Source organism: Mesoplodon mirus (assembly GCF_964341445.2).
Source record: "Mesoplodon mirus genome assembly, chromosome: 1".
In the NCBI taxonomy this organism is placed as follows: Eukaryota; Metazoa; Chordata; class Mammalia; order Artiodactyla; family Ziphiidae; genus Mesoplodon; species Mesoplodon mirus.
The window spans coordinates 209,433,945-209,722,302 of NC_138976.1; the positions used below are offsets into that span (position 1 = coordinate 209,433,945).

Below are 288,358 nucleotides of genomic sequence, written 5' to 3' on the forward strand. Positions count from 1 at the left end.
CTTTCTGCCCTGAAGCCTGGAACAGTGCAGCTTCCCACTCGCTCCTCCACCTCTGCACTGCAGGCTGTGGGTGTGTGTCTCCAAATTCTGAGCCTTAGTTTACCCATCTGTAAAAAGGGACACAACCTTGGGACCCCTCCTTGAACATGGATATCCTGAGCTGGATAGCACTGCTCCAGGTACTGTTCTCTGGAAATTGCTTCACGAATTTACCACTTTGCTGGAAGGCATAGCTAATGCATGTTCTCTCTGGGACAGACTCCCATTGGGTGAAAGGAGTGCGGTTGCCAGTGCTCAGTGGGGAGGACACAGGTGCCACCCTGAGCTGAATGGGCTGAACGGATCCCCCAATGGCTGCGCCCCACGTGGAGGTTCCTCTTGATCTTGTTCAGGGTCCAGGGTTAGGGGTGCTGTGAACGTGCCCAACTCCCTTCCAGCCTTCTCAGGGCTGTGAATGTGCACCGCACTCCAGGTCTCTTGCAGACAGTTCCCCATGTAAACTGGCTCTTACTGCTGCAGAGACTGACTGGAGGCCACTTTCCCAATTGGCCAGCCAGACCAGGGTACTAGTCCCTGCACCTGCTCTGGACTCTGAGCTCAGAAGGTGGCAGGGGTTCTCGAGGTCAGCAGACCCCTGAGGCCCAGCCCAGCATGTCCCGTCCAGTCTGCAGCCCCTCCACCCAATGAGAGCGAGCAAGATTCTGATTCCGGGGGTAATTGCTTCCTGGGCAGATGCCTGGGGTATTCTTGATGCTTGTCCTGCTCTCTGACAGACACGCTTGGGTCAAAGTGACACATGCCCGGTGAAAGTGACAGACACAACTAGGTAAAGGGCACTACTGGGTGAAGGTGACAGACGCCTGACTGTAGGTGATAGAGACATCTGGGTAAAAGTAAATGAGGCCACTGTGTGAAGGGTGCAGGCGGAGCAAACACTGAATAAGCCAGTGCCTTGATCTCAGCCTTCCAACCTCCTGAAATAAATGTTGTTTATACGGCACCCAATCTGTGGCCTTTGTTATAGCAGCCCCGAACTAAGACAGCACCTTTGAGGGAACATCCCAGAGACAGGCCCCGCAGGCCTGTGGCAGGGAAGTCCTGGGTACTGTCCACCCCCCGAGGCCTGTGAGACCCTGTGGCAGGGTTCCATCCCCTGATCGAGGGGCGGTGAGTGGCTGTCCCAGGTCTCAGGACCCGTCTGGTGAGCTGTGATAGTCCAGGACACCTATTCCCTTGGCTTGAGTTGGGCTACTTCTTGTGACTGCTGACTTTCTCCTTCCATCCATGACCTACCAAGGCCTTGCCCTGGAGGTCCAAAGCAGCCCCCGAGCTCAGGCTGTTCTTGGACCCTTCCGTGGATCCCCGCCTCAACGGCCCCTTCCCCGACTGTGCCTGGACTCCATGCCTGCAGCTGAAGTCTGCGACAACAGCCCAGACCAGCAGCCAGGCCCCTCTGCCATCTGCCTGCCCCTGGCTGGTTGCTGCCATACAATGCCTCCGCTCCTGGGCTGGGACTGAGGGATGGAGAACAATGGGGCATCCATGTCTAGGCACAGTGCCTCCCTGCATGAGGCCATGCCCTGCCAACCACCTTGTCAGTCAGTGACCATGACCCGGAATGAATTAAGTCCATCAGGGTGTGAAAGATGGACCATGGGCCACAGTTTCCCCTGCTGGCCCCCTGACCCACTGTCCCCCGTCCCCACCCCCATACCTCAACAACTGGAACTGCCCATGATCCATGCCTCTGCACCTTTGCACGTGCTATTCCCTCAGCTGGAACACTATTCACTAACCATCCGCCCTCCACCCCCCATCTACTTACTCAACCTGGGTCTTATGTAAAATGCCATCTCCACCAGGAAAGTCCCCCCAAAACTCTAGGAAGAAAAGAGTAGTTCCTCATCCCGGCTACCACAGTGCTGGGATGACTGTCCCATCTCCAGTCTGCCTGGGGTGGGGAAGAACTCCCATGTGTAGGGAGAGGAATGAGGGAGGGTGTGAGGAGGACGGGAGGGATGGAAGTGATGCGGGCATTTGGGAGAAGTGTGTCTGTGAGGAAGGAGGTGTGTGTGTGAAGAGTAGTGGACCTGTGATGCAGGGAGATAGGGCCCTAGATACTCTTGCCAGCAGTGATGTGGTTCAGGCCGGGTGAGGTCACAGGCTGGTGTTTGTGGAACCGGAAATGCAACGGCAATTTGCACAATGCAGGGTTTCCCTCTGGGGAGAGGACACAGGGTCCAGGTGGGGGTGCTGACACTGTTGGAATCTGGGGTTGTTATATCCAGTTCCCGCCAGGTCGGTGCTCTGTGGACTATCTCAGAGAAGATACTGCTCACCCTGTGCCTCCAAAACCTCTGCATAAACCCCAGGCCTGACCAAGCTCTGGGTCAGGTCCCTGCTGTATGGGCTCTGGGACCCCAGTCTTGTAGACTGGATGGGGGTTTGGGAGCACGGAGCAGGGGCCCTTCCTCATCGCTGGCCACGTGGCAGCTGGGACCTCAATTCTTATTCCACCTGGAGGCAGGACTGGAGCCCCATCTCCCTTCTGAGGACACCAAGGGCTGGGGCAGGGCCTATGGGGCATTGCTGCCATGGGGCATCTTCCCTGGGCCACACACAGGTCCAGCAGCTTAGCTTAATTTCCCATGAAATATATACTTGAGAGAAAGGGAAGAAAAATGTTAAAACATTTAGCTCCCTGATTTTTGTGTGTGTGTGTGGTACATGGGCCTGTCGTTGTGGCCTTTCCCATTACGGAGCACAAGCTCCGGACGCGCAGGCTCAGCAGCTATGACTCACGGGCCCAGACGCTCCGTGGCATGTGGGATTTTCCTGGACCGGGGCTCAAACCCGTGTCCCCTGCATCGGCAGGCGGACTCTCAACCACTGCGCCACCAGGGAAGCCCAGCTCCTTCATTTTTATAAATAATGTGGTGAGAAAAGAGGAATTAAGTTCAATTAAAGGCAGGTGGGAGAGAAGGTGCCTGAGAGAGAGGGGAGGGAAATGGGTAGGTGGGTGTGGCAGGTGTGGGAAGGAGAAATGACCCAATCCTGCAGCAAAAGTCCACCTTCTTGGTCCACTGGCCATCATCCCATCCTGGCCTACCTTCCTCAGAGCCCCATGACTCACCCTGTCCTCCCCCCACCCAGGTCAAGTGGGCCATGGCCTTGAAGGGTGGACAGTGGGGATGGAGAGTCAGGGAAGGAGAACCTGTAGAGTGAAACGGACCTAGAATACTCCCAGGGTTTGAGCCAGGCAGGAATAAACTGTGGTGTCCTCGGACACATGCAGGGGACATGAGAAATGAGGAGACAAGAGCAAGGGTTCCCGGAGGGACAGAGGGGTCCTGTTTGGGCTTCCACTGGCACAGAGCTACTTCCTCATCTGGTGACTCTGCCAGGGGTGACCTGGGGATGACTCATCTATCCCTACCCCTATCTATCATCTATCTATCTATCTATCTATCTATCATCTATCTATCATCATCTATCCATCTGTCCATCAATCTATCATCTTTTTGTCATCCACCAGTCATCATCTCTCTTTTACAGTAAGGTTAAGCACACAGTCCCCCCAGAGCTTGCTCAACAAGCTCTGCATGACTGCCCCCTCCCCTGCACTGACCACCCCACACTCCTTCAAGGCCAGCCCCAGCTCATGTGGCCTCAGGGCTCGTGCACCACAGCCTGTCTTTTCCTGGGGCTCCCTCCCGGTCCTGAGTCCTAGAGCATCGGTCTTGAGAGCTCCCCGGCTCTTGACTTCCCTGTGTGTCCCTCTGTGGAGTCCCCCAACTTGGCACGTATGTTTCCTTGCTTCTTACTCCTTAGGGTCTCTGCCCTCCCCAGAGGGCAGAGAAGTGTCCCCGGGTGGGGCAGCTGCATGGTAGGGCAGAGGGGGTAGTTAACAAGCAGTGGATGTGTTAGGGTCTCGGAGGACTCCCTGAGGGTTGTCACACCCCCCTGGGTCTGGCTTGGCCCTGACTCGCTCTCTGGGCCTCGGTTTTCTGTCCATCCCTTGGCCACTGTGACACGTGCACAGGGCTCGGAACTCGAGGAGGAGTGAATCTATTGCAGGTATTTACTAAGTACCTACTGTATGTCAGACACAGTGCTGGGGACATAGGCTGTGGGTGGTTGCGACTGGTGGGAGAGCCAGGTCAGACCAAATAGAAGTACAAGTATGAGTAGGGGTCCACCTCCTCCCCCAGCTCAGGCAGAGCTCCCTCAGCCTTCAGGGAGATGGTGGGCAGGACCCTCCTTCTCAGGGAGCAGCCCTGGTCTTGGGCCAGACGGTGCAGGGGTAGTCAGGGCTCAGATATGGGCCCCAGGGGGACACTGTGGGCAGTGACGCTAGCCAATGGCACCAAAGGCAGAGTAAACCCAAATGGCCCACCATGACAGTGACCAGCAGTGGTGGTCAGGAGGGCCAGTGGGGAAGACCTCAGGGCACAGCCCTGACCCTAGACAGCAGCAGCACATGCCATGGACCTGAGACAGGAATACATCTGGAGTGAGGGTCAGGGGGCCGGAACTGTAGAGACACGAGCCTGGGTGCTGGTAAGTGGGCAGGTGGGGGGCAGTCATGCGTACCTGTTGGGGGAGCAGCTGGGGCAGGGGCTGTAGGGGGCTGGGATGCACAGACCCACCTGCTGTCATGCCCTGTCCCCAATGCCCCTAGCACCCGTGGAGGCCAGCCTGGCTTGGTGACCTGGGACCCAGTCCAGCCATCTGGGGCTTAACTTCTCTGGCCACATCTGGGCCAGCTTCCTGTCCTGGCCAGAGGAGGAACTAAGCCATCTGTTGGCCACATCCATGGTCCACACAGGCTGGCATCCGCCTGGTGTGGCTGCCAGCCAGCCCACACCACAGGCCACAGACTGCTTCAGGCTATACCAGGCACGTGGTGCTGGGCAGCATCCACTTGTGCTGGGCCCTGGGCAGGGCTGGACCTGGGGGCATGGGCCCGGACACCATCCTGGACCCACCATGAGGGCCAGGTGGTAGGGGAGGTTCACAGCCAGGAGCCTGACCTCTGCTGCTTCCTGGCAGTAACAAGACAGCCAAGGTAAGATGTGCTCATAGGAGAGGTGGTCCTCTGTGCCACTTGCTCCCGGGGCCCAGCCACCTGCACAGCTCTGCATCTGACCCCTCTGGCTGGGGTGGCCCCAGGTTCACTGGATCCTCTGGGAACATGTGTCCACCCACTGCCTACCTGCTGGTCTTGCTTCTTCATGGACCTCATCCCATATGTGGATCACCTTTAAAAACCTTCCTTATGGGACATTCAGACACACAGAAGAGCAGAGAGCTGGCCCCGTGGCCCCAGCTCTGCAGCCACTAGCACCTTCAATCTTATTTCATCCATTTCCCTATGTTTTTTCCTGGATTATTTATTTAAAGTAAAGCCCAGGATTAGATCATCTCACCCAGAAGCACTCCTTTGTGCAGAGTTGAATTTTCAGCCCCACAGAAGTCTGTGGGGTCACCTGAATGTCTTAAGGGAACAAGGTGTTGGAGCTGCCCCAGGCTCAGAGTGGAGAGGGCAAGAGAAGCGATGGGGGAGAGGCCTTGGGAGCTCCTGGGGGCTGCATCCCCACCCGGGGCTCCAGTTGCTTGGAGGGGATTCTCAGGTATCTCACCTGGAGAGGACCAAGGGCATTGCTGCCTCAAGGAGATGGGGGGTGGGGCCAGCAGGAGTCAGAAAGGAGGTGACAAGGGGGCAGAGAGTGAGGGCTCAGGCCCTAGAGGCCACAGGGTGGACTGAGGGAGCTGGAGGGCCCAGCCAGGTGAGATGTGGCCCCACGGCCCCCCCGAGACAGCACCTGGCCCTTGTTGGTGCCTCTGCAGGGTCGAGGCTTGCTCAGCACCAGCCCCACTCTCTTCGGTCCCCTCGGCCTGATTGACCAGCAGTGCCCAGCACCACCACAGGGTGAGCCAGTACTGTGGGTGCAGAAGGGACCTGTGTGGGCATGCACACTGCAGGAAACGTGGGAGTACTGGAACTTTCCATGAGGGTCTGGTCAGGGGTCACCAGGCTGAGTGCCCCGAGGACACATGGGGGTGATGTCTGGAGATGCCAACAGAGGCTGCTCCCCACAAAGGTCACAGGCTTGTGGGGAGAGAGAGGAGGCCTGCACAGGCTGGTGCTGTGAGGGACACGGTGCACAGCACCCAGGCCTGGGGGAGGGGAGGATGGCACTGGGAGCCACACGAAGAGGAGCATCAGCTTTACTGGTTACTTGTACTTAGAAAAGTGGGGGCTCAGACCGCCAAGGAGGGGCTAGGGCCCTGCCGAGTCACTGCTGGTGGAGGGTGTGAGGCCTGAGTCAGTGGCCATGGTGGGGGTCCCACAGAGTCACTGGTGGTCTATGGTCCTGGGTCAGGAAGTGCAGAGGTCATGGGTCACTCAGGGTGGGCAGCACACAAGGCCAGGACACTGCTGCACTGGCAGAGGGAAGGCATCTCCTCACCCCTCTGGAAATGTCCTGAGACGACGCCAGCCTCTTGCCCCCCACCATCCTTGGGCCTGCTGCATGTCCGCGGCAGCGACGACCCTTGCTGAGGACTCTACACTTCTGTCTTCTGGGCCTCACCGCGCCATGCTCCGGGAGGAGGAGCAGCTGAGGATGGAGCAGGCCCTGTGCTGGCCAGAGTGGCCTGACCACTGTGTGTGGCTTGTTTGGACGCAGCCCAATGGGGCCAGCCTGGGCTATGGCGGTTTGGGGGAATGCGCGCACAGGAGGGTGGGCCTCAAGGGCAAGGCGCCTCCTGGGTCTAGGCAGCTGCGGCCAGGCACGATCAGGGGGCATCTGCAAAGAAGGGAGAGGAGAGGCATGAGGGTCGCCAAGGCCAGAGGGGCCTCCAGTTCTGGTGACCCTGCCTCAGTGTTGTGTCTGGCAACCAGCCCACAAATGTTGGGGTCACTCCGACTCCGGAATCAGACAGCCCAATTCTGACCTGGGAGAGCCCCAGTTTCCCCTCCTGGGTCACTGTCAGGATTTAAAAGCCTGGTCCCAGCACGCTCTGATAGGGGCCCTCTGAGAGCAGGGGCCGGCGGGTGGACATGTGCTGTGGGGCCCACAAGGTCTCCTTGCTAGGCTGACGCTAGGGGAGAGTCAGGACTGTGTCTGGGGCACACAAGCAGGTTATTAATAAGTGGCCCAATCATCATGCAATGAGTGAGGGAGCAGGCTGGCATCCAGAGGGCTCCACGGGGGACAGACTTAACAACAAACTGGTGCCAGCAGCTGGGCAGTGAATCTGATGCCAGGTGGGGCCAATAGCAATGGCCTGGGCAAGTGGAGGCCAGATGCTCACAATGGGGCCACACAAAGGCCCTGCTCCCATCATCTTACCTCATTGTCCACTTGGTCAATCTGTAAGGTTTTCTAGTATGCCCCTGACACATAGGTGCTTGCTGTGTAGGGACAGTCTCCTGTCCACTCTGCTGCGCTAGTGGATGGACAGTTGTCTGTTTGTGGCACCCACCTCTCCTCTGGGGCAGGCCTGAGGACTGCTGGACCCAAGGGTGGGTGGACCTGTGTTGTGCAGCCCTGGCCAGGGCTCCAGACTCTGAACACGACACACGCCAGACCCACTGACCTTCTGCATCTGCCCTCATGACAATCAGGGTTGCCTGTGTCTGAGGCCCCACGAACCATCCTATAGTAGGGGCTTGCTGAGTGTGTTATGAGGGTCACTCGACTTCCTTGTGGCTCCTACTCCCAAGTGGGGTGACCCTGGGCAGGTGCTGGGTCTCTCTGAGCGAGGACAGTGGGCTGAGTGTGGTGTGGGGGTGCGCACGGCCAGGGGCGCCCACCCTGCAAGGCCCAGGTGAGGGCAGATGCAGTCACAGGGGCTCTGCATGAAAGACCCCGAGTCCCCCACGCTGGGTCAGTGGCCCAGTGGGGTGAGTGGGTGGGCTCGTGGTGGAGCCACGTGTAGACCCTGCCGGGGCCGGCCCTGACAGCTCACCTGAGCCCCTACTGCCGGGGTGCCATGTCCATCGTGGGCTTCTGGACGCCAAAGGCAGTGATGAAGATGTTGACCACGACGATGATGAAGACCAGGCCGGTGGCCAGATTGTTGAGGAAGTCCAGCTTGGCATGCTTGGCAGGGTTGTTGAGGTCATACCTGACTGTGGGCGAGAGGGAGCAGGCACTGCCCAGGGCTGTGCAACACCAAGGGGCCCTCTTCTGTCCCCCAGAGAGAGACATGGCTGCTTTAGTACATTACAGACAATGGGCTCTGGCCTGGGCCGTCTGGTATCTGTGGCCTGACCACTGCATCCCCCCTTGTTCAGTGAACAGAAGCTCAGAGGGGGCTGGTACCTGGTCACGAAGTGGAAGCCATGGAGGCCCAAGGCCCAGGCTTGGATTTTAAGGCACAACGTGCTAAACATGCACAGGCAAGCACCTTTCTGAGTGCTGGTGCATGACAATCTAGCCATCCTCACACCTACCCAAGGCTGTCCTTATGTCCACTTTCTAGGCAAGGAAACAGAGGTCCAAGAGGTCATGTAACCTGCCTGAGGTCACACAGCCAGGCAGAGGTTGTGGGGAGCCCAAAGCTCTTGCTGCTCTTAGCCCTGACCCTCACCTTGGGGGCAGGACTACCACCTAGTCCCTACAGACCGCCATAAGGTCTAGAGGGTACACAGTAGGCGCCCAGTACATATCAACTCTTAGTATCGTTATGACATTTTCCTGTGTCCTCAGCTTGGGTGAGTGGAAAGATGGAGACATGGGGGTCCCTCTGGGGGCCACGGTGGGAGCTACATTTTGGACCACATGCCTAGTGAGAAGGGCCGGGGCTCCTGTGCAGCTCTGCGAGGGCACAGTGGGGCACGCTCAGTGGGGTAAGTGACGCATCCCAAGGTGCGTGCAGGCAGAATCAGCTGACCATGGGGCAGGGGTACCCCAGGGTCCTCCCACTGCTGGGGGCCCCTGCCCAGGCACGCACCAAGGAAGATGAGCAGCACGCCCACACCAATCTGCAGCATGAGGGAGATGGAGATGAGGACCACCAGGGGGATGAAGAAGGCGAAGCCAGGGCCCTGCTCGATGACAGCCTTCAGCTGGGAGGCGTTGGCCAACAGCAGCGCGATGTCCAGCATGCTCTCGGCCGCACTCTTCTTATTGGCATAATGGTTCATGTTGATGGGCTGGTTCCTGCCCCAGCGGGATGGCTGCAGGGAGGGGGGTGGTCAGCCTGGGCTCTGCGGCAGGGGGCTGCAGGCCTGGGCCCACCCTGGTGTCCCCCCCTTTGAGCCTGGTCTCCTTCCCAGGGATGTGGGGGTTGATCGGATCAGCAGGTGAGGGCCCAGATGAGGGCTCGAAAGGGAAGTGCTTATTAATAGAACAAGAGGCCCAGAGAAGGCTGTGCAGCCCCTGCAAGACCCACCCTAGGAATCAAGTCCTGGAAGAGAAAGGAAACAAAACACAACCTTAGCACACACTCTGGTTTTAGATGGGAAAATGCCGCCAATTGTCTGCCTGCCATGGGCGGGGCCGTCTGGCAGCCTTCCCTGCATGCCACTGCCTGCCCTCCTCTCCAGGAGGTGATTGGTGCCAGGGCAGGAAGTGACATGACCGCAGCTGGATCCCAGATCCCCACATACTCGCCCAGACCTGAAACAAGTCTTCCTGGGATGGCGGATCCACCCAGGCCATCTCCCAGCTGTGCAGGCACACAGCAGGTGCTCAATAGATGCCTCAGCATTCTACAATGCAACTGAGCTCAGCTTCTTCCTTAATTTTTATTAAAACATTTTTTAAACCCACTTTACTGAGGTGTGATTGACACACAAAAAGCTGTACATAATAAACGTGAACAACTTGAAGAGTTTGGAGCTAAGTGTGTACCGTGACACCATCACCACATGCAGAGTCTTCTCCTGACCCTTTATTATTAGTATTTGTGATAACACTATTATCACCCTTAGAGTGCTGTACTGGTCACGACATGCTGCACAGTGGATCTCCAGGGCTCATTCTGCCTTCATGTTCACGTTGATAAAACAGGAACACAAGTCCTGATAACTCTTCCCTCACTTCTGCCTGAGAACATCCCCAGTCCTCAAGGCCAGGGCCCCTGTCACTCCCAAGGGCCCTCCATGCCCCAAGGCCCCACCCAGAGCTGACTCCCCCTGTAGGATTGGCTCTTCTCTCCCGGGGCAGGAGGGGGGTGGGTAGTTAGGCAGGAGAAGGCCTGCCTCCGAGGCTGGAGTCCAGGCCACAAAGGCCCCTCCCAGGACTGGAGTCTACCTCTTGGGGCGGCTGTTTCACTTGAAGCCAGCTCTAACTGCCAGGCTTCCTCTTTGTATCCAGCCCGTCTGCCCTCCTCAAGCTGCCCCTGGCCAGGCCCCTCCCCAACCTCCAGGACAAATCTGCACCCCTCAGCCCTGGCCACTTGTCCACAGGAATCCCTGAGCCACTAGGCCTCCCGGGGCCCTTCAGATCTTGTTTCTAGAGTCATGAAAGATGCAGGGATGGGAGGTGGGGGTTCTGGGGAGGGCAAACCTCTACTTTGTGCAGCTGGAGATATTTCACCGTGGAAATTACAGAACTACAGAAGGGCGGGGTCTTCATTTTTACATTATGTCTTTTAAGTTTAATCTAGAATAACATGCCCAGGAGGGAGGACGGAACGTAGGCGGCTCTGCTATGTCCTGCTTTCCCTCAGTGTCCGTTGTTCTTAAGTAGCAAATCTACTTGGTTTAAAATTCGAGACCCAAGAGCCCCCAGGGAAAGCCTCCTCTGCTGGGCCCAGGGCCCTGGCCTGCTCTTTGGGAAATTCCATGTGCAGCCTGGGGTCTCCTCTTTCTTTCTTCAAGTCTCCCCTTTGCCTCTCCATGCCAGGCCTACAGCTGCACTTACAGCTGGGTGGGCCACACCCCCAGACCAAGAACACCCAAGGCACACCACTCCTCCCCAGGGTCTGTGCCCGCCCCACCCCGCAAAAGCACCAGGCTGTCTCCCAGCTCTGCTCTTGCAAAGCGGCCCATCTGGCCACGCTTCACCATGTGTGTGCTCCTCTGCGTGTGGGCATCCTGGAGACACTGGCCCGCTGGCCATGTGCCCCTATGTTTCATAAACCAGAAGGGCCAAAATGTCTTCCACACACACGTAAGTACCCAATACACATCTACACACAAGCACAATACATATATGTGTATAAGCATACACAAACATGTATACACAGTACACATGCACACATATGAGCACACATGCAGACACATGTATACATAACATGTATACACACATATACAATACATATGTATATATGCATTAACAAACACACATACACACACATATGTACACATCCAGGCTAACTGTGGAGGCTTCTGAGGAGGAGGGAGAATTCCTTTTTATTCTGAGCTCTCTTGAACTGTTTAAATATTTTATGCCCATGCAGCCACATGCACATTCAAATACAGAATGACACCATCAGCAGCCGTGCCCCCGGCACAGGGCGCCTGTGCCCCGCTGTCCTCCACCTTGGGTGCCCAGGGCACAGCCCATCATCTTACTCACCCTTTAGCTAGGTGCTTTCCTCCAGGGAGTCACCCTGTCCTCACACCCCACTTACCGAGGGTAAACTGAGGCTATATGGGGAGAAACCTGTCCAAAGCCAATAGCAAGTGAGGGTTGCACTGGGATTTGAACCCAGGTCCCCGGGCTCAGAAGCCCTGAGAGCTGACACCACAGTCCCCTTGGGCCCTGCAGTGGGGGTCTGGGGTCTGGGTCACCTGTGAGCCTGAGTGCTCAGAAGTCCCCAGCCCCTGGCTCTAGCTGAGTGACCTCAGGACAGCCAGCCCCCTCTGGGGTTCAGTCTCCCATGTGTGCAACAGGGCCACGGAGCAAACATGCCGGGAGGTTCTGGGGGGTCTGGCCACTGTCTCAGGGTCCCAGTTAGCAAGCAAGGGCCCCAGGCCATGTGCCCCTCATGATACAGGGCACTTCCTGCCCATACGACCATCTGCTTCCTGTTCAACCTGTGCAGTGATAAGGAGCGCTGGCCAGAGGCTGCAGGCCAGGGGGCAGGTGGGGGGAGCTCTGGTCAAGCCCCAGCTTACTATAGCCTGGCAGTGTAGCCTTGACAACACGCTCCCCCTTCACTGGGCCTCAGTTTCCCCATTTGTACACCCCAGGCCACAGTCTGGGAAGCTCTACAACCTACCAAGTGCCCCCACTAACACTGAGAAAGAGCACTGTTCTCCCATTCTATAGAGTGGGAGACTAAGGCTCAGGGGGGTTGACCCAGGGCTACTGTGAGGGAGGGGCAGACCAGAATTTGAACCAGCCTATCCACCTCAAAGCTTAGGGCCACCCAGGACATGGCACAGCTTCATGTCCACCCTGGCCAGGGGGCCCAGGAGGTTTGTGTGGCAGGGGCTTGGGTGGGGAGGAGGCTGCAGAGCTGATCTGCTTCTCCCATGCCTGCCCTTGCGTCCTAGGCCTTCTGCGGAGGGGCTTTGAGCTGTGGAGGGAGCTCTGGGCCCTAGAGGTGACCGCTGCACAGGTGAATCCCAGGGAGGCTGCTATCTTGGGAAGGTCACTGGGGCTGGCGGGGGGGGGGGGCGGTCAGAGCCCACCTCTCACAGGTGCGGAGCTCTATGGGCCTGGACAGGCCACCTGCCCACCCAGCTGCCAGGAGCCATGCTGGGACCCTCTCACTGAGACCCCTGACCATGACCTGGGCAGTGCAGGGAACAAATACCCAGTTTAATGTGTCCCTAGGGCCAAGAAGACTTCCCTGAAACCTCAACGGCATACCAGAAGCTGAGTCAGCTTGGGGCTGCCAGACTTTTTTCCCTAAAAGCCAGGAAGGAGCCTGTGGGGAGGGAGCTGGCTTCGGCAGTGATGCCCACGGGGCTGGCTCCTTGAGCCCACTTTCTGTGGACAGAGGGTCTCATCCCAGCCATTGGTAGGCACCTCGCAGGGACCCAGGCCACCTGGCCCAGGGTCACACTGCTGGGCAACCTCGGCTCGGACAGGGAGGGGAGCTAGGACAGAAGCAGGATTCAAAGCAGGTCTGTGGTACTCAGAGAACCCAGTTTCAGCACAATGCATCCTCCAGTCCACCCTGGGCTTGGATGGGCTGCCCGTGGCCTCCAGCTGGGCCCAGGAGGTCTGGCCCACCCCCAGCCTCCTGCGTGTACACTCTCTGCTCCCCTGGGAGACAAGGGCAGGCCAGGGCCGTGGCCCACTGAACCCCTGCAGGACCCCTCAGGGTTTTGGTTATGCACTTCCTCCAATCCTGCCTGCCCCCAAACCCCATGTACAAGTATGGAACAAGGAGCCCACGTGGGAATTCCTGCCCACGCTCCCAGAGCCCAATTTCACATCTGTAGAACCAAGCCCCCAACAAATCTATGAGGCTCATCAGCTACCCTGGGAGGAGCTGGGGTGCGGGCCTTCCATCAGCACCTATCCTTTATCATCTCCATATCCTGCCACACCACGGACCAACAGAGTGACTGGTCTGTGCCTCGGTTTCCTCATCTATAAAATGGGTACATAAAGGGGAGTGAATGAAGGGCTCAGAGGCCCAGTGGCTGGTCAGAGCACAGCTGGTGCAGGGCAGGACTGGATGTGCCTCTTCCTCGCCACCCAGGTCTCACCACTTTGAAAGGTTGCCTCCCAAATGAACTGTACCAATTTGTAATTAATTCCACTTAAAATATCCATAACAAGGAAGAGAAAGTGCTAGCCCAGCCCCAGAAAATGCATGAGCTGAGTGAGACCCGGGGTGCACTGGAGGTCCAGCTCCAGATGCTGGGCTATGGCAGCCACTCCTGCATAAGGCCCCTCCCCTTGGGCTCAGGGGGCAACAGTGGATGTGCGGGCTCTGGCGGCCTTGCCTCTGGCTGGGACCTCAGAACTGACTGGGTAGGATCTGTTGGGGCCTGGGGTTCCCTTGTCTGACCCACTAGTGAGGGGCATAAGCTGTTACTGTGGCCACCGCCTGGACTCAGCATGAAGCCACCTGCTCCAGGTCACACTGGCTTACTCCTGCACTGTCCCCACACTGTCTGCACCCAGCCAGCCCCGAGATGTCTCTTGCTCCCTGTCTGAGTTCATGGCAGGAAGTTTCCTGGGGTGGGGGGCGGGGGGGGGGTTCCCTGCTGCAGCTGGGCTGGGTTGGGCAGTCCCGCTTCCTGTGGACTCAGCAATGGCCAGCAGTAACCCCGCAGCCACATCAGGGCTGCCTTTTGGAACATGGCCAAGACCCCACCAGCCTCGGGATCTGCCAGGAGAGCAGAAATGAGAAAAAGAGCAAACTTGGGGCTTCCCTGGAGGTCCAGTGGTTAAAACTCCACACTTCCAATGCAGGTGGCATGGGTTCGATCCCTGGTCGGGGAACTAAGATCCCATAGGTCGTGCAGCGCAGCCAAAAAAAAAAAGTTTAAGAGGAAAGGAGCAAACTTCCCCCAGCAGCTGAGGCTGTGCACGCACCGCTCCCTCCCAGGACTTGGCTTCCAAGCCCAGATGTGGCCCCAGGAGCCTCACTGCACCCTGTCCTGCCACCTCCCTGCTGTGTCCTCAGCTGGCTGTGGTCCCAGAGTCTGCTGCAGGGTCCAATGCAGCTGCCCCCTGAGAGAAATCCCCGGGCATGACACAGTCAAGGGCCACATTTATTTTCACAATAAAATTGATGTTTACTGTTCCTGCTGCTGCCAGCTGAAAGTGAGCTGACTCAGTGAAGACTCCAACTCACTCCTGTGGGGCATCTGAGCAGACGGGCCTTGCATGGAGGCCATGGGGATAGGGGGCACGTGGAGGGGGACATCTGCAGAGCTCCCCCACCACCCTGGCCCGACTGGGCTCATCTGCCCAGGGATTACACGTATAGCTCTTCCCTGAGCCCAGCCACCCTGGGAGGTGAGTGATCCTGCCCCACTTCACAGAGGAGGAAACAGGTTCAGAGAGGGTCTGCACTGGCCCAAGGCCGCATGGCAGGGCGTCTCGAGACTGATGGGGGCTCTGGGCCTGGGCCTCCCACTCAGTCCTCCTGCAGCCAAGGACATAGTGGTGACCCAGCCCACACACCCTGTTGTCTGGGGCTCTTGCTTAAGTGGGGACATATCTGAAGGTCCTGGGGTTTGCCCCTCGTCCCAGCAAGCCTTTCTACCCCTCCTCAAGCAGGAGCTTGGGGCTCAGATTCAGGCAGGGACCGCCGGGAGAGAAGGCTGTGGAAAAGCCAGGTGAGGTGCAGGGGGAGGGCCATGCCTGTCCACAGGGATTGCACCTGAGGGAAGGTGCTGCGCTTTCCAAACCCTGCCTGGGCTGCATCTTTGGGAGAGGGTCTTGTGTGGCAGGCAGGAATGTTAACAAGGCTGTGTGCCATTTCCTACAGCACTTCACACGCATTAGCCCATTTAATCCTCACCATCACCCTCTGAGGGAGGCCCTACTCTCACCCCATTTCACAAATGAGAAACTGAGACACAGAGTGATGTGCTCAAGAACACAGTGAGGCAGGTCCTGAGGGTGGGAAGGGGAAGGCGGAGGCTGGAGAGCAGTGTGGGTGGGCCTGGGCCCCAGGCAGGCTGAGCAGAGCAGCCTTCAGTGCTGACCATCTCTCCCAGAGCCTCCCTGCCTGTGACTGGAGCCACCCTGGAAGAATGTATTCACTCTCACATGAGCTTCCAGCCCCTCCACGGCCTCCATAGCTGGCAAGGTCTGACCTCCCATACCACTTCCAGCTCCCCAGCTCCAATGTATTGATACTTGGTGGTCCAGCCCCTGGGCCTTTCTCCCACTGTTCTCCCTGCCTGGGATGCCCTTCCCAGGCATACCCGTACCCCATTCCAGTCCTCCAGGGCTCAGTGCCAATGTCCCCACTGGTCAGGAAGCCTTCCTGACCCCACTCCCACCTGCCTTCAGGACCAACCCCTGGGAGTTCAGCACTTTGGCCGTGGCTTCTCCGTCTGGACCGGTCTCAGCTCTCAGACTGAGTGGTACAAGGCTGCAGCAACTGCAACTGGTCCCAAAGCCAATGAATGCAGTGATCCCTGAGCACACCCGTCCTGCCTGCTGAGGGCCCGTTCCCCAGTCCAAGGCCTTGCTTGCCCCACATGTTCTCCCCCCATCCCCTAAACGTGGCCTGTTACTACAACATCGCCTAGGACTGGTCACCCACACCTGAGCAGGGCCGGTCTCTGCCCCAGTCGGGCGCACATGGCCACCTTCCCTACCCCCAGCCCCAGGGGGTCAGAAACTGAAAGAATGTCCAAAGTCAACAAGTTGGGAGGGCAGTGCTCAGGACTGCGCCACAAACAGAGGCCTTGGGGAAGTGCTAGTCCAAGGCAAAGCCAGTTAGGAACGGCTACTCTGGCCCTGCCAGTAGGACAGGACCCCAGGGTGGGAGGGTACCAGCTGTAATATGGGACCACTGCCAAGGCCTGCCCCATGCCCACAGTGCTTCCAGGCCAGCAGGGCAGGATCTGAATAGAGCTTCTCGTGCGGGTGGAGAGAGGAGAGGGGGCCACAGCGGCCCCAAGATCCCCATCAGGGCACGCACAAGACTGTGCGGTCTCCGTGGACACCGTGGGTGACGTAACTGTCTGCCCGCTTCTGGCCTGGGGCCCAGAAGCCGAGATCCACTCCGCCCAGTCCGGGCGCGCATCTAGCCGGCGGAGAGGCAAAGTTGGAGTGTGGTGTGGGAGCCGGGAAGGCAGGGGCCCGCGGGAAGTGGCGGGGGGAGGGGGGAAGGTGGCGCCCAGGCCCCTCGGCTGTGCAGCTCGGTGTGGGCGCTACCTGCCCCGGGCCACGTCCGGCATTCTGCCAACCGCCCAAGCCCCCGCTCACCTTCCGGGGTGGCTGGAGCCCCAGGGCCACCGCTGGGGCCCCCGACCGTGCGGGTAGGGGGCGGAACGCACGGGGCGTGGCGATCACCGCCACCCTCAGTGAGGACGCGGCGCGCAGCTGGTCGGCGCCCATAGGTCCCTGGGGGCCGCTGGCGCCGGGCTCTGAGAGGGCGGGCATCGGCCAAGGTCGCAGAGCGGCACGGGGGTAGGGGTGCTTACCGAGGCGTCCGGGGAGCCAAGCGAGCCCGGGCGCACGTCGCCATTGAGCTCATACTCCTCGGGTCGCGAGTCCATGGTGCGACGCTGGGGCAGCCTTGCTCCGGGCCTCAGGGCGGCCGGCGCCTCAGCCGCTGAGACCCTGCTGCGCACCCGCCCCGCCCCCCCGTCGGCCCGCCCCCCGGCCCGCCCAGCGCACGCCACCGCCCTCAGACTCCGCCCCCAGGCCGGGTCTGGAGGCCTTGCTGGCTGGATCTAGACTACCGCTCTCCTTCCCAGCGTGGACGGCAAGGGCCGCGGGATTCCCGCGCTGCGTTTCGGCACTCTTAGGCCCCGGACCTCGCGTGTTCGTGGTAAAGTACGTCGCCCTCTGTGCTCCTGTCGTGGACACTTTTAATCCATAAAACGAGGACAAGAACCGGCCTTTCCCCGGCCGCTTCACTAACTGCAGAACGCGCTGTGAAGGCGAGCGGGCGCTCCCGCGGGTGTGGGTTTTGTTGTTTTTTTTTTTTTTAACGGGGTGAGGCTCACCCCAGGGGCCCCACTGCAGGTCTCGCCAACACATCGTCCGCCCCGCACCCGGAACCTGAGTCAACGAATCGTGTGGGTCTCACACCCTCTGAGCCTCGGCCTTCTCGTCTAGGAAATGGGGGCATGAAGGCCTCCCACGCATTCACGAGGGGAGGGAGGGGGGAGGCAGAGAGCGGATCACCACAGGTTGGGCCCGCTTTGTGCCAGTGCCCGCCTTTGCCCCTCATGAAGCAGCCTCTGTGTCTTCAGGCAGGTCCCCCTTGTTTGGGGTGGCACCCTGTGTGTGCCCGTGTCAGACGTTGGGGGTGGCTTGAGCGTGTTGGTTCCTCCAGCCCTTGGCTCTGTTGGCCAGGACGCGGGCCTCTCCCAGAAGCCAGGCAGGTGCGAAGGGGCCAGGCATTATCTCCCCGGGCAGGTATGCGAAAGTATAGGCCTCTGTGTTCTCCTGTCCTGACCCTGACCCGGCTCCCAGGCCACCTGCTTTTCACTCCTAGTCGCGCCGCCGTCCCCCTCCCCACCCCTGCCCCTTTTCCGCCCTCTCTCCCGGTGTCTGCTGATGTCTTCAGCAGAGTGGCCCAGGCAGGTGGCTTGACCTCTGTGCGTCAGCTTCCCTGCCTGCGGGGGAGACGAAGGCCATGTGGGCATGACCTTCCCCCTCTACATAAACCAAAGACCAGAGAGGGTAAGCAGCAGTGCCCAAGGTCAGGAGATAGTGAGTTACATTGGCCTGGAGCTGGAGGTTCATTCATTCATCCTGTAACCACAGAGTGCCTGCTGTATGCCATGCCCTGTTCTAGGTGCTGTGGGCTGGAACAGGACTTCTGGGGCAGATGGGAGGTGGCATGGGACAGCCCTGCGTGGGGCCAGGTGCATCACTTTTTGTCTTACAGCCCTGGGAAGCAGGTGTTACCCCCCACATGATGGGAGGAAACTGAGGGAGAGCTGGGAGGAGACCCAGGAGGGCCACGCTCAGAACTGGGGGGATTGTGCAGTCCTGTAAGTGTGGACTGGATGCTCTCCGGGCTAGTCTACCCAGCCAGCGGGTGGGCACCCATGGGCGTTGTAACCTAGTGCCTGCCTAACCTGTGATTGCCCTCCACACTGGACCGTCCTTGTTTCCCCCTGCCCAGAGCCTCACCCCCGCTGCTAGAGGGAGTTTTGAAAGTGAAATAGAAGGCATGGAAAATGCAAGTCACCCTGGAGATTTATCAGAAAAAGGAATCTTCCGCTAAACCCTGCTCCAGGTCCTCCTCCTGACCTGCTGGCATGTCCAAACCATTTGTGGTGGCGGACAGGCTGGGGGCCGTGGGGTGCCCACAGCACTGGCTGAACCCAGCTGGGCGCTCGCCCGCTGTATGATGGGGCTGGTTTCCTTCTCTGTTCATTGAGGTGTTTGGATTTGATTCCTCAATGCTCTGCCCATGGTGGGGGCCTAGTGTCTAGGGTCTGTATGGGCTGCCCTGGGAGCTTGTCCTGACCTTAGCCCTGAAGTCCTGCAGCCCACAGTTCAGACCAACAGCCCTCCCTTTTGTGCAGGTGTGGGCAGGGCCTGCCCAGTTGCAGCACCGCTGAGGGCCCAGTGCATCCCAGTGGGACATCAGTTCTGCCCACTCACAGCCGTCCCGTGAAGGAGGAACTGCTGTTGGCCCACTTCATAGCTAAGGAAACTGAGGCTCACAGGCAGCTACTGCCTCAGTCCTAGTTCACAAAGCCACCATGAGTGGGGACACAGCAGTGCCTGGGGGTCTGACCAGGCCTGGGCATGGTGGCCATTACAAGTAGCAGTTACTGTTATTCTCACCTAACCCACAGCTAACTATTCATGAGCAGCTGGAAATCCAGATTTTTAAAAAATATATGTATTTATGTATTTCTTTGGCTGTGCCAGGTCTTAGTTGCGACGTGCGAACTCTTAGTTGCAGCATGTGGGATCTAGTTCCCTGACCAGGGATCGAACCCAGGCCCCCTGCATTGGGATCGTGGAGTCTTAGCCACTGGACCACCAGGGAAGTCCCCAGATTTTTTAAGTTGGTGTTATTCATACAGAAGCACTAGCCTCTCTGCCCTAGGGGCAGTGCTGGCTCCTGGAGGGGCCAGGGAGAGGGCAGCCAGGAGAGAGGGCTCTGAGGTTGCAGGGGAGGCCCCAGGTGTGGGGGTGGGGCAGGTGAAGAGAGGCGGGAGGAGAGGGCTTTGTTCCCGCCTGTTTGCTGAGTAAGAGGGTTTCTGTGGGTGTCTCAGGGGTCTCTCGTGTGGGCCACATGGCAGCTCTGTGCTGAGGTTCATTATTCCCTCTGTCCAAAAGGCGGAAGCCAGGAAAGATCGTGGTGGAATAATGGGGCATTTAGACCTGGGTTTGTGACTGTGCTCTGTACTGACCACCAGGGACCCAGGCAGGCACTTCACCTTCCCAGGGTAGACCTGTGGGGGGCTTGGTCAGCCCTGGGCAGGGTGTCATTCTCCAGGCGTGCCTGTCCTCAGGGAGGGACTTCCCCTGTCTGCTTTGTCATTTTCATTTGCCTATGCTGTGTCTGTTTACCAGATTGTTCCCAGAACAGACTGAAAGGGGCAATGTGTCCCCACATCTACCTGGTTTCAAATTCTAATGCTGGAGAGACCAGCATGACTGTCCAAGGCCAGTTCCCAGATGCTGACCATGAGGCTTGGGTCCATGGGGAAGTGACCATTGGGTAATGTCCCAGGAGACAGGGTGGGCTGGGGAGGGACAGGGCCAGCAGCTATGCTCCAGCAGAGAGACACACGTGATAGAGAGGCTGCACATGCAGCCAACGTACGTGTGCAGACACACACACGCAGCGTGATGCTGAGTTCACCTGCCCCTTCTGAGCTGTGTGACTGGGGATACATTTACTGTCTGTAAAATGGGGATGCTGTGAAGATGAATTGACCCAGCCCAGGTGAAGCCCAGACCAGCTCCCGGCAGTGAGGGTGATGGTGGCCTTGACCTAAGCCCCCTCCTCATGCTGCCACCTTGAGCAGGTGCTGAAATCCTGCTGGCCAGTGATAGCCAAGGGCCACATCACCCAGAACAGGCCCCAGAGTCTGGTGGCTCTTAGGGCGGTGGCTTCACACCCTGGGTGAGACAGAGACCAGGATGCCTGACCCACTTCACTCCTCATCAGGAGGGATGGGGGTCTCATGGCTCAAAGGGCCTGGGCCCCACTTCACCCAACACACCACCAGGAGGGGGGTGGACATTGCCTGTGCCCCTGAGTTACTGTGGGGAGATCATGACTGTGTCACCTGGGATCTGGGAAAATGTGCATTCAGGTAGGCCACATGAATGAGAACCTTCGAAAGTGGCTGAATCCCTGGCCCTTTTCCATTCCTGAGAGGCAAGGAGGCAGAGATGGCATTTCCATTTTACAGAGAGAGAGAGAGACCAAGGTTGGAAACATGGTGTGGCATGTCTCAGGTGCCCCAGGCTGAGTGAAGCAGGCCTGTGCTCAACCCTACCCCGGGAGGCTGGCTTTGCAGCTACAGCTCCTGTCTCTGCCAGGGCCCAGGCTGGCCCACACATGCCCATCACCAGGGAGAGTGGGAGGAGGAGGACAGCCTGGGGCAATGGGCACTCCCTGGGAGCTGGTGGCCCGCCTGCCCACCACCCACCTGAGGGGAGCCATCTCATGGCAGTGGGGTGGGCCTAGGATTCTGCATTTCTGTCAGGCACTTCCAGGCACTGCTGCCCCCACCAGTTCAGTGCACAGAGCCGGGTGGCAGGGCAGGGCTGCCACCCCATTTCCAGAGGGACAGAGGAAGGAGGCTAGGCCTGTGAGGAGGTTCTGTGTCTTCACCCCCGTTTTGAAGACAGGGGTGGGGAGGCACTGGCCAAGGTCATGCAGACATGCCTGGGTCAAGCATGGTGATGGACTAGGTAGCGTGAGATGGGCACCCAGGCAGGCATATGCACCACCTCACTTGATCCTCTAGTGAGACGTGACATGCCCAAAGTCACACAGTAAGGCCCTCAACCCCAAAACAAAGTGAGTTCCCCCCATGAGGTTGTCGCTGAGTTATGCTCATCATGCTCTGGCCTGTCATGTAGCTATCGACAGAGCAAGTGAGAGGCAGATCAGCTGGCTTGGAGGTGCCCACCCAGTACTGTGGAGAGAGAACAGTGAGATGCAGCTTCCTCTGTGGAGCCCTGATCCACGCATCTGTCCTGCCTGTCTGTGCATTGGTCTCTCCCCGGTTCCCGAGGGGCTGACTCCACTTGCCATCTATGGGTATCTATGCCCAGCAAAGTCCTTGTCCCCAGGAGCAGGGCAAAGGTGGCAGGGACAGTGGTCATCCCTACTATTGGTTCTTCCCTTCTCTCTTAGTCACAGATTCCTGATTCTTAGCTCAGCAAATGGCTTCCCAGAATAGGGGTCTCTCCTGCATTTCTTAGCCTCTCCTGCATCGAAGTGTGGCCGTGTGGCTACATTCTGGTAATGGAAGGGGTGTGCAACATTAGGGAAAGGACCTTAAACAGAGGGCATATGCCATTCTTTATTATTTCTGCCTTCACATTGGCTGGAATGTGGCTGCAATGGCTGGAGCTCCAGCAGCCATATTGGACCATGAGACTTTGGGCATGGGAGTCTCACACAGCAGAGCCAAAGACAGAAGGAGCCTGTGTCCCCAATGCTTGGATCACAGGCCTTTCCTAGGCTGCCCACCTCAATACTTCTTAAATGTGAAAAAAAAACTATCTTGTTTTAGGGTACTGTAATTTTGTTCTTTTTCCTGATACAGCTGATCTCAGTCCTAGTTTTTATATGTTATATTTTTCATTGATAACTAGGTTTTTTTTTTTTTACAAACACAGGACATAACAGATTAAAACACTCATCCCTCCCCATAATCCTATTTTGAAAAAGTAAATCAGATTATATCACTGACCAGCTTAAGTCCCTCTGAAGTCTTCTGATGCAAATCCTCACTCCTGGAACCCGTACAACTGAAAACCCTACATCCTCCCCCCTCCTCACCCTCCCCATTGCCCTTCTGTTTGTTCCTTGGACTCATCTCTACTTCAGGGCTTTTGCACTCCCCATATGCCCAACCTGAAGATCCTACCCCCAGGTCTCCATGTGGCCAGCTTCTTCATAACCTCTGATTGTAGACCACCTGTCTGCAGTAGCCCCTGGCCTCCCTTACCCCGTGCCCTGGGTCAGCTCCTGAAAGCACCATGCTTGCTGTTTGTGTGTTGACTGCCCCCTCCCCCGCAACCACAGGCGCAAAACCCCAGGTACTGCTGACCCTCAGCCCACACCTGGTGGCTGCCTGGGGCATGCTCTGGCCATGTGTGCTTTGTCCAGTCTCCAGGAGTCCCTCAGCCTAGCTGGCTTGGCCAAGCCCGTGTTTTGCAAACCGCTAATGATGGAGCTCCATATTCTTGGCTCTGACATTGACCGTTGACTCAGACCACGAAGCCACTGGGCCACAGGTGAGCGTGGGAGTGAGGACAGGTGTCTGGAGCTCTGCTGGGGTAGGTGGCTTGTGGTTTGGCAAAGAGGTGTCTGCTGGCAGGTCAGGTCTAGTCTAAGTACCCCCCTTCCTTTCCCGAAGGTTGATTGTTAGCCTTGGCCTGTCCAGGGAGCCAGCTGGGCAGAAGGCCCAAACTCAGGCCCTGAGGAGGTCCTGTGGACAGGCGATGGCTCCTCCATAGTAAACTGGGTCTGAAAGCTCCACACAGGTGCTCAGAGAAAAGTTGCTGAGGGACTGGTGGGGCCCGCACATACCCAGCCCGAAGTCCCCCACCTTCCTGCCTTTCCCGGCCCAGAGTCAGTCTCCTCATTATCCAAGTCTGGGGGCTGCCTCCTCCAGGAAACCTCCAGATGCCCCTGAGGACATGCCTTCTGCATCCCCAGGTCTTTCCCACCACCTTCCATGACCCCCACCCCCACTGAGGCTCTGGAGGCTCAGGCTGGGGGCTGTCTCCTTTAGCACCCACAGCTTCCCACAGGTTGTGGACAAGTGGAGACACTGCCACTGAGAAGCCAAGGATAGAACTAGCAGGCGTTGCTAAGGGACCCTGATATGGGGCTTTGGTGTGCACTCTCACTATGAACCCATTCTGCATGTGGGGAAACTAAGGCTCTAAGAGCTGAGATTTGAACCCAGGTCTCCTGAGTCCACCCCACCTACCCAAGATGGGTGTTGGGAGCTACCGCGAGGCTGGGGTAAGTCCTGCAGGAGCACTCAGCCATCTCAGGCCCTTTCCTCTCTACCCTGGAGATGCATGGCCCACCTCAGATCTCAGGCTGACCCATGGCTTCACTTTCCTTAGGGAGACCCCTGCAAATGCCCTAGGAGCCACAACAGGGTGGGGGCTTTGAGCCCAGGTGTAGGTCTCTCCTGCTCTGAGGTGGGGAGGGGACAGTGGTTGGCCCCTCTGCCTGCCGAACATCATGATGCAGTGCCATCCAAAGGGGTATCCTTGTTCTGATCCTGGTTAGGCCAGCATCAGAACTGCTGAGGGACATTACTTGCTGCCCACCCCCTGCATTTCTACCCAGGTCCCAGGGAGGCTGGTGTGGCTGCTTTGGGGACCCCACTCTGAGCCCCAAGGTTGGAATTTGAGTCAAGTGGATTTGACTGAGGGGTGCAGAGGGGAAAAGACCCCACTTCTGAGTACCTGCCATGGTCCTGGCACCTTTGCACAGATGCACTCACTAATTGCCCCTCAGCACGGGACATGTGTCTTCTGCTATGGAAAACTTGACTCCTCAGTGTAGCATGTTAGAAATGACTATACTGCAAAGGCACCATTTTTAGTTATTTTACTTGCATAAATCCGTGAAGAAAAGAGTCCTAAAGAGGGATCCTGTATAGGTTCCAGGGTCAGCCGACACAGTTTTCATGCTGGCTGGGTTCCCGATGACCAGGTGATGTCCTGTCATCGGTCATTTCTCCCAGCTAATGAGCAGATTTGGTCCAACAGATAGCAAGGCTGTCTTCATCCTGGTAAAGCCTATGTTGTCAAAAAGCAGGGGTTCCCAGAGGGCCTTGTTTGCTAAGAACAACTGTAGGGCAACGAGGTGAGGGAGCAAGATGGTTTCACTTTAACTTGCCCTTTACCCTCTGGCCGCTGCTTGCCTGCTGTAATGCCTGGGCTGTGCTTCTCGGTCTGAAAATGTTGGTCCCCACAGCCTCCTCTTCCAAGTTTCTCTTGAATCCTGTTTGCTTGGCTAACCCCTGCTTCTTTCCTTGCTTTCAGCTAAGGCTGATCAGAAGAATCTGGAAGCTGAGACATTCCATTTCAATTCCACAACTGCTACCTCCCATCTAAGGGAGAGGGTGTGGAGGTTTGAGGGGTGAATTGGCTTGCCCAAGGAAAGGACCCTTGTCCCTTCAGGAGCAGGTAGGAGGCAGGTGTGTCCTCCTGGTCTGACATGGAGTGGGATGGGAGCTGGCTGACCTCAGGGGCTGGTTCTGGGGCCACCACTGCTTGGGGGCCGAACTACCAGACCACTGGGGCCTCCAGCTGAATATTCAAGGCAGATCCAAGAGCCAGACCCTGCATGTGACCCACTGGCCTCTCCATGGGGCCAGCTGCCCATCTAGCCCGTGGATATTGTCTGCACTGTTCAGATGCTAAAAACTCCGGGGTGTCTCCCCACAACGTCCATCTCCTGTTGCTGGTTCTTATGGTGTCCAGGCTGGCAGGCCTGTTGCTGGGCAGAGGCTGGGCAGAGTACAACCAGCTCTCATTAAAGACATAAGTTGATGGAAACCCATCCAGCACAAAGGGGCATTTATTGGGCTGGATGGTGTGTCTCCGTCTGAATGCAGGGAGGAGAGAAATAGCCTTTCACAGAGTGCCAGCAGGGCTGGGCTCTCCTGCTCTGAGGGTGTCAGTTTTCCAGCTCTTTCTCCAAGCTGTGCAACCTGTCCCTTTTTATGTGAGTTACTCACCCTGTCCTGGGCAGGGGACTCGCTGATCCCTCTCCTGCGAAAACTGTTAGAGAGAGAGGGAAAAAGGGGGAGAGGGGGCAAGAGAGGAGAGAGAGACTGGAGACATGAAAACACAGGTTGAGTTTCCATAGGGATGCTCTGCCTGAATGGTTCTCCATGACGGGAGGGACGTGCATCTATGTCTTACCTGACACCCTCTCAGTAAGATGAAAGCAGACGGTGTCATGCCCCAGGAAGTGACTGTTGTGTTTTTGAAAACGGCTGTCATTCCCAATTTGCACAGCTTTGCTTGTGCTACTCCTTCTGCCTGTAATGTTCCTCCAAAAATGCACAATTAAGCAACAATTAAGTCTTATTTGACACCTATACATAATTTTTAAAAATGTAATGTGCTAAAGCCAATGCTAGTAATGTTCTGGAGAGGTTAAGAAGTAGCTCAGTTACTAGTAATAGAGGTCTAAAATTCAAAGACTTAACTAATACTGGATTTATTTTACTCTCACATTGAAACAAGCCTGGAGACAGGAAATCTAAGGCTGGCATGGCTCCTCCACAGTATTATTATTTTTTTTCTGCTGTAACGTGCTTATTATGTGCCCCCCAAAAAACTACACCATAGCTTACTCCAGACATCTGTAGGAGAGTTCAGTCTTGCCTGCATATAATACAATGAGATAGAGACTTCACACACAGTTTCACAAAACCCACAGAGTAGCTGGGATATGTAACAGTGCAATGTCAGCTCAGCAGGAGGGAGTGGGGGGGGATCTTTCTTTTCTGCCTTGCATAGTGTGGAGCTTCCATCCTCAAAATAACCTCATGGCCCAAGATGGCTGCTGGAGATCCAACCATTACAGCAAAAAGCAGGCATGGGGGCAAAAAGGGCTCATTTCCAGTTATCCCCTCTTAAGGAGCTTTTCAGATGACTCACTCAGTAATTCTGCTTACATCTCATTAGCTACCTATAGATACAGGGTGGGATGGGCAAATTGCCCCCCACACTCTAGAATCAAATCAGGTCTCATTTCCTGAGGGACATGCAGTGAGTGATCTGTGGTGTCTTCTGCAGGCCGGCACACCTGTAAGTACAGCTGGTGGAGAGGTACATTGGCTGATTTCTTCTGGAAGGCAAACTTTTAAATACATATCAAGAGGGAGTAAAATATTCATCCCCTCCTGTGTGTCTCAAGTCTGTGATTTTATATTTGGGAAGCAAAGGGAAAAACACAATGCACATGCATGAGTATATTCATGGTCACACATTCACTAAATGACAATTCTGAAATACAGACTTCCTTGGAGATAGTGCAGCTTTGGTTCCAGTCCACTGCAATAAAATGAACATCTCAATGGGTGAGTCGCACAAATTTTTTGGTTTCCCAGAGCAAATTAAAGCTATGTTTATACTATACTGTAGTCTATTAAGTGTGCAATAGCATTATGTCTACAAAAACAATGTGCATACCTTAATTTTAAAATACTTTGTTGCTAAAAAATGCTAACTATCATCTGATGCAGGGTTGCCACAAACCTTCAATTTGTGAAAAATGCAGTATCTACAAAGTGCAATAAAGCAAAGCACTGTAAAACAAGTTATGCCTGTAACTTAAATTTCCAGCAGGTAAAACACATGAGAATGCTGTTATGTTCACTTGGTGGGATATTCTGTCATCATTGTAAATGTTACTCATGAAGGACATATAGTAACAAAAAGAGTGTTTACGATGTAACTTCAGAGAAAAGACAGGATTTCACAATGTGCATTGTGATTATCACTAGTTACCGTGCATTCGTAGGAGGCAGGGAACAGAGAGACAGGGTGGCCTTAAGGGCAAGGTTTTCTTTTTAAACTTCCCCAAACCTTGTTTTACACATACACACACATGCACACATTCTTTATATAAAGTAATAAAAACATTTAAATAAACAATACAATTTATATAAATAATATAATTAAATAATAAAATGTATTATATATTGAATAAAATATATAATTGTTAATATAATCTAATAATATGTTCATTTCAGAAAATTTAGAAAATGAAGGTAAGAGAAAAAAAAGAAAATGATTCTATCACGCAGGAATAACAGCTTTTCCTAGTTTGATGTTGTATCATCAGTCACAGCCACCGTGAATACTAGGAGGTGTAGGAGGGTGAGGGTGTACGTCTTGCTCTTGCACCTGTGGGTTGGATGGGGCTCAGCCTCAGCTTCAGGTGTGGCCCAGGTGTGCTCTGCCTGTCTCCCATTCTCCTGGGACACGCTCCTCGGCATGCTCCTCTCCTGTTGGGGGCCCGGAGCTCCCAGATTGGCAAGAAGAGCATGCAAGTCCTCTGAAGGTTTAGGATTGGAATCAGCTACTGATGCTGCTGCCAGAGAAAGCCGTTTGGCCAAGCCCAAGATCAACATGGTGGGAAAGTGTCCTCCACTCACATTTGAAGGGGAGGTGTGTGGATACATGCCCATTTATAATCCAAATTACCCCAGACGTATAGCCTTTCTTACCTTTTCTATGCTTTTTTATAAAGACATGTTCTTTACACAACAGAATCATTCTACTTATGTTATTTTGTCGCTTAATTATGTTACAAACACAACTTTCCGTGTCATAAAAATTCTTCTGCAACATATGACTGCATACAATTCTATTTTAATGTCATATTATGCCTTATTCCACTTTATGGAATTTATGTCCCCCCACCTTTTTCTTCTGCTTCTAAAAGCAATACTGCAATGATTATCCTCTCCTGGTACCTAAATCTTTGCACATACGCATGACTTTTTTTTTTTTTTTTTTTGCGGTACGCGGGCCTCTCACTGTTGTGGCCTCTCCCATTGCGGAGCACAGGCTCCAGACGTGCAGGCTCAGCGGCCATGGCTCATGGGCCCAGCTGCTCTGAGGCATGTGGGATCTTCCCGGACTGGGGCACGAACCCGTGTCCCCTGCATTGGCAGGCGGACTCTCAACCACTGCGCCACCAGGGAAGCCCCCGCATGACTTTTTTAAAGAATAAATTTCTAAAGCAGATTTAGGGAGTGAGATAACTGGCCTCAAGATGAGCACAAGGGACTTCTCTTGTAGCACAGTGGTTAAGAATCTGCCTGCCAATGCAGGGGACATGTGTTCGAGCCCTGGTCCAGGAAGATCCCACATGATGCAGAGCAGCTAAGCCCGTGTGCCACAACTACTGAGCCTGCACTCTAGAGCTTATGAGCCACAACTACTGAAACCCGCACTCCTAGAGCCTGTGCTCCACAATAAGAGAAGCCCCCATAATGAGAAGCCCGTGCACTGCAACGAAGAGTAGCCGCCTCTCCCCGCAACTAGAGAAAGCCAGCGTGCAAAAATGAAGACCCAATGCAGCCAAAAATTTAAAAAAAGAGAAAAGATGGCCACAATAATCCTTGCTTTCATTTTCACACCCTTCTGTAGTCTCTTCTTACAGTAAATCAGAGCTAGTGTATATGGCCAATAAATTACAGCAGAGGTGATGGTGTGTGACTTCTGTGGCTTGGTCATAGAGGGCACTGTGGCTTCTGCCTTTCTCTCCTGGATCACTCTCTCTGTGGGAGCCAGCTGCCATATTGTGAGGATGCTCAAGCAGCACTGAGGAGAGCCCAGTGTGGGGAGGAGCTGAAGCCTCCAAGCAATGGCCACCGGTACCAGCTGGCCATGAGGGAGTGAATCACCTTGGAAGTGCATCCCCAGCTCCACTCAAATCTTCAGGTGAGACTATAGCCCCAGTTGACATCTGACTGCAGCTTCATAAGAGGCCCTGAGCCAGAGCCACTGTGCAGAGACACTTCTGAATTTTTGACCCACAGAAACTATTAGAGACACTAAATGATTATTTTTTAAAGCCACTTATTTGTTTTAAAGTGATAGATAACTAATAGTGTGAGTATTTTGGTCGAGAGGCCAAACTGCTGTGGTATCAGATAAACCCCAGCATCTTGGTGACTAATACAGAGTGGTTTATTTCTCACTCTCACACACCTGATGTGGGTAAGGGGGCTCTCCTGCTTTTCAACCAAGTGGTGTCCAGGGACCCAGCATATTTCAGTCTAGTAGCAGGTCACTTCCTCTCACACATGAGAATTAGTCATGTGATCACACCCAGATGTATGGGGCCAAGAAAATAATTTGATAAACTCTGAGCATTGTCTCTGCTAGTGAATCAAAAGGAATATAAATGGCTACCACATATTTTAAAAAAATAGCCTCAGAGCTAAAGACCTATATGTTGAAACCATGATTCACAGTGAACAACAAACCCTGAATGTACACAAATTTCCACAGTTGCTACACGAGAAGCATCTGCAAACACAGTGACTGACTCTTCCACACAACAATTTGGCAATATATATCAAAATATATCAAATATATTAGACTATTTATATCCTCTGACCCAAGTAATTTTGCTGCTGGGAATCTATTCCAAAGAGATATTGTTTAATATGATAAAAGCATTATGAATAATTCACCATAGCATTATATGAAGTAATGAAAAATTGTAGGCAACTTAAATGTACACCAGGGAAAGGATAATTTGTGGCCCCTCCATGATAGAATATCATGTAACCATTACAAGAGATGCTTACAGTGCAGCTTCTTATGGCTGACACTGTACTGTTAGGGGGAGAGGTTGCAAAATTAAATGATTTCAATGATACAAACACACTTCCTTAGAAAAAATCCACTGAAATGTTAACCATGGTTTTCCCTGGGTGGTAGGATGAGGTCTTCCCCCTAATCACCTTTGCTGACTTACCAAGATTTCTCCAGTGGGCATGTGGCACCTTGTAAGCCCGCTGGCTGCTTTCTTCATCCATAACAAAAAGGGCATAACAAAAATGCCCTTTTTTAAGAGGACTTGCCTCTGTCAGTTACAGTTCTGTGTGTATACTTCCTACATTATTTTATAACCAGACAAAAGCGTTAAAAGAAACAACTTAAAAAGTGTTGCTGGTCTTTTTGATCCCTAGTCAAAGGCACGTCTATTGGCATCACTGTCCCCTCTCAGATGACAGCTTCCCAGCATTCCCTAAGCTTCCCCAGGAGTGGATGCAGGAGAGGGTGCAGGCCAGGTAGGATCAGGAATGCTTCAGAGGGTACCAGGGTCCTGGTTCTGCGTCCCCAGGGATGGGACGGGGATAACCCTGGGCTCCTGGGCACTACCCACTCAGGCCAAAGTGAGAGCCCAGCCTAAGGCTGGGGACATCTCCCACCTCACTGGCCCCAGAGGCTGATGGCCCCCATGATGCTCATATCCCCCTATGATGTCCGTTTCCTCCATGATGCCCACAGCCCCTGTGATGCCCATGTTCTCCCATTATGTCCATGACACCCCCATGATGTCCTTGGCCCCCTTGGTGCCCATAGCTCCCATAATATCTATGGCCCACATGATGTCCATGGTCCCAAATGCCTATGGCTCCTATGATGTCCATGACCCCCACAGGCCCCATGGTGCCCATGGTCCCCATTATGCCCATGACCCCCTCTGATGTACATGTCCCCAGTGATGCTCATGGCTTGTATGATGTTCATGACCTTCATGATGTCCAAGGCCTCCATGATGCCCATAGCCCCCCCGTGATACCGAGGGACCCCCGCCCGCCCCCCACCAAAGGTGGCCTCTGCTCCCAGCCCACCACCCACCGAGTGCACTGTCCATCACACACTCCCTAGGGAACGCCCTGTGTCAGCTGGGGTGGCCAGAGGTGTGCGGGTAGCCCCTGGATGCAGAAGTTAGTCACCAGGGTGTGGGCTGGGGAGGGCAGAGGGAACCCGAGGGACGCACTCGTCTCAAGGCTGTCCTCTGCCCTCTGGCCGTGCGGCCTCAGGCCTTGGTCTTACTTCTCTGAACTTTGCAGGGAGAGCCCGTGTTAGAGCTACCTCCCCAGCCAGGGCTAGACAGGGTGAGATATGCTTTAGATGTTAGCAGTGAATTATAACTCATATACACCAAGAAAGCACTCATCTGGGAGGTCCAGACTGATGTGTTTTGAGAACTGTTTAGATGGACCATCGCGAATATCAAGTCTTAGAACATTGCTGTCCCCGAGAAAGTTGCCTCTGGCCCCTGTGCAGTCAAGCCCTCTCCCCCCACTACAGAGGCCACCACTGTTGTACTTCGCTTGGCCTGTTCTGAAACCACAAATAAATGGATTCAGTTATTATACGTCTGGCTTCTTTCACTCACAAAATATTTCTCAGATTCACCAGTGCTGTCTGTGTATCAGCAGCCCATTCCTCGATAAGCAGAAGTTTTCAATTTCATGTAGCCCAATTTATCAGATTTTATTCAGATAAATTCAGATAAAAGAATAATTTTAAATTATTTTACCAATTATTTCTTTTGGCATCCTGGACTGGAGGCCTCTTATTCTCCCAAGGTCAGTATACCAGTTCATCGCCTCTGAGCAAATACCCTTGGACATTTCTCCTTCCTGGTGAGCAAAATGTCAGGCTCCCCCAGTTTAGTTCACTGGAGGAGTGGAAGGGAGAGGAGGCTCTGATGCCTGGGGGTCTGAGGTGTGGGGGTCAGGACATTTGGTGCCCAGCCATGCACCCCAAATGACATTCCCCTGTGACATTGCAGCCCCACCCTGGTGATTACCTTTCCAAGGCCTCTAGACTCAGCTTTCCCGCTCTCAGCCCCCACCTGCATCCTGATGCCCTGAGCTTACTATGTACCTGGCCACCAGGCACAGCACCTCCGCCATGGTGGCTGCAGACCAGCCTGGCCCACACAAACCAGCAGATTTCCCCGACATCTAGTGGGCTCAGGCACGCCTTCTCCATTGAGGCCTAGCTCCTTCCAAGCTGGCCTCCGCCAGTGCCCTCCCTCAGCCCTGGGTTCCCTGGAGCTTTCTTTTATGTCTCATCAGTGCTTACTAACTGGGCCTATTAGACATCCTGTTCAGGTCACTGTGTGGTCCCTACCCTCTGACTGGACACAGATTGACACCGTCACAGAGATACTCTCCAAGAAGTTCTGTGACCAATGAGTTACAAGAGATCTATCAATATAGATACAGGTAGGTAATCTTTTTTTTTTTACCACTTAATCATTTTTAAGTGTGCAGTTCAGTAGCGTTAAGTGTATTCACATTGCTGTACAAAAGATCTCTAGACCTTTTTCATCATTCCAAACAGAAACTGTCCCCATTAAACACTAACTCTCCATTCCCTTTCCCCCAGGCCCTGGCACCCCACATTCTACTTTTTGTTTTTATAATTTGATGACTGTAGATGCTTCATACACATGGAATCATACAGTATCTGTCCTTTTTGTGACTGGCTTATTTCACTTAGCATAATATCCTCAAGGTTCAACCATGCCGCATCATGTATCAGAATTTCCTTCCTTCTTAAACTGAATAATATTATGAGCATCTGAAGTGGAAAGAACTCTGGACGCAGGCTCAGACCGGGGGCTGGCAGCGCCTGAGCTTCCCTCTGTGTGGCGCGGCTGTCGGGACCTCCCCGGGAACATCGCCATCAGCCCTCCTGCTCCTGGGACGTCCGTGGAGCACATTCAGTCTGGGCTTCTCCTCTAGCACTCAGAGGACTTTCCTGCTACCCAAACAGCAGATGGTCAGGAAATGAAGACTCCAATATCAACAAGAGGAAAATCTAATTGAATTGGCAAAACGTACAGTCAGAAAAATGTGTGGCTTAACACGTGTCATTTTGTTAGGTGTTGGCCTTCAGAGACCAAGGACCAACGACCAATGGCTGGGCCAGGGCTGGGGTGGGGCAGTGGAATTTTGTGGCCTTCTTTGTGTCAGCTTCCCTCCCAGGCTCACAGGCCTGGGTTCATTTCTACTCCACTCCCGTCATACATGTGTGACTGGGTAGGATCCTGAGCTGGAATGCTTGTGATGGGCCAGATGCTGTGCCTGTTATTTTATATGCTGTGTCACTCGGGACAAGTGTGACTATGAGTAACACAAACCCCAACATACCAGTTGCTTAAGCAAGAAAGATGTTCTTTCTTATCATGTAGAGGATGTCCCAAGGCAAGCAGGATGAGCCTGGTGTGGCAGTTCCATGCTGTCAGAAACCCAGTTTCCTCCTAACTTCCTGTTCTGCTGTTCTCAATACGTAGTCTCCACCTTGTGGCCCAAATAGCTGCTTGAATTCCAGCCATCATGCTTGCATCTATCCAGCAGGAAGGAGGAAGAGAGAAAGAAGTGTGCATCCTACACTCTAAGACACTTCCTTTTTTTTTTTGGCCACGCTGTGCATCTTGCGGGATCTTAGTTCCCTGACCAGGGACTGAACCCAGGGCCATGGCAATGAAAATGCCGAGGCCTAACCACTGGGCCACCAGAGAACTCTCTAAGACACTTCTTAGAAGTTTCTGGATACTTCCACTCACATCTATGGTCAGAACTTAGCCACATGGCTATACCTAGATGGAAGGGAACCAGGGAGATGTACTTTCTGTTCCAGGTATCCATCCATGTTCCCAACTAAAGTTTCTGTGATAGAGGAAGAGAAAAGATAGTGGAGTGCACTTAGCCATCTCTGCTACACACACCTAATTCTTTTTTTTCTTTTAAGGTTAGAATGGGTTTTTTTTTTTTGATAAATTTGTTTATTTTATTTTTGGCTGTGTTGGGTTTCCGTTGCTGCCCATGGGCTTTCTCTAGTTGTGGCGAGCGGGGGCTACTCTTTGTTGCGGTGCGCGAGCTTCTCATTGCGATGGCTTCTCTTTGTTTCGGAGTACGGGCTCAAGGCGCAGGGGCCTCAGAGTTGTGGCACGCAGGCTCAGTAGTTGTGGCTTGCGGGCCCTAGAGCGCAGGCTCAGTAGTTGTGGCGCATGGGCTCAGTTGCTCCGCGACATGTGGGATCTTCCTGGACCAGGGCTCAAACCTGTGTCCCCAGCACTGGCAGGTGGATTCAACCACCTCACCACCAGAGAAGCCCAACACACATCTAACTCTGGTAAGTTCTAACCATTGTTTAAGTTTAAATCTTATTTATGTATTTTTTGTTAAGTAGCCTAATCCCGCAGTATGAAATTCAAATCGGTGTGTGGTGAAACCTCTCCCTCTCACACCTGCCCCCAGATGTACCCAGTGCTACCAGAGGTTGTCTGGGCCAACAATTCTCAAAGTGGATCCCAGGACCAGCCCAGCATCATCAGGAAACTTCAGAAATGCAGATTCTTAGGCCCCTGTTCCAGATTTGCTGAGTTGGATGGTCTGGGAGAGAGCCAGGAATCTGTGTTTCAGCCACCCTTTGGGGGTCCTGAGCCTGCAAATCTGTGTGTGGAGGTGTCCCAGCCCGTCTGTGCCAGTGGAAGCCCGCTACTCATGCCGTCCTTCCCACCATTTCACGGAGAACATTCAGGGCCACAGAACATTTCCCCTTTTTTAACAGCGTGCTCGGGAAAGAATCCACACCCCATACATTTTATCCACTAAAAGTGGTTTTAGTATATTCAGAGTTGTGTGTCCACCACCTCAATCAATTCTAGGACATTTTGATCATTCTTTTTTATTTTTAATTTATTTTTTGAAAAGTCATATTCAGGTGACTCAGGCACTTTAAGAAGGCCTCCTCTCATGCCTGCCTCCACCTGCTCAGTGTCCCCACACCCAAGAATCCACTGCCTTTGGATCTTGGGTTTCCTTCTGGAATGTCTTGCTGGGAAGGAGTGAAGCAGACACAGACCAAGGTTCTTTGTCCATACACATAGATGAGGGCAGGGCCGCGTTCTCACCATCCTGCACTTTGCACTTTTTCTTGACTTTTCTGTCGGGTGATGGGGTCCACCTGGCCGGCTCTTGGGGGATTCGGGAGCTCCGTGGGCAATGGGTTCCACTCACAGCAGGAGCAGGACCAATGAGGCCTCTGACATCTCCCTCCCAGGATTTCTTCAGTCAGCATTCAGCTCTGGGCTGCCAGCCCCGGAACAATGACATCCCCTCTCCCATGCTCCCCAGCAAACGCTGACCCCAGACCCCGGGCCAGAATCCTCGGGGTCCTGGCCTGAAGTTCCCTATGGCATTAATCCTGTTAAGTCTGTCCCTGACTGAGTTGGCCAGGGCTCGGCTGGGGTCTTTGTGGGGATGCATCCTCACAAATGTTTGTTGAAAGAATAAATGAAAGAGTCAGCTCGTCCCTGAAGCTCCATCAGTAACTCTGGACCTTGGGCACTTACTGCACTTCCCTAAACCTCAGCTTCCTCCTCTGTAGAGTGGGGATGGGAATCTTCACCTCACAGTATAGTGGGCAGGATACAAAGAGAGATGGCCAGTGGTCAGCTGTGTCTGGGACTGGGAAGCGGCAATGTTTTCCTCTTTCTCTCTTCCCAGAGGAAGAAAGTAGCCTTGAGCACAGATGTTGCTTTGTCACATCTAACGTTGATGCTCTCAGAGCCTGATTGTGCCTTGCTGCCTGGATCGCCCACGTGTCCTGAATGGCCAGGTGCCACCAGGGGGCGCAGCGCACCAGGGTCTGAGAATGGACCTGCTGTCCAGGAGACTGAGCAGGGAGAGGGCACAGGACTTTGTTTGAGGAATGTGGAGAATTTAGTCAAAGATTTTGTTGGGCACAGGCAACCAAGGGAAACACAGATACACTTCATCAAAATTAAACACTTTTGGAATCAAAGGACACTATTAAGGGAGTGAAAAGACCACCCACAGAATGGGAGAAAATATTGACAATTCACAGATCTGACAAGGGTCTAGTGTCCAGAATATGTAGAGACCTCCTAAAACTCAACCACAAAAAGACAAACAACCTGATTCAAAAATGGTCAAAGGACTTGCATAGACATTTATCTCAAGAAGATATGCAAATGGTCAGTAAGCACATGAAAGTATGCTCAACATCACAAATGTTAATCAAAACCACAGTGAGATACCACCTCACACCCATTGGGATGGTTAGAATAGAAAAAATGGAAAATAAGTGTTGGTGAGGATGTGGAGAAATTGGAGCCCTTACACTGCTGGTGGGAAAGTAAAATGGTGCAGCCACTGTGGAGAACAGTTTGGTGGTTCCTCAAACAGTTAACACAGAATTACCTTACGACCCAGCAACTCCACTTAGATATATACAAAAACATGTACACGAATGTTCGTAATAGCCAAAAAACAGAAACAACCCAAACGTACGCCATTGGATGATGGATTAAACAAAATGTGGTATATCCAAACAATGGAATATTAATCAGCCATAAAAGGGGTGAAGTGCCAGTACCTGCTACAATGTGGATGAATCTGGAAAATATGCTGAGTGCAGGAAGCCAGGCACAAAAGGTCATGTATGGTATGATTCTATTTATATAAAATGTCCTGAATAGGCAGAGACAGAAAGTAGATTCATGGTTGTCAAGGTCTGGGGGGCCCTGAGTGGTGAGTGATTGCCTGATGGGTACAGGATCTGTTTTTTGTTTTCCACTTTCCTCAACTTTATTAAAGAAAAGGCAATGATGGTAGCTCTCTAGAACATAGTAAAATTTCTGGGATTCTTCCATTGAAAATGTGGTATTTGATTTCCAAATATATGCCAGAGAGCACTAGGTAAGGGGGAAGCTAAAATTCTAAAATGTTCATCTTCCAACTTTCTCCAGTCCGTGGTCTGTCTTTGGATCAGCAGTAGTCACCTGAACAGCCACTCTGGCTGCATGAATTTTCGTCTGCAGCTCTCTGAGCTCTTCTATATGCAGCAAGTGCAGGATTTGACCAGCTTCATTAAGAACCACGTCTCTTGCGTCAAAACCAAGAATATACTTGTCTAAACCAACAGGCAAGACCTCTTCTGCTGGGTTTGTGCTAGCAGCTACATCCTGTGTCAGGGCTCTTGGACCAAAATGCTAATTGCCTGAAGCACTGTCAGGTAACCACCATAAACTGACTCTGAAAGTTAGCCTGGACCATGACACCAGCCCTAAAATTAGGATTATTTACATCCAAATTGATCATGGGCTCTGCATTTTTAGTTGCATTGTCAGCATTTTTTGCATTATCAGGTACCAAATCCTTGTATTTTTCAGCATTATCTCCATATTCGAGACTAACAGCTAAACCAAGAAGCCAGTCAAATTGCTTCTTGTCCATCTTGAATCTTGAAAGAACAGTTGACATCTCTGAGATACTTTTCAAAGAACTTGGGCTGGTCACTGCTGTGGATGTTTCTTAGATTACCTCTGTCTTCAGTCTTGTAGTGTCTACTTTTCTGGTCTTCAATGCAAACATCGTTTCTAAATTTTGTTTCATCTCTTCAGTAGAAGAGGTAGGTGGTGGTAGTTGAAGGCCATTGTGCTCCCTGCTTCAGTCGGGAGAGCGGGGTATCCTTTGGGGGTGACGAGAACATTCTGGATCAGTGGTGATGGTTGCATAAGTCTGTGAATGTGCTAACAACCACTGAATTGTACACTTTAAAAGGGGAATTTTATGGTATATAAGTGATGTCTCAATTGAAAAAAGACTTTCTTGCTCAGTGTGATATGTGGTGGCTGAGGGTTGGTCATGTCCTTGCAACTCTGGCCCCCCAACCCAGGGCATTCTTAAACGTTTCTGCCCAGTTTCCACATATTTCCATCTTTCTGTCAAATTCATGTCCTCATTCATTTCGCACTGTGATTCGGGACCCTGCTTGGCTGACCCAGGGCAGTTACAACACAGGAACATCAGGTCTGCAGTAAGTCTGGGCATCTTGAAGGCCGTGTGCTCCCATCCTGGAGAGATGCCAACAGGGCTGGCTGTCACCCCTCAGGTCCTGGGGAGGGGCTTCCTGTATCAGCTGGGGGCTGGACCAGATGATGTTGATTTTCTCTGTCATGCACAACATGCATGCATTCAAAAAATATCTCCAGAGGTACACACAGTACCTCAGAGTAGATTAATTTATTCAACTAAATAACAAATAAACACTGTTTTATAATTGGCCCTGCGACTGAACTGCTGATCCGCAGTGAGGTTAGGGTGAAGTCAGATAGAAGCAGCACTTCCCCACCCTGAGGAGCCCAGCACAGTGGGGTGTATATCACGAGCTGACCATGACTGGGCACTGAGCACCATGGTGTGCTTCTTAAAGTGCACAGCCAAGAAAAGTGCCAGAACAGTGCCGGGTCTGGGAGCTCCAGGTGCTGGGAATCCAAGATGAGCTATCTTCCCCTCTATTATTATAGTTTCCATCCTGCAGGTCAACAAGGAGAGCTCAGAGAGGTCAGTGAACCTGTCCAGGGTTTCACAGCTGACCATACGGGGGCCACTTCCTAGTTTATCCTTGACAGATTGTGATCCTGTTTTTTGCCTATTCATCTTTCCTCCCTTCCCTCCCTCCTTCCTTCCCCCTTCTCCCTTCCCTCCTTCTCTGTGTCCCTCCCTCCCTCCCTCCTTCCCTTCTTTCCACCCTCTAATCCTTTGAGCAGAGGCCACCACATTCATTCACTCATCTGCCCATCCTCACCTTGCAAGTGGGGAAACCGAGGCTGGAGAAGGGTGCCACCACCCCCTCAAGACCACTGAGCCTCCTGGCTGCCTCCACCTGTGGCTGCAGGGCCTCGCGCCATTTGTGTTAAATTCTTGTGGAAGAAGATGAGGGTGCAAGGCTGCAGGCTCGGTCCTCCCAGGGAAACCATCCACCTCCCAGCCCCCCTCCACAGGGAACCTGCAGAGTCGGCGATGAGCATGGACACTGCTTGGATCAGGTGGGAACTGGTCTTTGCACCTCATCAGTGGCTAGACTGTTCTGGGCTGGGTCCTGGACCCACTAGGAAAGACCTAGTGAGTGTTTGCTGAAGGAATGAATGAACACACTTTGAAACACGTGTGCCCATGAATAGTCTAGAGGGGACACAGCGCAGCATGGTGGCTGTCAGGTTGGGTGTTGGGGTTATAGGTGAAGTCCCCTTCTCAGAACTTTCTCTGATAGCACACTGCTTCAGTCAAGACATAAGAGAAAAAGTAGGGGCTTCCCTGGTGGCGCAGTGGTTGAGAGTCCGCCCACTGATGCAGGGGACACGGGTTCGTGCCCCGGTCCGGGAAGATCCCACATGCCGCGGAGCGGCTGGGCCCGTGAGCCATGGCCGCTGAGCCTGCGTGTCCGGAGCCTGTGCTCCGCAAAGGGAGAGGCCGCAACAGTGAGAGGCCCACGTACCGCAAAAAAAAAAAAAAAAAAGAAAGAGAAAAAGTAGCAGATGTTTATGGGGATGCAAGCACTTATCTCAAAGAAAATACTTAAATACTAGAAAAGGTGGGTGCGAGGTGATTCCTGAGGTGGGAGTGCGGGAGAGAGGCCCCATCTGTGAGAGAGTTCACAGGGCTGGCTCTGGCCTCCACACTGCCAGTGGGAGGACCATGTGAAGACCCTGAAGAGTTGAGGTGTGGCCTCCCGTTTCAGCAGGGTGGGCTGGTGAAAGTCAAGGCCGACAGGCTTTGTTAGTTTCAGCTGAGTTTGGGGACCTGGATGGGACCTTGGTGTGGATAGGGGTGCTGGGGCTAGCTGACTCCACGTCTAGGCATTTACCCCATGAGCTGCATTTCCACAGGTTATTCTGTTTTTGTAGAAGCAAAAGGGTGGAGTCACCAAAATGCCCACAACAGGGCTTGGGAAGATAAACATGGCACATGATGCAACACAATGCCACGTGGCCATCAACAGAGGAAGGTGAACTGGAAGTGATGGTCTTCAATGAGCATGAATACAGCAAGGTCCACTTGCCCATTGGCTGGGCTAGGTTCCCCGGGGAGGGCGGGGGGGAGTGGGACGGCCCCCCAGGGCTGCCCACCATGAGAGCAGCTCCCCTGCTGGCACAGGCCCAAGGGAAGTGTGGGAACCCTCACCAGGATGTTCTGAGCAACCTTCCCCAAACAGCCCATCAGTGTCACCTGAGTGATGGAGTATAGGGCCATGGTCCTCCATGCTGCAGGCACCTACACACCGACCACAGGCCTTAGGGACGCTCTCAGTGGAAGCAGCAGCAGGACTTCCGGGTGTGAGGCCCTGCTCCATGACATGGCAGACAGGGCGTTCAGACTCGAGCTAGGCTCCCTGGACCCTTGTGGTTTTGAGGTTGGAAAGGCTCACCCGGTGCTTCTCCTGCCTTGCCCTTGCCCTGGCAAAGTCATCTGTAAGGTTTGCAGGTGTTCATTTGGTAGCAAAATGACAGACAACAAAACAGCATCCAGGCTGTGATTACTGTGAAAGCAGGGTTGGGGCCACCTCTGGGGTGTCAGGACCCAGGAGGACAGAGTTCTGGCATCACCGCCGGTGTCACGTGAGTGTGTACTTTGTAGTGATTCTTTAGTCTGTTTAATGCACGTTTCTGGGTTTGTTTTGCATTTTGCAGTAGAAAGTGTTTACACTATAAATAGACAAACCAATGACCAGAATTTTGAGGAAAGTGAAGCAGCAGTCTGCCTGGCCTACCCCCACTTGGGCAAACCCAGGAGGGAAAGGGTCCATGTGTAGAAAATGCGTCTGAGGACACAGAAGCCGGCACCTCCATGTGGAGGGAAACAGGCAGGGGGTGGAGTGTGAGAGACCTGCTGGGCTCCCGGAATGCTGAGTCCTATGCTGTATTCTTGTTGGAAAAGGTGGGATTAAAATGCTGCTGTGAATGGAGTCCCGAGCTGTTGCTCTCAAAGCAGGTGTTCACGCCCTGGCTTGCCTGGGCTGCAGGGAGGGAGGGACTGAGGGGGGTTGGGTCACTCTGAAGAGAGCAGGATGCAGCCTCATGGAGACCCAGCTGAGTGACCTGATGGATGTCCCTGCCCTTGCGGAGATCACCTCCTTTGGGGGTGTGATAATGGGCCAGGCTACCTTGGGACCCCGTGAGTGAATGCTGGTGCTGGTGCTTTGTGAATGGCCGGTCCCTGTGCACCCCTGGACCATGCTGGCCCCTCCCCAGGTGCCACCCTGAGAACACCCTGGACTCCAGTCAGCACTACCCACAGTCATCGGTCCATGTGGTGTGGGGGACGCTGGCCTCTACCGCCGGAGCCGGGCATGGGCTGCAGGCAGCCATGGGGACCACGGAGTTGGGGGTCTGGCTGGCAGGGACCAGGCATGAACTAATTGATCAATCCAGCAGCCCCTCACCCCAACCATGGCACAGGCTGACAGTGGACGCTGACCCAGCCCCAGCATAATCTGGGGGAGGATGGAGAGCTCAGGGGCATGGTCCTTAGCTGCCTAGAGCTGCAGTGACCAATCCTCCTATGTTCTGGCCTAGGCTGCCTACTATAAGCACTGCAGATGTCTGCTCTGTCATATTTATGGTGACATTGGGGGTTGGCAGATAGGAAACTGAGGCCCAAGAGGTGAACTTATTGCAGGGCACCCAGCCTAGGCATCTCTCCCTCAGGGAGGTGTGGCCTACAGTGGCCCAGGGGCTGGACTTGAGTCCAGGCCACACTCCTGATGGCCACATACAGGCCTCTGTCTTGAGGCTAAAGGCCTTGCTCAGTGGGGAGCTCAGAAGAGTGAGATGGATCAGTTAGCACAGATTCATCTCCAACTGGCTCAGGGTCTGCTGGGAAGATGGAGGTACCAGCACCAGGGGAGCAGGGTCCCTGGGCTGGGACCTGAGTGTCTGTTACAGAGAAGCAGGTGCTTCGATAAGGATGAGTTCAGGCAGGGCTGTGGGCCCCTCAGGGACCTCATCTCTCTGGGGAGGTGACTTCTGACCCTAAGGCTGACGGAGCAGACAGAGCCAGCCACTCAGAAGCTGAGCGAAGGTGTTCTGGGGGTCGGCAGGGCAGGGAGACGTCAGCCCCTATGAGGACAGCTCAAAGAAAAGAAAACTGGTCTGGACCCATGGGCAGAGGCTGAGCTCACGCATGATGGGAGACATGGAAATTAAAGCCTTGCTGGGATATGGCGTTTCTCCTCATGCAAAAGTCAATTAATGTGCTCTGTGGGCACGTCTACATCACTGGTGGGAGTGTAAATTGGTACAACCTCTCCTGAGAGCGATTTGACAAAATCTGACACAATTACAAATGCATAAACTTCTGACTCAGCAGCTGGTTCAGGGTTGGCCAAGCAGGTGGGTGCATGGTACAGCTATGGGACAGCTGTGGCTGCCAGAAAGGCATAAAAACGAAAAAAGGAATTCACCCAAATAAAAATAACCACTGCTGATATCTGGTGTATTTTCTTTGAGATCATTCCTATATTTGTTCTGTTAACAATTGTTCCTTGAGCTTCCAGGATACACCAAGCTTTCTTGTGCCAGGAATCCAGTGTGGAGTGTATCAGTCCACATTTGCTGCAGTAACAAGTGACCATAAACCCTTTGGCCTAGGATAATGAAGGGTTACCCAGGCCTCCCCCTGGAACTTTGTCATTTCCAATCTTTTGGCATTTATAGTAACTCTAAGGTAAACCACTCTAGGTCTAAATCTTTGCTTTCCGCAGGGTAGATCCCAAAAGTGAATCCGAGTAAGAATAAGTGTGAGGCTTTTCCAAGCTGCTTTCCTGAAAGGCTGGACCAACCGACTTGCTCACAGCTTGCCTGTCTGCACCGAGCCTTATTATTAAACCAGGACTGCTAATCTCCACGTGAAGATGCCTGTTTGTCTTGCTTGCCTTCTGACAGTTCCTGGTGAGACGAAACTGTGGTTCTCCACATTCCATGACTTTCTGTGCTTGTCTGAGTGTGACTTTCACTCTTTTCTTTTGGGAATTTGGACTTTTCCACTCATACTGAACCCATATTGACTCATATGAGTTTTTGCATATTAATGATAACTCCCCTTACCTTTTGCATCTGCTGTGAATCTTTTTCCTCAAGGAAATGCCTGCCTTTTGATCTTGTTTCTTAATATTTTAAAATTTGGTCAGTTTTACCTTTCCTTTTCTTAAAAAAAAATTTATTTATTTATTTGGTAATGCCGGGTTTTAGTTGTGGCAGGTGGTCTCCTTAGTTGTGGCTCATGGGCTCCTTAGTTGTGGCATGTGGCCTCTTTAGTTGTGGCATATGAACTCTTAGTTGCAGCATGCATGTGGGATCTAGTTCCCTGACCAGGGATCAAACCCGGGCCCCCTGTATTGGGAGCACAGAGTTTTAACCACTGTGCCACCAGGGAAATCCCCTACCTTTCCTTTTTATTTATTTTTTATTTTTTATTATTTTTTTTACCTTTCCTTTTAAAATCCCCCCTCTCTCTTCCCTGCCCGGTCCCCTGTTGCTCTTGTGTCTGGAAGTTCCCCCCGACACACACACACATCTGACGAATGTTCATGGAAAGCTCCCTCTAGCTGAGACGAAGCCTCTTTTGAACCTGTATGCTCTTGCCCTTTTCATCTCTAAGCCTCGGTTTCTCCTCCTGTTAAAAGACCTACTTTGCTCTTGCTGGTGTCTGCTCTGGCCTCCGCCCCTCAGCTTCAGAACCAAGGCACCCTGCCCCACCCCCCCACCACTCACATCCTCAGAGACAGAGACCAGAAATATGTCAAGCCCCAACACAGCACATTATGCCCCACGTCCTTATCCTGTGGGCTCTAGGGCTCAGCTCCTGCCTGGCTGTCCCTGTGATAATGATGCAGAAATCACCCCAGGCCCTGAGGCTGCCTGTAGTACCCCGCTGCGGATGCCAGTCATATTTCAGGTCCTTATTCAAAGCAGAGTATGCTTCTGGTCATTGGTGCTCAATTATCTTGCAAAATGACAATTCTGTCTCTAAGACCGATAAGTATTTGTTAATTGAGGGGTCACTGCTGTGGGTTATTGATCAGTGACTTCATTCCTGGATGTGTAGTTCACATAAAACCTTCTAGAGAAACATGTTGCAGCCTGATGGCCCCAGTGGCTGTGACCTGCTTCTTTGGCAGGTGTGTGCGGAGCACTGAGCCCAGGAGGGCGGCATTAGTGTTTAATGAGCACCTACTGTGTGCCAGGTTGTCTTGGAGCCTCGCATTCTCCCTTGCATGGTGTGATGAGGTGAGCCATTTAGCAGACGAGAAAACTGAGGCCACGAGGGTAGGAAGTGTGCATGGGGCTCCCTGGAGGTTGGTGCAGGTCTTCAAAGGGGAACCAAGCCTGCTTCCTAAGGTCAAGGTCAGGGTGTAGGTGGGATGCTTCCCCTTATTTTGGAACAAGCCCTCCTCCCACATGCAGTCCTTGGACCCATGGGAGACACGTGCCCAGTCTGGCACATCAGAACATCCCAGCCCTGTCTACAGGGGTGGTTCAGGGATGAACACGTGACCTGTCAGCTAAAGACATTTCATTCCTGGGCTTTCCCTAGGGCTATGGAGGGAAAAGCTGGGAATTTCGACGTGGCGCTGCTGGTGGACATGCGTGCCTTCTCCAGGAAGGGTCAGACTGTGCATGAAGCCACCGCAGAAGGAAGCATAGCTGAAAGACAGGCAGTGCCTCCTCACGCGATGTGGCCATTTTCCACTGTGTGCACTGGGCCTGGCCCCCAGTAGGCTCGACAGGTGTCTGATGATATATTATGTCACCTGGGCACCTCTTCATTCTGAATGAACAGGCATTCCCAGGGGCAGGCATTGCAATTCGAGCTGGGTCTGCTGGAAAACCCCAAGTCAAGCAGGCTGAGTCTCCAGCCAGAGGAAAATGCCTCTTCTGCATCACATGGAAAATTGTGTGGCTGCCCTGGGAGCTGATGGGGGCTGATGGGGCCCACTGAGTATAAAGTGGAAACTCTGAGTGGGAGAGAACCCTGGGAACACCTGGGGTAGTCAGCTACCCCAGCTGGCAGGACAACCTGACTCGGCCACCGGTCAGAACCTGCCCTGGACAGCGGCGTGGCTCTGGTCTGAGGACCCTGCCAAGCCACTGTGGCACCTGGCTCTCCATGCTCCTTCTCTCTGCTCTGTCCGCACGAGCCCACATGTCTGCCCCTCCACTGGCTAGCTCTGTGGTCCTGAGCAAATCACTAAGACCTCAGACCTCCATGTCCCCCTGTGGAAATGGGGATTGAATGGCTCTCTTGAATCGGGGCCATTCCTCTCTCCATGGCAGGTCCCACCAGCAAGGAGACAGGTGGCAAGGCAGGAGGTGGCCAGAGTCCAGGATGGCTATCATGTTTCAGTCCTACTGGCCTGCTGGACGCCTGGGGATTCCTTTAGCGATTCTTTCACAACGCCGGGAACTGGGTGCCTCCATCACCTGGTGACTGAGGAAACTGGAGTTCAGAGAACTTAATTAGTGAATTGAAGGTCATGGCCAATGGGTGGTGCCAGGATTTGAATCGGATCCATACCTCTAGACCCTTGCTGGATCAGTGTGCCCCTCTTTCCCAAAAGACACGGGCAAGACATTAGGTGGAGTTGCCTCTTGTCCAAAGGGCAGAAAAATGCACAAAAGCAGAAGCATCCACTGCTAACATTTTGGTGTGTTCCCTTCCAGTTTTTCTCCTGTGCACTGTTACTTCAAGTTATCTCCTGTCTCATTATAAAACTCCACGAAGAGCATTTAAATGGCCTCATCATATTTGACTACATAGGAATAACACAGTTTACTGAGCCATATTCCAATTGCTGAACATTTACATTATTCCTAATGTTTACTATAAACAGCCCTTCAGTGAACATCTTTATGCACCACTATCTGCATAGCTGGTCACTTCACTTGTATAAATTCCCCAAAAGGGAATTACTGACTTAAAGGGTATAAACATTTTTTTAGATTCTTGCTCCAACTGCGAACTGCTTTCCGGGAAGCCTGTGTCAATCTGCTCAGTGAATCCAACTGGGCAGCAGGATGAGACAGAGGCAGTGGATCCGCGGTGAGCGAGGGCTGGCGTGCGCCATCAGCACCAAGAGGAGAACATGGCCCAGAATTTGGGACCTCACCGGGATGTGGCTGCTCTGGAGGGCAGTGGATCGACGTGGTTGGGCCTGAGGTCAAGCTAGAATTGAGGGAGGGTCCTGACTCCTCGGCTTGCCCATTAAGACGGACCCCCTAAGAGGAAGGAGTTTAGAGTTGAGGAGAGCGCTGAGGCTGAGACTGGGTGGAACATCCATTCAATACGAGGGGTTAGATGCCAGGTGCTGGCAGGACTGAGTGAGCACAATGGGGGCTCCGCTCCCACTGAAACCCAGACTCCAGCCCACACTCTGGGTATGGACAGCAGGAAGCTGTGGAGCTTGGAGGAGCAGCCACCCCAGGGGACGCTCAGCCCCGGGGGCTGGGAGTGTAGAGGGGGAAGCTGCTGTGCTCTGGCTGCTTCCTCAAAGGGGAACAGAGCCATGTGACTGGCTCTGGGGACTAAAAGAAGCCTGATGGAGAGCTCTTTCTACCCCCTGCCCAGTGGGCGTGGATGGGAGCCCCTTCCAATCGGCTGCCACCAGCACCTCCTCTGGCAATGCCTCCCTGAAGCCGCTGGGGGCTGGGAGAGGTGGAGCACAGACTCCCAGCCCCAGTGCTCTATGGGGTGGAGCTGGAGGTGGGCTGGGTCACGGGCATGTGACAGCAGAGCCAGCAGAGCTAGAGCTCCAGGGGCCATGTGGACAGAGGTGCTAAGAGAGGGTGAGAGAGAGCTGGCACGATGGAGAAATGTGCCAGCTTGCCGAAGACCGGCCCCTGGAGCTAGGAAAGTTGATGGGCAAGGACGGGCCACAAAGTCCTGGAAAGGCTGGACGGCAGCAGTTGCAGGCTGAGAGGCAGCTCACTGTGGGGTGTGGGTAAGTTGGCCTGGTTCACCTCTGGGCCCACTGCCTGCAGTCGACTAACTCAGGCAAGTCTCTTTGCCTCTCTGCTGCTTCCCATCTGATAACAGGGCCCTCTAGGACAGTGTGGGGCAAGACAAGAGAATTCCTGCAAAGACTTAGCTCAGCACTGGGGATCATCATCTTTTGTGTGTGTGTGTGTGGTATGCGGGCCTCTCACTGTTGTGGCCTCTCCCGTTGCGGAGCACAGGCTCCGGACGCGCAGGCTCAGCGGCCATGGCTCACGGGCCCAGCTGCTCCGTGGCATGTGGGATCTTCCCGGACCGGGGCACGAACCCGTGTCCCCCGCATTGGCAGGCGGACTCTCAACCACTGCGCCACCAGGGAAGCCCCATCATCATTATTATTATTTCAGCAGCATGACTTACTTGAGGCCCCACCATCCACTGGGCTCAGTGACCCACCCCCATTTTGGATGGCTATCAGTTACTCAAGATCCCTAGGTCGAATTCCTGGGGCTTTAGGAGAGACGAAAACATGGAAAATGACCTGTGTTTTCTTCTGCCTGTCTCTGTATTTCATGATCCACGCAGGTCTCTAGGGCCACTTGGCCCTTCTCTTTGCAGATCAACTTCAATCCTGCTCTGAGACACTAAAAGAGGGCTCACTCAGTGGGTCTCAGGTGGTGGACACTGACATCATCTCTTGCGAGCAACCAGAAGAATTCACATCCTGTCTACTTCTACCGAGTGCTGAAGAGGCTGAGAGTGAAAGGCAGGCTGTGACCAAGGATGACAGTCAGGGCAAACGCAATGCTCCAGCTCCCGAATTTACCGCAACTCCTGCAGAGGTCGAAGGCTGGTCTGAAGGTGTGCAGGTGCCCTCTGTGCCCACCTAGCAGTTCCCCACGGAGACTGATCTGCACCCCCATGGCTCAGGCCACTGAATGGGTAGGAATGACCACTGAGTGGTCTTAGCTGTTCTTCTTCAGACTTTTAACCAGAAAAGTTTAAAAGTTGTTTCTAAAAGTTGTGTCCGTTAAAACAGAATTCCTGGGGGCCAGGAACTGAGTGGTGCAGTCTGGGAGTGGTCCCTGAGGGGAGCCTGTGTGTTGATAGCATTCCCCACACCTGGCAGCAGGCTCACTTCAGCAGGGTGATGGGTAGAGGATTTCAAACACCTGCACATTCCAGGACATCTGAGGGCTAAAGCCGCATTCTCTGGACTGAACCAGCTAGGATATAAACCTAGCATCTGGTGCGAGCCTAACTGTGTAAAATTAAATGGTAACTTGCTGCATAGGAAAGAAAAGGTTTGAATCATTATTTGGTTATTATTGTTATTTTTTATAAATTGATTTATTTAATGTATTTATTTTTTGGCTGCGTTGTGTCTTCGTTGCTGCGCACGGGCTTTCTCTAGTTGCGGCGAGTGGGGGTTACTCTTCATTGCGGTGAGCGGGCTTCTCATTGCGGTGGCTTCTCTTGTTGCAGAGCATGGGCTCTAGGCATGTGGGCTTCAGTAGTTGTGTCACATGGGCTCCGTAGTTGTGTCTCATGGGCTCTAGAGCTCAGTCTCAGTAGTTGTGGCGCATGGGCTTAGTTACTCCGCGGCATGTGGGATCTTCCTGGACCAGGGCTCGAAACCGTGTCCCTTGCCTTGGCAGGAGGATTCTTAACCACTGCGCCACCAGGGACATCCCCATTATTTGGTTATTTGATGCAAGCCTGCTGAGCGTCTCCTGAGTGGACAGCTGCACATGGAAGGACATGTGCCTGCCACGGGAGGTGCCATGGGATCACACTTGGGTAACAACTTTAAAAAGTTTTTATTTCTACTTTTTCTATCTTAAATTTCTTTAATGAGTACTTGCTCTTAAAAAATCAATATGGCCACAAAAGAAGTGAAGTACTGATATATGCTATAATGTGGACTAAGTGAAACATCATGCTGAATGAAAGAAGCCAGTCACAAAGGACTGTTGTATGATTCCATTTATACGTGATGTTAGGAATAAGCAAATCTATAGAGTCAGAAAGTAGATTACTGCTAGCCTGGGGCTGAGAGAGGGGGTAATGTGGAGTGACTGCTAATGGGCATGGGTTTCTTTTGGGGGTGATAAGAAATGTTCTGGAATGAGACAGTGGTGATGGTCACACAACTCTATGAATATACTAAAACCCACTGAATTGTACACTCTGAAAGAGTGAATTTTATGGTATCTAAATTATATCCCAATGAAGCTGTTATTTAAAAATTCAACATGTTTTCAAATTTTTACAGAGAACAGAGTAAAAGAAATGTTACATCATCTTATTATAAGAGAGGGAAAAAAACTGTTATAGTACTTCTTGGCCCCCCGCTGGATGGGGAGACTTCCTCAAGGGGCCAGAGCCCCAGGGGTCCCATTATTTGCCCACCCAGTGGCAGGAGCTTCCAGGGCCTAGGAGCCCAAGCTTGCGAGGTGCATATACCCCCACTCCATCTGTCTGCCCCAGTACCCTTCCTTCAGTTCCCTGAGAAGCCTACCCTGTCCCCATCACCCCAGGACACCCCTGCTGCCCCCATCACCCCTGGATACCCCTGTTGCCCCCAACTCTGCTCTCCTGGCACAGTCCCACCATTTGCCCCTGTCCCCTTATGGGACCTGGGTTCTCCACTGTTTCACCTACCCTGGGGTGGGCCCCACATAGTCGTCAAGCGAGGAGCCACCTCCCCACGTAGTAGCCTGTGGGGGGCACTCAGGGAGGTGGCCCTGCTGCACTGGGTCTGACCACTAGACTGACCGCTGAGCCCACTCAAAGGCACACCCATCCTCAAAAGTACCTCTTGAGTGGGGCTCCCTGGGGGCAAGGCCAGACCCTGACCTTCCTACCAGTGGGCTTTGCTGGGAACTGACTGGAGCAGAGGCAGAGGGTAGGCCCTGTCTCCTTTCCTCCCTGCCTCTGTAAGCATTTGTTGAACACCAGCTGTGCACTGACCATTATGTCCATCTCATGGATGAGCAAACTGTGACCTAACTGCTTAGCTGTGTTCTCATGGGTCATGGGCCGGCAGAGAGAGTGAGCTCCCTGTCATGAGAGGTATGCAAACAGGGCGGCCCAAAACTACCTCTAAGGGCTCAGAGAGCACATAGCGCTGAGTCAGGGACAGGTCCTCTCCAGTCCCCCAGCCACCTAGGTTGCCGCTGCAATGTGTGGGGATACTGCTGCCGTATTATGTACATCTGCCAGCTGTCGGTGGGCAGCAGTCTGCCGGCGATGACATGAATTGCCAGTCATCTCCTCCATTACCAGGCAGGCATGATGCCCACATGCCACGAGCATGTCCCAGGGAGCACGGTGGAAGCCAGACTGGCTTGCATGCGTCTGTCTGGAACATGCTTAGCTCCATCTCTTCTCAGTTTTCCCTTTGATAGGCCTAGGCACGTCATCATGGACAGGCTTGAAACGGATAGGCTTGCAGCTCAGGGTGTCTTCCTGGACTGACCGAGTCTTGGAACTGGCAGCCTTTCCAGGTGGACGAACTAGGATGGCCAAGCCAGGTTTGCAGGGGGTATAACAGACCATTCGCGGCCAGCAGCCGCGTGGGGCATTCCAAAGATCCTCAGGGGCCAGCAGTACCCACCGGAGGGGGAGCATGAGGGCCGCAGTGGGCGTGCGCGGCCCCGGGGGCTGGCCCGCAGGTGGCCGCGCGCGCCGGAGGACAGGTGGGCGTGCCAGGCCCCGCCCCGCCGCTCAGGCCGGGGGCGGGCAGCCGAATGCCCCGCCCTCTTCGCGCGCAGGGTCTGAGCCGGTGCGGGAGCGCAGCCGCGCGGAGCTGAAGCAGCACCCGGGAGCGCGGCCCCGCAGCGGGCCGGCTGGAGGAAGTAGCTCCGCGACCCGGCGCCGAGGGTGATCCGGGTTTGGAGCGCAGACCCCGGCCCTGAGAGCGACCCCGGACCGAGCGCAGACCTCAGCCCCGAGCGCGGATCCCGGCCCTGAGCGCGGCCTCGCCCGCCCGGGCCGCCGGGCCGCGGGCATGGACGGCGCCTGTTCGCCCTGTGAGTGCCGAGCCCCCCGCCCGCCGCCTTTGTGTGCGCGCCGCGCCGCGCCGCCGCATCCCCCTCCCCGCGCGCCCCTCCTGCGCCCCGGGCAGCGTCCTTTGTGGAGCCGCCGCCTGGCCAGTACCTCCTTCTTCCCCAGCCTTCTTCACCCCTCCGCGGCCCAGGGCACGGCACCCCCACTCCCCCAGCCCGGGCCTCCCGGCCCCGTCTTAACCACCCCCACCTCCCAGGGACATCCTAGTAGGCCCCCTTCCCCGGGGCTGGGCAGGGCGCAGGTGCCCCTCTCCCCGGCCTTCCGGCCCCTTCTGCAGCCTCCCTCGTGTCCCCCGGGACAGCACAGCAGGGCTCCTCTCCGGCCCAGGCCTGAGCAGGGCACGGCTCCCTCCCACCCAGCCCGGCCTCCTGGTCCAGTCTGCAGCCCCCCACCCCCCGCCCGCCCCAGGGACAGCCCAGTAGGCCCCTCCGCGGCCGGGGCGGGCAGGCCGCGGGCCCTGGGGCGGCGCTGTCTCATCCCACGTCCCGGGCAGGTGCGGCGAGGCCCGCGCTCACACGGGCCTCTGTGTCCTTGCTCGCAGAGATGGACGACGATGGCGGCCGCCGAGACGCCCCCGGCGCACTGATGGAGGCCGGGCGCGGTGCGGGGCCCGCGGGCATGGCGGAGCCGGCGGCGGTGCCGCGGGCGCGGGCGGCGCGGCCCGGGCCCCAGCGCTTCCTGCGACGCAGCGTGGTGGATTCTGATCAGGAGGAGCCGCTGGGCCTGGAGGGGGCCGAGTCGCCGGGCGCGCAGCCCCCGCAGCCGCTGCAGCGAAGGGTGCTGCTACTCTGCAAGACACGCCGCCTCATCGCCGAGCGCGCCCGCGGTCGCCCGGCCGTCCCCGCGCCTGACGCGCCTGCAGCGCCGCTGGGCGACCTTGCTGTCCCCGGCCCTGAGCCCGCGGGCGTGCAGGAGCCTGGCCCGGACCCCGCGCCCTCGCCCGCGCCTGCCCCCGAGGGCGGCCCCCGCGAGGAGGAGGCGGCGGCGGCCGCGAGGAAGGAGGACGTGGGGGCTCTCGAGGTGAGGCCAGAGCTCGGGCGCGCACGCCGGGAGGAGCCCGAGGAGGAGGACGACGACGAGGACGACCTCAAGGCTGTGGCCACCTCCCTGGACGGCCGCTTCCTCAAGTTCGACATTGAGCTTGGCCGCGGCTCCTTCAAGACGGTCTACAAGGGGCTGGACACGGAGACCTGGGTGGAGGTAGCCTGGTGCGAGCTGCAGGTGAGGGGCGAGATGGCCGCAGGTGGGTGGTGGGCGAGTGCGTTCTGGCATCGGGCCATGCCTGGCCTTAGCCACCCCTGGCAGCGGCCATCTGTGTGTCACCCTCTGGGTGGGTGGTTGGTTGTGCTGGTGGTCTGTGTGGTGACGGTTGGGTGATGGAGGTCGGACCTCCCAGTGTGTGGTGTCTAAGTGTGGCACGATGTGGGCCCATGATGGAGACTGGGCACTTGGAGGGCGTGTCTTCCAGTGCCGATCAGTGCCGCTCCTTCTTCTGGGCTGTACTGACCCAGGCTGTCTGGATCGTCTGTGTCTGTGCAGAAGCAGTGTGTGGGCTGCAGGGCCCTGTGTCCAGGTGGTCACAGGGTGGTTTGGGGGACTCTCAGCTGCTCTTAAATGAGCACCTCACTGCGTCTTGCAGAGTGTAGATGCCCCAGTTGGGGATGTCTGAGGGGCTTTTCACCTGGGGTCTGTTTACGGTGAGGGATGGTGGGCTCTGGGGCAAAGCCTGGAAGTGTTGTCACTTTGTCCTGTTAGTTCACAAAATGGATATGTGAGAAGTCTTAAAACCCAGTCATGTAAAATGCAGGTGGGGTTTGGTTTTGTTTTGGTTTGGTTTTTGTGGATGCAAAGGCTCTGGACTTGCATTTTTCATAACCTTGCCCTCATGTTGGCTAAGTCAGCCCCAGCCCTGGAAGATTATATAAATGGTAACTCGGGCTGTCCTGGGCCGGCCGTGGAAGCTGGGGCAGCACCTGTCACAGTGGGTGTTTATTGGCCCTCCCTTGTTTGGGGGAACAGCTGTCAGGCATGGGGCTGGACCCTGCGAGAGCTGGCCATGCGGATGTAAGCCTACCCCAGCGCCCTGGAAAGTTAGCTGGGCCTGCCAGTCCTGACGCAGGCTGCCTGCCACACTGCAGGCAGCCTGCCTTTTTGGCTCAGAAGTGGGATTTGGTTGCTTTGTCCTCTGGGCCCCTGCAGGGTGGCCTGTGTGTGTGTGTGTATACGTGAGCTGGCTAATTTGTCCAGTGCCCACCTGTCCTCAGCCTTTCTCCTGAGACAAAGAGCTTCGGAAACCACCCCTCCTCAGAGCTCCTTGGTTCTGTTGTGGAAATAGGGACTTTTCACGGTGGAGCCAGGGGTGGCCTATTGAGTCCCCCTCACTGAGAGGGACTGAGAACTCCCCTCCCTCGTGGTTGCAGGTTCGGGGACCTGCTGAGGGGTGGCCTCAGTGGTCTGTGGTCTGGGGCCCTGGGGATGATGTGCTGGGTTGGCATAGGAGTGAGCCGGGCGTCACTGCTGTGTGTGAACGCACAGGGGAGAGAGGACCCGCAAAGGGAAGCCCGGAGAGGGAAAAGAGGATTCCTGATTCTAGAGTGTGGCTGTGTACCTCCCCTCCTCACCTTCTCGCTCTTGCAAGTGACCTGGTGTGGCACTCCAAGCACCCCTGTGCTGCGGAATGCCTCTGCGGGTGGAGGACAGGAGTGGGGGTGCTGCAGCAGGCAGGAGCTGAGTTAGACCTCAGCAGCGGAGCCCAGCTGATCTGGTTGAGGCATTGCAGGCGCATGTGACCCTCGGAGGAGGTTGTCAATTCCCATTCCCTTTAAGGCGAGGCAAGCTGTTCTGCCTCTGGGTCCCTAAGCAGGGCGGCACCAGAGTGGAGCCTGGCTGCTGTCCAGGGGGCTTTTACTCCTGTACTCTGGGTGGGAGTAGGAAAGTGGGAGATGGCTTCTAATCTGTCTGGTTTTGCTTCTTATACAGTAGTTACTGGGGGCCCCATGCCAGCCGGGAAGCTGTTCCTGTATCTCCCCCAACAAGAGGGCTGATATGCAGCAGTTAGGGTCAGCTGCCTTCTGCTGGGTAGGTCTGAGAGGGTTTTACACCAGAGGGGGCTGGGAACCAGCTTAGGACAGCAGCTGAGAGCCTGCTGTGTGTGCACTCTCCTTTTCACCGAACAGGAGGCTGTTGTTTCCCCCATTTTATTGTTGAGAGCCCACCAAGGTCACCTGTCAGGATACAGATGGTGGAGGGGGATTGCAGCATCATGGGAAGAGGCCACCTGGCGTGGCCGTCCTTAGGAGAGGAGATAAGGGTGGAGGGCAGGGCGCCAGGTTAGTCCTCTCGGACCACCAAGCACCAGGGAGGGCGACAGGTGGCATGCTGGCTTTGCGCCTGGGGAGGGGGTTTCCTAGTGCACGGGGTGGAGACGTTCATCCTCCACCCAGCCCCCAGAATTCCCAAGCATCAGGGCTCCCACTGGAGGGTGGGTTGCCGGGAGCATTGCCTTCAGTACGGGGAGCTTTGCGGTATTCCTCCTGCCCTCCAACCCTCCCTTCCCCAAACCCCATAAGCTCCTCAGCTGGCATCTTTGGAATGCCCTGGAAATCGACCCTTAAAAGTCTGTTTCCTCCTCTCAACCTTGGGACCATGGGGGATGTTGGCACCTGCCTGCCTCCCGCAGAACTGAGATAGTGTCACCCGCTTGCTTTTTCCCGGGTTCCCTGCCAAGGGGAGGAAAGGCCGCATTTTTGGACCTAATAAGTCTGGCTTGGAGGATGTAAGATCCCCGTGACTTCCAGTTTCCTTCTATAATTTAGTGTCAAAAGAGCTTTGCAGAAAGAGCAGTATGTGTTCATATCACAGTGAAAGGCAGCGAGGTGTTTTCATCTCTTGAATTCTCCAGACGTTTGAAGCTGACATTGATTTTGGGGGGGAAGCCATTTTAAAATATTACCTCCCCTTCTGGTTTCTTTTGAATGAATGTTCATTTCTGGCACCAGGACACATAAGAGCAACAGGGAAAGTACAAATGCACCCAGAACCACTGCCTTTACTCTGGCTCACATTTCCCACGTCCCTGTGGCCAGCTCTGGTCCCTCACAGACCCCATTCTGTCAGACAGTGCACGGGATAGCTGGAGGCTTCTGGCTGACTCTGGGTTGCCTGGGGTGGGGGTAGGTGCGGACCACTGACATGGTCTCAGGTGACTCAGGCACCCTCTCTCACCTGCTGATGCCTCTGAGCCATGGGTGGGGCCTCCGAGCAGAGAAAATGCAGCCAACCCAGATCCCAGACAGTGTCTAGAAGCCTCATTGGAGGCGGCCTGTTGGCCTTTCCTGGACCACCTGCTTAAGTGTCTTCCTCTAGAACTTGGAGAGAGCCTTGGTTTTCAGCCCCCTTGGTCAGTGCTGCCCCCTCCCGTCAGCAGGCCCCTGTCTCCAAGGGTCCTCTGTGCTTCCTCCTCCTCACAGAAGGCTGCTTTGAGCTGCGGTTACAGGGTTGGGCACGGCCTCTTGGGGGATTCCACCCGCAACTCATGTTTCCCTCGCTTGTGCCCTGGCCCGTGCCCAGTGTGGGAGTCATTTAGCCTCATGGAGGTGTCAGTCCTTGACCCTCTGCCTGGAATACTTGCAGGGGCTTTGAGGGCCATGAGAGTCCTGAAGAGGTACCATGGGGCCTGAGCCCCCATCAGCCAGGGACAGGTGTCTGGACCCCTCAGGTGTCATCATGAAGCTGTCCTGTTGCTGCTCTGCACTGCGTAGAGGTCGCTGGGCTCCCGTGGGGTGGTGATGGCCTGGACTCCAGGCCAGGGAGAGGCTGTGGATGTGGGGACTGCAGGATCTGCTGATGTCTCCTTCGTGTGGCCATGGAGGACTCGTTTTTTCCCAACTCACCCACCACAGCCAGACCTCTGTGTCACCTTCCTGCACCCTGGCAGTGGATAATGCCTGTAGGCGCCTGTCGTGTGCAGCCGTGCTGAGCGTGCCGGTCCCCTTGCTGTCCTCAGAGGGTGGCCAGGTCTGCCTGCTATTGGTGTGGTCTGGCACCTCTCCCATGGCTGTGGGTGCCCCACCTGTACTGGGCGCTGAGCTCACACACCTGACCATACAGGTGCATCATCGCCTTTCATAGACCAGGCACGTGCCCTGTGGTGCTGGGCAGCCGCAGGCCCAGGGTTGGCCTCATGTGGGAGGGTCAGGTGTTGCTTTCAGAGGAGCCGCAAGCAGCCCGATCTGGCTGACGTGGGGAGATGAGGGGATGTGCAGAGGAGAGGGTGCTCACTTGCTGGAGCAAGATGCTTAGAAAGGGCTCAACTCAATTTGGTTGGTGGTCACCCTGCTTTTATATTTTTATTTTAAAAAAATCTTCTAAGGGCGCAATTTTGGTGGAAGAGGTGTAATTTGAAAGCAGTTGGGTGTCAACACTGAGCCTGCTTTCCCAAATGATGTTTCATGTGTCATCTTGACCACAGTGCTGGTTTGGTTGGTGAGAAAGGCTGGTGCCAACTTCCTGAGAGGCCTGTGAAATGCACTGGGGAGGGGCCCATCAGTGCAGGAGTGTGGGCATCCCGAACCCAGAGGCCCCTCCCCTATCCCCAAGCTTTGTTGGGGAGGTGAGTGTGGTCAGCAGTGATGAACAAGCAGCCCGAGCTGTGGGTCACCACTGTGGGCACATTGGGCATTGCAGCTTATTCCCTGTTGGAAGCACGTGCTCCTGTGGCCTTGAGGATACCTCAAGGTATCCTCAGGGCCCTGGCGTGTGAGGGTACCAGGCTGAGCGTTTTAGGCCTGAATTGCCCAGTGACTTGGACCCCAGAGGGAGGATCCCCAGACTGTCTAACTTGGGTGGAGGGCTAGTGGGCATCTCCCCACCTCTCGTGCTATTTCCAGGTAGTGACTGGGTAACTCTGAGGTGGGTGAAGCTTTGCTGGTGGACTGCTAGCTGGAACATTATGGTGGCAAGGGAAAGAACTGATAAGAGGAGCATAGAGAGTGGACGTTCCCTGGGGTTCCCCATGCTGGGTCTCGTGTCCGGGCTCAGCAGCACAGGCTGGTGTGGTTTATTGGCTCAGCAGGCATTTTTTGAGCACGTGTCCTGGTTCCAGCCCTGGTGTACCACAGTCAGCAGGAGAGTCAGGTGGGAGAGCCAGGTTCTCACAGAGGAGGGGTGTTTGCGAGAGGCCTGCAAGAAGCAAGGGAGTCAGTCTGTGGAGAGACTGTCCTGTGGTCCTGGGCTGGCTGGACTTGTTGGGTGCCTGCCACTTACCTTCCAGAATGGCTGACTCTAGCAGCCCTCTGCCTGGCTGTAGGCATCTCTTGGGGCCAGTAGCTTGGGCTGGCTTCAGGCTGGAGCTGGATGATGCCGAAGGTGAGGACACAGAGCTGTAGGTCACCGCTTCGATGGAGAAGAGCTTGACTCAGTCCTGCAGGGGTTCAGGCCACAGGCTCGGGTCTCCTCTGTGGTCTGCCTTGGCTGAATGGTGCCAGCATCTGCCTGAGGTGGTGGGAAGGGGTGCTTAGGAGCCTCGCAGCCAGGCAGGGCACACTGTGCAGTGCACACAAACACTCTGGGAGCATGTCCTGCTGCATTCGGACCCCAGCCCCACAGCTTCCCAGTGGGGAGGCCATAGAGAGGGCACCTGCCCTTCTGAACCCCGGTTTACCCGTCCGTGCAATGGGGATGGTGCTAGCCAACTCTCACAGGGCCATGGGGACTGCGGAGAGGTACATTCAGCGCCCAGTATGCAGCACTGCTGGGAGCGGGCACTCAGAGTTAAGCCTCTTCTCACCCTGCAGATAAACAGTTTAAGAAACTGAGATTGAGGTGGAAAGCAAGCTGAACCTGGAGGAGCAGGGAGGCCTGCCTGAGGCTGGAGGTGGGCCCCTGGGGTGGCCCAGGGGCCTCCAGGTGCAGGCAGGCTGAGGGCCTGTGCCCCTGCAGCTCTACCTGAGCACCTGGCTGCTGAGCTGCAGATAAGGAAAGGGTGTGAATGAAGCAGCTGGAATCTCTAAGAAGCAGATCAGGATCTGCTTCTGGCCACGGACAATCCAGGAGCTGTGTTTTGGGTGGAGAGGCCCCCTGGTGAGGATGCAGAAGCCCAGCCTGTCTGAGGTTGGCAACCTGAGTCAGCTGTAGGTTTTCCTGCTTCAAGTATTTTTCATATCCAGTTCTGTTCCTGAGAGACTTGAATTCTAAGAGTTCCTGGAATACTTGATCATTACCTCCAATTTATGTCAGTGTTCTTTAAATAAATGTTAAAGTTTTGGAAAAGAATAAAAGAAACATGATCAAGGCAGCGTGGTATAGGGAAATAGATCAATGAAATAGAATAGAGAGCCCAGAAACAGATACACATAAATATATGATCTGACCTTTGACAAAGGAGCAAAGGCAACACAATGGAGAAAGATGGTCATTTCAACAGATGGTACTGGAACAACTGTACATCCACATGCAAAAAAATGAATATAGACACAGACTTTATACCTTTCACAAAAGTTAACTCAAAATGGATCATAGACCTAAATGTAAAATGCAAAACTGTAAATTTCCTGGAAGATAACATAGGAGAAAATGTAGGTGACCTTGGGTTTGGCAGTTACTTTTTAGATACAACACCACAGATATGATCTATGAAAGAAAAACTTTCTAAGTTCAGCTTCATTAAAATGAAAAACTTCTGTTCTGCAAAGGCCTGTAAGCAAATGAGAAGACAAGATGCAGACTGGGAGGAAATCTTTGTTAAACGCATATCTGATAAAGGGCTGTTACCCGGAATATACCAAGAACTCTTAAAACTTAACAGTAAGAAACCAGACAACCAGATTAAAAAATAGGGGCTTCCCTGGTGGCGCAGTGGTTGAGAATCTGCCTGCTAGTGCAGGGGACACGGGTTCGAGCCCTGGTCTGGGAGGATCCCACATGCCGCGGAGTAACTAGGCCCGTGAGCCATAACTACTGAGCCTGCGCGTCTGGAGCCTGTGCTCCGCAACAAGAGAGGCCGTGCACCGCGATGAAGAGTGGCCCCCACCTGCCACAACTAGAGAAAGCCCTCGCACAGAAACGAAGACCCAACACAGCAAAAATAAATAAAATAAATTAATAAAGTTCAGAGAAAAAACTCGTCATTATAAAAAAAAAAATAGGCCAAGACCTTTTTTGTGGGTCACGGAAGGGGAACACGGAACCATGGTCCCCTCCTTGCCTCTGACCTTGGCTTCTTGAACAGAGGAAAGCTCGGGGGTGGGGGTGGGGGGAAGTGGGCTAAAGACCTTAACAAACATCTCATCAAAGAAGATATACAGATGGCAGATAAGCATATGAACAGACACTCCACATCGAGTTTAATTGGGGAAATGCAAATTAAAACAATGAGATACCACTACACACCTTTTAGAATGGCCAAAATTCAGAATACTGGCATCACCAAATGCTGACAAGTATGTGGAGCAACAGGAGCTCTCATTCATTGCTTGTGGGAACGCAAAATGGTACAGCCACTTTGGAAGACGGTATGACGACATCTTACAAAACTTTACACTCTTACCCTATCGTTCAGCAATCATGCTCCTTGGTATTTACCCAAATAAGTTGAAAATCTATGTCCGCACAAAAGCCCGCACAGATGTTTATAGCAGCTTTATTCATAATTGCCAAAACTTGGAAGCAACCCAGATATCCTTCAGTAGTTGAACAGATAAACTGTAGTACATCCAGACAGTGGAATATTATTCAGCGCTAAAAAGAAATGAACTTTCAAACAATGTAAAGATATGGAAGAAGCTTAAATGCACATTAGTAAGTGAAAGACGCCAATTTGAAAAGATTGCATACCGTTTGATTCCAACTATATGACATTCTGCAAAAGGCAAAACTGTGGAGACAGTTAAAAGATCAGTGGTTGCCAGGGGTTAGTGGGGAGGGAGTGATGAACAGGTAGAGCACAGAGGGTTTTTAGGGCAGTGAAACTATTCTGTGTGATACTGTAATGATGGATACATGTCACTGTAAATTTGTCCAAACCCATAGAATGTGCAACACCAAGAGAGAACCATAATATAAACAATGACTTTAGTTAATAATAATATCAATATTGGCATGCCAGTTATAACAAAGTACCACACCAATGCAAGATATTAATAGTAGGGAAAACTGTGTGCAGGTGTGAGGGAGTACAAGGGAACTCTGTACTTTCTGCTCAATCTTTCTAAAAGCCGAGAACTTCTTTTAAAAAAATAGTTCATTAATTAAAAAGCAAAACGAAGCAGTATAACAGCTACATTAAAGAAGTATGCAGAAATGAAAAAACTACTCATAATTCAAGTGAATATAACTACTTACTATTTTTGCACATTACCTTCAAGTTCTTGTTTCCCCATGTATATCTCTTATAAATACAGCTATAGTTACTAAGTGTCACAGCTTTTATTTTTATTTATTTATATATTTAAAAAATAAAGTTATGTATGTATGTATGTATGTATGTTTGGCTGTGTTGGGCCTTCCTTGCTGCGTGCGGGCTTTCTCTAGTTGCGGCGAGCAGGGGCTACTCTTCGTTGCAGTGCGTGGGCTTCTCATCGTGGTGGCTTCTCTTGTTGCAGAGCACGGGCTCTAGGCACGTGGGCTTCAGTAGTTGTGTCACATGGGCTCAGTAGTTGTGGCTCGTGGGCTCTAGAGAGCAGGTTCAGTAGTTGTGGCGCACGGGCTTAGTTGCTTTGCGGCACGTGGGATCTTCCTGGACCAGGGATCGAACCCGTGTCCCCTGCACTGGCAGGTAGATTCTTAACCACTGTGTCACCAGGGAAGTCCCATCACTGCTTTTAAAATTTATCTTTTTATTTGTTTCTAGAGTGTCTCTTAATGCAATTTATTCGTTTGCAAGGAGAGGCTGTGGTTTGGGGTCCATTCCTGTCTTTGTGCTTTGTGTTCGGTCCTCTTGGAGGGGTTTTCCAGAAAGCCCTGTCCAGCCGTGCTCTGGGGGCAGGCTGCAGGCTGGGCAGAGCGTCCTTGGCCATAGAGAGGTGGCCCTGGGTTGTGGGCTCCCTGAGCATCTGCTTCCAGGGGCTTCTGTGCCAAGTGGTCTTCATGCCTTCATGGCACAAGTCAGGAGGACTGGCCAGTGGTCCCCCTCATGCGCCACCTCCCTGAGGACCAAGGCTGGTCAGCCCTTGAGCTGGGGGTATTTCCCAGGTGTTCAGGAGTGGGGTCTCTCTATGGTGGCTCCAGAAATTAAAGATGGCGTGGCATAAGCCCTGCCCAGGCACATGGGCGGAGGAGCCAGTGGAGTAGAGAGCGGTGCTGGGCGAGGCTTGGTGCCCACACGTCCTGGTGGTTTGCACAGGGCTGTCCTGGCTTGGCTTCGGGCGCCTCCTTGGCAGGGAGGTTCAGGCCTGGCTGTCAGCTGGCCATGGGCAGGAGGGCAGGAAAGAAGCTGTGGTATGGTGAGGGCTTTCTTGGATGTCTGGACCCATGTGTGAGTTTATCAGGTCCTCAGAACCACTTTGAGAAGTTTTGGGACTCTGTTTTCATAGATGAGAAGGAGACTCAGGGAAGGTGGCTCACATCCAAGCTCACACTGAGAGACAGCAGCTGGTGGCGCGCTTCCTGCCTCTCCCCTGGATTGTCATTTTCCATGTGTGTTCAGAGGGTTGCTTTGGAAAGGGGTGTTACTAAATAGGCTTGAAGAGTGCTGGGTCAAGCATGAATTGCTGTTGTGGGACTTCTCAGAGCCTTTAAAGTACTCGCTGTGTTGTGAAGCTCTTGACAGGGTGTGGGAGGCCTTGCACCCCTTTCACCTTTTCTTTAGTTTTGCGAACATCTCATGGGACCAGGATGGGCCCTGAGGAGTGTTGGCTGACTGTTGGTAGAGTTCCAACATTTCCAGCATTGGAACATAGAGTTCCAATGTTCCCATGGCATGTCTTGGCTGCGTTGCAGACATTGCAGACATGGGGGTTCCCATCTCACTTATTGGTGGCGCTGTTGGCAGCACTTGGATCTAGACATGGAAAGCTGGACTTGCCCTTGAGAAGACTCCCTACCTGTCTCAGGCCAGAAGCTGCCCTGGAAGGACCTGACCTCCTGATGTCCACTTTTCCCCCCAGGCCTCCTGCTTTCCTGGCTGTCTGTGTGCTTTCTCAGGAGTGGATAAGCTGGGAAAATTCTTAGCTGCAAGCCAAGTGTGGCTAAGCAGTGCAGACTTTTGATCATCCCCAGAATCTGAAATCTGGGGATGGCCTGTCCAGGGCCCTAGTGACTCAGCAGTGTTGGCAGGGAGAAAGGTGCTGTCCCTCTTTCTCTTCTACTTCCCTCAGCCTTGTTGGATTTGTCCCCAGTCTCGTCACCTCATGGTGGCGGAAAGGCTGCCATAGTTCCAGGCATCACAACCATATTTGAAGACAGGAAGCAAGCAGGTGGTTAGGTGGTGGTTAGGTAAGGTGTCCATATTTTAATCCATACAGGAAAACGTTTACCAGTAAGCCTCTTTGGTTTTTCTGGTTACGGTGAGATTGTGTGGTCTCCCTTAGCTGCAAGGGCATCTGGGAAAGGCTTGATGGCATAGATGGGTTATGATCTATTCCCTGGGGCTGGGCACAGTGGGTTTTGTTGGTAGACAGGGGTGGCAGGCAGTGGGCGAGTGCGAGGAGTGCCTGCCCGTGTCTGTCTTGGTTACTTTGTCCCCCCAAGGTCTTATTGGTGCTCATTACCTCATCCCTCCAAGATCTGATTGGTGCCCATGTTTGATGAGGCCCTCTTCCACCTGGGCCTGTCTTCCGAACAGAACAACCCACATACCCTACTGCTTCTAGGTGCCTCCAGGGGCTGCCATGTCCTGCTCCTTCCACCTCTCACCTCCAGGAGTCTGTGGCTGGGACCCTGTGACATGGCCTCCCAGCTGTCTACCCGCTGGCCCTACCCTCTCCTCTTTGCTCTTTCTCTGAGCTTTCTCCTCTCTGGCAGCAATCCAGTTTACACTTCCCCACAAACTTCTTATTTTGAAAAACATGGATGGGGAAGTTGGAGTTACCAGTTGTAAACATGTTGCCACATTTGCTTTATCTCTGTACCTCTGCATAGGTTTTATTCTGGCCCATTTCCACCTTGCCCTGAAAACTTCAGCACACATCTCATAGAGGAGTGAGGACGTTTTCGTACAAGTTTTCATAGCTCAGTGTCACACTCAAATCTAACTTGGGTGCTGTCAGCCACACGTCTGACGTGGACTGTGCCTTCCTGATGGTTTTCCTGTTTGGATCCAGGATCCAGTCAAGAGTTATGCACTGCATTTGGTTGTCATGTCAGTTTTAATCTAGAACAGTCCCTCCCCACAACGTGCTAGCCCTGGACCCCCTCCAATGAGTGGGGGTTGTGAGGTTGGAGGAGGTGGCGGATGATGGATGGGGAGGCCACTGTGGGGTTTTGTGGGGGATGTTTCAAGCTACCTAAATTAGGGCTTGGGTGACGGACATGACAGATGCTGAAACCTGAAAAAGAAAAAACTGCCCCAAATCTCTTTCCTCTGACGTAGCTGTTTTCACTTTGGTACATGTCCTTCTTGTCTCTTTTTTATGTTCTGGGTGTTTTGCAAAGTCATAATTGTAGCATTTGTGCTAACGTGTGCAGTGATGGTGAATCACCACGTGGCCTGCAGCTCCCACCTCCTTGAGCTTTGGTGAGAGCCCGGCACTGGGATGAGTGGATCCACGAGCCTCCCCTTTCCCCTGGGGGGTGAGTTCAGGGTGGGCTCACACCCAGCCCTGCCCACAGCTGGGCCCAGGTGTTTGCATGTTCCTCTCATCTCCAGACTGGGGCCAGACATGTCAGGGTGCTTCCGCCTGCACCCTGTGGGATGCAGCTTCTCAGCCTGGGTGCTGCTGTGGTCCCCCAGAAGGAGCTGGCTGTTGTGCTGTGTCTCCAAGCCAGGAAGTCCTCTTGCTGCATTGGCCAGCAGCAATCCACTGACACCTGCCTTGACAGGTTCTGAGGCATTTCTCCTCTTTAATTAAGAGTTTCAAGCAGGAGAGGAAATTTGGCCTTTTTGGAAGAACATTGAAAGCTTGAAGGGTGGAGGAGACTGGATGGGGGGAAGGGCAGGGGTGCAGTCACCAGGTGCCTTCCTGGGTGTGGTGGGGGCCCATGTGTGCTTGGATTTTGGAAATACTCCATCCTCAAGTGTTTTTGTGCAATAGCAGTAATTGACTTAAGGGGACTGCAGGGTCGTTGGTTATCAGCATTGCGAGGGCCCCCTGCCACTGTTGAAAGACCCCCTGCATCCTCTCAGGTCTTTGGGGCCATCCTGTGTTCCCAGTTGGAAGCATGTTCCCAAAGGTCTCGGTCTGGATGGTCACAGCCACAGGCAGAGTGAGCTGGTTCTAGGGGACCTTATGGAACAGTCTCGATGTCTGCACATTCTCGGGCCCTGGGGACCCAAGCAGCACCCCGCCTCTCCCTGGCTATGCACTAGACCTATGACATATGCGAATGATATGCTCTAGCTTTTGCTTGGGATGGTTGCCCCCACCCTGCATGATGTAGGTCTTGGCCTGGTCACCTGGACTGTTGGGCTCCTAGGGGGACCAAAGCTGCTCTCAGTGGTGGCTGTCTGTGCTTTGACAAGCTTCCAGACATTTCCCTAGGGAGATCTGATTGGGGTGGTTCTGCCCCATGATAGCTGCCTCTGAGCGTTCTGGGTGCGGACTCTTGGGTTGAGGGCATGGGGCCTGGACTGTGGGCCTTGTGTGTGTGCTGAGTGGTCCTGAACCTGGAGCCACCATGTGGGGAGAAGGTTATCAGTTGGGGGGAAGCCATTTCTTGGAGAGGGGTGGGGGCTGTGTTGTGTGGGGAGGGTGGCTGGCTCTTGGTGTCTTGGGTGGCCAGGCTGGGCAGCTGGGGGTTCTGGTTTTACCAGGAGGTGTCGGAGAACACTGAGACTTCTCTGTTAGCACAGGTGTGGTGCTGTGAGTGATTTGGAGTCACACAGTGGAGGCTGGTTCCTGGGGGTGGTAGAGGCAAGGGTGTTCCCAGGCATTGGTGGCCCTGACTGTGAGTGGAATTCTTGGCCTTTAGATGCCGGTGGACCCACTTTCCCCACCTTCCCCACCTATACTGTCTCATGGGGGTTGGGGCCCAGCCTCAGAAGGGCTTGCCTGTCCCCTCCCATCTTGCTTAGTTGCTTTTGCAAGTTGGAGGTTAACATCCCCTGGACAGCACCCCTGGGATACATACAGGACTGGTGTGGGTTTTGGGGCCCTCAGGTGGTCTGCCTGGGCTGGGGTCTGGTTGCTGTGGCCGCAGACCTGGCTCAGCCTGAGAGGAGGTATGCACAGATGACTGCGTTTGCTGTTTGTGAAAAGAAGGTTAAAAAGGAGACTGGAAGTGAATAAACTCAGCTAGGCATACTTCAGAGGAAGAGGACAGGATGAGTTTAGGGAAAAATGGCAAAACACATGAAAACCTATCAGAAATAAAATGAAGCAAAAGCAGATGAAAATAAACAGTGAAAGAGTTTTTAAGAAGAAAGGGATAGATGGTACTCTTTGAAAGTAAAGGACAATAAAAAGCTGAACAGTAGAGGGGCGTTGCTTTATTATTATGGAAGTCAGACTGCTGGAGCCTACAGAGCAGGTCAGTGCATTGTGAGCCCTACCTGGCAGAGGTAGACGTTTCCCTGTAACCCCGGCCCCGGGTCCTGTTGCCCGCCTACTGCCCTGTAGATCGCCTGCCTGCCCTAGAATTTCCTGCACGTAGATCACACAGTGTGTGTTCAGCCTTCTGTGTCTGCGGCCCACACATGTCAGTATGCCCTTTGGGGCTCAGCCCTGGCTGCAGCGATCAGCAGGTCGGTCCCTTTTCTACTGTGTAGGTGTTCAGAGTCTGCCTGTCGATCCATGGACAGACTTGGGTGGTTTCCAGTCTGGACCGTAACAGATTGGAGGGAGGAGGCTGAGGTGGGCGTGGGGGTCCGGGGCTGCTATCTCCCTGTCCTTGGCAGCTCTAGGCCCCTGCTCGCCTGGGCTGGAGTGGGTGCCCGCTCACTCCCTTGCACTTGACTTCCCGGGAGTGCTGAGTATGCAGAGCCCTGCAGCCTGTTCCTGTGTACTTCTTGCAGTGGGGACAGCATAGAGGCAGCCTGCTCTGGGTTCTGTGTCCAGACAACAAGGACCCAGACCCATGGTGGGCATGGTTGCTCCCGTCGGAGAGAGCAGCGGCCGCCCTGCAGGAAACCTCACCCCTCTGGCTGCCCCCCGCCTACTCGCCTGCACCTCCGCCTGTCCTGAGAAGCGTGGTGTTTGGCTCCGGGCTGGCCCGCCTGAGATGTCTGTCAGCCTCTGTAAATATTTGATGACGGTGATGATAAAAGACAAAGCCCTGCTCTGTTCCTGGAGGGGAGCAAGATGGTGACTCTGGAACGTTCTGGCCCTGCTGGCTGCCTCCTGGAGAGTTTTATAGATGCATTTTTGAGGCAGGCCCTTTGTGTCCTTGATCTGGCAAGGCAGAGCGGAGGCAGCGTAGCCAGCTTTCCACCTGGAGCCAGGCTGGGCCTCTGTGAGTGGGGCCGGCCAGGCCAGAGGTCACAGTGGGATCTTGCCCTTCAGATGTGACTTGGGACAAACCCCTGGCCACAGGTCCTGGGGAGGAACGCAGAGGAGCCGGGGGACTAGGGTTTGGCACAGGCGCCAGACTGTACAGCAGAGGGGTCTGTGGCTGGCCAGTACTGTCAGGCCCTGGTGGGCTTAGCTGGGCTGTCATGGCTGTCATTGCATGCCTGTCCCCATGCCCTGTGGCCCTGCTCTTGTGGTCCTGCTTCCATAGTCCTTCCCTTGTGGCCTGCATGTGGCAGCAGTGGCGCCTGACCCTGGCTTCCCCACCACTGGCTGTTGCTTATGCAGGTTGCGTGTGCGGTGAAGAAGCCCCATCAGGCCTTGCTGGCCTTGGTGTGCATTTGTGTCTGTCGTCTTGGGTTTGTGTGCCAGAGAAGAGGCCTGCCTGCCCCGTGGGCGCCTCTGTGGGAAAGACAGGCCCTTTGAGTCAGCCTTGCCGGCCGGGGAGCAGGCCTCCAGGGTTCTGGAGTCAGGGCCACCGCCCTACCAGGCAGTGAAGCCTTTCTCCTTGGGCGGGGCAGGAACTGCCAGTGGGCCTCTGTGCCCCTGGGGAGTGGGTGGGTGCAGGCGGGTGCTCCATGGCTGATGGCCTTTCAACAAAGGGTTTCTGCTGGGCTTTCTCTTTGGAGGAAGGAAACTACTGTGGGCGGAGAGGAGGTGTAGTTTGCTGGAGGTTGAATTATGAGGGTTTCAAAGGACCTTGCCTCTGAGTATAATTATTAATGGTCGTGATAACAGCGACAGCAATTTCCTGAAAGCTCACCGAGGCCCTGTGCTAACGTGTGTACTTACGTTTCTCATTGAGTCCTGGGTTGCGGCCCCAGGAGGCTGGCTCATCTCTGAGGCCCATGAAGGCTGCGCTTGCTGGAGACGTCCTCCACTGCCCTGGGCTGCCTTTGCTTGGGATTCCTGTCCCCCACTCAGAGTACCCACAGTCTTGCTGGGGCGGGGCGAGGCTGGAGGCCCCGCTGCCGGGCCTGGAAGGGCCTTTCCTGGGGGTTGTGGGAAGGGGGCCAGCCAGTCTGACTCAGGCGGGGTGGGGGGCACTGTCGGGGGCCTTGAGCATGCATTGCTGAACCTGGCTTGTGACATGAAGCTGGAGTGAGGGCACTGGGCCTGGTGGGCGGGATGTGGCCCAGAGGAAGGTGGGGTGGCCAGGAGGGGACACAGGCATGGCAACGTGGACAGATGGCGCCTGCGTGGGCAGTGATAGTCGGGAAGTAGATGAAAGAGGGCCCACGTGAGGCTTCCTTCTTCATTTTGACAGGGGAAAGATGAATTAAAAAAGATGGCATTGCCGCCTCAACATGAGGCGTGAAGCTGGGTGACAGCCGGCCCCAAGGAAGGTTGGAAGGGAGCCTGAAGTAGGCGGCTGCTGGGTCCAGGCCCAGGGTCAGGCGGGCCAGGAAGGGGTGTGGGAAGCTAGATGATGGAGGCGTCCACGGCCTTATACCCTAACCTCTGAATATGCCACCTGTGTGGCTAGAGGGACTTTGCAGATGCAGTTGGATTGAGGACTCTGAGGTGGGAGATGATCCTCGATTATCCAGGTGGGCCCAGGGTCATCCCTTGGGTCCTTTATAAGAGGGGGCAGGAGGGTCCCACGGAGACATGACTACAGAAGATGGAGGATGGAGCCATGAGCTGAGGAACATGGTGGCCTCTAGAGGCTGGGCAAGGGGATGGATTCTCCATGCAACCCCAGAAGGAAGCAGGGAGATGTGTGACACCTTGACTCTGCCTACGAGTCTGCCTTCTCGCTTCTGGCCCCCCAGAACTTTGAGAGAATGTGTGCTGTTTGGGCTGTAGTGGTGGCAGCTTGTACAGCGGTGACAGGAAGCTAGCCAGCCTGCCTCCTGGTGGACAGAGCACAGCTCGGGGCTGGACACCCAGCAGGCCAGGAGAGGCCGCCTGTGGGAGGAATGTCCGGGGGCTTATGGGCTGTGGGTGGAGCCACTGGTGGAGCCTCCGGACCGTGCTCCCCCAGGTGGGTGTCAGGGGACAGCTGGCTTGGGGAGAGATGTGTCTGGTGTGAGTGCTGGAGCCGAGGGGCTCAGGTCAAGGAAACACACCGGTGGTGTCATAACCTGGTCATGGGTATGAGGGGCTGTTGCAGGCTCTTGGGGGCTGATATGAAAACAGGGTTCATGGACACGGGCCTGACAGCTGCATGTGAGGTGGTGGGAGCAGTAGAGACAGAGAGTGGCCGTAGCCCCTTCCTGGGGACCTGTCCATTCAGGCAGCCTCCTGGCTCACATCACTGCTGGGGGAGGCAGAAAGCAATGACGCCTCCAACTGTGACATGTGATGAACAGCCTGTGGCCCCACGGAGGGGTAGGGAGGCCTCTGGGGAGAGCTGTGAACAGAAGCCTGTGCACAGTGGGGAACCTCTGGGCAGGGATGGCTGAGCAGCCAGCCCATGGGCCCTTAGGGTTCTATTCTCAAAGCTCCTGCCCAGGACCTGGCTCTGGGGCTGGTGGCACATGTTACCCCCATCTGCCTGTCACAGAGCTGAGGGGACCTTACTTGCCAGGTGGGATCTCCCAGGGCTGGGGTCTCCATGGCAGAGAGAGAGGGAGTGCAGGAGAGGCCACGGCCAGCTGTCCTATGGCCATTCCCTCAGGCTCCCTCCTGGAGGGCCGTCCTGCTGCTCGCTACAGGCTGAGAGAGGTAACAGTTTTAGGTGAGAGAAGTCAGTGAATAGTAGGAATCAAGGCTCTCTGGGGGAATATGTTGGACTTGTTGCGCTCAAATCAGAAAAGCGTTCACATTTGTGGGAGATCCTGTTTTCCTCCTTCCATTCAGTTACAAGTATTACTGTTTAGCGGCCTCCCTCCCCAAAGTCTGTATTTGCACATCAGCTTTACCAGTGATGGGGGGCAGGAGGGCCAGGGTTGGCCAAGTCCCTCCCTCCCGCTGACCAGCCTCTCTCCTGCCCCCTGCTGGTACCTCTCTGTTCTTCCACCCCATCTCTGTCCCCCCATATCCCCTTGCTGTATTCCCCTCCCCCACTAGTCCCCCTGCCCCGTCTCTGTCCCCACCCCTTTCTGGCAGGAGCCCTGTATCCATAGCAACAGTTGCTGCTGTGGAAACCGGTGCCTGCCTCCTCATCCCGTGGGGAGGTATTTTTGGCACTGCAGAGAGATTTTTATGTTCAGTTTTGACTTTTACTCTCTGAGTGAACACTACACAGACAGAGCTGGGGGCAGCATTCAAGGAGGCCTTTGCACTGGGGGGCACCGGGCCTGAGAGCCGCCCTGTGGTTGTGTAGATGCAGGCCCTTCCCCATGGGATCCTGTAGACTCAGTCAGAGATGCCGGCTCCTTTGAGCAGCCTCTGGGGCCGTAGATCATGGGGTCCACAGATTGTACTGGGGGCTTTAGGCAGTGACTCTGGACAACAGGAGAAACCCAGGGGGTGAGCCTGGACATGTGAAGTGGTTTGACTGAAGCCCCTCAGCCTTGGGCCTGAGCCAGTGGTCATAATAATAGCTCACTGGGAGTACCCGGGGCATTTGCTTTTTGGGCACCAACCCAGCCCTGGCCCTGTGTGGAGCCTAATGCTGCAAGTTCCTGTGATGCTGCCCAGGGCCCATTTTACAGATGAGGATACTGATCCCACCAGGGTGGTTTTGGGCACTTTTGCTAGGCATCTCCTTCTGAGACGTCTTCCTGTCCCCCCAAGGCCCATGGATGGCATGATATCTGGGGCCAGCTTCTTCCATCATTTCTTTGGGGGCTTGGACTGTACCCCTCCCTCACCCTGGTCTTGGCAGCTGCGATTATAGATGACCCCAACATGTGGCACCTGCCTTGACGCAAATTCGCCCCTTGCCGGGGTTGCTACTGGGATGTCCAGGAGACCCCAGGGGCGTGGGATCTGCCCTGTCTGGCCCTGGCACATCCTGGCATTGTGGCTGGGGGCTTTGGGTTCCCAGGTGTCCTTGATTGGGACGCCAGGGAGACTGGTGGCCACATGGCTGATGGGGTGGACAGGTCTTCCCGTGAGCCAGTGCTGGGGTTGACGTGTGCCGGGCCTGCCCTTGAGGAAGAGTCACTGAAGATGGTCCACAGTGCATCTGCTGCCATTGGTGGGGAACTGTGGCCCCTCGGGGAGGGAGTCCAGCCCCCTCTCCTGGTTTCCTTGTTGGGGAGGTGGCTTGGGTGTGCTGCACCCCAGGGTGACTAAGAGCTGCTCCCTGACCCATCATCTCTTCATCTTCCAAGCGGCGGTGATGACAGCTTGCAGGGGGCCCTGGCGTTGCCCATGATGCCCATGCCTGGCCAGGTCTCCCTGGAAAGGTCATGCCCAGGGCGTCCAAATCAGAGGCAAGGCCACTGGTACTGACTGAGGGCCAGAACATCCCAATTGTTATTGCTGACTTAGCACCATGGAAATTCCAAATAGGACACAAAAGTAGACTAACAAACCTCATCCCACCCTGAATTATTATCAGGAGTCTCCTGTACTTTATCTTCTCAAATAAACTCCCAAGTGCAGACCTAGGGCGTCAGCCCTGCCCAGATCTCTGGGGGGACCTCAGTTGCCATCCCTGACAGGCAGGACCCTAGTTCCCCCCAGCTTCCGCAGAGGGTCTCGTCTCCCATTAAGCAACACACGGTAAGTGCTCAGTGCACACTCAGGGGGATTGGACTGGTCCCTCTCCTTTGCCCCCTGGAGGAGATGGAGCTCAACCGGAAGAAGCATTCAGCATTTGTGCGTTTTACAGAATCAGGAATTCTGCCTCCAGTGAGTGCGTTCGGTGCAAAGCCAAAGCCATTTATAGAACAGATGCCAAAGGGAGCATTTGAAATAAACGCCATGGTAACCTCACTCTAGGGAGGAAAAGAGCCTTGCAGTAAGCATTGCTGCTGCCCAGAACATGGTCCGGGGGTGTAGCCGGTGAGTGCTTTTTGTTTTTAGTTTCATGAAGTTCAGCAGATTGCAGAGAATGGGGGAAACAGAGGGAAGGAAGAAGAAAGTTCCTGTGCCCTCCTCCCTGAGCGCAGCCCCCATTCTCATTGGCTGTTTTGTTCTCACTGTGTGAATCTTATTAAATCCCAGCCTGGTGCTTTTCACCCTTGCCTGCCTCACCACTTTTCCTCAGTAATCGGGGTTTGTAACTGCCCCGTGGACCACGTGACCCACATCACCGCTGCCAGGCCTGGGATGTCTGGTTATTTCTTGAAATTATAAATAACCATCCAGTGAAGAATTCCAGACACACACACACAGGCATCATGGTTTTGGATGACTTCCCTGGCGGGGGAGCACAAGAGTGAGAGTCCCAGGTGGGAGCTGCAGGGCTCGAGACAGGCTGTGGGTGCGCTTCCTGGATTGCGGTGCCTGCTGGCATGAGCAACTGAAAATGGAGTTTTTGTGTTCACGTTATCTGCCATTCTCTTATGCTGTGTTCTCTGAGAAATATTTTAAATACAGCAGAGGAAATAGCTTTTTACGGGGGAGAAACACCCGACTCCTGTCACTGGTCCAAGTGTGAGCACTTGCTTCTGCATGTGTCTCTGCCGCTCCTACCCGTGTCCTTTTGCGTGTGCGCCTTCACACACGTGCAGTCGGGCTGTGCTCAGCACTTGCCTGGCTGCTCAGACGTATGGTTTGGGGTGCCTTGCTGAGGAGGAGCAGCTCAGAGGAGACAGCTGTGCCCGGCAGAGGCAACAAATCCTGCGTTGCAGGGAGCTGAGCGTCCGGCTGTGCGGCCTCGGGCAAGCACCTGCCTCTGGTAGTCTAGTGAGGGTGGTATGAGCACTGGGGGTCACCACTGCCCAGTGGCCTTGCAGGGTACCCTCCGCCAGGCTTCTTCCTGGGTCAGGGGTCAGAGGGAGGATGGTTGCCAAGAGTTACGAGATGATGGTGACCCCGGCAGAGAAGGCCGTGAGCAAATGAGTCGGCTGTGTCCCGTGGTTTACATTGGCCGAGTATCTACACCTGTCTTAGGCATTTCCCGTGCTGCCAGACCACACAAGGAGGTTCCCCATGTCAGTGGCAAGGAAGCCGATGGGGCTGGTTCATGTGGGTCACGTGATGCCTAAGCCCTGGCCCTGACCTAGGGGGTTGTGGGTGCCTTGCGGCACAGCAAGGGAGGAGCCCACGTGTGGTCTGAGGAGTGAAGGGTGTTGAAGGTCACTGAAGAGAGCTGTCGCTTTCTCAAGGCTCTGGGCTCTGGTGGGGAGGGGAGTTGTGCTGTGAGGATGGTGGAGTCGGGGAGAGTCAGGGCTCTGACCCACGTACCTGGGTGGGCAGGCCCCGTGGCCAGGTGGCTGACGTGCTGACTGCTCTGGGCACTGTCCCTCATGGGGAGTGGCATCCCCACCTCTCCCTGCCGTCTCTCCACACTGTGATGGTCCTGCCTGTGTATTTAGGGAGAACCAGGGGTCTGGGGGACGTGGAGCTGTTTGTGCTCCTGGGGCCGGGTAAAGAGACTCTGGAGTGAGTGCAGCTGGGAGGGGTGTGGGGGAGGCCAGGTGCCACATGATCCTGTGCCGGTGGCTGTGGTGCCTGCCACAGCCTGGGTGCTGACTGGGGCAGGCTGTCTGGGAAGGGGTATGAGCAGGACTTGGTTATCTGCAGAGCAGCCCTGGGAAAGGTGAGCTGGAGGGTGAACTTCGGGAACTCACCCTGCTCTCTGCTTGTGCATGCGTCCTGGGTTCTTTCAGGCCTCCCCACCTGGAGCGGTGTGTGCACCCCACTCTGAGATCTGCCCGTCTTCTGCAGCCATGCTTCACCCAAGTCAACCATGTTCCCAGGAGCCTGCACGCACCTGGAGACAATGGGAGCCAGGTTGGCCGGGTGTCGCGTTCTGACCTGCTGCTTGTGGAGGTGTTGAGCTTCTCTGAGGCTCAGCTTCCTCCTCTGTAAAATGGGGGCAGCACCGGCTTGCATGGCTCATAGGGTTGAGCACCAAAGGCAGGGGTCTTGTCTTAAGGTCACCTTAGTGAGCCTGGCGTGTGGCTGTACAGCAGGTCATGGCTGTTGGTAAATGTTTGCCTGAGGGAGAGATAGATGGCAGGTGTGGAGGAGGTGGAGGCATTTCTTCACCCATCAGGGTGTAAGTGACAAGGAGAGAGACTCACTGACACCAGCTTTCCCGACCCTGAGTTCACAGGGTGTCAGACCTGAGTTTCGCTCCTGGGCCTCAGGAACCTTTCCAGCTGTTGGAGGTGAGACATAATAGGTGGAGGCAGAGAAGCCCCTGTGGGATGCCAGACATGGCATCTGTACGTCTCGGTCGTGAAATGGGGAGGTGGCTTTACCATCCCCCGGGGAGCAAACCCTCCTACAGAAAGGAGCTAGTGCCCCACTGAGCACTAGCTCTGCATTGGATTTGGGATTCTGTTCTGATCTTGGGAAGACCGTACCATCGTCCCATAGGTTACTGGGGCCACAAAGATGGTTGTCTTTTGCAAGTATGCCCTGGGGAGACCTGGGCTATAGGGCTGGATAACCCAGGAGGGCAGGATGGAGGGTGACAGAGAGCGGGATAATTGGGGTGGTGTGCTTATTTCACCTGTCATTTCATTTTACTTCATTTCACTGTGTATTTGTAATTTTTGGTCATTATTTCGTTGCATACTTGTGTATCCACATAGTGGTAGTTTTAACAACTAAGGTGTGGTTTCAGGTGTGTCTGCCTTGTTATTGGACGAACCAATCGTAGAACTCTGGGCTTTGGGCAGTTTAGAGTTTGTACTTAGAAAATTTGTTATGCATGCTTTTCTAAGTTTTTTAGTAGTCCAACTAGAGATTACAACAATGTATCCTTGGTTATTAAAGCCTGGTATGAACTAGAACTTCTACCATATCCCGGGCAAGGCAGGGGTCTTGGAACATGGAATTTCATCTACCCACCCCTGCCTGCCTTTTGTGATATTGTGTCTAAGATTTTCCTGTGTGTTTGAATTTGCAGGAGGTTTGTTTTGCTGCAATGTGCCCTGGTGTGATTTTCCTTGTATTTAACCTGGTTACGGTTTATAGTACTTACTGAATCAATGTCTGGATGTCTTGTTTCAGTTTTGGAAAACTTTGGGCTGTTATTTTATACATATTCCTTTTGTTCCATTCTTTAGGCTCTCTTGTTCCAGAACCCCATTTCTGCATAGGTTGGACCTTTTCACTGTGTTCTATGAGTTTTTTAAAATCCTCTTTCCTGTATTGTCCATCCATTTGCCTCCATGTTACACTCTGTATATTTTGTACTCACCTATTTTCCAGTTTGCTGATCCTGTCTTTAGCTGTGTCTAACCTGCTGTTAAACCCATATATTGAGTTCCCAGTTTCATTTCTTGGTTTTAGCTTCCATTTGATTCCTGTTCCATAGATTTTAGTTCTGATGAAATTATCTGTCTCACTATCTATTTTCTTGACCACACTAATCAGGATTTTACAGTCTGTGTCTAATAACTATAATATTTGGGTCCTCTTGTAGTTCATTGCCATTGTCTTTTTTTCTCTCATTTGGCTTTGTCTCCTAGTCTGCCTGGCCATTTCAGATTTATGTGTTTAAAACTTATGGAGGTATGTGAGGGAGGTTGTGGGTGATTTTGTCTTTCTCTGGAGAAGATTTACTTTTGTTCCCAGAGGCAGTTAGAATCAGAGGAGATCATGTTAATCCAGTCTGAAATCGAGCTGATTCAAAGCTGAGCTTCAGCCTTTGTGAGGGCTGCTCTGTTCCAGTTTATCCATTTCCCTAGTACTTTGTCCTCCTGGGGGGGACTAGACTAAAGCCTGGGTGTTCTCTGAGGCCTCTCTTCCTCAGCAGTCCGTGTCAGACTTCTGAAGCTCTACCCAGCTTTTCAGTGTCTAGTCTACTGCATAGTGCCGATGCTCTAAGGCAGAGCAGCACTGGTCCTACAGAAATGTATTGTGAGCCATATGTGTAATACATAGTTTAATAGCCACATTAAAAGTGTAAAAAGAGGGCTTCCCTGGTGGCACAGTGGTTGAGAGTCCGCCTGCCGATGCAGGGGACACGGGTTCGTGCCCCGTTCCGGGAAGATCCCACATGCCGCAGAGTGGCTGGGCCCGTGAGCCATGGCTGCTGAGCCTGCGTGTCCGGAGCCTGTGCTCCGCAACAGGAGAGGCCACAACAGTGAGAGGCCTGCGTACCGCAAAAAAAAAAAAAAAAAAAAAGTGTAAAAAGAGCATGTAGAGTTAATTTTAATAATATATTTTCCTTAACTCAATATACCAAAAATATCTTTTTAACATGTACAGTTGACCTTTGAACAACACGGGTTTGAACTTCATGGGTCCACTTAACACATGGATTTTCCCCCCACTAAATACATGCCACAGTATTACACAATCCGTGGTTGGTTGAATCCGTGGATGTGGAACCATGAATATGGAGGGCCAACTGTAAATTTGTATGTAGATTTTCAACTGTGTGGAGGGTCAGTGCCTGCAGCCCCCATATTGTTCAAGGAGCAGCCCTAATTAATGTAAGATTATTAACGAGACAAAAAATTCCTTTTAAAAATGCTATGTCTTAGAAATCTAGTGTATATCTTACACTTAGATTACATCTGAGTTTGGACCAGCCGCATGTCAAGTGCTCATAGCCACATGTGGCTTGTAGCTATTGTCTTAGGCCACACGGCTCTAGGGGAGAATGTGCTGAATGTGGGGCTCCCTTCTCTTCAGAGGAGTCAGACCCAGACCTTATTGCTCATTTCACATGCATGTGCCCCATGTGCCTGCTGTCTTGTTTTGATTGTGGCCCCAGGGCTTTTGCTGCCATCTTGGGGAGGAACCAAGGAGTTGGTTCACAGGATTGGGGCAGATGGGAGCCACTGGGCTTTCCTTCATTCCAGACAACGCTGAGCCTCTGTGGTCCTCTGTGGCCTTGATCGCATGTATTGTCCATCTGTCAGTGCCTCCCCCCACCTTGTGTTCTGGTGCAGCACCTGGCCCAGAGGGACAGCCCCAGCTTCTTGTCCTGCATCCCTGGTACAGCGTCTGGCCCAGAGGGACACCCCCCTGCCCTGTACCCTGGAGCAGTGCCTGGCCCAGAGGGACACCATGGATGTTCCAGTCCTGGGAGCATGTTCACTCAGCAGACAGTAGCCTGAGGCCATCGGTCTGCAGCCTGGCCCGTGAGGTCATCTTACCTCTGTTGGTCAGATTACTTGGGCTGCCCAGGGCCTCTGGACAGGAGAGGAATGAGTCTGGGCCACTTTTTTCTGGGGTGGGGCTTAGAAGACTTGGCTGGATGGGGCCTTCTGCAGTAGGAGGCATTGGGTTCTCCCTCCTCTCTGCTCCTGAGCAGCCAGCGCTGCAGGTCTGCATGTTCCCAGGCTTGGAGGTGTGTGGGGGAGGGTAAATACTTTTTACTTTCTGGTGGAGTGTCCGTAGCATTCAGCAGATTGTTACAAGGACCCTGCACCCCACTGCTACCCTAGGGTGCCCCAGCCACAGGGGAACCCTGTACAGGAAGTGGGGCCAACGAGGAGGCCCCAGAGGAGTGACTGGTCAACAGCCCAGCCCTGGTGTTGGGCAGTGTTTGCTGTCCTGCCCACTCCTCCCTACAGGTGCTGTCATTGGTTGAGATGTTCATCTCGGCTGACCCACGTCCATGGTGCGTCCATATCTACCTTGGGGCTGGGTACTGCAGGAAGGCTCGGGCCTGCCCAGCGAGTTCCTGCTCTTGGGGATGCTGGTGGGCTGTGGCTGTGTCCCTGACCAGGTGCTGCCTCCCCCCACTCCCTCCCCCCCACCCAGCCTGTCTGCTCTCTCAGAGATATCCCCCATCCCCCATCCGGCCCTCTTCCTCTGTTCGGCTCCTTTCCTCCACCTGTCCCTACCAAGTGTGGCAGCTCCCGCTGGCTTCTCACCATGGCCTGGTCTGTGTCCTGTAATGAGGAGGGTGGGCGGGCCTGGGGTGGGTGGGGTCCTGTAGCTTGCCCATGACCCAGAGCCTGGGGTGGGGCATGGGGCAGAGGCCTCCACCCCAGGGGTGCCCAGCACAAAGGGCCTGTCCCAAAACTGACCCACTGTGTTCATGCCAGGGATAGGGGCTTCCTAAAGGGTAGGCAGGGGTCACCCCCCACCCACCCTGGACCTCACCTCTGACCCTGCCCAGAGTAAAAAGTAATGCTAGACCCTAGTGAGGGTCTGGGGATGGGGCTCCCACAGACGGGTGACACACTCTATGTCCATAGAAATGGAGGAGGCCCTCATGGGGCTGCCAGCCGGTCCTGAAGAACTGCTCTGTGCTGGAACCATAACTGCTCCCTCCCCCCATCTGCTGGCTGATGTGAACCAGAGATGAACAGAACTGATGCTGGCTCAGCCTCAGTCGAGTGATAATTAAGGTTCACCAGTGGAGAATGTGTGAAGGGATAGGGAAAAGGCTCCACCTGGCTCAGTGAGATCTGCGTGTTCAGTCGCGTTTGCTATCTGTTCGATCAACTATGCACTACTCTTTTGTAATAATAACGCAGTGCAGAAGAAAAACGTTTGGCCCTCAAAGCAGTATGACCATAGGAAATAAAACCCCTAAATTCCAACATGCATCATTTTATGACAGACACGTGTGGCCAGGCGATCAATAAAGACTTTCAGGAAAAACTGTATTATATTAGGTTTGTGGAGTGGAAATAAGAATCTGCACTTGTGTATTTTTATAATATAGCTGCAAGACCATGAAGTTCCATGGAACCATTTCACAGAGCATTAAAATAATAACGGTATTTACAGTATGCTGGAGGTGACATCCTTTATAGCTACTTAAACTTAGGACATAGTTGGATCCCAGCTCACACGTGGTGAAGGCACCTAGTTTTACATAGTCCTTCTGTAGGCGGCAGAAGGGGCGGGACCCAGTGGGGCCCTTGCTGCTGCTGGTGGCTCTGCCTTTTGCGAGAAGGGCAGTGGCCTTAGAACAGCAAAGGCCCTTAATTTTGAGTCATTTGTGCACCTAAATCTACTGCCCCACACCAAAGAAGATGGTATTATTTATGAAAGCAGTGAGGGGCTGGATGGTGATGTTCATGTTTCCTCCTCAGGGAATTACAAGCTTGTTGGCACCCATGACAAAGAAGGTGTGAGTGTTGGAGTGCCCGACCCTCCCTGACCTGTGTGTCCCCTGAGATTTTACTCTCAGCCCGTGCCCAGTGGGATCTTCCTTTTTCTGTGATGCCATAGACCCTTCATGTTGGGTCTACGTTTCCTCAGAAGTGGGATACCATCTTAAGGCAGCGGTAGGAGGACTTTATACTTTAATAATGATGCCTTTATTTTATTTTAGTTTAGTTTAGTTTATCTTTTATTTTTTCAGAAGCAAAGGAAAACTGTGTTCTTTGATCAAAGAATGGAGAGGTGCGAGCTCTTGCTCTAGAGTACACGCTCTCTGATGCCTTTGTTTTAAAATGAATTAGAAAAAGCATACTTCCTTTTTCTGTGAGTTCACATATTTTATTGCTTAGATGTGGTTAAGGAGAGCACTTGAGTTTAAAAGAAGTGAATTTATTTTTAAAACTACAGTAAGGGGGGGCCTTCAAGATGGCGGAGGAGTAAGATGGGGAGATCACCTTCCTCCCAAAAAATACATCAAAAATGCATATACATGTGGAACAACTCCTACAGAACACCTACTGAATGCTGACACAAGACCTCAGACTTCCTGAAAGGAAACTCCCCATGTACCTGGGCAGGGCAAAAGACAAAAGAAAAAACAGAGACAAAAGAATAGGGACGGGATCTGCACCTCTGGAAAGGAGCTGTGAAGGAGGAAAAGTTTCCACACACTAGGAAGCCCTTTCACTGGTGGGGACAGGAGTGGGGGTGGGTGGGTGGGTGGGGAAGCTTTGGAGCCAGCGGGGACAGCATTAGGGGCGCAGAGGGCAAAGCGGAGAGATTCCCGCATAGAGGATCGGTGATGACCAGCATTCACCAGCCTGAGAGGCTTGTCTGCTCACCTGCCAGGGTGGGAGGGGGCTGGGAGCTGAGGCTTGGACTTCGGAGGTCAGATCCCACGGAGAGGACTGGGGTTGGCTGCATGAACACAGCCTGAAGGGGGCTAGTGTGCCACAGCTAGCTAGGAGGGAGTCCGGGAAAAAGTCTGGACTTGCCTAAGAGGCAAGACACCATTGTTTCAGGGTGAGCCAGGAGAGGGGATTCAGAGCACCACCTAAACGAGCTCCAGAGATGGGCGCAAGCTGTGGCTATCAGCTCGGACCCCAGAGACGGGCATGAAACGCTAACGCTGCTGCTGCAGCCACTAAGAATCCAGTGTGCAAGCACAGGTCACTATCCACACCTCCCCTCCCGGGAGCCTGTGCAGCCCGCCACTGCCAGGGTCCCGTGATCCAGAGACAACTTCCCTGGGAGAACACATGGTGCGCCTCAGGCTGTTGCAACGTCATGCTGGCCTCTGCTGCCGCAGGGTCGCCCGCATTCCAATTATAACTACTGTACCCCTCCCTCTCCCTGGCGTGAGTGAGCAAGAGCCCCCTAATCAGCTGCTGCTTTAACCCCCTCCTGTCTGGGTGGGGAACAGATGCCTGAGGGCGACCTACATGCAGAGGTGGGGCCGAAACCCAAGCTGAACCCCAGGAGCTGTGTGAACAAAGAAGAGAAATGGAAATTTCAACACGCAGCCTCAGGAGCAGTGGATTAAATCCCCACAGTCAACTTGATGTACCCTGCATCTGGGGAATACCTGAATTTTTTTTTTTAATAATTAAAAAAAATTTTATAATCTTATTTTTATTTTTTAATTTATTATTTTTTTTTCTTTCCTTTTTTCTCCCTTTTCTTCTGAGCCGTGTGGCTGACAGGGTCTTGGTGCTCTGGCCTGGTGTCAGGCCTGAGCCTCTGAGGTGGGAGAGCTGAGTTCAGGACATTGGACCACCAGAGACCTCCCGGCCCCACATAATATCAATTGGCGAGAGCTCTCTCAGAGATCTCTGTCTCGATGCTAAGGCCTAGCTCAGCCTAACAGCCAGCAAGCTCCAGTGCTGGACGCCCCATGCCAAACAACTAGCAAGACAGGAACACAGCCCCACCCATTAGCAGAGAGGCTGCCTAAAATCATACTAAGTTCACAGACACCCCCAAACACACCACTGGACGTGGCCCTGCCCACCAGAAAGACAAGATCCAGCACCACCCACCAGAACACAGGCACCAGTCCCCTCCACCAGAAAGCCTACACAAGCCACTGAACCAACCTTATCCACTGGGAGCAGACACCAAAAACAATGGGAACTATGAACCTGCAGCCTGGGAAAAGGAGACCCCCAAACACTGTATGTTAAGCAAAATGAGAAGACAGAGAAATACGCAACATATGAAGGAGCAAGGTAAAAACCCACCAGAGCAAACAAATGAAGAGGAAATAGGCAGTCTACCTGAAAAAGAATTCAGAGTCATGATAGTAAAGATGATCCAAAATCTTGGATGTAGAATGCAGAAAAAACAAAAAACCCCAAAGTTAGCAGAAGGGAAGAAATCATAAAGATCAGAACAGGAATAAATGAAAAAGAAATGAAGGAAACAATAGCAAAGATCAGTAAAACTAAAAGCTGGTTCTTTGAGAAGACAAACAAAATTTATAAACCTTTAGCCAGACTCATCAGGAAAAAAAGGGAGAAGACTCAAATCAACAGAAGTAGAAATGAAAAAGAAGTAACAACTGACATTGCAGAAATACAAAGAATCAAGAGAGATTACTGCAAGCAACCATATGCCAATAAAATGGATAACCTGGAAGAAATGAACAAATTCTTAGAAAAGCACAACCTTCCGAGACTGAACCAGGAAGAAATAGAAAACATAAACAGACCAATCACAAGCACTGAAATTGAAACTGATAAAAAATCTTCCAACAAACAAAAGCCCAGGACCAGATGGCTTCACAGGTGAATTCTATCAAATATTTAGAGAAGAGCTAATGCCTATCTTTCTCAAACTCTTCTAAAATATAGCAGAGGGAGGAACACTCCCAAACTCATTCTATGAGGCCACCATCACCCTGATACCAAAACCAGACAAAGATGTCACCAAAAAAGAAAACTACAGGCCAATATCACTGATGAACATATGTACAAAAGTCGTCAACAAAATACTAGCAAACAGAATCCAACAGCACATTAAAAGGATCATACACCTGGCTTCCCTGGTGGCGCAGTGGTTAAGAATCTGCCTGCCAATGCAAGGGACACGGGTTCAAGCCCTGGCCCTGGAAGATCCCCCATGACATGGAGCAGCTAAGTCCATGTGCCACACGAACTGAAGTCTGCGCACCTAGAGCCCGTGCTCTGCAACAAGAGAAGCCATGACAATGAGAAGCCCTCCTACCACGACGAAGAGTAGCCCCCACTCACCGCAACTAGAGAAAGCCCACGCACAGCAATGAAGACCCAAAACAGCCAAAAATAAATAAATAAATTTTAAAAAAGAAAAAGGATCATACACCATGATCAAGTGGGTTTTATCCCAGCAATGCAAGGATTCTTCAATATATGCAAATCTATCAATGTGATACACCATATTAACAAATTGAAGGATAAACAACATATGATAATCTCAATAGATTCAGGAAAAGCTTTTGACAAAATTCAACACCCATTTATTTTAAAAACTCTCCAGAAAGTAGGCATAGAGGGAATTTACCTCAACATAATAAAGGCCATATATGACAAACCCACAGCCAACATCTTCCTCAATGGTGAAAAACAAACCATTCCCTCTTAAGATCAGGAGAAAGACAAGGTTGTCCACTCTCACCACTATTATTCAACATAATTTTGGAAGTTTTAGCCACAGCAATCAGAGAAGAAAAAGAAATAAAAGGAATCCAAACTGGAGAAGAAGAAGTAAAGCTGTCACTGTTTGCAGATGACATGATACTATACATAGAGAATCCTAAAGGTGCTACCAGAAAACTACTAGAGCTAATCAGTGAATTTGGTAAAGTAGCAGGATACAAAATTAATGCACAGAAATCTCTTGCATTCCTATACACTAATGATGAAAAATCTGAAAGAGAAATTAAGGAAACACTCCCATTTACCACTGCAACAAAAAGAATAAAATATCTAGCAATAAACCTACCTAAGGAGACAAAAGACCTGTATGCAGAAAACTATAAGACACTGATGAAAGAAATTAAAGATGATACAAACAGTTGGAGAGATATACCATGTTCTTGGATTGGAAGAATCAACATTGTGAAAATGACTGTACTACCCAAAGCAATCTACAGATTCAATGCAACCCCTATCAAACTACCACTGGAATTTTTCACAGAAAGAGAACAAAAAATTTCACAATTTGTATGGAAACACAGAAGACTCCGAATAGCCAAAACAATCTTGAGAAAGAAAACTGGAGCTGGAGGAATCAGGCTCCCTGACTTCAGACTACATACAAAGCTACAGTAATCAAGACAGTATGGTACTGGCACAAATACAGGCATATATATCAGTGGAACAGGATAGAAAGCCCAGAGATAAACCCACTCACATATGGTCACCTTATTTTTGATAAAGGAGGCAAGAGTATACAATGGGGAAAAGACAGCCTCTTCAATAAGTGGTGCTGGGAAAACTGGACAGCTACATGTAAAAGAATGGAATTAGAATACTCCCTAACACCATACACAAAAATAAACTCAAAATGGATTAAAGACCTAAATGTAAGGTCAGACAGTATAAAACTCCTAGAGGAAATCATAGGAAGAACTCTTTTTGACATAAATCACAGCAAGATCCTTTTTGACCCACGTCCTAGAGAAATGGAAATAAAAACAAAAATAAACAAATTGGACCAAATGAAACTTAAACGCTTTTGCACAGCAAAGGAAACCATAAAAAAGACGAAAAGACAACCCTCAGAATGGGAGAAAATATTTGCAAATGAAACAACTGACAAAGGATTAATCTCCAAAATATACAAACAGCTCATGCAGCTCAATATCAAAAAAACAAACAACCCAATGCGAAAATAGTCAGAAGACCTACATAGACATTTCTCCAAAGCAGATATACAGATTGCCAACAAAGACATGAAAGGATGCTCAACATCACTAATCATTAGAGAAATGCAAGTAAAAACCACAGTGAGGTATCATCTCACACTGGTCAGAACGGCCATCATCAAAAAATCTACAGGGCTTCCCTGGTGGTGCAGTGGTTGGGAGTCCGCCTGCTGATGCAGGGGACACGGGTTCGTGTCCCGGTCTGGGAGGATCCTGCATGCCATGGGGCGGCTGGGACCGTGAGCCATGGCCGCTGAGCCTGCGCGTCCGGTGCCTGTGCTCCGCAACGGGAGAGGCCACAACAGTGAGAGGCCCGTGTACCGCAAAAAAACAAAAAACAAAAAACAAAAAACAATAAATGCTGGAGAGGGTGTGGAGAAAAGGGAACCCTCTTGCATGTTCGTGGCAATGTAAATTGATACAGCCACTATGGAGAACGGTATGGAGGTTACTTAAAAAACTAAAACAGAACTACCATATGACCCAGCAATCCCACTACTGGGCATATTCCCTGAGAAAACCATAATTCAAAAAGAGTCATGTACCACAGTGTTCATTGCAGCACTATTTACAATAGCCAGGACATGAAAGCAACCTAAGCGTCCCTCGACAGATGAATGGATAAAGAAGATGTGGCACATACATACAATGGAATATTACTCAGCCATAAAAAGGAACAAAGTTGAGTTATTTGTACTGAGGTGGCTGGACCTAGAGTCTGTCATACAGAGTGAAGTAAGTCAGCAAGAGAAAAATAAATACCATATGCTAACACATATATATGGAATTATAAAAAAATTGTTCTGATGAACCTAGGGGCAGGACAGGAATAAAGACGTAGACGTAGAGAATGGACTTGAGGACACGGGGAGGGGGAAGGGTAAGCTGGAACGAAATGAGAGAAGAGCATTGACCTATATACAGTACCAAATGTAAAATAGGTAGCTAGAGGAAAGCATCCGCATAGCACAGGGAGATCAGCCTGGTGCTTTGTGACAGCCTAGAGGAGTGGGGTAGGGAGGGTGGGAGGGAGATGCAAGAGGGTGGGGATATGGGGATATATGTATACATATAGCTGATTCACTTTGTTGTACAGCAGGAATTAATACAACATTGTCAAGCAATTATACTCCAATAAAGATGTTAAATTAAAAAAATAAAAGAAAATAAAATAACCTTTATCTTCCAGAAAAACCACACTAAATATTAGAGGGAACAGGTCATAGCCCAAAGCATGAGATATTACCCTCTGTCCAGAGCTCTCCTTTGCTCACCTGGTGGAGCTCAGCTCTTGAGAGGTCAGGATATCCCCAGTGAGCCACATGGCTGCTGTCCTTGCAGCCGCCAGCCCCTGTGCTGACGTACACTACAATCAGCCCACTCTTCCTGGGACCTCACTCCCTCATACAGGATGCTTCTTCCTGGGATCCCTACCCTGCCAGTGCCCTAGGTAGGTGGGGGCTTCCCTTCTCCCCAAGCCATGGGGGTGTTCTCTGGCTCAGGGGTGCCCCTAGCTGCCCCACCCACCTATCCCTTTCCTCTGTTTTTTGGTGCAGTGTAATTGTATATTTATCTGTTGCCTGCCACTCCCTTCCCCCCTGAGATTGTCCACAGCCCATTCCTGCATGCCCCGAGCCTCGGTGACCATCTGGTGACAGAGAGGTACATGACCCTCGCCAGAAGCAGGACTTGGGGGACCAAGCATCCTCTTCTTCTCCACTGACATCTCCACTCCCTGTGCACCTACCTGGACTCCAGACTGCGCCTTCTCTCTGCTTCATGGTGAAAGAGTGGTGAGGAATGGGCCAGCTCTGCAGCAGGTTGAGCCTGGGTCAAATCCTCTAGACTTGGGAAGGCTCTTCCCACCAATGGAATATGGGGCCTAGAGTATGCAGAGACACTAGGCAGGACCAGTGGACCCCCCCACCCTTGGGCCCATTCTGTCCCCAGAGCCCCTGTCCTGGAGTGATTCCCTGTACATGGGACTGTTCTCAACAAAGACCCTTGAGGCTTTCTTTTGTTTTATGACCAAATGGGGTTGGAGAGAGGTCCAGGTTGCCACCCCCAGGACTTTGGCTATTCTGGGCATTCTCTCCCTGCTACTCATGTCCCGTCTCTGTACTGTGTGTGTGGATCCTGCCTTTCCCTGGCAGGACTCAGGGCCGCCGGGCAGCTCTGCTCATCATGGGGTTGGTTGGGCTTTGCCTGGCGAAAGGAGATGGTCGCAGAATCCCCTGCGAGCAGACAGTGTGGCCATTTGGGTCTAATGGCTTCAGCCCTCACTGGTGGTGGTGTTGGGCAGAGCTGGTCCCTGGGTGGCCTGGGAGGGCCTGTCGGACCCAGGGCTTTCTTCCTCTAACCACCTTGGCTACCCGTCCTCCCTGTCCCCACTCCGAGGGTCCCATCCGTGACTGGCTGGACCTTTTCCCTATAGGAGACAAGAGCCAGCATTGTCCCAGAATGCTTTTATCCTTTATAATTTGATTGACTCTAGCCATCTTTACCCAATAAATAATTTACCAATAATTTATCCACCACCAGGGACCTGGCGGGAGGGAGGCTGGTCTAAGAGAACTCACCTCCTTGTGTGGTGGGGGTGAACTGTCCCATAGCGATACTGTGTGAGCAGCCAGAGCCCACCACTCAACACCAGACCTCAAGAACAACCTGACTCTGGCAGGATTTGGGGTTCTCAAAGGGATCAGGTGCTCTCTTCCTATCCTGATTCATGACTTGAGCCCCCAGTGCATCAATTACTGAATTCACCCCATAAAGAGTGACGATGCATCAGTCACTGGGGTGGTCCTGCCTCCATGGAGTCACTGAGCTAATGGGGCCAGCCAGCAATCAACAAACAGTGAAAAGTACCCCGGCCAGCTCTGAGAGGGGGACACTGGGCAGCGCACTGCGGCGGCTCTGGGCAGTTCTCTGAGGATATGCCAACTGACCTTTTAAATTATCAAGCAGTGTGTCACCTAGTTAAAAATAGCGCAGTGGCTTAGAACATAAAATAAGGTCTGCTCCCTCCCACCTCCACACCCAGCCCAGCTCCAAGAGGCGCTGTCATTAAAAAGCTGACTTTTGTGTTATACTCAAGTCTTGGATTTATCCTGTTTAGCTGGCATCTAAAAATGAAAACTATAGCATATGCAGGGCACATATGTTAGCTTTGTTAGTTATGTTATTTATAACATGAACCTTTTGCTCCGAACTATAATATAATGAAATCTTTAACTTTGCTGTTGGTTGATGCTGAAATATTGGCAGAAACAATTTTTATTATAACTATAAATAATCCTGTGAGTTTCCTCTAGAACCAGTGACTAGACCATTGGAAGGTCTAGTAACTGAAATATAACTGAAATGTCATCGCCCAAAGCTATCTGTTGGGGCAGGGAGTGGCACAGTGGGGCAACCCCACGTCCTTTCTGGTTTCCTTCACCTGGTGCAGCCAAGTTCAGTCGTCCATTGTGGGCCAGTGGAGTTGGCTTCACCAAGTTCCCTTCTGTGTTGTTCTGTGTTTTGCAGAAACACTTCCAGTAGCTGTTTCACCTAGGGTGCTGGGAAGTAACCTTTGGGTTCTTGAGTGTCTGAGAATAAGTCTTTGGGCCTTGTGGTTTGATGTCCCTTTGGCTGGTGATAGAATTCCAGGTTTGAGCCAGCACATTGAGGATGTTGCCGGTGAGACTGGGTGCCTGTCTGGTGTTCCTCAGCAGGTAGAACTTGATCTCGGTCTTTGGGAATCTCACTTTTGCTGGAATGAAACTGGAGGTGGGTCATTTTTCATTTACTCTGACCTGGCCTCGGCGCATGCTTTTATTCTAAATAGTTCTTCTTTTAGCTCAGGGAAATGCTATTCTGCTATCTTCCTCCTTCCTGATATCTGTTTTCTGCTCTTATAACTCCTGTTCCTTGTTGTTAGGACTTCCAGCTGGTTCTTTCATGTCCCTTGATGTTTTTCTTCTATTTCTCCATTTGGTTTTCAGATGCATTCACTTTAATTTTTACATTTGAAAAATGGAGGTATAACTTACACATAATGAAACACAGATCTTAAGTGTATAGCTGATGAGCTTTGACAGATGCATGCGAAGGTGTAACCCTTGTCCTCTGTTATAATGTAGAGTGTTCCCGTCGCCCCCCACACCCGCCCAGGTTCTCAGCTCCTGCATCTTCCCCCACCAAAGAGGCAAGCCCTTGTTCTGGTTTCAGCCCCACGTGTGAGTTCTGCCTTTTCTGGAGTTTGGGAGATATTATGAATGGAGCTGCTCTCAATCCTTTGTTTTGGGGTGGTTACCTTGGAGGGGAGTGGCTGGATCTAGAGCAGGGGTGAACCTGCCAAGGGCTCACTGAGGCTTGTACCAGCTTGCACTTCCAACAGCTGTGTGCCCAGAGGTATCGGCTGCTCTCCGATGCCTAGTGGTTGGAATGATCCATCTTTTTATTTTAGCCCTTCTGGTGGGTGTGAAGTGGTATCTTGTGCTTGTAATTGGCATTTTCCTGGTGACTCATGATGCTGAGCATGTTTTCATGTGCTTATTGACCATTTCTGCATCTTCTTTTTTTTTTTTTTTTGCGGTACGCAGGCCTCTCACTGTTGTGGCCTCTCCCGTTGTGGAGCATAGGCTCCGGACGCGCAGCCTCAGCGGCCATGGCTCACAGGCCTAGCCGCTCCGTGGCATGTGGGATCTTCCCGGACCGGGTCTCGAACCCGTGTCCCCTGCATCGGCAGGCGGACTCTCAACCACTGCGCCACCAGGGAAGCCCGTGCATCTTCTTTTGTGACTTTGCTGTTCATGTCTTTATTGTTGAGATATGGCAGTTCCATCTGTATTCTAGATGTAACTCCCATGTCAAATATACGTATTGAGAATATGTTGGTGGCTTGACTTATTTTCTAAAACAAAGCATCACCTTTGATGAGTAGAACATGTTTCCATGTTATTGTCTTGGTTAAATGGTTACTTTTTGGTATTTAGTGTTTCATTAGATTACAGAATATCTTATTCTTAAAATATGGAGCTTTAATTTGTAAAAGCTCTTCCTTGATTGTTTCTTTTTAAGTAGAAGCTGCTCTTATTTATGTGTGTCAGCCTCTTGGATCTTTATGAGGACATGAACTAGATTTTTTTTTTGAAGTCGCTTTTGTCCCTGAATTCTTTGTTTTTCTGGGATCGGTCTTGGTATATCTTTGCTCTGTTGGTGATTATGCTGTCCAGTCCTACTTGTACGTGGAGTGTCTGATGAGGGTTTGTTGGGGTGGGCCTGGCGGGAGGGAGAATGCCTAATGGGTACAGTGCCACTTGGGATAGAATTCCTTAACCAGCTGATCTCATCATGATTCCAGGACCCTCCTCTTCTCTTTGAATTGGTTGGAGTCTGGCTTGATGTCCTCTGAGGTCTTTCAAAGGACCCGAGGGGTTTTGGCCTGTGATTTTTTCAGCTCTGATTTCTTTCCTCCATTTGTCCAGATTTATCCATTTCTGTCTTTCTAGAACTCCTCAAAACTTGACGTTTTGTGTTCATTTGTATTTATGTTTCTTTCTGAGAGTCCTCCTGGTGGGAGCGTGAAGGCGTGGGCTTTGTGGGCTGATGGGGCTGTGATGGAGGTGACACTGGGGGTACACACTCAGGCTTGGGGAGAAGGCCGTGCTGGGGTCCCTAGAGGTAAGATTCACCCATGAGTTGAAGTTGAAAACAACAGAGCTCTGAGTGCTCTGAGGTGGGAATCCTTTGGAAGGTTTTAGGAAGGGAAGGGCCAGGATCTAGGCTGCAGGGGTGGGATGAGGCAGGGGGCAGGGTTGGTGATGGATGGGCGTCAGGGAAATGCTGGAGCAGATGGGGTGGGGACACACAAGGTGCTTGCGGTATTGGAATGTGCTGCGGGTGTCAGTGGTCTTCCTCCAGAGATGTGGCTAGAGCACACTTATGGGCGACACCCCAGAGGTGGCTCCTAGTACTTTGTTTTTTTGTTTGTTTTTTTTGCGGTACGCGGGCCTCTCACTGTTGTGGCCTCTCCCGTTGCGGAGCACAGGCTCCGGACGCGCAGACTCAGCGGCCATGGCTCACGGGCCTAGCCGCTCTGCGGCATGTGGGATCTTCCCGGACCGGGGCACGAACCCGTGTCCCTTGCATCGGCAGGCGGACTCTCAACCACTGCATCACCAGGGAAGCCCGGCTCCTAGTACTTTGATGGTGGTGTTACAGCTCCCCACTTAAACTTAAGGTCCAGCTTAGTGCTCAAGGTGCAGGGGTTCCCAGGCCCCAGGAAGTGTGTCTGCCATGTCCTCTAGCACTGATGTGGGCATGGCTGAGACTCTGCTCTTCTTCTGTGTTCTTGTCTCTTGTCAGCATCTCCTGATTTTCCAGTTGTCTTCTGCTGTGGCTGTGAGCATATTCTCAGAGTTATGTGTAAATTAGAAGTAAACGGATGCTTCTTTCTTTTAATAATACTCAGTAAGTAGGTGTGCAGGGAGCAAGGTTTCAGAGCTGTGTCTAGGGGAAAAGCTCATGAGTATTGCAGTGTGGGTTTTGGAGGTGTCTCTGGTTCCCGAGACCATTTTGCCTCAGCCCTTCTTGAGCAAGGAGGAGCTCATTCAGGGTCAATGAGGCTTCAGGGTCTGATGCTGCTGATGTTGGAGAACCAGGAGCAACTTGTGCCGGCTTTCTAAGTCGGAGGCCTGCTCTTCTCTCTGTGGATAAAGAGGGGAAGGACTTGGGTCAGGCTTCCCTCGACCCTAGATGTCTAGTCCTTTCCATCTGCTGCGCTCGGTGTGTGAGGAGGCGAGCGAGTGGCCTGGCGGATTCCTGGCCCGGGCTCCCTGGAAGGCCTCTGCCTGAGGCTGCGCGGGGCGTCCCTCTCAGCCTGTGTGTGTTTCTCCCTAGGACCGGAAGCTCACCAAACTGGAGAGGCAGCGGTTCAAGGAGGAGGCTGAGATGCTGAAGGGCCTGCAGCACCCCAACATTGTGCGCTTCTATGACTTCTGGGAGTCCAGTGCCAGGGGGAAGCGGTGCATCGTGCTGGTGACTGAACTGATGACCTCGGGGACGCTGAAGACGTGAGCGTGCCACCTGCCCAGCCAGCCGGGGCCTCGGGGTGGGCTTGACCCAGGGCTCAAGAGTCGCGATGGCTGAGGCCCCAGGCCTCCTATCTGCTTGGGGTGGTCCTGGCTGGTGTGGCCAGCACCCCTCTCTCAGAAGTGCCCCTGTTTGGGTGATAAATACACAGCCCCCAGCAATTGGAAGCCCCTCCCCCACACGAGCCGTCGGTGAGCCGCACCCCCACCCGCAGGTACCTGAAGCGGTTCAAGGTGATGAAGCCCAAGGTCCTGCGCAGCTGGTGCCGGCAGATCCTGAAGGGCCTGCTGTTCCTGCACACCAGGACGCCCCCCATCATCCATCGGGACCTCAAGTGTGACAACATCTTTATCACCGGACCCACAGGGTCTGTGAAGATCGGCGACTTGGGCCTGGCCACCCTCAAGAGAGCATCCTTTGCCAAGAGTGTCATAGGTAAGCCCGTCTCCAGGGCACCTCCCCCCCCACCTCGGGGTCACCGTCCTGCAAGAGGGAGGTGCGCTCGTTCTGCTCCCTTCCTGTGCCCTCTGCCGGGCTGCAGCCCTGGGTGCCCTGTGAGTCCCTTGGCTCTGTCCCTTGGGGGGTGAGGCTGACTGGCACCAAGGGGCTGTTAGTGCTGTGGGTACTTGGGAGGGGGAAGGAGGTCCGGAGGTCAGAGGGATGTGGGGGCTTTGTGGTCAGTGAGGCTGGAGCTGGCTTCAGTGGGCTGGGGGGTGGGTAGGGTGCCTCAGGCCCTGAGGCTCGCAGAAAGGAGCCCTGGGGGTACTTTGGGGCACGGAGTGAGCGTGTGGGGCATGGGGGCTGAGGGATTCCATGTGGATGGCAGTTTGCTGGCCACTCCTGCCTCTGCATTTCTTGTCCTCCTCTGAGAAGCCGCTCTGTTGCTGTAGTTGCCACGAGGAGATGGTCTGCAGCTCGTGCCAGCCCCGCGTGGGGTCCTGGTGTGGTCCTGATACACAGTGGGCACTATGTGTCCACCAGGCCCGATGGGAGCCCCTCCAGGCTTTGCAAAGAGAGTGCTTGGAGGGACTGTGGGGCAGCCATTTACGGGGTTCAAGATGTCTGGAAAATGCCAGTGTGCTGCAGGGTGAGGTGGCTCCAGGATGTGGCTCTGGAAGCTTGGATCAGGTGGGATTGGGAGAGGCTCTCCTGCGTGCCATGATGCGAGGGCTTCTTCCCACATAAGCAGAACGAGAGGGTGATTCAGGGCTTTGCGAGTTCATGGTTTTGCTGTACGGTTGGAGACAGAACTTGACCTGTTTGTGGAAAATGAAACCGGTGGGAATTTGGAAGCTTCTCTGGCAGGGTAGTGGGTTTGGAATGTGACATCTGGGGCAGGGTGGCCACTGGGGGTGCCCTGTGGACATGGGGCCTCCGGCTGACCAGGGAAGCTGAGTGGTGGGGCAAGGGTTGACCCAGGCCTCAGTTCCCGATCTGTGAAATAGGTGGAGCAGGTGAGGGCCTAGCTGTGGGGCACACCCCCAGGCCTGTGAGCTGCTGGAGGTTTCCAGGCAGGTTTTGCAGATTTGGCCTTGGAAGTGGGGGTTTCCTTGGTGCCTCTTTTCCCTCTTGGAAATGGACTTTCCAGTTGTTGGGGTGAGATGAAGCCTGGGTGTTTCCAGGAGGCACAGTGAACCCCACAAAGGGTGCCTGATTTCATGGGGCTCCCCAATCACCCCACCTTTTGCTCAGCCGGAGCCCACGAGGCTCCACACTCATTGTAAGTGGGGGCTGATTAACACATCTAAATAGGCCCTGGACAGCAAGGCCCTGGCCTCAGCAAGAGGCCTCAGCTGAGTGGGGGGGTGTCTGTGGTCAGGTGGGGGGTCCCCCAGGATGACGCTTTCCCCTCCATGCTGTGTCCAGGGTACCTGAGGAGTGGTTGTTGCTGTGGACCCATTCTGGGTGCAGCCGTCAGAGAAGTTTTGTGCAGATAAGACGTAGCCCACGTGAGACATCTGGGTGGCAGCCTCCCAGATGCTACCCGTGACCCTTGTGGGGTTTGTCCCTGAGGGCCACTTGGATCTGATGTTGTCATGGTGTGCTCTCCCTGCGTTTGTGCTGGGTCCTGAGTAGGTGGAGGTGAAGTGGGCGCAGTCCTTCCTGCAGGTGTTCACAGCCATGGAGGCTGGGACGTGGGGGATGCAGGGCCATGGGGTTGACGAGGTGTGCCCAGAGGTCCCTGGAGAGACAGGTGTGTGTGTGTGTGCCAGCACACACACATTCTTCTTAACATTTAGATTTAAATGGCTACATTGTAAGGAAAGAGAAAAAGGTTCAGTGTCTGTGGCCCAAGCACATGTGCAGAATTGGCATCCCCCACCATCCCAGATCGGAGCTGGGGCCCACACACACCCGCTGCCCACCCTACCCACCCCCCAAAGCCAGGACATCTGGGGCCCTTGGGGTATTTCTTGTAAAGCAGCATTCCTGGTTCCCAAGGGTCTCAGAAGAGACTGAGCTGGGTGATTGGGAATCCTGACCAGGTGAGTGGGGTCCCCCCAGGCCAGCTCAGCTCCCAGCTTCTTGCCAGCAGCCCTGAGGCTCCTTTCTCCCTCTTCCCCTATAGATGGATATAGCCAAGTGCAAAAAATTTTCAGTACAGTCATATGGTTCAAAAGCCCAAAAGGATGAAAAATTCCTTGTGCAAGGTCCCTTGAACTCCTGTTTTCTCTCTACTCATCATTATTTCTGATAGGATCTTCCAGAATTCTTTATGCGTGTATGTAAATCATAACATAGATTCTTGTTTTTCCCATTTTTTACCCAAACTGTTAACTTTTAAAATTAAACATATAGTACATCTTAAATCGAAATTATAGGTAAAGGAGAAAAAATTAAAATCACCCTTAATCTCTCTGCATCCCAGGCCCCCCCCACAACCGCCATGCTTTTTAACCCAATAGTTTGTGCTGTTTTGCATCTGCTTTTCAAAAAAACGAACATTTTGAGAATCTTCCAAAGTCAACAGAGATGGAGAAGTGAAAATTAAAAGCAGTCTTATAGAAATTGATGGCCACTTTTCTTTGCATTCAGCTTGACAGATGCTCAACTGGACCTATTTTAATAAAAGGAGTTTGTGACTTTTAAAGCAAATGTTTGTTACAGGAAGATTAAAAACGCCAAACTAGTGTAACTAAAGGAAAAGTCAGCTGTAACCCCACCTCCTAGATGAGTCATTTTGGTCTGTGCTTATCGTTTTATATAGGATGGTCAGCATGCATGTGCCATCATATATTTGGCTTATTTTACTCAGCCTATGTGAGTCTCTCATGGCCTTAAAAATTCAGAGTAAGCGTTATTTTAAAATCTCTTGTGCTTAGAATGGAGGGGCAGTTCTCACCATAACACCTAGCTGGTACCTGCCAGGTGAATGGCGCCTGCCCAGCTGTCCCCAGGCAGCCACCTTCAGTGAAGATGATCACCGTCTGGGCTGCTCGGTGCTCTGTTTGTCTAGGGACATGGGAGGCTTTCTGGGGTTTTGCAGTTTAAGGAGCTCTGTGGTGGCCACACGTTTTTGTCTGCTTGGGGTCATCTGGGCCTGTGGCCAGGAGGGGTGTGCTCAGGTTTCTGCCTCCTCAAAGAGGCACCTCTGCCATTTCTGGCACAAACCCTGTCTCCTGGGAAGTAATGGTCTCCCAGCTCTGTGGTCAGGGGATGGCGCTGTGAACTGATCCAACCTGGAATCAGGAGGGTCCAGGGGAAATTTTGGGGAACTTCCGTCAGTAAAGCAGAATCCTGTTTGAATCCTGCGTTCCAGGGCCAATGACAAGGAGCATGGGGGCAGGGCCAGCCCTGGCTTGTGGATGGAAGAGGAGGCGTGGGGCTCTGAGAGGCCCAAGGGTCTCCTGGGCTCAGTGACCACTGACCCTGCATCTTTTGCTCCTGGGCGCAGGTACCCCCGAGTTCATGGCGCCAGAGATGTATGAGGAGCATTACGATGAGTCCGTGGATGTTTACGCCTTCGGGATGTGTATGCTGGAGATGGCCACCTCGGAGTACCCCTACTCGGAGTGCCAGAACGCTGCCCAGATCTACAGGAAGGTCACCTGTGTGAGTCCACCGGCCACTGTGACGGGCTGTGTGTCCCGCGCTGGGCCCTGTGTGCTTTGTAAAATCCTCACAGAAGCTGTGTGAGGACGGGAAGGAAGCCATTTTACAGATGGGGAAATAGAGGCTTAGGGGGTAACTCAGGTCTCTGAGCTGCGGTGGAGTAGCAGCAGTTGTAATGTGGGCCATGGGCGGATCCTGGAGGCTGTCACTGGGGCTTCACGCAGCGCTGCGGGGCTGGAGCACCGAAGGGGCCTCTCCAGGAGGTGCCCAGGCCGCCTGTCCATAGAACCCCTCCTCTGTGCCACCTGGGGGCTGCTGGCTTTCCCATCTTCTAGCACGTCCCTAGGCTTTAACTGGATGGTTTCAGTTGTGAAAACAGCATCCTGTTCTCCCCACTGTGGCTGTCCCGCTGGGTGGGGAATGCAAGGGGAGCATCCAGGGCAGGGCAGCTGGGGCTGTGGCTTTTCTGGGCCCTGGTAGCTCACTGTTCATTTGCACCTGCGGCCCCAAGGCCCCACCACCCGAGTGCTGGTTGCCTCGCCCCCGCCCCCGATGCAGCCTCCTCACTTCTGCAGAAGCATGAGGAGCCATGGTTCTCACCACTCCGGAGCGCCCGCCCTTATCCCTCCCTCCACCTTGAGCCCTTCCCGCAGGTTGCAGCTTGCTTCTGTCCTTTGGTTCTTAATTCTAAGTCATCTATTGGTCATTTATTTACTTTGAGCCCCTCCTGTGTGCCGCTGAGGGTGCAAGGTGGGAAGAGAGAATCCTTGGTTGGCAGCACTTGTGGGCATGGGTCAGAGACCCACAGATAGGTGTGCAGCTCCCCAGTGGTGCTGACCGGAGAGGTGGGCCCATCGGCTGTGGGCAGTGGTCCTCCAGGGGGACAGGGGAGGTTAGGGCTGCATTGCCAGGCCTTGAAGGGGTGCTGGTGCCCAGGGTGCAGGTGGAGCAGCTGCTGACCTTGGTTCTGGTTGCACATGTGGATGGGGTGGTGGTCCTTCTGCTGGGCTTGGGGAGACAGGGACTGAGGCCCCTGGGCACATGCTCCTCGGCCACTCTGGTTCTTCCACCAGCCCTGCCGCCCCCCATTTAGGCCCTGGGAGACAGGACACTAGTCAGGGTCCCGCGGCTCCTACGTGGACCCATGTTGGTTTGGTTAAAGCTAGGCTCAGCTCCACCTTGCCTCCTTGGGGAAATCAGATGAAAGGTGCATTCCCTGATCCTTGGTGTTTCATCTGTTTGCAATAACACCCTTGTGCTCTGGGTCCTCTGGGCCCTCACGCTACACCCACACGCTGGTCCAGCCTCCAGCATCTGCTCCCATCCATGGGGGTCTCGGGGTCTTGGTGCCCATAGTTCTCAGCTGCCCCAACTCTGTATGCTTATGAGCCCAGAGACGTGAGCCCCTTCAAAACAGCAACTTGTTCTTCTGACACATTCTTCACCGGCTTTGGGGGCCTCGGCTCTCCAGAGATTTAAATGACAGTGTACGTACACACTTCCCTGTATTTATAGTTTCTCAGACCACCTGCCCCCACCCCCGTAGGACTGTGGCCTTTCTTTCTGGCATAGGTAAACTTCTTTTTCTGTTGGCTTCAGTGGAGTGGCACGGGGTTCTCATCTTAGGGGGACCCCTTGTCTGCTTCTGAAACCCAGGGTGCTGTGTCTGTTGCTGCACAGACTCCCCTGCATGTCAGGCACAACCTGACCCCATTGGTTATGGCCAGGGGTCGTGGGCAGGGGTTTGGTGGGCACCATGGGGCCCCAGCCGGGTGGTGGGAGCTGCTGGGGATACTGCACTCCCAGGTCTGCCCCTCGGCTGGGGCTGCGCCTCCCCTCTCCCCCATTCCTCTCTGTGGGAAAATGTATGCTTTAAAAAAACAAAAAAACAAGCCAGGACGAGACCTTTGAAGGCAAAGTCGTTTTGAAGGAGGAAGAACATGATGGTTGAGCCCTCACTGTGTTTAAAATGTTTAAAAACCAGGATCCCCTCCCCACAAACCCCACCCTGAACAGATTGCAAATAAGCCCGGCAGTCCAGCCCCTGTTTCTCCTGGAATCCTATCTGCTTGTGGGATTGACACTCTGCCGCCCCCATGCCTCTGGCTGCACACCCCTAGCACCCGCTGGGTCTCTGGTCAGCATGAATGCTCAGCCACCTCCTGCTCCCACTGCCTGAAAGTCATCTGATGTGGCTGCTGGCTGTGGAATTCTGTGGCACAGATGCTTGCTTGCAGCCCCCTCAAGCCACCAGGCCTTGGAAGTCAGCCCCGCCGGTGACCACAGTGGGGCCAGCAACAGTGACCGCATAGTGACTTCTGCACCCTCCAGGGGGCCGTGGCGAGAAAGGCCAGCTCTTTAGGGTTCCTTGTCCAGCCTCCAAGACCCTCTGGGCAGCTGGCATGGGAGGCCCTGGCTGGCCGGTGGGTGGCCTTGGGCAGGTGCGCCTCCCCCACCCCCACTCTGAGTCTCCCCTGAATCTTTCTCTTCCCCAGACCTCACTACTCCCAACAGCCCTTCAGTGGGGACTTAGACTGAAACAGCCCCCCCGACCCCAACCCCAAACAAGGCTCATGCACTTCCTGCCTTCTCTTCTGCTGGGGTGAGTGTGAGGTGCACAAGAAACAGACCCCAATTTGGTATTAGGTGACTCTCCTCATGTCATCTTCAGGGCATCAAGCCGGCCAGCTTTGAGAAAGTGCATGATCCTGAAATCAAGGAGATTATTGGGGAGTGTATCTGCAAAAACAAGGAGGAAAGGTGAGTTCCCAGGCAGAATCGGATCTGGGCTGTTGCTCTGGCTGAAATTGCTTCCCAAGAGAAGAAGAGTATTGGAGATAGGCCACTTCAGGCCACAGGCATACCAGGTCCCAAGAAGCCTGCTGGGCGGTTGGTGGGCAGTCCCTGCCCGAGCTCTGCTGCCTGGAGCATGCTCCCTGGCTTTGGGGACTGTCCTAGAGCCCCCAACCCCTTGGCTGGCTGCTTCTCGCCCACCCAGCCTGGAGTGTGGCCGCTACTGGGGACTCATTCTTCCCTTGTTGCTTTTTGTCTGTGTTGTCCCCGGCAAGCCTATCCATCCCCCCAGCCTGGAGGACACCCCCATGCCGGGCTCCCCAGCGAGTCTCATCCTGCCCTCCCTCTCAGCTCCAGGCTGCGTCTTTCATGCACCTGTTTGTCTGACCCGTCTCAGAAGTCCCACATTCAAGTCAGAGCCCTCGAGATGCCCCCCAGACCAGCTCCCAGCTCAGCTCAGGGCCCTTCCTTCCCCAGCTGGTCAGCCGGGATGCTAGGTGTGTGTTCTGAGCCTTCCTCCTTCCTTCCTCCCTCCCCCATCCCTCTTCCCTCTTTCCCTTTTTCCCTCCCTCCCTCCCCCCTTCCTCCCTCTCCTCTCCTCCCCAATCCTTCCTTCCTCCCTCTCTCTCTCCTTCCTTTCTTCCCTCCCTCCTCTCTCTCTTCCCCACTCCTTCCTACCTTCCTTCCTTCCCTCCTTCCTTCCCCATCCTTCCATCCCTCCCTTTTCTCTCCTTCCTCCCGCTCTCTCTCCTTCCTTCCTTCCCTCCCTCCTTCCCCATCCCTCCATCCCTCCCTTTTCTCTCCTTCCTTCCTCCCTTCTACCCCTTCTTCCCCTATCTCCTCCTTTCTCGCATCTCCCTCCCTCCTCCCTCTCTCTTCCTTCTCCCCTGCCCCGCCCTTCTTCTCCTGCCCATTCCCCACCCTCCCCATTCCTTCTCCTCCTCTCCCCACATACCTCTTCCTCACTCCCTCACGTGCCCTCCCTGCCCTTGCACACCCAGCTCATGCCCTCTCCCCCATTTCTGTGCCTAGCATTGATCACTGTCCTTTTCCGTCATCTCTCATGTAGGGGCCCTGTCCTGATCCCCAGGCCTTCTCTCTTGCCCCCTGCAGGTTATCGTGTTTTGTTTTTTAAACAAAAATACTAAAAAACTCTGAAAAGTATATCACATCAGAAAAGTACAGCGACCACCTCCCAGACCAGGATAGACAGAGCCCCCAGGGCTGTGACCTCTGCGCCCCCAGGGGCCCTAACTCCTGACCTTCCCCAGGGTCCCCACAGGCATTTGTCACCCTCCCTGAGGGTTGCTCACCCTACTCTCCCCCTTTCATTCATGGGGGCTGTCTGGGTGGCATGTGGGATGTGTTGTCCTCAGCAGCAATCAGCGATGGGCCACTGGAACTCGAAGGCCACGGTGACCACAGACAGGATGCTGGGAGGAAGCCCGTCCCAGGACAAAACAGGGATCTGTTTGTGCCAGAGACGGGAACTAGATGAGCATTTAGGGATGTGGATTTGGGAGGCAGAATGGTTAGCATGGCAACACCCGCCCCCCATTACCGTGCTGAGGAGCCTCTGAAAATGTCCCTGCTTCCTTGAGGCCAGGGTCCCTCAGGTGGTGAGCTGGGGAGGTGGGGGCCTGCCTCTTCTGGGTCCAGTTCAGTTTTACCTGGACAACTGAGAGCCCCCTAGCACCTCAGCAGGCTTGGCTACACAGTGCAGAGCCTGATTTAAACATTCTTTTCTGAATTACCCAAGTCTCTTAAAAGTGGGGATGTTTAATGTTTATAATGAGAGAAAAAAAGAAGGCTTACGTACTATGCAGTTAGACGTCTTCAGTAGTAGGTTTTTCCTCTTCCCCTGGGAGTTAGGGAATGGAGATGTACTGTTTTGTGCTGCCCTCGAGGGCAGAGACTGCCCAGTGGGTAGTACAGTCAGAGGACTTTCTAGAGGGCTGGTCGTGGCCCCTGCACCCCGTGTCCAGGACCCCCTCAGCAAGTGTGCCTTTGCCCTGCCTGACAGCCATCCCCTCCCCAGGTACGAGATCAAGGACCTGCTCAGCCATGCCTTCTTCGCGGAGGACACAGGTGTGAGGGTGGAGCTGGCTGAGGAGGACCATGGCAGGAAGTCCACCATCGCCCTGCGGCTCTGGGTTGAGGACCCCAAGAAACTGAAGGGCAAGCCCAAGGACAATGGGGCCATAGAATTCACCTTTGACCTGGAGAGGGAGACGCCGGATGACGTGGCGCAGGAAATGGTAATGTGTCCTTGTTCCTTGGCAAATCTGGGTGCGTTCCTTGAAAGTGTGTGGTTTCCAAAGATTAGAATGAAGTCAGAAAAGGAGCGTGGTCCTGCAGTGGGTGGGCAGTTCTGGGAACAAGGATCCCTGTTGGTCGAGTGCAGCTGTGAAGGACAACATAGGTCTGAGTCACCCTGCTGCACAGATGTAGGACATCACCTTGGAAATGGTGCAGTGAAAGGATAGCGTGGACTGGTCGGAGAGATCCCTGGGGACTTTAGCATATCAGGAAGAGCCCTGTTTTGACCAGATTCTTGCTAACCTTGTGCAGGTGTGGGCCTTTGGGTTTGATCTTTATTTCACTTTGTTTCTGTGGGGCATTGTGGTCTGGAGGGCCTGGTGAGAGCAGGAGAATAGAGATGTTTTGTATCACAGAGGGAAAGAAGTATACTTGAGAAATAAGACACTGATTTTTACTGGAAAATCTGAGCAAGAGTAAAAATATGCATGCTTGTTGCAGGAGAGTAAGTGCTTGGCTGTGCCTGTCATAACCACAGAAATGCATGCCCTTTTTTTCTCTTTTTTAAAATAAATGCGTCACTGAAAATAGCACATCTATCAAAAATGTAGTAAGTCACAAGGGTATGGCCGATGGAGTCTTTACAAGTGGATTCCCTGGACCCCAGTAGGTTTTTTTTTTTTAATCAATACAATAAAATATATTTTTAAAAATTGAGGTATAGTTGATTTATAATGTTCAGGTGTACAGCAAAGTGATTCAGTTATGTATGTGTGTATATACATGTATACGTGTGTGTGTGTGTATGTGTGTATGTGTTCTTTTTTAGATTCTTTTCTAACATAGGTTATTACAGTGTATTGAATATAGTTCCTTGTGCTATACAGTAGGTCCTATTGTTTATCTATTTTATATATAGTAGTGTGTATCTGTTAATCCCAAACTCCTAATTTATCCTCCTCCCAACTCTTTCCTCTTTGGTAACCATAAGTTTGTTTTCTATGTCTGTGAGTCTATTTCTGTTTTGTGAATAAGTTCATTTGTATCATTTTTTAAGATCCCACATATAAGTGATATTGTATGATATTTGTCTTTCTCTGACTTTACTTCACTTAGTATGATAATCTCTAGGTCCAACCAGGTTGCTGCAAATGACATCATTTCATTCTTTTTTATGGCCGAGTAATATTCCTTTATTTTATTTAAGTAATATTCCTTTATGTATATACAGTATCACATCGTTTTTATCTGTTCAGTTGTCAGTGGACATTTAGGTTGTTTCCATGTCTTGGCTGTTGTAAATAGTGCTGCTATGAACATTGGGGTGCATGTATTTTTTTTTTTTTGAAATAGAGCTTTTGTCTTTTCTGGTTAATGCCTAGAAGTGGGATTGCTGGATCATATGGTAACTCTATTTTTTAAGGAACCTCCATACTGTTCTCCACAGTGGCTGCACCAATTTACATTCCCCCCAACAGTGTAGGAGGGTTCCCTTTTCTCCACACCCTTGCCAACATTTATTATTTGTAGACTTTTTGCTGATGGCCATTCTGACAAGTGTGAGGTCATACCTCACTGTAGTTTTGATTTGCATTTCTCAAATAATTAGCTATGTTGGACATGTTTTCATGTACCTGTTGGCCATCTGTATGTCTTCTTTGGAGAAATGTCTACTTAGGTCTTCTGCCCATTTTTTTGATTGGGTTGTTTGTTTTTTTTGGTATTGAGCTATATGAGCTGTTTGTATATTTGGGAAGTTAATCCCTTTTTGGTTGCATCATTTGCAAATATTTTCTCCCATTCTGTAGGTTGTCTTTTTGTTTTGTTTATAGTTTCCGTCACTGTGCAGAAGCTTTTAAGTTTAATTAGGTTCCATTTGTTTATTTTTGCTTTTATTTCCATTACTCTAGGAGACAAATCCAAAAAAATATTGCTGCGATTTATGTCAAAGAGTGTTCTGCCTATGTTTTCCTCTAGGAGTTTGATAATATCTAGTCTTTCATTGAGGTCTTTAATCCATTTTGAGTTTATTTTTGTATATGATGTTAGAGAATGTTCTAATTTCATTCTTTTACATGTAGCTGTCCAGTTTTCCCAGCACCAATTATTGAAGAAACTGTCTTTTCTCAAATGTATACACTTGCCTCCTTTGTGGTAGATTAATTGACCATAGGTGTATGGGTCTATTTCTGGGCTTTCTTTCCAGTTCCATTGATCTATGCGTCTGTTTTTGTGCCAGTACCATACTGTTTTGATTACTGTGGCTTTGTAGTATAGTCTGAAGTCAGGGAGCATGATTCCTCCAGCTCTGTTCTCCTTTCTCAAGATTATTTTGGCTATTCGGAGTCTTTCATGGTTACGTAAAAATTTTTAAATTATTTTGTTCTAGTTCTGTGAAAAATGCCACTGGTAATTTGATAGGGAAAGATCCTGGCATGACCGGGAAGGTGGGCTACAGGAGGTGGAGGGGAGGCTGCCTGCACAGGCTCCTGTGGGGAGCATATCTGCGGGGCCAGGCTGTGCTGACCACTGCTCAGTGAGGCTCTGCTCAGATAAGGAAATTGAGGCTGGCCATGCCATTTAAGGTGTGGGAGCCATGGACCAAGGGGAACTCAGGGGACTGGGCATGTGTCAAGTGAGGGGTCCATGGAACTTGGTTTAGGTGGTTGCAGCAGGTTAGGGCAGGACAGGAGTGGGAGGTGCACGGCCAGTCAGGACCCTGCCTTCCACTTAACAGCAGCCTGTGCCCCTGATGGCCCGTGTGGTAGGTGTGACGCCTTGCTAATGGCACGGAGCCCGTGTCAGGACTCCTTCTCAGCTGCTGGTCACATTCCTGGGCCTAGAAACAGACACCTCTGCTGTAATCGGATTTAACAGTATCGTTTAGCTCTGTGCTTCTGGGAGGATCTTTCTACGACCTTGCATAGTGCGCACTGTTGAATTGCTACATATTTGTTGAGAGTTGCATTAAGATGATTACCAGCTTATCTATTTTAGTATAGTAGTTTGTGTCTGTTAATCCCATAGTCCTAATTTGTCCCTCCCCCTCCCTTTCCCCTTTGGTAACCTATGTCTGTGAGTCTATTTCTGTTTTGTATATAGATTCATTTGTATTATTTTTTTAGATTCCACATTAAAAAAATTAAAAAAAAAAAAAAGAGAATTACCAGCCCATCAGTCCTATAATTCAGGATCTCTGTTTTTCCATACTGCGACACTGTGGTCTCTCCATGCTTTCTGCTGAAGTTTAAAGCACAAACATAAGTAACGATCAAGGTGGTGTGCAGGCTGGTATCCTGTGAGCTGAGGTTCGGGAAGGTGGGTTGCATATGGAGAGTGTCCTGGAGGGACTGTGGGCACTGGGGGTACCTGGCTAGCAGCTCCAGGTGTCCCGGGGGCAGGAGGAGCAGAGGGAGGCCTCGGGGGGGTTGGCTAGGCCTGCATGGAGATGAGGTGGGTCCCTGGACAGCCTTGAGGGTGTGTGTCTGTCGAGGTGCAGGCACCTCAGGAAGCACAGGTGGCGAGCAGTGTTCTCGTTCCCCCATGAGCATTGCATAGCGATGGCATGAGAACGACAGGGCACACGGTTTCCACGTGGTGACATGTCCTGGAGGCACCTGGGACCCAGACAACCGGTGCCATCTGCGTCTCAGCTGGACCAGGTACCTCCTCCAGCTCCAGCTCCGTTCTTGGTTCTGTTCCAGACACTCTTCAGTTATAAGACAGTGGTGCCCAAACGTGGCCTGGGCCCCTTCCCAGGACCTGCCCACCCTCCTGAGAGGACTCATCCCTTCTCTGCCTCAACATAGAAAATACCTTGGCCCCTGGCCGCAGCACAGATGCTGCCCAGCCCCCAGGCCCTTGCGTACACCCCTGTGCCTGTAGCCACAGCCCGGTCCTCACCAAGTCCCTGGCACCTGACTGGACTCACGGGTGGGAGGTGTCTCCAGGAGTTCACAGTGCAGGCCCTGGGCCTGGCGCCTCCCCCTTCCGTCTCCTCTGTCTCCTTTAAAAGCGCCTTTTCATGGGGAACATCCTCTGTGCTATATGCCATCCTTGCAGAAGAAGGTGCCTCACTGTGTTCAGTTAAGGAATAATAAAAAAACAACACATACCCAACACTCTGCTTAAGAAACAGAATGAGCCCAGAGCCCTGGAGTGCCTGTGATGAAAGTGGCCACATTCACACAGAGGGGTCTTCCACCTGTGTGAGTGCCCCGGTTGTTACTGGCTGCTGCTCCTGAACCCTGGCTAGACCTGGCTCCTGGCTGGTCCTTGCAGGTCAGTGCTGGTCCTGCAGCCGTTGGCCAGGGTCTAACTTTCCCTCCACTCCCCTCCCCTTCCCACCCATCTGTAAATACCAGAGCCAACCCTGGGGTCTGGGGATCTCCTTCTCCCTGGGGTCCTGATGGCAGCTGCCTGGGCCTCTCCTGGGCTGTCCCTGGGCCAGGTGTTAGGACCCCGAGGAAGCCCAAGCTGGGCAGAGTTTCAGAGCGCACAACTCCCAGGTTGCTCAGCTGGGTGTTCACTTGCTGATAGCTTTAACTCAACACACACACTTCTTCAAAACTTAAAGTAATTTAAAGAGGAGATGACTACGAATGAAACACCAGTGTTGGTTATATAAACAGATGGTAACCTTACAAAGGAAGTGCTTTGAAAGCATAGGGGTGGTACTGTACTGCCAGTTCTAGGACTTGGCGCCTGCTCTGGGCTGCCCTGTTGTTAACACCTGAGCTTATCGCGTGTTGAGTGGTGAAGATGATGAGGCTGCCTTCCTGAGGCTACCTGGGGGCGGGAGGCAGGCCGATGGGGGAGCTTTCTCTTCTCCCTCTACAATCTCCACTGAGCAGGTCCTGCAGGGGGCATGGGGAGGGTGCCGGTGGTGGGTGGGGGATGCATTGGGGAGGCCTGTGTGAACGTGGATCAGAACAAAGATGCCCCCAGGGCTCAGAGAAGGGTGGGCTCTTTGGGGACCTGGGCTGGCTTTGATCTGGAAGTGACCCCTCGTGTAGACCCCCAGGGTGGGAGGGGAGGGGACTTGTAGCCTAGCCCAGCGATTCTCGTGTTTGTGGTGCCAGCCCTTCTGCTACACAGCCCCCAGATAATAGGATGTTCCAGTGTGGCCAAAGTCTCTGCTGTTTGGCAAAAAATAGAAGAAACACCTTGGAGAGGATCACTGGGGGGTGACTGTGAAAATGGAGATGGAAGGGAAAATGGGTCATGGGCAGAAAATAGACATGGCAGCCAAGCGTGTCTGTGGGATGCTTTCTTTCCAGCGGCCTCTGGTCAGGTCAGCCACGTGGGGGTGGCACTGAGGGTGGGTGCTGAACCCTGGCTCGGCCTCTTCAGCAAGTCCTGGCCACGTGCCCAGCCCTGCTCACACTTCCCCGTCCTGGGCTGAGCCTGGCGGGGGCCTCAGGGTGGATGTCTGCAGGACTTCAGCACAGTTCATTCTGTCAAATGGAGTTGTCTTCTGAAATGAGTCTTTTGAAATAATCACAAACTTATAGAAAAGCTGCAAATGTGGAACAGAACTGTTCAAGGTGACTTCTTTTGGCCAGACCTGTGTCTGTGTCCCACAGACAGGGACTTTCCTAACAGCCGCCTCGGCTGTCAGAACTGGGAGAGCAACCCAGCCCCGCCCAGGGTCCGAGGTGTCCAGTGATGCCTTCATGGCAAGAGCGCAGATCAGGGTCGCTCACCACGGTCAGCCCACCGAGGACACTCCCTGAGGTCATGTGGTTGAGGGTTTCTGCCAGGGGTCTCCATGTGCAGTTATAATTAATAGCTGTTTTGTGGGAAGGTACCTTGAAACTACGTAAATATTCCATTTTCACCAGGCTTGCTGTTTATTTATATCTGTGTGCACTCACAGTTTCTCTTTTATTCAGTAGGTTGTATGCTCCATTGGTGAGTTACCTATCGCTGCCAACAAATTACCCCCAACACAGGCCTGTACACACTTATGGTCTTGCGCAGTCTCCGAGGTCAGGCATCCGGGGGTAGCTTAGCGGGTGCTTCTGACTCAGGGCCCCTCATGAGGTGTAGCCAGTGCATCTGCCAGGGCTGACTGGGGCCGAGGGTTTGTGTCTGTGCTTGCTCACCTGACTGGTGGTGACACACTCAGTTCCCAGCCAGGTGGGACATTCAAAGGGCAGCTCATGACATGGCTTCATGGGAGCAGGTGATCCACAGGAGGGAGAGAGACAGAGACACAGAGGGAGAGACAGAGACAGAGGGAGACAGAGAGACAGAGGCTGAGAGAGAGACTGAGAGACAGAGAGACAGAGACTGCAGGTATGTGGCCCCCCTTGGTGTAACCTCACGCTGGCAGCAAACCCATCACTTCTGCCACCACAGATCACTTTCATTTCTCCTGTGTGCATCTGTAGACACGTCCTTCAAACCATCATACATCACTGTTTATTTTGGTGCTCAGAATGCCCCAGATTCAGCCAGTGGGAGGCCCTGGGTGCTAGCTTCCATGTTGTCCTGCATGTCTGTCATTTTCTGAGCATGTCCTTGATTTCAGACACAGTGAGATGTCCAGCTCCCCTCGCCCTTTTCCCTGCAAGCCTGAACCCACTCTCACAGTGGCCAAGCTCCGGTCGTTGCCCTGGGCCCGCTCAGTTCAGAAGCACATGCCGCACCATAAATGTACACACTCACATCTACATCTGGCATATTTATGTGTGTTGTACTTTGAAAACCGTGAGTTCACATGATTCCAGTGCCACGAGGTTTGTTCTCTGGTTCTCTCCTGTTTTACGTGGGGAATCCCACAGTGACGGTGAGGAACCTGGCTTCCGCTGTTTTGTGGTTTTGCCATAAATATTCTCAGAGGGCACTCTGATGTTTCCTGGAGATCCTTGATTCATTTACAAATGCTCTCAAATGCTCCGTTGGGAAAACTGGGTTCAGAATTTTGCTAGGCATGGCTACACACTTTTCTGGTCTCTTGTTACTAAATGTGCCTCCTTCCCCCAGCCTCTGTGGCTTCTCAGAGAATGTCCAGGACAGCACTGAGGACTGGTTGAGGCTACTTGTCCCTGTCCCTGAGCACACAGATGCGGCCAGGACCTCTTTCCCGCCCTCGGCCAGCCTGAGCAAGGGGCTCCATGAAAGCCCTGGGGCCCAGCCAGTGAGGGGCTACTCTGAGTTTTGGCCCTGCCAGAGGCAGATTAGGATCTTCCCTTTCCCCTCACACATCCAGCCCATGGTTACGAGCATCTGCTGTGTTGTCGCCGACCCAGGAGCCGGGTCAGTGTAGGTTGAGATGGTCACTCTCCCTGTGGATCTACAGTCGATGGCGGGAGGATACTTACTTACGGGGTGACGAGAGTGTCCATGAGAGGAACGAGCTCGGTGATGGGGGTGAGGGACCCGAGGAGGGGACTTTGGGCAGAGACCCCACAAGCAGGAGGCGGCGGTGTATACGGCAGGGTTGCCTGGTAGTGGGGCAAGTGGGTGGGGCTGATCCCAGTAATGACACGGCGATTTCCTTTGCAGATTGAGTCAGGATTTTTCCATGAGAGCGATGTGAAGGTTGTGGCCAAGTCCATCCGTGACCGTGTGGCATTGATCCAGTGGCGGCGGAAGAGGATCTGGCCAGCGCTGCAGCCCCAGGAGCAGCGGGACCCCGGCAGCCCTGACAAGGCCAGGGGCCCACCCACACCCCTGCAGGTCCAGGTGACCTACCACTCTCAGGCTGGGCCGCCAGAGCTGGAGGAGCCCGAGGCCGACCAGCACCTCCTCACCCCTGCGCTGCCGGCCAGCGCCACCTCCCTGGCCTGTGAGTGCTGCCCTCCCCAGGGCCCCCCTGCCCTGCCGCCCTCCCCTTAGCCCACCCCGCGGGTATGAATGATTGGTGTGGGCAAACATTCTTCCAGGGAGGGCGCTGGAAGCATCCCCACGTTGCAAAAAGATCTGTTCCCAGAGGGGTTTAAGTCTCCCTGAACTCCAGCTTCTCGGGACAGGTGGGGGACAAATATCCAGGGAGACCCAGAACCTCCTGTGCCCCCCGAGCCAGCAGGGATGGAGCTTGTTTAGTTCAGCTCTTACCCTGTCTGGAATATATCAGTCCCAGCCTCACAGGGAACCTGAGGGCTGGACCTCAGCCCTGGAGTCACTGACCAGTGGAGGCATCTGTGCCACATGCTGTGGTCCTGGGGCTGCCAGTGGCTGCAGCCTCTAGTCATGCCATGCATGGTCTTGGCTGTGACTTCTGCTGCTTGGATTATCCGTCCCCAAGGTTATCTCCCTTCTGGTACTGAACCTTTGAGACCTTTAGTGTGTCTCCCAGAGAGTGTCACTGATGGATTGGTGGGGGTCACTTTGTACCTGGCTTCATCTCAGACCACTGGAATGAAGAATCCTGTGTCTTCTCCATGTCTAAGTGGAAGTCCTCAGTATCCTAAAAATTCAGCCGTGAGCTGAAGATGGGGGATGTAGCCTTTTCTGTCTGTTCTGTGAATAAGCATGGAGAGCTGAGCCACCTGCCCAAGCCACTATTTCAGGTTGTTTGTGTGGAAAGACCAAAATAGTCTGTTTAATCTATTTAATAGTTACATCCTTTCTTTATCAGTAAAATAGCCAAACATTCTTCAAAGCAGGCTGTTTGAATTCAAGCCATCAGTTGGCTGGCCATCACTTTGAGATAGGTTGCCTACTGTTTACTTCTCTCCTACCTGCTCAAGTTTGCTTTGGAGAATAGAACCGCTACATCATCACTCCATTTTCTGATAAACCGAAAAATTAGTTCAATAGCATACATTTTTTGTAGGAAGAGGCTTTCCACACCTGATGTACCACTACACACTTTGAAAACATAATTTTTTTTTCTTTTTTTAATCTTTTTTTTGTGGTACATGGGCCTCTCACTGTTGTGGCCTCTCCCGTTGTGGAGCACAGGCTCCAGACGTGCAGGCTCAGTGGCCATGGCTCACGGGCCCAGCCGCTCCGCGGCATGTGGGATCTTCCCGGACCGGGGCACGAACCCGTGTCCCCTGCATCGGCAGGTGGACTCTCAACCACTGCGCCACCAGGGAAGCCCTGAAAACATAATTTTTGGTTGGACCATTTCTAGGACAGGAATGAAGGAATCTCCTTTTGTTGAACTTTGAAGAGATACAGCCTGTGACCTAGAAAATGCTCTGCTGTGGTAAGATGTTGTGACACAGGCTCGACCCGTTGCGTAGATGTGAATCAACAGATGCGTTTAGGGTGGGCGTTCTGTCTGCAAACAGATCTCCTTCCTGACTGACTAAGAATGAGTGTGCTTCACCTAGTGGCCATACTTCTCAAAAACAGTTTTACCTGTTTATCGTAATTTCTCTAAAGTAGACTATATTTAGTCACATTTTATAATATTCAGAAAATCCAAGAGGGTATACAGCAAAAGCCAGTTAATTTTCCTCCCTGGAGGTCACTGCTGTTTTACGTCTTTTAACTTTCACTTCCAGAGATAATAACTTCCAGACATAACCTATACCTGCAGTCTACCACACACACGCTCAACATGCATATGCATACGTACATACATGTGTGCACATAGCATATACCCACACAAGTGCATGGGCACAGGCGCATGGGCACACCTGCACACACGTGGGCACCCCTGTGTCTCCCTCTAACCTGTAACCCACAGCACCCTGCACACGCTCTTCTGCACCTTGCCGTGGGTCAGAACAGAAAGCCCGTGCTCAGCCATCCCTCTGGCCGCAGTGCCTGGGGCCGGCTGGACCACGCTGTGCTTCATAAAGATGAACTAATGTAGACGCAAGCAGCACACGCATCACTGGAGGGGGCCTGGTCTTAGATGACAAGATGGGCACACACACACTTTCATATATTGGAAGGTGCAGCAAATATCATATGTTTTGACTCCCCACTATGTTTTCTGTTAGCTGCCCACCAGCTAACCAGATCAGGCTCAAGCTTGGGCCAGCATCTGTGACTGTGAGAACACAGTTTGTCAATAGGTTAAAAGTGATTTTTAAAAATAATTTTTTATTATACAAATAAACACATTCACTTTAAAAATATAAAACGTCACATATATGGTTAGAGTCACTCTACTTGAAGTTGGTCTGTGTGCTCTCTCTCATGCACTCACCTCTCTCTGTCTCGTGTGCCCACACTCTGTCTCTCACGTGCACATGCTCTCTGTCTCTGTCTCTAAGTAGCAATGACTACTAGGCACCTCATTAAAACTCAGAGCCACTTGTTAAATTGGCTTTGCACAATCAAACCTCACCATTCTTAAGTCTTCCTGGGTCAAAATAAGTTCTGATCAGCTCTTGGGAAAAATTATTTTGTTGCAAAGCCAACAAGAGTCTTCTCTTACTTTATTTGTTTAAATTACAAATGGACACGATGCCAACACTAAAAGGCACCCCATAGAAATAGCTTGGTGTTCGTAGGTGACAAATCCTAATATTTATGTAGCCTTTGGAATCTGGAGGCAGTAAAACAAAAGTGCCACTTCAAACAGGTTTTTGCATTTCACTCTTGCCTGGCATGAGCATGCAGGCGCCCTGTCTTCCCAGGTGTCTTCCCAGGCTTGGTGAGGCCAGCCTGTGGGCCCTGGCAGTCTTGTCTGAGCCCCCATGTGCAGGCAGCTCCTTCCACCCAGGCTGGGTTTGATGGCCAATCTGGGCTGACCTTGGGTGAGACTGGCCTCTTGGGGGGCTGCCTTGGGCCGTGGAATCTCTGGGTCCCGCTTTTATGGCCTCTCTGTGGGGCAGGCACCTCGTCCGCCCCATTTTCCAACCACGTTACACCTGGGCCTGTGAAGTGAGGGGCTAGATTTGGACCCAGGTCTTCCTACTGCAGGCTCTTTGCTGTGGTGAGTGGAGGTGGTCAGGGTCCTGAGACCTCCCTCCCCCACTATAAAACTCAGGTGGTAATTTTTTCCTCTGCATGACTGTAGCTTTTCCTAACTTGGACATTCCATCTGGTGGTGCCTTTGAAGAGCTGAAAGTGCCCACTTTCAAGGCCAGGTCAGGTGCCAGATGAGGTCCCTATCTGTAAGCCGGTGGAAGTCGTCCTGCCTACAGAGGATGGTGCAAGGTACCCACCTGGGATCCCTGGTGGCCCATGGTGAGCACCAACAGATGTCAGGCAGTGTGTGGGCAGGCTGCCAGGGCCATTTCTGGGTGGTACAGTTACAGCCCCCTGTACCGTTCTTTAGTTGACTTTTTTAAATGACACACATTTATTATGTATGTGATCTGGAAATGTAACCAAGTCTTTGTTTTACAGAAGAAAACACAAGGACAAGCTGTCCCACGTTTGCGTTCCCTGAGACTTGCTGGAGTGCTGTGGGGTGATGTTTGGGGGTACCCGTTTTGAGCTGTGCTTTTGTGCTCCTTCCCCAGCGGACAGCACGTTTGACAGTGGCCAGGGCTCCACGGTGTATTCGGACTCGCAGAGCAGCCAGCAGAGCGTTGTGCTGGGCTCGCTGGCAGATGGAGTGCAGCCCCCCGCCCAGTGTGTGTGCAGCCCCTCTGTGAGCGTGAGTGATGGGCCTGTCCTGCCACATAGCCTGCCCTCACTGGGGGCCTACCAGCAGCCTGCCGTGGTGAGTCAGCCCACCCCTTCTGGCCAGAGTTCCTGTCCACATGGACTAGAGTCTGTGATGGTCCATCCAGTCGGTGCTGGCCTGTTGTCAGTTCCCAGCCATGCAAAAGCAGGCCCGTGGGAGGTCCATCCTTGCCAGTAACTGCAGGGCTGCAGGCTGGAGCAGCCTATGGTGTACCCTGAAAGACCTGCCAGATGAGAAAATACTGGAAACAGAGCCCAGTGACACCCAGTGCTTGCAAAGCTGTGATAAACCTGGCAAGGTCCCGCCCTGTGACTGACGCTGGGCCTGAAAATTTACTTCTGACTGTTGCAGAGGTGACAGAAAAGCATCATTTATAGTAATGAAACCTTTGATTTTGTCTCAGTGTCTAGTTTCACTGAGGGAGTGTTACGTATCTCCTGGCATTTCTCCACCACATATTATGCAGCCATTAAAAGTTTAGAGGTATGGAAACGATCAAATCACGGGAAGCGTTTTCAGTGATGTTTGAGAAGTAGGATTGAAAGGGCCTCATGCTTATTTATGCCTGTGGAGTAATTTGTTAGATGAGATGGAAATTGCTAGATGAGGGGATCACATTTAGCATTTGGTTTTTTATTTTGATTTTTTTTTTTTTTTTTTTTTTTTTTTTTTTTTTTTTGCGGTACGCGGGACTCTCACTGTTGTGGCCTCTTCCGTTGCGGAGCACAGGCTCCGGATACGCAGGCTCAGCAGCCATGGCTCACGGGCCTAGCTGCTCCGCGGCATGTGGGATCTTCCCGCACCGGGGCACGACCCCGTGTCCCCTGCATCGGCAGGCGGACTCTCAACCACTGCGCCACCAGGGAAGCCCTATTTTGATTTTTTTTAATGTTAAAGAAAGCAAAACAGTTGCTTGCTTCCCAGTCCCAAATGGTCAGTCCCAGGGAAGTTGCCCTTGAGCCAGGCTGTGGAGAGGGGTCCAGAGAGAGATTTAGATGCCCCTCAGGCCCAGAAGTAGTCAGGGCCAGCGCCCCTGCCCGAAGAGCATCTCCTGCCTCGCGTTACAGTGGCTCCCAACACACTCTCACGTGTGCTTTCAATCACGCACTCTCACACTGTGGCTGCCTTTTGGGGCTGCTGAGTGCCGGGCCCCAGCCTTTCTGGACACCTCTGTCTCTCTTCCCTCCCCTCCTGACTGCTCAGGCTCAGAAAGTCCCTTTGGAAAAGCAGTCGAAGCATTTGCCTCTGCTGACTGGAGCCCAGTATTCATTTGCAGTTTGCACTTGCAGTTTGCCTCGTTTCACAAAATTAAGTGAAATATGATTTTAGAGCAGGAAGAGTTCATTTATGAGAAGGCCACCTGCTTCTCAGAGCAGTGGTTCTTGGCTTTAGGTCACCCATGCTAGGGCTGAGCCAGAACCTTCCACCGGCCCTCATCCCCTCTAGGGCAGGGTCATACTTTCCCTGGCCACACAGTGTGCTCTCCACCCAGGTCCCTGCAGCACTGACCCTGTCCTAGTTTTGGCCCACAGGCCGGGATGCCTGTGCACAGGTAGGTCGAGGGCCTGGCCAGGATGCACCCAAAATTGGCTGGAGTGTTCTCTCCCATCTTTTTGCCTATTTATGCAAAAGCACCTTGGACAGAAGGGGTCCCCAGGGTGCGCTGAGGGCTCCTGGGGAGGGTTGCCATGGTGATTTGCCCCTGGGACCCACGGAAGAAGTGGCACAGATGGTGGAGTCAGGAGTACAAGCCGCTCCTCTTGAGGCCTCCAGGCTGCCTGAGCTCCTGACTCCGGCTGGGCTAGGGATTGCGGCTCTAGGAACATGTGCACAGGTGACTCATTCCGCCCTGTGGCTTCAGCTGAATGCAAAGGAGAGGTTCCATTCTACCCCATGCTGCTTTTCATAAAGCGTTTACTGCCGAAGGTGAAGTGAGTGATAATGGTTTTGGAAATTATGGTCACGTGTTTCATCCAGAAAACAAGTGAGAGAACTTTCTGATGTCCATGTGCTCTCAGCTTCAGAAGTCATCTCTGGGTTTTTTTCCATAGCTCTCACCTGCTTCTCGCATCCACAGTATTTTGAAGTAAATCCTAGACAGAAAGATGTTTTGCCCCAAGATATTTCAGTCTATATCTCTTCAGGATCAAGACTCTGAAAACAAAACCCAGTACCATTATTGCACCTAAAAGTGAACAAGTTAGCAGCTGTTCTTAATAGCATCAAACATCCCATACTCAGATTTCTGACTCTTTCCTAGTCCATGTCTATGCTGTGCTTGGCAGTGAGGGCTCACGTCTGTGGCCTTGTTGCTTTCCTGATGGGTGAATCATGGGAGACTCGCAGCTCTTCAGGGCACCCCTCTCTCCAGCTCTGTCCCACGTTTTATTCCCACGTTTCCGTATTCTGTTTGTGAATATATCCACACGTACCCATTTTATATAGTCCTATAAACAAGACACGTATGCCTTTTTATCTTTCCCTCATTTAATGTCCTAACAAGCGTCTTCCAAGGTTCCACAAATCTCTTTTAATGATCTTTTCTCACAGCATGATATTCTGTGGAGCTGAAGTTCTAGGACATTCCCTGGTTGGGAGGTATGGCCGTTCTTGGTTTAGGGACCTCCACACCCTGCTTCTGCTGCGTCATGTTCCTAGGAAAGTGTCCCTGGCAGGACGGCAGGCACGGGGCGTGAGAGATGGGTCTCTGAAGACGGTGAGTGTGTGCTTGGCAGGGCTCCTTAGGACAGCTCCTGAGTGTGGCTCTGGGTGCTTTTTGCAGCCTGGCCTGTCGGGGGCCTCCATCCCGCCCCCCGCCCGCCCTCTGCTCCCACAGCAGCCTTTCCCAGAGCCGGCCATGAGCTTCGCCCCTGGGCTGCCGCCGCCCAGTGCCCCTGTGCCGACGGGCCCAGTTCAGCCCACACCCCCCGCCCACCAGGTGAGTGCCAGCTGCCCCTCTTTATGGGTACCATGGGTGTCTTGGTCTCCCCAGGCCCTGCCCGTCTGTATTGGCTGGCCTGAGCCCAGTGTCTGTGAGCCTCCTGGCAGGTCCAGGCCCCCTATACGCCTTCTCTGCAGTTCCCCAGGGCCCAGGGTGTAGATGGGAGTGGGGGTGGGTCTCTGGTGTCTGTGGAGTTCAGGGTTCCGCAGCACTCAGAAGGCCCCCATTGCACACAGTGGTCCTCCCAGATCTGTGTGTCCCGGGCTCCAGCCTGGATGTTTGAACATGTGTGTGGGTATGCGTATGTGTGCATGTGTGTGAGTTGATTTTTTCTGTTGTGTCTAAGTACATAGGTGTATCTCAGGAGGGCACTGGTCTAAGAGAAGCCCCTCTCTCTTTCTAGCCTCCTCACGTGACCCAGCCGGTACCCCTGCCACAGGTCCTGGCCCCACAGCCTGTGGGCCCTCTCCAGCCGGTGCCCCCCAACCTGCCTCCATACCTGGCTCCAACCTCCCAGGTGGTGGCCCCTGCTCAGCTGAAGCCCCTCCAGATGCCTCCGGCGCCCCTGCAGCCACTTGCTCAAGTCCCTCCACAGGTACCTCTCTGTCCCCTGCCCGACAGCCTCACCTTCTCACCCAGTCTGGTTGGCTGTTCCTTGTCCTCAGGGCACACGGGTCCCTCAAGAGAGAAACACTCCCTGATGCCAGGGTGGCTGGGCTGCTCCTGTGCTCTCCTCATATGAGGGTGCCCCAGATGCATCTAGGATGGGGAAAGGTTTAGTCCAGAGTCAGACCAGAGAAGCCAGGATGGGGCTATGAGCACATAGCTATAGTCACTGTCCTCCACGGAGCTACTCGAGGCTGTGCTGACCATGGATTCTTGGGAGTCCAGGGGACAGCTGAGCAGCTTGCCAACTACAAAGAAGACTTGACTGTAGAAGTGACTTCTGATGCCCGTCTTCGGGGGAGCATCACGTGACCAGTATCACTTGGTAGCACGTGGTTGATGCTTGGGTGCTGTTACTCAGGCTAATGCTGTCAGCGGTCATGCATGTTTCCCGTGAACCTTGATCACGGGACGGCTTTCATTTCATGGATCCCATTACAGTGTGTTGGCAGAGCTAGGATGGGAAGTGCTGCTTCATGGGGGAGGATGTGAGCGTTCCTGCGGTTTATAGGCACCACCCAGAAGGTTCTTTCATGTCAGCAGTTGCCTGTCACCAGCCTTGTCCTCGTTACTCCTGCATTGGAGTCACTTTCAGCATCTAGTTAACCCACCACCTTGCTCCCGGTGTTCGGGCATTTAGTTGCTTTTCAAATACACAGAGGTCAATTTGCATATTTTCGCTGTCTTATAATTACACAAAGGCACATATTATGCAATGCTCATGTGCCCGCAACAGGAAAAGCTTTATTTTAGAGAGAACTGTCAGAGAATCTGCTGAAATGTTTGAAGTGCTAAATCCACGAGATGTCTCCAGGCTGGAAGAGCAGACACTGAAGGTTCCAGAGCTCTGCTGTTGTGAGATGCTGCTCTCTCCCAGGATGCATGGCACAGGGGCATTCGGCCAGCAAGGAGGGGCTGGAAGATACGCTTTTCTTGAGATAACCTGTTGAAGAATTTGGTCTCAGTGTGAATTTATACAGATTGGAGGGAATCAGGCAAAGTAATTTCAGAGGTTTGGGGCCAGTCTGGTAGCTCTGGCAGTCCTGGTCTTTCTGAATGAGAACATGCCAAAGCTGTGAATCTGAGGGTCACTGTTATAACCCCTGATGTCCTTGCAGTCACCTAGCAGTAGCCTCAGAGTGGCCCAGCCTGAGCCCCGTTGAGGTGGTGCTGAGGGCGGGGCTGTCTTGAAGGTCATGTCTACACCCCACACCCTTCTGCGGCCTCCTGCCTTTCCTTCTGTTTGATGGTGTTATACGCCTGGTTCCATTTAAATTGGCTTTGTTTTTGTTCCCTTCCGTAGAAGCTACACAAAAGTGTGTTAGGGGCAGAAACTGTGCGTGATGTGGACCCTCTCACCCAGTGCAGATGTGCTGCAGGCACGGCCAAGTCTTGGTAGGGCTGATATGCTTGTTCTCTTTCAGATGCCTCCACTTCCTGTTGTCCCCCCCATCGCTCCACTGGCCACAGTCGACAGCCTCCCTGCAGCCCTTCCTGACCTGCCAGCCACCAGTGGGCCTGCCGTGCCTCCCCCCTCTCAGTATTTCTCTCCGGCTGTCATCTTGCCAAGCCTCCCACTCAGTGCCACCACTGCTCCCCTGCCCACGTCACCGGCCTTGCCTCTGCAGACAGTCAAGCCACCCCACCCTGCTGGGGCACCCCTGGCCATGCCGTGCCAGACCATCATGCCAAATGTGGCGGCCACTGCTACTGGCACCCCTCAGCTGGCTGTGGCTCCGCAGGGTGTGGCCGCCCTGCCCATTCACCCCACCGTGGCCCAGCTCCCTGCCCAGCCCGTGTACCCGGCGGCCTTTCCGCAGATGGTGCCCAGTGACGCCCCGCCTTCTCCCATCCATGCAGCGCAGACTGTGCGGGCTGCCCCTCCCCACCCGGCACCCCCCATGCTGCCACAACCCCACAAGCCAAGTGTTGCCCGCCTTGCCGAGCAGCCTGCTCCGGCCGCCAGTGCTGGAAGTCAGGTAACCCACCTGCTGGCCAGGGCCCCCCCTCTAGGCACTGGGAGACCGCTTAGCACACGAGGGGGTCATGGACCTCTGCTGCTTCTCAGCACCTTGACCCCGGCAGCAGAGTGGGAGTGGACAAGCAGGCAGCTCGGTCCCATGGCTGCAGCGTCTCACCCAGCATGGGGGGTGTCTGCTGCCCCCTCTCGCTTCCCAGCACGTGTTAGGAGCCTTGGGGATCGGGGTGGCTAGAAGCTCCACTCTTGGTTCCTTCCCAAGTGTCAGTAGCAGCTGCTTGTGGTGGGGGGCTCCTGGCCCCTGGCCACTGGGCATTGTGGCACCTGCCTTCACCTGGATAGGGTTGGCGGTCTTGGGGCAGCCGTGTCAGCGGCTTCATGGGCGCTGGAGAGGCTCACACTGCCTGCCTTGTTGCCTGTCAAAGTAAAGTAGGCGGGTAACCCCCATCTCAGCAACTGGGAAATGAGGCAGATGGGGTTCTGATGGGGTCTGTTGGTTGTGGACTGGGCAGTGCTGGGTGTACATGGGTTACTGGTTCCAAGGCAGTCATGGCAGACAAGGATGATGTCTCAGAATCAGGTGGGGACCATGGGCAGCTTGTTGGGCTGACAGTGAAGGGATACAGGGACACGTACCCTGCTGGCTCGGTGGACCTCCCCGTGGCTCCACATACCTGCGCAGCCCATGCGTGTTTTGGAGCTCCATATCCACCCTCATATGAGGAGAGGAGCTGGCGTGGGGCTCTCACCTTGGGGAGGCTCTCACCTGGGCATCCCCCCACCTAGGGAGCCTCTTACTTGGGAGCCCTCCCACCTCAGGGCCTCTCACCTGGACGCCCTCCCACCTGGCCACCCTCCCACCTGGCCCCACCCTGGCTCTAAGCCTCAACAGCTTTGTGCCTGTTGGGCGTGTCCTTTGCCGTTTGAGCTCAGGCTCCTGCCCTTTTGATTTTGTCATGAAGATTCATCCTGAAAGTGTGCTAAGGGGCCAGGTGTCCCCCTAGCTCATTTTGTACTGAATCCATTCTAGAGTTAGGCACTATGTCGTAAGTATGCACAGATTCTCCTGGATGTTTCTCCCTGATTTCTAGAAGGGATTTGTACTCGGAGAAGGAAGGGATGATTTTCATTGACCAATAGGCTGGTGTTTGTTTGAAAACCAGTGTGAGGAGGTGCATCAGTCCAGTGCCTTGACTGAGCAGGCACCTCCCTGGTCTGTTAACTTGGAGTAACACTGACTCATGTCAGGGCCATTTGGGGAAAGCCAAGGGCCGAGTGGAGGCCTGGGGGTCTGTGGTGTCATTGCTGGGCCTGTGCCTTACGCCACGTGCTGGCCTGGCACACTGTTGGCACTGGGTTGTTGGCTCGGCCAGTGGCTGGAGAAGGTGCTGGGTGCTTAGAGGTCACTGGCCAGGCCTGGTGGCCTCTCTGTGGTCCGGCTGGCAGAGGGTCTGGAGTTTACTGATGAGCTTGTCTGGCCGCCCAGAGGCTTACCTGTGCTGAGGGAGGAGACTCCCCTGAATGCACCAGCTGGGGTGTCTTTCCAGGAGAGAGGGCTCCTCGGCTAGGCTGTGGCTTTCGCATCTTACCTCCCATACCACGTGTCTTATTGGTCTCATACCAGCAGGCCCAGTGGCGGGTCATTCCCATTCCCAACCTCAACCCCGAACTGGAGCCCTTTCAGGCCGGGGCTTCTGCCTGTCTTAGCCTTCCCCCATGAGAGCTTTTCAAGAGGGAACAGTAGGGAATCTGGTCCAGCTCCTGAGTCACCCCGTGGAAGGCCTAGGTCCACAGTCCCTCTTGCCATGGCTGGGATTGGAATGCAGGTTTTTGTTTGTTTGTTTGTTTGTTTTTTGCGGTACACGGGCCTCTCACTGTTGTGGCCTCTCCCGTTGCGGAGCACAGGCTCCGGACGCGCAGGCTCAGCGGCCATGGCTCACGGGCCCAGCCGCTCCACGGCATGTGGGATCTTCCCGGACCGGGGCACGAACCCGTGTCCCCTGCATCGGCAGGTGGACTCTCAACCACTGCGCCACCAGGGAAGCCCCAGAATGCAGGTTTTGACCTGACAGGTGTCTTGGATGGAGTAGCGTGGTGGCCTGGCCCTGTAGGATGGTGGCAGGGAGCCCAGATAGGTGCTAAGTGTATGCCATACTTAACAGCTTCTCAGCCTGACTCAGCTAGAAGTTCAGAGATGAAGTGCAGTTTTAGGTTCGATTTTATACAGATGGGGACGCGAGAGTGTCTGTTCTTATTTGTTTCATTAAATCTGCATACAAACATTCCTGGATTTGTCTGTGGGGTGTGGGTGGATGGAGAGGGATGTCTGCATTTCCTGCTCACCTGCCTGGATGGTGGAAGTGCCTGCTTTGGTCCAGGACCCTCAGGAAATGCAATGGCCCGCACCCCAATTGGCATCCCTGTCCTCTGTCCCCAGATCCTGCTTGGCCACCCGCCTCCATATGCCGTGGACGTCACCACCCAGGTGCCCACAGTGCCCGCGCCTGCTGCCGTTCTCTCCCCACCTCTGCCGGAAGTGCTGCCGCCTCCTGCCCCCGAGCTCCTGCCTCAGCTCCCCGGCTCCCTGGCCCCCACAGTGATGGCGGCTGCTCAGAGCTTGCCTGTCCAGACCACTGCGCTACCGCCACCTGCTAACCTGCCACTGCCCAGCGGGCCTGGGGTCACTGGTCCCTGCCCAGCCGTTCAGCTGACAGTGGAGCTGGCCCCGGAGGTGTGTGGCCCTCCCCTTGGGGCTCAGCCCCCATTCCGTCACCCTGATCCCAGCACCACGGCAGCCCTCCTGTGCCGTGACCTTGGGTCTCAGCCCTAGAAGTCGGGGATGCCCTTGGGAAGGTGGAAGCATGTGCTCAGGGACACCATGGGTGGTGTTCTTATCTTCCTCTGCTGTCCCTGGATGTCACCCTTTCTTTAATCACACATCCAGCTGGAGACCGTGATTTTTACACATGGATTCAGAGTGCATTTCTTTGGAGGCGATGGGAAGGCCTGTGACAATTCTGCCTGGGCCATGTGCTCCCTCATGGGGATGATCAAAGTGGGTTAGCGTGTTTGGAAAGGGGGTGGCCCCAGCTTTTAGAAATCTGCTTGGCTCCAAGCGTTAACGTAAAACCCCTCACTCCTGCCACCCTGCGTGGTTTGCTTGCTGCAGTCAGAAGGAAGCGGGTGGCGGGCTGGGCCGTGGAGGTGGGGAGACCGCAGACTGATGCGGCTGCGTCACGGGGGAATGGATGTGACCTGTCCTCCTTTCCATGGTTTTATTTCAGGAGCAGGCCTCGCAGGACAAGCAGCCAAGCCTCCCCCAGAGCTGTGAGAGGTAATGACACACTTTGCCCTCACGTGTCAGGGCTTCTAACAATGTCGCTCATTTCCAAGTCTGACGTGGTGGAACTTCAGGTAGCTCCTCTGGGGTCTTTGTCAGTGCTTGTTGAAATTTGGTAGTCAGATACTCCCAGTTGTGTTCTGGGTCCTCGTGCTGGTCTGCAATGCTGAGGACCTTCTAGAAGGGAGAGGCTGCAGACAGAGAGTCAGCAGGTCTGGGGACCGTGGGGAGGCCTGGAGGGCAGGGCAGAGTCCAGCCCACATCCTGGGTCTCCCAGCACCTCAGGCACGGAGAATGTTGCATTTGGGGAGGGAACTGGTTATAGGAAGTGACCATGTGTCCCACCCTTCTGGTAATGCCAGCACCAAACTTGGTGTTCCGCAAACTCTCCTCAAATCCTACAACAGCTCCATCTGGTTGGCGTGTTCCCCTTGCTGTTGAACAGATGGGGTAACCGAGGCACGGGGGAGGATTGTGTGTGTGTGTCTTAATCCTGACATTTACTGTAAGCCGAATAAGCCTGATTCACAGGCCAGGAGCTGAGAGGACCTAGGTCCTGGGTCAGAAAGGCCATGTGTTCTCTACGACTCCAACACTGCCTAGGACAGATGTTACAGGGGGAGAAGGGGCAGCGGGTCAGGGATCTCTCTCCTGGGCATGGCCAGCTTTAGACTCTCTAGGTTTTGCAGGTGAGCACACCCAGACAGTAAAGCTTCTGGCTGTTTGCCGAAAAGCCAAGTTTCCGACGTGAGGCAGGTTTGCAGGCCCTTCCCTTGGGTACTGTAACATTCTTGGTTTTTGCGTAGCTACGGAGGTTCTGACGTCACTTCTGGAAGAGAGATGAGTGACAGCTGTGAAGGTGCATTTGGTGGGGGGAAGCTGGAAGGCAAGGTCGCTCGGAAACATCACCGCAGGTCCACGCGTGCACGCTCCCGCCAGGAGAGAGCCAGCCGGCCCCGGCTGACCATCCTGAATGTGAGTAGCCAGGCAGAACGGGCCGGCAAGACAGGGCTGGCTAGGCACGGTCTCCTCCCTGGTCTCACTGCATGAGTGTCCCGTAGGTGTCCAAGACGGGGGACAAGATGGTGGAGTGCCAGCTGGAGACGCACAACCACAAGATGGTGACGTTCAAGTTCGACCTGGATGGGGATGCACCTGACGAGATTGCTACCTACATGGTGAGGCTAGGTGTCCTGCCTGGTCAGATGAGTCAGTGGCCCTTCCCCTGGGACTGTGAGGCTGTCTCCCTGTGTCCTTTGGGCGCATGCCTGCCAACCCCACTGAGGAGAATATTGCCTGTCCTCCTGCCTCTGCAGGTGGCTGCCTCTTGTGGGCAGCACTGGCCCATCACCTGGAGGGCCTGCTTCTCAAGCTGTGGCTTCTCTTGCTGAACCGTGCAGCCCTGATGTTGGGAACTGGGCTCCCTGGCTGTGTCTCCCCTCTTGGGCTTAGTCCAGAGTAGAAGTCAAGCAAATCAACCAGTGAAGACCCAGTGTGGCCAGTGGCCTGAGGCACATCTCCACCAGCAGGGTTGCATGTGCTGTTGCAGGTAGAGCACGACTTCATCTTGCAGGCTGAGCGGGAGACATTCATTGAGCAGATGAAGGACATCATGGACAAGGCAGAGGACATGCTCAGTGAGGACACGGATGTGGAGCGTGGCTCTGACCCTGGGGTGAGCCCGCCGCACCTCAGCACCTGTGGCCTGGGTTCTGGGGAGGTAAGTCCCGGGTAAGAGGTCCCAGGAGGGTCTGGGCCTGCTTATCCCCCATCTCCAGGCTCTGTGAGTACAACACTATGATGTCGTCTGCTGGAGGAGCCTGTAGGCCATGCAGTGTTGGGTGAGGTGGCTGGGAGGGTGGGCGCCTTCAGTTCAGTTAGAAATGTCCGAGCTCCTGAGGCCCCTCAGATGATTTGAGGCAGTGCTGTGCTCTGAAGGAAGTTCTTGTTCCACGCAGTCTGCTGAGTTCTGATCCTTTACCTCCTTCAGGAGAGTCGCCAACCCCAAGCGAATGCCCCGGTGTATCAGCAAAATGGTATGTCTCCTTTCAAGGCTACACCTGCCAATCAAACATGCATTTGGAGGAGGCATATCTGTCATTGTCCCTTCTCTGCCTTCTAGCAGGCATTTGATAAGAGCCCCACAATGAGCATATTGTAAGGGGTTTTGGCCACCACACGGCGGGTTGCTGGAGTGTGTGGTGAGCGTGCCCCCATCTGGGGACAGCTGCCCTGTCTGAGAAGCCATATCTGGCCTGGGTTGGGATGGAGCATTGTGTGGACTCACTGCTGTCTGCTGGTCCCCCAGCCAGCATTACCCCTTCAGTGATGCACCACAGGTGTCCTGGGACATAAGCCTGTGCTGGGGGGACTTGTGAGAGCCTCTGCTAGTGAGGAACCCCTGAGTGGGTTGCAAATCCTCCCCACTGGTGTGAGAGGAGTTCCCCAAATCCCCATATGGCAGGTCTGGTGCTGGTGGGGAGGGGTCACGCCAGCCTTGGGAGAAACCTGCTCCCTCTCACCAGCTGTTTTTGCCCTGCCTCTTAGTCCTTCACACTGGGAAGAGGTGGTTTATCGTCTGTCCAGTGGCTGAGCATCCAGCAGCAGAGGCCCCCGAATCTTCACCCCCACTTCCTCTGAGCTCCCTGCAGCCAGACACCAGCCAAGGTATGAGCAGCCAGAACCCCTCAAACCTTCCTCCTTGATAATTAGGTGTGCCTCCTGTGTATTGCTCCACATCATCTCATTATCCTCAGCCTGGCTTTACCTGTGCTCATGTTTTGCCAGCATGTGCTGTGTGCCCAGCAAAGTGCAAGGGCCTCACCCTGCACTGTTGCCCCAAAATGCAGAGCAGTCTGTGGGGCTGTGTCCTTGTCTGTATCCCTGTCCTAGTTTTCCACCAAATGAATCAAGTCAAGGTGGCACTTAGGCTTGGGCCTGCCAGTTACCTTCACAGTGCAGGTGAGGCACATGGGCTGCACAGGTGTGTGCTGAAAGGACTCTGCGCTTGCCCTTTCTTACCAGTATTGTTGTGGGAAGAAGTCTCAAGGAGAATCAGAAAACATTTTGATATGAACAAGAATGAGAATACAACATATTAAAATATGTGGGATGCAGCTAAAACAGTAATTAAAGGGAAATGTATAGCACTAAATGGTTAGAGGAAGAAAGAGATCTCAAATCAGTATCCCAAGCTTTCATTTTGAGAAATTAGGAAAACTAGAACAAAATCCAAAGCAAGCAGAAGGAAGGAAATAAAGATAAGAGCAGAAATCAATGAAATTTGAGACAAAAACAATAATAAAAACAATGAAACCAAAAACTGATTCTTTGAAAAGAATTAATAAAATGATTAACTTCTTGTAAGACTGACAAATGAAAAAGACACAAAATACCAATATCAGGAATAAAAAAGGAGACCACTACAGATCCTGCATAAAAGGATACTAGTCATGGAATACTATGAACAAACCTGCACACATAAATTTGACAACTTAGATGAAACAGACTAATTCTGAAAGCCACAAACCACTAAAACTCATCCAAGGTGGAGTAGATAACCTGAATACTCCTGTTAACAAGATTGAATTTGCATCGAAAAATCTCCCAAAGGAATTTTCTAGGCCCAGATAGTTTCACTGGTGAATTCTGTCAAACATTTAATAAAAGAAATAACAGCAATTCTATACAGTCTCATCCAGAAAATGGAAGAGGAAGGAACACTTCTCAAATAATTTTATGAAGCCACCATCACCTTTATATCAAAACCACACAAAGGCAGTACAAAAAAAGAGTGACATGCTAATCTTTCAAGGATATAGAAGGGAAAAAAAAGCTCAATAAAATATCAAAAAGTCAAATCTAGAAATTTATTAAAAAAAAGTAATATGCCATAACAAAGTGGAGTATATCCTGGGAAGGCAATATTCAAAAATCAATTAATTCACCATATAATGTCAATGGGAATTTCCTTTCCCTACAAAGGGAAAGATACATGATTATATCAGTTGATACAGAAAAAGTATTTGACAAAATACAGCATCCCTTTATGATAAAAATGCTCAGCAAACTAGCGATAAAAGGGAACATCCTCAACCTGATAAAGGGCATCTACAGAAAACTGACAGCTAGCATCATATATATATATATATATATATTTTTTTTTTTTTGCCATATGCGGGCCTCTCACTGTTGTGGCCTCTCCCGTTGCGGAGCACAGGCTCTGGACGCACAGGCTCAGCGGCCATGGCTCACGGGCCTAGCTGCTCCGTGGCATGTGGGATCTTCCCGGACCGGGGCACGAACCCGTGTCCCCTGCATCGGCAGGCAGACTCTCAACCAGGGAAGCCCTAGCATCATATTTAGTGGTGAAAAGCTAAATGTGTTTTCCCTGAAATTGGGATCAAGGCATAGATGTCCACTCTCTCTATTCCTATTCAACATCACACTAGAAATCTTAGATTCCAGATGGGCAAGAAACAGAAATAAAAGGCATGTGGATTGAAAACGAAGAAATAAAACTGTCTCTGCAGCTAATATGATTTTATCTGGAAAAAGTCACAAGCATTCTTAACAACAAACAACTCTTAGAACAAGTAAGAGAGTTTATCAAGATCACAGGATATATAATCAACAACAAAAATAACTATATTTCTATGCTGACAGTGAACAATTAAAAACTAAAAATTTGAAAGAATACTATTTACAGTGGCTCAAAAAAAAAGGATAATAGCTATAAGTTTAACAAAACATATACAGAATCTGTATGGTGAAAACTACAAAATATTGATGAAATGGATTAGAGATGACCTAAATAAATGGAGAAACATACTATGTTTATGGATTGGAAGACTCAACATAGTAAAAATGTCAGTTCTTCCCAAAGTGATATATAGATTTAATGCAATACCAATAAAAATTCAAACAGGATAATTTTTGCAGATATAGACAGTCTGACTCTAAAATTTATATGGAAGTACAAAGGTAATTTAAATAGCTAAAGCAGTTTTGAAAAAGAATGAAGTTGGAGACATCACACTGCTCAGTATTAAGGCTTATTTTAATGTTACAGTAATCCAGAAAGCTCAGTATTGGCAAAGGGATTGACACATAGATAAGTGGAAAAGAATAGAAAGCCCAGAAATATATCCATAGAAATACGGCCATTTGATTTTTTGACAAAGATGCAAAAGCAATTCTATGTAGAAAGGATAGTCTTTTCAATAAATGGTGTTGGATTAGTTGCTTATACATATGCAATAATTGAACCTTGACCTATGCCTGACATCTTGTGTAATAATTAACTCAAAATTCATTGTATATCCAAATATAAAATGTAAAACTATAACTTTTAGAAAAAAACATTGGAGAAAAACTTTTGTGACCTGAGCCAGGGAGTCCTTAGATCTAACACCAAAAGCATAACCCATAAAAGAAGAAAATGGATAAATCAGACATCATCAAAATAAAACTCTTTTGCTCTGTGAAAACCACTGTTAAGAGAATGAAAAGACAGTCTGCAGACTGGGAGAAAATAATTGCAAATTACATATTCAGCATAGTATTTGTTCCTGAAATATATAAAGAATTCTCAAAACTCATCAGTAAGGAAACAAAGAACTCAACTAAAAAATGGACTATGGACTTGAACAGACACTTCCTTAAAGAGAACATAAGGATAGCAGTTAGGCACATTAAAAAAATTAATGTCATTGACTACCAGGGAAATGCAAATAAAAGCCATAGTGAAGGATCACCACGCACTTGTGAGAATGGCTAAGCTAACAATACTAAGTTTTGGTGTGGATATGGAGCAACTGGATCTTTCATGTTAGTGGGAATGCAAAATGGTATAGCTATTCTGGAAAATAGTTGGACATTTTAAAAATAAAAGATATACTTAGTATATGACAACAATTTCAATCCTCGGTATTTATCCAGGAGAAATAAAAACTCATGTTCAGTAAACACATATATAAGTGGTTATAGCAGTTCAGTTGCCTAATTGCCCAAACTGGAAACAACCCAAATATCCTGCAGTGGGTGAATGGAAAAACAAACTATGGTGCTTTGAAAAAGAAACAACTATTGACACATGCAACAGTATGAGTGAACCCCAAAGGCTTACTGAGTGAAAGAAGCCAGTCTCAAAAGGCTACATACTGTATAATCCCATTTATAATGACATTCTCAAAAAAACTATAGATAGAGAACAGATCCGTGTTTGCAAGGAGTCAGAGGTAGGGGGAGAATGTGAGTATAAAAGGATAAACCAATGACATTGTTTTGGGGTGATTGAATTGTTTTGTATTGATTATGGTAATAATTATATGGATATGTGGTGCTAAAGTTCTCAGAACTCTACACCTAAAGAAAAACTCCATTTTACTGTATGATAACTTAAAAAGTGAAAAACAATTCTCTCTCTCTCTCTCTCTCTCTATATATATATATATATATATATGTTGAATATATATGTTGATAATGAGGCAAGATAGCATGAAAGGAAAGCAGCAGCAACAACAGACAATAAAAGAGACCCTCAGACTTCTACTTTAGGCCAAGATGGATAATAGGCACTGGATTTATTTTCCCTCAAAACAACTAAAAAAGCATGCAAAATATATGAAAGAATGTTTTTTAAGACTTTGAACATAAGGCAGTGAAGGACATTGATCCCTGAAAAAATTCTATGATCATTTCAGCTGACTGCACTGAGAAAGTTTTCACATCCCAGAGCATGGAGGGAGGGACCCAGGTAGAGCTCAGCAGACTACCTGTGGTGAGGAGACTGACCTGAGAGTCTGAGAAAGCCCAAGGGCAAGAGTTTGCTGGGTAGAGTTCTGGAGAGGAGAGAGCAGCACAAAGAGAAAAGTCTGTGGATTGACAGAGGATTCCCCTTGATTATTTTGCAGAGTAATGTATGTGAGGAAACTAGCCAATGCCAGGACATGAAGCACCCCAAAGGATTAGAGGGAATGGTACTAAAGCTCATATGGACCAGAATGTCTGTTCCTACCAGTTAGCTGGAAGGACTTATAATTCAAGGGACATTGGGTAGAGTACTGAAAAGGGCCTTGCCTCAGTTGTGGAGAATAATTAGCCCTAGACTTAAGAACAGGATCTGAAAATATCAAGCCACAGTAGCTTAACTGCATCCCACAACAAAGAATGTTACTAGGAATACAAATTCATATAGCACCCAAGAAGGCAAATTTTACATTGTCTGGTATCCAATCAAAATTACCAGGCAGGACAATATGAGAAAAATTCCTCATTCTAATGAACCCATAGCTGACACAGTTGTAAGAATTAGCAGACAAGCACATTAATACAGTTACTACAACTGTATTCCATATGTCCAAAAAACTATAGGATATAGGAAAGAAATGTAATTTACCATATAGATAAATTAGGAAAGAGACAATTCATAAGATTATCTCAATAAATGCAGAAAAGGAATTTCAGAAAATTCAACAGCTACAAACATCCTTAGCAAACTCTATATGAACTATATAGGGTTAAACCTGATAAGGTATATGTAAGACCTGTACAGTGAGAACTACAAAACAATGTGGGTGGAAACCAAAGAAGACCTAAAGAAGTACCCTATTCATGGGTCAGAAGACACAGTATTGTTACAGAGTTAATTCTTTCTCAGTTAATCAATAAATTTTATGCAGCTGCCACAAGAATCCCAGAAGTTTCTTTCTAGCAATTGAAAAGCCAACCTGTGAAAATACAAAAGCCATTGGAATTTGAAAATAAGAGAAGTAGATTGGAATGCTAACACTAGCTGATTTCAGGAATTATTATAAAACCATAGTGATCAAGACTGTGTGGTATTGGTATAAATACAGGTAAATAGATGAATGGAATAAAATAGAGTCCAGAAATAGACCCAAACACATAGAGACACTTAATTTTTTATAAACATGCAAAGGACATTCAGTGAAGAGAGGACAATCTTTTCAGTCTTAGGACTGTTGATCATTCATATGTGAAAAATGAATATCCATACTTAACACTATATACAAAAATCAACTCAAAATGGAATATAAACCTAAATGTAAAACTGAAAACAATGAAACTTATAGTAGGATACACAGGAGAATGTTTGTGTGACCTTGGGTTAGGTAGAGTTTTCTTAGATATAGCACCAAAGCATAATCTGCAAAAGAAAAAAATTGGTAAATTAATCAAATTCAAAATGTCTATTCTTTGAGAAACAGCAAGGGAATGAAAAGAGAAACCAGAGACTAGGTGAAAATATTTGTTAACCGTATATGTAATAAAGGACTTGTGTCCAGATAATATGAGGAACTCTCAAAATGCAGTGAGAAGAAAATAAACAAGCTAACAAAAATATTTGAGCCGACACTTCACCTAAGATTTGTGGGTGCCAAATAAGTGTATGAAAAGGTAATTATTCAGTAAGAAACTGCAAATTAAAAGCGCAAGAGGATACCACTACACACCTATTAAAATAGCTAAAATTGAAAAGACAAAGTGTTGCTGAGGATGTGGGGGAATTGAAACTCTTATACACTGTATAAAATGGAAAACAGCTGGAGAACCTTGGAAAACAATTTGGTAATGTCTTTTAAAAATAAACATACAAGTGCCATAGGATCTAGTTATTCTGCTCCTTGGTATGTATCCAAGAGAAATGAAAGCAGATGTCCATACAAACACTTACACAGCATGTTCATAGCAGCTTTATTTATAATAGCCGGAACGTAGCAATAGCTCACATGAACAGAAAAACATATTGTGATTTATCCATACCGTATAACACTACTCTGCAATAAAAAGGAATGAACAACTGATATTCATTATAGTATGGGTGATTCTCAGAATACGCCAGTGAAAGATGCCAAACAAAAAAATAATGCACGCTACATGATTGCATTTATGTAAAAGGCTAGAAAATGCAGACTAATTTATAGGGATGGAAAACAGACGAGTGGTTGTCTGGGAATGAGGTTGTGGTAGGAAAGGAAGGGAGGTATAGATTACAAGGTTCATGAAGAAATAGTTGGAGAATGATGGACATATACATTATATTGATGGTGGTGAAAGTTTTGCTTATATGCCTGTGTCAATACTTACAAACTCTACATTATAAATATGTACAATTCATTGCATGTCAATTATACTTCAACATAGTGGTTAAAAACCAAGCAACAGTTAACAAAGAAAGCTAACTCTCAGGGGCTCCAGATAGTGGAGTTACCAGACAGATAACTGCTTACTTAGTGTTAAAATAAATAAGTGACTAGAGTGAAACGTTTGGCAGAGAGTTGGAAAGTATACCAAAAAACCAAACCAAAAAATTCACCCTTCAAAAACAAACTCAAATGGAAATTCTGGGGCTGAAAGTTACAGTAGTTAAGATTAAGACCTCACTGGATAGTTTGTACACTGCTGGAGAGAGAATTAGCAAACTGAAAGGTAACTTAAAAGAAAATACTTAAAGTAGAATAATGATATCAAAACTGATGAAAAACAAAAGAGGAGCTAAGGAATATAGGGGTTACTATGAGATAATTAAACATATATAATTGGAGTCCCAGAAAGTAGAAGAATGAGACAAAATCAAGTTTTAGGAGGTAATGCAGAGAATTGAAAGGCATTAAGCCACAAATTCAAGAAGCCCTCCAAACTCTGAGAAAGAGAAAAACTACACTTAAATATATTATAGTTAAAGTACTGAATACCAAAGGCAGACCAAAGAATTTAAAGGATGCTAGAGGAAAGAGCAGGTACTGATTTGGACAGCTCCCATCTCACTAGATACAGTGTTTGCCAGTAGACCAAGGAATACTGCTATCCTCAAAGTGCTAAAGAAAATAAGCATAAACCTTGAATCTCTAGCCGGTGGTATCATCCTACATAATATGAAATGAAGACTAAAGGGATTTATCACCTGCATATTTCAAACAAAGATATACCAGGGGGGATATTTTTAGGCAAAACAACAGTGACCCCAGATGGAAGGTCAGAAATACAGGAAGGAATAAAAGTAATGGAATTATAAACACATTGGCAGGTCTAAAGGTATGTCAACTGTATAAAAACATAATGTCTTATGAGATTTGAAATATATTTGTTGCGTTAAAATACATGAAAATAAGGGCATATTTATCAGGGGGAGGGAATTGTACTCATAGGGCTCCTGGGTTCTTGCACTGTAGGGGAAGAGGGTCAAAATCAAGAATGTATATTGTAGTCTATAGAATACCCTTGTAAAAGTTGTAAAATAGTAGATAACTTTCACACTCATGGGGGATGGGTGGATGGGGGAGAATTTTTACAAAGCAAAAGGCAAAGAAGGAGAGAAAAAGCAACATTGAACATGATGAAAATATAGAAAGTCATTAGTAAGATGGTAGTTTTAACCCCAACAAATGAGTAATTAAATTAAATGTAAATGAAATAAATATCAAAGGTTGTCAAAACGTGAAAGAGAACAAACCAATAACAAACTAAGGCGTAAGACTACAAAAGGTGAAGAGTAAAGAGCATGCTAATACTAACCTAAAGAAAGCTAGAATAGATCTTTTTTTCTTTTTCTTCTCTCTCTTTTTTTTTTTTGGTGGCATTGTGTGGCATGTGGGATCTTAGTTCCCTGACCAGAGATTGAACCCGTACCCCTTGCAGTGGAAGTGCAGAGTCTTAACCACTGGACCACCACGGAAGTCCCATAGAGTAGATCTTTTTGTATCAGACAAATAGACTTTAAGACAAAAAAGTAATGGTGAAAGATTCAGCTTTCCAGGAAGAGCAAGTAATTCTATATTTGCATGTCTTTTAATAACACAGCCTCAAAATATATAAAGCAAAAATTAACACAACTAAATGAAAAAATAGAATAATGTACAATCATCATGGGAGTTTTAACTTTTAGAATGGGAAGACAAAAACCAATAAGGATATAAAGGATTTCAGCAATAGAATTAGCAGTCTTGTTCTATATGTAGGACACCCAACAGCTGAAGACTGCACATTTTTTCAAGTCCACAAAGAATATTTTAAAATTAGCCATATGCAGGACACAAAGCAAATCTCAAATTTAAAAGGATCAAAATCATTCAATGCACGTTCTCTAACTACAGTTGGCAGTAAGCTAGAATTTGAAAACAAGAAGATACCTAAAGTCTCCACATATATGACAGTTAAGAATTACATCTATAATATCTCATGAAGCAAAGAAGAAATTATAGTGGAAATTGAGAAAATATGCTGAATTATAATGATATGAAAATCATGCAAATGAAAATATTGCTTATCAAAACATGTGGGTTGCAGCTAAATCTATATTTTGCAGGAACTTTGCTGCCTCAAATGTCCATACTAGAAAGGCAACAAGGCTAAAAATCGACAATCAAAGTATATCCACTGTAAAAAGTTAGAAAGAGAAGAGAAAATTTAATGCAATTAAAAGGAATAAATAAAACATAAATACCTGAATTAATGAAATATAAAATAAATATACAATAGAGTGTCAACAAAGCTTAAAGCTGGTTCTTTGAAGTGGCAAATAACATTGGTGAGCCCCTGGTGAGACTGACTGCAGGAAAGAGAGAAGGCACAATCAATATCAGGAATGAAAAAGAGGGACATTGCTACAATCTGACAAACATTAAGAAAAAGATGAGTACATTCGTATAACTCCATGCCAATAAATATGAAAACTGGTATGGATGTTATCCTGGAGAAATATAACTTACCACCCTTAATAAGAAGAAACAGAAAATCTGAAAAGTGCTATAAACATTAAAAAGTTGAATCAGTAATTAAAAACCTTCTCACATTTATGCTTTGTGGTGGCAAGATTGCTGGCACAGCTCAGTGTATAGACTTCCAGATTCAAGTATAGTCAGGAAAGAGAGTTCTCCCTTTTCAGAAGGATTCAGACATTCTGGGCCTAACTCCACAATGCAGAACTAGGAATAATATCTGTCTCTAAAGCAGTCATGTGACAGGTGGCTGGAATGCACAGGCTGACCTGTGACCAAGTTACATGCACATCCCTGGACAGTGGTTCCCTAGAGGAAATTCAGAGTGCTGCTGCATGAGGGAGGAGATGAATACTACATAGTCAAACCTGAACCATGTTTATGATAGTGAGAATGGTGGACTTGCTCAAATGTTGGAAAAGAGGTGATAATTGTTGAGAAAAAGGGAAAAGAACCAAAGGTTCATGTGAGGAGTGGAGAATTCTGCCCAGATTAAAAAAACAGATTGAAATAGACCCTCCCTCAGAAGATAATGGGGGAGGAGTGACATCAGCAAGATTGCAAAGTAGGAGATATCGGCATTCATCCTCCCATAAAAACAATTGGACATCTATCCATAAATGGAAGCAGCTGTGGGATGGCTCAGGAGTCCAATTAAGGACACAGTGGAGCAAAAACGGAGAATAACTGCACAGAAAGGATTGTGGGAGATCAGCTTAGATGAGATGTCAGGAGATGGCAAGGAACAAAGAAGGCTGAGGTATCTGTATCAGTCACATTGCCTGTGCCATTGTGGTCCCCAGTGGCCTACTCTATGGAGGCCCCATTAGCCTTTGCTACTAAGGACCTCAACAGCCCCCATAACAGCTCTGGGCTCCCCACAGCTTTCACAGCAGAGGACCCTGTAGTGTTAGCTGGCACGCGCCCCAGTTGTGTACTCCACAGAGGCCATTGGGAGCTTTCACCATCGAGGTAACCAACAGCCATCACCACCACGAAACAGCCCTGGGAGGGAGATGCTGCTGCACCTTATTTCCCCCTCCCCTGGAAGGAGCTGCTGTCTTGCTGCCCTGGGACCAGGACTGCCAGCTGCCTCCCCCAACCCTGTGCATACCCCAGACCCCAGAAGCCTGGCTATTGCTGTTGCACCCATGCTTCCGATACCAGCTCCATTGTAGCTTCACACTTATGCACCTGAGACACTGGAGCCACCACCATTGTGCGCTAGCCAGCACCCCAGAACCTGGAGCCTTCATCGCCCTGTGAGTGCCTGCACTCTAGACCTCTGCTCTGTCTCTGTGCCATCGGCACCTATACATCAAACACCAGTGCTACCACTGCCAGGAGGGTGCCCACAAGCTGGACCCAGTGCCAAGAGGTATCCCCTCAACAACAAAATCCCCATGGGAGAAAAAGAGATCAGGAGGTGTCCAGAAACTTTTACCACTGTAGATCCCAACAGCCTCTGCAGCCACCTGCAGTTGAGGACCCCTGCCATCTTTGCTAGTGCTCACCTCAGCTGGATGGAACCGCACAGAGACTACACTGCTGGGCCTGCCCTGTACCTGGAATCAATATACCCCACCCAGCCAGTGTCCCTGCACCCACTGGCATGTGAAGGTCTTCCCCACCAAAATCAGTTTATACGGTCTAGAAGAGATGACTGCTCCATCAGATACACAGATATTAACACAAGGTTACAAGAAACATGAAAAAGCAGGGAAATATGACACCATCAAAAGGCACAGAATAATTTTCTAGCAACTGACCCCAAAGAATTGAAGATCTATGAATTGTCATAGAATTCAAACTTGTTTTAAGGAAACTTGGTGTGCTACAAGAAAACACATGTAGACAACACAACAAAATTAGGAAAACAATACACAAACAAAATGAGAAGCTCAGCAGAGAAATAGAAATCATAAGAAGACCAAAACAGAAATTCTGGAGCTGAAGAAATACAATGAATGAGATTTAAAAAAAAAAAAAATGCAGTAGAGAGCATCAACAGCAGACTTGATCAAGCAGAAGACAGAATCTGTGAACTTGAAGATGAGTCATTTGAAATTACCCAGTCATAGAAGAAAAAAGAAAGAGGAATGGAAAAAAGTAAAGAAAGCCTGTGTGAATTATGGTGCTCCATCAAGTAAGTAAGATTTGCATTGTGGGAGTCCCAGGAGAGGAGAGAGAAAGAAAGTGCAGAAAGCTTATTTTAAGAAATTCCCAAATTTAGGAAGAGATCATGTACGTGCAGGTACATGAATATCTTAAGTCCCCATATAGATTTAGCTTAAAGAAGGCTTTACCAAGATATGTTATAATAAAGCTATAAAAATCAAAGACAGAATTTTGAAAGCAGCAGGAGGGAAAAAAAAACCTTTGTTTTATATGAAAAAAGGCTTTTAGCAGGTTTCTCAGAAGAAACCTTGTGGGGCAGGAGAGAGTGGAGTGATATATTCCAAGTGCTGAAGAAAAACCCTGGTGACCAAGAATACTCCTTTAACTGGCAATGAAGGAGAAGTAAATACTTTCCCAAACAAACAAAAGTTGAGGGAGTTCATCACCACTGTACCTGCCTCATGAAAACACAAGAAAGTAAAAAATTCACTGGTAAAAGTAAGTATATAGGCTGTTTTAACTATATTTTTATTGTAAGCTTCATGGTAATCACAAAGTAAATACCTATACATAAAAGATAAAAGAAAGTGTACCATTCCGGAAAATGATCAAATCACAGAGGAAGGTGGAAAGAGAGGAAGAAAGGAACAAAGGAATTACAAAACAGTCAGAAAACAAGAAGATGGAATAGTAAGTCCTTGCTTATCAAGAACTACTTTAAATGTAAATGGATTAAATTCTCTAATCAAAATATAGATGGTGGTATGAATTTTTTTAAAAAGACAAAACTATATGCTGTCTACAAGAGACTCACTTCAACTTCAATGGCATACATATGCTGAAACTGAAGGATGGTAACATATATTCCAGGCTGATGGAAACCAAGAGAGCAGGACAGTTATTTTTATATCAGACAAAATGGCTGTAAGTCAAAATCTATGACAAGAGACAATGAAAGTCATTATCTAATGATAAAGATACCAGTTTTTCAAGAGGATGTAGCAACTGTAAATATATGTACCCAACATCAGAGCAACTACATATATTAAGCACACATTAACAGCTCTGCAGGCAGAAATAGACAGCAGTGCACTAATACTAGGGGACTTAAGTACTTGCCTTACAATAACGGAGAGACTTGCCAGACACAAAATCCATAAGGAAATAGTGGACTTCAGTGGCACTTCAGAACAAATGGACTGTAACGGACGTAAACAGAACATTGGACCCCAGTAGCAGAATACACGTTCTCCTCAAGTGCACATGGAACATTCTCCAGGATAGATCATTTGTTAGATTACAAAACAAGTCTTAACAAATTTAAGAAGATTGAACTCACATCAGCTTATCTTTTCCGACCACAGTGGTATGAAACTAGAAATCACTAACAGGAGGAAAGCTGGAAAATGCACAAATATGTGGAAATTAAGCAACCCGTTGCTGAATAACAAATGGGTGAAAGAAATAGAAAAAGAAATAAAAATATCTTGATACAAATAAAGATGGAAACACAGCATACCAAAACTTATGTAATTCAGCAAAAACAATTTTAAGAGGAAATTTGTAGTGATAAAAACCTGTATTAAGAAACAAGGAAGATCTCAAATAAACAATTTAAGTTCACACCTCAAGGAACTAGAAAAAGGACAAACTTAGTCCAAAGTTAGCAGAAGGAAGGAAACAACAAAATTCAGAGCGGAAATAGAGATTAGAAAAAATATAGAAGAGATCAACAAAACTAAGAGCTAGTTTTTTGGAAAGTTAAACAAAATCAGCAAACTTTTAGCTAGGCTAAGAAAATAAAATCAGAATTGAAAGAGGAGACATTACAACTGATACCACAGAAATACAAAGAATCATGAGAGAATAACATGAACAACTACACACCAAAATATTGGATAACCTAGAAAAATGGATACATTCCTGGAAACATACAGCCTACCAAGACTGAATCATGAAGGAGAAATAAATACTTTCCCAAACAAACAAAAGTTGAGGGAGTTCATCACCACTGTACCTGCCTCATGAAAACACAAGAAATAGAAAATCTGAATGGACTTATAACTAGTGGGAGAGTAAATCAGTAATCAAAAATCTCCCAACAAAGAAAAAGTCCAGGACCAGATAACTTCAATGGTGAATTCTACCAAATATTTAAAGAAGAATTAACACCATTCCTTTCTAAACTCTTCCACACAAATTGAAGAGGAGATAACACTTCCAAACTAATTTTACTAGGCCAGCATTACCCTGATACCAAAGCCAGACAAGGCTACTACAAGAAAAGAAAACTATAGGCCAGTATCCTTGATGAATCTATATTGCATCTATATGCCACAACTCTCAACAAAAGAGTACCAAACTGAATCAACAGCATATTAAAAGAATCATACACCACAGTCATGTGGGGTTTATCCCTGAGATGCAAGGATGGTTCAACATAAGCAAATCAATAAATGTGATGCAACACATTAACAGAATGAAAAATGAAATCTTGTGATCATCTCGATAGATGCAGTAAAAAGCATTTGAAAAAATTCAGCATCCTTTCATGATTAAAAAAATCTCAACAAATAAGGTGTAAAAGGAATGTACATCAACATAATAAAGGCCATATACAACCAGCCCACATCTAACATCATACTCAATGGTGAAAAGCTAAAGCTTTTGCTCTTAGTTTAGGAACAAGACAAGGATGCACACTCTCATTGCTTCTATTCAGCATCATCCTGGAAGCCCTAGCCAGAGCAGTTAGGCAAGAAAAAAAATAATAAAAGGCATCCCAATCAGAAAGGAAGAAGTAAAATTGTATCTGTTTGCAGATGACATAATCTAATATATAGAAAACCTTAAAGACTCCATCAAAAAACTGTTAGAGGGCTTCTCTGGTGGTGCAGTGGTTGAGAGTCCGCCTGCCGATGCAGGGGACACGGGTTCATGCCCCCGTCCTGTAAGATCCCACATGCCACGGAGCGGCTGGGCCCGTGAGCCATGGCTGCTGAGCCTGCACATCTGGAGCCTGTGCTCCGCAACGGGAGAGGCCACAACAGTGAGAGGCCCGTGTACCGCGAAAAAAAACCAAAACACAAAAACACCCTCAAAAAAACCTGTTAGAACTAATAAACTCAGTCAAGTTGCAGAATATAAAATCAATATGCAAAAATCAGTTTTATTTCTGTAAACTAATAACAAACTATCTGAAAGATAAATTAAGAAAGCAGTCCCATTTATAATAACATCATACCCAGGATTAAATTTCACCAGGAGATAAAAGCCCTGTGCACTGAAAACTATGAGACATTGATGAAAGAGACTGAAATAAATGGAACCATATCTCATGTTCTTTGATTGGAAGAATTAAATGTCTATACTACCCAAAGCCATCTGCAGATTCAGTGCAATCCCCATCAAAATTCCAATGGCATTTTTCACAGAAACAGAAAAAAAAATTCTAGAATTCACATGGAATCACAAAGGAAGCCAAATAGCCAAAACGATTTTGAGAAAGAACAAAGTATATCATTTCCTGATTTCAAGCTATATTACAAAGCTGTAGTAATCAAAACAGTATATGGTATTATCATAAAAAATAGACATAGATCAGTGGAACAGAATAGAGAGCCCAGAAGTATACCCAAGCATATATGGTCAACTAATCTATGATAAGGGCACCATGTATACACAGTGGGTGAAAGAATAGTCTCTTCAATAAATCATTCTGAGAAAACTGGGTATCCAAACACAGAAAAATGAAATTGGACCCCTATCTCACACCACTCACAAAAATCAACTTAAAATGGATTAAAGACTTAAACTTAAGACCTGATACCTTAAAAATAGAACTGCCATATGTTCCAGCAATCCCACTTCTTGGTATTTATCCAGAGGAACTGAAATCACTATCTCAAAGAGATATCTGCACCTCAGTGTTCACTGTGGCATTATTCATAGTAGCCAAGATATGGAAACAATTTAAGTGTCACTAGTTGAATGGATAAAGAAAACATGGTAAATACACACAATGGAATATTCAGCCACGAAAAGAAGAAAATCCTGCTATTTGTGACAACATGGATGAAATGAAGGTCATTATGCTAAGTAAAATAAGCCAAGCAGAGAAAGACAAATACTCTTGATCTCAGTTGTATGTGGAATATGGGGGAAAAAAAAGTTGAGCTCATAGAACCAGTGAGTGGAATGGTGGTTGCCAGAGGCAGATTAAAGAAGCATGTGATCATCTCAATAGACGGAGGAAAGCATTTGATGAAAGTCAACATCTATTAATGACTTTAAATAATAGGATCATAGGTATAAAAGTGAATTTGTTTAAATAATAGGAACATAGGTATAAAAGTGAATTTGTTTAATCTGACAGGATATCTATTTGAAAAACAACAGCAAATATATATATATATATATATATATATATTTTTTTTTTTTTTTTTTTTTTTTTTTTTTCGGTACGCGGGCCTCTCACTGCTGTGGCCTCTCCCGTTGCGGAGCACAGGCTCTGGACACGCAGGCTCAGCGGCCATGGCTCACGGGCCCAGCCGCTCCGCGGCATGTGGGATCTTCCAAGACCGGGGCACAAACCCGTGTCCCCTGCATCGGCAGGTGGACTCTCAACCACTGTGCCACCAGGGAAGCCCACAGCAAATATTCTTAATGGTGATATGTTCCTTTCTTTTTGAGATGTAGAGCAATATAAAGATACCCGTTATCACCACTGATTTTTAGTATCCTACTGGAGGTCTTCGATAGTGCAGTGTAGAGTAGGACATTGTAAATGGGTTCCTGGACCCAATTCCAACTTTGTGTGTGTGCATGTGTGTGTGTGTGTGTGTGTGTGTGTGTAGGCTTCCCTACACCAACGAGCAGTTCTCAGATGCCAGCAAGGTATCTGAGAATTCAACAGAATTCTGACACTTTCTACCTGGAGATAGAATCAGATTCCACAGGTAAGGGGCTCAGTCCCACTAGACCACCCGCCACTTCAGATGCTGGTCACGAGCCCAGGTTGTTATCTGTGCATCTGACCAACTGGCTACAAACTGGAGTTTCCAATGATGCCCTCTTAAGTCAGGATGCCAATCATAAATCAAGGTTGTTTCCCGTACTTCTGACTGACTGGCTATAAATCAGAGGTTCCTGTGACCCCTTCCTTGGGTTGGATTAATTTGCTAGAATTGCTCACAGAACTCAGAGAAACATGTTATTTACTAGATCACCAATTTATTATAAAAAGGATACTAAAGTATATGAATCAACAGCCAGACAAAGAGATATATAAGGCAAAGCATTGGGAAAGGGCATGGAGCTTTCATGCCCTTTCCAGGCTCACCACTCTCCCCAATCTCCATGTTAAAATTCTAACAATAGTTTAATGGGTATCGATAAGCTGAAATACAGTATTTGTGGAAATGCACAGGCCAGAAAAAACCAAAACACTCTCTAGGGGAAGGACACTGTTCTATTGAATGCTGTGACCAATTACGTGAACCTACAGCTGTGAAATGATACTGGTACAAGGATAGACAAATTGAACAATGGAGTAAAAGCCCAGATGCAAACCCACATCTCTCTTGACAAGAAAAGTCTAACTGCTAAACGATGGGGACAGGATTGTCTTTAAAAAAAAGAGGACAATAGGCTGTCCATATGGGGGAAAACCATCCTTGTTTCTAAACTTATACCATAAACCAAACTCATTGTAAGTAGATTGTGAATGTCAAAGTAATATAAGGGAATATAATATCTTTATGACTCCAGTGTAGACATAATAAAGTTCACCAAAAAAACTCTAAAGGAAAGACTGGCAAAAATTTGGTTAAATTTGACTACATTAAAATTAAGAACTATTGTTCATCAAAAGACACCACGAATTGAACAAATAGGCAAATTACAGAGTGAGAGAAGATATTTACAATGTTTATAACCAACAAAAGCTGGTTCTCATCCAACATACATAAAGAACTATTACAATCAAAAGGAAAAGAATGGGGCTTCCCTGGTGGCACAGTGGTTGAGAGTCCGCCTGCCGATGCAGGGGACACAGGTTTGTGTCCCAGTCCGGGAAGATCCCACATGCCGCGGAGCGGCTGGGCCCGTGAGCCATGGCCGCTGAGCCTGTGCGTCCAGAGCCTGTGCTCCGCAACGGGAGAGGCCACAGCAGTGAGAGGCCCACGTACCACAAAAAAAAAAAAAAAAAAAAAGGAAAAGAATGACAACTCAATAGAATAGGCAAGGAGCTAGGACAGGTATGTTGTTATAGAGGATAACCAGATAAAGATAAGAAAAGGTGCTCAATTTAATTAGTTATCAGGAAAATGCAAATAAAAACCACAATGACGTACCACCTCACCACCTGTCAGGATGGCTATCATAAAAAAAAATAAAAACAGACAAGCATTGGCAATGATGTGGATAAATGGGAACCCTGTGCACTATTGGTGGGAATGTAAAATGGTGCGGCCACTTTGGAAAACAATATGGAGGTTCCTAAAAAAGAAAAAACACAACTACCGTATGATTCAGCAGTCCCACTTCTGGGTATTTATCCAAAGCAAGTAAAATCACTATCTTGAAGAGAAATCTGCGCACCCTCCATGTTCATTCCAGTATTATTCACAATAGCCAAGATATGGAAACAACCTAAATGTCAGTCAGTAGATGAATGGTGTTGGGCTGCACCCTGGAGGGCTACAAGGCCTGCACTTGCCCAGCTTTAAGACCAGAGAAAGAGCCCAGAGTCAGTAACAGAGACATCAGTGATTTAATTGATGGGAGAGCTTACATGTCTGAAGCAAGGTCCTGGAGCAACACCCTACCATGTGTGGCACATGGTGGGCAGGACATGGTGGCAGCCTTTGCTCCTAGGGGGAAGGGGAGATTGCCAGTTAAAGGGGAAATTATATCAGGTTGGCTTATTAGTTACTAGGGAAACGAACAGAGGGGCACGACCCTCACCACTCTTTGATAAGCTATCACTAGCTGGGGCCTGGAGCAAGTATGTCAGAAGGTCAGTCATGTGAATAGGGTGTAGGTGAAGCAAGCACTGGTCAGGGAGCAAGAGAACAGCCATCTTTAGTGGCCTGACCATACAAATAGGTAAAGAAAATGTGGTATTTACTTACAATGGAATATTATTAAGCATTGAAAAAGGAGATCCTGCCGTTTGTGACTACATGGGTGAACCTGGAGGACATTATGCTAAGCAAAGTAAGCCAATCACAAAAAACAAACACTGTACGAGTCCACTTAATATGAGGTATGTAGAGTAGTCAAACTCATTGAAGCCAGGAGTACAAGGGTGGCTGGCAGATCCTGGGTGGGGGGCAGAAATGGGAAGTTGCTGTTCAATGGGTATAAAGTTTCAGTTAGGCAAGATGAATGCGTTTTAGAGATCTGCGTACAACATTGCACCTATAGAAAACAATACTGTATTGTGTACTTCAAATGTTAAGGGAGCAGATCTCCTGTTGAGTGTATTTACTACAATAAAGCAAATGACAAAATCATATTAAGATCCTATTATATGCTCCAGGATGACTTATGGAGGGTAGGAAGCCCCAGGAGTGCTTAGAGGCTGCTATCGGAGGGGGAACTGGCACACCTGCTTTGGGAAGCTGGTTAGTGTCCTCTCCTGAAGGCTGAAGCTTCTTTGACCCAGCAGCTTTGCACAGCTTTGCAGTGTGCACAGGCACACTCACTGTTGTGTGTTAGTATTAGTCATGCTCCAACTTGCAGCCAGCCAAAGCACATCAGCCACACAATTACTAGTGAGTCGTGGGAGAGTCCCAGAGTGAAACAGTCTACAGACACCCAAATGGATGAATCTCCCAGATATAATGGTGAGAGAGAAGCCAGACAGGAAAGGATAAATGCAGTGTGAGTTCATTGATAGAATATTCTAAATCAGGCAAAACTCAACTGTGGTGTTTTAGAGCACATACTTGCATGGCAGTGCTTTAAAGAAAAACAAATGTGAAAGTTATGTTACATATGCTGGGGAGGGGCAATGTGAGTCTGGGGGCTTAGGAACCTGGCACCCTCCCCCACTATCATTTCTTTCGGTAAGCTTTTAAAACCTTTCATTTTGTAAATTTTGTTTGTGTTATTAAAAGGAGAAAGTTTGTGTTTTTTTTAAAAAGACAAGTAGGCTCGAAGACCAAGTAAGTATTGGAAACTCTGCATCCTGCATTCTCCTCTCAACTTTCCCACTCCTGTGAGCACACAGAGGCTCTGAGAGGTCCTAGGTGGGATGCTGTTGAGCTATGTTCTACCAGTTGGTTCCCAGGGTACCTCCCTACCAGGATCCCTTTCCAGCCCCTGACAGGATGCTTCTTTTTTTTAAAAAAAAAAATTATTATCTCCACTTTATCTATCTACGTATCTATATTGAAGTATAGTTGATATACAATATTACATTAATTTCAAGTGTAAAACATACTGATTCAATATTTTTATAGATTATAGTTGATTTAAAGTTGTTATAAAATACTGGACATATTCCCTGTGCCATACAATATATCCTTATAGCTTATTTTATACATAGTATTTTGTTGCTCTTAATCCCCTAACCCTATCCTGCCCCTCCCCCTCCCCATCCTTCCCCTCTCTCCAGTGGTAACCACTAGTTTATTCTCTATATCTGTGAGTCTATTTGTTTTGTTTTATTTTTTGGATTCCACATATAAATGATAATATACAGTATTTGTCTTTCTCTGACTTATTTCACTAATCATAATACCCTCCAGATCCCTCCATGTTGTTGCAGGTGGCAAAATTTCATTCTTTTTAATGGCTGAGTAGTATTCCATTGTATATATGTATAATGCATCTTTATCCATTCATCTGTTGATGGACACTTAGGTCGCTTCCATATCTTGGTTATTGTAAGTAATGCTGCTGTGAACATTGGGGGTGCATGTATCTTTTACATCAAATTAGTGTTTTCATTTTTTCCAGATATGTACCTAGGAGAGGAATTGCTGGATCACATGGTAGTTCTATTTTTATTTTTTTGAGGAACCTCTGTACTGTTTTCCACGGTGGCTACACCAATTTACATTCCTACCAACTGTGTATGATGGTTCCTTTTTCTCCACATCCTTGCCAACATTTGTTATTTGTGGTCTTTTTTTTATAGCCATTCTGACAGATATGAGGTGATATCTCATTGTGGTTTTGATTTGCATTTCTCTGATGACTAGTGATTTTGAGCATCTTTTCATATGCCTACTGGCCATCTGTACATCTTTGAAAAAAAGTCTATTTAGGTCTTCAGCCCATTTTTAAATTGGGTGGTTTGTTTTTTCATATTGAGTTGTATGAGCTATTTATATATTTTGGATTTAACCCCTTATCTGTCATATCATTTGCAAATATTTTCTCCTATTCAGCAGGTCGTTTTCTCATTTTGTCAGTGGTTTCCTTTGCTGTGCAAAAGCTTTTACATTTAATTAGGTCCCATTTGTTTATTTTTGTTTTTGTTTCCTTTGCCTTAAGAGACAGATCAAAAAAATATTGCTTAGATTTATGTCAAAGAGTATTCTGCTTATGTTTTCATCTAGGAGTTTTATGGCTTCCAGTCGTTAATCAATTTGGGGTTTATTTTTGTATATAGTGTAAGAAAATAGTCTAATTTCATTCTTTTACATGTAGCTGTCCTGTTTTACCAGCACCACTTGTTGGAGACTATCTTTTCTCCATTGTATTTTCTTGCCTCCTTTGTCATAGATTAATTGTCTGTAAGTGTCTGGGCTCTCTATTCTGTTCCACTGATATATGTGTCTGTTTTTGTGCCAGTACCATCCTGTTTTGATTACTGTAGCTTTGTAGTATAGTGTGAAGGCAGAGAGTGTGATACTTCCAGCTTTGTCCTTTTTCCTCAAGATTGGTTTGGCAATTCAGGGTCATTTGTGGTTCCATATAAATTTTAGGATTATTTGTTCTAGTTTTGTGAAAAATGTCCTGGGTATTTTGATAGGGATTGAATTAAATCTGTAGATTGCTTTGTGCAGTATGGCCATTTTAACACTATTAACTCTTCCAATCCAGGAACATTCAATATCTTTCTCTTTCTTTGTATCAACTTAAAACCCTTCATCAATTTTTTTAACATCTTTATTGGAGTATAACTGCATTGAAATGGTGTGTTAGTTTCTGCTTTATAACAAAGTGAATCAGCTATACATATACATATATTCCATATCTCCTCCTTCTTGCGTCTCCCTCCCACCCTCCCTATCCCACCCCTCTAGGTGGTCACAAAGCACTGAGCTGATCTCCCTGTGCTATGCGGCTGCTTCCCACTAGCTGTCTGTTTTACATTTGGTAGTGTATATATGTCCTTGGCACTCTCTCACTTCGTCCCAGCTTACCCTTCCCCCTCCCCGTGTCCTCAAGTGCATTCTCTAGTAGGCCTGCGTCTTTATTCCCGTCTTACCCCTAGGTTCTTCATAACCATTCTTTTGTTTGTTTTTTAGATTCCATATATATGTGTTAGCATACGGTATTTGTTTTCCTCTTTCTGACTTACTTCACTCTGTATGACAGACCCTAGGTTCATCCACCTCACTACAAATAACTCAATTTCGTTTCTTTTTATGGCTGAGTGATATTCCATTACATATGTGCCACATCTTTATCCATTCATCTGTTGAGGGACACTTAGGTTGCTTCCATATCCTGGCTATTGTAAATGCAACAGCAATGAACATTGAGGTACATGACTCTTTTTAAATTATAGTTTTCTCAGTGTATATGCCAGTAGTGGGATTGTTGGGTCGTATGGTAATTCTATTTTTATTTTTTTAAGGAACCTCCATACTGTTCTCCTAGTGGCTGTATCAATTTACATGCCCACCAACAGTGCAAGAGGGCTCCCTTTTCTCCACACCTTCTCCAGCATTTATTGTTTGTAGATTTATTTTTATTTTTATTTTTTTTAGATGTTGGTGGTAGGAGTTTTATTAATTAATTTATTTATTTTTGCTGTGTTGGGTCTTCGTTTCTGTGCGAGGGCTTTCTCTAGTTGTGGCAAGTGGGGGCCACTCTTCATCGTGGTACGCAGGCCTCTCTTGTTGCAGAGCACAGGCTCCAGACGCGCAGGCTCAGCAGTTGTGGCTCACGGGCCTAGTTGCTCCGTGGCATGTGGGATCTTCCCAGACCAGGGATCGAACCCGTGTCCCCTGCATTAGCAGGCAGATTCTCAACCACTGTGCCACCAGGGAAGCCCCTGTAGATTTTTTTGATGATGGCCATTCTGACTGGTGTGAGGTGGTACCTCATTGTAGTTTTTTTTGTTTATTTTTAAAATTTTTATTTATTTATGGCTGTGTTGGGTCTTCGTTTCTGTGTGAGGGCTTTCTTTAGTTGCAGCGAGCGGGGGCCACTCTTCATCGTGGTGCATGGGCCTCTCACTGTCGCAGCCTCTCTTGTTGCGGAGCACAAGCTCCAGTCGCGCAGGCTCAGTAGTTGTGGCTCATGGGCCTAGTTGCTCCGTGGCATGTGGGATCTTCCCAGACCAGGGCTCGAACCCATGTTCCCTGCATTGGCAGGCAGACTATCAACCACTGCGCCACCAGGGAAGCCCCACATTGTAGTTCTGATGTGCATTTCTCTAATGATTAGTGATGTTGAGCATCCTTTCATGTGTTTGTTGGCAATCTGCATGTCTTCTTTGGAGAAATGTCTATTTAGGTCTTCTGCCCATTTTTGGATTGGGTTGACTGTTTTTTTGATATTGAGCTGCATGAGCTGCTTGTAAATTTTGGAGATTAATCCTTTGTCAGTTGCTTCATTTGCAAGTATTTTCTCTGATTCTGAGGGTTGTCTTTTTGTCTTGTTTATGGTTTTCCTGTGCAAAAGCTTTTAAATTTCAATAGGTCCCATTTGTCTATTTTTGTTTTTATTTCCATTTCTCTAGGAGGTGGGTCAAAAAGGATCTTGCTGTGATTTATGTCATAGAGTATTCTGCCTATGTTTTCCTCTAAGAGTTTGATAGTGTCTGGCCTTACATTTAGGTCTTTAATCCGAGTTTATTTTTGAGTATGTTGTTAGGGAGTGTTCTAATTTCATTCTTTTACATGTAGCTGTTTGGTTTTCTCAGCACCACTTATTGAAGAGGCTGCCTTTTCTCCACTGTATGTTCTTGCCTCTTTTATCAAAAATAAGGTGACCATATATGTGGGTTTATCTCTGGGCTTTCTGTTCTGTTCCACTGATCTATATTTCTGTTTCTGTGCCAGTACCATACTGTTTTGATTACTGTAGCTTTGTGGTATAGTCAGAAGTTAGGGAGCCTGATTCCTCCAGCTTTTCTTTCTCAAAATTTCTTTGGCTATTTCGACTCTTTTGTGTTTCCACACAAATTGTGAAATTTTTTGTTGTAGTTCTGTGAAAATGCCATTGATACTTTGATAGGGATTGCATTGAATCTGTAGATTGCTTTGGGTAGTATAGCCATTTTCACAATGTTGATTCTTCCAATCCAAGAACATGGTATATCTCTCCATCTGTTTGTATCATCTTTAATTTCTTTTTTTTGTGTGTGTGTGGTACGTGGGCCTCTCACTGTTGTGGCCTCTCCCGCCACGGAGCACAGGCTCGGGACGCGCAGGCTCAGCGGCCATGGCTCACGGGCCCAGCCGCTCCACTGCACGCGGGATCCTCCCGGACTGGGGCACGAACCCACACTCTCTGCATCGGCAGGCGGACTCTCAACCACTGCGCCACCAGGGAAGCCCAATCATCTTTAATTTCTTTCATCAGTGTCTTATAGTTTTCTGCCTACCGGTCTTTTGTCTCCTTAGGTAGGTTTATTCCTAAGTATTTTATTCTTTTTGTTGCAGTGGTAAATGGGAGTGTTACCTTAATTTCTCTTTCAGAGTTTTCATCATTAGTGTATAGGAATGCAAGATATTTCTGTCATTAATTTTGTATCTTGCTACTTTACCAAATTCATTGATTAGCTCTAGTAGTTTTCTAGTAGCATCTTTAGGATTCTCTATATACAGTATCATGTCATCTCCAAACAGTGACAGCTTTATTTTTTCTTTTCCGATTTGGTTTCCTTTTATTTCTTTTTCTTCTCTGATTGCAGTGGATAAAACTTCCATAACTATGTTGAATAATAGTGGTGAGAGTGGACAACCTTGTCTTGTTCCTGATCTTAGAGGAAATGGTTTCAGTTCTTCATCATTGAGAACGATGTTGGCTGTGGGTTTGTCATATATGGCCTTTATTTTGTTGAAGTAAGTTCCCTCTATGCCTGTTTTCTGGAGGGTTTTTATCATAGATGGTTGTTGAATTTTGTCAAAAGCTTTTTCTGCATCTACTGAGATGATCATATGGTTTTTCTCCTTCAATTTGTTAGTATGGTTTATCACATTGATTTACGTATATTGAAGAATCCTTGCCTTCTTGGGATAAACCCCACTTGATCATGGTGTATGATCATTTTAATGTGCTGTTGGATTCTGTTTGCTAGTACTTTGCTGAGGATTTTTGCATCTGTGTTCATCAGTGATACTGGCCTGTAGTTTTCTTTCTTTGTGACCTCTGTCTGGTTTTGGTATCAGGGTAATGGTGGCCTCATAGAATGAGTTTGGGAGTGTTCCTCCCTCTGCTGTATTTTGGAAGAGTTTGGGAAGAATAGGTGTTAGCTCTTCTGTAAATGTTTGATAGAATTCGCCTGTGAAGCAGTCTGGTCCTCGGCTTTTGTTTATTGGAAGATTTTTAATCACAGTCTCAGTTTCAGTGCTTGTGATTGGACTGTTTATATTTTCTGTTTCTTCCTGGTTCAGTCTCGGAATGTTGTGCTTTTCTAAGAATTTGTCCATTTCTTCAAGGTTGTCCATTTTATTGGCATAGAGTTGCTTGTAGTAATCGCTTATGATCCTTTGTATTTCTGCAGTGTCAGTTGTTACTTCTCCTTCTTCATTTCTAATTCTATTGATTTGAGTCTTCTCCCTGTTTTTCTTGAAGAGTCTGGCTAATGGTTTATCAATTTTGTTTATCTTCTCAAAGAACCACCTTTTAATTTTATTGATCTTTGCTATCATTTTCTTAATTTCCTTTTCATTTACTTCTGATCTGATCTTTATGATTTCTTTCCTTCTGCGAACTTTGGGGTTTTTTTGCTCTTCTTTGTCTTAATTGCTTTAGGTGTAAGGTTAGGTTGCTTATTTGAGATGTTTCTTGTTTCTTGAGGTAGGATTGTATTTCTATAAACTTCCCTCTTAGAACTGCTTTTGCTTCATCCTATAGGTTTTGGATTGTCGTGTTTTCATTTCATTTGTTTCTAGGTATTTTTTGATTTCCTCAGTGATCTCTTGGTTATTTAGTCATGTATTGTTTAGCCTCCATGTGTTTGTATTTTTTACAGATTTTTTTCCTGTAATTGATATCTAGTCTCATAGCGTTGTGGTCGGAAAAGATACTTGATATGATTTCAATTTTCTTAAATTTACCAAGGCTTGATTTGTGACTCAAGATATGATCTATTTTGGAGAATGTTCCATGAGGGCTTGAGAAGAATGTGTATTCTGTTGTTTTTGGATGGAATGTCCTATAAATATCAATTAAGTCCATCTTGTTTAATGTGTCATTTAAAGCTTGTGTTTCCTTATTTACTTTCATTTTGGATGATCTGTCCATGGGGAATGTGGGGTGTTAAAGTCCCCTACTATGATTGTGTTACTGTCGATTTGCCCTTTTCTGGCTGTTAGCATTTGCCTTATGTATTGAGGTGCTCCTATGTTGGGTGCATAAATATTTACAATTGTTATGTATTCTTCTTGGATTGATCGCTTGATCATTATGTAGTATCCTTCTTTGTCTCTTCTAATAGTCTTTATTTTAAAGTCTATTTTGTCTGATATGAGAATTGCTACTCCAGCTTTCTTTTGATTTCCATTTGCATGGAATATCTTTTTCCATCCCCTCACTTTCAGTCTGTATGGGTCCCTAGGTCTGAAGTGGGACTCTTGTAGACAGCATATATATGGGTATTGCTTTTTTATCCATTCAGCCAGTCTGTGTGTTTTGGCTGGAGCATTTAATCCATTTACATTTAAGTTAATTATCTATTTGTATGTTCCTATTACCATTTTCTTAATTATGTTGGGTTTGTTATTGTAGGTCTTTTCCTTCTCTTGTGTTTCCTGCCTAGAAAAGTTCCTTTAGCAGTTGTAAAGCTGGTTTGGTGGTGCTGAATTCTCTTAGCTTTTGTTTGTCTATAAAGTTTTTTAATGTCTTCATTGAATCTGAATGAGTTCCTTGCTGGGTAGAGTAATCTTGGTTGTAGGTTTTTCCCTTCCATCACTTTAAATATGTCCTGCCACTCCCTTCTGGCTTGCAGAGTTTCTGCTGAAAGATCAGCTGTTAACCTTACGGCGATTCCCTTGTATGTTATTTGTTGTTGTTCCCTTGCTGCTTTTAATATTTTTTCTTTGTATTTAATTTTTGGTAGTTTGATTAATATGTGTCTTGGCGTGTTTGTCCTTGGATTTATCCTGTATGGGACTTGCGTGCTTCCTGGACTTGACTGACTATTTCCTTTCCCATATTAGGGAAGTTTTCAACTATAATCTCTTCAAATATTTTCTCAGTCCCTTTCTTTTTCTCTTCTTCTTCTGGGACCCTTATAATTCGAATTTTAGTGTGTTTAATATTGTCCCATAATTCTCTGAGACTGTCCTCAATTCTTTTCATTCTTTTTTCTTTATTCTGCTCTGCAGTAGTTATTTCTAGTATTTTATCTTCCAGGTCACTTATCCTTTCTTCTGCCTCAGTTATTCTGCTATTGATTCCTTCTAGAGAATTTTTAATTTCGTTTATCATTATTCATCATTGTTTGTTTGCTCTTTAGTTCTTCTAGGTCCTTGTTAAACGTTTCTTGTATTTTCTCCATTCTATTTCCAAGATTCTGCATTATCTTTACTCTCATTACTCTGAATTCTTTTTCAGGTAGACTGCCTATTTCCTCTTCATTTGTTCGGTCTGGTGGGTTTTTACCTTGCTCCTTCATCTGCTGTGTGTTTCTCTGTCTTCTCATTTTGCTTAACTTACTGTGTTTGGGGTCCCCTTTTCACAGGCTGCAGGTTTGTAGTTCCTGGTTTTTTTGGTGTCTGCTCCCAATGGCTAAGGTTGGTTCAGTGAGTTGTGTAAGCTTCCTGGTGGAGGGGACTGGTGCATGTGTTCTGGTGTATGAGGCTGGATCTTGTCTTTCTGTTGAGCAGGAGTGTGTCCTGTGGTGTGTTTTGGGGTGCCTATCACCTTATTGTGATTTTAGGCAGCCTCTCTGCTGGTGGGTGGGCTTGTTTTCCTGTCTTGTTAGTTGTTTGGCATAGGGTGTCCAGCACTGTATCTTGCTGGTTGCTGAGTGGAGCTGGGTCTTAGCATTGAGATGGACATCTCTGGGAGAGCTTTTGTTGTTTGATATTACATGGAGCCTGGAGGTCTCTGGTGGACCAATGTCCTTAACTCGGCTCTCCCACCTCAGAGGCACAGGCCTGACACCCAGCCAGAGTACCAAGACCCTGCCAGTCACATGGCTCAGAAGAAAAGGGAGAGAAAAAGAAAGAATCAAAGGAAAATAAATAAATAAATGAAATAAAGTTATTAAAATGAAAAATAGAAAATAAATTATTAAAAGTAGAAAAAATTAAAAAGTAATAATAAAAAAGAAAAGAAAAAACAGACAGACAGAACCCTAGGACAAATGGTAAAAGCAAAGCTATACAGACCAAACCACACAAAGCATGCGCATACACACTCACAAAAAGAGAAAAAAATATATAAAGAAAAAGGGAAGAGTGCCACCAAATCAATAAACAAATCTACCAATGATAATAAACTCTAAATACTAAAATAAGATGAACATTAAACCAGAAACAAATTAGATGCAGTAAGCAAACCCCAAGTCTACAGTTGCTCCCAAAGTCCACTGCCTCAATTTTGGGATGTTCGTTGTCTATTCAGGTATTCCACAGTTGCAGGTTACATCAAGTTGATTGTGGAGATTTAATCCACTGCTCCTGAGGCTGCTGGGAGAGATTTACCTTTCTCTTCTTTGTTTGCACAGCTCATGGGGTTCAGCTTTGGATTTGGCCCCGCCTCTGTGTGTAGGTCGCCTGACGGCACTTGTTCTTCACTCAGACAGGACAGGGTTTAAAATAAGCAGCTGATTAGGGGGCTCTGGCTCACTCAGGCTGGGTGCACGGAGGGGTATGGAACGCGGGGCAAACCTGCAGCTCCAGAGGCTAGTGTGATGTTGCAACAGCCTGAGGTGCACCGTGTGTTCTCCCAGAGAAGTTGTCCCTGGATCACAGGATCCTGGCAGTGGCGGGCTGCTTAGACTCCTGGGAGGGGAGGTGTGGGTAGTGACCTGCCCTTGACAGGCTTCTTGGTGGATGCAGCAGCAGCCTTAGCATTTCATGCCCTACTTTGGTGTCTGCGCTGATAGCCCACCCATCTCTGGAGCTTGTTTAGGCCGTGCTCTGAATCCCCTCTCCTGGCGCACCCCGAAACAACGGTCTCTTGCCTCTTAGGCAGTTCCAGACTTTTTCCCAGACTCCCTCCCGGCTAGCTGTGGCGCACTATCCCCCTTCAGGCTGTGTTCACGCAGCCAAACCCCGTCCTCTCCCTGGGATCTCACCTCCAAAGCCGGAACCTCAGCTACCAGCCCCCACCCGCCCCAGTGGGTGAGCAGACAAGCCTCTCAGGCTGGTGAGTGCTGGTCGGCAACGGTCCTCTGTGCGGGAATCTCTCCGCTTTGCCTTCTGCAACCCTGTTGCTGTGCTCTCCTCTGTGACTCCACAGCTTCCCCGCCGCCACCCCCCATCCCCACCAGTGAAGGGGCTTCCTAGTGTGTGGAAACTTTTCCTCCTTCACCGCTCCCTCCCAGAAGTGCAGGCCCCATCCCTATTCTTGTGTGTGTGTGTGTGTGTGTCTGTGTGTCTGTGTGTCTGTGGTACGCGGGCCTCTCACTGTTGTGGCCTCTCCTGTTGTGGAGCACAGGCTTCGGACGCGCAGGCCCAGCGGCCATGGCCCATGGGCCCAGCCGCTCCGTGGCATGCGGGATCCTCCTGGACCAGGGCACGAACCCACATCCCCTGCACCGGCAGGCGGACTCTCAACCACTTGCGCCACCAGGGAAACCCAATCCCTATTCTTTTGTCTCTGTTTTTTCTTTTTTCTTTTGCCCTATCCAGGTACGTGGAGCGTTTCTTGCCTTTTGGGAAGTCTGAGGTCTTCTGCCAGCGTTCATTAGATTCTGTAGGAGTTGTTCAACATGGAGATGTATTTCTGATATATTTGTGGGGAGGAAGGTGATCTCTATGTCTTATCCTCCGCCATCTTGAAGGTCTCTCCCCTTCATCAATGTTTTATAGTTGTCAGATTACAGATCTTTCACCTCCTTGGTTAAATTTATTCCTAGGTATTTTAATCTTTTTGGTGCAATATTAAATGGGATTGTTTTCTTACTTTCTGATACTTGATTATTAGTGTATAGAAAAGCAATAGATTTCTGTATATCAATTCTGTATTCTGCAGCTTTACTGAATTCATTTATTAGTTCTCATAGTTTTTTTGGTGGAGACTTTAGAATTTTCTATATATAGTAGGTCACCTGCAAATGGTGATAATTTTACTTCTTTCCTTTGAATTTGGATGCCTCTTATTTCTTTTTCTTGTCTGGTTGCTGTGGCTAGAACTTCCAGTGTTAAATAGAAGTGGTGAGGGCATCCTTGTCTTGTTACTGATTTTAGAGGAAAAGCTTTTAGCTCTTCGCTGTTGAGTAGGATGTTAGATGTGGGTTTGTCATAAATGGCTTTCATTATGTTGAGATATGTTCCCTGTGTACCAACTTTGAGAAGAGTTTTTTTCATGAATGGATGTTGAATTTTGTTAAATGTTTTTTCTGAGTCTATTGAGATGATCATGTGATTTTTATACTTCCTTTTATTAATGTGGTGTAACACACTGATTGACTTGTGGATTCTTTCATCCATGGAATAAATCCCACTTTATCATGGTGTATGATCCTTTATATATTATGTTGATATTTGGCTTGCTAATGTTTTTTGATCATTTTGCATCAATATTCATCATAGATATTGGCCTGTAATTTTCTTTTTTAAAAAAAATTTTAATTGAAGTGTGTTGTTTTACAATGTTGTGTTAATTTCTGCTCTACAGCTAAGTGATTCAGTTATATAAACATTCTTTTTTAAAAATATTCTTTTCCATTATGGTTTATCGTAGGATATTGAATATACTTCCCTCCCTGTGCTATACAGTAGGACCTTGTTGTTTATCCATTCTATATATAATAGTTTGCATCTGCTAATCCCAAACTCCCAATCCATCCCTCCCTCACCCCACTTCCCCCTTGGCAACCATAAGTCTGTTGTCTATGTCTGTGAGTCCATTTCTGTTTCGAAGATAAGTTCATTTGTGTTATATATATTTTTTTTATTTTTATTTTTTGTGTGTGGTACGTGGGCCTCTCACTGTTGTGGCCTCTCCCGTTGCGGAGCACAGGCTCTGGACGCGCAGGCTCAGCGGCCATGGCTCACAGGCCCAGCCGCTCCGCGGCATGTGGGATCTTCCCGGACCAGGGCATGAACCCGTGTCCCCTGCATCGGCAGGCAGACTCTCAACCACTATGCCACCAAGGAAGCCCTGTGTTATATTTTAGATTCCACATGTAAGTGATACCATATGGTATTTGTCTTTGTCTGACTTACTTCACTTAGTATGATAATCTCTAGTTCCATCCATGTGGCTACAAATGGTATTATTTTGTTCTTTTTTTTCTTTTTTCATTTTTAAAAAATGCTCATATAATTGTATAGACACGTATATAGATGTACATGAAATATTTTTATTGTTGTTTTACAAAAACAGGGTCATATTATTCACACTTTTCTGCATCTTGCTTTTCTTTTTTATGAATTTTATTTTATTTATTTTTTTTATACAGCAGGTTCTTATTAGTCATCCATTTTATACACATCAGTGTATACATGTCAGTCCCAATCTCCCAATTCATCACCCCCCGACCCCCCGCTGCTTTTCCCCCTTGGTGTCCATATGTTTGTTCTCTACATCTGTGTGTCTATTTCTGCCCTGCAAAGTGGTTCATCTGTACCATTTTTCTACGTTCCACATATATGCGTTAATATACGATATTTGTTTTTCTCTTTCTGACTTACTTCACTCTGTATGACTGTCTCTAGATTCAACCACGTCTCTACAAATGACCCAGTTTTGTTCCTCTTTATGGCTAAGTAATATTCCATTGTATATATGTACCACATCTTTTTTTTAAAACATATTTATTGGAGTATAATTGCTTTACAATGGTGTGTTGGTTTCTGCTTTATAACAAAGTGAATCAGTTATACATATACATATGTTCCCATATCTCTTCCCTCTTGCGTCTCCCTCCCTCCCACCCTCCCTATCCCACCCCTCTAGGTGGTCACAAACCACCGAGCTGATCTCCCTGTGCTATGTGGCTGCTTCCCACTAGCTATCTATTTTACATTTGGTAGTGTATATATGTCCATGCCACTCTCTCACTTTGTCACAGCTTACCCTTCCCTCTCCCCATATCCTCAAGTCCATTCTCTAGTAGGTCTGTGTCTTTATTCCCATCTTAACCCTAGGTTCTTCATGACCTTTTTTTTTTTTTTTTTGCCTTAGATTCCATATATATATGTTAGCGTGCGCTATTTGTTTTTCTCTTTCTGACTTACTTCACTCTGTATGACAGACTCTAGGTCCATCCACCTTACTACAAATAACTCAATTTCGTTTCTTTTTATGGCTGAGTAATATTCCACTGTATATATGTGCCACGTCTTCTTTATCCATTCATCTCTTGATGGACGCTTAGGTTGCTTCCATGTCCTGGCTATTGTAAATAGCTCAGCAATGAACATTAGGCTGCATGTGTCTTTTTGAATTATGGTTTTCTCTGAGTATTTGCCCAGTAGTAGGATTGCTGGGTCATATGGTAATTCTATATTTAGTTTTTTAAGGAACCTTCATACTGTTCTCCATAGTGGCTGTATCAGTTTACATGCCCACCAACAGTACAAGAGGGTTCCCTTTTCGCCACACCCTCTCCAGCATTTGTTATTTGTAGATTTTCTGATGATGCCCATTCTAACTGGTGTGAGGGGATACCTCCTTGTAGTTTTGATTTGCATTTCTCTAATGATCAGTGATGTTGAGCAGCTTTTCATGTGCTTCTTAGCCATCTGTATGTCGTCTTTGGAGAAATGTCTATTTAGGTCTTCTGCCCATTTTTGGATTGGGTTGTTTTTTTTTTTAATATTGAGCTGTATGAGCTGTTTATATATTTTGGAGATTAATCCTTTGTCCGTTGATTCGTTTGGAAATATTTTTTCCCATTCTGAGGGTTGTCTTTTCGTCCTGTGTGTAGTTTCCTTTGCTGTGCAAAAGCTTTTAAGTTTCATTCGGTCCCATTTGTTTATTTTTGATTTTATTTCCATTACTCTAGGAGGTGGATCAAAAAAGATCTTGCTGTGATTTATGTCAAAGAGTGTTTTTCCTATGTTTTCCTCTAGGAGTTGTACAGTGTCCTGTCTTACATTTAGGTCTCTAATCCATTTTGAGTTTACTTTTGTGTTTGGTGTTAGGGAGTGTGCTAATTCCTTTTATATGTAGCTGTCCAGTTTTCCCAGCACCACTTATTGAAGAGACTGTCTTTTCTCCATTGTATATCCTTGCCTCCTTTGTCATAGATTAGTTGACCATAGGCGTGTGGGTTTATCTCTGGGCTTTCTATCCTGTTCTTTTGATCTATATTTCTCTTTTTGTGCCAGTACCATATTGTCTTGATTACTGTAGCTTTGTAAGGTAGCCTGAAGTCAGGGAGTTTGAATCCTCCATCTCCGTTTTTTTCCCTCAAGACTGCTTTGGCTATTCAGGGTCTTTTGTGTCTCCATACAAATTTTAAGATTTTTTATTCTAGTTCTGTAAAAAATGCCATATGGTAATTTGATAGGGATTGCATTGAATCTGTAGATTACTTTGGGTAGTATAATCATTTTCACAATATTGATTCTTCCAATCCAAGAACATGGTATATCTCTCCATCTGTTGGTATCATCTTTAATTTCTTTCAACAGTGTCTTACAGTTTTCTGCATACAGGTCTTTTGTCTCCCTAGGTAGGTTTATTCCTAGGTATTTAATTCTTTTTGTTGCAATGGTAAATGGGAGTGTTTCCTTAATTTCTCTTTCAGATTTTTCATCAGTAGTGTATAGGAATGCAAGTGATTTCTGTGCATTAATTTTGTGTCCTGCAGCTTTACCAAATTCATTGATTAGCTCTAGTAGTTTTCTGGTGGCATCTTTGGGATTCTCTATGTATAGTATCATGTCACCTGCAAAGTGTGACAGTTTTACTTCTTCTTTTCCAGTTTGTATTCCTTTTATTTCTTCTTCTTCTCTGATTGCCATGTCTAGGACTTCCAAAACTATGTTGAATAATAGTGGCGAGAGTGGACATCCTTGTCTTGTTCCTGATCTTAGTGGAAATGCTTTCAGTTTTTCACCAATGAGAATGATGTTTGCTGTGGGTTTGTCATATATGGCTTTATTATGCTGAGGTAGGTTCCCTCTATGCCCACTTTCTGGATAGTTTTTATCATAAATGCATGTTGAATTTTGTCGAAAGCTTTTTTTGCATCTATTGAGATGATCCTATGGTTTTTATTTTTCAATTTGTTAATATGGTACATCACATTGATTTGCGTATATTGAAGAATCCCTGCATCCCTGGGATAAATCCCACTTGATCCTGGTGTATAATCCTTTTAATGTGTTGGTGGATTCTGTTTGCTAATATTTTGTTGAGGATTTTTGCATCTATATTCATCAGTGGTATTGGCTGTAGTTTTCTTTTTTTGTAGTATCTTTGGTTTTGGTATCAGGGTGATGGTGGCCTCATAGAATGAGTTTGGGAGTGTTACTTCCTCTGCAATTTTTTGGAAGAGTTTGAGAACGATGGGTGTTGGCTCTTCTATAAATCTTTGGTAGAATTCACCTGTGAAGCCATCTGGTCCTGGACTTCTGTTTGTTGGAAGATTTTTAATCACAGTTTCAATTTCATTACTTGTGATTGGTCTGTTCATATTTTCTATTTCTTCCTGATTCAGTTTTGGAAGATTATACCTTTCTAAGAATTTGTCCATTTCTTCCAGGTTGTCCAGTTTATTGGCATAGAGTTGCTTGTAGTAGTCCCTTAGGATGCTTTGTATTTCTGCAGTGTCTGTTGTAACTTCTACTTTTTCAATTCTAATTTTATAGATTTGAGTCCGCTCCCTCTTTTTCTTAATGAGCCTGGCTAATGGTTTATCAATGCTGTTTATCTTCTCAAAGAACCAGCTTTTAGTTTTATTGATCTTTGCTATTGTTTTCTTTGTTTCCATTTCATTTATTTCTGCTCTGATCTTTATGATTTCTTTCCTCCTGCTAACTTTGGGTTTTGTTTGTTCTTCTTTCTGTAGTACCTTTAGGTTTAACGTTACACTGTTTATTTGAGATTTTTCTTGTTTCTTGAGGTTGGCTTGTATAGCTATAAATTTCCCTCTTAGAACTGCTTTTGCTGCATCCCATAGATTTTGGATCATAGTGTTTTCATTGTCATTTGTCTCTAGGTATTTTTTTATTTCCTCTTTGATTTCTTCAGTGATCTCTTGGTTATTTAGTAACGTATTGTTTAGCCTCTATGTGTTTTGTGTTTTTTATTCTTTTTCCCTATAATTGATTTTTAATCTCACAGCATTGTGGTCAGAAAAGATGCTTGATATGATTTCAATTTTCTTAAATTTACTGAGGCTTGATTTGTGACCCATTATGTGATCTATCCTCGAGAATGTTCTGTGCACACTTGAGAAGAAAGTGTAATCTGCTGGTTTTGGATGGAATGTCCTATAAATATCAATTAAATCTATCTGGTCTATTGTGTCATTTAAAGCTTGTTTTTCCTTCTTAATTTTCTGTTTGTATGATCTGTCCATTGGTGTAAGTGAGGTGTTAAGTTCCCCCACTATTATTGTGTTACTGTCAATTTCCTGTTTTATAGCTGTTAGCAGTTGCCTTATGTATTGAGGTGCTCCTATGTTGGGTGTATATATATTTATAATTGTTATATCTTCTTCTTGGATTGATACCTTCATTATTATGTAGTGTCCTTCCTTGTCTCTTGTAACATTCTTTATTTTAAAGTCTATTTTATCTGATATGAGTATTGCTACTCCAGCTTCCTTTTGATTTTCATTTGCATGGAATATCTTTTTCCATCCCCTCACTTTCAGCCTGAATGTGTCCATAGGTCTGATTTGGGTCTCTTGTAGACAGCATATATATGGGTCTTGTTTTTGTATCCATTCAGCAAGCCTGTGTCTTTTGGTTGGAGCATTTATTCCATTCACGTTTAAGGTATTTATTGATATGTATGTTCCTATGACCATTTTCTTAATTGTTTTGGGTTTGTTTTTGTAGGTCCTTTTCTTGTCTTGTGTTTCCCACTTAGAGAAGTTCCTTTACCATTTGTTGTAGAGCTGGTTTGATGGTGCTAAATTCTGTTAGTTTTTGCTTGTCTGTAAAGCTTTTGATTTCTCCATCGAATCTGAATGAGATCCTTGTTGGGTAGAGTAATCTTGGTTGTAGTTTCTTCCCTTTCATCACTTTGAGTCTATCATGCCACTCCCTTCTGGCTTGTAGAGTTTCTGCTGAGAAATCATCTGTTAACCTTATGGGAGTTCCCTTGTATGTTACTTGTCGTTTTTCACTTGCTGCTTTCATTAATTTTTCTTTGTGATTTTTGCCAATTTGATTACTATGTGTCTCGGCGTGTTTCTCCTTGTGTTTATCCTGTATGGGACTCTCTGCACTTCCTGGACTTGGGTGGCTATTTCCTTTCCCATGTTAGGGAAGTTTTTGACTATAATCTCTTCAAATATTTTCTCTTGTCCTTTCTCTCTCTCCTCTCCTTCTAGGACCCCTATAATGCGAATGTTGTTGTGTTTTATGTTGTCCCAGAGGCCTCTTAGGCTGTCTTCATTTCTTTTCATTCTTTTTTCTTTATTCTGTTCCACAGCAGTGAACTCCACTATTCTGTCTTCCAGGTCACTTATCCATTCTTCTGCCTCAGTTATTCTGCTATTGATTTCTTCTAGTATATTTTTCATTTCAATTATTGTGTTGTTCATCTCTGTTTGTTCTTTAATTCTTCTAGATCTTTGTTAAACATTTCTTGCATCTTCTCGATCTTTGCCTCCATTCCTTTTCGAGGTCCTGGATCATCTTCACTATCATTATTTTGAATTGTTTTTCTGGAAGGTTGCCTATCTCCACTTCACTTAGATGTTTTTCTGGGGTTTTATCTTGTTCCTTCATCTGGTACATTGCCCTCTGCCTTTTCATCTTGTCTGTCTTTCTGTTAGTGTGGTTTTTGTTCCACAGGCTGCAGGCTTGTAGTTCTTGCTTCTGCTGTCTTATTTTGTTCTTTTCGTTAATGGCTGTAGTATTCCATTGTATATCTGTACCATTTCTTCCCTTTTTTTGTACCACGTCTTCATTGTCCATTTATCTGTCAATGGACATTTAGGTTGTTTCCATGTATTGGCTATTGTGAATAGTGCTGCTATGAACGTAGGGGGTGCGTGTATGTTTTTGAATTATAGTTTTGTCTGGATATATGCCCTGTAGTGGGATTGCTGGATCATATGGCAAGTCTATTTTTAGCTTTTTGAGGAACCTCCATACTGTTTTTCATAGTGACTGCACCAAGTTACATTCTCAACAACAGTGTAGGAGGGTTCTCTTTTCTCTACATCCTCTCCAGCATTTATTATTTTTGGACTTTTTAATGATGGCCATTCTGACTGGTTTGAGGTGGTACCTCATTGTAGTTTTGATTTGCATTTCTCTAATAATTAGCAATGTTGAACATCTTTTTATATTCTTGTTATTGGCCTGTAATTCTTTTGTAGTGTATTTTTCTCGGTTTGGTATCAGGATAATGGTGGCCTTGTAGAATGAATTTGGGAATGTTCTCTCCTCGTCAGTTTTTGGTATAGTTTGAGAAGGCTAGGTATTTGCTCTTCTTTATATATTTGATAGAATTTCCCTGTGAAGCCATCTATCTTGTCCTGGACCTTTGTTTGCTGGCCGTTTTTTGATTATGAATTCAATTTCACTACTAGTGACCAGTCTATTCAGATTGTCTATTTCTTTCTGATTCAGTCTTAGAAGACTGTGTGGTTCTAGGATTTTTTATCCACTTTTAGGTTGTCCAGTTTGTTGCTGTATAACTGTTCTTATGATTTTTCGTACCTCTGTGATATCAGTTGTAATTTCTCCTCTTTCATTTCTTATTTTGTTTGAGTCCTCTCTCTTTTTTTCTTAATGAGCCTGGATAAAGGCTTATCAATTTTGTCTTTTAAAAAAAAACCCAGCTCTTGTTTTCATTGATTATTATGTTGTTTCTTGGTCTCTGTTTTATTCATTTCTTCTCTGATCATTATTATTTCTTTTTTCTGCTGACTTTGGGCTTTGTTTGTTCTTTAATTCCTTTGGACAGTAAATTAGGTTATTTATTTGAGATTTTTCTTTCTTTTTGAGGTAGGCCTATATTGCTATAAACTCCCCTCTTAGAACCACTTTTCAGTGTCACATAGATTTTTGAAAGATGTGTTTTTATTTTCATTTCTCCACATGTTTTCTGATTTCCTCTTTGATTTCTTCATTGACCCATTGTTTTTATAATAGGATATTGTTTAATCTCCATATGTTTTTGTTTTTTCCATTTTTCTTCCTGTAATTGAATCCTAGTTTCATACTTTTGTTGTCAGAAAAAATGCTTGATGTAATTGCTGTTTTCTAAATTTGTTAAGACTTGTTTAGTGGCCTAGCCTGTGATCTGTCCTGGAGAATGTTTCACATGCACTTGAACAGAATGTATATTGTGCTGTTTTTGGATGGAATGTCCTGTAGGTATCTATTAAGGCCAACTGGTCGAATGTGTCATTTAAGACCACTATTTCCTTATTGACTTTCTTTCTATATGATATGTCCCTTGATGTAAGTAGGGTGTTATAGTCTCCTACTATTATTCTATTGTCAATTTCTCCTTTTTCTGTCTGTTAATATTTGCTTTCCGTATTTAGGTGCACCTATATTGGGTGCATATATATTAATTAATGTTATATTCTCTTCTTGTATTGATCACTATGTCATTATATAATGCCCTTCTCTGTCTTTTTTACACTTTCTTCTGAAGTCTAATTTGTAAGATATGAGTATCGCTACCAGCTTTCTTATCATTTTCACTTCCATGAAATATCTCCTTCCGTCTCCTCACTTTTAGTCTGTGTGTCTTTCACTCTAAAGAGAGTCTCTTGCCCATAGGTGGGTCTTGTTTTTTATCCAGTCATCCACTTTATGTATTTTGATTGGAACATTTAGTCCATTGACATTTAAAATAATTACATATAGGTATGTATTTAACTGCCATTTTGTTACTTGTTTTCTGGTTTTTGTCATTCTATATTCTTTTCTTCTTCTTATAGTTTCTTCCCTTGTGGTTTGATGATTTTCCTTAGTGGTATGCTTGTGTTACTTTCTCCCTATTTTTTGTGTATCTATTGTAGGATTTTGATTTGTGGTTACCTTGGGGTTCATATATGTTGACCTATATATCTACTTGTTTTAAACTGATAGTCATTTAAATTCAAACACATTCTAAACAATCTACATTTTTTTACTCCTCTCCCCCACATTTTGTGGGTCTTTTTTTTTTTTTGGCCATGCTGAGCGACATGTGGGATCGTAGTTCCATGACCAGGGATCAAACCCATGCCCCTTGCAGTGGAAGCGTGGAGTCTGAACCACTGGACTGCCAGGGAAGTCGCCACATTTTGTGTTTTTGATGTCATATTTACATCTTCATGTTTATCCCTTAGCTGTTTATTGTAGTTACAGTTGACTTGCTAATTTTTGTCTTTTTTTTTTTTAATTTTTGTCTTTTAATCTTGTACTAACTTATGTAAGCTGATCCACAGACTTTACTATATATTTGCCTTTACTAGTGGGATTTTTCCTTTCCTATAAATTTTTACATCTTGTTATAGCCTTTATTTTCCACTTGGAGAAGACCTTTTAAGACTTCTTTTAGGGTGGTTTAAGTATTGATGAACTCTTTTAGTTTTTCCTTATCTGAGAAGTTCTTTATCGCTCTTTTAATTCTGAATGATAATCTTGCTGGGTAGAGTATCCTAGGTTGTAGATTTTGCCCTTTCAGCACTTTAAATATGTCATGCCATTCCCTTCTGGCCTGCAAAGTTTCTGCAGAAAAATCAGCTGATAGATTTATGGGTGTTCCTTTGTATATGACTCTGTTTTTTTCTTGTTGCCTTTAAATTGTCTCTTTGTCTTTAACTTTTACCATTTTAATTATGGTACATTTTGGTGTGTGTCTCTTTCAGTTCATCTTGTTTGGGACATTCTCTGCTTACTGTACCTGGATATCTGTTTCCTTCTGCAGGTTCAGGAAGTTTTCAGCCATAATTTCATCAAATACATTTTTGACACTTTTCTCTTTCTTTTCTCTCTCTTTTCTTCTGGAGCCCCTATAATGCAAATGTTAGTATGCTTGATGTTGTCCTAGAGGTCCCTTAAAGTGTTCTCATTTTTTTATATTCTTTTTCTGTTCTGATTGGATGATTTCCATTATTCTCCCAGATCTCTAATGCATTCTTCTGTATCACTTAGTCTGCTATTAAATTTCTAGTGTGTTTTTCATTTCAGTTGTTGTATTCTTCATCTCTGACTGTTTATTTTTTACATTTTCTACTTCTTTGTTAAAATTCTTACTGTGCTCATCTATTCTTTTCCTTAGTTCATTTAGCATTCTTTTTACTAATGCCTTGAACTCTTCCTAGTAAACTGTTTATCTCTGTTTCATTAGTTGATGTTTCAGGTTTCTTTATTTTCATCATTTTTTCATTTCAAACAAATTCCTCTATATTTGTATTTTGCTTAACGTTGTCTCTATGAAATTAGGTGAAACAGTTAACCTGTCTTGGTCTTGGAGGGTTGTACTCGTGTGGGAGCATCTCTGTGCAGTCTGTCTGCCCAGTGGCTTTGGCGGGAGAGCTGGATCTGAAGTGAGCATTGGTCATGTCTTCCCCCAGAGTGCACTGACTGGTATCACCTTGGTGGTAGGTGGGGATGGAGATGGAGAGGGTGGAGGCAGGGCCAGATATGATCTGGGGCTGCTCCTATGCTCAGTGGTCATCACTGCCCTATTAGGAGCGGTGTCTGGTCCCGAGGTCTGGAGCCGAATCCCTGATGGTGGGGTCTGAGCTACCTCCTTTCCCTCTGAGTGTGTACTCTCCACCCTCCCGACAACGGCACCTTTGCACCAGTGGAGATCCATGCCGGAGCAAGAGTGTCTGAGTGGTGCCTGATGTAGGCCGGTGTGTGTGTGTGCTGGTGCTGTCCCTGCACACCAGTCAGAGCTCCAGTCTGGACTGATTTGCCACCTCTGTGGACACCAGTAATGGCTGCTCCCACCCCATTCAGATGCAGGGCTGGGTCAGGGCCAGCTCTGTCTCCCACACATGCACACTTTCCTCCGTGACAGCAGCCTTTGACCTAGTGGGAAGCTGTGCTGAAGCTAGAGGTGCCGGAGTGGGTGTTCAGTGTGGGCTAGGGCACGTGTTGGAACAGTTGACCAGAGTCCCAGGCAGCTTCAGTCTGCTTCCTCTGTCTTGTCCCTAGGAGTAAGCAAGAGTGTTCACACTCTTCACAAGTGAATTCTAGGTTTGTTCTCGCCCAATATGTGTTCAAACGGCTCACTCCCCAGGGAGGATCTCCAAGCCCTTGTAACCCCTCTCTACTTCTGTGTCCCCCTACTAGGGGTGCCAGTTCTGACCTGATCGCTTCTTACCCAACTCCATGTGGATCTTTACTGCCTTGGTTGTATAAGAGTCTTCCTGCCAGCCTTTGGTTTGATTTTAGTGAGAATTGCTCCACATTTGATATGTTTTTGAAGTGTTCATAGAGGGAGGTGAACTAGTAGAAGGCGTCCTTCTCTTCCTCCGTCTTGATCTCCTCTCTCTGGTCTGAGCTTCTGAGCTTACCAAAGCACGGTGTCTGGTCCATCAGAAGTTCCTGCTCACTCCAGGGCAGGGGAGTGTGTCCAGCTCACTACTTAGATTTTATCATTTCATTTTACAATTCTGTGGAATGGGCCAGTGCAAGGGTGACCAGTGCCATATTTTTATGGAGCTGGAATGACAGTCGACAGACAGGTGTTGGGTTATGCCTGGTGGCTTTAGTGCTACAGAAAAATCAGAAGGAATTTAGTGCAGCTGAATGGGACACCGCTGGTGCATAGCCTGAGGTGGGAAGTGGGGCTGTGGGAAGACCTGTGCAAGATGTCTCAGGCAGAGGCCAGCACATGCATGAAGTTGGCATGTCTGAGAAAAGGAGAGAGGACTGGTGTGTAGGGCACTGCCAGCTCACAGAAAGCATCTTTTTGGCTAGCGAAGTGCCAGGGAAATAGGACCAGAATAGGTTAGTATAGAGGCATTTTTCCTATTTCTTCTAGATCCAGTGTTCTGTAAAGACCAGCTGTCTTCGAAGGAAAAACCCAGCTTCTCGGCTAGTCTGCAGCTTCTGAGCCAAGCAGGCCCCAGGGACCCTCCTGGCGGTGCACCATCCCCTTTGGTGCCATCATCCCCTCCCGTGGCTGCTGTGCCCCAAGACATGGCCCCACCAGCTGCCATTCCTAAGCCAGAGCCAGTAACAGGGGCTGCCATGCAGGCAGGGGTCCCAGGGACCCCTCAGGAGCCAGCCAGTGAGCATAAGACCCCCTGGCTACTAGTGGAGACTCATGATGCCCAGCTTGCTGCACAGGCCCCTGGCACAGGCCGAGGGCCTTGTGCCCCATCTCTGGAGGCCCCATCCCACTCCACAGGTGTGGGGGATCCTGGCTCAGCCACAGAGCCCAGCACCAGGGGGGAGCCCCTGTTGCCTTTGGCCCCTGGCGGGGCCCCTCAGCCCACCCTGGGCCAGCCCCTTCCTCCACTCCCCTCTGTGGTGGGGGCCATCAGCCTGGCCACTCCCCAACTTCCCAGCCCCCCAGTGGCACTTACCGCCCCCCCTCAGCCGCCCTCAGCCTTGGAGTCAGATGGGGAAGGGCCACCCCCAAGGGTGGGCTTCGTGGACAACGCCATCAAGAGCCTGGACGAGAAGCTGCGGACTCTGCTGTACCAGGAGCATGTGCCCACCTCCTCAGCCTTGGCCGGGACCCCTGTGGAGGCAGGTGACCGAGACTTCACCCCGGAGCCCCCAAGAGGGGACGAACCCCGCACAGAGGCCTCTGGGGGTGACCTGGCCCTGCCGCCCCAGCCTGCGGTGAGTACCACCTCACCCAGAGGCACTGTCCCCAGGTGGGGGTCTGGACAGGGGCGGGGACTGACTCTAACCCAGGCCAGTAGTCATCCTGGCCATCTAGAACCGCCTTACCCCAGCCCAGGCCATCCTGTTCTCGGGGACCCCTGCCTGACCCACCCGTGCGTGTTTTGCTCGAGTGGCCTAGGGAGGAGGAGCCCAGCCTTTGGCCTGGGGGAGAGGATTTGCAGTTTTGCTGCAGAGGTGTTAGCAAGTGAGGCTCACGGCTCTTTCCTTTTTGTTTCTTTCTTCAGTTGGAAAAGGCAGACACAGCCCTTGGATTAGATGTCACGTTGGAGCGGGCCACGTCCTTGCCAGCGACAGGTAACAAGCCGTAGGCGCTACCAGCCTTCCTTACTCTGCAACATTCTGCCTCTTTACCCTTCATCCCCGCAGCATCTTGGATGGGACCCAGATGTGGCAGGAGCTCATCATGATAAAGCCTTAGTTAAAACCCACTGAGTTCTAGCACAAACCGTGTATTCACACTCCAGGGAGAGAAAGTCCTCTCTGTGGAAATGGGTGAAAGCCCTGTCGACTGCGTGTTGGGATGTTATCAGGGCCTGTCTGGCCCCCCAGTGCTCTCAGTACGTTCTGGTGGACACCCCTAGCTTCCATTTCTTTAGAAGGTTACAAGATGACTGTTTATATTTTGGACAGAGTACAGGGCTGGGGCTGAGGAGTTCCAGCAGGTCCATGGGAGCTGCCAGGCTGGAACCATCTGTGAAGTTCTGAAACAGGATTTCCTCCGTGGCTCCTGGGTATTATGCATCTCTGCAGGAACTCTCGCTGTAGTTATTTCATTATCTGAACACCTGTGTTTCAGCCCAAGGGAGTTGGTCTGACCTTCTAAGGTGTTGGTTCCTTCTTGGCCTGGAATTCCTTGGGAGATTAGCAAGATAAGGATCCAGCTAACCTTGTAACGGGACCCTGGGTGTGTGTCAGTGGCAGGCACAGCCCCCCAGTTCACAGAGCAAGGGGAGTGGACCGTTGGATTCTGGCCAGACCCCTGGACAGGGCATTCTCTTATAGATGCCACACTTGAGAGGGGTGGGGCAGCTGTAATTGGAGTCAGAAGCTGTAGCATATGATGTTTACCTGGGGAAGATGAGGGTCATGGGGTGAAGCAGGAGTATGCTGGGGAAGGGAGAAGGCGAGAGGTTGTACCTGAGTGCCTGCTCCATCTCCTTCTGACTTCTGTCTGTGAGATGTGTACCATGGGCCTCCTTCTGCAGCATCAGTGACTTCAAGTGCTGGAACCTTCCAGAGTACAAAACTCATAGGAGAGATCTAAGGAGACAGATTCTAGTTTGGAAGAGGTGAACTTTTCTGGCAGTCAGAGCTGTTGGTAATGAGCCTCCTGTCCCTGGAAGTGTGCGAAGCAAGGTTGGAGGATCCCCGCCACAGGCACTTGGGGAGGAGAGTGTCATGTGTTGCCTAGGGTTGGGGTTGCATGACAGACGGGTCTAGGTCTTCCCAGGAATCTGTGAGGGGGGCAGCCCCCCAGCCTGGCTGGAGGCTCTGTCAGCCCCTGTCACCACCCCCAACCCCCCACAGCATGTCAGTCCAGCTCGGGCTAACGCACAGCCTCAGCTTTCTCTTGCTGTGTGCAGGTCTCAGCTCAGGCCAGACTCCCACACATGAGGTCCTTCTGCTTCTGTTGTTTACTCTTCACAGCAACCTGGGAAGGCTGATCAGAAATATCACCTGTAGATGGGGAACTGAGATCAGCCTCAGGTGACGGGGACCTTCCCTAGACATTGGAGCAGCAGGGTTAGGAATTAGCCTTATTGATCTGATTTTCCAGGACCTCATAAGACCCTTTTATCATCGGAACATGTCAGGGAGAGAGAAGGTGATGCCGTCAGGTGATAGAGATATCAGGTGAGACAGGGTGACATCATCAGGGGTATAGAGAGGACAGGTGAGACCGGTGATAGTCATCAGGTACATAGAGGGCCTGGCTGCGCCTGAGGGTCTGGAGCAGGGGTCTTCAGGGACCTGAGTGGTGTTGGGCTGATGTCTCCCCTCTTTTCTGGGTTCTAGGGAGTCTCATGTGAAGTGACAGGGTTAGGATGTCAGTAGTTTCCGTTTTCCTAGCTGCACACATACCTTCTCAGTGCCACTCTCTTTCCCTTCTGACTGGCTGCTTTGGGGCCATTCCTGTCCTTGTTCTCTGTACCAGCCTGAGTAATGATTTTGATGTGCCTACAGCAGAATCGTCTTTGAGCAGCATGCTGGGCTGTGAAGGAGGACAGGTGGCCTCAGATTCGCCTGTCGTACCCAGTGTCCCCCAGGTAAGGCGTTTTCTCCAGTGAGACGCTCGGTGGGTTGGCGGGCTTGCTCTCTGATGGTGTTTGTGTGGAATCTTTTCCTTTCCACTGTTTCCCAAGGATGCCCCTGCTTCTGCCATCCCTGCACGTCTGGAGCCCACAGATTGGACCAGCAGGGTCCCTGGGGAAACCTTGGCCGAGTCCACGCAGAGCTGCCCGGGGACATTGACTCAGCGTGGCCTGGAGAGCCAGCCCCAGACACACAGCACCCTGATCTCGGGATCCCCTCAGAAGTGGCCAGGGCAGCAGGATGGCAGCTCGCCAGCCAAAACTGTGGGCCGGTTCTCAGTGGTCAGCACCCAGGATGAGTGGACTCTGGCCTCCCCCAGTAGCCTGCGGTACTCAGCCCCACCTGACGTGTACCTGGACGAGGGCCCCTGCAGCCCAGATATGAAGCTGGCTGTGCGGCGGGCACAGACGGCCTCCTCCATCGAGGTCGGCATGGGCGAGCCCATGTCCAGTGACTCTGGGGACGAGTGCCCTCGAAGGAGGCCCCCCATGCAGAAGCACACCTCCCTGCCTGGCAGCGGTGGTGGTGTGGCCAGTGACTTTGTGAAGAAGGCCACTGCCTTCCTGCACAGGTCCTCTCGGGCTGGCTCCCCAGGCCTGGAGACACCCAGCAGGATGGGCGTGAAGGTCCCCACCATCAGCGTGACCTCCTTCCACTCCCAGTCCTCCTACATCAGCAGTGACAATGACTCAGAGATCGAGGATGCTGATATCAGGAAGGAGTTGCAGAGTCTTCGAGAGAAGTAGGTCCTGTGGACCAGGTCGGGTCCAGGCCATGGTGTCAGGGAAGTGGCCGGCAGCTGAAGTCCAGGTCCTGCCATGTGCACTTTGAGCTGCCTGGGCCGGGTGACAGGGTACAGGCGATGTCCCTGCCGTCAGACCTGGTCCCTGGTCTCTGAGGGCCACACCTCCCCTCATCCTTTGGCCTCACACACAGGCCTTGCTCACACTCGCTCTTTCCCCCTGCAAGTTTTACCTGCCCCTGCTGTGGTCAGGGTCACTGAGGTACAGCTGCACCGTGAAGTCTCCTTCAGGGCAAGAGGGCCCCACTGTACAGTTACTAAGGTGGGGAGAGGCTGGTGTCCTTGGGAAGGAGTGGCCATGGGCTCTTGGAGTGGGCCCAGAGGTGGAGACGTGGGCAGGAGGAGCCTTTGCCTCTCTCCCACTATTGGCTCTGCAAGGAGAGCCCCAGCCCCGGCCTCACCTCAGCCCCTGCTCTCCCCTTCCCCTGCCCCCACACTAGTCCTAGCTGCAGGCTCCCTGAGAAAGGCCAGCAGGGACCACCCGGCCCTTTCCTGGACTGTTCTAGAAACTGCCCTTGCCCACAACCAGTGATTCTACCCCTCTTCATGGCAGCTTCCTACCCACGTGACCTGTCAGCTCGACTCTGTTCCCAGGGATGGTGTTGCTTGTGGGGTCAGCCTGAGCTGGAAGCTCCACTGGCCAGGGCTGGAGCCCTGGGTCCCTGGATAATAACATGTTTTCTGTAGACTTGCTTGTGCAGGTTTCCTCTCCTCTGAGAGGCCTCCTGGGCCCTGTTCCCTCACATGGAGGAAGTAACACTTATTTGCCTGATAAGCTGAGGCAACCCTCCAGTTCTGAGCACTGATTATTTGCTGCTTCACCCACGTTCATGATTAGGGTTTGTGTTGTAAGCGTAAATGTGTGAAGTACTTCACACCGCTCCCCCTACCACTAAAAAACACAGCAGTGTTACAAGTCTGGATATCAGAAAACTTGAATCTCCTTAGGCTGGGCTTCATGCAGTTCTGTGTTGCTGGGTGTGTTGATGCCAGAGGCCCCCAGTGATACTCCCACTTGGCTTAGATGTAAACAGAAAGTGCCCCTGTGTCCCCTGTGCGTGGCCCATCTGCCCAGGCTGTCCTGTGGGCTCCCCGCCCCACTCCTCACACCTGTCCTGCCAGCCCCGGGCTCTCCTGCAGGGGCCTCGTGTTGGAATCAAGCAGGATGCCCACCTGGCTTCCCTTTTCCCTTCCCTCCTGCAGGCATCTGAAGGAGATCTCGGAGCTACAGAGTCAGCAGAAGCAGGAGATCGAGGCCCTGTACCGACGCCTAGGCAAGCCGCTGCCCCCCAACCTGGGTCTCTTCCACACGGCACCTCCCGTCGGCCGCCGGAGAAGGACCAGCAAGAGCAAGCTGAAGGCGGGGAAGTTGCTAAACCCCCTGGTGCAGCAGCTCAAGGTCGTGGCCTCCAGCACAGGTTGGCCCAGGGCCCTCCTGGCCGCGCTCATGCGTGGGAGCCGGGCAGGCGGGAGGCAGGCACTAGGCCCTGAAAAAGCGCTTCTTGGATCTCCTTCCACTGGAGCAGGGAAGCCTTTTCAGGCCTGGGAGAGTTGGGGCCTCCGCCTCTCCTGCCGGGAAGGAAGGACTGAGGGGCAGGCTTTTGTGGCCACCTGTGGGTTGCAGTGTGCTCCTCCTTGCAGGATGCTGCCTGGGATGGGGGCTGCTTCCTCTGACCCCGTTTCTCAGGCATATGTCACCCCCTGACAGAGGGGGTCGAACAGCTCCCTTGGTCGCGGGGGAGAGGATGGTAAGGCTCCCCCACCCCTAGCCCTTAACCGCAGTGCCCAGGCACTGAGAGTGCACCCTGACCCCAAGCCCCCACACTCTGGGGTGGGGACCCAGTGAGCTGAAATCCCCAGATGCGCCAGGTAGGAAGCCAGCAGTGAGTTGACCTTAAACCCTCCCTCTCCATGTTACAGACAACCTGCAGGGCACACATCCAAGAATTACAAGGATTACACAAAACTACATGAATTCCATGCCAATTCCTGAAGCTAACATGAGACACGAGAGTGAGGAAATCCACAGGTCCCTTTGAGCCTAGGTGTGCATCTCCAGGTGTGCTGTGGTCTTTTCACTGCACCTGCAATACACAGGCTGGCACAGTGTTGGTGATTAGTGGAAAGTGGTCATTTTCTTTGATCTTCCTGACACCCCCACATGGGTGACCCAGCCATGCCCCCGTTGCCTGCAAGGACTCAGCTTCCCCAAGGTCACCCAGCAAAGAGCAGGGAGGATAGACATGGCCTGAGCTGGCTGGTCTGTCCTGTGGTGCCTCATCATACCTGTCACCCCTTCTCCCCCCAACCCAGGTCACTTGTCAGACTGCAGCAGAGCCCCTCCTGCTAAGGACCCTGCCCAAGCTGGGGCAGGGCCCACAGCAGCTTCAGACCCATGTGGGAAGGCAGTTCAGACCCAGCAGCCTTGCTCCGTGCGGGCCTCACTGACTGCAGACATCTGCTCCGGCTTGGCCAGTGATGGAGGCGGAGCGCATGGCCCAGGTGATTCCCAGCTCGCCCATCTCCGAGCATGTGCTAGCCTCATAGGGCCCGTGTGGCATAGAGGGGACGTGAGCTGCGGCCAAGGCTGCCGACAGCTCCTTAAGGAAAAAAATAGTAGACGTAGCTTTTGAATGAAAAAAGTGGATGGCCTTCCCATCATCGAGTCTTGCTGTAAGCGGCTCAGAGGGAGGTGCGCTTTGCAAGAGCCGGCCTGGGGAAGGCGCCAGGACCAGTGAGAGGTCAGATGTGGCGGCTGCTGCGTGCTCTGCGCCGGTTCCCAGGCACTGGCCCACCCCGTCCCACCCCATTCCCCACTAAACATGGGTCCTTCCGTCAGGAGGGCCAGCTGGGGGGACGAGGGCACAGCTCTCGAGCTGGGAGATTGGCCTTGAGGAGGAAATGCTCGTCACCGCTGCCGTGGACGTAGCAGCTACGCGATGAGGTGCTCCACCCCCCACCATCTCTGTCCAGAGAAGTCGTGGTGACCGCTGCCGGTGCCCACCCCCGACCCTGCCCCGCACGCTCTCCTGGGGTCCGCTTCTCTTCCGTTCCAACACTGCCTCCTTTGCATTACATGGTCAGTGGCTGTGGTCCTCTGGGCTGGGCTAGGTGGAGCCGTGGATGCTAAGTGAAGAGGCTGATATGGCTTGTGGTATGTAGGAGGAATCCCAGAGACTGTACTTGATGCCTGTCTCTTTGTTTTCTTCCCTCTATATTCATTTGCAGGCTGGACGGTTTACCACCCAACGTCTGAGAGAGTGACCTATAAGTCTAGTAGCAAACCTCGCGCTCGATTCCTCAGTGGACCCGTGTCTGTGTCCATCTGTCTGTATTTGTTCTTTTGTATTTTATCACCTCCTGGCCCTTGGTTTCTCCCCTGCCCCTCCCTCCCTGTCTTCATTACCTTCCATACATTCTGTAGGACGCCTACCCCCCCACATTGAAATCACCTATTTAATATGCAAAACGGAACCCCGTCCATGCCCACCCTTCTGGCCCCAGAAAGTGCCAGTGCATGCTCTTGGCTGGCTCATGCCCGGACACCAAAAGCACGTGCAGTGGCTCACCCACTCCTGGCCTCGGGCACTCTGCTGCCAGGCCCCCAGGCGCTCTGCATTTCTCTCGTCACTCGTTTGTTTAGTGTTTTTTTCTTTTTTTATGTTGGACGTAGTTTTATTTCTGTTGCGATTGTGGCAAATTTACACGTCCGCTGTCCCCAGCTCCAGCGACAACAAAAAGACAACCCCGGCCTTCTCTAGACGCATGGTGTGTTTCACACGTGTCTGGACTCTGAAGACATGCATGTAGCAAGCTGAGACAGTTCTAGAAGGTCACTGGAGGGTGTAACTTCCGTACAAGGGCCGTATCACAACATCCAGTACTGTTAACCCACTGCCCCACTCCCTGCATGTGGAAATGCTGAGAGAACGTGCTCCAGCTAGGATGTCCCAGCCCCCCTCTCCATTCTGGTCACGTCAGGAATCTCTAACCCTGAGAGGTGTGATTCCCAGCCTCCTGCTGTGCCTCCCTTTCTGGGCCTGGCCCCTCCTGGTCTTCTCTCTAGCTGGAGCACTTTACTTGGTGTATTCCCCTCTCATCTCACCGACCTCAGAGATGAAGTCAATTATTCAGTTCCTCAAAGCTGTGCTAAACCAAAACTCAAGTCCCAGTCATCCTCAGACTCCCTGGAACACCCTCCTAATACCCAAGGACTCCATGTTCCAGGAATGGCACATCTGCTCAGGCTGTCCAAAATCGTTTTCATTCCTCAGATCAATTGGCAAATGATTCAAAAGCTTTGAGGTTTTCAGGTTTTTGTTTTTCAACAGAAAAGTTAAGCTTTTAACCAGTTGGATGGTACATGCTGGTTTAGGGCATGTGGCTTTTGCTGGTACAATAAAGATACATTGTGTTTGTTGTGATCTGAGGCCACGTCCATGGCAGCCGTCCATCAAGAGTTCAGTGTCCATCCCCATCAGAGGGACTTTGGCACCCTCCTGTGGGAGGGACAGGTTGGAGGCATAGGACCACATAGAAATGCTCAGGGACTGCCCAGTGCTTCTTGTCCACTAACAGGGGCCCTATTTCAGCTCGAGTGTCATGGGGCTACTGGTTAGTTGCTAAGTTGGGTGGGGGGCTGGGAGGCCTGCATGCATCCTGGCTCCCTGCTTACCTCACGGCATCACTCACTGGTCCTCTTCTTCTGTGTGTGCCTGGCTCTTGCCTGAGAAGCTGTGGTGAGGGCACCTGGGTCTCCAGGTGTCTCATGGTCGGACAAGTATGTGTATCACTGCCGGGAGGGTGGCTGGCCAGGCATGGGAAGCAGATTAGAGCAGGGCACTTAGAATAAAAGTGTGCGAGTGATCAACACCGTGTATGCCCCTGAGGTCATTGCCATGCTGCCTTTCTACCCACGTGGTTCTGCTTTTTTTTCCTAAGGGTTTTCATTTGCATCGTTAATTATTGTTCCAGGATTAAAAACAATTTTTTTTGAGGCACAGTAGGGACAAAGGGTTTATGTTTTACTTCTGTCTCTGTGGCCAGGAGGAAAGGAATGTGTGAGGCATGGCTTGGTGGAGACAGGGACCAGGCCTAGGCAGGTGGATTTTAGGTAGTGGTACCTGCTGGCCTGTAGGCCTTATTTCCAATCTCTGATGCTGTGAACCTGATGGTACTGCTTGTTTTCACACCCTGGCCCTTTTAGGCACACCTTGGCTGAGTTCCTAGTCTTCGGGCCACAGCTTGGCCCCCACATGGTCCGAGGTTGCTGGTCTGAGACTGGGCTGTGGGTTCCTGCCCTGGGTCCTCTCACCCACAGGCCTCCAACTGGGGGCATGTGCAGGCTCAGCCTGAGCTCCTGCGGCTCTAACGGGGTGGGATGCCCCAGGACAGCCCCTCCTGTCCCACGTGCCCTGGCATTTGCCAAGCCCTCTAGGCGTCCTCAGTCTGCTGGTTTCTGGGTGACCAAGGAGCTTTGTGGTCTGAGAGGAGACTGAGTACATGCCTGTGAGAGACTGGAGGGAAATTCAAAGCTGGTTGCAGCCCCTGAGGGCTGAGAGGCAGGGGGACTTTGGGCAAAGATGGTAGAGAGGAGGGCATGCAGAGCAGTTAGAAGACCCTGAAGTGTGCCCACTCGGTGGGATATGGGTTGGCTGCGAGGGCTGGAGGGAGCTTGAGCTTGGATGCTGAGGGCCATGGCTTTGGGGATGTGGGGGCAGCTAGCCTAGCCCAGAGCTAAAGCCAAGAGAGGGTTTTCAATTTGCTGCCTTGAACTGAACAGGAGACAAGACTTCTAGGAAAATAAAAACCTGTGTTAAGCTTTGAAGTACAGAAGGAAGGTCCCAGCTTCAGTGAAGGTCAGAGAAGATGAGAGAGGTTGGAGGTGGGTGGGGGCACCTGGGGTGGAGCTGCAGGCAGCTTCAGGAGGTGAGGAGGTAACTTGGGGTGGGCGAGGCAACCACGCACAGGATGGAGAGCGGCAGGAGGGAGGGTAAAGCCTGGACGCCTCCGCGGGGCGGGAGCTGGGACAGGCCAGCCATCGGAGCAGTAGGCGGGTTGGGCCCCCACGGAAGGGCAGATGTGGAGGTGAGGCTCTGGGCACAGAACCCTCCTTGCGGCCAGTGGAGGGTTCAGGGAAGCTTGGAGTCGGGGGAGGCGCGGTCGTGTTCAGAAGTGGTTGCGTCCTGTTGGTCAGAAGCTGTTGTCAGACCCATTGATCCTCCCTGCCTCTGGCTCCTCATCTGAACAGAGGCAGGTGCGGGTACCCTTCCAGGACTTTCTCTGTGCACGTGGAACGATGGGGTCTGCTTTGTGTTGTTCGCACGTGTCCATCAGCAGCAGGCCAGGTGCCCATGCTGTAGCACGTTTGTCTCTGGGACCCCCAGGGGCTGCTGTGCAGCCCCCAGGTCCTTCCCTCACCTGGGAGTGTTCTCATCTCTCCCTGTGGGGACTCAGGCAGGGGAGGTCACCCAGGGAGGAGACACTCCCTCACAAAGCCCCACCCCACCCTACGACCACTCAGGTTGAGCTGTCCTAAGGGCAGGCCCCGTGCCAGCTGGGGAATAAAGCTCAGGGTGGAGTCACCCTAGGGCAGGGCCGAGACACTCCTGCTTCCCTGTTCATGCTGCACAGAAGAGTTTCAGCACTTGCCTTGGCTTGAGACTAGGTGGCTGGATACGGAGACGCCCGGAATTGATGTTTTGGCTCTATATGCCATTTGTTTCTGGTGCCAGAACAGAGTGTCTAATGCCACTGTCAGGTGTAAGGCTGACCGTTGGAGGTACCCCTCTGGTCACGGGGAAGGTGGGGAGGCCCCTGGCTGGTCCGCACTGAGGCTGCTGGCCCCGGTTCCTGTGAGTTTCGTTAGTATTTGAACACTGATAAACAGCAGGTGTGGGGGCTTCCCTGGTGGCGCACTGGTTGGGAGTCCACCTGCCGATGCAGGGGACACGGGTTTGTGCCCCGGTCCGGGAGGATCCCACATGCCGCAGAGCGGCTGGGCCCGTGAGCCATGGCCGCTGAGCCTGCGTGTCCGGATCCTGTGCTCCGCAACGGGAGAGGCCACAACAGTGAGAGGCCCGCGTACCACACACACACACAAAAAGAACAGCAGGTGTGGTCGTGGCTACAGGGCCTGGCCCACTTCTTAAGCAGTCTGCCCGCATCGGATACCCTGGGATTTGAGGTGTCCCTCGAGCGGTCCAAGGGTCTAGATGGCACTGGGTGCCTGACAGTGCTGACCGTCCACACCAGGAGTAGCCTCTGTTTCCATGCCAAAGTGAATGTGGGGGCAAGTGGTATGGGGGCCTCGCTGCACACAGGCCTGGGTGGTGCCCGAGACCCCTGGCCTGGCTGTGAGGGCAGGTGGCTGGTGGCTCTGGGGGCAACTCCTGCAGACACGTGCTGCACCAGGACAAGGCTTTAGGTCATCCAGTGTGTTGCTCCTTTGCAGTCTGGGAAGAACAGTTTTCCCAACAGCTGGGAGAGGCTGCCAAGCCCTGCGTCCCTAGCATCTGCCCTTGTGGAAACTTCTCTGAGTCGTTCTGGGGCCTCTAAGCCAGCTCTTGCCAAGCCTTGGCTAAGGACGGAAGTCCTACAGGGGAAGACTCACTCTTCATGGGAAACCAGGGGTGGGGCTGGTTAAAACCATTATGCCCCCTGTGGGCCTGATGTGGGCTTCCTGGGGGCCCATGTGGGTCCCCTGTGGGCCATAAGTGGGCCCCTTGTGGGTCCCATGTGGGCCCTCTGTGGGTCCTTTGTGGCCCTGGTGCCCTTGTGTTGCTGCCTTGTAGCCTGCTGGCTCTGTAGGCAGGAACTCGATGTATACATTAGCACAGTACGGGTTGAGCAGGGCTGGGTGGAGGCTTGTTCATCAGAATCTGTCTGCATGGTGGGTGTTGAGGGCAGGACCCAGGCCAGGGCACAGACACGGGGGAGGAGATTCAAGTGGCCACCTGAGGATGGACAGGGGCTCTGGTGTGAGCGTGGACTGGTTAGCCACATGATGCCTGCTCAGCTGTGGTTCTGCACTGAGCCGGACAGTGTGGCCTCCGTGTGGAGGGACCCGAATCTGGTTTGTTTGTGTTTAAAGGTCCACCCTAAGGGCTGGGAGCCGTCTGTACTCTGGTCACCTTGGGGCCCGTGTTCAGCGAGGGCCTGGAAGGCTGGAGGCGGTCCGTGCTCCATCTCCTCGGGCTGTGTCCGGTGACGGTGTGGAGGTCTCAGTGGGCTGGTATCACTCTCTGGCTCTGAGCACCGTGTCCTGGTGGCCGATGGCTTTGACCCTGGGTTCCCGGGAAGGTCGATCTGGGGCCGTGATCACAGGCCCAGGCTCTGTCTAGCACTCCTGACCAGGCAGCTCCTGGGGCTGGCTGGCGTGTTCTCTTTCCTGTGAGGGTGACGGGAGGCAGCTCTGAAAGCAGAGCTCTAGCCGCACTAGGTGGTGCCAGGCAGGCACAGAGCAGCCTTTTGAAAGAACCTGCTACTGTGAGGCTGCAGGGACCTGGCAGAGTGATGAGTCCCATGTCCCAGGGTCATCTCTGGGGGACTGCTGTGGCCCAGAGGACGCTACAACCACGGGAATCTGACTAGGAGACGTGCTCTCATCTGGTGCCCTGCACGCTCACAGAGCCCAGGACCCTCCTCCCTTCATCCCTCAGAGCCCCCAGAGGGCCTTGTGCTCTCAACTGGGGTCCATCACAGGGCACAGACCAGCAAAAACCCTTCAAAGTTCCCACTGAGAATCAGTCAGTCTGGATCGCTGGCCTTTTTGGTTTTACTCGCACCTTAGAGACCCCCAACCGAATATCACCTCCCTTTTTCCCAAGTCCGCCTCATAGAACACAACAGAATGAACAAAAAGAAGTGCAACTCAACTTGAGCTAGGTTTCTGAGCCCAGTGGGCACAGCTCTTCCCCAGGGAGCCTTTGGCCCCCGTCCCCAAATGCAGGGGGCAGCATCTTGCCTTCCACAGCGAGAGTGCTGGGAATGGCTGTGTGACGGGCCCCCTCCAGGGAGTATGGCGTGTGCAGGGAATTGTGCTCCAGGCGAGGGGGCCGTGGGCCGGAGCACAGACACCCTCCGTGCTAGTGTGACCTTGCTGAGTGACCTTGGGGACACCTGAGCCGTCCTTGCCCGTCCCACGTTTGCCTGCTTGGCTCCCTGGGATGCCACTGGGTAAGCCGGGTGTGGCAGCCCCTCCCGGGCAGCTCATCTGCCCTCCAGGTGGGCTGCCAGACACTAAAGTCACTGCCCGTCTGTCTTAGCACAGACAGCCTCTGGGGAGCCCAGGGCCTGGCAGCATTTAGTCACGGTGCAATAAGGAGGCCTCACCCTGCCCCAGTGGACCTGGAATCCCAGATGAAGCAGCAGCGATACAGAGGATCAGGGTCGGCCCCGCCTCCCACCTCTCTAGATAGGACCCCTCATATTTCCCCAGCACACTTGCCACTGGCCTGTTCAGGGCAGCTGTCCAGGACCTGGGATTGGCCTCAAACCTGCAAAACAATGTATCTTTTTGCACTTGGAAAACCGCCCATGGGCCTCCCTCTGGGCAGAGCTAGGCTGTGCTCCATTGAGAGCTCTCCTGGCTGTCTTAGTGGGTTTCCTGCCCCAACCAGCGGGGCTCCCAGAAACCTTACATTTGAAAGCCAAGCAGTGTGCTTTGCTTTTTTTTTTTTCTCTCTCCTTTCTCTCTCTCTCTCTCTCTCTCTTTTTTTTTTTTTTTTTTTTGAATATGCTTCTAGAGACACACACACACTTCTACCTGAAGCTTGGGGCTTGGCCCTGCACCTCCGCCCCTCGGCGAAGCTCGTGTGAACCTCCACACTGACTTGGGGGCCGCCCAGTTAGCCCAGGAGGCTGGTCCCTTCTCTCTGAACTGCTGGCCTTTGCTCCTCCTCACACACTGATGACTTTTGCTTAGAGTGTGGTGGCTTGTCCCCCATGTGTGCTGTCCTGCCTAACCCTGTGGTCTTGTGTCATTTCTTCTTCCCTTGCAGGGTCTGCCTTGAAGCGTCTCTGTCTAGGCAAAGAGCACAGCAGTCGTAATTATCGGGTTTTTTACCCCTTGTCCGCTTCCATCGCATGGGCTTTATTGTGGCTAGTGTGCATCAGGGTTTCCGCGACTAGACCGGGAGCCAAGGGCCCGGGGGTGGCCGGGCGTGGGCCTGCTCTGCGCCCACCCTTTGCGGGTGCTGCTTGGCCTCTGCCTGGCGAGATAGCCGCCCTCGGGCGCCCTTTTGAGTCTCCATGGCTCCTAGAGTTTGTGCATTCTTGCCAGTTCACATCTAACAGGCTGTCCTTCTCCGGAACGTCCACATATTACCAATCATTAATTGGCTCCTTTTCCAAAACCGTAGGAATGAGTATTTCCTTGAAGTGCTAAAGATGAGTGCCCCTCACAGAGGAGAGATGCCGGGACAAAATGGGTATCAGTTTACCTGGGCCGCCCACTGCTCTCATCTCATGCCTTTTTTTTTTTTTTTTTTAATTTTTCTGTTTTTCTTTTCTGGCTGAAATGTTCATGTAGAAATAGCAGCGTGTGTAAAATCTCATCACTAATGTTTAACTGTTTGTGTCTGTGCTGTTTCATTGCTAGCCTCTAAAGTAAACTACATATTGCAATGGCTTGTTTGAAGAGATGGTCATTAGGTTATTTATTTAATGCAGAAAATTTAAAAATTGGTTTATCCAAAACTGCCAATAAGAAATTACGTGCTGGGGAAGGAAAGGGACACAAGTCAAAAAAATTTTAAAGTCCTGTTTTGGTCATTAAAAAAGATCTTTGAGTGAAGTGGCCAAGTGCGCTCACCTTTGTCCAGCTCCACCTAAGCCACAGCTCCAGGCCTTCCCGGGCAGCCGGGCCTCCCAGTTCCTCCTGCTACAGGCATCAGCCCCTCAGTTGGCACCAAGCCTGTAGACCCATGACGGAAGGCTCTGGGTATTTGTATCCTTTATTATTATTACACGGTCTGGTGAGGAGAGGCGTGATTTCTGTGTCTTAAATTCCAAATCACTAAGTCATTATCATTCACAGAAGCATCAGCAATCCAGCCTATTGCAAGCATTTTCCCTTTGCTGGAAGGATAGCCGCAGCTGCTAAGCATTCTGCCTAAAGTCTTGTTGAATCTCCTCTGAATCCTCATATTAGAGCTGAGAGTGCAGAAGCGTGAGGAATTTGCCCCCAGTCTGTGTCCAGCTGCACCAGGAGTTTTCTGAACTCTCTCACATGGGGGGTCTGGTGGTCCTGGGCAGTGTGGGCACAGAGGATGCTGAGTGAGGCTGCCGGCAGCTGGGGTCCTGTCCCCTGGCTGATGAGATGGGTGATGGCTGCCTGGCAACATCCAGTCCCCTGAGGTCGCTCCACTGTGTCTAAAACTACATGGACCCCCCCCCCCCCCCCGCCCAATGCAGACCATCTCCTGAAGCAAGGTGTTGCCTGGCTTAAGCGAGACCACTGTATGAATGACTGCAGCCAGCCAGTGGTGCTGGCGTGTGGTGTCACCAACCCTGGCCTGTGTGTGCTCTCTAGGGTCCTCCACCAGCAGCCTGGTCCCGGGCCCTGAGCCGGGCCCCCAACCTGCCCTGCACATCCAGGCGCAGGTGAACAACAGCAACAACAAGAAAGGCACCTTCACGGACGACCTGCACAAGTTGGTGGACGAGTGGACAAGCAAGACGGTTGGGCCCACACAGCTGAAGCCGTCACTCAACCAGTTGAAGCAGACGCAGAAGTTGCATGACATGGAGGCCATGGCAGGCTGGCCCCCGGCCTCTGGCGAGGCACGGGCTGTAAGTGGGGCATGGGGAGGGGGGGGGGCGCCGGGCTTGTCCAGAGTCGAAGGCACAGAGTGGGAATGAAGCTGTGACTCCAGATCTCAGCAGAACAGCTGAGCAGCAGGCCCTAGCCCAGTGTTGGCCAGTGTCTAGGTGGGACTGGCCAGCAGCTTGCAGGTGTGGCCACATCCTGGTGAGCCCACCTCAACCTGTCTTCCACCAGAGCCCAAGCTGGCAAAGTGGGTGGGGTCTGCACGACATATCCAGGGGACACCCCTGATTGAGTTTTAGCTCAGGAGCCCCAGACCACATGGGGCAGAAGTGAGGAGCTGCTGTCTTAGGTTTTGTTGTGTGAATTGTTCCTGTATTAGGACTGCTGACTTCAAAGCCTACTTGAAGGAGTATTCCCTCTTTTTCAGTCTCCTGGAGGAGTTTGTGCAAGATTATATTATTTTTTCCTGAAATATTTAGTAGAGTTCACTGGTGAAGCCATCTGGGCCAGGAGGGTTTTGTTTTTCTTTTTAACTTTTAATTTTTTATTGGAGTATAGTTGATTAACAATGTTGTCTTAGTTTCAGGTGTTCATCAAAGTGATTCAGTTATACATATACATGTATCTATTCTTTTTCAAATTCTTTTCCCATTTAGGTTGTCACATAATGTTGAGCAGAGTTCCCTGTGCTATATAGTGGGTCCTTGTTGATTATCTATTTTAAATACAGCAGTGAGTACATGTCAATCCCAAACTCCCTATTCCTCCCCCACCCTTCTCCCTGGTAACCATAAGTTCAGTTCTCTAAGTCTGTGAATCTGTTTCTGTTTTGTAAATAAGTTCATTTGTATCATTTTTTTATTTTAGATTCCACATATAAGTGGTATTGTATGATATTTGTCTTTCTCTGTCTAACTTACTTCACTCAGTATGACAATCTCTAGGTCCATCCATATTGCTGCAAATGGCATTATTTCATTCTTCTTAATGGCTGGGTAATATTCCGTTATATATATGTACCATATATTCTTTATCCATTCCTCTGTTGATGGACATGTAGATTGCTCCCATGTCTTGGCTATTGTAAAAAGTGCTGCAGTGAACATTGGGGTGCATGTATCCTTTTAGACCATGTTTTTCTCCGGATATATGCCCAGGAGTGGGATTGCTGGGTCATATAGTAGTTCTATTTGTAGTTTTTTAAGGAACCTCCATACTGTTCTCCATAGTGGCTGTACCAATTTACATTCCCACCAACAGTGAAGGAGGGTTCCCTTCTCTCCATACCCTCTCCAGCATTTATTGTTTGTAGATTTTTTGATGATGACCATTTTTTTTTTTTGAGTGTGGGAAGGTTCCCCTATGATCTTTTACTTCAAAAAGTTTCAAACAGGGCTTCCCTGGTGGCGCAGTGGTGGGGGGTCTGCCTGCCGATGCGGGGGATGCGGGTTCGTGTCCCGGTCTGGGGGGATCCCACATGCCGCGGAGCGGCTGGCCCGTGGGCCGTGGCCGCTGGGCCTGCGCGTCCGGAGCCTGTGCTCCGTGGCGGGAGGGGCCGCGGCAGTGGGGGGCCCGCATACCGCAAAAAAAAAAAAAAAAAAAAAAGTTTCAAACATACAAAAGATTGAAAATTCTTCAGTGAACTCTCAGGTACCTTCAGCTATGATGGACATTTTGCTGTTACATATTTATCACACATGTCTACATCCCTTGAGGGTAAGGTTTCCATTATGGATTTAATTTCTTTTACAGTTTTAGTACCATTTGTGTTTTCTGTTTCTTCTTTCTGTTAAATACTGCTTTTCTAACAATTGATACACCTCTAAATTTATCTAAGTTTTCCAATTAATTGGTATAAAGTTGTTTATAATATTTTCTCTTCACAGTTTGCAGGATTTGCAGTGATGTCTTGTTTTTCATTCTGATATTGGTGATTTCTCTGAATTTATATATTTTATTTGCCTTTTCAAAGAACTCATCACTTTGATGGTAATTCTTCATTGTATATTTCATTAGCTGCTTCCTTTTATTCTTTCTTCTCTTCTATCTTTGGGTTACTTTTTTGTTCTAGAAAGTTTCTTGAGATGTGTAGTGCATTGATTTTGAGCCTTTCTTCTTTTATAATACAGGCATTCAGGCTATAAAATTCCTTCTAGTGGTATTAGCTGCATTCCAAAGGTTTTGATATGTAGCATTTTCTTTAACCTCTGATCAAAATATTTTATAATTTCCATGGTGATTTGAGGTAATATAGTTATTAATTTCCTCATGATCTTTTTTTTTTTAATAAATAAATTTATTTTAAAAAAAAATGTGTAACCTGAGCCATTGAGATGCTTGTGCTGATGGAAGGTGTGACCAGAAAGGCATGTGGTCTACATGAAGCCCAGCAAACCTGGAAGACATGGCCCTCTCTCTGGGCCACCATGCTCCCTAAGCAGTCCTTTGGATGTTAGGAGATGTGTGGTGACAGGTGTCAGAAGTTTACCAAAATTGTCCTCTGATTTACATCCTTGCTACCCAAAGTGTGGTGGGGAACTGGTTAGAAATGCAGAATCTCAGGCCCCACCCTAGCCATACTGAATTCAGAATCTGCATTTTTTTTATAACAAATTTAATCAGTTATACATATACATATGTTTCCATATCCCCTCCCTTTTGCGTCTCCCTCCCACCCTCCCTATCCCACCCCTCCAGGCGGTCACAAAGCACCGAGCTGATCTCCCTGTGCTATGCGGCTGCTTCCCACTAGCTATCTACCTTACGTTTGGTAGTGTATATATGTCCATGCCGCTCTCTCACTTTGTCACAGCTTACCCTTCCCCCTCCCCATATCCTCAAGTCCATTCTCTAGTAGGTCTGTGTCTTTATTCCTGTTTTACCCCTAGGTTCTTCATGACATTTTTTTTTCTTAAATTCCATATATATGTGTTAGCATGCAGTATTTGTCTTTCTCTCTCTGACTTACTTCACTCTGTATGACAGACTCTAGGTCTATCCACCTCATTACAAATAGCTCAATTTCATTTCTTTTTATGGCTGAGTAATATTCCATTGTATATATGTGCCACATCTTCTTTATCCATTCATCCGATGATGGACACTTAGGTTGTTTCCATCTCCGGGCTATTGTGAATAGGGCTGCTATGAACATTTTGGTACATCCTCATGATCTTTTTGATAGTGTTTTATTTTGGGATTTTTTAAGCCTAATTGCACTGTGATAAGAGAACAGATTTTGTGTGTTTCCAGTTCTTTAAAACTTGCTGGGACTGGATTTTTGACCCAAGTCATCAGCCACTGCTCCACAGGTGCTTGAGGTCATCCTCTTTCATTCCCTCTCACGTCCACACTCCCAGTCTGAACTTTTATTCCTCTTCTGTAGTAACCTCCTGACACTGCACCTCCATGAGTTTAACTCCTCAAATCTATTCTCCATTATTCTGGGACAGAACTGAGAATTCATAACACAGCCCCAAGGCCCTGCAGGTTCTGCACCTCAAGCCCTGGGCAGGCTAGTCTCTACTCTTCTGTCCAGACTCCACCACATCAGCTCTCAGTATCTGTGCTGGGCCAGGCCCTGTCGGTCAGCTCTGCTAATTCTGTTGTTCAGATGTCTGAGATTCTTTTTTTTTTTTTGCCGTACGCGGGCCTCTCACTGTTGTGGCCTCTCCTGTTGTGGAGTACAGGCTCCGGACACGCAGGCTCAGCAGCCATGGCTCACGGGCCCAGCTGCTCCGCGGCATGTGGGATCTTCCTGGACTGGGGCACGAACCCGTGTCCCCTGCATTGGCAGGCGGACTCAACCACTGTGCCACCAGGGAAGCCCTGGGATTCTTAATAAGGTGTTTGTTTTTTTTTTAAACTATTCACCACTATCCATTTCTAGAACTTTTTTATTATCCCAAACAGAAACTACTCCATAAGAAATAACTCTCCAGTCCCTCTTTCTGGTAACTCTGGTAACCTCTATTCTACTATGAATTTGACTTCTCTTGGTACCTCATATAAGTGGAATCATACAATATTTGCCCTTTTGTCACTGGCTTACCATAATACTTTCAAGCTTCAATTTTTTTAAATTGTGGTAGAGTACACATAACATAAAATTTAACATCTTAACCATTTTTAAGCCTATACAGTTGTGGTATTAATTGCGTTCATATTGTGGTCCAACCATCACCACCATCCATCTCCAATTTTTTCATTTTGCAAAACTGAAACTCTATACCCAATGAAAAATAACTGCCTGTATATATATGCCCCCCTTCCCCCAAGCCCTTGGCAACTACCATTCTACTTTCTGTCTCTATGAATTTGACTTCTCTAGGTACCTCATATTAGTAGAATCATACAGTATGTGTCTATAACTGATTTATGTCACTTAGCATAATGTCTTCAAGTTTCATCTATGTTGTAGTGTATGTCAGAATTTCCTTCCTTTTTACTTACTTATTTTTTATTACTATTTTTTTTCATCTTTATTGGAGTATAATTGCTTTACAATGTTGTGTGAGTTACTGCTGTACAGCAAAGTGAATCAGCTATATGTATACATCTATCCCCATATCCCCTCCCTCTTGAGCCTCCCTCCCACCCTCCCTATCCCACCCCTCTAGGTGGTCACAAAGCACCGAGCTGATCTCCCTGTGCTATGCAGCAGCTTCCCACTAGTCATCCATTTTATATTTGATAGTGTATATAAGTCAGTGCTGCTCTCTCACTTTGTCCCAGATTCTCCTTCCCCCACTGTGTCCTCAAGTCTGTTCTCTACATCTGTGTCTTTATTCCTGCCCTGCCACTACGTTCATCAGTACCGGTTTTTTAGATTCCATATATATGCGTTAGCATACTGTATTTGTTTTTCTCTTTCTGACTTACTTCCCTCTGTGTGACAGACTCTAGGTCCATCCACCTCATTACAAATAACTCAATTTCGTTCCTTTTATGGCTAAGTAATATTCCATTGTATGTGTGTGACACATCTTCTTTATCCATTCATCTGTCGATGGACATTTAGATTGCTTGCATGTCCTGGCTATTGTAAATAGTGCTGCAATGAACACTGTGGTACATGACTCTTTTTGAATTATGGTTTTCTCAGGGTATATGCCCAATAGTGGGATTGCTGGGTCATATGGTAGTTCTGTTTTTAGCTTTTTAAGGACCCTCCGTACTGTTCTCCATAGTAGCTGTATCAATTTACGTTCCCACCAACAGTGCAAGAGGGTTCCATTTTCTCCACACCCTCTCCAGCATTTATAGTTTGTAGATTTTTTTATGATGGCCATTCTGACCGGTGTGAGGTGACACCATGATTTTGATTTGCATTTCTCTAATGATTAGTGATGCTAAGTATCTTTTCATGTGTTTGTTGGCAATCTGCATGTCTTCTTTGGAGAAATGTCTATTTAGGTCTTCTGCCCATTTTTGGATTGGGTTGTTTGTTTTTATGATATTCAGTTGCATGAGCTGCTTGTAAATTTTGGAGATTAATCCTTTGTCAGTTGCTTCGTTTGCAAATATCTTCTCCCATTTTGAGGGTTGTCTTTTTGTCTTGTTTATGGTTTCCTTTGCTGTGCAAAAGCTTTTAAGTTTCATTAGATCCCATTTGTTTATTTTTGTTTTTATTTACATTACTTTAGGAGGTGGGTCAAAAAGGATCTTGCTGTGATTTATGTCATAGAGTGTTCTGCCTATGTTTTCCTCTAAGAGTTTGATAGTGTCTGGCCTTATGTTTAGGTCTTTAATCCATTTTGAGTTTAGTTTTTTGTATGGTGTTAGAAAGTGTTCTAATGTCATTCTTTTACATGTAGCTGTCCAGTTTTCCCAGCACCACTTACTGAAAAGGCTGTTCTTTCTCCATTGTATATTCTTGCCTCCTTTGTCAAAGATAAAGTGACCATATGTGTGTGGGTTTATCTCTGGGCTTTCTATCCTGTTCCATTGATCTATATTTCTGTTTTTGTGCCAGTACCATACTGTCTTGATTACTGTAGCTTTGTAGTATAGTCTGAAGTCAGGGAGCCTGGATTCCTCCAGCTCTGTCTTTCTTTCTCAAGATTGTTTTGGCTATTCGGGGTCTTTTGTGTTTCCATACAGATTGTAAAATTTCTTGTTCTACTTCTGTGAAAAATGCCACTGGTAATTTGATAGGGATTGCATTGAATCTGTAGATTGCTTTGGGTAGTAGAGTCATTTTCACAATGTTGATTCTTCCAATCCAAGAACATGGTATATCTCTGCATCTGTTTGTATCATCTTTTTTTTAAAATTAATTAATTTTTAACATGTTTATTGGAGTATAATTGCTTTACAATGGTGTGTTAGTTTCTGCTTTATAACAAAGTGAATCAGCTATAGATATACATATATCCCCATTTCTCCTCCCTCTTGCATTTCCCTCCCAGCCCCCCATCCCACCCCTCTAGGTGGACTGTTAGTATCATCTTTGATTTCTTTCATCAGTGGCTTGAAAGACTTTCCTTCCTTTTAAACGCTGAGTCGTAGTCCATTGTACGTACATACCACATTTTGTTTTATCCGTTCATCTGTTGATGGACACTTGGGTTGCTTCTACCTTTTAACTGTTGTGCATAATGCTATTATGAACATGGGTATATAGATGTCTCTTTGAGTTTTTGCTTTCAGTTCTTTAGGGTATATACCCAGAAGTGGAATCACTAGATCATATGGTAATTCTAGTTTTAATTTTTTGAGGAATCACCAAACTACTTTCCAGAGCAGCTGCACCATTTTACATCCCCACCAACAGTACACAAGGGATCCAGTTTCTCCACATCCTCTCTAATACTTTCTATTTTCTGATTTTTTTCATAGTAGCCATCTTGATAGGTGTGAGGTGGTTTGCATTTCCCTAATGATCAGTGATGTTGAGCATCTTTTCATGAGCTTATTGGCCATTTGTATGTCTTCTTTGGAAAAATAATTCAAGGCTTTTGCCTATTTTTTAAATATAAATAACAGAAATTTTTTCTCACAGTCCTGGAGGCTGGACGTCTGAGATGAGGATGTCAGCATGCTAGGGTGAGGGCCCCTTCCAGGTTGCAGACTTCTCATTGTATCCTCACATGGTGGAAGGGGTTTTTGCCCATTTTTTAATTGAGTTGTTTCTTTTTTTGTTGTTGAGTTGGAGGAATTCTCTCTATATTCTGGATATTAATCACTTTTCAGATATGTGATTTCCAAAAATAATTCCCATTCTGTGAGTTACCTTTTTACTCTGTTGATAATGTCTTTTGATGCATAAAGGTTTTTCATTTTTATAAATTCCAGTTTATTTTTTCTTTTATTGCCTATGTCATTGATTTATTGCCAAATCCAATGTTATAAAGCTTTCCCCCCATGTTTCCTTCTATGTGCTCTCTAAAGATGCTAAGAGTTTAATAATTGTAGCTCTTATGTTTAGGCCTTTTACCCATTTTGAGTTAATTTTTATATATGGTGTTTGGTAAGGGACCATCTTTATTCTTTTGCATGTTGATATCTAGTTGTCCCAGCAGTATTTGTTGAAAAAACTGTCCTTTTCCCATTGAATGGTCTCGGCACCCTTGTTGAAAATCAATTGGTCATATATACAAAGGTTTATTTCTGGATTTTCTATTCTATTCCATTGGTCTACAGTCTATCATGTTGCTAATATTACACTGTTTTGATTTCTGTAGCTTTGCAGTAAGTTCTGAGGTCAAGAAGTATGAGTCTTCCAACTTCGTTCTTTTTTAGGACCGTTTTGCTTATTGGGATCCCTTGAGAATCCAAATGAGTTTTAGGATGAGTTTTTTCTATTTCTTGAAAAAATGCCATTGAGACTTTGATAGTGATGCATCAAATCTCTATAGATTGGCTTTGGGTGGTATTGACATATTAACAATATTAAGTCTTCAAATCCACAAACATGGGATGCCTTCCCATTTATTTATGTCTTCTTTAATTTCTTTTAGCATTGTTTTGCAGTTTTCAGTGTGTAAGTCTTTCAACTCCTTAGTTTAATTATTCCTAAGTATTTTATTCTTTTTTGTGCTTAAATGTAATTGTTTTCTTAATTTTCTTTTCAGATTGTTCATTGCTAGTATATAAAAATACAACTGGGACTTCCCTGGCAGTCCAGTGGTTAAAACTCCATGCTTCCAATGCAGAGGATGCAGGTTTGATCCCTGGTTGTGGAACTAGGATCCCACATGCCACGTGGAGCAGCCAAAAAAAAAAAGTGCCACTGATTTGGATGTGTTGATTTTCTACCCTGCAACTTTGCTGAATTCATAAATTAGTTCTAGCAGTTTGTGTGTGTGTGTGTGTGTGTGTGTGTGTGTGTGTTCTTTAGGGTTATCTGCATATAAGAAATGTTATTTTGAACAGAGATAATTTTACTTCTTCCTTTCCAGTTGGGTGCCTTTTATTTCCTTTTCTTGCCTAATTTCTCTGGGTAGAACTTCAAATACTATATTGAATAGAAATGGAAAAAGTGGGCATCTCTGTCTTGATCTTAGAGGAAAAACGTTCAGTCTTTCACCATTGAGTGTGATGTTGACAAGGGTTTTTTCATATATGGCCTTTATCATACTGAGAAAATTCTGTTTTATTTCTAGTATGTTGAGTGCTGTTGTCATGAAAGAGTGTTGGATTTTGTCAAATGGTTTTTCTGCATTAATTAAGATGATCATATTTTTTTAACTCTTCATTCTATTTTTTTTTACATCTTTATTGGAGTATAATTGCTTTACAATGGTGTGTTAGTTTCTGCTATATAACAAAGTGAATCAGTTATACATATACATATGTTCCCATATCTCTTCCCTATTGCATCTCCCTCCCTCCCACCCTCCCTATCCCACCCCTCTAGGTGGTCACAAAGCACCGAGCTGATCTCCCTGTGCTATGCATAAGCTATGCTTCCCACTAGCTATCTATTTTACGTTTGGTAGTGTATATCTGTCCATGCCACTCTCTCACTTTGTCACAGCTTACCCTTCCCCCTCCCCATATCCTCAAGTCCATTCTCTAGTAGGTCTGTGTCTTTATTCCCGTCTTACCCCTAGGTTCTTCATGACATTTTTTTTTTCTTAGATTCCATATATATGTGTTAGCATACAGTATTTGTCTTTCTCTTTCTGACTAACTTCACTCTGTATGACAGACTCTAGGTCCATCTACCTCACTACAAATAACTCAATTTCATTTCTTTTTATGGCTGAATAATATTCCATTGTATATATATGCCACATCTTCTTTATCCATTCATCCGATAATGGACACTTAGGTTGTTCGCATCTCCGGGCTATTGTAAATAGAGCTGCAATGAACATTTTGGTACATGACTCTTTTTGAATTATGGTTTTCTTAACTCTTCATTCTGTTAATGGTGTGGTACATTCATTGATTTTCATATATTAAACCACCCTTGCAGGATTGCAGCTGGTCATGGTGTATAATCCTTCTAATATGCTATTGAGTCCAGTTTGCTAATGTTTTAGTGAAGATTTCTACATCAGTATTTATCACAGGTATTTGTAATTTTTTTTTCTTATGATGTGTTTATCTGGCTTTGATACCAGAGTGATGCTGGCTACATAGAATAAGTTAGGAAGTGTTCCCACCTCTTCAACTTTTTGGAAGAGTTTGAGAAATATTGGTGTTAATTCTTCTTTAAATGGTACAATTCACCAGGGAAGCTGTCTGGTCCTGGGTTTTTCTTTGTTGAGAGGTTTTTTTATTAATAATTCAATCTCACTACTTGTTACAGGTCTATTCAGATTTTCTATTTCCTCTTGAGTCAGTTTTGGAAGTTTGTTTGTTTCTAGGAATTTGTCTATTTCATCTGAGTTATCCAGTTTGGTAGCTAAAGACTTTGCCAATTTTTTATCTTTTTAAAACACCAACTTTTGGTTTCATTGATTTTCCTTTATTTTTCTATTCTGTATTTTGTTTATCTCAGTTTTTTATGGTATACAGTTAAGTTATTGGCTTAAGATCTTTCTTCTTTTTGAATGTAGACATCTGCAGTTGTAATTTTCCCTCTGGACACTTCTTTTGCTATATGTAATAAATTTTAATATGTTGTGTTTTCCTTTTCATTTGTTCTAAGGTGTTTTCTGATTTCCCTGTGATTACGTCTTTGGCTATTTGGTTGTTTGAGTGCATTGTGTACTTTCTACATATATGCCAGTTTTCTAGTTTAAAAAAAATTTTAATTTCATTCATTGTGTTAGAAAAGATATTTTGTATGATTTTAATCTTTTAAAATTGTTTTGTGGACTAACATATGGCCTGTTTTGGAGATTGTTCCCTGTGCACTTTAAAAGAATGTGTATTCGTTTTGTGCCACCCTCAACCTATCAGTAGTGATGCTATCAGCTAGAAATGCCTGGGAGCACTCAACTGGGCCTGGGTTCCCCTTTCAGAACCAGTCATATGGCTGGACCAACCCTTGTGGTTCTTACTATGATTGCAAGATTCCTCAGCAATAACCATCAGTAAACTGTGGAAAGGACAAGGTTTATTACTTACAGGTCTGGAGGGGAAGGTTACATGACACACCTGGGGCTACATAGTGAGGTTGCAAGGAGGGAGAGAGAGAGAGGGTGAGAGACAGACAGGCAGGCCTGGGGTTCTGCTTTTATTGGAGTTTCACTAGTTCATTCCTTATTTGTGAACTTAAAATGTCGGAGTGGGAATTAAAGTGCAAGAAGAAAAGAAAAAGGCAAATAGCCAAATGGTCAGTTATTTAAAATCAGTCAGAGATCTCTAAATTACAGGAGCTCGGATGGGGGTGGGTGAAGGGGATGGTAGGTCTTTATCTAGTTGTGTGGCTGACAGTGTTTTTATTTGAGATGGCTTCTTTGAAGTGGATGCCTCAGGAAATCAAAGCTTAAGTCAGGCACTTGCATTAGGAAAAAAAAAAAGAAAGAAAGAAAAGCTACTTGTCAGGGCTTACACTGCAGAATTCTGCTCTTATTGGGTGAAATGTTTTGTAAGTGTTTGTTAAGCCTAATGGGCTTGTGATGTTCAGGTCCTCTCCTTACTTATCTTCTATCCGGTTGTCCTATCCTTCATTGAAAGTGAAGTATTAAAGTCTGCAACTATATTGCTGTGATTTATGTCAAAGAGTGTTCTGCCTATGTTTTCCTCGAGGAGATTTATGGTTTTCAGTCTTATTTAAGTCATTAATTCATTTTGAGTTTATTTTTATATATGGTGTTAGAGAATGTTCTAATTTTATTCTTTTACAGGTAGCTGTCCAGTTTGCCCAGAACCACTTATTGAAGAGACTGTCTTTTCTCCATTATATGTTTTTGCCTCCTTTCTGCTAGGTTAATTGACCATAGGTGTGTGGGTTTATTTGTGGATGTCCTATCCTGTTCTATCCATCTATATTTCTGTTTTTGTGCCAGTACCATACTGTTTTGATGACTGTAGTTTTGTAGTATAGTTTGAAGTCAGGGAGCCTGATTCCTCCAGCTCCATTTTTCTTTCTCAAGATTGCTTCAGCTAATCAGGGTCTTTTGTGTTTCCATGCACATTTTAAAATTTTTTGTTCTAGTTCTGTGAAAAATGCCACTGGTAGTTTGATAGGGATTGCACTGAATCTGTAGATTGCCTTGGGCAGTATAGTCATTTTGACAACATTGATTCTTCCCATCCAAAAACATGGTATATCTTTCTATCTGTTTGTGTCATCTTTGATTTCTTTCATCAGTGTTTTATAGTTTTCGGAGTACAGGTCTTTTGTCTCCTTACGTAGGTTTATTCCTAGGTATTTTATTCTTTTTGATGTGATGGCGAATGGGATTGTTTCCTTAATTTCTCTTTCTCATCTTTCATTATCAGTGTATAGAAATGCAACAGATTTCTTTGTATTCATTTTGTATCCTACAAATTTACCAGAATCACTGACAAGCTCTAGTAGTTTTCTGGTAGCAACTTCAGGATTTTCTATGTATAGTATCATGTCATCTGCAAACAGTGACAGTTTTACTTCCTCTTTTCCAGTTTGGAGACCTTTTATTTCTTTTTCTTCTCTGATTGCTGTGGCTAGGACTTCCAAAACTATGTTGAATAAAAGTGGCAAGAGTGGACATCCTTGTCTTGTTCTTCATCTTAGAGGAAATGCTTTCAGTTTTTCACCATTGAGAATGATGTTGGCTATGGGTTTGTCATATATGGCCTTTATTATGTTGAGGTAGGTTCCCTCTATTCCCACTTTCTGGAGAGGTTTTATCATAAGTGGGTGTTGAATTTTGTCAAAAGCTTTTTCTGCATCTATTGAGATGATCATATGGTTTTTATTCTTAATATGTTAATGTGGTGTGTCACACTGATTGATTTGCAGATATTGAAAAGTTCTTGCATCCCTGGGATAAATGCTAATTGATCATGGTGTATGATCCTTTTAATGTGTTGTTGGATTTGGTTTGCTAGTATTTTGTTGAGGGTTTTTGCATCTATATTCATCAGTGATATTGGCCTGTAATTTTCTTTTTTTGTAATATCTTTGTCTGGTTTTGGTATCAGGGTGATGGTGGCCTCAGAGAATGAGTTTAGAAGTGTTCCTTACTCTGCAACTTTTTGGAATAGTTTCAGGATAGGTGTTCATTCTTCTCTAAATGTTTGATAGAATTCACCTATGAAGCCCTCTGGTCCTGGACTTTTGTTTGTTGGGAGTTTTTAAAATCACAGATGCAATTTCAGTACTTGTAATTGGTCTGTTCATATGTTCAGTTGCTTCCAGGTTCAGTCTTGGGAGATTGTACCTTTCTAAGAATTTGTCCATTTCTTTTAGGTTGTCCATTTTATTGGCATATAATTGCCTGTAGTAGTCTGTTATGGTCCTTTTTATTTCTGTGGTATTGGTTGTAACTTCTCCTTTTTCATTTCTAATTTTATTGATTTGGGCTTTCTCTTTTTTTTTCTTGATGAGTCTTGCTGAAGTTTTATCAATTTTGTTTATCTTTTCACAGAACCAGACTTTAGTTTCATTGATATTTTCTATTGTTTTCTTTGTCTCTGTTTCATTTATTTCTGCTCTGATCTTTATGATTTCTTTCCTTCTACTAACTTTGGGTTTTGTTCTTTTTTCTCTAGTTGCTTTAGGTGTAACTTTACGTTGTTTATTTTAGATTTTTCTTATTTCCTGAGGTAAGCTTGTATCTCTATAAACTTCCCTCTTAGAACTGCTTTTGCTGTGTCCCATAGGTTTCAGATAGTCATGATTCTGTTTTCATTTAGCTCTAGATATTTTTTGATTTCCCCTTTGCTTTCTTCAGTAGTCCATTGGTTATTTAGTAACATATTTTTTAGCCTCCATGTGTTTGTATTTTTTGCAGTTTTTTTTTCTTGTAGTTGATTTCTAATCTCATAGCGTTGTGGTTGGAAAAGATGCTTGAAATGATTTCAGTTTTCTTAAATTTAGCAAGGGTTGTTTTGTGGCCCAGGATTTCATCTATCCTGGAGAATGTTCCATGTGCACTTGAGAAGAATGTGTATTCTGCTGCTTTTGGATGGAATGTTCTGTAAATACCAATTAAGTCCATTTGGTCTAATGTGTCATTTAAGGCCTGTGTTTCCTTATTGATCTTCTGTCTGGATGATCTGCCTGTTGATGAAAGTGGGGTGTTAAAGTCACCAGCTATTATTGTGTTACTGTCAATTTTTTCTTTTATGGATGTTAGCATTTCCCTTATATACTGAAGTGCTCCTATGTTAGGTGCATATATGTTAACAACTGTTATATCTTCTTGGCTTGACCCCTTGATCATTATGTAGTGTCCTTCTTTGTCTTTTGTAACAATCTTTATTTTAAAGTCTTTTTTGTCTCATATGAGTATTGATACTCCAGCTTTCTTTTCATTTACATTTGCATGGAATACTTTTTTCCATCCCCTCACTTTTAGTCAGTATGTGTCTCTACAGCTGAAGTGGGTCTCTTATAAACAGCATATATACAGGTCTTATTTTTGTATCCATTCAGCCAGTCTGTATCTTTCAGTTGGAGCATTTAATCCTTTTACATTTAAGGTAATTATCAATACATATGTTCTTATTGCCCTTTTATTAATTGTTTTGTGTTTGTTTTTATAGATCTTTTTCTTCCTTTCCTCCGTTTTTCTCTTCTCTTGTGATTTGATGACTCTGTGTACTGTTGTATTTGGATTCCTTTTTCTTATGTGTGTGTATATCTATTATACATTTTTGGTTTGTGGTTACCATGAGGTTTTGATACAGCAGTATACACACACACACATATATGTACACACACACAATTGTTTTCAGTTGCTGAGCTCTTAATTTCAAATGTATTTCAAATATCCTGCATTTGTACTCTCTTCCTCTCTTGTACTCTTTAGATATCCTATTTGTGTGTGGATGATTTCTTACCTTTACTGTATGTTTGCCTTTCCTGGTGAGCTTTCCCATTTTGTAATTTTCTTGTTTCCAGTTGTGACCTTTTCTTTTCCACCTAGAGAAGTTCCTTTAGCATTTGTTGTGAAACTGGTTTGGTGGTGCTGAATTCTTTTACCTGTTGCTTGTCTGTAAAGCTTTTTATTTCTCTGTTGAATCTGAATGAGCACCTTGCTGGGTCACATATTCTTTCCTTTCTCCATTTAAATGTATCGTGCCACTCCCTTTTGGCCTGCAGAGTTTCTGCTGAAAAAATCAACTGATAACCATAAGGGGATTCCCTTGTACATTATTTGTTGCTTTTCCCTTGTTGCTTTTAATATTTTCTCTTTGTCTTTAATGTTTGTCAATTTGATTACTGTGTCTTGGCGTGTTCCTCCTTTGGTTAATCCTGCCTGGGACTCTCTGCATTTCCTGGACTTGAGTGAGTGTTTTCTTTCTCATGTTAGGGAATTTTTCAGCTATTATCTCTTCAAATATTTTCTCAGGCCCTTTCTCTCTCTCCTCTCCTTTTGGGACCCCTATAATGTGAATGTTGGTGAATTTAATTTTGTCCCAGAGGTCTCTTAAACTGTCTTCATTTCTTTTCATTCTTCTTTCTTTATTCTGTTCTGCAGCAGTGATTTCCCCTTTTCTGTCTTCCAGCTCACTTGTTCGTTCTTCTGTATCATTTATCCTGCTATTGATTCCTTCTGGTGTATTTTTCATTTCAATTTTTGTATTCTTCAAGTCTGGTTGTTCTCTATATTTTCTAATTCTTTATTAAAATTTTCTTGTATTTTCTCACTCTGTGCATCCATTCTTTTTCTGAGATCTTGGATCATCTTTACTATCATTATGCTGAATTCTTTCTCTGGTAGATTGCCTGTCTCTACTTTGCTTAGTTGTTCTTTGGGGTTTTATCTTGTTTGTTTGTCTGGAACAAATTCCTGTATTTGCAGACTCAGTTCTGCAGGCTGCCTGATTGTAGTATTCTTGCTTCTGGTGTCTGCCCTGGTGGGTGAGGCTGGTATAGACGCTTGTGCAGGTCTCCTAGTGAGAGGGACTGGTGCCTGCCTACTGGTGGATGGAACTGGATCTTGCCCCTTTGGTGGGCAGATGGGCAGAACCGTGTCAAGGGATGTGTCTAGAGGTGGCTGTGGGCTCAGGAAGTCTTTAGGCAGCCTGTCTGCTGATGGGTAGGGCTGTTGTTTGGCCTGAGGCGTCCCAGTACTGGAGACTACAGGCTGTTGGGTGGGACCAGGTCTTGGTGCTGATGACCCAAGCAAGATGTCTGCTTCCTTGAGAGTTCATGTAGGTGCACACTCCCCGAAATCTCCACCACCCATGTCTACATCCCAAGGGAGAACCACAGCCACAACCCCCTCCCCAGGAGATCCTCCAAGACCAGCAGGTAGTTCCAGCCTAGGTTCCTGTGAAGTCACTGCCTTTGCCCTGGGTCCCAGTACATGCGAGAACTTGTGTGCACCCTCCAAGAGTGGAGTCTCTGCTTCCCCTAGTCCTGTGGAGCTCCTGCAATCAAGCCTTCCTGGCCTTCAAAGTCAAATGTCTCTGGGGCTCCTCCCTCTGATGTCAGACCCCCAGCTGGGGAACCTAACGTGGAGCTCAGAACTCTAACTCCTGTGGGAGAACTTCTGCAATATAATAGTTCTCCAGTTTGTGGATCGCCCACCCAGGGTAATGGGATCTGATTATATTGTGAGTGTGCCCCTCCTACCACCTTGTTGTGGTTCCTTCTTTATATCTTTGGATGTAAAATATCTTTTTTGGCAGCTTCCAGTCTTTTTTATCAATGGCTGTTCAGCAGTTAGTTGTGGTTTTGTTGTGAGGTAAGCCCAAGCTCCTTCCACTGTGCCATCTTGGATCAGCTCTCAGGAGTTTGTTTTCCCATCATTTCACTTTCTTTTTCTTTTTTTTTAAAGAATTTTTCATTGAAATACAGTTGATTTAAACTATTTTATTAGTTTCAAGTATACAACATAGTTATTCAGTATTTTTATAGATGTACATCATTAAAGTTATTATAAAATGTTGGCTATATTCCCTGTGCTGTATAATATATCCTCATGGCTTATTTATTTTATACCTATTAGTTTGTACCTCTTAATCCCCTACCACTATCTTGCCCCTCCCTCCCTCCAGCTTCCCACTGGTAACCACTAGTTTGTTTTCTATATATCTGTGAATCTATATGTTTTGTTATATTCATTTATTTTATTTTTTAGATTCCACATATAACTGATCATATACAATATTTTTCTTTCTCTGATTTATTTCACTAAGAATAATACTCTCCAGGTCTATCCATGTTGATGCAAATGGCAAAATTTCATTTTTTATGGCTGAGTAATATTCCATTATATATGTAACCCACATTTTCTTTATCCATTCATGTGTTGCTTAGGTTGTTTCCATATCTTGGCTATTGTACATGAAGCTGCTGTGATCACTGAGGTGCATGTATCTTTTCAAATTAGTGTTTTCATTTTCTATGGATATATACCCAGGAAAGTAATTGCTGGATCATATGGTGGTTCTATTTGCAGTTTTTTGAAGAACCTCCATAATGTTTTCCATAGTGGCTGCACCAATTTGCATTCCCATCCACAGTGTACTAGGGTAACCTTTTCTCCATATCCTTGCCAACATTTGTTATTGGCGGTCTTTTTGATGATAGCTATTCTGACAGGTGTCAGGTGATACTTCATTGTGGTTTTGATTTACATTTCTCTGATTACCAATGTTGAGAATCTTTTCATGTGCCCTTTGGCCATGTGTATGTCTTCTTTGAGAAATATCTATTCAAGTCTTCTGCCCATTTTTTAATTGGGTTGTTTGTTTTTTCTATATTGAATTATATGAGCTGTTTATATATTTTGGATGTTAACCCCTTATCAGTCATATCATTTGCAAATATTTTCTCACTTTCAATAATAGGTTGTCTTTTCTTTTTGTCAAAGGTTTCTTTAGCTGTGCAAAATCTTTTAAGTTTAATTAGGTCCCATGTTTGTTTTTGCTTTTGTTTCATTTGCCTTAGGAGACAGAGCCAAAAAAATATTCCTTTGATTTATGTCAAAGAGTGTCCTGCCTAAGTTTTCCTCAAGTAGTTTTATGGGTTTCAGTCTTATTTAAGTCATTATTTCATTTGGAGTTTATTTTTTTATATGGTGTTAGAGAATGTTCTAATTTTATTCTTTTGCATGTAGTTGTCCAGTTTTCCCAGCACCACTTACTGAAGAGACTGTCCTTTTCCCATTGTATATTCTTGCCTCCTTTGTTGTAGATTAATTGACCATACGTTTATGGGTTTTTGGGGGGGCTGTTCATTCTGTTCCATTGATGTATGTTTCTGTTTTTGTGTCAGTACCATGCTCTTTTGATTACTGTACCTTTGTAGTATAATGTGAAGTTGGGGAGTGTGATACCTCCAGCTTTGTTCTTTTTTTTTTTTTTTTTTTTTTTTTTGCGATATGCGGGCCTCTCACTGTTGTGGCCTCTCCCGTTGCGGAGCACAGGCTCCGGACGCGCAGGCCCAGCGGCCATGGCTCACGGGCCCAGCCGCTCCGCGGCATATGGGATCCTCCCAGACCGGGGCACGAACCCGTATCCCCTGCATCGGCAGGCGGACTCTCAACCACTGCGCCACCAGGGAGGCCCAGCTTTGTTCTTTTTTCTCAAGATTGGTTTGGTAATTGGGAGCCTTTTTGGTTCCATATAAATTTTAAGATTATTTGTTCTAGTTTTGTGGAAAATGTCATGGGTAATTCAATAAGGATTGAATTAAATCTGTACATTGCTTTGGGTAGTATGGACATTTTAACAGCATTAATTCTTCCAATCCAGGAACATTCAATATCTTTTCTATTTGTTTGTATCATCTTAAATATCCTTCATCAATGTTTTAGAGTCTTCAGGTTATAGATCTTTCACCTCCTTGGTTAAGTTTATTCCTAGGTATTTTATTCTCTTTGATGCAATTTTAAATGCGATTGTTTTATTGTTTTCTCTTTCTGATAGTGTTTAGAAAACCAATAGATTTCTGTATGTCAATCTTGTATCCTGCAACTTTACTGAATTCCTTTATTAGTTCTCATAGTTTTTTGATGGAACTTCAGAATTTTCTGAGTATAACATCATGTCATCTGCAAATAGTGACATTTTTACTTCTTCCTTTCCAATTTGGATGCCTTTTATTTCGTTTTCTTGTCTGACTGCTGTGGCTAGGACTTCTAGTACTACTTCTCAGTGGCGAGAGTGGGCATCCCTGTCTTGTTCCTGATTTTAGAGGAAAAGTTTTGGCTTTTCACTATTGAGTATGGTGTTAGCTGTGGGTTTGTCATAAATGGCCTTTATTATGTTGAAATATGTTTCCTCTATACCAACTTTGATGCAAGTCTTTATCATGAATGGAAGTTGAATTTTGTCAAATGCTTTTTCTGTGTCTATTGAAATGATAATGTGATTTTTATCCTTCCTTTTGTTAATGTGGTGTATCACACTGATTGACTTGTGGATATTGAACTGTCCTTGAATCTGTGGAATAAATCCCACTTGATCATGGTGTATTATCCTTTTTATATATTATTGAATTTGGTTTGCTAATAATTTTTGAGGATTTTTGCATCTATATTCATCACAGATATTGACTAGTAATTTTCTTTTCTCTGTAATGTCTTTTTCTAGATTTGGTATCAGTGTAATGGTGGCCTCGTAGAATGAATTTGGGAGTGTTCCCTCCTCTTCATTTTGTTGGAATAGTTTGTTACACTAGGTATTAGCTCTTCTGTAACAATAGTTTGTTACACTAGGTATTAGCTCTTCACTAGGTATTCCTTGTGCTGACTTGGGCTTTGTTCTTTTTCTAATTCATTTAGATGGAGGGTAGGTTGTTTATCTGAGATTTTTCTTGTATGCTCAGGTATGCATGTATTATTGTAATCTTCCCTCTTATATTTGCTTTTGCTGCGTCCTGTAGGTTGTGCAAAGTTGCGTTTTTTTCCATTTGTCTCGTTTTTGTCTGACTTCCTCTTTGATTTCTTCATTCATTCATTGTTTCTTTTATTAACTTGTCATTTAGTGTCCATGTGTTTGTCCCATTTTTCTTCCAGTAATTGGTTTCTAGTTTCATACTGTTGTGGTTGAAAAAAAAAGCTTGATATAATTTCAGTTCTCCTCTATTTATTGAGACTTGTTTTTTGGCCTGGCATGTGATCTATCCTAGAGAACATTCCATTTGCACTTGAAAAGAATGTGTATTCTGCTGTTTTTGGATGGAATGTCCTATATATATCTATTAAATCCAACTTGTCTAATGTGTCATTTAAGACCAATATTTCATTATAGTCTCCAACTATTATTCTATTATTGTCAGTTTCTCCTTTTTATGTCTGTTAATATTTGCTTTCCATATTCAGTTGCACCTATATGAAGTGCATACATATTAATAAATGTTATATTCTCTTCTTGTATTGATCACTATATCATTATATAATATCCTTCTTTGTCTTTTTTATAGATTTTTTTAAGTCTAATTTGCAAGATATTAGTATTGCTACCAGCTCTCTTGTCATTTTCATTTCCATGAAATAGCTCCTTCCATCCCTTCACTTTTAGTCTGTGTGTCTTTAATTCTAAAGAGAGTCTCTTGCACATAGATGGGTCTTGTTTTTTATCCAGTCATCCACTCTGTGTCATTTGATTGGAACATTTGGTCCATTGACATTTAAAGTAATTATATATAGGTATGTACTTAACTGCCATTTGTTACTTGTTTTCTGGTTGTTTTTGTCATTCTATATTCTTTTCTTCTTCTTTTAGTTTCTTCCCTTGTGGTTTGATGATTTTCTTTATCAAATCATGGCATGCTTGTGTTACTTTCTCCCTATTTTTGTGTATCTATTGTAGGGTTTTGATTTGTGGTTACCTTGGGTTTCATATATGTTGACCTATGTATCTACTTGTTTTCAACTGGTAGTCATTTAAATTCAAACACATTCTAAAGGATCTACATTTTTTTACTCCCCTTCCATACATTTTGTGTATTTGATGTCATATTTTACATCTTCATGTTTATCCCTTAACTGTTGATTGTAGTTATAGTTTATTTTCCAATTTTTGTCTTTTAATCTTTGTACTAGCTTATGTTAAGTGATTGATCCACAGCCTTTGCTATATGTTTGCCTTTGCTTGTGGGGCTTTTCCTTTCCTATAAATCCTTACATCTTGTTGTAGCCTTTTTTTTCCCACTTGGAGAAAACCATTTAAGACTTCTTTTAGGGTTAGTTTAAGTATTGATGAACTCTTAGTTTTTTCTTATTTGAGAAGTTCTTTATCTTACTTCTAATTCTGAATGATAATCTTTCTGGGTAGATTGTCCTAGGTTGTAGATTCTTCCATTTGAGCACTATAAATATGTCATGCCATTCCCTTCTGGCCTGCAAAGTTCATGCAGAAAAATCAGCTGATAGACTTATGGGTGTTCCTTTGTACGTGTCTCTTTGCTTTTCTCTTGCTACCTTTAAATTCTCTCCTTATCTCTAACTTTTACCATTTTAATTATGATACATCTTGGTCTGTGTCTCCTTCAGTTCATCTTGTTTGGGGTACTCTATGTACCTGGGTATCTGTTTCCTTCTCCAGGTTCAGGAAGTTTTCAGCCATAATTTCATCAAATACATTTTCGACTCTCTTCTTTCTCTCTTTTCCTTCTGGAACCCTTATAATGTGAATGTTAGCATGGTTGATGTTGTCTCAGAGGTCCTTTAAACTGTTCTCATATTTTAAAAATTTGTTTCTCATTTTACTGTTTTGATTGGGTGATTTCCATTATTCTATCTTCCAGATCACTTATGCATTCTTCTCTATTACCTATTACCATCTGTTAATTCCTTCTAGTGTGGTTTTCATTTTAGTTATTTCATTCTTCAGTTCTGACTGGTTTTTATATTTTCTAGTTCCATGTTAAAATTCTCTCTGTGCTCATCTATTCTTTTCCCTAGTTCAGTTAGTATTCTTATTACTAATGCTTTGAACTCTTTATCTGGTAAATTTTCTCTCTTTCATTAGCTGTTTTTTCAGAGTTTTTTCTTTGTTTTTTCATTTTAAAGACATTCCTTTGTTTTCTCATTTCGCTTAATGTTTTCTATCTCTATAAAATTAGGTGAAACAGTTACCTATCTCGGTCTTGAAGGGTTGTACTTGTGTGGGAGCATCTCTATGCAGTCTGCATGTGTTCAGTAGTTTCGGTGCGAGAGCTGGATCTGAAGTGAGCATGGGTCATGTCTTCCCCCAGGATGTGCTGTCTGGTATCACCTTGGTGGGTGATGGGGCTGGGGATGGAGGGGCTAGAGCCAGAGCCATGTGTGAACTGAAGCTTCTTCTATGCTGAATGGTCATCACTACTCTATCAGGGGTGGGGTCTCATCCCAAGGTGCTGAAGCAGGGGTGGGGTCCGAGCTGGCTCCTTTCCCTCTAAGTGTGCTCTCTCCCCTCTCCCAGCAATGGCACTTTTGCTCCAGGGGGCACAGTGCTGTAGCAAAAGGGCTGCAGTGGGCACCTGGTATGGGCCAGGGTGTACACTGGGACAGTCCCAGAATGCTAGTCAGCTCCATACAGCTCCTGATCTGCTGCCTCTGTGAGTGCCAGCAAAGGCTGCCCTTGCCCCATTTATATGCAGTGTTGGGTCTGAGTCAGTTCCATCCCCAACTGCACACTTTCCTCAACAATGGCAGCCTTCAACCTAGTGGGAAGTTCTTCAGAGGTAGATGAGCTGGATGCATGCTAGGTGGTTTCATGAAACCATCCGGAATTCTGGAGCAGTTTTAATCTCCATTATACACCTCATTCCTAGGAGTAAGCAAGCTTGTGTCACAAGCCAGGTCTAGGTTTCTCACAGCCTTCCTTGAAGTCCTATTAGTTTTCAAACCAGTAAGAAGACTTGTCTCCTTCTGGAACCCCTGTAATGTGAATGTCAGCATGTTGGACGCCAGAGCTGGGGTACCCCATATGTGATTCAAACCACTCACTCCCCAGGGAGGATCTCCTAGTGGTGATATCCCCCTCTTCTGTGGGCCTGGATCCCAACCTGATAGCTCTTTTCCCTTCTTATCTGACTCGTGTGGATATTTCTTTTACAGCTTTTGTTTTAGAAGAATATTTCTGTCCATTTCCAGTTTGTTTTCAGAGAGAATTGCTCCACTTTATGGATGTATTTTTGATGTGTTCGTGGGGGGAAGTGAGCTGAGCACCTTCCTACTCTGCCATCTTTTTTTTTTTTTTTTTTTGCGGTACGTGGGCCTCTCACTGTTGTGGCCTCTCCCGTTGTGGAGCACAGGCTCCGGACGCGCAGGCTTAGCGGCCATGGCGCACGGGCCCAGCCGCGGAGCGGCATGTGGGATCTTCCCGGACCGGGGCACGAACCCGTGTCCCCTGCATCGGCAGGCGGACTCTCAACCACTGCGCCACCAGGGGAGCCCCTACTCTGCCATCTTGATCTCCTCTCCTCCATCCTTTTACTTTCAGCCTCTTTGTGTGTTTGTATCTAAAGTGTGTGTTTTGTAGATAGCATATAGATTAATTATGCTGTTTTATCCACTCTGCCAATCTTTGCCTATTAATTGGAGAGTTCAATCCATTTACATTTAAAGTAATTATGGTTAATAAAGGACTTCTGCTGGTTTAACTATTTTTTTTTTCTGTATGTCCTACAGGTTTTTATCCCCTCCCCCCCCCTTTTTTTAGTTTTCTGCACACGTTTTTGTTATTTTCTTATTGGTTACCTTAGGGATTACAATTAAAATCTTAACCTTATAACAACCTAGTTTGAGTAATACCAACTTTGTTTCAACACTCTGCTCCTGTATGTCTCCATCCCTCCTCCTTTGTGTTGTTTTTGCACAGATTGCATCTTTATGCATTGTGTGCCCATTCACATAGATTTATAATTATTATCTAATGCATTTGCCTTTTAAATCATATAGGGGAAAAAAGAAATTAAAACCACAATAGTATTGGCTTACATATTTAGCTGTGTAGTTTCTTTCTTTATTTCGTCTCATGGCTTTGAGTTACTGTCTATTATCCTTTCATTTCAGCCTGAAATGAAAGTTCTTCCTTTAGCATTTCTTGTGGGGCATATCTTTTAGTAACAACCTTCCTTAGTTTTTGTTTATCCAGAAGTCTTAATTTCTCCTTCATCTTGAAAAGACTGTCAACCAAGATTCTGCTGGATGTAGAATCTTGGTTGACAGTCTTTTCTTTCTCTACTTCAAGTATTTTTTCCTGTCCTTCACTTTCTCTTCTCCCTGATAGGCTCTGTATACTTTTCTTTTGTTCATTCTTTTTTTTTTCTTTCTGTTTCTCAGACTTGATCATTTCAATTCTGTGGTCTCAAGTTTGCTGATTCTTTATTCTTCCTGCTCAAATCTGCTTTTGAGCTTCTCTAATGGAATTTTAATTTCAGTTATTATACCTTTTAGCTCTAATATTTCAGCTCTAATATTTGGTTCCTTTTATAACTTCTGTCACTTTATTGATATTCTCATGTTGTTGATGAATCATTTTCCTGGTTTTCTTTTTGTCCATGGTTTCCTTTAACTCTTTGAACATATTTAAAGCAGTTGATTTAAAGTCTTTATTTTGTAAGTGCAATGTTTAGACTTCTTCAGGGACATTTTCTATTAATGAATTTTCCCTCTGTATGGATCATACTTTTCATTTTCTTTGTAAAGATTTTGTGATTTCTTGTTGAAAACTGGACATCTGAATATTATAAGTGATAACTCTGGAAAACAGATTCTCCCCTTCCCCAGCATTTGCTGGTTTTGTTTGCCGAAGCCTTAGCTAGTGGTCACTTTCTTTTTTCAAATTATATTCCATTATAGGTTATTACAAGATACTGGGTGTAATTCCCTGTGTTATACAGTAAATCCTTGTTGCTTATCTATTTTATGTATAGTTTGTTAATACTTCTAATTTGTCCCTTCCCAAGAATTTCTTGATTTTTCTAGGTCTTTAATAGTTCCACCCACATTTTAGAAACAGCTTGTATATTCCTACAAAATAGCCTTATGGGACTTTGATTCCAATTGTATTGCATCTGTTAAGCATCTGGGTAAGATTTGATACATTAACAGTAGTGAGTCTTTCTATAAACATGGCATTGCTTTGTTTATGTCTTTTTAATTTTCTCTCAGCAAAGTTTTATAGTTTTCAGTGTAAAGGTGTTATACAGTTTTCATTAAATTTACCCTGAGATAGTTGATATTTTGGAATGTGCTTGTAAATTCTATTGCTTTAAAATTTCCCTTTACAGTTATATGTTGGTAGTATATAGAAATATGGTTGTTTTCTGTTCCTTGTAGCCTGCAATCTTGCTAAATGTGCTTTTTAGTTCTAGAAATTGGTTTGTCTGCTCTTTTGGGTTTTCTCCATACACGATCTTATCATCTGCAAATGAGGATGGTTTTCCTTTTTCTTTTCTAGTCTCTGCCCCTTATTCCTTTTCTTTTATTGGCTGGAACCTTCCACACAGTGTTGGCTAGGGACAGGGGGATCCTCGGGTGAAGTACATTTGGCATTTCACCATCGGCACAGGGTTGGCTGTGGGTTCTGCAGAGGCCCTTCCAGATGGAGGAGGCACCCTCCAGCTTCAGCAGCTGTGCTTTCCATGAAGCAGGGTGGAACTCCTCAGACACTCTCCCTGCATCTGTGGGGAGCATCACATGGAATTCTCCCTTGGGATGTAACTGTGGTGAGATGCAGTGATTTCTACTGGGACATCATTGCATTCCTGGGGCAAACCTCACTTGGCTCTGATGTTTTATCTTTTTTTATAGTTGCTTGGTTAGATCTGCCAACATTTTGTCTAGACAGTTTGAAGGCTGTTGGGCCCTACTTTGTTTTCTTACAGTAGCCTCATCAGGTTTCTGCATCATGGCCATGCTGGTCTCACCAGCCATCACAGCTCATTTCCCAGTCCTTGTACTGCTTCTCCTGTGGGGTTATACCTGAGGTGCAGAGAGCAGAAGGGCTGCCCTGCCACTGACTCCGGATCTCTGGGCACACAACCCTGCACAGCTCCCAGCTGTTCTGGTCCTGCCATAATGGCACTGACCAATCAAGTAGGAGGCCTTGGGTTGGGGGGTGTGGTCCCCTTAGTGCGACTTCAGGGTTCATGTCCTGCGGGGTCTGCTTTGAAGCCCACTCTGGCCTGTGGACAGTCGGGGCATGTGGCCCAGAGGTGGGCAGGCTGCAGTTCTGTGGAAGGAGGGAGGGACGGTGGCTGCCTCCCAGCTGCGTACTTCCACTCTGGCGTCAGCCATTAAAGGTGCCCCATGGCAGGTCCTGAGACCACCCTCTCCTGAGGATGGAGAAACTGTGGGGACCCCCAAGGCCACTGAGGGAGGCTAGCTGATTGAAGCCACGTTTCTTGTCTTGTAGATGAACACGTCTCGAACAGCAGTGGGGATGCCATGTCTGGCCCCGGCACCCAGCCCTCTACCCACCGCGGTCATTCCTGGAGCTGCCTCAGCCCAGCCTGTGCCCATGCCAGGTACTGCTCTCTCCTGCCTTCCAGCCCCACCCTACACACTGCCTTTGGGCCAGTATGGAAGCCTGATCCCAGCTCCAGTGTCCTGGGGGCCCTGGGCAGCCCAAGCAGGCAGCTGGAGCCTCGATGAGGGGCCAGGCTTGGGTGCAGCAGGCACGCCAGCACTCCCCATGTTCTTGTGGCCACCTGTGGTCAGCATGCCCGGCCCCAGGCTGCGGATCACATAGCTCCTCTGTCTCACCACTTGCCAAGTGGCACATACTGAACTGAATAGCCCAGAGGAGTCAGGTTGTGGTTTGGCCTCCAAGTCCTGCCCCGCCTGCCCATGGGTGCCCAGCCAGGGCGGCAGTCCTTGCTTTCTTTATTGCTGCAGACCTTGTTCCCTCTTAGCTTCCCGTGGTCTACACTTGCTGTCTTTGCACTCACTTCCTGTACTTGAGCTGATGGTTAGAACATTGTAATCACCCTGCAGAAGTACAGTGCCTTGAATTCCAGCTTTTCCATTCCCTGATGGAAAGAGATGTTTTAAAAAAATCATGTATCAGAAAAGATGTATTTCATTTACAGTTGGCTTGTGTATTGATATCTCTATTTCCCGTGTTAAGTTGCGGAGACGTGAATGGTTTGAAAATCTGAAGCTAAAGTCTGATCTTGACTTTTCTGTTGTACGTGCTTTAAAAAAAATTGAACTAGTGACCTTGAATACTGAAGAGTTGCAAATGCTAGAAGAGTTCTGCTTTGTACTCATAAAACGAGGTCTCTCCAGCTGTATGGTCATAGATAGCAAACAGATGGACACACTCCCTCAACTGCAGTGCCATGGGCACTGCCAGCAAACTGCCCAGGGATGCATGGTTATTGGGGCAGTGCATTGCTACTGGTAGTTGGTCTCTTAGTCAGGAATGTTAGCATCTGTGTTTGGCTCTGTGGAACCTGCTGTAAAGTGCTAGGTAAGCAGACACGCCCTCATGACCCAAAGCCTGCAGGGCTGCTGTGAGTGTGGGGGAGGTACAAGTGTGTGTCTGGTGCAGGAGCACAGGCAGGCCGCCTGCTTTGCAGAGACAGTGGACCCCTTCTGCTCTGGGGGCCCGCCAACCCTCCTACTGACCTGCCTTCCTTTTCTGTCATTTGCACTGAGGCCTGTGGCCACTTGGGCCTAGCTTTGCCACGTGTTCACAGGCTGCTCCTCCCACCTCTGGCCTCCAGACTGTTCTCCAGGCACTGAGGTTGCCCTGCTGGGGGTGGGAGTGTTCCTCTCCTGGAAATTTCAGTGGGACTCATCCCAGACAGGCACCAAACAGCCCAGGGTGGGAGCTGAAGGCCCTGCTTCTCACTGACCAAGATGTTTCCCATTTCCCACTGGGAGGCCACTGGTTGGGCTACCCAGCTGTGAATTGTATAGTTCTGTTGTACTTTGGGACTTTACTAGGACTGGCTGAATTATTTTGGTTTAAATATATTATTCCATCAATTCAGTTAGAGTTGAATTTTCTAGGTGATCATACAGACTCTTCTGCCAGGCCATGATACTATAGTAAGAGATTTCTGTTCTCTGTAATGTGCCCCTTGGTCCTTGGGTTGAGAATCATGTGCGCCTGGTTCCTGAGGGTGGTGGAAGCTGCCCTCTTCCCGCTCCCCCTGCTGTACCAGACATGTGGTTTGGAGTCCTGGCCTTGTATGTGAACGGTCAGTGGCACAGACTCCCCAAGAGATTGTATATTTGAAGGAGAAAAATAAACATTTTTGCTTGAAAACAGTGTGGAACAACATCTTTTTCTTATCTTCTGTCCACGTAAAAGCTGAACAGCCAGTCTCAAAGGGAGCATGGGGTGGGTAGCCCTGGCAGGCAGCACTGCCCTGTCCTGACAGTCTCACTCTCAGCTCCATGCCTGCTGTCAACACCTTGCCTAGGAGGCCGGGGTGGCCATGAGGGGCCTGGGGGCTGAGTGGCAGGTACTGTCTTCCTGGCAGGAGCTGGGTGTGATGGACGCTGAGCCGACGTGGCTCAGAGGACGAGAGTGGGCTGTTGGGTGGGAACCCCATGCCAGCTCTGTGGCTTCGGGCCTAGTTTGGCTTGTTCACTCGGCTTTCAAACTCTGAATTTGAACTGCGTTTAGATGTACAGTGGACTCTGCTTCATGGAGGGCATGAGTCTCACGGCCAACTAAATGATGTCTCTGACCCCTGTCCATGTTGGCTGTTTCACAGAAAGCCAGGTTTGTGTGACTCACTTTGGACAGATCTGGGCGGGGGGCTGGGCCACCTGCCCTGGGGTCACCTGAGGGGCTCTGCTGTCCTGTAGGTGCAGGGCCTTGGTGCAGATTTGGGGAGGGCCCTGTGGAATTCAGCATGTTTTCCTGGCTCGCCGGCCCTGATGGCCTTATGGTCAGCAGCTGGTGCCCCTGCGTGTGTTCCGCATGTACTCAAGCTGGGGGTCGTGGTGCCTCCGGCTCCCCGCGGCTGGGGTGGCAGCCCTGGTCTGTTCGTCCTGCATTTCTACCGAGATGCAGTCAGGCTTTGTGTCCCTGGCCACCTGCAGTGCTCCTCCTCAGCGCTAGCTCTGAGCAGAGGCCGGGCAGCTCAGCAAGCAGACTCTGCTTGCTGTGCCCGTGGAGCCAGAGGTACCTCGCTCTCCAGGGCAGTGGGCCCTGCAAGGCCCTGCCTGGTTTGGGCGGTTGCTCAGTGTGGAAGGTGGCCAGATGGCAGAGGCAGCCCGGGGTATGTATGCATAGTGCCTGGGTCATGGTCCGGCAGCCCAGCCCTCCAAGGATCATGACCACTCTGGTGTCGCCATTCCAACTTCCAGGGCCTCGTTTGACCGCGTCAGGCCTGTAATGAGCTGTGGCGGTTTTGTTTTCTAGATTCTGAAAGTGAGAAGCCCGACTGAGCCCAGGCAGGCCGACCCAGACCCAGACGCCAGGCCCCGTGTCATCTCATGCAGAGAAGGCGAGCCCACACCTCGTGTCCGGTTCACGATGTTTTGTAACCACTTTCTAAGCATTTTTTATTCACAATTGGAAACACAAATGTAAGCAAGAATAAAAAATATTTTGGGGGAAACAGGACGTTGGTTTTTCAAACTCCTTTCTTGTGGTCCCCAGACAGGCAGGTGACCGGAGATGGTTGGTAAGTGAATGAGAGTGTTGGAGAAACTCCTGGGACCACACAGTGGGACAGGTCTGGGGGTAAGCATCCTTAGCTGAGGGGTTCCTGAGTGTGGTGATGAACACGTTAGATGGTGCTTTACAGTACACTGGGTAGCTCACGGTCCTTGTGTCCAGACAGCAGCTGGGATGGGTCAGACGTGTGATAAGGTCCCACCTCTTAGAGAAGCAGCTGAGGCTGTGGATCTCAGGCGGCCTGGCCCCAGTTTTCAGGCATTCTCCTTCACACCCAGGGCAGCCCCCATTCTATTGCAGAGCCCTGGAGGCATCAGACTCTCGGAGGCTGGACAGTGATGCCCATCTCTGGTGATGGCTCCCTGGCTCGCACAGACTTGGACCCTTGTGCACACAGCTCCATTCATTATGGCCGCCCTTCGGGCTTCCTTACTCTGTCACATCAATCCACCAGGCACAGGACAGGCATCCACAGTGGCTTGAAATGGCCCTTCCTCCAGAATCCACATGCACCATTGGGAGGGGCCAGCCTCGGGTCTCAGACCCCTGGCTTCGGTGGGTGGCAGGATAGGCCCACTGGCCCTGGCAGGGCTGCACCACCACCGTGGTAGGGTGTCTGAAGCACAGTGTGAAAGACAGGAAACCTGCTAGTGGCCTCACAGGGTAACAGGCAGTAGTAAAGCTGCAGCTTGGCCAGCAGGAATGGGGGCTCACAGTGGGCCTGGGGTTTGGGTAGAATTCAGGGGGTCCCACTCCTTGAGATGAGAAAATTGTGTCTTTGTGTTAATTAATCTCTGACTTCAATTTAGTGTTTCCTTCAGTGACGAATGTGGTGTAAGGGCAGCAGCGCCTGGGTTATGTCACCACTGGAGCCCACAGATGCTGTGTGTAACATTGTAGTTGTCGCAGGTGTCCCCAAACGTCATTTATGGTCATCACACAAAATGCCAACCCCTGAGACTCAACTCCTGTCCAATTGGCTGATGAAAGCAGAGCAGTGCGGGCTTCCTGCCTCCCCGCAGCTTCCCAGAGGGTGTGCGGGTGAGGTTTGGGGATGCATGTGGGGGCTGCCCACCTCATCCCCTGCCAGCTCTTGGTGCTGCTGCCCGGGCCACGTGGACATGCCCTGGTGTGGGTTCTCCTCTGTGATAAAGTAGAACAGGCCATTCTTCTGTTACGTCTGTCATTACAGACGTAATGACATCGTGTATTTTCATTGTGTTCATTTTGTCATTGTCTGTTTGTGGCTCCTGTTACTGGTTTTCTATGGATGGAAGTAATGCACAGCTTACCTTTTCAGACAGCAAATTTATTTAAATCATTTTAAGCAAGTAAGAGTACAGGTGCTAATGGTAAAAATTGGTGGTAAGATAGTAGTAACTAAAGGTAAAAGCACACGAGCAAATGGTAAAAATTGCGAAGGCAGATGGCTGAAGTTTGGAAACCCAGCAGGGGCTCACAGGTAGTTGTAACGGCCCCTGGATGCGAACACCCATGAGGGCCCAAGCTTCCTCCAGAATTTCTGAGTAGGCAACAGTCAGATTCCTTTACTAGGGGGTGTGTTTCTGGTGGAGCAAGGGGGAGAGATTGGGTTGGAACACCTGGACAGATTGAATACCTGTTCACACCACAGCATCACTGAGCACTTACCCACTTCCCCCAGCACATCTTTGGAGGAGGAGCCAGTGGGTACCTTACCGCCTGGGACCCCAAGTAGCAGAGTCTGCCTCACCGTGATTCCAGGAGCAGCCAGGTCCTCCCTACAAATGGGGATGGTCCTCTGGAAGCAGCTCTGTTGCTGTATTGAGGCAGAGGGACTGGCCAGTGATGTTGATGGTCAAGCTACAACCCCAGGGGGGATCCTGCACATTGGTCTTCTGGGGCCCTGTACGCCCAGCCTCATCCACTGCTCAGAAATGCCCAGTGGCTCTCTGGGGCCCCCAGGTAAACCTTAATCCCCTGTGTTGAAGTCTGAGGCTCTCGGTGGTTGGCCACACCTGCCAGACATGTCCCTCAGCTTCAGACTTGGCTGCTGGGACATGATTCGCCCACCCTGACTCTGCCCCCAGCTGCTCACAGTCCTGCAACACCCTTGGAATCTCTCCTCCGCTGAGCTCTGTCATGCGGCTGGCAGGAACGTCTCACCAGACCCCCATAGGAGATCTTGGGTGTGTGTCTCATGTGTCACACTTTGTTTTAAGCCTCCTGAGGGCAGACCTTAAGGGCGTCTTCTGTATCCCACACCTTCCAGAACAGCTATCGATGAACACAGCTGCTGCACAATGAATTGTTGCCAAAAGTAAAACTCTCCGTTTGAGTAGAAGTCTGCAGTAGCTTGTTGCTACTTACAGGATTTCTGGAATGGAAAAGACCCACCTTGTGCCCGGTGCCTCCCACACAGCAGCTTCCAGGCCCAGCACAGGCTTCCCGGGACAGGGACAGCAGCATCGTCCAGATTTGCCCTGAGTTCCCCCTGCAGGGCCATGATGGTGAGGCACAGGCTCTGCTTTTCATTCTCATTCTGTCCTGGAGGGCTCCCCGCAGCCCACTCTCTGGTGTCTGCTGTGGTATGTGAGCCTCCACTCAGGTTGAACAGCTTCAAATCTGAAATGTGCCTTTTATTAAAGGGCTGGTTGATTCTCCATGACCCAGGAGAACTTGGAGAAACAAAAGTAAGCATCCCCAAGGGTTCTGAGTAACAGGTTATGCTATTCTAGCACTATGTTTCCAAGTCATAAACAATTCCATACTCTAGCCAGGAAGCCCAGCCTTAATGTTATGTCCTTTCTTTGGGAAATAAAACACATGGTGTCTTGGGCTGCAATAACAGAATACCACAAGCTGGGTGGCTTAAACAACATATTTATTTCTCACAGTTCTGGAGGCCAGAAGTCCAAGATCAAGGTGCTGGCAAGTAGGTTTCATTCTGAGGCCTCTTCTTGGTGTGTGGGCACCGTCATCTCGGTGTGTGCCCACATGATCTCTTCTTTGTGTGCATGTGGAGAGAGAGCGAATGAGCTCTATTTTCTCTTCGTCTTCTTATAAGGACATGAATTCTATCATACCAGGGCCCCACCCTTATGACCTATTTAATCTTAATTACTTCCATAAAGGCCCTGTCTCCAGATATAGTCACATTGGAGGTTAGAGCTTCAACATGAACTTTGAGGGGGACACAAACATTCAGTCCATAACACATGGCTTACTAAATAATTTTAGTACACAATCTGTTTGTAAGATGGAAACTATACTTTTCTCTATTTGCACACACACACATTTTAAAACTAAAATAAAGTGAATAACAAATGTATATATACAGGGAGAGAAAGAAGGAGGGAGAGGAGGTCAAGACATATTTGTTGCAGAAAACTGAAAGGAAACACCCACTCCTCCTTTTGCTGAGCCCCACATGAGCTCATGGGGGAGATAGGGAACCCCTCCTCAACCCTAAAGCATCAGCATCATGGACTGGATGGACAGTGTCCAGTGGTGAACACACCAGGCCAGCTGCACAATGCTGGTCAGCACACCAATGCTGAGGGCCACAGAGCTCTTGGTTTAGAACTCAAATGGACAGAACTGCGGAAAAGAGAAAAAGGGGAACAAAGGACTGATGAGATAAATAAAAATCAAATTACAAGATGATAGATTTAACCCTAACTATATCAATAGCCACGTTTTGTAATGGTATGTAAATGGTCTGGTCACTTTGAGTAAAAGAAATTGTCACATTCGATTTAAAAAATCCAATTTTATGTTGTGTACAATAAACATACTTTACATATAAAGACAAATAGGTTTGGATAATAGGATGGACCAAAATATACCATCCTAACATCAATCAAAAAGAAGCTACAGGGCCTCCCTGGTGGCGCAGTGGTTGAGAGTCCGCCTGCCGATGCAGGGGATACGGGTTCGTGCCCCGGTCTGGGAGGATCCCATATGCCGTGGAGCGGCTGGGCCCGTGAGCCATGGCCGCTGGGCCTGCGCATCCGGAGCCTGTGCTCCGCAGCGGGAGAGGCCACAACAGTGAGAGGCCCGCATACCGCAAAAAAAAAAAAAAAAAAAAAAAGAAGCTACAGTGACAATAAATAATGTAGGTTTCAGAGCGAAGCTTATTATGAGGGCAAAGATATAATTTCATAATGAAAACAGGTCAACTCACCAAGAAAACATATAATTCTAAATGTTTCTCCCCCTAATAACAACTTCAAAATGCGGAGGAAAACAGAAGAGAAATAGACAAATTCACAATCACAGTCAGCTATTTGAATAAATGGCAGAGCACATAGACAGAAAGCCATTGTAATAGAGCCTGACTCCGTTTTTGATGTCTGAGTGCTGACAGCTTTTAAGTCTCACCCTCCCTCTTCTTCTCTGCATATCTTGTCATGCTGATAAGAAGCCCTAGTGCTCCATCCCTTGGCACCATGGGAAATTCATGCTATAAGTGGAATCCCTCATCCTAACCCTACTCCCTAACCACCATAAAAACCCTAAGCCAGTCTCCCTTCCCAGCCAGTCGCCTTTCCCCACTCACTCAATCTGTTTTGGATCTTAAAGCCTCCTTATGTGAGAAACAGACCTTTTTATCCTCTCACAACGTGTGTGTGTGTGTGTGTGCACGCACGCATCATCAGTCGCAATATCCAAACCATATTTGGGGTTAAGGTCCCTCTTGTTTCCATGACATGACCACAACAGTCACTAAGAACACATAAGACTTGAACTACTCTCAACCAGCTTGGCTTAACATTTCTAAGACTCCACCCACAGTAGAGCACACGTTCTTTTTATGTGTACATGGTCCATGATAAGGCAAATTCTGGGCCATTAAGATGAGTGACGATAAATTCTAAAGGATTCAAGTCATACAGACGACATTCTCCAACCACAATGGAATTAAATTAGAAGTCAAACACAGATCTCTGGAAAACACCCAAATATTTGCAAATGAGGTAACACACTTTTAAATAACCTATGGATTAAAAAGGAAATCAAATGACAAATTAGAAAACAAACTGAATAAAAACGAAAATACATGTCAAAATTGGTGGGATATTGCTAAAACAATACTTAGGTAGAAATTGATAGCACTAAGCCTACATTAGAAAAGACCAAATTAATGACTTCATCTTCCACCTTAAGAAACTAGCAGAGGAGGAAATTAAATCCAAAGTAAGCATAAGAAAATGAATAATAAAAATCAGTAAAACAAAAACAATAGAGAATATCAATGTAACCAAAAGCCAATACATGAGAAACTCAAAAAAACTGAAAAACCTACACAGAAATCTCTTGCATTTCTATACACCAACAACAAAAGATCAGAAAGAGGTTAAGGAAACAATCCCATTCACCATTGCATCAAAAAGAATAAAATACCTAGGAATAAACCTACCTAAGGAGGCAAAAGACCTGTACTTGGAAAACTAAAAGATACTGATGAAAGAAAGAAAAGATGACACAAACAGATGGAGAGATATGCCATGTTCTTGGATTGGAAGAATCAACATTGTGAAAATGGCTATACTACCCAAAGCAATCTACAGATTCAGTGCAATCCCCGTCAAACTACCAATGGCATTTTTCACAGAATTAGAACAAAAAAGTTTACAATTTGTATGGAAACACAAAAGACCCCGAATAGCCAAAGCAATCCTGAGAAAGAAAAACAGAGCTGGAGGAATCAGGCTCCCTGACTTCAGACTATACTACAAAGCTACAGTCATCAAAACAGTATGGTACTGGCACCAAAAAATATATATCAGTGGAACAGGATAGAAAGTCCAGAGATAAACCCATGCACTTATGGTCAGCTAATCTACAACAAAGGAGGCAAGAATATACAAGAGAAAAGACAGTTTCTTCAATAAGTAGTGCTGGGAAAACTGGACAGGCACATGTAAAAAAATAAAATTAGAACACACCCTAACACCATACACAAAAATAAACTCAAAATGGATTAAAGACCCAAATATAAGGCCGGATAATATAAAACTTTTAGAGGAAATCATAGGGAGAACACTCTGACATAAATCACAGCAAGATCTTCTTTGACCCACCTCCTAGAATAATAAAAATAAAAATAAACAAATGGGACTTAAAAGCTTTTGCACAGCAAAGGAAACCATAAATAAAACGAGAGGGCTTCCCTGGTGGTGCAGTGCTTGAGAGTCCGCCTGCCGATGCAGGGGACACGGGCTCGTGCCCCGGTCCGGGAAGATCCCACATGCTGTGGAGCAGCTAGGCCCATGAACCATGGCCACTGAGCCTGTGCATCCGGAGCCTGTGCTCCACAGCAGGAGAGGCCACAACAGTGAGAGGCCCGCATACCACAAAAAAAAAAAAAAAAAAAAAACCGAAATGACAACCCACAGAATGGGAGAAAATATTTGCAAACAAAGCAACTGACAAGGGATTAATTTCCAAAATATACAAACAGTTCATGCAGCTCAATATCAAAAAAGCAAACAACCCAATCAAAAAATGGGTAGAAGATCTAAATAGACATTTCTCCAGAGAAGACATACAGATGGTTAAAAAAAACATGAAAAGATGCTCAACATCACTACTTATTAGAGAAATGCAAATTAAAATTAGAATGAGGTATCACCTCACACTGGTCGGAATGGCCATCATTAAAAAGTCTACAAACAATAAATGCTGGAGACAGTGTGGGGAAAAGGGAACCATCCTACACAGTTGGTGGGAATGCAAACTGGTACAGCCACTGTGGAGAATAGAATGGAGAAACTGAAAATAGAAGATGTGGTACATATATACAATGGAATATTACTCAGCCATAAAAAAAGAACAAAACAATGCCATTTGCAGCAACATGGATGGACCTACAGATTGTCATATTGAGTAAAGTAAGTCAGATATAGAAAGACAAATGTCATATGATATCGCTTATACGTGGAATCTAAAAAAGGGTACAAATGAAATTATCTACAAAACCAAAATAGAGTTACAGATGTAGAAAATAAACATGTTTACCAGGGGGTAAGGGGGATAGGGATAAATTGGAGGATTGGGATTGACACATACACACTACTATATATAAAATAGATAACTAATACGGACCTACTGCATAGCACAGGGAACCCTACTCAATACTCTGTAATGGCCTATATGGGGAAAGAATCTAAAAAATAGTGGATATATGCATTTGTATAACAGATTAGCTTTTCTGTACACCTGAAACTAACATAATATTGTAAGTCAATTATACCCCAATAAAAATTATTTTTAAAACCCTGAAAAAGCACTAGCTAGACTGAAAAAAGAAGACACAATTACCAATATCACAAATGAGAGAGATGACATCAAGACTGGTTCCATAGATATTAAAAGGATTTAAAGGGCTATTACAAACATCTTTCCACCAATAAATCTGATAACTTAGATGGAATGGACAAATTACTTGAAAGACACAAACCACCAAAGCTTCTCACCAAAGCTTACTTAAGAAGAAATAGATAAGCTGGATAGCCCTGTATATATGAAAAATTTTGTTTTGTAGTTAAAAACCTTCCCACAGAAACAAAACTCCAGGTGCAGATGGCTTCACTGGTGAATTCCTCTAGATAAGAGAGAAATAATGCCAGTTCTATACAATCTGTTCCAGATAATTCTGATGCCCTTATCCTATGCCAAAGATATTAAAAAACCCCACAAAACCTAGAGAAAAATATCCCTCATGAACAAAAATACAAAAATTCTAAACAAAATATTAGCAAATGGAATGCAACAGTATATGAAAAGGATAATCCTTTTTGACTAAGTAAGTAGGATTTGTCTCAAGAATTCTTGGATGGTTCAACTTTCAATAGTTAATACAACATTAACAGTTATGATACTACCAAAAACTATGAAATACTTAGGAATAAATCTGATAAAAGGTGTGAAAGACCTATATAACCTGTATTAAGCTGAGAGAAATCAAAGAAGACTAATAAATGGAGAGACATGGGTTGAAAGACCCAATGTTGTTAAAATGTCAGTTCTCCAAATTGATCTACAGATTCAATGCAATTCCAGCCAAACTCCCAGGAGGTTTTTTGGGGGGTAGATATGAAAAACTGATTCTAAAATTCATGTGGGAACACACACAAAGGACCTAGAACAGCCAAAGCAACTGTGAAAAAGAACAAAGTTGGAAGGTTAACACTATCTGATTTTAAAACATATGAAGCAACAGTGACCAAGATTGTGTGCTAATGGCAGCAAGATAGAATAATAAATAAATGGAACAAAAATAAGGAGCTCAGAAACAGACCTACACGTATATGAGCACCTGATTTTCAACAAAATCACAAAGGCAAATCAGTGAAGAAAGTGTAATCTTTTCAACAAATGGTGCTGGAACAGTTGGATATCCATGTGTAAAAAAATAAAACTTTCGGGGGCTTCCCTGGTGGTGCAGTGGTTGAGAGTCCGCCTGCCGATGCAGGGGACACGGGTTCATGCCCCGGTCCAGCAAGATCCCACATGCTGCAGAGCGGCTGGGCCCGTGAGCCATGGCCTCTGAGCCTGCGTGTCCGGAGCCTGTACTCCGCAACGGGAGAGGCCACAACAGTGAGAGGCCCATGTACCGCAATAAATAAATAAATAAATAAATAAATAAAAATAAAATAAAACTTTCATCCATATTCACCATATACAAAAATCAAATTAAAATGGATTATAGTCCCGAACACAAAACCTATAAGTGTAAAACTTTTTGGAAAAAATTTTTAAAAATCCTTATGACCTTGAGCTATGCAAAGATTTATTAAATATAACACCAAAAGCACAATACATTTTTAAAAACTGATGAATTGGAATTCACTAAAATTAAAAACTTCAAAAGGCACTCTTAAGAGAATGAGAAGACAAGCCATAACTGATACCTGATAAAGAACTTGTATCCAGACATAAAGAATTCTAAAAATGCGATAGTAAGAACATGAACCAATTTTTTTAAACGAGCAAGGGATCTAAAGAGATACATCACTAAAGAAAAGATATGGATGGCAAACAAGCACATGAAAAACTCTCAATATCGTTAGTCATCACAAAAATACAGATTAAAACCTCAGTGAGATGCCACTACACACAGTGAAATGGCTAAAACACCAACCACACCAAGCGCTGGTGAGGATGTGGAGGAACTGGAACTCTCACACTGCTGGTGGGAATACAAAATGGTGTGAGTACTTTGGGAAACATTTTGGCAACTTCTTACAGAGTTAAATGTATATTTACCCTATGACCCAGCCATTCCACTTCTGGGTGTTCACCTAAGAGAAATGAAAGCAGTCCTCACAGAGACTTACCGACAAATGTTCACACCAGCTTTCTCTAGACTAGCCAAGAACTGGAACACCCCACTGTCCCTCTGCAGCCTGGAGTACGTGTGTGCTCCATCTTTACATTTGATGCTCAGCAACAGGGAGGAATCAATCACCAAGATGCCCAGCAACATAGATAAATCACAAGTTATGCTGAGTGAAGAAGCTCAACAAAAGAGACTGCCATGTGATTCCATTCATATACAATTGTAGAAAATGCAAGTTGACTTATAGTGATGGGAAGACCACCAGTAGTTGCCTAGGGAGGGGCTGGGAGATGGCAGAGAGGCAGAGGGAAACTTCTGGAGGTGAACGATGACTCTGCTCTATTAGTGGAGATATCACCAATGTATATGTATGTCAAAGTTTATCACACTCTACGTTTTCAATATGTATGGTGTGTTGTAGTCATTTATACCTCAGTAAGCGGTGACCCTTCAGTGCCCACCTACACCTTCCCATGCAGCCCAGATCCTTACTTTGGCTTGAGTCCCAACTGGCTTGTGCCTCTGTTGTCTTTGTCACCTTGAGCATTAGTTATTCTGATCATTAGTGACTCTGCATTGTTTTGTTTCTTTCCTGATTTCCTGTCTTTCCAGAGGAGAATGCATGTTCCACCACAACGGGCCTGCTCTGTTTACCTATTGGGCCCTCAGGAGTTCTCAGTGGCTCTTAGCTGGTGAATGAATGGGTTGGTGGTTGGGGAACGAGCATGGTCCACATGGAGCTGGAGATAGGACAGGCCCCACGGGCTGCCGCAAGGAGAAGCCAACCTGGAGCTGGGCAGCAGGGCTGAGGTTGGGGAGGCTGCTGGGGCCTCGGGAATGCAGCTTGCAGAGCTCTGGTCCTGGGCAGGGGCTGCTCCTGCACTGTTCAGAGGTCAGAGGCCAGGAAGGGGATTGTGGCCCGGCTGTGGTAGGCAGAGGGGTGGGGGTGATAGAGACTGCCACATGCTGGAAGATGGGTTTTCCCGGCCTGTGCTCGGATTAGCTCTCTCAGTCTCCATTATATGGGGCAGGCTCAGGCATGGCACCTCAGACGCCTCAACACCCAACTGGTAAATCATGGGATAGAAATTTGAACACTGACACCCTGCTGCATGGCCTTCCCCATTTCTTGGTCTATGTCAGAGTCAAGTTTTTGAAGCTTCTATCTCACATACATCTTCCAGCAAATTGCACCATTTTGCCCACCATCTGGACCACTGGCCTGGGTCATAGCAGGTCAGAGTAAGACTGCATTGCCTCTGGTTTCAGTACTCTGGTATTTCCCCAGGCTGTAGTAGGGGCACACCATTTCCCAACAGGTCAGTGCTATTGGCAAGAGAAACCGTGCTGGCCATGCAGGGCACATGGTTTGAATGGGGCAAATGTGAAATAAGGGCTGGCCTGGAGCCTCTGTATCCAATGTTCTTTTCCTACTCATCTGGTCAGCTTGATGAAGGGAAGTGACAAATCCTGGGATGCCACAATCACCCAGAGGGGAGAAGGGAGACAACCATCCTGTCCTCTGCAGGCACCTCCTCTTGAGTCCATGAGCATGCAGGGCTCCAGCTCCAACCAGCACTCCACCAGAATCCTTTGTGTGGCCAGGACTGCTTTTCTAAGTGGAGCCAAAAACTTCAGTTTTTATATTGATATAATTGGAAATAAATTGTATTCCTTAAAAAAAAAAAAAAAAAAAAACTGTATGCCAGAACAAATCACCATATGTGGGATTTGCTTCAAAATCACCCAGGGCAAGGGCAGTGGGTGAGTGTAGAGATAGTGTACTAGTCAGCTTGGGCTGCCCTTACAAATACTGCAGATGATGCGGCTCAAAAAACAAAAACTTATTTCCTCACAGTTCTGGAGTCTGGAAGTCTGAGATCAAGGTGTAGGCAGGGCTGGTTTCTCCTGAGGCCTCTCTCCTTGGCTTGTAGATGGCCATCTTCTCCCTGTGTCCTCACATGGTCATCTGTCTATGTGTTGTGTCCTAATCTCTTCTTATAATGACGTCAGTCATATTGGATTGAGGCCCACCCATAAAAAGACACCCTTTTACCTTAATCACCTCATTAAAGACTCCATCTCTAAAAATAGTCACATTCTGAGGTCCTGGGGGTTAGAATGGCAGCATATGAATTTTGTGGGGGACACAGTTCGGCCTATAACACGTGGTAAAATGAGACATTAGCTGGTCATTGTAGAGTTGGCCATGGGTCAAAGGGGCTCATCATTACATTACACTCTCCAGTTAGCAGATACTTGAATGTTTCCCCCCAAACAATACAAGACTTTGTTCAAGCCACACCACACCTGTTTGCAGGCTGCCTTGGGCCACAGGCCCAGCTGTATGGCATCAACAGAGAAGGTGCCGTGCTCACGGCAGAAGCCAGCCTGGCCTGCCCCCTAATGAACCTTCAGAAGAGAAATTCATGGAGTCCTCTTGCTTGCCTTCCTTGGCCTTTGAGAGAAACAGCTCTCACCCCACATGGGAAAATCAAGAAGTCTTTGCTCCCTTTACGTGACGCGTAACCTATCATATCATAACTGGTGTGCACGCTTCTCCTGTCCCCCAACTTGGTGGGGGACAGGAGTGAGGGCAGATGGAAGGCCATGCTCCCAACTCTCCTGAGGGGTGGGGAGCCTGTGCAGGGAGAGTGGGGTCTGTTTTTAGGGTCTCCCTAGAGCTGTAAATAAAATACTCTCTGTTTCTGACATCATTTATTTCCAGCGGTGTTTGGAGGACTCTGAAAATAACTGCAGAGTGTATTTTAAAACTTCTCAGTGGCTGAGCTCAAAAAAAAAAGAGGAATGGGCCTGTAATTGTCTTGTTCTCACAGGCCCTTGCTCTTCCAGTTACGTGGTCAGTAGACATCAGAAGAAAATTATGTTTGTGCTCAGTGCAACAGAGCTCTTATTCAGAGCAGGCCCCAACCCTCAATGTGAAGTCTTAGTAAAACCTGAGGGTTGGGACTGGCTTTTAAACACCCAGAATGTCAGTGCTGATGGCACCTCCAACCTTGTAAGGGTTGGATTCTTGGCCAACTTGCTTGTTTTATAGGAGGGGAAAATAAGTCAGGAGCACCCTCCCTCCCATGCCCCTGTTCTATTGTGTCATGTGCTATAAAACACAGCTTTAGAGAGGTTCTTTTGTGTTTTGTCTTTACTGGAAATGAGAGCCACCTGGGCTGAGTGGGGTTGCTGCCATGGTCAGGAGAGGACTGTGGGTGCGGAGCTCTGCCTGCCCCCCAGCATTCTCAGCACTGGCCCTGGGAGGTGCACCTGGAACCACCCAAGATGGGCTCGTGTGATTCCGCAATGAGGCTTCTGCCCTCAGGTCTGGGGGCCCTCGTGTTGCGTGTGGACGGGGGCACCTGTTGGGGCCCAGCCCCTAGCTGCACTTTGTGCATGGGCGTGAAGCTGGAGCTTTATCTTGAAGGAGACTGAGGGAGGAAGTGGCTGTCCTGCCTCCAGGACCAGCACCAGGTGGCTGGGGCAGCTGGGCCAAGGGAGGCCTGGCACTGGGTACCCATGGGTGGGCCCAGGGCCAAAATTAAACAGGCCATGGATTTTGATACAAAATCTGATTTGTAAATATGGGGACTCATCCAAACCAACAATGCCAAAAAGCAGAGCAAAAGTCTGCGTGATAGATGAGGCCCAGGAGCCTCCAGTCTACAATTTTTAGGTTTGACTACGTGGAAACTTATCTGAGCCCTGTGCTACCAGAAAACAGTGATCTTTATAAATCCTGCCCCCTACTATGTCCCACCCTCCTCCACAGGACAGGTGAGGCTTGCTGTCTGTGACCATGAGACTCATGGTGACACCTGTGCCCCTGGGACAAAACCATTCCCTTTCTGGCTGCAGCTGCTGACAAGGAGGTTCCTTTCTCCTCTCAGAACAGACACAGCCCCGCCTCCCCCCCTCCCCGCCCCTCCTGCAACACCTTCCTGCTCTCATGGTTGATTAGCAGAGATTTGAGTACTTTGTCCCCTGAAATCAGCTAGATGCAGAGAAAACCGTTTCCTGTGATTTGGGCTGACTGAGACTTCTTCAGAGTTCAAACCATTCACTTGTAAATCACCCACCTGTACATCAATTACCCGTGAGTCAATCATTAAATCACTCACCTGTAAATGACCCCTGTAAGTTAGCCACGTGCCCATCACCTACATGTAAACCAATCACCTGTAATCAACCACCTGTAACCTATCTCCTCCCCTTGCTACTGCAACAGCTTGAAGAACAACACTCCATTCACTTGCTGGGTTTTTTTTTTTTTTTTTTTTTTTTTTTTGGCAGGTTCAAGCCTTGCAGACAGGGCTGAAGGGCTCGGATGGAGTTGTCCAATGGCCTGGTCAGGGGTGAAGTGAGCTGCCCCCACCCCAGCTGGTCAGCATGACTGGGCAAGAGTGCTCAGGTGTGCAGGCAAGCCAACCCCCTAGGTGGGTGGGCAGGTGGGCTCCCGGCTCCTCAGCCCTGCTTGGCTCCTTAGGTGCTGGGCTAACTGGGCTTCTGGGGCCAGTTCTTTGCATCTCCAAATGACTGCATTTGAGATATATAAATCCTGGGTGAAGAGTTTAAATAAGCTTTCTCCACAATAGTCTGCTGTATTACGTTAAACTGAGAACATTGTTTACTTCTCAAAGCTTTTCATTAAAGATTTCTCAAGTGATCCATAAACATCAATTAAGACCCTGACAAGCCCTGAGGTCCAGAAGATAACCAGAATCCCAGAGAGTGGAACTGGGAATCCAGGTGGCTAGCTGATGGGTTCTGCTTCAGTTGTTGAGCCCAGATAGATGGCAGGGACAGCAGCATGGCAGCCACCGACCGAGCCTGCAAAGACTGCTTGGCAAGCACTGTGGCCTCCCGACCCCATGACGCTCCCTTTTAGAACCTGGCTTTCAAAGGGAAAGTCGTTCCCTTTGGGTTCGCACAGACTTGGCTGTGCAGCAGAGCAAGGTCAGCTACTCACCAACAGGTCCGGGCCAGCAGGGACAGTGCCGTGGAGGATGGCCAGGCATGGGTGTGCCTTTCTAAGTCCTATACAGGCAGCATGCAGTGACCAAGGGCTTCTGTGGAATCTCATTGGGTCAAATGCCAACACCTGAATAATTCTGACCTACCTGGTTCCATCCCTCAGAAGGCCAACCAAAGGAACATAGTCACGAAACTTTTTCTGTAAAAAGTATTAACTTTGTTCATTTCAAAATGGTTTCAAGGTAGCAGGCTGAGTACGTGCTGCAGTTCCCCCACCCACCGCCAAATTCATGCAAAAGTATACGGTGTAATAATGAAGGCCAAATTCAGAAGAGAAGCAAACATGGAGACAGTAGGTTGTGAGGAGCCACTGAAAGATGGAGAGTAGACTCGGAGTCTCTGAAGGACACTGCAAAAGGTGGGATCAATACCAAAGTCACCAGTGCTTAGAAGCAGAGGGGCCTGGGGCTCAGGTAGTATAGAGGGACCACAGGAGCCACCCAGCAGGATGACCCCCTTCCCATCTCCTGTTTCCTAAGGGTGAAGCAAGGAATGCCTACCTTGGTCAGGGTTGGGGAAAGAGAGAGAGAGGCAGGGAGAGAGAGAGAGAAAGAGAGAGAGGGAGAAACAACACAAGAACTTACATCAGAGGAAATTGAGTTACTAAAGTAAGATGAAGATTTTAAAAAGATATGTGTGGCTAAGAGATAGAGAAGTGTGTTCATTTGTGAAATACAAAGAGATGAAAAATAAAAACTGTAGATTTGAGAACAAATCATTTCTAAAGTTAGAAGCTTTAGAAATAAAAATTGAAATATATAACTTGGAATATTAAAATAACTTCATACATTTAAATAAAAGAAGAAAGTGAAGAAAAAATTATTCACGATTCTATTCCAAAAGATACACATTTCATCATATTGGTGAATTTTCTTCCAGACAAACACACACACTAACCAAAATATTAGGATTCTATGTATATATACATCTATTATTTTGTAAGCTTTTATAGTTAACAGCATAATATATCTTTCTATGACCTTAGACCTAATTCTGACCTACAAGAAAAAAATTGTTGGTTAATTATAAGTAATGAAAACTGCCAGAGGATATGATGATGGTATGTGGGTATTTATGTGACCAAGAAAGAGAACACTGGGTGTCATCAAATATTCTCCAGATTTAGAAAAACGAATTCCAAAAATTTCACAGAAAGGGCACAGATCTAAATTTATGCCTTGAGAGAGTAAGTCTTTCAAAAATAAACTCTGACCCTTTAATCATTAATTATTTTAGTGAATAATAAACCAACATAACCACAAGGAAATAAATGAGAAAAAAAAATAGTCCTAAGAGAGGCACAAAGCAGAGTACAGTCAGGAAACAGGGCTGAGCTGATGTTGAGGAGGGGAATTTTCTTTTATGAGAGAAGGGGAGAGAGAGGGAGACAGAGGCAGAGGGAGGAGAGAGAGAGTGTTACTTCCTGGAATAGATATAAAGTTATTGGATGATGGAGAACACAAAACTCAGGGACTCCTGGCTCCAAGACCAGTGTTTTACCCCCAATAAACGATGGGTCATTTTTTAAATTTTTTATTATTATTTTTATTAAGTACAGTTGATTTACAATATTGTGTTAGTTTCAGGTGCACAGCAAAGTGAGTCAGTTATATATGTATATATTTTTTTCAGATTCTTTTCCGTTATAGATTATTACAAGATATTTAATATAGTTCCCTGTGCTATACAATAAATCCTTGTTGTTTATTTTATGTATAGTAGCGTGTATCTATTATCAATGGCGGATCATTTTGTTGCTATAAAACACACAAATAGTTAGATCTGACCTAGCTGTTGTTACCAGACACAATGTGTCCATTGCTTGGGGTGCACGGCCAATGAACACACAAGTGCTTTTGATTAAAGCAGAAGCATTTATTAATTGTGACAAGTAGGGAGGCAGGGAGATAGCTCTCAAAGCACTGTCTTCCCGTGTGGTTGGATGGGGAGGAGGGTGGGGCAGGGTTAAGCCTGGGGGTATGCATATTCATGAAAGGGCAGATCATCCGTAAGTACTGTAATGAGGCAAAGGTTACTCTAGGTTGCCAAAAACTGCAAGCAAGCAGGTGGTTGGTTGTTTGCTCACACTATGGTATCTTGTTGACTTGGAATGTACTGTAACCTTTTCGGATCATCAGGTGTTTGGAACATTCTGCCATTTAATAGTTAGTTTCTACAAAACAAAGCACACTTTGGTTTAAACCCATTGCTTCCCTACCACTGCCTAACTAACACTATAAGGTCCCTGCCACTGAGGAGTATTTGCTTTCAGTATCCCAGAGCAACCAGCAGGCCACCGAGAGCTCCCTCTCCAAAATGGAAGTCAGGAGCCACACGTGGCTGTTTGCATTTAAACTAATTAAAATGCAATAATATTAAAAATTCAGATCTTCATCACACTAGCCACACTTCAAGTGCTCAAAAGCCACATGTGACTGGTGGCCACCATCTGGGACAACCCAGGGCATTTATGTCATCACTGGAAGTTCTATTGGAACTTGCAGTTCTATAGGACTCTTAAAATAAATTATTGTTATTTATCTGAGAACACAACTTATTAGGTTTCATCTTAAGTGTGTTCACCTCCTTTCCCCCACCCCTTGAACGGAATTCTGACTTTGTCTAATCAGCCCTCCCTGACAGTTTGAGGAGAATTCTGGCTCCAGCCATCCTGTGTGGGGCTGTGCGCAGGTTTGAAGGGGCACCAGTTGGAGGAGGGAACAGGGGAATAAAGGGAAATGTTTTAAATCATGCCTGGATTAAGTCGAATTTCCCAAACGTTAGTTGTTCAGTACTTCTCTCACAATGTTTTGTCGTGTCTAAGAGATATGAATTCTTATTTTCTTTAAACCAGCTCATTTTTCTCAATATAACCTTGTTCTAACTGGTATTCGTAGGATACAGTTTAGAACATAATTTTTTGTTTTAATTATCGTTTGTCTAATTTGTATTAAAATAAACACAGCTATTAAAATAGATATGTCCACCTTTTTGGTAGTGAAATGTGGTTTTATTAACATATTTGGACTACCGGGGGTCCCTGTAACACACTCTGGTATGCCCTGGATTATGTTTTCAGAGAAACATAAGTGAAAAGTTTGCCTTTGTTAGAATGACTTCTGATGGAGAACTTGTGCTCTGAGTATTATGGACTCCGGGGCTGAATGTGTAGGCCCTACTTTATCAGGATGCTCACATCTAGCAAGTGCTCCTGGCCAGGCTGTAAAACTCTCATGTGTAGAAACTTTCCTAATCCTGGAATGCCTGATTCTCATTCCCATATGAAAACACAGAAGCTTGGAGGTTTAGGAACCCATCCCAGGTCATAAACAGCGGGTGGGACTTGGGTGTCCCTGGCCTAGAAGCACATAGACATGCTTCCCTGAGTGTCCAGCCCTCACTAGACTCTGGCTGTTGGCAGACTGATGGCGTTGGGCTGCGATGTTACACGTCTCTGGTTGTCTCGATGTTCATCATGTGCTCAGTTTGGAAATGTCCCAACTTTGCATGGGGCTGACTATGTGGAATGATTTAGCTTCTTACTTTATTTGAGAAGCTGAATGTTGGATTTATTTTGTTTCAGTGCAAAGTTGACTTCCTGTCTTCCCACACCTCCTGTTCCACACATGCATCCACACATTCAAAATGTCAGAATCGAAAAGGAGAATATAAGCCTGGATGTTTTGGTGCGTTTGTGAGGGAAAAGATAGTTGTCAGGGACCAGTGCTGGGTCTGTTCACAGCAAATGTCTCAAGGAGCTCTACTGACAAATCCTCACAGCATGGCAGGATGTTCTCAGCTTTAGACCTTCCCGGTGCAAGACCCATGTTATCTGTGTTCAAGCATGTTACAAAGATGTGCACTGGATGGGAAGGCCACGTGAGCTGCCATTATATCTCCATCAAATCCCCAGCTCCCAGCACAGGGTAAGCACTCAAAAACCATTTCTGGGATAAATGAAAAGAGCAGGGCTCTGATTAGAGAGATTGACCAATGAGGGAGCAGTGACTAGTGAGAAAGCCTGACCAGTGAGAGAGACTGACCAGGAAGGCAAGAGCATTATGTTCCAGGCCCTTCCTCCCACTCACGCTGTGAGACTGACCCATGACTTGGCTCTCTGCATTTCCAGTTCTCAGCCATAAAATGCTCTCTACTATATCCAGGCAGGGTCTAGTCCTGTGTGCTGAGGTGGAGTCCTTGCTCTCAGGCCTGGTGGAGGCAGGCTCAGACACTTGTAGCCAAATGCAGCTTGCAGTGACCTCGAGGAATACGCCACATGGGGTCCCAGACCCAGACGGTATAACTTGAAATTTAGCCCAAGATCTGAGCCACAGGAGGGGTGACAGTCCTCCTGAGGGTGGGGGACACATTTTACTTGCTGGGCCAAGAGACCGTCACATTCCCCCAGGAGACCTGAAACACAGAGCAAGGGAAAGGAAGACCAGTTTACCTGAGTGTGCTGCCTGGCATGCCGGCCAGGTCACTGTGAGGCCTGGGCTGTGTCTCCTCTGGGCTCCTCAGACAAGCTTCCCCCCGGGGCCCTCAGAGCCCTGGGCATGCCAGCAGCTGCCTCTCCCTCAAGAAAGCAGCCATGGCTCCCAAGATCATGTGTGTGTCTTCTTCTCAGGGTTATTAACAGACTTTTGGATTGTCCTGGAGCTCCCTGCAAACCAAATGTTGATTGAAGGAAGAGATGTTATCTGACCAACTAATCAGACACACAATCTGGAGGAAGATAAAATCAGCTGTTTTGCCTTGTGATGGGTATGCACTGAGTCACAGGAGCAAGGATACCACCTCGTTTTCATGATTTAAAAAAAAAAAACAACTGACAAGAACAAAGAGTGTCCTTCTTATGTCTTTTTTTAAAATTTAAACAAGTATAAGTTTTACTGGCATATAATTGACACACAATGTTACACATATTTAAAGTGTACAATTTAATGTTTGAAGTATGTATACACCTGTGAAAACATCACCACAATCAAGAGAGTGAACTTATTAGTCATTTCCAAAAATTCCCTTGTGCTCCTTTGTAATCTTTCATTCCTCTCCCTAGCAGCCGCTGATCTGCTTTTCGTCATCAAAGATTTGTTACATTTGCACTTTCCAGAGTTTTCTATACAGAGAACCAATGATACAATACAACTCTTTTTTGTCTAGCTTCTCTCACTCAACACAATTATTTTGAGAGTCATCCATACTGTTTTGTGTATAAATACTTCATCTCTTTTTATTTTTGAGTTGAATTCCATCATATAGGTGGACCACAATTTGTTTATGCATTTACCTGTTGATGGGCTCTCTCTAGATCTTGGCTGTTTGCAAGTAAAGCTACAGAGCCTGGAGTTCATAAATCAACCCTCAGAGAGCAGGGCCCTTCACCAGCTCTTGGGCCCCTCGTGCAGGCCCTTCTCTAACAGCTGCTGTATTCAAGGATGGCAAGACGTGCAGCAGCCAGGTATTCCCCAGGCTCAGTCTACTCCTGCTTCCCCCACGATGTGCTGCACCACTTAATATGCCATATACCTTCTCTGTTCCATTTAGGGGCCAGGACTCAGTGAATTGTCACTGAGTCCTTGAGACAGAGACCAATGTGGAGCATGGGGTAGAAATGTATGCCAAATGCATACAACTACTCCTTCTTCTTCTGAAAGGTACACACAACTTCTGAAAGGCACACACACACATCTTCTGAAAGGTACACACCACTCCTGGTGACGGAATATACCCGGGGTTATACTGCTGTGTTAAAACAATAAAGAAATCAAGAGCTTCTTGAGAGGCGCTGGGTACTGGACTGAACAATGTGGTCAGCGCCAGGACTATTCTCATCTCTCTAGCTTCTGAAAAGGGGAGGAGTAGTTGTGTACTGATTTGGCCCTCACTGGGCATTTTAAAGATTTGGCCTGAATGTCTTTACACTGGGCAGGACTCTCCCGTTTGCCACAGACCCCATCACTCTATATTGTCTTAGACCTGGTTAGGCTTCATTTATTTCTATGACCTGCATGAACTCTGTAGGCATTTGGAAGGTACTGATTTAATCCAAACCTTTTATTCTAAAGGTAACAAAACAGACACAGAGGAATTAGGTGTCTGACTTAACGAAGTTCACACAGCAGCTGCATTGGTTGGAGCCCAAGTTTTCTAAATTTTATACCACTAGTGTTTTGCTGTATCTCTTAGTTGGGTATGAATGGAGGAGTCAGAGAATGTCCTGAATTGGAATGTAAAAAAGATAGTAGCATGGGGAGCTTCCAGGCATGGGAGGATGGAAGAAATTTCAACAGCCCAATTGTACACAGAGATTGCTCTGACATGCTTATGATGAAGCTTGTCCTCAGAAAGCACTCTAGACCTGCCATTCCAGGAAGAGATACCATAGATCCACTTTTCCCTGTCCCTACCCTCTAACTGCAACTAAATAACCTGAAAATAACTCAACAGACAATCATAAAAGGACTCAGAAGAGTAGAAAGAGGAGGGTACACTGGTTAGGAACTTTAGCACTTGAAGAACATGATGAGTTCCCTAGATCTTATTTTTAATCTCATATACATGCAGATCTGGGTGCTGGGGACCCTACACTTGGTGAAAATGTGACTTCCTGTAATTTTACAGGAATGAAGGGTAAATACATCCTCAGATGAAGAAAAATTTAGAGAATTTGTTGCTAGCAGATCCACCCCAAAAGAATGATAATGGAAGATCTCCAAACATAAAGTAAATGATAACAAATGAAGGATTTAGAAAGGAAAGAACAATGGAAAGGGTAAAAATATGGATAAATATATTTTATCCATATTTATAAATATATTTATAAAATATTAATATACTTGTCCCTATGAATTTTAAGATCATATCTGATGGTTGATGCAAAGATAATAACAACAGCAATTCTGGAGCTGGAAACAATTATATTCAAAAAGTAGAGAAGGTAAAAAAACCTAAGTGAAAGTAAAATTTCAATATGTGAAATGGTAAGAGTCTGATATCTGTAGGCTATGATAAATTGCTTATGTATGGGGTTGGCCAAAAAGTTCCTTCGATTTTTAAGTAAAAATAAATGACACATTTTCATTTTCACCAACAATTTTATTGAACAACGTATTCACCATTTTGTTCCACTACCTTCTGCCATTTTTCAGGCAACTTCATAACTCTATCTTCCCAAAACTTTTTATCTTCTTGAGCAAAGAACTTTTCCAGGTGCCTTTTACAGTCTTCCAGGGAACTGAAATTTTTTCCATTAAAAGAATATTGTAAAGACTGAAATAAATAGAAATCTGAAGGTGCAATGTGTGGAGAAATCAGAACTTCCCAGCCAAGCTGTAACACTTTTTGCCTGGTCATCAAAGAAACATGAGATCTTGCATTATCCTGATGGAAGATTATTCATTTTCTTTTGAGTAATTCCAGACACTTTTCATGGAGTGCTGCTTTCAGTTGGTCTAATTGGGAGCAGTACTTGTTGGAATTAATCGTTTGATTTTCCAGAAGGAGCTAATAATAGAAGGCTCCCTTCCAATCCCACCATATACACATCACCTTCTTTGGATGAAGACCAGCCTTTGGTGTGGTTGGTTGTGGTTCATTTCACTTGCCCCACGATGTCTTCCATTCCACATTATGGTACAGTATCCACTTTTCATGGTCCATCACAATTTGTTTTACAAACATAACGTTTTCATTATGTTTAAGTAGAGAATCACATGAGGAAATATGGTCAAGAAGGGTTATTTTTTCGGAATTTATGTGGAACCCAAACATCAAAGGAATTCACATAACCAAGCTGGTGCAAATGATTTTCAATGCTTGATTTGGATATTTTGAGTATATCAGCTATCTCCTGTGTGGTATAACCTTGATTGTTCTCGATTTGGTGGCTATCAACTTCAACTGGTCTACTTGACCATGGAGCATCATCCAGTGAGAAATCTCCAGCATGAAACTTCACAAACCACTTTTGACACATTCAATCAGTCACAGCACCTTCTCCATACATGCATAATTTTTTTTTTTTTGCGTTTCAGTTGCGTTTTTACCTTTCTTGAAATAATACAGCATAATATGCTAAAAATGTTGCTTTTTTCCTTCCATCTTGAATATTAAAATGGCTACACAAAAATTCACCAATTTTGATGTTTCTTTTTTTTAATGCACACTGATATGACAGCTGTCACAATACAATCTAACAAAATTGTTTCAAATGAAGTTAAAGACAACTAAGCACTACTAGAGTCATCTTATGGAAAAAACCAAACGAAACTTTTTGCTAACCCAATATATTATAGTATCTAGAAAAATACACAAAGCTCTATACTAAGAAGAGTATAAATAAAACAATATAGAATCCTAATAATATGTTTAGTAAACCCACAGGAAGCCAAGAAAAAACAAATGGAAGAGTGAGAAAAAGAAGAAACAGACAGAAAACAAATAATAGAGTGGTATACTAAAGTCCTAACATATCAGTAATTATTTTGAATGTAAATGGTTTAAATAAATCAATTAAAAGACAGAGACTGGGAGAGTGAATTTTGAAATGAGACCCAGATCTATACTGTCTACAAGAAGCTCACTTCAAACACAATGACATGGGAAGGTAAAAAATGAACAAATAGAAAAAGATATATCATGCTAACATTAATTTTCAAAAAGCAGGAGTGACAATATTAATATTGTTACTGAACTCAGGTTTAGCTGCTCGTCACTCAAGAATCCAATACTGAGAGAGAAATGTTGGGTAAAAGGAAAGATAGCTTTATTGAGGAGGCCAGCAATCCTGGGGAAAAGGTGGGCTCATGTTCCAAAGGACCAATCCCCCACAGCCAATCAGGGGACAAGAGATTTTAAAGGGGTTTCAGGGGTGTATAGGTGGAGGGAGGGGGCTTTGTGCAGAACAGCAGTCAACTCTGACAGTCGTCTTGAAATTGGTCATGCAGTGGTCTGATCAACATCATCTTGATTGTCTTAAGTACAGTTAATCTTCAATTCCAGGATTGGTTTGTTTCCATTTCTTTTAGGTCAGTTATTGGAATTGTGTAAGACGGAGCAGCTTATGTCATGGCTACGGCCTGGTCACCATGTAGTTAACTTCTTCCACCTGATGGAGATTTCAGTATCTGCAAAACAGCTCAAAGGATATGGCTCAGAGTATTAGCTATAGCTTTTGAAGGGAGACTAAATGTCCTTGACGTTGTTTAATGGCTAAACTATTATCATTTTGTCCTGTTTGACTGCTTTTCTTTGCTTCTGCATTTTTTCATTTATCTGATTAAGTTTGTTCTTTGGTTAAAGTTTTTCTACAGACAAAAGGCAGATGGAGGACATGTGGGGTGAGATCTGTCCTGCACAAACCCCGTACATGTCCTGCTTTCCCCATGTCCTGCTCTATTACTATATCAGCTAAAGTAGGCTTGAGGAGAAAGAAAATTTCTAGGGAAAAAAGAACGATATTACATAATGATAAAAGTATCAATCACTAATAAGACACTGAGATTCTTAATGTGTATGGACCAAACAATAGAGCTTCAAATACATAATGCAAAAACTGATAGAACTGAAAGGAGAAAAAGACAAATCCACAAAAATACTGGTAATTTCAACACCTGGCTAAAGGAGTACTAGACAGAAAATTAGCAAAGATACCAAAGATGTGAATAATGTGCTCAACAAGGCCTACAGAACAACTATGGAATACTCCACCTAACAACAGCAGAATGCACATTGTCAAGTGCCCATGGAACACTCGCCAAGATAGACCATATCCAAGGCCATTAAAAATACCTCAACAAATTTAAAAGAACTGAAATCACACAACATATGTTTTCCAGCCATAATGGAATAAAACTATAAATCAGTAAAAACAAAACAAAACAAAACACAATAGGAATAGCTCCAATTCTTGGAAGTTTACAAAACTATACTCCAAAATAATCCATGTGTTAAAAAGGAAGTCTTCAAAGAAGTTTTAAAAACTCCAAAAGAAAAAAACACAACAAAACATAGAACTAAATAAAAACGAAAATAAAACATCAAAATATGTGGGATGCAGTGACAGCAATTCTGACAGGGAAATTTATAGCACTAAAGTTTGATACTAGAAAAGAGGAAAAGTGTCAGATTAATAATCCAGAAAACTAGACTAAAAAGGGAAGAACAAAATGAACCCAAAACAAGTAGAAGGAAGGAAATAATAAGACTAAGCAGAAATCAATGAAGTTGAAAACAGGAAAACAATAGAGAAAATAAATTTTTCGTTTAAAAGTTGATTCTTTGAAAAAAACTCGTAAAAATTGCCAAACTTCTAGCAAGACTGACAAACATAAAAGAGAGAAGGCACTATATATGACAAACCCTCAGCCAACATTGTTCTCAATGGTGAAAAACGGAAACCATTTCCTCTAAGATCAGGAACAAGACAAGGTTGTCCACTCTCACCAATATTATTCAACATAGTTTTGGAAATTTTAGCCACAGCAATCAGAGAAGAAAAAGAAATAAAAAGAATCCAAATCAGAAAAGAAGTGGAACTGCCACTGTTTGTAGATGACATGATAATATACATAGAGAATCTTAAAGATGCTACCAGAAAACTACTAGATCTAATCAATGGATTTGGTAAAGTAGCAGGATACAAAATTAAGGCACAGAAATCTCTTGCATTCCTATACACTAATGATGAAAAATCTGTAAGAAAAATTAAGGAAACATTCCCATTTACCACTGTAACAAAAAGAATAAAATACCTAGGAATAAACCTACCTAAGGAGACAAAAGACTTGTATGCAGAAAACTATAAGACACTGATGAAAGAAAATAAAGATGATACAAACAGATGGAGAGATATATCATATTCTTGTATTGGAAGAATCAACATTGTGAAAATGACTATACCACCCAAAGCAACCTACATATTCAATGCAATCCCTATCAAACTACCAATGGCATTTTTCACAGAAGTAGAACAAAAAATTTCACAATTTGTATGGAAACACAGAAGACCCTGAATAGCCAAAGCAATATCGAGAAAGAAAAACTGAGCTGGAGGAATCAGGCTCCCAGACTTCAGACCCTACTACAAAGTTACAGTAATCAAGATAATATGGTACTGGCACAAAAACAGAAATATAGATCAATGGAACAGGATAGAAAGCCCAGAGATAAACCCACACACATATGGTCACCTTATTTTTGATAACGGAGGCAAGAATATACAATGGAGAAAAGGCAGCCTCTTCAATAAGTGTTGCTGGGAAAACTGGACAGCTACATATAAAAGAATGAAATTAGAACACTCCCTAACACCATACACAAAAATAAACTCAAAATGGATTAAAGACCTAAACATAAGGCCAGACACTATCAAACTCTTAGAGGAAAACACAGGCAGAACACTCTATGACATAAATCACAGCAAGATCCTTTATGACCCACCTCCTAGAGAAATGTAAATAAAAACAAAAATAAATAAATGGGACCTAATGAAACTTAAAAGCTTTTGCACAGCAAAGGAAACCATAAACAAGTCCAAAAGACAGCCCTCAGAATGGGAGAAAATATTTGCAAATGAAGCTACTGACAAAGGATTAATCTCCAAAATTTACAAGCAGCTCATGCAGCTCAATATCAAGAAAACAAACAACCCAATCCAAAAATGGGAAGAAGACCTAAATAGACATTTCTCCAAAGAAGATATACAGATTGCCAACAAACACATGAAAGGATGCTCAACATCACTAATCATTAGAGAAATGCAAATCAAAACTACAATGAGGTATATATGCCCACCAACAGTGCAAGAGTGTTCCCTTTTCTGTACCAAATATAAAAGAGATAGCTAGTGGGAAGCAGCCGCATAGCACAGGGAGATCAGCTCGGTGGTTTGTGACCACCTAGAGGGGTGGGATAGGGAGGGTGGGAGGGAGGGAGATGCAAGAGGGAAGAGATACGGGAACATATGTATATGTATAACTGATTCACTTTGTTATAAAGCAGAAACTAATACACCATTGTAAAGCAATTATACTCCAATAAAGATGTTAAAAATAAAAACTGCAATGAGGTATCACCTCACACTGGTCAGAATGCCCATCATCAAAAAATCTACAAACAAAAAATGCTGGAGAGGGTGTGGAGAAAATGGAACCCTCTTGCACTGTTTTTGGGAATGTAAATTAATACAGCCACTATGGAGAACAATATGGATTTCCTTTAAAAACTAAAAATAGAACTATCATATGACCCAGAATCCCACTACTGGGCATACACCCTGAGAAAACCATAAATCAAAAAGAGTCATGTGCCACAATGTTCATTGCAGCACTATTTACAATAGCCAGGACATGGAAGCAACCTAAATGTCCAATGGCAGATGAATGGATAAAGAAAGTGTGGCACATATATATGCAATGGAATATTACTCAGCCTTAAAAAGAAACGAAACTGAGTTATTTGTAGTGAGATGGATAGACCTAGAGTCTGTCATACAGAGTGAAGTAAGTCAGAAAGAGAAAAACAAATATCATATGCTAACACATATATATATGGAATCTAAAAAAAAACTGTTCTGAAGAACCTAGGGGCTGGACAGGAATAAAGACGCAGACATAGAGAATGGACTTGAGGACACGGGGAGGGGGAGGGGTAATCTGGGACGAAGTGAGAGAATGACATGGACATATATACACTACCAAATATAAAATAGATAGCTAGTGGGGAGCAGCCACATAGCACAGGGAGGTCAGCTCGGTGCTTTGTGACCACCTAGAGGGTTGGAATAGGGAGGGTGGGAGGGAGATGCAAGAGGGAGGAGATATGGGGATATATGTATATGTATAGCTGACTCACTTTGTTGTAAAGCAGAAACTAACACACCATTGTAAAGTAGAAACTAACACACCATTGTAAAGTAATTATACTCCAATAAAGATGTTAAAAAAATAAATAAATAAAAGAGAGAGAAGGCACTAATTACCAATATCAGAAATGAAAAAACGGGTATCACTATAGATCTTGCAACAAGTGAAAAGATAATAAAAAAAAATACTACAAACAACTTTGTGCTAATGAACTGGACAACTTTAAAGAAATGGACCAATTTAACCACAAACTACCAAAACTCAACCAAGATGAAAATGTTAACCAGAATGATCTTATAACCATTAAAAAAATTGTTTCCTAAAAGGAAATCCGCAGGCTTATATGGCTTCATGGAGAATTTTAGCAGCACTTAAAGAAGGATTTGCACCAATTTTACACATTTCTTTTAGAAAATAAAAGAAAGGAGGAAACACTTCTCAACTCATTTTATGAGGCCAATATCATCTTGATAATGAAACTGAAGACAGTACAAAAACTCAAAAAACTACAGACCAATATCTGTGATGAACTTAGATATAAATCCTAAATCTGACAATGGAAAGAAAGAATTATATGCCATGACAAAGTAGGGTTTATTCCAGTTATGCAAGGCTAGTTCAACAGTTGAAAATCAGTTGTTGGAATCCAGCACATCAACAGGTTAAAGAAGAAAATTTATATGATCATATCAATAGATGCAGAAAAAGCATTTGACAAAACCCATCACCCATTCATGATAAAAACCCTCAGCTAGTTGGGAGTAGAGGGGAACTCCCTCAATCTGATAAGTATCTATAAACCCTACAGCTAACATTACTCTTATGGATAAAAGAATAAATGCCTTCCCTTTAAGAATGGGGACAAGGCAAGTCTGTCCACTCTCACCACTCATTCCACATAGTACTGGAAGTTCTACTGACTACAGTAAGGCAAGAAAAATAAATAAAAGGCTTATGGATTGGAAAGGAAGGAATAAAACTCTTCCTGTTTGAAGATGGCATGATTGACTATGTAGAAACTTCCAAGGAATCTACAAAAGAAACTTTGAGAACTAATAATTGAGTTCAGCAAGGTCATGGACACAAGAGCAATACAAAAAAATAATAAAACTTTCTATATACTAAGAAATTTCTATATACTAACAATGAATATGTAGAAACTGAAATAATAAGCACAATACCCTTTAAAATCACTCCAAAGAAAATTAAGCACTTAGGTTTAAACTAAGAATACAAGTGTATTTGTTTATTTTATAAGCACAACAAGTTTACTAAATAAATAAATGCAGAGACATACTGTGTTTATGGACTGCGAGTCTGAACATATATGTTCATTCTCCACAAATTGATCAACACGTGTAATGCAACTTCTTAACAAGAGCTCTGCTAAGTTTTTGGAGACAAAGATAAGCTTATTCTAACACTTATATAAACTTTCTTCAAAAAAACCTAAAAATGGAACTATCATATGATCCAGCAATTCCACTTCTGGGTACATATCCAAATAAAATAAAAACACTGATTTGAAAATATACATGCACCTCAATGTACATAGCAGCATTATTTACAATAGCCAAGACATAGAAGCAACATAAGTGTCCATCAACAGATGAATGGATAAAGAAGATGTGGTATATATATACAGTGGAATATTACTCAGCCATAAAGAAAATGAAATTTTGTCATTTGCAACAACATGGATTGACCTAGAGGGTATTATGCTTAGTGAAATAAGTCAGAGAGGGAAAGACAAATACTGTATGTTATCACTTTAAATGTGGAATCTAAAAAAGAAAACAAATGAATGAATATAACAAAATATAAACAGATTCACAGATATAGAGAACAAACTAGTGGTTACCAGTGGGGAGAGAGAATAGAGGAGGAGCAAGACAGGGATAGTGGATTAAGAGGTAAAAACTAATGTGTATAAAATAAATAGGCTACAAGGATATATTATACAGCACAGGGAATATGGCCAATATTTTATAGTAACTATAAATGGAGTATAATCTTTTTAAAAAAACTTATATAAAAAAGCATAAGCCCTAGAATTGCTAAAACAAATTTGACCAAGATGAATAAAGTGGAATGAGGAATTAGATATTTATACAGTTTCAAGTTACCTCCTCCACAAAGTACTTATTATTACAAAGGTGAAAAGGAGAGGACTGAAAGTCATTTCCTTAATCAAGCAATCATCCTCAGTAATTGGACAAGCAAAAATAATGTGCCACCTAAGAGGAAGCAGTGAAGAGAACACATACTCCAAATGTGCTTCACTTCTGTGAATTTCTGTAAAGATGCACAACCTGAATTGAATCATGGAGAAACAGTGGACAAACCAAATCAAGAAACAGCCAACAAATAACTGACTGTATTCTTCAGAGGTGTCAAGGGCATGAAAGGCACAGACAGAGGCCTGTTCCAGATGGAAGGAGACCAAAAAGATGTGGCAACTAAATACAAAATGTGATTCTGACACTGATCTTTCTGCTGTAAGTGGCATTATGGAACAATTGGCAAAACTTGAATGGAGTCAGATGATTAGATGGTAGTGGTGTATCAATGTGAATTTACTGACTCAGATTGTTGTTTTGCATAATGTAAGAAAATGTCCTTATTTGTAGGAAACATGCATTAAAGTATTCAGTGTTAATGAGGTATCAGGTTGGCAACTTATTCTTAAGTGGTTCAGGAAAAACATTTATATTCTGCTTCTAATTTTTCTGTAAGTTTCTGGCTGTTTCAAAATAAAAACTATTTTAAAAAGGCAATCTATATAAATAATGGCACATCCATACAATCCAATGAGATGTAGTCATTGAAATGATACTGTTGAAGAATCCTGGTATAAAGAAATGGTCAATGAAACCAATTTGTAATAGTATGTTGTTATTTCTATTTTTAAGTTTAATTTAATTTTTAATTTAATTATTATTTTATATTGGGGTATAGTTGATTAACAATATTGTGTTATTTTCAGGTGTACAGGAAAGTGGTTCAGTTATACATATACATATATCCACTCTTTTTCAGATTCTTTTCCCATATAGGTTATTACAGAATATTGAATAGAGTTTGCTGTGCTACACAGTAGGTGCTTGTTGATTATTTTATTCATAATAGTGTATATATGTTAATCCCAACCTCCTAATTCATCCTCCTCAAAATGGGTTAGGTCTTTAATCTATTTTGAGCTTATTTTTATGTATGGTATTAAAGAATGGTCTAATTTCATTTTTTTTTACATGTAGCTGTCCAGTTTTCCCAGCACCATTTGTTGAAGAGACTGTCTTTCCACCATAATATAGTTTTGCCTCCTTTGTCATAGATTAATTGACCATAGGTGCATGGGTTTATCTCTGGATTTTCTATCCTGTTCCATTGATCTATATTTCTTTTTATGTGCCAGTGCCATATTGGTTTAATGACTGTGGCTTTGTAGTATAGTCTAAAGTCAGAGAGCCTGATTCCTCCAGCTCCATTTTATTTCTCAAGATTGCTTTGGCTATTCATGGTCTTTTGTGTTTCCATTCAAATTACAAAATTCTTTGTTCTTATCTGTGAAAAATGCCATTGGTAATTTGATAAGGATTGCATTGAATCTGTAGATTGCTATGGATAGCATAGTCATTTTCACAGTATTGATTCTTCCAATCTAAGAATATGGTATATCTCTCCGTTTGTGCCATCTTGTATTTCTTTCATCAGTATCTTATAGATTTATGAGTATAGGTCTTTTGCCTCCATAGTTAGGTTTATTCCTAGGTATTTTATTCTTTTTGATGCAATGGTAAATGGGATTGTTTCCTTGATTTCTTTTTCTGATCTTTCATTGTTAGTGTATAGGAATGCAAGAGATTTCTGTGTATTAATTTTGTATCCTGCAACTTTACCAAATTCATTGATGAGCTCTAGTAGTTTTCTGGTGGCAACTTTAGGGTTTTCTATGTATAGTATCATGTCATCTGCAAACAGTGACAGTTTTACTTCTTTGCCAGTTTGGATTCCTTTTATTTTATTTTTTGTCTCTGATTACCAAGGCTAGGGATCCCAAAACTATGTTTTTTTAAAAGCAGCGAGAGTGGACATCCTTATCTTGTTCCTGATCTTAGGGGAAATGCTTTCCACTTTTTACCATTGAGACTGATGTTGGCTGTGGGTTTGTCGCATATGGCTTTTATTATGTTGAGGTAGGTTCCCTCTATGCTCACTTTCTCGAGGGTTTTCATCATAAATGGGCATTGAATTTTGATGCAGCTTTTTCTGCATCTGTTAAAATGATCATATGGTTTTCTTCAATTTGTTGATGTGGTGTATCACACTGATTGATTTGTGGATATTGAAAAATCCTTGCATCCCTGGGATAAATCCCACTTCATCATGGTGTATGATCCTTTTAATGTGTTGCTGGATTTGGCTTGCTAGTATTTTGTTGAGGATTTTTGCATCTATGTTGGTCAGTGATATTGGCCTGTAATTTTCTTTTTTTTGTGGTATCTTTGTCTGGTTTTGATATCAGGGTGATGGTGGCCTTGTAGAATGAGCTTGCGAGTGTTCCTTCCTCTGCAATTTTTTGGAATAGTTTCAGAAGTATAGGTATCAACTCTTCTCTAAATGTATGACAGAATTTGCCTGTGAAGCCATCTGGTCCTGGACTTTTGTTTGTTGGAAGATTTTTTAAGATTATTTATTTTTGGCTGCATTGGGTCTTCTTTGCTGTGTGCAGACTTTCTCTAGTTGTGGTGAGTGGGGGCTACTCTTCATTGTGGTGGCTTCTCTTGTTGTGGAGCATGGGCTCAAGGCACATGGGCTTCAGTAGTTGCAGCACGTGGGCTCAGTAGTTGTGGCATAGAGGCTAAATTGCTCCGTGGCACGTGGGATCTTCCTGGACCAGGGCTCAAACCCATGTCCCCTGCATTACCAGGTGGATTCTTAACTACTGCACCACCAGGGAAATCCCTGTTGGAAGATTTTTAATCACAGTTTCAATTTCAGTATTTTTTATTGGCCTGTTCATATTTTCTATTTCTTCCTGATTGAGTCCTGGAAGGTTGTACCTTTCTAAGAATTTGTCCATTTCTTCTAGGTTGTCCATTTTATTGGTGTATCGTTGCTTACAACAATCTCTTGATGTAGATCTCTTATGATCCATTGTATTTCTGTGGTGTCCATTGTAACTTCTTTTTATTTCTAATTTTGTTAATTTGAGTCCTCTCCCTATTTTCATGATGAGTCTGACTAAGGGTTTATCAATTTTGGTTATCTTATCAAAGAACAAGCTTTTAGTTTCATTGATATTTCTATTGTTTTCTTTGTCTCTATTTAATTTATTTCTGTTTTGATCGTTATGATTGCTTTCCTTTTACTAACTTTGGGTTTTGTTTGTTCTTTCTCTAGTTCCTTTAGGTATAAGGTTAAGTATTTTATTTGAGATTTTTCTTGTTTCTTGAGGTAGGATAGTATTGCTATAAGCTTCCCTCTTAAAACTGATTTTGCCGCATCCCATAGGTTTTGGATCATCATGTTTTTGTTTTCATTTAACTCTAGGTATTTTTTTATTTCCTCTTTGCTTCTTCAGTGATCCATTGGTTATTTAGTAACATATTGTTTAGCCTCCATGTGTTTGTGTTTTTACAGATTTTTTTTCCTGTAATTGATTTCTAATCTCATAGTGTTGTGGTCAGAAAAGATGCTTGATGTGATTTCAGTTTTCTTAAGTTTACTGAGGCTTGATCATACCCAAGATATGATCTATCCTGGAAAATGTTCTGTGTGCACTTGAGAAGAAAGTGTATTCTGCTGCTTTCAGATGGAATGTCCTATAAATATTAATTAAGTCTATCTGGTCTAATGTGTCATTTAAGGCTTGTGTTTCCTCATTAATTTTCTGTCTGGAAAATCTGTCCATTGGTGTAAGTGGGGTGTTAAAGTCCCCCACTATTATTGTGTCACTGTCAATTTCCCATTTTATAGATGTTAACATTTGCCTTATATATTGAGCTGCTCCTATGTTGGGTGCATATGTACTTACAATTGTTATATCTTCTTCTTGGATTGATCCCTTGATCATTATGTAGTGTCCTTCCTTGTCTCTTGTAACAGTCTTTATTTTAAAGTTTACTTTGTCTCATATAAGTATTGTTACTCCAGCTTTCTTTTGATTTCCATTTGCATGGAATATCTTTTTCCATCCCCTCACTTTCAGTCTGTATGTGTCCCTAGGTCTGAAGTGGGTCTCTTGTAAACAGCATATATACGGGTCTTGATTTTGTATCCATTCGGCCAGTCTACGTCTTTTGGTGGGTACATTTAATCCATTTACATTTAAGGTAATTATTGATATGTATGTTCCTATTATCATTTTAATTGTTTTGGGTTTGTTTTTGTAGGTCTCTTTTTCCCCCCTTCCTCTTTTTTTTCTCTTGTCTTGTGGTTTGATGACCATTTTTAGTCTTGTGTTTGGGTTGCTTTTTCTTTTATGTGTGTATCTATTGTAGTTTTTGGGTCTTCAGTTCCTATGAAGTTTTTAAAAAAAAATTTTTAAAGCATCTTTATTGGAGTATAATTGCTTTACAACAGTGTGTTCGTTTCAGCTTTATAACAAAGTGAATCAGTTATACATATACATATGTTCCCATATCTCTTCCCTCTTCCATCTCCCTCCCTCGCACCCTCCATATCCCACCCTTCTTGGTGGTCACAAAGCACAGAGCTGATCTCCCTGTGCTATGTGGCTGCCTCCCACTAGCTATCTATTTTACATTTCGTAGTGTATACATGTCCATGCCACTCTCTCACTTTGTCACAGCTTACCCTTCCCCCTCCCCATATCCTCAAGTCCATTCTCTAGTAAGTCTGTGTCTTTATTCCTGTCTTGCCCCTAGGTTCTTCATGACACTTTTCTTTTCTTAGATTCCATATATATGTGTTAGCATACGGTATTTGTTTTTCTCTTTCTGACTTACTTCACTCTGTATGACAGACTCTAGGTCCATCCACCTCACTACAAATATCTCAATTTCGTTTCTTTTTATGTCTGAGTAATATTCCATTGTATATATGTGCCACATCTTCTTTATCCATTCATCCGATGATGGACACTTAGGTTGCTTCCATGTCCTGGCTATTGTAAATAGAGCTGCAATGAACATTTTGGTACATGACTCTTTTTGAATTATGGTTTTCTGAGGGTATATGCCCAGTAGTGGGATTGCTGGGTTGTATGATAGTTTCACAGAACTAGAGCAAAAAATTTCACAATTTGTATGGAAGCACAAAAGACCCTGAATAGCCAAAGCAATCTTGAGAACGAAAAATGGAGCTGGAGACCTACTAGAGAATGGACTTGAGGATATGGGGAGGGGGAAGGGTAAGCTGTGACAAAGTGAAAGAGCGGCATGGACATATATACACTACCAAACGTGAGGTAGATAGCTAGTGGGAAGCAGCCGCATAGCACAGGGAGATCAGCTCGGTACTTTGTGACCGCCTGGAGGGGTGGGATAGGGAGGGTGGGAGGGAGACGCAAAAGGGAGGGGATATGGAAACATATGTATATGTATAACTGATTAAATTTGTTATAAAAAAAAAAAAAAGAAAAATGGAGCTGGAGGAATCAGGCTCCCTGACTTCAGACTATACTACAAAGCTACAGTAATCAAGACAGTATGGTATTGGCACAAAAACAGAAATATAGATTAATGGAACAGGATAGAAAGCCCAGAGATAAACCCACGCACATATGGTCACCTTATCCTTGATAAAGGAGGCAAGAGTATACAGTGGAGAAAAGACAGCCTCTTCAATAAGTGGTGATGGGAAAACTGGACAGCTACATGTAAAAGAATGAAATTAGAACACTCCCTAACACCATACACAAAAATAAACTCAAAATGGATTAAAGACCTAAATGTAAGGCCAGACACTATCAAACTCTTAGAGGAAAACACAGGCAGAACACTCTATAAATGTGACATAAATGTGACATAAATCACAGCAAGATCCTTTATGACCCACCTTCTAGAGAAATGGAAATAAAAACAAAAATAAACAAATGGGACCTAATGAAACTTCAGAGCTTTTGCACAACAAAGGAAATCATAAAGAAGACAACCCTCAGAATGGGAGAAAATATTTGCAAATGAAGCAACTGACAAAGGATTAATCTCAAAGATTTACAAGCAGCTCATGCATCTTGATGACAAAAAGCAAACAACCCAATCCAAAATGGGCAGAAGACCTAAATAGACATTTCTCCAAAGAAGATATACAGACTGCCAACAAACACATGAAAGAATGCTCAACATCATTAATCATTAGAGAAAGGCAAATCAAAACTACAATGAGATATCATCTCACACTGGTCAGAATGGCCATCATCAAAAAATCTAGAAACAATAAATGCTGGAGAGGGTGTGGAGAAAAGGGAACACTCTTGCACTGTTGGTGGTAGTGTAAATTGATACAGCCACTATGGAGAACAGAATGGAGCTTCCTTAAAAAACCAAAAATAGAACTACCATACATCCCATGAAATTTTGATATATAGCAGTCTATATATGTACAAGGTGGTTTTAAGTTGCTAGTCTCTTCCCACCTAGAGGAGTTCCTTTAGCATTTGTTGCAAAGCTGGTCTGGTGGTGCTGAATTCTCTTAGCTTTTGCTTGTCTGTAAAGCTTTTGATTTCTCCATCAAATCTGAATGAGAGCCTTGCTGGGTAGAGTATTCTCAGTTGTAGGTTCTTCCCTTTCATCACTTTAAATATATCATGCCACTCACCACTGGCTTGCAGAGTTTCAGCTGAGAAACCAGCTAATAACTTTATGGGAGTTCCCATGTATATTATTTGTCATTTTTCCCTTGTTGCTTTTAATATTTTTTCTCTGTCTTTAATTTTTGTCAATTTGATTGCTATGTGTCTCAGCATGTTCCTTCTTGGGCTTATCCTGTACTGGACTCTCTGCACTTCCTGGACTTGGGTAACTGTTTCCTTTCCCATGTTAGGGAAGTTTTCAGCTATTATATCTTCAAATATTTTCTCATGTCCTTTCTCTCTCTTCTGCTTCTGGGACCCCTATAATGTGAATGTTGGCGTGTTTAATGTTGTCCCAGAGGTCTGTTAGGCTGTCTTCATTTCTTTTCATTCTTTTTTCTTTATTCTTTTCCATGGCAGTGATTTCCACCATTCTGTCTTCTAGGTCACTTAACTGTTCTTCTACTTTGGTTATTCTGTCATTGATTCCTTTTAGTGTATTTTTCATTTCACTTATTGTATTTTTCATGTCTGTATGTTTGTTCTTTAGTTCTTATAGGTCTTTGTTAGACATTTCTTGCATCTTCTTGATCCTTGCCTACATTCCTTTTTCCAAGATCTTGGATCATCTTCACTATCATTATTCTGAATTCTTTTTCTGGAAGGTTGCCTATCTCCATTTAGTTGTTTTTCTGGGGTTTTATCTTTTTCCTTCATCTGAGACAAAATCCTCTGCCTTTTCATTTTGGTTATCTTTCTGTGATTGTTGTTTTCATTTCATAGGCTGCAGGATTGTAGTTCTTCTTGCTTCTGCTGTCTGCTGTCTGGTGGATGAGGCTATCTGAGAGGCTTGTGCATGCTTCCTGATGGGAGGGACTGGTGGCAGGTAGAGCTGGATCTTTTTGCTCTGGTGGGCAGGGCTGGGCTCAGTAAATCTGCTTGTCTGCTGATGGGTGGGGCTGTGTTCCCTTCTTGCTGGTTGTTTGGCATGAGGTGACCCAGCAGTGGAGCCTACAGGCTCTTTGGTGGGGCTAATGGCAGCCTTTGGGAGGGCTCACGCCAGTGAATATTTCCCAGAACTGCTGCTGCCAGTGTCTTTGTCCCCACAGTGAGCCACAGCCATCCCCTGCCTCTGCAGGAGACCCTCCAACACTAGCAAGTTGGTCTGGTTCAGTCTCCTACGGGGTCACTACTCCTTTTCCTTGAGTCCTGGTATGCATGAGACTTTGTGTGTGCCCTCCAAGAGTGAAGCCTCTGTTTTCCCCAGTCCTATGGAAGTCCTGCAATCAAATCCCGCTGGGCTTCTAAGTCAGATTCTCTGGGGATTCCTCCTCCTGCTGCTGGACCTCCAGGCTGGGAAGCCTGACGTGGGGCTCAGGATCTCCATTCCAGTGGGAGAACTTCTGTGGTGTAATTGTTCTCCAGTTTGGGGGTTGCAAAATGGAGAACAATTATATTATGGGATTTGATTTTTATTACCTTTGTGCCCCTCCTGTGGTCTCATTGAGGCTTCTCCTTTGTCTTTGGATGTGGGGTATTTTTTTTTGGTGGGTTCCAGCATCTTCCTGTTGATGGCTGTTCAGCAGTTAGTTGTGATTCCAGTGCTCATGTCCTTCTACTCTCCCATCTTGAAACAGTCTTGAGACTCCACTCTTAAATAAAGCGTACACAGTCTCACATGCTCTGGGACCCAGAGCAGAGGCAGTAATTTGCAAGAAGCCTGGGTCAGATCAACCTGTTTATCTTGGAGAGGCTCCCTGAGAGGCAGGAGGTAACTAGAGCTCACCCTGGGGACATAGACACTGGCAGCAGCCAATGTTGGGAGCTCCTTCTACCATAAGAACACTGGTGCTGGCAAGCACCATTTTGGAATTCTACCTCTAGCTTATTAGTGCCTATTGACAACAGTAATGGGATGCCTCAGGCCAAGCAACTAGCCAGGAGGAAACACAGCCCCACCCACCAGTAAGCCTGCTGCCTTAAACACCCAGAGCTCATCACCACCCCAGGACCTTGTCCACCAGAGGGTCCAATACTTGGCCCCAACACGTGTCACCACACTTGCCCTGGACAACCAGAGCCTTATAGCCAGACACCATGGGACATGGCTCTGCCCACTAATCAATGGGCAGTAGCCCTATGACGTACACACCACTGGGCTGTCACTAGTTTGGAATCCCCTGGGTCCCAGACCTGCCAATCAGCAAATGGGCACCAGCTCCAGGACCACCCAGCCCCACCTCACAGCCTGCTTTATCAAGATCCAGCCCACCCACCAGCAGGTTAGCACCAGCTGGGGACACCTGGGACCTGGCCCTGCTCACCAGCAGGCCAACATCAACTCTGGGACAACTTGAGCCCCCTCAGCTAGGGGCCCTCCTGTGCCATGATACACTGGTGCAGAGAAGGGAAATGGCCTGGCACTGCCATGACCCTCTAGGGGTGCTGTAGGACCAAGTAGGCTGAGAGATGCCCAAGCTGCAGTCTGTAGTCAGCCTGTCCCACTTCCCCCATGCACTGTATAATAATATCACTTTCTACCTGTGCAGTGAGCAGAGCAAAGGTAAGTGGCATGGTTTCTGGGAACCTGGCTGGTCTCCCCTCACCCAGCCAATGGTGGTCAGCCCTGGTTGCTGGGCACTTGTTTGCATTGCAGACAGAATACTCTACGGGGTTCCATGTAGTCAGTTGTGGTCCAGAGGACTGACAATCAGAAGCTGAGAAGTGAGGCTCTTTGGAGATAAGGAGACTGGTTTATTGGAATGAAACTGCCTCCCCAGTAGTTTCTGGAACAATGGTAAGCTGCTCTGCTGGTAATGTTTAAAAACCTGAGATATATGTCAGGAGATTTTGTGTTTTCCTGAGAGATCCTGGTATGTACTGCTGTGGTGGGTTTTTACAGTGAAAAGTAGACATAGATAAGGAGAGGAAAAGAACTCTCCAAAAGGTGTCTTCCATTTGGTTATTTATTGCCCACAGGACACTGGCAATTGGAGGAAGAGCTGCCAAGCCCTTCAGAGACAAGGAGGGCTGGTCAGGGCCACCGACATGTCTCGCTAGGGGTCCTGGAGCAGATGTGGGCTGCCCTGCTGGTGATGTTTGAAAGCTTGAGACATGGGCCAGGTGTCTGTGGGTTTCCCTGGGAGTTCCTGGAATGTACTGCTGTGGTGGTTTTTATAATAAAGCTTTGAAATGGTTTTAAAAAAGGAAAAGAGCTTCCCAGAAGGGGATCTGTCCAGGGTGAAGCCTATGGGAAAGGCATGGAGAAGATTGGACCAGTGACATAAGCCACTGATGCTCTCATGTCCCTTGTGGTGGGGGGCAGTCCTTCCACATTATAAACCCTCTCTCTGACTGCACTGAATGAAAATCTGAGCTGGTCTTCACTTCTGCACACTGTAGAATTTCTTAAAGAAGGGCGGAAAGGTCAGACTCCTATACTTTCCCAGGTGACTGAAGAAAATCCTGATTAGAAGCACCACAGGACAATGGAGAGCAACCTGGGAAGAAAATAACAGACAGTTTGAATGACAGTGCTGATCTTCAGAAAGGCCCAGAACTCCTCACCTAAGAAATTTTTTTTTATAGTGTTTATTTTTACTTGTTGACAGTTTTGCTTTATTTATTTATTTATTTATTTTTGGCTGTGTTGGGTCTTCGTTTCTGTGCGAGGGCCCTCTCCAGTTGCGGAGAGCGGGGGCCACTCTTCATCGCGGTGCGCAGGCCTCCCACTATCGCGGCCTCTCCCGTCGCGGAGCACAGGCTCCAGACGCGCAGGCTCAGCAATTCTGGCTCACGGGCCCAGTTGCTCCGCGGCATGCGGGATCCTCCCAGACCAGGGCACGAACCCGTGTCCCCTGCATCGGCAGGCAGACTCTCAACCACTGCGCCACCAGGGAAGCCCCCCTCACCTAAGAAATTTCAAGATGGAATCAGAGAGGGCTGGAGAAGACAGTAGAAAGAAAGGCTGGAGCTCTCAAATGCCCAAATGCAACAGGCCATGAGAGATGATTTGAGCCAATTAAAGTCCCTGGACCAGAATATGCTAAAGATGGTCAATTTGCTTGACCTGGTTAGAGATCACATGGATGATGGTAACATGGAAAAGACAGAAGAGGGAAGTAGAAAATGATGATCATCTCGTCTGTCTGTCAGAAGTCCATCAGAACTTGAAGTCCATCCATGAAGACGGTAATCTAAATGCCCCCTTTGAATGTCCACATGGGGAAAACAAACTCTCCTGAGAATTGTTGGAAGAAATTCAGAGGATTAAAGATCTGACAGAAGAAATAACAAACCCCCAAACCGAGGAAGAATATTTGCATTTTGAAAATTCACAACTTGAAAGTGAGATTCAGAAGCTCCAGCTGAAACTTCAAATAAGGCCTGAATTACATGAAGAACATGACATGCAACTGGAGAAAAGAAGCATCTGAAAGGAAACACACTATTTAGATATTGGTAAGAAACTTCTCAAAGTGGCCAGGAGCCTGAACTCCACCTGTCAGACCTGCAACCTGCATAAGAAGATGGCCAAAGACATGGGCAGAAAATTGGAGAGAACCACATCCTTCTGTCAAAAGGAGATCCTCTTGGGAGTTCAGGAAAGCTGGATGGCAGCTCTGTCAATGGAGAGAAAGGTCCAATGGCTGGGGGAAGAAAATGTTCACCACAGGCAAACACTGGCTAAAGTCAAGTCTAAGTTCCATCCTGTCCCAAGTGGGCCTTGTGCTCCAACTGCAGCCTTCAGAGGCCCAGAAGTATTATACCAGGGGCTCGCCTGCGTCCTGAAGTTTCCCAGGAGAGAGGAGGCTCATGCTGGGAGGGCTCTGCGGCCCGGGGTCACCTGCAGGTTTGACTCAACTTCACAGCAGCTAGGAGGACACCTACAGCCACAGCAGAGCATCTGCCTGTGTTTTCTCCCCTAAGGTCATTTTCATTTCTCTATTTTGAGTTTAGTACTTATTACATAATTGATGCTACATAATTCTTATTGAACTTTGATACAGCATTGTAAGATAGTATTGTTTACATAAAGATTTGTTTAATATAATTCTTATTATTCCAGGTCATGAGATACTGTAGAATTACATAGTATATGCATTGCTTTTAAATTTTAGTACAGATTACCTAATATTGCAATCTTCAGCAACATTTGACATGGATAGAGAAATTTAAAACAATAAATTTTATTTTATTATGTTATAAGCTGTCTTTAGAATTCTTTCTATATACATTTACCTTATAAAATATTTATTTTAAAAATAAAGTCATAAGAGAAATGGGGAATTCCCTGGCAGTCCAGTGGTTAGGACTCTGCCTTTCACAGCTGGGCCACAGTTTTATCCCCAGTTGGGGAACTGAGAAGATCCCACAAACCACGTGGCATGGCCAAAACAAAACAAAACAAAAGAGAAATATAACAAAACACCCCATAAATCTGCATAATGTTATTATATTAACACTTATTCATAGATTAATTTGTAAGATTTGGTATTTTACAATCATTTGTTTCTTACCTTATATTTGTTTTAGTTTTGTTATTTATTTAAGGTATTATTTGTGTATTTCTAAATATTACCCAGTCAGAAAAACAGTTTTCCATAGATGACAATTTCAGACACACACACATACGCACACACACACACACACACGCACAATGCAGATGCAAGCACTTTAGTTGTTTACGTCTGTATATGAGGAAAATGTAAAATTAAAGACAGCTAAACTTTGAAAAAATTTTAGATAAGTATATAATGGAGAAAGAAATAATTGCATACATGCTATTCATATATACCCAAAAGATGCCTAAATATATACACACCAAAGGAGAATTGTCTGATGTATTAGACAGGATTCTAACAAAAGCACTTCATCCAAATGATGCAGAAAAAGAGACAGTGATGGAGACACAGGTTCCCCACTGTCTACAGGGATAAGGAAATGGACAAGGGATGCTGAGGTGCCCAGACACTAGCAATGGGGAAGCTGTTCCCACCTTGACTGGAGGGAGGGGGAGGAGGAGGTGTCATCTGATACCATTGAGGAGCTGTCCAGGGTCCCAGAAACCCTACCTTACCCTCTCTCCTCCTACCCTCCCATCTACTGCTGGAGCACTGGGCAGCTGCCTGGAGAGGTGGGGAGGTGGGAGGGGGACAGATGATATATGTTCATATAATCCCTTTGTCTGTGGAAGGAATGGAATATGAGGGGCAGGATTGGGTGAGGGGCCTTACAGGGGTATGTATGGGGGCCCTGTGGGTTGAACCTGGTGTGGTTGTCATGAGGATGGAGAAGAGACAGATTCAGGAGAGTTTGGGTGGTTGTGGGGGCAGAGAAGAGGAATGAAGTAGGGCTCAGCAGATTCTAGGAACCTTGTATATTTATTGTTAGGCACTCCTTTAAATAAGTCTTAGTAAATTCTCCACAGGAACCCTGGAAAGTCATCAAGACATGCCACCTCCTGTGGATATGGACTAGCTGGTGGTGTAAGGGACGACCATGTGGGTATGCATTGGTTTCCACTATAGCTGAAGCCCTTATGGCCATGTGGCTACATGACCACTCAGTTCTCCTCTGAGAGGCTCCCACAACAGAGGCTCCATGTGCAAGATGGGAAAGCTCAAGTGCAGTGAGAATTCCCAGTGTGAGGCATTGACAGGTTGTGTTGAATCTCTATGATTGTACTCTTAGGCATACCAAAGTGAATTAGAAGTTTAGCCCCCAGAGCTCACAGCCAGTGAAGGAAAAAGTCTTGTGAACTAGAAATGCTCATGAATATGGGAGCTACACTCATATCTGGGACTGTGTCTGTCTCTCTAACTGTCCCTGCTGGATGTGAGGTGAGGGGAAGTTCAGGGAAGTCTCCCTGGAGGAGATGGCCCTGATTTGAACTTAAGGATGAGAGTGAGTCATCTACAATGCTCTTCCAACCTTGGGGACGTGACAATGACTTGGAAACCTTGTTACAATCAGATGCAGATTTATCAGGTCTAGCGTGGGTCTGAGACCTTGCATTGCCCCAGGGAATTCCTATTCTGAGACCAGATCTAGACCACCAAGGACTTTTAGATGATTACAGTGTAGGAGTGGGGTGAAAATGAAGAAGGCAGGGATATTTCTGGCAGAAGTCACAGCATAGCCAAAGACACACGATCACAAACAACGTGGTCAGGGGTGGGCAGTGGTTAATTTGTGTAATTATCATCTAAAGCCCGGGACTAAGGTGGGAGGGCAGAAGAGTAGCATCTGTAGGGCTTTGACTACCAAGAAGTTCCTGTTCTTCCAGCTTTCCTTAGGTTGACCCCTGGGCAAGCCAGAGGAGACTGGAGAAAAGAAGGGTGACCCAAGGCATACAGTCTCCTGGCTCTTTCCTGACAATGTCACTTTGAGCTGACTCTGTGGGATCAAGCACATGCTCCTCTTCAAGGCTAAGTCTATATTGTGTGTCATTGGGGTTCCCCTGTTCCTTCAGGCATGGTGGTGTAAAAGGCTGAAATGCTCCTAGCCCCAGGTTAATTCTTGTGTTAGGTTCCTATTTATGCTATAAAATAAACCAACAAACCTGTTAGTGTAAAACAACACAAGTTGATTATTTACAGTTCTGGAGGACAGAAATCTAAACTCAGTCTCACTGGGTAAAGTTTAGGTGTCAGTAAGGCTGTTTCCTTCTGGGGTTCCTTCCAGCTTTTCCAGCTTCTAGAGGCTGCCTGTATTCCTTGTCTGGAGTCCCTTCATCCATCATCAAGGCCAGAAACACAGCAACCTCTCTTCTCTTCTTTCATCACATCTTCTTCCCTGATCTTCCTGCCTACCTCATAAATATATTTGTGATCACTTTGAGCTCACACAGATAACCCAGGATAATACCCTCATTACAAAGTTCTTTCATTAACTTAATCATGTCTGCAAATCTCTTTTACCATGTAAAATGAAATATTCAGAGATTCTGAGGATAATAATGTGGACCTATTTGGGGGTGCATTATTCTCTCTACCACACACAGCCTTATGCATTGCAATTCCCTTCTACCCACATTTGTAAGCATCCCTAGGGTTATATGCTACCTCAAAGTAACCTATTTCCAGCATCATCTTGTTCCTTGACCATTTGTGTCATACTTGACATTTATTTCAATAGTGGGTTGAGAAGATAAACTTACTTAATATTTAACAATCTTCTTCCCAAGGAAATAAATTCATTATAGTAGTGTACTGATAATTAGAGGTACCGTATGGAAATATCCAAAATATGAATGGGTACCTTGGTTTTTTCCAGAAATGAAACTGTCTGATAAGATAAAAGCAAGAATGTCATATCTGCACAAAGTAACATACTTTTTAATTATTCTGTGAAGGTGATGATGTAATGCAAGATAACTATGATTAACACATTAAGGGATTTGATGGAAAAAATAAGCAACATGCAAAACCAGATTGGCAATGTAAACAAAAGATGAAAATTCTAAGAAAAAAGAAATAAGAAATGCTAGAGATTAAACAGACTTTAACAGAAATGAAGAATTCTTCCTTTTGATGGGCTCATTGTAAACTGGAAATAGCTGGGGAAATTTTCTCTGTGCTGCAAGATATGTCAATAGAAACTTTTAGAACTAAATATCAAACAGAAAAAAGACTGAAAAAAATGGAATAGCATAGGTAAGTACTGTTGGACTATTATAAAAATTGTAACATATGTGTGATTTTAGTACCAGAAGAAGAAAAAAGAGAAAAAAGGAACAGAAGAATTATCTGAAGAAATAATAACTGAGATTATCCCCAAATTAGTGTCACACACCCAAGCTCAGACCAGGGAGTTCAGAGAATACTAAGAAAAATAAATGCCTAAATAAATAAATAAATTTAAAAAGAAAATTACTCCTGCTTATGATATATTCAAACTACAGAAAATCAAGGTTAGGATCCTCTGAGACCAAAGGCAGTGGTTTGGACTTTTATGCACTCAGTGGCCATTGTCCCTCCTCTGGCTCAGCACAACATGACTGGGAAAGCTCACAGCCACTGACTTTTCCCTGGGGAGAAAAAGAGAAGACATTTGTCCTAGGTTTAGAATTTTTAAGGGTTATTTAAGGTTTGGTTTCTATCTTATATATCTCAGAGTGCTAAAGGGACCAGGTGTAACCTAGATGTCTGAGGACTGACGAGAAAACAACAACAAAAGATTTGGACAGTTTACTATTGCTCCAGACCACCTGCAGTTCAGGGAGAAAACACCAGAGGAAGCAAAAGAGTATGATCTTCTGAAAAAAGAAACTGACAAATCTCTACCCTGGTTGACTGGTGAAGGTCTTCCCAATATGAAGCCAGTATAGGCACTGGGACAGGTGACTGTTTAATACACTGACAATAACACAGAGTGTCAAGAAACATAAAGAAATAGGGCAACATGGTCCAAACAAAATTACAGAATTAATCTCCAATAAGTGATACTAAAAAAATGAGGTGTATGTATTTCTTGACAAAAAAAAAAAAATCACAATAACCATCATAAAAATGCTCAACAAGTTCAGGAAAAATGTGCATTAAAAAATCAAGTATTAAAAAAAAGAACACGTTGAAAATAATTTTAGCTGAAAAAATATCATAAACTAAAAAATTCACTAGAGGGGTCCAACAAGATACTTGATCAAGCAGAAGGAAGAATAAGTGAACTCAAAGAGAGGTCATTTGAAATTCTCCAATCAGAGAAGAGAAAAGGGAATTTAAAAGTGAAAAAAATCAAGGCATTTATGAAACACCATCAAGCCTACATTATATGCATGATGGGAGTTCCAGAAGGAGGAAAGAGAAAGAATGGGGCAGAAAACTCATTTAAAGAAATAATGGCGGGCTTCCCTGGTGGCACAGTGGTAGAGAGTCCGCCTGCCGATGCAGGGGACACGGGTTCGTGCCCTGGTCCGGGAAGATCCTGCATGCCGTGGAGCAGCTGGGCCCGTGAGCCATGGCCGCTGAGCCTGCGCATCCGGAGCCTGTGCTCCGCAATGTGAGAGGCCACAACAGTGAGAGGCAAAAAAAAAAAAAAAAAAAAAAAAAAAATGGCTTCAAACCTTCCCAGTCTGAGGAAAGAAATGGACATTCAGAGTCTAGAAGCCCAAATGTCTCTAACGTGAATGAGCCAAAGAAGTCACAATTAGACACCTCATAATCAGTGTGTCAAAAGGCAAAGAAAAAGAGAGTTTGGAAACAAAAAGAGAAAAGTGATTGTTGTATATTAGGGAATTCTCTTAAGACTATCAGCATATTTCTCAGGAGAAATTTTGTAGGCCAGAAGAGAGTGAGATGATATATCAGAGTGCTGAAAGGAAAACTGCCAAAAAAGAATATTGTATGTAGCAAACGTATCCTTCAAAAATGAAGGAGAAAAAAAATAAGGTAAAGCTGAGGGAGGTCAATATGTGTAGACTCGCCTTACAAGAAAAACTAGAGGGAGTCCTTCAAGTTGATATGAAAAGATGTTAATATACCAATGTTAATTTCTTAGTATTGATAAATGTATCATGGTAATGTAAGATGTTAATATTAAGGGAAACTGGATGAAGGGCATATGGGAACTCTGTACTATCTTTACAACTTTTCTAAAATTATCACAAAATAAAATGTTTATTTTAAAAAAATGCCAAACCACAGCACAAAACATATGATAATATAAAGCTCAGTGGTAACGTTAGATATGTAGAGACATACAGAATAATGTAATTCTGTAATTTTAGTGCATAAATGTTGATTCTGTATAAAAGTTAAAAGACAAAAGTATAAATAATATCTATAACTAAAACATTTAAATAGACAACAATATAAAATGATAATTTGTGACATCAATAACAAAGTGTAGGGAGAAAGAAATAAAAGTAAAGTTTTTGCATGTGATTGGATTTAAGTTATTAGCTTAAAATATTTTGCTATAACTACTAGGTATTTTATGTAAGCATCATGATAAACACACAAAAATATCCACTGAATACACGCACAGAAAATGAGAAAGAATCAAAACATGTTATTACAAAAAAGTTAACAAAATGCAAAAGAAGACTTCAAAAGAGGAAAATGAGTCCAGAAAAGCTATAAGACCCACATAAATATAGTCAAGTGACCATTGACAAAAGAGAAACAGCAATACAATGGAGGAAAGGTACTCTTTCAACAAGTGTTGCTGGTAAAACTGGACATCCACATGCAAAAATATGAATCTAGACAGAATTTACACCTTTCACTCAAAATGACTCACAAAGTGCAAAGTGTAAAACTCAAAGCTATATTACTCCTAAAAGATAACACAGTAAAAAACCTAGGTGAACATGGATTTGGTGATAAATGTTTAGATAGAACACCAAAGGAACAATCCATGAAAGAAATAACTGATATGACGAACTTCATTATAATGAAAACATTCTGCCTTGTGAAAGACAATGGCAAGAGAATGAGAAGACAAGCCACAGCCTGGGGGAAATTATTTGCAAAAGACACATTTGTTATAGGATTGATATCCAAAATATAAAACCACCTCTTAAAACTCAAGGTAAAAACATAACCCTATTAAAAAATGGTCCAAAGACCTTAACATGCATCTCACCAAAGCACATATTCAGTGGCAAATAAACATATTAAAAGATGATCCACATCACCTGTCCTCAAGGAAACATAAATTAAAGCTATAGTGAGAAACAACTATGCACCAATTAGAACTGAGACAACACCAAATGTTGGTGGGGATGTGGAGCAACACAAATCCTCATTCACGCCTGGTGGGAAAGCAAAATGGTTCAGGCACATTGGAAGACAACATGGTGCTTTGTTACAATACTAAACATACTATTATTATACCATTCAGCAATGGAACTCCTTGGTATTTCCCCAAATGGGTAGAAAACTTACATCCACACAGAAACCAGCACAAGGATGTTTACAGTAGTTTTATTCATAACTTGTAAAACTTGGAAGCAAATAAGATGGCCTTCAGGTGGTGAATGGTTAAATAAACTGTGGTACATCCAGGCAATGTAAACTAATTTAACACTAAAAGAAATGAGATATCAATGAGCCATGAAAAGAGATGGAGGAAAGGTAAGTTCATATTGCTCAATGAAAGAAACTAATTTGAAGAGGCAACATAATGTATAATTCCAACGATATGACATACTGTTTGCAGGAAGGGGTGAAGGAGAAGGGTGAATAGGTGGAGCACACAGAATTTTTAGAGCATTGAAAACCTCTGTGTGATACCTTAATGATGGATACATGTCATTATGCATTTGTCTAAATCTGTAAAATGTACATCAAGAGAGAACGCTAAGGTAAACTACTGACTTTGGTCAATAATGAATGTCGACGTAGGTTAATCAATTTTTAACAAAAGTACCACTCTGTGGAGGATGTTGATATTGGGGGAAGCTCTGCATGTGTAGTGGCAATAGGTATATGGAAATCTCTTTATCCTCTCAAAAAGTTTGCTGTGAACCCCAAATTGTTCTGACAACATGAAGTCAATTTTAAAAAGGTACAAGACAGAGAGAAAACCATGAACAAAATGGCAATACTAAATTATATCCTATCTTTTTTTGTTAACATCTTTATTGGAGTATAATTGCTTCACAATGGTGTGTTAGTTTCTGCTTTACAACAAAGTGAATCAGTGATACATATACACATGTTCCAATATCTCTTCCCTCTTGCGTCTCCCTCCCTCCCACTCCCCATATCCCACCACTCTAGGTGGTCACAAAGCACCTAACTGATCTCCCTGTGCCATGAGGCTGCTTCCCACTAGCTACCCACCCTACATTTGGTAGTGTATATATGTCCATGCCATTCTCTCACATTGTCACAGCTTACCCTTCCCCCTCCCCATATCAAGTCCATGCTCTAGTAGGTCTTTATTCCCGTCCTAGCCCTAGGCTCTTCATGACATTTTTTTCCCCTTAGATTCCATATATATGTATTAGCATACAATATTTGTTTTTCTTCTTCTGACTTACTTCACCCTGTATGACAGATTCCAGGTCCATCAACCTCACTACAAATAACTCAGTTTCGTTTCTTTTTGTGGCTAAATATTATTCCATTGTATATATGTCCCACATCTTCTTTATCCATTCATCTGTTGATGGACACTTAGGTTGCTTCCATGTCCTAGCTATTGTAAACAGAGCTGCAATGAACATTTTGGTACATGACTCTTTTGGAATTATGGTTTTCTCAGGGTACATGCCCAGTACTGGGATTGCTGGGTCGTATGGTAGTTCTATTTTTAGTTTTTTTTTTTTTTTTTTTTTTTTTTTTTTGCGGTACACGGGCCTCTCACTGTTGTGGCCTCTCCCGTTGCGGAGGACAGGCTCCGGACGCGCAGGATCAGCGGCCATGGCTAACACGCCCAGCCGCGCCGCGGCATGTGGGATCTACCCGGACCGGGGCACAAACCCGTGTCCCCTGCCTCGGCAGGCGGACTCTAAACCACTGCGCGACCAGGGAAGCCCTATTTGTAGTTTTCTAAAGAACCTCCATACAGTTTTCCATAGTGGCTGTATCAATTTACATTCCCACCAACAGTGCAAGACTGTTCCCTTTTCTCCACACCCTCTCCAGCATTTACTGTTTCTAGATTTTTTATTTTTACAACTTTATTGGAGTATAATTGCTTCACAATGGTGTGTTAGTTTCTGCCTTATAACAAAGTGAATCAGTTATACATATACATCTGTTCCCATATCCCTTCCCTCTTGCGTCTCCCTCCCTCCCACGCTCCCTATCCCACTCCTCCAGGCGGTCACAAAGCACCGAGCTGTTCTCCCTGTACTATGCGGCTCCTTCCCACTAGCTCACTAGCTATCTACCTTACGTTTGGTAGTGTATATATGTCCATGCCTCTCTCTCGCTTTGTCACAGCTTACCCTTCCCCCTCCCCATATCCTCAAGTCCATTCTCTAGTAAGTCTGTGTCTTTATTCCTGTCTTGCCCCTAGGTTCTTCATGACACTTTTTTTTTCTTAAATTCCATATATATGTGTTAGCATATGGTATTTGTCTTTCTCTTTCTGACTTACTTCACTCTGTATGACAGACTCTAGGTCTATCCACCTCATTACAAATAGCTCAATTTCGTTTCTTTATATGGCTGAGTAATATTCCATTGTATATATGTGCCACATCTTCTTTATCCATTCATCCGATGATGGACACTTAGGTTGCTTCCATGTCCTGGCTATTGTAAACAGAGCTGCAATGAACATTTTGGTACATGACTCTTTTTGAATTATGGTTTTCTCAGGGTACATGCCCAATAGTGGGATTGCTGGGTCATATGGTAGTTCTATTTGTAGTTTTTTAAGGAACCTCCATACTGTTCTCCATAGTGGCTGTACCAATTTACATTCCCACCAGCAGTGCAAGAGTGTTCCCTTTTCTCCACACCTCTCCAGCATTTATTGTTTCTAGATTTTTTGATGATGGCCAATCTGACCAGTGTGAGATGATATCTCATTGTACTTTTGAGTTGACTTTTTCTAATGATTAATGATGTTGAGCATACTTTCATGTGTTTGTTGGCAATCTGTATATCTTCTTTGGAGAAATGTCTATTTAGGTCTTCTGCCCATTTTTGGATTGGCTTGTTTGTTTTTCTGTTATTGAGCTGCATGAGCTGCTTGTAAATCTTGGAGATTAATCCTTTGTCAGTTGCTTCATTTGCAAATATTTTCTCCCATTCTGAGGGTTGTCTTTTGGTCCTGTTTATGGTTTCCTTGGCTGGGCAACAGCTTTGAAGTTTCATTAGGTCTCATTTGTTTATTTTTGTCTTTATTTCCATTACTCTAGGAGGTAGGTCAAAAAGGATCTTGCTGTGATTTATGTCATAGAGTGTTCTGCCTATGTGTTCCTCTAAGAGTTTGATAGTGTCTGGCCTCACATTTAGGTCTTTAATCCATTTTGAGTTTATTTTTGTGTATGGTGTTAGGGAATGTTCTAATTCCATAATTTTACATGTACCTGTCCAGTTTTCCCAGCACCACTTATTTAAGAGGCGGCCTTTTCTCCACTGTATATTCTTGCCTCCTTTATCAAAAATAAGGTGACCATATGTGCATGGGTTTATCTTTGGGCTTTCTCTCCTGTTCCATTGATCTATATTTCTGTTTTTGTGCCAGTACCATACTGTCTTGATTACTGTCGCTTTGTAGTATAGTCTGAAGTCAGGGAGCCGGATTCTTCCAGCTCCATCTTTTGTTCTCAAGATTTCTTTGGCTATTCGGGGTCTTTTGTGTTTCCATACAAATTGTGAAATTTTTTGTTCTAGTTCTGTGAAAAATGCCAGTGGTAGTTTGAAAGGGATTGCATTGAATCTGTAGATTGCTTTGGGTAGCAGAGTCATTTTCACAATGTTGATTCTTCTAATCCAAGAACATAGTATATCTCTCCATCTATTTGTATCATCTTTAATTTCTTTCATCAGTGTCATAATTCTCTGCATACAGGTCTTTTATCTCCTTAGGTAGGTTTATTCCTAGATATTTTATTCTTTTTGTTGTAATGGTAAATGGACGTGTTTTCTTAATTTCACTTTCATATTTTTCATCATTAGTGTATAAGAATGCCAGAGATTTCTGTGCATTAATTTTGTATCCTGCTACTTTACCAAATTCATTGATTAGTTCCTTAGTTTTCTGGTAGCATCTTTAGGTTTCTCTACATATAGTACCATGTCATCTGCAAACAGTGACAGCTTTACTTCTTCTTTTCCGATTTGGATTCCTTTCATTTCTTTTTCTTCTCTGATTGCTGTGGCTAGAACTTCCGAAACTATGTTGAATAAGAGTGCTGAGCATGGGCAACCTTGTCTTATTCCTTATCTTAGTGGAAATGTTTTCACTTTTTCACCATTGAGGATGATGTTGGCTGTGGGTTTGTCATATATGGCCTTTACTATGTTGAGGAAAGTTTGCTCTGTGCCTACTTTCTGCAGGGTTTTTATCATAAATTGGTGTTGAATTTTGTCAAAAGCTTTCTCTGCATCTATTGAGATGATCATATGGTTTTTTTCCTTCAATTTGTTAATATGGTGTATCATGTTGATTGATTTGTGTATATTGAAGACTCCTTGTATTCCTGGAATAAACCCCAGTTGATCATGGTATACGTGCTGTTGGATTCTTTTTGCTAGTATTTTGTTGAGGATTTTTGCATCTGTGTTCATCAGTGATATTGGCCTGTAGTTTTCTTTCTTTGTGACATCTTTGTCTGGTTTTGGTATCAGGGTGATTGTGGCCTCATAGAATGAGTTTGGGAGTGTTCCTCCCTCTGCTATATTTTGGAAGAGTTTGAGAAGGATAGGTGTTAGCTCTTCTCTAAATGTTTTATAGAATTTGCCTGTGAAGCCATCTGGTCCTGGGCTTTTGTTTGTTGGAAGATTTTTAATCACAGTTTCAATTTCAGTGCTTGTGATTGGTCTGTTCATATTTTCTATTTCTTCCTAATTCAGTCTCGGCAGGTTGTGCATTTCTAACAATTTGTCCATTTCTTCCAGGTTGTTCATTTTATTGACAGAGTTGCTTGTAGTAATCTCTCATGATCTTTTGTATTTCTGCAGTGTCAGTTGTTACTTCTCCTTTTTCGTTTCTAATTCTCTTGATTTGAGTCTTCTCCCTTTTTTCTCTTTTTTTCTTGAGTCTGGCTAATGGTTAATCAATTTTGTTTATCTTCTCAAAGAAACAGCTTTTAGTTTTATTGATCTTTGCTATCATTTCCTTCATTTCTTTTTCATTTATTTCTGATCTGATCTTTATGATTTCTTTCCTTCTGGTAAATTTGGGGTTTTTTTGTTCTTCTTTCTCTAACTGCTTTAGGTGCAAGGTTAGGTTGTTGTTTTGAAATGTTTCCTGTTTCTTAAGTTAGGATTGTATTTCTATAAACTTCCCTCTTAGAACTGCTTTTGCTACATACCATAGGTTTTGGGTCATCGTGTCTCCATTGTCATTTGTTTCTAGGTAATTTTTTATTTCCTATTTGATTTCTTCAGTTATCACTTCGTTATTATGTAGTGTATTGTTTAGCCTCCATGTGTTTGTATTTTTTACAGATCTTTTCCTGTAATTGATATCTAGTCTCATAGTGTTGTTGTTGGACAAGATACTTGATATGATTTCAATTTTCTTACGTTTACCAAGGCTAGATTTGTGACCGAAAATGTGATCTATCCTAGAGAATGTTCCATGAGCATTTGAGAAAAATATGTATTCTGTTGTTTTTGGATGGAATGTCCTTTAAATATCAATTAATTCCATCTTGTTTAATGTATCATTTAAAGCTTGTGTTTCTTTATTTATTTTCATTTTGGATGATCTGTGCATTGGTTAAAGTGGGGTGTTAAATTCGCCTACTATGAATGTGTTGTTGTCGATTTCCCCTTTTATGGCTGTTAGTATTTGCCTTATGTATTGAGGTGCTCCTATGTTGGGTGCATAAATATTTATAATTGTTATATCTTCTTCTTGTATCAATCCCTTGATCATTATGTAGTGTCCTTCTTTGTCTCTTGTAATAGTCTTTATTTTAAAGTCTATTTGGTCTGATATGAGAATTGCTACTCCAGCTTTCTTTTGGTTTCCATTTGCATGGAATATCTTTTTCCATCCCCTTACTTTCAGTCTGTAGTGGATCTGAAGTTGGTCTCTTGTAGACAGCATATATATGGTCTTGTTTTTGTATCCATTCAGCCAATCTGTGTCTTTAGGTGGCAGCATTTAATCCATTTACATTTAAGGTAATTATTAATATGTATGTTCCTATTCCCATTTACTTAATTGTTTTGGGTTTGTTATTGTAGGCCTTTTCCTTCTCTTGTGTTTCTTGCCTAGAGAAGTTCCTTTAGCATTTGTTGTAAGGCTGGTTTCATGGTGCTGAACTCTCTCAGCTTCTGCTTTTCTGTAAAGTTTTTAATTTCACCACCAAATCTGAATGAGATCCTTGCTGTGTAGCGTAATCTTGGTTGCAGGTTTTTCTCCTTCATCACTTTAAATATGTCCTGCCAGTCCCTTCTGGCTTGCAGAGTTTCTACTGAAAGATCAGCTGTTAACCTGATGGGGATTCCCCTGTGTGTTATTTGTTTGTTTGTTTTTACCTTGCTGCTTTTAATATGCTTTCTTTGTATTCAGTTTTTGACAGTTGGATTAATATGTGTCTTGGCGTGTTTCTCCTTGGATTTATCCTGTATGGGACTCTCTGTGCTTCCTGGACTTGATTAATTATTTCCTTTCCCATATTAGGGATGTTTTCAACTATAATCTCTTCAAATATTTTCTCAGTCCCTGTCTTTTTCTCTTCTTCTTCTGGGACCCCTATAATCCGAATGTTGGTGCATTTAATGTTGTCCCAGAGATCTCTGAGACTGTCCTCAGTTCTTTTCATTCTTTTTTCTTTATTCTTCTCTGCAGTAGTTATTTCCACTATTTTATCTTCCAGGTCACTTATCCGTTCTTCTGCCTCAGTTATTCTGCTATTGGTCTGTTCTAGAGTATTTTTAATTTCATTTCTTTTGTTGTTCATCATTGCTTGTTTCCTCTTTAGTTCTTCTAGGTCCTTGTTAAATGTTTATTGCATTTTCTCTATTCTATTTCCAAGATTGTGGATCACCTTTACTATCATTATTCTGAATTCTTTTTCAGGTAGACTGCCTATTTCCTGTACATTTGTTAGGTCTGGTGGGTTTTTATCTTGCTCCTTCATCTGCTGTGTGTTTTTCTCTCTTTTCATTTTGCTTTTGATTTTACTGTGTTTGGGGTTTCCTTTTCGCAGGTTGCAGGCTCATATTTCCCATTGTTTTTGGTGTCTGTCCCCAGTGGCTTAGGTTGGTTCAGTGGGTTGTGTTGGGTACCTGGTAGAGGGGATTAGTGCCTGTGTTCTGGTGGATGAGGCTGGATCTTATCTTTCTGGTGGGCAGGTCCATGTCTGGTGGTGTGTTTTGGGGTGTCTGTGGCCTTATTATTATTTTAGGCAGCCTCTCTGCTAATGCATATGGCTGTGTTCCTGTCTTGCTAGTTGTTTGGCATAGGGTGTCCAGTACTATAGCTTGCTGGTCATTGAGTGAAGCTGGATCTTGGCGTTGAGATGGAGATCTCTGGGAGATTTTCACCATTTGATATTATGCGGAGCTGGGAGATCTCTTGTGGACCAGTGTCCTGAAGTTGGCTCTCCCACCTCAGAGGCACAGCACTGACTCCTGGCTGGAGCACCAAGAGCCTTTCATCCACACGGTGTTCTTTAGGAATTCTGGGGTATATTGTTCTTTGTTTTCTTTCTTTCAGGTATTTTTTTCCTTACTTAGTTGCAATGAAATTTCCAGGAATGAAGCAATAGGCAGGTGAATGGTCTCCAATTCAAAACCAGACGTTTGTCAAGCTCTTCCTAGTTCTTGTTTTCCTGGTTTCTCTGGAGGGAGAACCAGGAGGTGGTGCCAGGCTCCATCCCTACTGCTTCCCCATGTGGACCGGTGCACACACGTCCTCTCACTGCCTCTGCTCTTGGAGGGGCAGCCTGCAACACAAAAGGGGTGTGTGGGTGTGGGGGTGTGGGAGGTTTTTCAGGGCCACCAGCTGGTCCCAGCTGGCCGCCCCCACCCTACAAACACCCCTTCGGGCACTGAGCCCCCCTCTCAGTTGAGCACTACCCTGGGGGTGGCTTGCCCCCGGCACAGTCTCACATTGCCGCTGCCACGTGCTGCTGCCGCCACTGCAGGAGGAAGAGTTGGAAAGACACCGGGGGCAGTACTCAGTCTGGAGCATCCCCACACTCCATTTCCTATCTTAATTATTTAAGCTTAAATAGACTAAACTCCCTAATCAAAAGACATATTGGTCAATTGTGTAAACAACAATAACAATAACAAAATACAGAACTAAATAAAATCAAGACTCAAGTTTGTACTGTCTATAAGAGACTCACTTAGATTTAATGACACACAAAAAATGAAAGTCATAGAATGGAAAACAGATATTCTAGGCAAATGGTAACCCAAAAGAGCAAAAATGGTTATACTTATATCAGACAAAATAGTCCCTAAATTTAAAAAGTATCCAAAGAGAAAAAGAAGGACACTATACAATGATAAAAGAATCAATTTACCTATATATATATATATGTAACAGCTATAAATACGTTTGTATTTATTTCTACCAATTCGTACGTACATTTGTACCAATATCAGAGCATCCAAATACATGAAACTAACATTGACAGAGTGGAGGGAGAAATATTGACCAAAACAATAAAATAGAGGATTTCAGGGCTTCCCTGGTGGCGCAGTGGTTGAGAGTCCGCGTGCCGATGCAGGGGACACGGGTTTGTGCCCCGGTCTGGGAAGATCCTACATGCTGTGGAGTGGCTGAGCCCGTGAGCCATGGCCACTGAGCCTGTGCGTCCGGAGCCTGTGCTCCACAATGGGAAAGGCTGCAACAGTAAGAGGCCCACGTACCACAAAAAAAAAAAAAAAAAAATTAGAGGATTTCAATAACCCACTTTCAATAATGAAAAGAACACCTAGACAGCAGATCAATGAGGAAACAGAAGAACTGAACAATATATAATCACATGAACCTAATGGACACATGCACAACATCCACTAAACACCAGCAGGATACATATTTTTCTCAAGTGCACACAAACCATTCTCCAGACTAGATCAGATGCTAGGTCATAAAAGAAAATTAAGAAGATTAATATCTAACCACATATATTTTCTGACCACAGTGGAATAATAGAAATTAATAGCAGAAGAAAAGCTGGAGAGTTCAAAAATAGGAGGAAATTAAACAAATTACCTTGAAACTATAGTGGGTCAAAGAAGAAATTAAATGGGAAATTAAATGAGAAAGTGGAAAATATCTTAAGACAAATGAAAACACAATATACCAAAACTTCTGATATACAAAAATCAGTTTTAGGGAGGAATTTTATAGTGATAAATACATACAGTTAAAAAGAATAAAGATCTCAAATAAACAATGTAAATTTATGCCTCAAGGAAATACAAATAGAAAAACAAAGTAAGCTGAAATTTAGGAAAGGAAGAAAATGATGATAACTAGAGCAGAAATACACAAAATAGAGAATAGAAAAACAATTAAAAAAATAAATGAAATGAAGCCTTGGTTTTTTGAAAGGTCAATAAAAATGACAGCCATCTAGCTAGACTATGAAAAAAGAAAAGACCCAAATAAATAAAATCAGAAATGGAAGACAGAGACTACAAATGATGACACAGAAATAAAAATAATCGTAGGAGACTACTGCAAGCAATTAAACACCGACAAATTGAATAACCTAGAAAAATGGATAAATTCCTAGAAACATACAACCTAAGAAAAAGGAAGCATGAAAATAGAAAATTAGAACACATCTATAATGAGTAACAAAATTGAATCAGTTATCAATAACCTCTGACCAAAGAAAAGCCTATGTCCAGATGGCTTTGTTGGTAAATTGCACCAAATATTTAAAGAAGAATTAATACCAGGGTGGAGAACTTCAAGATGGCAGAGGAGTAAGACATGGAGATCACCTTCCTCCCCACAAATACATCAAAAATACATCTACATGTCGAACAGCTCCTACAGAACACCTACTGAACGCTGGCAGAAGACCTCAGATTTCCCAAAAGGCTAGAAACTCCCCACATACCTGGGTAGGGCAAAAGATAAAACAAAAACCAGAGACAAAAGAATAGGGATGGGATCTGCCTCTCTGGGAGGGAGCTGTGAAGGACGAAAAATTTCCAAACACTAGGAAGCCCTTTCACTGGTGGAGGTGGGAGGTGGCAGGGGGGAAGCTTCAGAGTCATGGAGGAGAGTGCAGCAACAGAGATGCAAAGGGCAAAGTGGAGAGATTCCTGCACAGAGGTTCTGTGCTGACCAGCGCTTACCAGCCCGAGAGGCTTGTCTGCTCACCCGCTGGAATGGGTGGGGGCTGGGAACTGAGGCTCCAGCTTCGGAGGTCAGATCCCAGGGAGAGGAGTGGGGTTGGCTGCGTGAACACAGCCTGAAGGGGGCTAGTGTGCCACAGCTAGCTGGGAGGGAGTCTAGGAAAGTCTGGAACTGCTTAAGAGGCAAGGGACCACTGTTTCAGGATGTGTGAGGAGAGGGGATTCAAAGCACCGCCTAAACGAGCTCCAGAGAAGGGCACGAGCCACTGCTATCAGTGCAGACACCAGAGATGGACATAAAGTGCTAAGGCAGCTGCTGCAGCCAACAAGAAGCCTGTGTGCAAGCACAGGTCACTATCCACACCTCCCCTCCCAGGAGCCTGTGCAGCTCACCACTGCCAGGGTGCCCTTGATCCAGGGAAAACTTCCTCAGGAGAACACATGGCACACCTCAGGCTGTTGCAACATCACACAGACCTCTGCCACCACAGGCTCGCCCCGCATTCCTTACCCCTACCTACCCCCGGCCTGAGAGAGCCAGAGTCCCCTAATCAGCTGCACCTTTAACCTTGTCCTTTTTTTTTTCTTTTTTTTTTTATTAGTTTCTGCTTTATAACAAAGTGAATCAGTCATACATATACATCTGTTCCCACATCCCTTCCCTCATGCATCTCCCTCCCTCCCACCCTCCCCATCCCACCCCTCCGGGCGGTCACAAAGCACCGAGCTGATCTCCCTGTGCTCTGCGGCTGCTTCCCACTATCTATCTACCTTATGTTTGGCAGTGTATATATGTCCATGCCTCTCTTTCGCTTTGTCACAGCTTACCCTTCCCCCTCCCCATATCCTCAAGTCCATTCTCAAGTAGGTCTGTGTCTTTATTCCTGTTTTACCCCCTCATCCTGTCTGAGAAAAGAGCAGATGCCCTCAGGTGACCTAAACACAGAGATAGGACCAAAACCAAAGCTGAGCCCCAGGAGCTGTGGGAACAAAGAAGAGAAAGGGAAACCTCTCCCAGCAGCCTCAGGAGCAGCAGATTAAATCTCCACAATCAACTGGATGTACGCTGCAACTGTGGAATACCTGAATAGACAACGAATCATCCCAAAATTGAGGCCTTGGACTTTGGGAGCAACTGTAGACTTGGGGTTTGCTTTCGGCATCTAATTTGTTTCTGGTTTTATGTTTATCTTAGTTTAGTATTTAGAGTTTATTATCATTGGTAGATTTGTTTATGGATTTGGTTCCTCTCTTCCTCCTTTTTAAAAAAATATTTTTTTCCTTTTTCTCTTTTTGTGAGTGTGTATGTGTATGCTTCTTTGTGTGATTTTGTCTCAATAGCTTTGCTTTTACCATTTGTCTTAGGGTTCTGTCTGTCCTTTTTTGTTTTGTTTTGATTTTTAGTATAGTTTTTAGGACTTGTTATCATTGGTGGATTTGGTTTTTGGTTTGGTTGCTCTCTTCTTTCTTTATCTTATTACTTTTTATTTTTTATATTTAACAATTATTTTATATTTTTATTTTAATAACTTTCTCTTCTTTTCCTTTGTTTCTTTTTTTTCTATTTTTTCTACTTTCTCTTCTGAGCTGTGAGGCTGACAGGGTCTTGGTGCTCTGGCCAGGTTTCAGGCCTATGCCTCCAAAGTGGGAGAGGTGAGTTCAGGATATTGGTCCAACAGAAACCTCCTGGCCTCACATAAAAACAAATGGTGAAAGCTCTCCCAAGGATCTCCACCTCAACGTTAAGACCCAGCTCCACTCAACGTCCAGCAAGATACAGTGCTGGACACCTTATGCCAAACAACTAGCAAGACAGGAACACAACACCAGCCATTAGCAGAGAGGCTGCCTAAAATCATAATAAGGTCACAAACAACTAAATACACATGAGCAGACGCAGCCCTACCCACCAGAAAGACAATATACAGCCTCAACCACCAGAAAACAGGCACCAGTACCCTCCACCAGGAAGCCTACACAACCTACTGAACAAACCTTAGCAACAGTGGCAGACACCAAAAACAATGGGAACTATGAACCTGCAGCCTGCAAAAAGGAGACCCCAAACACAGTAAGTTAAGCAAAATGAGAAGGCAGAAAAACACACAGCAGGTGAAGGAGCAAGGTAAAAATCCACCAGACCAAACAAATGAAGAGGAAACAGGCAGTTTACCTGAAAAATTCAGAGTAATGATAGTAAAGATGATCCAAAATCTTGGATATAGAATAGAGAAAATGCAAGAAACATTTAACAAGGACATAGAAGAACTGAAGAGCAAACAAACAATTATGAACAACACAATAAATGAAATTAAAAATTCTACAGAAGGAATCAATAGCAGAATAACTGAGGCAGAAGAACGGATAAGTGACCTGGAAGATAAAATAGTGGAAATAACTACCGCAGAGCAGAATAAAGAAAAAAGAATGAAAAGGAGTGAGGACAGTCTCAGAGATCTCTGGGACAACATTAAATGCACCAACAATCGAATTATAGGGGTCCCAGAAGAAGAAGAGAAAAAGAAAGGGACTGAGAAAATACTTGAAGAGATTATAGTTGAAAACGTCCCTAATATGGGAAAGGAAAGAGTCAATCAACTCCAGGAAGCTCAGACAGTCCCATACAGGATAAATCCAAGGAGAAACAGGTCAAGACTCTTATTAATCAAACTATCAAAAATTAAACACAAAGAAAAAATATTAAAAGCAGAAAGGGAAAAACAACAAATAACACACAAGGGAATCCCCATAAGGTTAACACCTGATCTTTCAGCAGAAACTGCAAGCCAGAAGGCAGTGGCAGGACATATTTAAAGTCATGAAAGGGAAAAACGCACAACCAAGATTACCCAGCAGGGATCTAATTCAGATTCAACGGAGAAATTGAAACCTTACAGACAAACAAAAGCTAAGAGAATTCAGCACCACCAAACCAGCTTGACAACAAATGCTAAAGGAACTTCTCTAGGAAGGAAACACAAGAGAAGGAAAAGGCCTATAATAACAAACCCAAAACAATTAAGAAAATGGTAATAGGAACATACATATCGAGAATTACCTTAAATGTAAATGGATTAAATGCTCCAACCAAAAGACATAGACTGTCTGAATGGATACAAAACCAGACCTGTATATGTCCTCTCTACAAGAGACCCACTTCAGACCTAGGGACACATACAGACTGAAAGTGAGGGGATGGAAAAAGATATTCCATGCAAATGCAAATCAAAAGAGATCTGGAGTAGCAATACTCATATCAGACAAAATACACTTTAAAATGAAGAGTATTACAAGAGATAAAGAAAGACACTACATAATGATCAAGGGATCGATCCAAGAAGAGTATATAACAATTATAAATATTTATGCACCCAACATAGGAGCACCTCAATATATAAGGCAAATGTTAACAGCCATAACAGGGGAAATCAACAGTAACACAATCAGGGTAGGGGACTTTAACACTCCACTTTCACCAATGCACAGATCAACCAGAATGAAAATAAATAAGGAAACACAAGCTTTAAATGATACATTAAACAAAATGGATTTACTGATATTTATAAGACATTCCATGCAAAAACAACAGAATACACTTTCTTCTCAAGTGCTCATGGAACATTCTCCATGATAGATCACATCCTGGGTCACAAATCAAAGTTTGATAAATTTAAGAAAATTGAAATATTTCAAGTATCTTTTCTGGCCACAATACTATGAGATTCGATATCAATTACAGGAAAAAGTCCGTAAAAGATACAAAAACATGGAGACTAAACAATACACTACTTAATAACCAAGAGATCACTGAAGAAATCAAAGAGTAAATCAAAAAAATCTAAAAACAAATCACAGTGGAAACAAGACGACCCAAAACCCATGGAATGCAGCAAAAGCAGTTCTAAGACGGAAGTTTATAGCAATACAATCCTACCTTAAGAAACAAGAAACATCTCAAATAAACAACATAACATTATACCTAAAGCAATTAGAGAAAGAAGAACACAAAAACCCCAAAGTTAGCAGAAGGAAAGAAAGCATAGAAATCAATTCAGAAATAAATGAAAAAGAAAAGAAGAAAACAGTAGCAAAGATCAATAAAACTAAAAGCTGGTTCTTTGAGAAGATAAACAAAATTGACAAACCATTACCAGACTTGTCAAGAAAAAAGGCAGGAGACTCAAATCAATAAAATTAGAATGAAAAAAGAGAAGTAACAACTGACACTGCAGAAATACAAAGGATCATGAGAGATTACTACAAGAAACTACATGCCAATAAAATGGACAAACTGGAAGAAATGCACAAATTCTTACAAAAGCACAACCTTCTGAGACTGAACCAGGAAGAAATAGAAAAATTAAAGGACCAATCACAAGCAGTGAAATTGAAACTGTGATTTAAAATCTTCCAATAAACAAAAGCCCAGTACCAGATGGCTTCACAGGCGAATTCTATCAAGCATTTAGAGAAGAGCTAACACTTATCCTTCTCTAACTCTTCCAAAGTATAGCAGAGGAAAGAACACTCCCCAACTCATTCTACAAGGCCATGATCACCCTGATACCAAAACCAGGCAAAGATGTCACAAAGAAAGAAAACTACCGGGCAGTATCACTGATGAACATAGATGCAAAAATCCTCAACAAAATACTAGCAAACAGAACCTAACAGCACATTAAAAGGATCATACACCAAGATCAACTGGGGTTTATCCCAGGAATGCAAAGATTCTTCAATATATGCAAATCAATCAATATGATACACCATATTAACAAATTGAAGGAGAAAAACCATATGATCACGTCAATAGATGCAGAGAAAGCTTTCAACAAAATTCAACACCCATTTATGATAAACACCCTCCATAATATAGAGATAGAGGAAACTTACCTCAACATAATAAAGGCCATATATGACAAACCCACAGCCAACATCGTTCTCAGTGGTGAAAAACTGAAACCATTTCCCCTAAGATCAGGAACAAGACAAGGTTGCCCACTCTCACCAATATTATTCAACATAGTTTTGGAAGTTTTAGCCACAGCAATCAGAGAAGAAAAAGAAATAAAAGGAATCCAAATCAGAAAAGAAGAAGTAAAGCTGTCACTGTTTGCAGTTGACATGATACTATACGTAGAGAATCCCAAAGATGCTACCAGAAAACTACTAGAACTAATCAATGAAATTGGTAAAGTAGCAGGATACAAAATTAATGCACAGAAATCTCTTGCATTCCTATACACTAATGATGAAAAATCTGAAAGAGAAATTAAGGAAACACTCACATTTACCATTGCAAGAAAGAGTAAAATACCTAGGAATAAACCTACCTAAGTAGACAAAGACCTGTATGCAGAAAACTACAAGACACTGATGAAAGAAATTAAAGATGATACAAACAGATGGAGAGATATACCATGTTCTTGGATTGGAAGAATCAACATTGTGTATATGACTATACTACCCAAAGCAATCTAGAGATTCAATGCAATCCCTATCAAAGTACCAATGGAATTTTTCACAGCAGCAGAACAAAATACTTCACTATTTGTATGGAAACACAAAAGACCCCGAATAGCCAAAGCAATCTAGGGAAAGAGAAATGGAGCTGGAGAATCAGGCTCCCAGACTTCAGACTATACTACAAAGCTACAGTAATCAAGACAGTATGGTACTGGTACAAAAACAGAAATATAGATCAATGGAACAAGATAGAAGCCCACAGATAAACCCACACACATATGGTCACCTTATTTTTGATAAAGGAGGCAAGAATATATAATGGAGAAAAGAGAGCCTCTTCTATAAGTGGTGCCTGGAAAACTGGAAAGCTACATGTTAAAGAATGAAATTAGAACACTCCCTAACACCATACATAAAAATAAACTCAAAATGGATTAAAGACCTAAGTGTAAGGCCAGACACTATCAAACTCTTAGAGGAAAACATAGGCAGAACACACTATGACATAAATCACAGCAAGATCCTTTTTGACCCACCTCCTAGACAAATGGAAACAAAAACAAAAATAAACAAATCGGACCTAATGAAACTTAAAAGCTTTTGCACAACAAAGGAAAACATAAACAAGACAAAAAGACAACCCTCAGAATGGGAGAAAATATTTGCAAATGAAGCAACTGACAAAGGATTAATCTCCAAAATTTGCAAGCAGCTCATGCAGCTCAATATCAAAAAAGAAACAACCTAATCCAGAAATGGGCAGAAGACCTAAATAGACATTTCTCCAAAGAAGATATACAGATTGCCAACAAACACATGAATGAATGCTCAACATCACTAATCATTAGAGAAATTCACATCAAAACTACAATGAGGTATTACCTCACACCAGTCAGAATGGCCATCATCAAAAAATCTACAAACAATAAATGCTGGAGAGGGTATGGAGAAAAGGGAACCCTCTTGCACTGTTGGTGGTAATGTATATTGGTACAGTTACTATGGAGAACAGAATGGATCTTCCTTCAAAAACTAAAAATAGAACTACCACAAGACCCAGCAATCCCACTACTGCTCATATACCCTGAGAAAACCATAATAAAAGAGTCATGTACCACAATGTTCATTGCAGCTCTATTTACAATAGCGGGGACATGGAAGCAACCTAAGTGTACATCGACAGTTGAATGGAGAAAGAAGATGTGGCACATATATACAATGGAATATTCCTCAGCCAAAAAGATAAATGAAATTGAGATATTTGTAATGAGGTGGATGGACCTAGAGTCTGTCATACAGAGTGAAGTAAGTCAGAAAGAGGAAAACAAATACTGTATACTAACACATATATATGGAACAACAACAACAACAAAAGGTTCTGAAGAATCTAGGGGCAGGACAGTAATAAAGGTGCAGATGTAGAGAAGGACTTGTGGACATGGGGAGGGGGAGGGTAAGCTGGGATGACTTGAGAGAGTGGCATGGACTTATATATACTACCAAATGTAAAATAGAAAGCTATTGGGAAGCAGCCACATAGCACAGGGAGATCAGCTCCGTGATCTGTGACCACCTAGAGGGGTGGGATAGGGAGGTTGGGAGGGAGACGCAAGAGGATGGGGACACGGGGATTCATGTATACAAATAGCTGATTCACTTTGTTATACAGCAGAAATTAACACACAATTGTAAAGCAATTATACTCTAATAAATATGTGAAGAAAAAAAGAAAACAAAGAATTAATACCAATCCTTCTTAAATCTTCCAAAAAACTGAAGAGGAGAGCACATTTCTAAAGTATTTTATGAGGCCAGCAATACCTAGACACCAAAACTAGACAAAGGCAGTATATGAAAAAACAAACAAACAGAAAAAAACTATGGGCCAATATTCCAAATGAACATAGATGGAAAATCCTCAACAAATACTAGCAAATGGAATTCAATAGCACATTAAAGTATCATACACCATGGCCAAGGGGGATTTATCCCTGTGATGCAAGGGTGGTTCAATATATAAAAATCAATTAATGTGATACACCTCTCTAACAGAATGAAGGATAAAAATCACATGATTATTCTGATAGAGTCAGAACAAGCACTGGACAAAATACAACACATTTCAAGATAAAACCTCTGAACAAGTTCAGAACAGAGGAAATTACCTCAATATAATAAAGGCTATATATGAAAAGCCCACAGTTAACATAATAATCATTGGTGAAAACTGAAAGATTTTCTTCTGTGATCAGGAAAAGTCAAGGATGCCCACTCTCACCTCATTTACTTAGTAATACTGGCATCCAAGACAGCTCAGTTAGGCACAAAAAAGATATTAAAATATTCTAATTGAGATGTAAAATGGTCTCTGTTCATATATAGTATGATCTTTTACATAGCAAACCCTCAACTCCACAAACCCCCCTACTTGAACTAATAAACTAAGTAAAGTTTCATGATACAAAATCAATGCACAAGAATTAGTTGCAAAAGACAATTATTAGTTTAAAACTACTATTACTATAACCTGGGTTTGTAACTCCAAGTATGGTGTTCTACATAATATAGAAGCCTAATGTATTTAAAATAATTAATTGTTTGTTTTTAGGTACACAATGTATAAAGATCTAATTTTGTGACATCAACTACAGAAAGGGGTGGTGATGCAGGTGTAAATGAGGAGAGTTTTTGTATATTTTTGAAGTTAAGCTGCTGTATATTCAAAGTGGAATGTTATAACACTATGATGTTAAATTTAATCTCCATGGTAACCACAAAGAAAATAGCTATAGAATTTACAAAAAGGGAAATTAAGAAGGAATATAATCCACAGAAATGTTTCATGAGTGCGTGTGATCTTGTATGTAGAAAACCTTAAAGACTCCGCAAAACATCTATTTGGACTAATAAACAAATTCGGTAAAGTTGCAGGATGCAGAATCAACATAGAAAAATTAGTTGCCAAAAATTATTAATTTAAAAGCTAGTATTATTTTAATTTGGGTTTGTAACATCAAATATTATTTTCCACATAATTTAGAAGCCTAATGCATTTAAAAGAATTACTAGCTTATGTTTTAAGGCACACAATGTATAAAGATATAATTTTGTGACATCAGCAACTGAAAGGAGTGGGAATGGAGCTGGGAAGAGCAGAGGTTTATATGTTTTTGAAGTTAAGATGCTGTAAATTCAAATTAGAATGTTATAACTTTAGGATGTTAAATGTAATCCTCATGGTAATCACAAAGAAAACTATAGAATATACACAAAAGAAAATTAGGAAGGAATATAAACATTTCACTATAAAAAATCAAAAAACACAAAAGAAGACAGGAATACAGGGGAAAAAGGACAAAGAAAAGCTGTAGGGTATATAGAAAAACAGCATGACAGAAGTAGGTCCCACCTTATCAGTAATTACTTTAAATAAAAATGGATTAATCTCTCCAATAAAACACAGAGATTGGCAGAATAGACAAAAACACATGACGTATGCTGTCTGTAAGAGACTACATGCTGTCTGCAAGAGACTCACTTCAGATCCAAATGTATAAATAGATTGAAAGAGAAAGGATGGAAAAACATATTTCATGCAAATAGTAACCAAAAGAGAGCAAGACTGGCTACACTAATATCAGAGTCAGTAGACTTTAAATCAAAAAAGTTTAGAAGAGACTAAGAAAGTTATTATATTATGATAAAGGGGTCAATTCTGCAAGAGGATATAACAACTATAAACATTCATGTACTTAATGACAGATCATTAAAATATATGAAGCAAAAACTGACAGAATTGAAGGGAGAAATAGACAGTTCTACAGTAACAGATGGTGAATTCAATACCCCACTCACATAATGCATAGAACAACTGGAGAGAAGATAAGTAAGGAAATTGATGACTTAACACAATAAACCAAGTAGATCTACACACATATACAGAACACTCCATCCAAAAACAACAGCATACACATTCTTCTCAAGCACACATGGGACATTTTCTAGAATAGACCATATGTTGGGCCACAAATTAAGTCTCAATAGATTTAAGAAATAGGTAACAAAGTATTTCCTCTGACCACAAAAGGATGAAGTTATAAATAAATAATTTAGAGAAAACTGGAAAATTCACAAAATGGAAAACAGAAGTTGGTTCATTGAAAGAATAAACAAAACTGACAAAACTATAGCAACTGAGAAAGAAAAGAAAGTAAAGCAAAATTACTAAAATCATAAAGAAAGTGGGGGAGATTACTACTTATTCTGCAGAAATAGAAAGGAACAGAGAGTACTATGGACAATTGTATACGAAAAAATTGGATAACCTAATGAAATGGACAAATTCCTACAAACCTAAAACCTACCAAGACTAAAGCATGAATAGAAAAATCTGAATAGACCTATAATTTAGTAAGGAGATTTAATCAGTAATAAAAATATACAAACAAAGAAAACCACTGGTCCTGATGTCTTCACTGGTGAATTCTACTGAACATTTAAAAACTAATACCAAACCTTCTCAAACCTTTCCAAAAATTGAAGAGGAAAGAACACTTCCTAACTCATTCTTTGAGGGCAGTATATCCTTATACCAAAACCAGACACTCTAAGAAAACTATATACCAATATCCCTATGAACACTGATAAAAATTCCTCAACAAAATACTAACAAAAAAATTCAGGGGCTTCCCTGGTGGCGCAGTGGTTGGGAGTCCGCCTGCCGATGCAGGGGACATGGGTTCGTGCCCTGGTCCGGGAGGATCCCACACGCCGCGGAGAGGCTGGGCCCGTGAGCCATGGCCGCTGAGCCTGCGCGTCCGGAGCCTGTGCTCCGCAACGGGAGAGACCACAACAGTGAGAGGCCCACATAACGAAAAAAAAAAAAAATTCAACAGCATATTAAAAGGATTATACAACATGACCATGTGGGATTTATTCCTGGAATGCAAGGATGATTTAGCATATGAAAACTGATCAATGTAAAATGAAATATTAGCAAAATTAAGGGGAAAAAAACCACACGATCATCTCAATTGATGTAGAAAAAGCATTTGACAAAATTCAACACTTTCATCATAAAAACATTCAAAATATAAGAATAGAAGGAAACTATATCCACATAATAAAACCCATATATGAAAAACTCACAGCAACCATAATATTCAATGGTGAATGATTGAAAGCTCTTCCTCTAAGATCAAAAATAAGGAAAGAGGGGGGAATCGGGAAGATGGCAGAAGAGTAAGACGTGGAGATCACCTTCCTCCCCACAGATACACCAGAAATACATCTACACGTGGAACAACTCCTACAGAACACCCACTGAACGCTGGCAGAAGACCTCAGACCCCCCAAAAGGTAAGAAACTCCCCACGTACCTGGGTAGGGCAAAAGAAAAAAGAATAAACAGAGACAAAAGAATAGCGACGGGACCTGCACCAGTGGGAGGGAGCGGTGAAGGAGGAAAGGTTTCCACACACCAGAAGCCCCTTCGTGGGCGGAGACTGCGGGTGGCGGAGGGGGGAAGCTTCGGAGCCACGGAGGAGGGCACAGCAACAGGGGTGCAGAGGGCAAAGCGGAGAGATTCCCGCACAGAGGATCGGTGCCAACCGGCACTCACCAGCCCGAGAGGCTTGTCTGCTCACCTGCAGGGGCAGGCGGGGCTGGGAGCTGAGGCTCGGGCTTCAGTCGGATCCCAGGGAGATGACTGGGGTTGGCGGTCTGAACACAGCCTGAAAGGGGCTAGTGCAGCACGGCTAGCCTGGAGGGAGTCCCGGAAAAAGTCTGGACCTGCCGAAGAGGCAAGAGACTTTTTCTTCCCTCTTTGTTTCCTGGTGTGTGAGGAGAGGGGATTAAGAGCGCTGCTTAAAGGAGCTCCAGAGCGGGCGCGAGCTGTGGCTAACAGCACGGACCCCAGAGACGGGCATGAGACGCTAAGGCTGCTGCTGCCGCCACCAAGAAGCCTGTGTGTGAGCACAGGTCACTATCCACACCTCCCTTCTGGGGAGCCTGTGCAGCCCGGCACTGCCAGCATCCCGTGATCCAGGGAAAACTTCCCCGGGAGAACACACGGCGCGCCTCAGGCTGGTGCAATGTCCCGCCGTCCTCTGCCGCCGAAGGTTCGCCCTGCATCTGCACCCCTCCCTCCCCCTGGCCTGAGTGAGCCAGAGTCCCCGAAGCAGCTGCTCCTTTAACCCCGTCCTGTCTGAGCGAAGAACAGACACCCTCCGGCGACCTACATGCAGAGGCGGGGCCAAATCCAAAGCTGAGTCCCAGGAGCTGTGCGAACAAAGAAGAGAAAGGGAAATCTCTCCCAGCAGCCTCAGAAGCAGCGGATTAAAGCTCCACAATCAACTTGATGTACCCTGCAACTGCGGAATGCATGAATAGACAATGAATCATCCCAAATTGAGGAGGTGGATGATGAGAGCAAGATTATTTTTTCCCCTTTTCCTCTTTTTGTGAGTGTGTATGTGTATGCTTCTGTGTGAGATTTTGTCTGTATAGATTTGCTTTCACCATTTGTCCTAGGGTTCTATCCATGCATTTTTTTTTCTTAAAAAAATCTTTTTTTCTTAATAATTATTTTTTATTTTAATAACTTTATTTTATTTTATCTCCTTTCTTTCTTTCTTTCTTTCTTTCTTTCTTTCTTTCTTTCTTTCTTTCCTTCTTTCTTTCTTTCTTTCTTTCTTTCTACTTTTTCTCTCTTTTATTCTGAGCCATGTGGATGAAAGGCTTGGTGCTCCAGCCAGGAGTCATTGCTATGCCTCTGAGGTGGGAGAGCCAACTTCAGGAAACTGGTCCACAAGAGACCTCCCAGCTCCACATAATACCAAATGGTGAAAATCGCCCAGAGATCTCCATCTCAACACCAGCACCCAGCTTCACTCAACAACCAGCAAGCTACAATGCTGGACACCCTATGCCAAACAACTAGCAAGACAGGAACACAACGCCACCCATTAGCAGAGAGGTGGCCTAAAATCATAATAAGGCCACAGACACCCCAAAACACACCACCAGATGTGGACCTGCCCACCAGAAAGACAAGATCCAGCCTCATCCAACATAACACAGGCACTAGTCCCCTCCACCAGGAAGCCTACACAACCCACTGAACCAACTATAGCCACTGGGGACAGACAGCAAAAACAACGGGAACTACGAACCTGCAGCCTGCAAAAAGGAGACCCCAAACACAGTAAGATAAGCAAAATGAAAAGACAGAAAAACACACAGCAGATGAAGGAGCAAGATAAAAACCCACCAGACCTAACAAATGTACAGGAAATAGGCAGTCTACCTGAAAAACAATTCAGAATAATGATAGTAAAGATGATCCAAAATCTTGGAAATAGAATAGAGAAAACGTAAGAAAAATTTAACAAGGACCTAGAAGAACTAAAGATGAAACAAGCAACGATGAACAACACAATAAATGAAATTAAAAATACTCTAGAAGGGATCAATAGCAGAATAACTGAGGCAGAAGAACGGATAAGTGACCTGGAAGATAAAATAGTGGAAATAACTACTGCAGATCAGAATAAAGAAAAAAGACTGAAAAGAACTGAGGACAGTCTCAGAGACCTCTGGGACAACATTAAATGTACCAACATTCGAATTATAGGGGTTCCAGAACAAGAAGAGAAAAAGAAAGGGACTGAGAAAATATTTGAAGAGATTATAGTTGAAAACTTCCCTAATATGGGAAAGGAAATAGTTAATCAAGTCCAGGAAGCACAGAGAGTCCCATACAGGATAAATCCAAGGAGAAACACGCCAAGACACATATTAATCAAACTGTCAAAAATTAAATACAAAGACAAAATATTAAAAGCAGCAAGGGAAAAACAACAAATAACACACAAGGGAATCCCCATCAGGTTAACAGCTGATCTTTCAGCAGAAACTCTGCAAGCCAGAAGGGACTGGCAGGACATATTTAAAGTGATGAAGGAGAAAAACCTGCAACCAAGATTACTCTACCCAGCAAGGATCTCATTCAGATTTGATGGAGAAATTAAAACCTTTACAAACAAGCAAAAGCTGAGAGAGTTCAGCACCACCAAACCAGCTTTACAACAAATGCTAAAGGACCTTCTCTAGGCAAGAAACACAAGATAAGAAAAAGACTTACAATAACAAACCGAAAACAATTAAGAAAATGGGAATAGGAACATACATATTGATAATTACCTTAAATGTAAATGGATTAAATGCTCCCACCAAAAGACACAGACTGGCTGAATGGATACAAAAACAAGACCATATATATGCTGTCTACAAGAGACCCACTTTAGACCTAAAGACACATACAGACTAAAAGAAGGGGATGGAAAAATATATTCCATGCAAATGGAAACCAAAAGAAAGCTGGAGTAGCAATTCTCATATCAAACAAAATAGACTTTAAAATAAAGACTATTACAAGAGACAAAGAAGGACACTACATAATGATCAAGGGATTGATACAAGAAGAAGATATAACAGTTGGAAATATTTATGCACTCAACATAGGAGCACCTCAATACATAAGGCAAATACTAACAGCTATAAAAGGGGAAATCGACAGTAACACAATCATACTAGGGGACTTTAACACCCCACTTTCACCAATGGACAGATCAACCAAAATGAAAATAAATAAGGAAACACAAGCTTTAAATGATACATTAAACAAGATGGACTTAATTGATATTTATAGGACATTCCATCCAAAAACAACAGAATACACATTTTTCTCAATTGCTCATGGAATATTCTCCAGGGTAGATCATATCTTGGGTCACAAATCAAGCCTTGGTAAATTTAAGAAAATTGAAATGTATCAAGTATCTTTTCTGACCACAATGCTATGAGACTAGATATCAATTACAGGAAAAGAGCTGTAAAAAATACAAACACATGGAGGCTAAACAATACACTACTTAATAACGAAGTGATCACTGAAGAAATCAAAGAGGAAATTAAAAAATACCTAGGAACAAATGACAATGGAGACACGACCCAAAACCTATGGGATGCAGCAAAAGCAGTTCTAAGAGGGAAGTTTATAGCAATAAAATCCTACCTTAAGAAAAGGAAACATCTCAAATAAACAACCTAACCTTGCCCCTAAAGCAATTAGAGAAAGAAGAACAAAAACCCCCAAACTTAGCAGAAGGAAAGAAATCATAAAAAACAGATCAGAAATAAATGAAAAAGAAATGAAGGAAACGATAACAAAGATCAATAAAACTAAAAGCTGGCTGTTTGAGAAGATAAACAAAATTGATAAAGCATTAGCCAGATTCATCAAGAAAAAAAGAGAGAAGACTCAAATCAATAGAATTAGAAATGAAAAAGGAGAAGTAACAACCGACACTGCAGAAATACAAAAGATCATGGGAGATTACTACAAGCAACTCTATGTCAATTAAATGGACAACCTGGAAGACATGGACAAATTCTTAGAAATGCACAACCTGCCAAGACTGAATCAGGAAGAATAGAAAATATGAACAGACAAATCACAAGCACTGAAATTGAAACTGTGATTAAAAAATCTTCCAACAAACAAAAGCTGAGGACTAGATGGCTTCACAGGTGAATTCTATCAAGTACTTAGAGAAGAGCTAACACCTACCCTTCTCAAACTCTTCCAAAATATAACAGAGGGAGGAACACTCCCAAACTCATTCTACGAGGCCACCATCACCTTGATACCAAAACCAGGCAAGGATTTCACAAAGAAAGAAAACTACAGGCCAATATCACTGATGAACATAGATGTAAAAATCCTCAGCAAAATACTAGTAAACAGAATCCAAAAGCACATTAAAAGGATCATACACCATGATAAAGTGGGGTTTACTCCAGGAATGCAAGGATTCTTCAATATACGCAAATCAATCAACGTGATACACCATATTAACAAATTGAAGGAGAAAAACCATATGATCATCTCAATAGATGCAGAGAAACTTTTGACAAAATTAATCACCCATTTATGATAAAAACCCTGCAGAAAGTAGACAGAGAGGGAACTTTCCTCAACATAATAAAGGCCATATATGACAAACCCACAGCCAAGGTCATCCTCAATGGTGAAAAACTGAAAGCACTTCCACTAAGATCAGGAAAAAAGACAAGGTTGCCCACTCTCACCACTCTTATTCAACATAGTTTTGTAAGTTTTAGCCACAGCAATCAGAGAAGAAAAGGAAATAAAAGGAATCCAAATCAGAAAAGAAGTAAAGCTGCCACTGTTTGCAGATGACATGATACTATACATACAGAATCCTAAAGATGCTATCAGAAAACTACTAGAGCTAATCAATGAATTTGGTAAAGTAGCAGGATACAAAATTAATGCACAGAAATCTCTGGCATTCCTATACAATAATGATGAAAAATCTGAAAGTGAAATCAAGAAAACACTCCCATTTACCATTGCAACAAAAATAATAAAATATCTAGGAATAAACCTACCTAAGGAGACAAAAGACCTATATGCAGAAAATTATAAGACACTGATGAATAAATTAAAGATGATACAAATAGATGGAGAGATATACCATGTTCTTGGAGTAGAAGAAACAACATTGTGAAAATGACTCTATTACCCAAAGCAATCTACAGATTCAGTGCAATCCCTATCAAACTACCACTTGCATTTTTCACAGAGCTAGAACAAAAAATTTCACAATTTGTATGGAAACACAAAAGACCCCGAATAGCCAAAGCAATCTTGAGAATGAAAAACAGAGCTGGAGCAATCAGGCTCTCTGACTTCAGACTATACTACAAAGCTACAGTAATCAAGACAGTATGGTACTGGCACAAAAACAGGAATATATATCAGTGGAACAGGATAGAAAGCCCAGAGATGAACCCACACACATATGGTCACCTTATCTTTGATAAAGGATGCAGGAATGTACAGTGGAGAAAGGACAGCCTCTTCAATAAGTGGTGCTGGGAAAACTGGACAGGTACATGTAAAAGTATGAGATTAGATCACTCCCTAACAACATACACAAAAATAAGCTCAAAATGGATTAAAGACCTAAATGTAAGGCCAGAAACTATCAAACTCTTGGAAGAAAACATAGGCAGAACACTCTATGACATAATTCACAGCAAGATCTTTTTTGACCCACCTCCTAGAGAAATAGAAATAAAACCAAAAATAAACAAATGGGACCTAATGAAATTTCAAAGCTTTTGCACAGCAAAGGAAACCATAAACAAGACCAAAAGGCAACCCTCAGAATGGGAGAAAATATTTGCAAATGAAGCAACCGACAAAGCATTAATCTCCAAAAGTTATAAGCAGCTCATACAGCTCAATAACAAAAAAACAAACAACTCAATCCAAAAATGGGCAGAAGATCTAAATAGACATTTCTCCAAAGAAGATATACAGACTGCCAACAAACACATGAAAGAATGCTCAACATCATTAATCATTAGAGAAATGCAAATCAAAACTACAATGAGGTATCATCTCACACCAGTCAGAATGGCCATCATCAAAAAATCTAGAAACAATAAATGCTGGAGAGGTGTGGAGAAAAGGGAACACTCTTGCACTGCTGGTGGGAATGTGAATTGGTACAGCCACTATGGAGAACAGTATGGATGTTCCTTAAAAAACTACAAATAGAACTACCATATGACCCAGCAATCCCACTACTGGGCATATACCCTGAGAAAACCATAATTCCAAAAGAGTCATGTACCACAATGTTCACTGCAGCTCTACTTACAATAGCCCAGAGATGGAAACAACCTAAGTGTCCATCATCGGATGAATGGATAAAGAAGATGTGGCACATACATACAATGGAATATTACTCAGCCATAAAAGGAAACGAAATTGAGCTATTTGTAATGAGGTGGATAGACCTAGAGTCTGTCATACAGAGTGAAGTAAGTCAGAAAGAGAAAGACAAATACTGTATGCTAACACATATATGTGGAATTTAAGAAAAAAATGTCATGAAGAACCTAGGGGTAAGACAGGAATAAAGTACACAGACCTAGTAGAGAATGGACTTGAGGATATGCGGAGTGGGAAGGGTAAGCTGTGACAAAGCGAGAGAGAGGCATGGACATATATACACTACCAAATGTAAGGTAGATAGCTAGTCGGAAGCAGCCGAATAGCACAGGGAGATCAGCCCTGTGCTTTGTGACCGCCTGGAGGGGTGGGATAGGGAGGGTGGGAAGGAGGGAGATGCAAGAGGGAAGGGATATGGGAACAGATGTATATGTATAACTGATTCACTTTGTTATAAGGCAGAAACTAACACACCATTGTAAAGCAGTTATACTCCAATAAAGATGTAAAAAGAAAAAATAAAAATAAATTAAATTAAATTAAAAAATATATTAGAAAAAATAAAAATGAAACAACAACAACAAAGCAAAACTGAACCATGAGAGCAAAAAAAAAAGCATGAACAGACCTTTGTCAGGGGAGGGGGAGTCTTTGACTCAAGACCCACATAGCTGGAAAAGGTCTTGTGGGGGTGGGGTTTAGGCTCAGCACCTACCCATGTGGCCAGAAAAGGCCTTGCTATCGTCATTTATTTTTTGACAAATATGCCAAGTATACACATGGGCAAATGTTAGCCTCTTTAACAAATGGTGCTGGGCAAACTGGATATCTACATGCAAAAGAATGAAATTGGACCCCTATCTTACACCATACACAAAAATTAACTCAAAATGGATTAAAAACTTGCATTTAAGACCTGAAACCATGAATTTCTTAGTTTATAAGGAATTAGCTCCTTGGCATTGGTCTTGTCAATGAGTTTTTGGATTTGACACCAAAAGCACAGGCAATGAAAGCAAAAATAACAAGTGGGAAACGTCAAACTAAAAAGCTTTTGTACAGCAAAGGAAACCATCAAGAAAGTTAAAAAGCAACCTATGGAATGAGAGATAATACTTGCAAACCACATATCCAATAAAAGCTTAATGTCCAAAGTATATAAGAAACCCATACAACTCAATAACATAAATAAATAAATGAATGAATAACCAGATTTTAAAATGTGCAAAGACAATACATCTTTCCAAAGAAGACATACAAAGTGTCCAATAGGTATATGAAAATGTGTTCACCAACACTAATCATCAGTGAAATGCAAATCAAAAACACAATGAGATATCATCTCACAACTGTTAGGATGTCTAACATTATTAAATAGACAGGAGATAAAGTCTGGTGAGGATGCCAGGAAAAGAGAACACTTGTCCACTGTTGGTGGGAATGTAAACTGGTACAATCACTATGGAAAACTGTATAAAGTTTCCTCAAGAAATTAAAAATAGACCTACCATATTTTCCAGCAATCTCACTTCTAGATATATATGTAAAGGAAATAAACCCACTATCTTGAAAAGATATCAGTACTCCCATGTTTACTGCAGCATTACTCATAATAGTCAACGTATGGAAACAAACGTGCATTGATGGATGAATGCACAAAGAAAATATCTGATACATGTGTGTGTGTGTGTGTGTGTGTGTATATATATGTGTATATATATATATAACAATGGAATATTATTCAGCCTTATAAAAGAAGAAACTCCTGGGCTTCCCTGGTGGCGCAGTGGTTGAGAGTCCGCCTGCTGATGCAGGGGACATGGGTTCGTGCCCCGGTCCGGGAAGATCCCACATGCCGCAGAGTGGCTGGGCCCGTGAGACATGGCCGCTGGGCCTGTGTGTCTGGAGCCTGTGCTCTGCAACGGGAGAGGCCACAACAGTGAGAGGCCCGCATAACACAAAAAAAAAAAAAAAAAAGAAGAAACTCCTGCTATTTGCAACAACATGTGTGATAGTGGAGGGCATTATACTAAGTGAAATAAGCCAGACAGAGAAAGACAAATGCTGCATGGTATCACTTATATGTGGAATTTTAAAAAAGAAAAAAAAAAAGTACAACTGTTAGAAATAGAGAGTAGAATGGTGGTTGCCAGGGGCTGAGAAGTGGAGGAAATTGGAGACATTTGTTAAAGGGTACACACTTTCAGTTATAAGAAAAATAAGTTCTCAGGACATAATGTAAAGCATGGTGACTATAGTTAACACTGTAATGTATAATTGAAACTTGCTAAGATAGATCTTAAACATTCTCGCCAAAAAAAAAAAAAGAAAAGAAAACAAAAAACGTAACTATGTGAGGTTATGAATGTGATTGTGGGAATAGTTTTTTTTTTTTTTTTTTTTATTTATGGCTGTGTTGGGTCTTCGTTTCTGTGCGAGGGCCTTCACCAGTTGTGACAAGCGGGGGCCACTCTTCACCGCGGTGCGCAGGCCTCTCACTATCGCGGCCTCTCTTGTTGCGGAGCGCAGGCTCAGTAATTGTGGCTCACGGGCCCAGTTGCTCCGTGGCATGTGGGATCTTCCCAGACCAGGGCTTGAACCCGTGTCCCCTGCATTGGCAGGCGGACTCTCAACCACTGCGCCACCAGGGAAGCCCGGGAATAGTTTTACAATGTATACATATATCAAATCATCACATTGTCCACTTTAAATATATTATTTTTCAATTTTACCTCAATAAAGCTAGAAAAAATTAATAAAATCATAAAAAAAAGAAAAGAAAAGAATCTGGTAACCATAGCACTTGGGATAATGGTATATCCCATTCCAACTATTCCCTGTGTTTTCAATTCAGTATTTTCCCTAGGTTTAGTAATGCTGTGGGTCTAGGACTAGTTGGTTTTGCTTGAAAGGAATCTATATTTGCATATTTAAGATTTTCTAAAGAGAGATGGAAATTTTAATGTCCTATTTTTCTTTAAACATTTTCTCTGTAGCATTAGCAAATTAATTTAAGGGAAAATACAGTTCTTGAATCTATAATAATGCTAACTTTTTCATTTGATTTTGCTAAATTCTTTGTGCTTCAGATTTGAAATTTAACAATCTGTAAAATTTTAGCATTGATTTTTTTTTGCTACCTACAAAACGTGGCATTTTTAGCAAAACTCCTTGTGTGTGTTAATAAAAATTCACCTTATTATTTTTTACTTTGATTTCATTGAGCTATTTGTGAGTTAAGTTTTGGCCCTTACACATGAAAACTCCTTCGAGTTCAGAGCGTGTTATGTTCATGGAATAACTTGAGAACTGGGCCTTTGGTTTATTTCTCAAATACTCACTTGAATTTCCTTTG

The 288,358-nt window shown here is 46.4% G+C and overlaps 2 protein-coding genes and 1 pseudogene across 10 annotated transcripts; 1 reads left to right on the plus strand and 2 right to left on the minus strand.

Moving 5' to 3' along the window:
- Window positions 1–6,215: 6,215 nt before the first annotated feature.
- NINJ1 (ninjurin 1) lies at window positions 6,216–17,194 on the minus strand. Of its 2 annotated transcripts, none has more exons than XM_082622024.1 (4): window positions 17,036–17,194; window positions 8,965–9,190; window positions 7,978–8,136; window positions 6,216–6,812 (listed from the first exon to the last, which is right to left on the minus strand). In XM_082622024.1, the coding sequence occupies exons 1-4, from the start codon at window positions 17,108–17,110 to the stop codon at window positions 6,802–6,804; spliced, it is 471 nt and encodes a 156-aa protein (XP_082478150.1). In that variant the 5' UTR covers window positions 17,111–17,194; the 3' UTR covers window positions 6,216–6,801. The 2 variants fall into 2 exon arrangements, with proteins under 2 accessions (XP_082478150.1, XP_082478151.1); XM_082622025.1 differs by having other exon boundaries at window positions 7,978–8,140.
- Window positions 17,195–37,062: 19,868 nt separating this feature from the next.
- On the minus strand, window positions 37,063–46,681 carry LOC309807216 (RNA transcription, translation and transport factor protein-like; annotated as a pseudogene). Its single transcript has 4 exons — window positions 46,547–46,681; window positions 46,284–46,392; window positions 38,091–38,190; window positions 37,063–37,731 (listed from the first exon to the last, which is right to left on the minus strand). The product of its transcript is annotated as an RNA transcription, translation and transport factor protein-like (transcript).
- A 4,208-nt stretch (window positions 46,682–50,889) lies between these two features.
- Window positions 50,890–209,720, plus strand: WNK2 (WNK lysine deficient protein kinase 2). Of its 7 annotated transcripts, XM_082614017.1 has the most exons (30): window positions 50,890–51,141; window positions 51,720–52,399; window positions 90,662–90,834; window positions 91,068–91,288; window positions 94,749–94,906; window positions 97,578–97,666; window positions 99,738–99,957; window positions 107,471–107,753; window positions 111,340–111,542; window positions 114,289–114,444; window positions 114,851–115,042; window positions 116,538–117,092; window positions 119,529–119,822; window positions 120,376–120,425; window positions 121,238–121,406; window positions 121,493–121,609; window positions 121,981–122,151; window positions 122,422–122,467; window positions 122,979–123,098; window positions 164,957–165,765; window positions 166,056–166,125; window positions 168,016–168,098; window positions 168,195–168,886; window positions 170,150–170,364; window positions 171,260–171,448; window positions 172,175–172,273; window positions 178,948–178,992; window positions 180,480–180,739; window positions 206,571–206,682; window positions 209,541–209,720. In XM_082614017.1, exons 2-30 carry the CDS (start codon window positions 51,722–51,724, stop codon window positions 209,564–209,566), a joined length of 6,495 nt encoding a protein of 2,164 aa, XP_082470143.1. In that variant the 5' UTR covers window positions 50,890–51,141; window positions 51,720–51,721; the 3' UTR covers window positions 209,567–209,720. The 7 variants fall into 7 exon arrangements, with proteins under 7 accessions (XP_082470143.1, XP_082470137.1, XP_082470140.1 ...); XM_082614011.1 differs by lacking the exons at window positions 172,175–172,273; window positions 178,948–178,992; XM_082614014.1 differs by lacking the exons at window positions 171,260–171,448; window positions 172,175–172,273.
- Window positions 209,721–288,358: the final 78,638 nt, after the last annotated feature.

Coding starts and splice junctions, on each gene's coding strand:
- NINJ1 (XM_082622024.1), bottom strand. CDS start 17,110: ATGGACTCGCGACCCGAGGAGTATGAGCTCAATGGCGACGTGCGCCCG. Junction 9,191..17,035: donor TTGGCTCCCCGGACGCCTCG/GTAAGCACCCCT, acceptor CCCTCCCTGCAG/CCATCCCGCTGGGGCAGGAA. Junction 8,137..8,964: donor CGTGCTGCTCATCTTCCTTG/GTGCGTGCCTGG, acceptor GCCCACAGTCAG/GTATGACCTCAACAACCCTG.
- WNK2 (XM_082614017.1), top strand. CDS start 51,722: ATGGACGACGATGGCGGCCGCCGAGACGCCCCCGGCGCACTGATGGAG. Junction 52,400..90,661: donor TAGCCTGGTGCGAGCTGCAG/GTGAGGGGCGAG, acceptor GTTTCTCCCTAG/GACCGGAAGCTCACCAAACT. Junction 114,445..114,850: donor CCACACCCCCCGCCCACCAG/GTGAGTGCCAGC, acceptor CTCTCTTTCTAG/CCTCCTCACGTGACCCAGCC.